The 288,358-nt window shown below is 43.4% G+C and overlaps 1 protein-coding gene across 1 annotated transcript; it reads left to right on the forward strand.

Annotated features, from left to right (window-relative positions):
* Nucleotides 1-393: 393 nt before the first annotated feature.
* Nucleotides 394-167,445, forward strand: FAM135B (family with sequence similarity 135 member B; the record flags this gene model as incomplete). The annotated part of the gene is made up of 19 exons (XM_082600938.1): nucleotides 394-470; nucleotides 39,526-39,605; nucleotides 73,547-73,686; nucleotides 81,267-81,337; nucleotides 86,997-87,170; nucleotides 90,398-90,524; nucleotides 129,908-130,061; nucleotides 132,185-132,234; nucleotides 138,666-138,821; nucleotides 139,769-139,842; nucleotides 146,596-146,750; nucleotides 150,102-152,094; nucleotides 154,008-154,174; nucleotides 157,653-157,744; nucleotides 158,758-158,855; nucleotides 160,132-160,283; nucleotides 165,166-165,276; nucleotides 166,873-166,986; nucleotides 167,240-167,445. The coding sequence occupies 19 exons, from the start codon at nucleotides 394-396 to the stop codon at nucleotides 167,443-167,445; spliced, it is 4,191 nt and encodes a 1,396-aa protein (XP_082457064.1).
* Nucleotides 167,446-288,358: the final 120,913 nt, after the last annotated feature.

The following is a 288,358-nucleotide window of genomic DNA, read 5'->3' on the forward strand; positions in this document are numbered from 1 at the left end:
AGAGTGGAGGAGTGGGGATTCCTGCTCTGTTGGCCATGAAGCATGTGCTCATAGCTGGGATGCCAGTGCCTCCAGGTGCTGACAGGTGAGGAAGGGCAGGGAACTAGCCCAGCTTTAGAATTAGTGTATCTGGGTCTGAGTCCCAGTTCTTGGAGGTGTGAGCTGTGTGACATCCTGTAAGTTACTTCATCTCTGTGTCTTTCCTATAATAGGAACCCCTGGGTGATGGTGCCCAGTGGACACGTCATGGTCCCGTTGGTCAGATACCCTTGTCCATCTAAGTCAGTGCTGTTTGAGTTCCAGTTGTAGAAGCCCAGGCTTTCTGTGTTTGGCTGATGTGATCTCAAGCTGTTCATTTCCCTCTTGTTTTTTAGGTAATGAACCAAAAAGATCATGTCTGAAGTACAAGGCACGGTTGAGTTTTCTGTAGAGCTACATAAATTTTATAATGTGGATCTCTTTCAGAGAGGGTGAGTATGCTTTCACTATTTGTATTTGTTTACATATTTGTTTTGTTTTGTTTTTTCTCTGGCAGATCTTGGTGGTGAGGACGGGTCATAGGGAATTTTGGGTTAATGAGGAAAGAATTTGTATTATTTTTCCTGCCAAGTGGAAAATCCAAACTTTTAGTGCATTTGAAAATAAGCCATAAATTGACGAAGACCAGGAAATGCTAATTTCTCTCTAATTTCTCCTCCTGCGCCTCTTCCTACTTTCTCTTTCCATTAAATCTGTCAGTCAGTGTTAAAGGAAAGTGAATTTATTGGAAATGAAGCTTTCCTGGGTAGCTCTGATAAAAAAGGTGTCTGTAGGATCAATATGTCTAGGGGCCATCTCCCCAAACCACATATCATAAAACCTGTACCCAGATCTCTCAAAAACTGAGAATTTACAATGTCTTTTTTAAATACACAATTAAAATATAGCTGCTCCTACTTTTTCAGGATGTACTCTGAATTTGGCATTTTATGTGCATGATCTCACTAAGTCCCACACTGAGATGGAATCACCAGTTCATCCGAGCCCAACACTAAGTAGACTGAGATATGTGAACTTACATATGGATTTGTAACCATAGTTATTAATAATGTATCTCATCTGAACTGTATATTGACCATCAGATATTGACTAAAGCTTGTATGAAATCATCATCGTTAACAAGACATTTCAAAATGGCACATCCAGAACACAAAGAGAGCCCTGTGCAGGCGGTAAGGGAGGTTGAAAATGAATATGGAAATCATGAATTATTCGATAAGCCTGTGGTGCTCTTTTCTTCTTTCCAGATCTATGTGGTTTGGGGAAGCATCTCATTTAGCTGCATTCACTGCTAAAGTCTAATGTTGAATTAGTCTGAATTAAAACCAGACCATTGAATCACTGTCTATGTATATATATATATATATATATGTGTGTGTGTGTATTTTAACATGCATAATATATTATATATAATTTTTATTATTGTATATTACTGTATATATATTACCACTGTGTATATAATATATTATATATGTTATGTATATAATTTTATTACTGTGTATGTATATATTACAAAAGTTATGTGTTCCATCAATACATAAAATAATTATTTTTAAAACATGAATTATCACGTTTCTTATCTCATCTTTTAAAATAACTTTTCTTGTGTTTATAATGCATACTATATACAAGTAGAACTGTACATGTATATGACTTATAAATAAATATACATATATTGGGGCTGCCTGCCCAAAAATGTTTTTACTGGTAAACAGGCAAATCAACCGTTGGAGACCACTGGTCCATCTAGCAGAGCAAGGAGAACTCTCACAACTTTCTTCTAGCTCTTAATGCTACTATTTCATGGTGTCAAGGAGTGTGGAAATCTAGGCACACACTTCGATGTGGATGAGGGCATAACTGTATGATCAAACTTGCTTGAGGGTGGGTTTCATTTGAGCTACCTCCATGAACAGGCTAGGGCATCTTTTGGATGAAGGCGATTAGACCTCTCGGTGGGGGGAGGGAGTGCTAGGGTCTCTAAGGTCCCATCTGCAATAAGACCTTGACGTGAATGGTCCCCAGCCCCCTGGATTCTGCCTACAGGGAGCTATGGACAGGCTGGGTATGATGCCAGCCAGGATTCTGCATCTGCCAGGGGAGTTTCTGACAGGCGTGGTCCCTGATGCTCAAGGGCCAAGGAATTTTCCACTCTGAATCCTACAGGAGCCATGAGGATGGTGAAATGTAATTACTTTCCTAGCAAGCACTCTGTGGGGATGTGATAGCTTCAGTCCAGACCTAGTAGGCAAGGTGGGGGTCTGGGTGAAAGAAAGTGGATGATCTCCTGATGTCATTAAAGCGAAGGAAGATGGGATGTGGGGAAGGTGGCCCCTTTTGTGGGGTGTGAGGATATATGATTAAATGTGTGCTCCATACTGTCCTTGGGATGGTAGAAATCAGAGCTGGGGCTTGCAAAGGGAGGAGAGTGCCCTTCTTTGGATTGCGTTTGGCTGTGGTCATCCAGGTTCCACCTGCTTCTCCAGTTGATGAGCAGTGCCTATGGGCCTGTCTTACAAATGTGCCAGCTCATGTACCCCATCTGCCCAGATAGACACCCCTTCTTGATTTCTTGTGAGATGTTGTGTCGGAACCGCATGGATACAGAACTGAGAATACTGAGTGAGGATTTGCCCTGATCAGGGAGTTACTTGCTTACAGCACATTTATATTTGTCAATAGTTTTTCTAATCCCAGAATGCATACTGCTTTTTGGTGATGTTTGCTTTGAACAGTCAACTTGCATTTATGCAAGGTCTGTGTTGACCGAGGTGAATTCTCAACGGAAAAGCATCTCCTGAAACCAGTCAAAAGCATGATGAATTGTCACCCCTGTACTTGGCAGTGAGACTTATCCTGATAAAAAGGCAGGGGCAGGGAGGCACTTGGGAGCCTGGCTTTGGGGTCGGACCTGACTCTGAAGCTAAGCTCTGTCACTTATAAGCTCTGAGAACATGTCCTGTTAAAACCGCTATCACTCTAAAATGGTGATGACAAAGTCTGTCTCTTGGGGTGAGCGGAATGGTTATGGCACTAGTTGCATTAATTAATATATGCAAAGCAGCTAGCATGGAACCTGGTATCTAGTAGATGCTGTCTAAGTTGTCGCTTCTGCTAGTAAATCCTGGCTTCCAATCCACCCGTAACACTATTCGAAGAGTTATTACCCCAAAGGGTTGTTGAGACCATCTCGTTTTCTCCCTCCTCAGCCCAGTGCTCAGAGACTGAATGGTTTGAACTTAAACTTCCTCCATCTTACTGTCTGTACTCAGACCATTCTTGACCCTCCCCCCCAATATCTGCCTTGAAAATTCTACCCTCTGCACATTCCCGCTCAAATATAACCTCCTCTCCAAACCCCTTCTGTACATTGATTGATGTTCACCTACTGTACTCAGCCTGGTTTTTATGAATCCCTCTTCTCCCTGTTTCTAAAGCGTACCTCATGTGTTTTATTCTGTCATCCACTCACACACGCACGACCGCAAACACTAGTAAGCATATGTCATTGGGTTATAGGCTTCATAAGGATGAAGAGGAAAGATATTCTGCCTTCAAAGTGTTTACCAGCTAATGAGGGAGATGGATACATACATAGAAAATGACCTTGACGTGTGATACGGTCTATAACAAAGACAGATTCGGGTGCTGTGCTGTGAAACAGAAACAGGAAGCCAGTCTGTGGGCAGAGTCAGAGAAGATGTCTTGGTAGGAGATAAGCTATCATTTGAATGCTGGGCGGGCGTTGGCCGAGCAGAAGACCTGGAAGGGCAGGACCGGAAGGGCTCAGCGGTGTCAGGAAGCAGAGCCAACCTGAAAGACCAAAGTGCAGTGAAGAGTAGGAATGGAGAAGTGGATCGGGGTAAGAGGGTTATAGAATTCATCCCAGCTTATCTTTTACTGGACGTGTGATTATAGAGATATTAATGTCAACTGCCGCAAACTTTCCTAGATTGCCGTGGGGGGAGGGCTGGGCTGAAAAAGGGAATGATAGTGATGTCATGTGTGGCTTTATCTTCTTCTCAGCTGGATCCAAGCTCCTTCAGGCTAAGGACTCCATCTTACGTGACTTCATATGGCCAGTGCCCAGCATAGAGCCTGGTGCACCCTGACAGATCAAGAACAGCTTAGGTATGGGGTCACATGGATCTTCATTAAATGATAGTCATAAAGATAAAACAGTCCCTAATTCCTAGTGTACTATTTAAATCAGTGCTAGTCAGAGTGTGGCCCATGGGCCAGCAGCATCACCATTACCTGGGGGCTGATGAGAGGTGCAAGGTCTCGGAACCTGTCTCAGATGTGCTGAGTCAGCATCTCTGGTTGTGAAGCTCAGGAAACCATTTTTTTAACGTGTTCTCCAGGTGGTTCTGGTTGAAAAGCACAGGAAGCACTGTTGGAAAAGTTTCTGTGAAAATATCAACCTAGGCTGTGTACTAGAATCATCCGGAGAACTGGAAAATCCACCCTCCAGACGAATTTATTTAAAAATAAAAAAATTCTGGGGTGGGACCCAGGCATCATCACTTTCTAAAGTTCCCCAGGTAACCCTAAGGTTGAGAATGACTGGATTAGAACTAAGTGCATATACATCAGTCTGTTGTTGATAACCTCTTTATCATTAAGAAAAGGAGGGGCTTCCCTGGGCTTCCCTGGTGGCGCAGTGGTTGAGAGTCCGCCTGCTGATGCAGGGGACACAGGTTCGTGCCCTGGTCCAGGAAGATCCCACATGCTGCGGAGCGGCTGGGCCCGTGAGCCATGACCTCTGAGCCTGCGCGTCCGGAGCCTGTGCTCCGCAATGGGAGAGGCCACAGCAGTGAGAGGCCTGTGTACCGCAAAAAAAAAAAAAAAAAGAAAAGGAGACATAAATCTCTTCTTTCATTATACGGTTGTGACATCTCCTTTTCCCCAACAGGAGACTGGATCTTAACACGTGCCTTTGCACATGCCTGCTGCTCAGGAATCTATAGAAATGCCACCCTAGCTTTCTAGCATGGGTTCTGGGAGCCAGAAAGCAAAAGGGAAGCTATTATTTCATTTACAATAATTTTCTCATAAGGAGATGCTTAAGTGAACAATTAATTATAAAACCCATTGCCTGGATACGTGTAAGTCATTAATATATTAATAATTCATACCTGCTTATGAGAGCATGAACCTTCATTTCTAATAGTGTTAGCTGAAAGGGAGCTAACATTTGTCCTTGAAAATGAATTCAGATTTCATTTTCAGTCTTAACTCAGACAAGGCTCTGAATCAAAGTGATTTTCTTCCTGAGTGAAGGTTTTCGTTGATGTTCAGATTCACCTCCTGTCCTTCGTCCACCCGTTCTCTACAAGGTCATTTAGAAGATTTTCCCTACTCAGAGGTTTTAGATGATTTTACGTATAAATTCTGTCCTGCCCACAGAATAGTTGCACAAAAAAGAACTATAATCAATATGATCAGATCTTATGTGGAAGGTCCAATGCTCGTAGAAATGTTAGGATTGAAATCCCCTTAGAACAAACTCACCTGCCTTGTCTCTACCGGAGTGAAAACGGTTGGCTCCCAAGTTAAGTGATTCCTGAAAGAAAATCCCATCTTGTGTTTATGCCCTGACATCCCCACTGTGGCCTGATGCCCAGTGACAGCTAAGCTCCCTGGGAAATTAGCTAACCAGTCCTGATGTGCCTTAATAGACTCAGAAATACAGTTATCTTTGCTTGCCAGAGAGCAATTCATTGATTTGTCTGGTTCTGTCGGAAACAATCCTTTTCTTTACTTCTCTTATTAAAATATGTTGCGAGCCTTTTCATTCATTCCTACCCTTTTGAAAGGGAGTGGGGATTATACATGGTTTGATTTGGGATTTTTATCACTTGCAGCCAAGGGTTCCATCTAGCACAAGGAGGGTAGATAGGCTCAATGATCTTTCAGAGTCTTTCTGTGAAATTCTATGATTATTATTTTCATAAAAATTTGATCTCTCTTTCCCCATAAAATGGCATTTTTTCTCCCCACAATAAGTTTTTTATTTTTAATATCTGTTTAAGTAATACTGAGGATAAACAAGAATATAATTATTATAAATGTGGCTTGTTTAGTAAAACTGCTATTTAAGAACCAGTAATATACTGACACTAATAAAGGGATTTATGTCCCTCAAATATTTGTCACAATGTCCTTCTTTGAAGCAATTTAACTCTCACCATCTTTAGAAGTCTCCATTCAAATATTTTTACTTTGCTAGGTTTTACTTCTTGGCTACATATTCAGGCATATATAGGCTTCTCTGGGAAACATCAGTACTCAAGGTGTGGGGGGTGTGTGTGTGTGTGTGTGTGTCTGTGTGTGTATCATCAGACCTCAGAAATATGGAACGCTTAACGAATTTGTGCATCATCCTTGTGCAGGGGCCATGCTATCTTCTCTGTATAGTTCCAGTTTTAGTATATATGCTGCCGAAGCGAGCACTAAAATGACATTTTTAATAATTATTCCTATGGAGAGTGAACAGACGTCAGTTACCCAAGGGCTTATGTAGATGGACCTTCTGGATTATTTTTCTAGCAAATCCACACTCCTGTTAACAATTACCCTGTCCCATTTTTTTTTCCTTTTTTTTCCCCTTTGAATCTGTGACTTCATAAGCCTGCTGCTTTAAGCCTTTTATCCTCTTAACCCCTGGCTGAGGACATGCTCAGCAGATCTGTAAAGAAAAGCTCCTTCCGGGGGCTGAGAGTTGGCCTGCAGAGATTAAAATGTCTCTGGTGAGCTCAGAACCACCCACAGGGCCTAATAACCTCCTGGAGGAATAAAGGTGGAACAGAAAGCCACTGAAGAGTGTGGCCCTTTCTAGTTTTGTGCTCACAATGGTCCTCGCTCAGGCCTCTCAAGGAGAACGACAGGGCATGTGGTCATGGACATGGTGTAGAGGGCAGAGCAGAGACCCAGATCTGGTCTAAGAGACAGAGACCTTGGATCTATTTCCACATCTTCTGCAACTAGCCGGGTACCCGTGGGCGAGTTACTTTCTCGGTTTCCTTACTTGTTTTGCAGGATCTCTATTAGAAGTCATGAGGTGATATTTGTAAAGCATCTAGTTAGAGAGCTAGGCCTGGCAGTGCTGCCAAAGTGGGCTAAGCCCTCTCTGGCCTCTCTGTCCCATTGATTACAATGCAAACTCTGCACCAGACGGTCCTCAGCTGGTCAGTGCCAGGGCTGGAGCAGACCACTGGCCTGGTCGGACTCTGGACTGGGTGATCCTTTTTATATTTTAAGCAGTTATTTAAATTCGTCACTACTGATCTCCCAGGAAGAGGTCTCCTTGCCAGTCGGAAACCTAATGGACTCCATGCTGATTTGTATTGGCCTCAATGGGGGAAATTCTGCTTTCTGTTCTTTATCTCATTTTTGGAATCTATAAAGTGAAAATGCCACAGTCCTTCTGCCTTTATTGAGATGTAATTGATGTATAATATTGTGTAAGTTTAAGGTGTATGTGTGATGATTTCATATATGTATATATCATGAAAGGCTTACAGTATGGTTAGTCCAGACATCCCTCAGCTCAGATAGTTACCATTGTGTGTGTGTGTGTGTGTGTGTGTGTGTGTATGTGTGTGAGATCATTTAAGATCTACTCTCTTACTAGCTTTCCAATACACAGTACATATCTAAAAAAATAATAGCTTTAGGGAAACTCGTGAGATACTATAGTCAATAGAGGTATACTGAACTATAGGATGTTTCTTTTCTAGAAGGGTCTTTGAGTGGATCTTGGGTCAGAGTTGAAGATATAAGAGAGTGAAGTCCTTAACTGCTCTGGTTTCATTCCCAACTGTTGTCAAATGTTGCTCAAAAGCAATTTTAAATGCATTTCATCGTTTTCTCATTTTAAACTTTCAATAGCTGTCATAGAGAGTGAAGTCAGAAAGAGAAAAACAAATATCGTATATTAATGCATATATGTGGAATCTGACAAAATTGGTATAGGCGATCTTACTTACAAAGCAGAAATAGAGACACCGATGTAGAGAACAAACGTATGAACTGGGAGATTGGGATTGACATATATACACTATTGATGCTATGTATAAAATAGGTAACTAATGAAAACCTACAGTATAGCACAGGGAACTCTACTCAGTGCTCTGTGGTGACCTAAATGGGAAGGAAATCCAAAAAAGAGAGAATATATGTATATGTATAGCTGATTCACTTTGCTGTACAGTAGAAACTAACACAGCATTGTAAAGCAACTATACTCCAATAAAAATTAAAAAAATAAACTTTCAATAGCACACACATATAGTTTTGCCTAGTGAAAGGATTATGGTGACATTTTCATCCTTGTACTTTTCCTTATTTTTCACAATATACATATCATTTTTTAATCAGAACTCTCTCTCTCTCTCTCTCTCTCTCTCTCTTTCTATTTCTACCTGTATCTCTCTTTCTCTCCTTTTACACTAGGTAGACAGTATTTCATATGCACATGTGTTTTGCTTTACAAAAATGTAATATATTAGTTTGTTCTCTATTTTCTCTCTTTCCAGGTTGTGAACATTTTTCATCACCCTCTATGTCCCTTTAAAACATGTGTAATAGCTGCAAAGAATTCCATCATAGGATTCCATCATAATTTATTTAACCAGTGCTCAATCTGGGGACATTTTGCTTCTTTTATTTTTCTTACATATTAAAATGCATTTCATTATTTACAGTTGTCATGACATTTTTGTTCTTGAATGATTAGGAAACACTTCACTCTTGATAAGATAGACAGGACACCCTGAAAATGAAGGACTTTCCCCACATGTCTTCCTTCCAAGCCCCTGGTAATGTTGATGAAGATGAATACTCTGCTTGACCAAGCTCTTGTATCATCCAACAGGGTGAGGGAGGAAATGATCGTCACCCTAACAGTTCTTGTTTAATCTCAAATTTCTGTTCCATCTCATCTTAGACTTCTGCAGAAGGCATTTTACAAAGCTCAGAGGAATTAAACACTGATTAAGAATCTTCGTGGCATCAGGCAGGGAATCTCCACCTTTTGAGTAAAGGAGCATTTGTGAACAGTGGGAATCTAAAAATCTCCCACGTCACTGATGTCTGCGTCTCCACGGCCTCACAGATCCCAGGAATTGGCACTCAGGTCACTGCAGTTACTGTTTGGGAAAAGAAAAGACATGCCTGGAAGGCTGATTCTTTGCTGCTCTTCCTAAAAGTAGGCAGAGCTTTGCTTTCATTGGCATGCTGTGCTCCCAGAAAGGGTGAAATTCTATGCTGTCTCTGAAAAAATCTCTTTAGTGTCATTGCATGAAACTTTTATGTCTCATCCCACTAGAATCAACCAGAATTTATTTGGAGTAGAAAATTATAAAATTATTATTACAAATAGCCTCACATAACCCCACAATTCTACAAGAGATGTAGTATTATCCCTAAATCATAGAGGAAGCAGAGCCTGACATGGGTTCCAAGTCTGGCTCAGTTTTGCACATTGTGCAGGTGGCCAGGTGGAGGGTTTCTTGCGGGGATGCCTGCACCCCAGAGTCCATGCATTTGCTTTCTACTTCACGAGGCACGTTTTGTTTGGCTTGGGCAGACAAGGGTGTTCAGATGTTACGATGACTGCACCTGCCTCCAACTTCTTCAAACGCTTGCACTTCTTCAAACAACACAACTACAGAGCACGGCTTTCCCTCCTGCTCAAACTTCCTTTCCTGGCTGCCTGGCACCTATCTGGATGTTTTCCTTGAATAATCAGGGGATGATGTACTGGGAATTGAATCCTTCCAGCCAAGACTGACAGACCCCAGAGGCATTTGCTTAACCAAATCTATTCACACTTCTTTGACAAAAGATCTTTCCATAAATAAATTCCTCGGAGAAGATCTCTTGCCCCCCCTTTTTTCTACCCATTAAAGCTTCCTCTACTGTCTTCTTTCTCAAGAAGGAATATGTAGCATGCCTCCCATGCAACCCTTGCACAAATTGCCCCTTGTAAAACAGACCCAGGGTCGTCTCTTGTTCTTGTATTTATTTCCTCATTATTTTACCCATTTTGGAGACTTGGAGCTCTTGCTCTCGTCGGCTCTGTCCTAGGAATTCTGGGCAGAACGTTGAGAAAGAGCCATGAACTCAAGTTGTTTCCAACGTGCCATGGGAGAAAGAGATGTAAGTTAATAAAGTGATGTCAGAAATGGAACAAGAAAGCAGGGACAAGGTCCTAAGGTGCTGAGGGAGGACAGGGATGCCGTCTCCTCACTCGGGAGGCATCACGACAGGTTACCCAGGAGACGGGGGTTCTACTAGTCGGGTGAAGGCTGGAGGGGAATCTCAGTCATTGAGAACAGCATGTGCAAAGGCCTGGGGATGATAAAGATCATGGCATCCCTGGGAAATGCCACACTGCTGAAGAGTGCTCCCTAGAGGTGGGTTTTTTGTTGTTGTTGTTTTGTTTTTTTCTGTGGTACGCGGGCCTCTCACTGTTGCGGCCTCTCCCGTTGCAGAGCACAGGCTCCGGACGTGCAGGCTCAGCGGCCATGGCTCACGGACCCAGCCGCTCCGTGGCATGTGGGATCTTCCCGGACCGGGGCGTGAACCCGTGTCCCCTGCATCGGCAGGCGGACTCTCAACCACTGCGCCACCAGGGAAGCCCCCAATGTCCTTTATTTGTAGCTGGGAAAGTTCCTAATACTCTCACAGGGCAGGGTATTGACACAACAGATTGAGCAATAAGGATTAGGCATAGGCATAGATGCCACAATGGGATTTCTTCCGGCCTGTGTCTGCCCCAACTGAGATAAATCTTTACACTCAAGTGTTTAGAGACAGAGGAGGGAGAGGGAAGGAGAGAAGATGAATGGATACCTTGGGTCCAGGAGGGGCCCAAGATTTATAGGCTGAGCTGTACTTACTGAATACAAAGAATAAATGGCAGATAGAAGACTGTGCATGGCTCTTGATATTTATTGTCTATTATTAAAATACATTCCTTTCAGTATTTCAGTTTTTAACCAGTCAATTTGGCAGTGCTTTTCTACACTCACTTCCTGGGTCACCCGGTCCCATGGATTTAAATACCACCTATGAGCCACTGGCTTCGCAGTTTATGTCATCAATTTCTCCTCTCTTCCATACTTCAGACTTGTGCGGTAGGTGTTCTCCATCCATTGTCATCTTGCTGCTACAAGGCATCTTAAACTTGATCTATCTGAACCAAAAACCTGATCTCCTGCCCTCCCAAACCTCTTCCATCAAACAACCCCATCTCAGTCAACTCCATCCTTCTAGGGGTTGAAGCCAACATCTTAGAGCAATTCGTGACTTCTTTCTCCGTCATACCTCGTGTCCACTTCATCCAGAAATCTTACTGGCTCTATCTTCCAAATTTATGCAGGATATGATATTTCTCACCTCTATCGCTAATGTGCTGGTTCTAGCCACCGTCCTGTCTGTCCCATCTGGATTTGCACAATAATCTTCCCCATCTGATCCCCCTGATGCTACCCTTGCTCATCTCTAGCCCCCTTACAACACAGAAGCCAGATGGTCCTTGCAAAGCATAAGTCAGACTGTGATATTCCTCTGTTCTAACTCTCTGTTCTCCAATTTACTATGAACAAAGCCAGAATGACTTACTCTTTCCCTCATTGGCTCACCTCCTGCCATAAGAGTCTCTCTCTTTTTTTAAAAATTATTTATTTATTTAGTTAGTTTGGGCTGCGTTGGGTCTTCGTTGCTGCACGCGGGCTTTCTCTAGTTGTGGCGAGCAGGGGCTACTCTTTGTTGTGGTGTGCGGGCTTCTCATTGTGGTGGCTTCTCCTGTTGTGGAGCACGGGCTCTAAGCACGCAGGCTTCAGTAGTTGTGGCACGTGGACTCAGTAGTTGTGGCTCGCGGGCTCTAGAGCACAGGCTCAGTAGTTGTGGTGCACGGGCTTATTTGCTCCGCGGCATGTGGGATCTTCCCAGACCAGGGCTCGAACCCGTGTCCCCTGCATTGGCAGGTGGATTCTTAACCACTGTGCCACCAAGGAAGTCCTCATAATAGTCTCTTTGTAGTTTCTTGATAATGTCGGGCATGGAACCTTTGCACTGGCTGTTCCCATTTCATGGAATGCTCTCCCATCAACTCTTTCAAGTTTACTTACTATATAAATAAGGAGACTGAGTGCAGAGAAAGGGTACTTTGCCTTGCAGTAGTTAGGCAGCTGGGCAGTGGAAGGATCCGCTCAGGGTCTCAGATTTCCTGATTCCTAATCAAGACCTTTTTTCTCACAATCAAAAAAAAGAAATCCCAAAGTGTGTTCCATGGAACCTTAGTCCCTAGTGGCAGCCTGCCATAGTGCTCTCTTGGGATTTTCCTTGCAACAATATTTCTTTACTCATCATATCACAGATGTGTGCACATGTGCATGCACAAGTATGTGTGTGTGTGCAGGTGTGCACACACGTGGAGTGGGCTGTGTGATACTAGTGTTCTAAAGAACATCCCTAGGAGATTGCTCTTTCCCCCATGCTGTCATCCATTCATCAAAAGGGTAGATTTGCAAAATTGTCCAAAGTTGGAGTTAATTGGTGCGGGGGAATGGTGCATTGCTTTGTGTCCTTTTTGTCTGGAAACCTTCTTCTGAATAATACGGAAATATGAATGTTGATGTAGGTGAAGGAAACAGGTAACATTTATTACCAGCTCTTTGTAATAAGAACTTCATGTGGGATATCTAGTTTATGTCTTTGAGATATCATGTGAATGAGTAAACTTCTTAGATGAGGCCACAGGGAGGTTCAGAGGAGTTTGCTCAGTGGCTGGGATTTGGGCTCTGGTGTCTGAGTCTGTTTCCCGGTCCCAAACCCTCAGAGCAATATGGTCCTGGACAAATGACTTCATCTCTCCACATCTGAAAAACAGGTAATGATAGTATCTGCCTCCTATGGTTTTTGTGAACAAAAGATTACGTGTGTGTATTGTTCTCGATGATTTTGAGCTATCTAAGTATTATTTATCATCATCATCATTATGGTTATTGTACAGTTTGCCTGAGGGAGCCTTACTGCTGTGAGTGTCAGTCCAGGATGTCAGCCTGCCTCTGGCTCACTGCGAAGCTGATATAGTCTTGTACGTGCTCTGCATTGCTGGCTCCACTTGGCTTATCTCAGCCTGAAGAAGGGGCCACAAAACTACCTCTCTTGAGAATTTGTCCATCTGTCTATCAACATAACCATCTGTTCATTCCCCCATTCATTCTTCCTCTCATCCTGCATATATCAAATAGGTAAAAGGTGGCCCAACCTATGTACATACTGGGGAATTAAACAAACAAACAGAAAAAGAAACAAAAAATGAATCAACCCGAGCTTAGTCCTTGAGGTATCCTAGGGACTGAACTAGGCATTTTATCTCCATCATTTCATCTAATTATCCTGGAGAAGCAGATATTATATTTCCCATTTTACACATGGGCAAACAGCCTTTGACAAACAGTAAAACAAAATAACTGAAGCCATGTAGGCTGCTAATGGTTCCACTCCAAGTCTGTCTCACTTCCAATCCCATGCTCTTTCTCAGAAGCCACTCTGCTTCCCTTCCAAAACCCACACCCGGACCCCTACCTCCAAATGTCTTTCTGGGGACTCAAGAAATAAGAAAACTCAGAGATACACCACTCATTCTGTTGGCAGTAATTTCACAAGTTTCATTAGTCCAGACCTTGAGAAGGACCTGCCCAGCTCAAACATCTTGACTTGCATTGTCCAATCCCAGTGCCAGAGGGAAGCTGGGTGTTGGTGTCTCCTCTCTGCTCTGGTCAGACCTCAGGGACTTTGAATTCCACTCCATGTATCAAATCCAGGACACCTGGAAGCGTGTTGACAAACCTGAGTACCCTAAGCCTGCAAATGAAGCCCCATCTCTACCCAACAAGGAGTAATTGAATGAATTAGAAAGGATTCAGAACTGTGTGATCACCATTTAGGGGTCACTAATGGCCTCCCAGGAAAATGAATTAGATTCATCATTAGTTTCTTCAAAGGTCAGAACTAAGACCCTGGGAGTGAAAGGAAGAAATATTTCAAGTACTTGATGTCAGGAAGCGTTTTCTAATGGAAAGATCTTCAAAGGGCAGGGTTGCTTTGAGCATCATGGGTACCTTCCCTCTGAAGAAGTTGGGGTCAAGGTGGTTGAGAGTCTTGGAAAGCTACGTATTTGGTGAGAAGAAAGTGACGATGTATTCGATCAGAAATCTTCAAACGTTTTTAAAAACCTTTGACTTCCTTTCCTCAGAGTGAATCTTAAAGGAAAGCCTGATATATAAAAGGGAAAAGTGGGACTGGTTTGGTTGACATTTCACGGGGTGCAACCTCCTAGGCTGCTCGTCATATCATGGGGGCATCATTGCATCTACTTGAAAACCTTTGGAAAAACAACAGTAAAGGTAGTAACCACTGTATCAGCTACATTTATTAAACACTGAACCTGGAACTCTTCTAGGCTTTGTATTTGTTACCTGGTTCAGTTCTTCAGACAATCCCATGAAGTCAGGGCTAGGATTCTGTCACTATCATGTAGGTGAAAGAACAGAGGGTCACACAGGTGATGGGCCTCATTTGAGTTGACACTGCTGGGCTCAGGCAGAGCCGGGCTGTATGTTATGACATAGATTGGAGGGTCTCTAAGGTCATGCCAATTCTTACTAGTCTGTGATTCTCCCAGGACTGGTGTGTCTGTGTCAGGTCCCAACTAGCCAACCCCTGGAGACATGTAAGCAGAGCAGATGGTGGGTTGAGGGCTGCTACCTGGATTATCTAAAAAGCAATTAAAAAGTCTCAGGAGACTGCAAGACGGCTGTTCACTGGAGAAGCAGCAGGTTGTCCCTTTCTGCGGGTGCAGTGCTAACTGGGCACCATTCCTTTTTGGCTATTCTTTCTTGGGATCTTTCTGAAGCCTGGGTTTCCATGCACGATGCACCGGCAGAGATGACCTGTAGGACTTTCAAGCCTCAGTGTGATAGTTCCTGATGTTGGTGCAAAGGATTCAAGACTTCTATAAGCATTGTCACCCCTTTTGTCCTCTGACTTTGACAGCGAATCGTGGGCTTGTGGTTCGTTGATGCCACAGGAAGTGATGCTTTGTGTTTTGAAAAGCTGAGGTCTACTTCCACTCTTTTGTCTAGAAAGCACCAGGGAGGACAAGGACATGGCATTAGCAGGGTCCTGTTCTGTAAACTTCCATCTACCCAGCGAGCAGCCAGCTCCTCTTGGAGAAGATGTCTTCCTACTGCAGACCTGTCATCACCTCCCTTCATTTATTCTTTCTTTTGCTCATTTATGTATTCACTCATCAACACCTATGTGCCTGTCATGGTGCTAGATACTAGGGACCCAGAAGTGATGGACACAAGACCTTTCCATTGAGCTGCTAACTCCTTGTGGTAGAAACAGACACACATTATTGGGCAGTGTGATTGTGATGAGCATTTACGAGCTCCTGCTACATGCCAGGCCCTCTGCTGAGCACTTTGCATGATCTTACTTAATCTTCACAGAAACTGAGGCAAGTCCAATCCACACCCACCTTCTAAAATGGGGAAACTGAGGCTGTAGACGTTGTGCAAAGCAATATGGGAAGTCTTCTGTGCCAGAATCTGGTTTGCCCTTGGAGAATTCAGGAAAGACTGAGAGTCAAGGATTGGGGTCCTTGCTCCTTTTGAGGTGTCAGATGTTTTGGTTGATCATTGGGTAGTTTGGGGCAGGGAGGGGCTTGAGGTAGAGCTGGACAGGAAGCTGGGTTAATATCACCAAGTTCTCCAAAGGGGTTTGCATCAATATATAGGGACCAACACATTGTTCAACCAGGAATCCTCTTGTTATTCTGGCAGCTAACTTGCCTCCCAGCCACCCTGTGCGTTAGGAATTAGCCAGGATTTTGTATGTTCTGTTGCCTCCAAGCTTTGCATTTGTCCCTACGACAGCTAGGAACATCCTTTTTGTCTGCAGTGTTCTCCCTGCTAACTCCTGCTCAGGTTTTTTGTCTCTTCTAAGATATCACCTATCTCAGGAGACTTTCTTATGGCTTATCGTGGTCAGGAGGCTCCTCCAGGCTTTCCTTTGTCCTACCACTAGCACTGACCACCTCTCCATGACCTCCAAGGGCCTGACATCCGGGTTCCATCCATTCCTGGTTCCCAGGCTTGCCTCTCAGGGCTGGCACAGAGTGGAGCTCAATGAAAGCTTATTGAGAAATAGACGATTTGGGTTGAAATATTTGGACCCTCCCCATCTATGTACTGAACAATAAAACAGTATTTATTGAGGGTCAACTGTGTAGTTGACACAGTTCTGGATGCCATGTTCATGGTTATGACCTGAGCAAAACAGTCCCTGCGCTCACAGAACATTGGTCCAGTGGGCGAGACAGTCATTACATCTAAACTCCCTTTTCTAAGGAGCCAGTTCGGTATGAAATACGTGCTATGATGTAAAGTGCAGGTGGCCGTAGGAAATATGACAGGAGACGCCTCATTTAGAATGAGGGCTCAGGAGAGATCTCTTGGAGGAAGGAACATTTAAAAGGAGACTTGAAAGTTAATTAAAAAATAGCTAAGTTTGAGTGGGAGGAAAGAGGCTGAACAAAGGGCAGGCATGAGGCCCCAGGAAGGAACACTTAGTCCAGAGAATGAAGTAAGGCCACTGCAGCTGCTGGAAGGTGAACTCGTACCAGATTCTCTTAGGTGTTACTGCTTTTGCTCAGACTTTCCAGAAAATAAATATATGTATATATATATAATTATTAATCGTCTCTGTCCTTGATAAAGTCTTGAATGAATAGAGAATTTATTCCATTGCAGTATTAGATTGGGTAGCGGCAATGCTGTTTCATCAACAGAAGAAGCTAAAGGGCTGTGTATAAGTTTTTGTTACTATGCACCACCTCTGTTCTTCTAAAGCAAGTATTCATGTATCAGTGCTTAAACCATATTCTCTCTGTTTGACTTTAAATTATATTTTTAAAAATTATACTTTTATTATGAATATATATATGAATTATATTTTTATATATGAATATATATATGAATTATATATATTTAAAAAGTACCAGATTCTGCATGGCCTCGTTGCGCCATTGAGGATCTTCCATTGTATCCCACTGGGCACCTCCCTTTGAGAAGGGAGGCAGCCACACATAATCGAACCTCAGAGTCATTCTTGACACTACTTATGCCTCAGGCAATGCTTTTTTTTTTTTTTACATCTTTATTAGAGTATAATTGCTTTACAATGGTGTGTTAGTTTCTGCTTTATAACAAGGTGAATCAGTTATACATATACATATGTTCCCATACCTCTTCCCTCTTGTGTCTCCGTCCCTCCCACCCTCCCTATCCAGGCAATGCTTTTGACTTTCGTTCATGAGATACCCCAGACCCAACCCAAGCCTCTGTCATCTCTCTCCGGATGCCTTTCACTGCCTCTACCTAGTCTCTGCTTCCTCCCTGTTCCCACTCTTCCCTCTGTGGTCCACACAGCAGCCCGAGGGTCCTTTTAAGACCGAAGCCACGCCACTCTCTCACCTCGTCCCAGCTTCCCCTTCCCCCTCCCCGAGTCCTCAAGTCCATTCTCTGCGTCCGCGTCTTTATTCCTGTCCTGCCCCTAGGTTCTTCAGAACCATGTTTTTCTTTTTAAGATTCCATATATATGTGTTAGCATAGCACAGGGAGATCAGCTCGGTGCTTTGTGACCACCTAGAGGGATGGGATAAGGAGGGTGGGAGGGAGATGCAAGAGGGAGGAGATATGGGGGTATATGTATATGTATAGCTAATTCACTTTGTTATAAAGCAGAAACTAACATGCCATTGTAAAGCAATTATACTCCAATAAAGATGTTAAAAAATAAATAAAGATGGTGATTATCTGCTTATAAAAAAAAAAAAAAAGACCTAAGCCAGGGAGTGTCACTTCTCTGCCTAAAACTAGTGACTTGACGCCCCATTTCCCTCAGGGCAGCAGCCCAAGTCCTCATGATGGCCTATGAGGCCCTTCCTGACATCTGGCCACCTGCCTGTTCCTCCAACATCCTCCCCCACAACCTGGGGCCTTTGGGGCATCTTCCTCCATCTGGAACGTTCTTCCCTAGTACGTCCGCAAAGCACAGCCTCTCACCTCCATTAAGTCTTTGTTCTTGTCACCTTCTCTCATCACACTTGAAGTCTGCAGCTTCTGCCAATGGGACCCTCTTTTCCCTCATCATCTTTCAACATACCATGGACATAACTCGTTTGCCGTGTTTTTATTTATTTGATCCTCCCGCTGAAATGTAAGCTGTACAGATGCAGGGATCTTTATCTGTTCCTGTCACTGATGAATCTCAGTGCCTAGGATACTCCCTAACAGTGAGTACCTTCTTCAACTATTCTTCATGGTGCAAACTTTTAAAGGAAAAAAAAAAATGCAGGCACACCTTACAAGAATCAGTGCAGGTCATTGCAGCGTGGAACTTAAGGAAGAAAAGGTTACTGGTCTATGAACATAAAGACGTCATTGCATTTGCTTCTGAATCTCTTGCCTGCATGTTTGCGAGAATTCGTGGTGTGTGCACCCGTGTTTGTGAGCATGTATGGTTTTAGCCATGCATGTTTCCATGTGCACGTGCCTGTGGTCATGTGTGCTTACATTAGTGGGCATGCATGGGCACACACACGTCTGTGGCATGCATTGTTGTGGGCATGCATGGTTGCATATGTGCATGTTTGTGGGCACATGTGCGCACTTGTTTAAACAAATGGACTAGCAGACATGCCTGAACGCTGTCGTGCAGAACTGGGGACTCTGGACTTTGGGGGAGGGACCCTGGTTCTGTCGTTTCTCATGTCCTTCCCCTGAGTCGTTCTTTAATTATCCACCTCATCGTGCTAAAAGTGAAGTCTCTGCTGAGCGTCATGGTCTCCTGCTCAGCCGTACTCTCAGACGTCTTCTCCTCTCCCAGGGGTTTGCGTGGCTGAGTTCTAAGAACAGTGTGATTACCAACGGCCCTTTAAAGTCATCTGGAGGACTCTTTGGCACAAACACAGTTTAAAGCATCTTCCTCCTTCTCAGATCTGGAAGGAGGCGGTGCCTTTTGGGACCTTGCAGCTGGCTGCACTCACTCAGAGGTCAAAGCAGGGAGGAACGGTCCTGCTGCCCGGGAGAGGAGGAGCTGCTGGGACGGGTCCTTCATCCCTCGGTGGCTGCAGAGGAGACACTTCAACCCTCTGGCTCTCCGTTTCCTCGTCTGTCACTCACGTCTGGACCCGCTCACTGTGGGTCTGGAATTGAACCCTGGCTCTGCCCCTCCCCAGCTGGAGAGAGCGCTGGTGTCATCTCTCTGCGCTCAGTCTGTATTCTGTGTATCGGAAGAAGAGGCATCTCAGGGTGTTCTTGTAGAATCATGTAGGTGAAGACACGTGGAGGTCTTAGCACCATGCTCGGCACATTGCAGGCCTTCCCACTGGTAATCAATGACAGAGTTAAGTGACAGGCCAAGTGCTTTTCACATCTGCTGGCTTGAGAACACCAAGAACGTCTTAAATAACTTTGTAGCCCCTGCATGTTAAGCAGCATAGAGTGCACAGTAGGGGTTTGTTAAAGGTTCACTATAAAACATAACGAAAGGGTGCATAATTAGCACCTCCCCCTTTTCTTCCTTGGGGAGGTTAATGTCCTCCCTGCTGAGGGAGGGCTTGAATGACGGGCTAAGACACTGATGTTTATGCTTTAGGGGCCGGAAGGGGGCGATGGCAGGGGACATGGGCCCAGTTATGTCCGAGGGCAGACGTCTTCAGGAGGTTATTGAAGTGGCCAGATCTTCATTCACTCATTCAATTTATCAAACACCATCTTCTCCCATTTAAAACAATCGTGGTAAACACACATGACAAAAACGTACCTTTTAACCATTTTTTAAGTATATGGTTCTGTGGCTGTAAGTACATTCACATGGTTGTGTGCCCATCACCACCATCCATCTCCAGAACTATACATCTTATATGTATTATCTGCATATATCTATATTTGTATACAGGTACATGTACACAAACATGCACACACACTGATGGAAGCATTTTAAAGAAGAATAAGATTATATTGTACACAATGAACACATTTTTTTTCCCCGACTGTTTACTCGCAGTTGAATGGATGAATATTTTCTGAGGGTCTCTACAGTCAAAGGCTGAGGGACATGAAAATGCAAAAGTATTGCCAGAGCAATATCGCCAGAATGAGTTGGAGGCCAGGATCAAGAACTCGGTGGGTTCAGGACTGAGTCATTCACTCATCCCCCCAAGTGAAGAAGTCAGAGAAATAGGCTGTAGAAATCCATAAGGCACATGTTCTTCTAGCAAGGAGCTCACGGTCTGGGTCTTGGGTTAAGCAGGGACAATCCAAGTGTTCATCCTTTCCTAATTGGTGCTTTGAGGGACTGCTGGGTGCCAGGCATTGTGCTGGGGTTTTGGCCTGAACAGGAAGGAGCAGGATATTCTTGCCCCTCACAGGGCATGACCTCACCAGGGAAGGTCCACCTGGAGAGCCAGCATTGGAGATGCAGTGTCACCAGCCGACCCTCTGGAGCCCCAGGCACATAGAGAACAGGGGATGGGTGATGGACGGTACCCTACTCTGCAGGTGTCGGGGGGCAGGGACGGGGAGCCTTTGAGTTGAGTCCTGACAAATGAGGACAACTGGAGGGGTTTGAGGCTGTCATCCCAAGGAAGGGGAGTGACACCTGCAAAGGTGTGGATGTGCAGAAGAGTAGGAGGCATTCACAACAGCACATTATACCAGGAGCAGAGGCCGATGATGTCAGGATAGAGAGCAGACTTGTGGCTGCCAAAGGGGAGGGGGGTGGGGGAGGGATGGGTTGGGAGTTTGGGATGAGCAGACGCAAACTATTATATGTAGGATGGCTAAACAACAAGGTCCTACTGTAGAGCACAGGGAACTATATTCAATATCCTGGGATAAACCATAGTGGAAAAGAATATGAAAAAGTATGTATATGGATGGATAACTGAATCACTTTGATGTATAGCAGAAATTAACACAACATGGTGGATCAACTATACTTCAATAAAATAAATTTTTAAAAAGATGATAGGAGAGAAGAAGAGACATCTGATGCAGAATAAGGAGTCAGAACTTGATAAAAGGCAGATCCTGTGCAGAGGAATCTGGTCTCAGGTTTAGCTGTCCCAGGCAGGGGTTGGAATTGTCTTTCTTCCACGAACTGGTTTGGGGGCTAATACCAGAAGGTCCCTGACTATGGGATGTTCCCTTATCTCTCCATGGGTCACTGAGCCCTTTGAGATATCCTGTGATTCAGTAACATTCTGCAATGTTATTTTTTTCTCGAAGTGTTTTTAAGGTTTGTTGAAGGACTGTCATTCTAAATATATATATATATATATATATATATATATATAAAATTCTAAAATATATATATATTTCTTTCCAAATCCCAACTGTAGAGTTCTCTCTTATGGAGGATTGGGAGGTAAGAGTGTCACCACTCACCGTTTTATTCGAGGTCATCTCCCTTCCACCATCTTCCTAAAGAAGCATCACACAGATGTCCAGAAAGCACTGCCAGCCCTGTTGCTTTGGGTGTGGCTCAACAACTTTTAAGGCTTCTCATTTCTCCTCTGCTGTATTAGGAGTCCAGTTAAATTAGTTTGGAGTGCAGTGGGCTCCTGACTCCTGCATGGGTGGACTGTCCTCAGTGTTCACTCTTGTCTACTCCCTGCCCCCGTAATGTAAGACCACACACACCTTCACCCCAGGTCTTCACATGTCAGGGTTCATGGCATCACAATCCAGCCATTGCCTGAACTCAGGCAGGACAGAGTGGTAGAGAGGACGAGTGCGCTCTCTGCACCCAGATCTGGGTCCAAGTCCCAGTTCTACCATGTCACCAGGTGGGCTGGTTTTACCTGGACTTTCAGGTTCATCTCCTGTAAATTGGGTACCTCAACAGTATGACTGCCAGTGTTGAATGGTGTAATTTATGTGACAGCGTCCACCCCAGCGCCCGGCGCCTGTAAGTGCTCTCTGACACCTCCATCAGCCCTTGCTACTGCAGCACACCCCCTCACCACTTCTCTGCAGCACATGTGACAACATAATCTGAACTGGCCAGGCTCATTTACCCTCCACACCTTTGCTGGTCTCTTTACCTGGGATGAGAGGTAGGTCACCCTCCTTTTTGTCCTCTGCTGGTTTCTTTCTGAACTCCTTCTTTCCTTTAAAACTGAGTTCAAATATCCCTGATTCCTTGAGAGGCAGGTTAAAGAAACAGATTGCAGCAAATGTTAACATATATTTTTTTGCAGCCCTGAGAGTGTCAGCATCATTCTAATGCTGGAAGCAGAGAGAATTCTGAGCCATCCAGTTTGGCTCACAGAGAAACAGGTGTCCTCATGGGTCTTCCCACCCAGGCTCTGCAGAAATACGAATGTCCCTTATCCTTGCAGACCAAAGGGGTCACTCTTGGACTAAAGTAGGGGGTCATCTGGGCTGCCGGGATGTGGCACCCCAGCCTTGGACCTAGAGCCAGGCAGCCCAAGTGCAAATCCAAGCTTGGATCCCTCGCGCTGAGAATCTCATCGATCAGAAGACCAAGGGGACACTCGTTAGTTGCACCCGTCCTTTGCTCTTTTTCCTGCCAATAAGCAGGAACAGGGCTCACAGCCCAAGCTGGAAATTGCAGGGTTGTGTGGAGCACTGCAGAAGGATTCTCCAGCGGATGGAGCAGGAATTCAGTTCTGGCTTTCAGACTTCAGGTCGGTCTCCTCACTGTGTGGACATCTAGACAGAAAGACCTGGAGACATAAGGTGACTTGCCTAAGGTCACATGTGACTCGCTGGCAGCAAGCGTTCTAGGACCTTTTGACCACATCGCATGGGGCTGTCCTTTCACCAAGAAGTATCCCGTCCCAGCCTACCAGGGGGCCTTTGCATGCTGGTATCCATCTCAGAGTTCTCATGGGGCTTGCCACAATTCTGTTGTATTTCTTTACCCCAACTTCAACACAACCTGCTATAAAAGAAGTGGAACCAAACGAACAAAATCCAGGGCTTTGGGAACACAGCAGGTCACTCAAGTGTAAAGTCTTTTTTTCAAGTTTTCACTCATTTGTCATCAGTGTGAGGTGATTAGGATTGACTGTGTTGTGCTCAACATTGGAAGACCTTTCTGTAGTGTGGGGTTATGTGGTTCAAAGAATCTGACAAACCTTGATTTTCTTTCTTTCTTTATTTTAAAATGTGTTTATTTATTTTTGGCTGTGTTGGGTCTTTGTTGCTGCGCTCGGGCTTTCTCCAGTTGCGGCGAGCGGGCGCTACTCTTTGGTGCTGTGCACGGGCTTCTCATTGCGGTGGCTTCTCTTGCACGGGCTCTAGGCGCGTGGGCTTCAGTAGTTGTGGCACGCGGGCTCAGTAGTTGCTGCATGCAGGCTCTGGAGTGCAGGCTCAGTAGTTGTGGCACACGGGCTTAGCTGCTCCGCGGCATGTGGGATCTTCCCCGACCAGGGCTTGAACCCGTGTTCCCTGCACTGGCAGGCGGATTCTTAACCACTGCGCCACCAGGGAAGTCCCTGACAAACCTTGATTTTAAATCCCATCTCTGCTGCCTCTTTGCTGTGTGGCCTTGGGGAAGTCAGTCAACCTGTCTGTACCTCTTTCCTCATCTGTAATTTCAGATAATGACTACTTTTAGACCTGCTTTTAAAAGGAAGTGAAACTGTTTTCTGTCATCCTGAAGATAGTAGGGCCATTTTATTTCTTGAGAACTTAAATCATAAAGTAAACTATTTGGGGTTTGCACACTGTAGATGAAAATCACACAAAGATCCCTAATTAGTACCCTGTATGCCTGAGTCAAATGACAAAATGCATACCAAAGAGGCATGCAATATATACATATATACAGTGCATTTATGATTTATGTCATTCATTTCTCAGCTTTTTATGTTTTGGGGACTCTGTGTGAAGTCAGCAAACATTTCTTAGCACCCACTGTGCGTGCCATGCCAAGGACACAGGAGTAAAAATGACAGATTTATTGAGAAGGGCTGACAGCTCACTCTGGAGATGATTGATTGCCTGAAACTTGGGAGCTTCCAGGATACAAGTCTTGCTAAGAAAAAGTGGAGTGGGGAGAGAACATGGGCTTTGAGGATGGACGGAGCAGTTCTCAATCCCCGCTCAGATCGTTATGAGCAGCGGAGCCTTGGGAACGCCACTTAACCTCTGTGAACCTGTTTCCTTTATTAATAAAATGAAGATGACCATAACTAGGTGGTTCACTGACACCTAGAGGGAAGGTGTCCTCTTGGACGGAGCAGTGGCACACGGCAGGGTCAGTGCTTGGTAGCTAGGAGTTGTGCTCATTGCCTTTGGACAGGGCAGCACCTTCCAGCAGGACAGTGTTGAGGATCGCGACCATGCAGTAGGTTCTCTCCTGTGTCATCTGCAGATTCAGAGATGCCTGGAGCATCGCTGCTTCTTCCCTGTAGGCCCTGCCCTTGCAGATGTTGGTTGGGTGTTTGCCTTGCCCAGTCTTCAAGGGCAAGGGGGACACCGGAAGTGGTGGATTGCTACCAAAGACGGTTGACATTGCCCTGAACTGCATACACCAGCAGCCGGAGCTTTGAACTCAAGGAACCTTGATTATAGATTAAGGGAAAAACATAAGAAAAGGCAACTGATAGTAAAATTGAGCAGCTGGTGCCTGGCTGCAGAAATAAGAGCAGATGCCTCGGCTTTATAGTCAGAGAAGTGGCGGGGTTGAGGGTGATTGGTGGTAGAGAGGGAGAGACAGAGAGAGACAAGGAGAGAGGGAGAGAGAAAGAGAGAGAGAGAGAGAGAGGTTGGAGAGTTTGCTTAGGGAGAGATTGAGCAAACACAGCCCATCAAAGAGCAGTCTATTTCCCCATCAGGGTGAGTGGCATCTCCGGTTCAAGCTAGCCTTCCTGGGTTCAGTTCGTCACAGATTTATTAAGCCGCCTCTGAATTCTGCTCTTAAACATTTGAGATTCTTTTCCCTTTTGTCTATGTGTTCAATTCACTTAACATTTAGATAGTGTCATCTGTCTGTTAACCTTCCTGACCCAGGTCTTCTTCCTTACACTGAGCCCAGAGCTTGTCCAGACATGCTAATCATGTTTGTATTAACATTCACAACTATGGCCAGAGTGCAGAGCCTTGGCTGGGCATGCTACTGTCTTCTTCACACCCACTGCCTCTTCTGAGCCTCACAGCCAACCCGAGAGGCAAACCTCCTGCTTTTCCAAGTCCTTCCGACCCTGAGTCCTTGCTTTCTACCCCCCTCCTCACTGCCAGCTGGCGGGGAGTCCTCCAGTGACAGTTGGCCTCATAGAATGATCTTTTGGTTTCAAATGCCTCCCCCATTGTAATTACAGAGCACATCTCTTAGTCAAATGGAGCTAAGGGACTTCTTTATTGTGGTTCCGTCTGAACAGTTTTGCAGAAATAAGGATTTGATGGGTGAGGAAATGGACATCTCTACGCAGACAAGGAAATCCCTTGAAATCTCCAGATTGCCTTCAAGCTCCTGTTAGTTTTTATATCAAAAGGCAATTAAGAGGCATAGCAGCTGAGGGAAGACAATTAACCAAGGTGGTGACAATGTCTTTTCTTTTTTTAAAAAAAAATTTTATTATGGGCTTCCCTGGTGGCGCAGTGGTTGAGAGTCTGCCTGCCGATGCAGGGGACACGGGTTCGTGCCCCGGTCCGGGAAGATCCCACCTGCCGCGGAGTGGCTGGGCCCGTGAGCCATGGCCGCTGAGCCTGTGCGTCCGGAGCCTGTGCTCCGCAACGGGAGAGGCCACAACAGTGAGAGGCTCGCGTACCGCAAAAAAAAAAAAAAAAAAAAATTGTTTATTTTTAGCTGCATTGGGTCTTTGTTGCTGTGCACGGGCTTTCTCTAGCTGCGGCGAGCGGGGGCTACTCTTCGTTGCAGTGCGCGGACTTCTCATTGCGGTGGCTTCTCTTGTTTTGGAGCACGGGCCTTAGGCGCACGGGCTCCAGTAGTTGTGGCACGCGGGCTCAGTAGTTGTGGCTCGCGGGTTCTAGAGTGCAGGCTCAGTAGTTGTGGTGCACGGGCTTAGTTGATCCGTGGCATGTGGGATCTTCCAGGACCAGGGCTCGAACCCGTGTTCCCTGCATTGGCAGGTGGATTCTTAACCACTGTGCCACCAGGGAAGCCCAACTGTGTCTTTTCAAAAGAGACACATTCTGATGGAAAGGGCTGGAAACTGGTCAGGGATTCTTTCTCTGAGAACAGTTGGCGAGTGTGTTTATTTGTCTATCTGTTCATACATCTATCATCTATCAAGCTGTTTTTAATGCAGGTTTAGTACCCACTTACCCTTTGTTATAGCCCATGCATGATATATGACTCACACCAGGTTACTTGGGTTTTTTCAGACCGGAAGCAGGGTAGTAGGTGACATCGTCCAAAACGATGTTTGAAGCATCTTGTATTTTCTGAGTACACACGGTGTGCAGGCACCTTTCATACATTATCACATTTATTCATTCTTACAACAGACCTACCAGAGGGGTGTCGCTACACGTCTTTGACCAATGAAGAAACTGAGGCTCAGAGAGGTGAAATGATTTTCCTAATGTCACACCCCTGGCAGGTGGCAGCGCCAGGATTCACACCCAGGTTGGACTCCAAAGATTGTTCATTCCCAGTGTAGCACAATGCCTTCCACAAAACTATCTTTATTAAAATAATAATGGTAATAATTACATTAATTCAGCTGGTAATTATTAAAGACATGTTGTGCTGCGCTAAACTTTTTTTATGTCACCCTCAGGCAGCACTATGAGTTGGGTCTAATTGTTTATCTACACATTACAAGAGAGGAAATGGTAGCTCAGGAACGTTAAGTAACTTTCCTAAGGTCAGACAGCTGGGAGGTGATGAATGTGGGACTTAAACCAAGCTCTGTTTGATTTCACAGTTGGTACCTTTAACCACGCCACTTACACGCTCTGGGTGGTGGAGGAGGGGTATCTTGGGCCATGTGTTTATATAGAAGCAGATATTAGAGTAAATTGTTTGGGAAATGTCTGTTTGTAGTTCCTCCTTCCCTATCCTGCATTCTAGCCACTTAGCTCCCCACTATTCCCATACGCTCTCTCCAGGAGCCACCCCTCTGCAGGTCTCCAAGCTGCTCTTCCACCTTAAAATTTCATTGCATCTTCCCGGCATGGCCAAGACCTACCCATTCTTCAAGGGTGAGCCAAGATGGTGCTAAGCTTCATCAGTACTAACCTACACTTGTGAAATGGGTCAAAGCCTAAAGAAGGCAGGTGAACTCATGTGCGGCTATATGCAGCATGAACACAATTCCATTATAGAGCACCCCTGTCTGCCAGGATCTCAGTCATGCTCTGGGTCAAAGCCTGCACTCTAATACCAAAGAAGCACACTGTGATTCTACGGAACATGGGTCCAGCCTTGTTACCCGGAGACCAGCATTATAAGGAGGGCCTGCTGAAAATGGGTGACGTTCAAGGTACTGCCTTCTGCTCTAGCCACTGTGCTGTCTTCACTGGCCTTGACTCTTTTTTTTTTTTTTTTTGCGGTACGCGGGCCTCTCACTGTTGTGACCTCTCCCGTTGCGGAGCACAGGCTCCGGACGTGCAGGCTCAGTGGCCATGGCTCACGGGCCCAACCGCTCTGCGGCATGTGGGATCTTCCCGGACTGGGGCACGAATCCGTGTCCCCTGCATCGGCAGGCGGACTCTCCACCACTGCGCCACCAGGGTAACCCTGGCCTTGACTCTTGGCTCACACTTCTGTTTCTTGACATGTGAGGTCTCTCCTGTATGCTGTGCTCCTTTTAAGGACCAGTTTTAATTCAATTCTGCCTTGGATGGACCCCTGCATCCTACTGAAAGCAATATCTCCCAATCTGAGCAAACCTTGCCCTTTACCTCATCCTCTCGAAAACTCTGAGAGCCTCCTTATGATGGGAATTATTGTTTGTGAAATCAGCTTTCATTTCTGCTAGACTGTAAGCTCCTCGAGGACAGGGGCTGTTTTATCATCCATCTCTGGGTCCGCAGCCCCTATTTTGATGCCTTGTACCTGGCTTTGGTCAATTGACCATAAGTGAGTAGGAAGAATATGAATAAAGTGTACAGAAAACTTGCAGTGGCTTTTTCCATTATCATCACTGGCATGGCTTTTCATGTTTGGGCTCTTCATGCTATTATGAGTCATCACTGGACCCCACTTACATTTGCTGGTGACCAGTATATATATGAGTTGACCTTAACTGGAAGAATACATATATATATATATATATATATATTTTATCTTTGGAGTTATATAGCTGTGAGCTTGCATCCTAATACTAGTTATAAGCTGTGAGTCTATGAGTATATAGTTTCATTTTTTTGAACTTCAGTTTCCTCAAAGGAATAGTGGAGGAGATAATGATCATCTTTTATGAGTACTGTCCAGGTAGAACGTGACATTGTATGTGAAACACCTGATTCAGGTTGGCTTGTAAGAACGGGTTGCTTCCTTTATTCTTGCTCTGATATTGTGGTTGTTACTGTTAATATTTATGGAGTATCCAAAGCAACGATAAGATAATTTGCTCATCTATGTATAGAAGATATTATCACTTAATATCAACATATATCCTAGAATTAGATTATGTCCAAATATATCGGTACGACGGGTTGGAAAATGGACCAAAGTGAGCAGTCTTGTGTTCTAGTGTGGACTCTGCAAGCTAGCTTGGTGGGCTTGGGGATCATCTTCCGATTTGCTGAGTCTACTTCCCAATGGCAACATCTAGATAAGCCACTATTTTAATAATTACAATTATAGTTGTTTTTTTTTTTTGTGGTATGCGGGCCTCTCACTGCTGTGGCCTCTCCCGTTGCGGAGCACAGGCTCCGGATGCGCAGGCTCAGCGCCCATGGCTCACGGGCCCAGCCGCTCTGGGGCATGTGGGATCCTCCTGGACCGGGGCACGAACCCGTGTCTCCCGCATCGGCAGGCGGACTCTCAACCACTGCGCCATCAGGGAAGCCCCTACAATTATAGTTTTAAAAGGAATTGGTGCTTCCCACGTCTCATGCACTGTGCCAGGCACCCTCCCTGTAGGGTCCCCTTTGTTCCTCATGACCATTGATTTTTAAGATGAGGAAACCAAAGCCCAGAGAGGTCAAGTGAATTGCTCAAGGTCACGCACCTCGTAAGAGGTGAGTCGGTATTTAACACCTGGTCTGTGTGAGGTACAAGCCAGAGCTCTGAGGTTCCACCACGTGTTTTCATGCCATGCCTCTGGTCCTTGTACACAAAAGACCTGAGTTGTGTTTGCTCCCCAACCCTGCCCCCGGCCTCTGACATCTTGGACCTCGATGCTGGATCAGGTCTTACCCATTAGAAAAACTCTCTCTGCAGATACCCTCGGCTCAGTGTGATACTGCACAGCAGATTTTCTGGTCTGCGGTTTTAAATCACCCATGTCATTTAAAGCTGTGTGAGAAGCTTGAAAGCCTGCTTCCACCCAACGTCATTTAATCCAAGCAACACAAATGTGAAGAAAATAAAATGCTGCCTCCAGTCAAAAAGAGAACCCACACCCGTTGAGTGTGCACTGGTGCCAGGCATCTTTGATGACATCCCGTCCCACATTGGCTCTCGAGAGGGGACCTTCATTTTACCTGCAGATGGTGCTTTTCTGGGTGACATAGAGACTGGCGCTGGCAACAGTGACACATACATGGCCACTCATGCACGTTAGAACCCCCATCTGGGTTGACTCATTAGGTAGGAACAACAGGTCCAGCAGCCAGTGTGAATGAAACAGCAGAGGGAGACGCCAGGATGGGGAAGCCCGTTTGTTTCAGTGTTCCAGCAGCTCTGCAACCCCATTCTTTATAGACAGCATTTCCAACTAGGCTACTTGTGTTGCGGCTTCGAGTTCCTTAAGTGGGCTGCTTTTATGAACAGGAGCATTTGTTTGTGAACCTATTTGGGTTGATACGTAAACATAACAATAGCAAAAATAGGGCTTCCCTGGTGGCGCAGTGGTTGAGAGTCCGCCTGCCGATGCAGGGGACACGGGTTCGTGCCCCGATCCCGGAAGATCCCACATGCCGCGGAGCGGCTGGGCCCGCGAGCCATGGCCGCGGAGCCTGTGTGTCCGGAGCCTGTGCTCCGCAACGGGAGAGGCCACAGCAGTGAGAGGCCCGCGTACAGCAAAAAAAAAAAAAAAAAAAAAAAAAAAAAAAAAAAAAAAAAAAAAAAAACAATAGCAAAAATAATGCCCGTGATTTACTGCGGTCCATGGTTGCTCCGCACCTTGGCTTTTATTTCTTTCGATATCACCTCTAGAAGGGAACTGATAGCCCCTTTGCAAATGAGGAAACTGAAGTTCAGAGAGTTTAAATTGTCTTAAGTCACACAAAAACATCATTATCGTGGCTGTAGTTTTGTTTTGGTTTTTAATGTGAATAAGAAGAGGTGAAAATAGGGGAGGAATTATAGATATTTCGTTCTGACTTCCAAGTCTGTATTCAAAGGGCACCCATCTTGTGAAGGTCATTCTTCTTCTAGCTCGTAGGAGAATTATCCCAGGAACCTAATTGGTATAGCTTTATTCACTGAGGTGTCTCTGAGCAGTAAGATAGATTTTTCCAGAAGGCTCGGCAGTTTGAGTCCCACCCAACGGTGACTTTCTTGGAATTTTTCCACATTGCCCGCTTATTTACTCTGTTCAGGTTTCAGATTCCCTTTCTTTAAAAGAATGGAGTGGTGATGGTACCCAGAGGAGGGGGCAGCAGTGGTATGCTGATGAACGTTTAAAACTGGCTCCAGGGGCTTCCTGGTGGTGCAGTGGTTGAGAGTCTGCCTGCCGATGCAGGGGACACAGGTTCGTGCCCCAGTCCTGGAAGATCCCACATGCCGCGGAGCGGCTGGGCCTGTGAGCCATGGCCGCTGAGCCTGTGCGTCCAGAGTCTGTGCTCCGCAACGGGAGAGGCCTCAATGGTGAGAGGCCCGCTGTACCGCAAAAAAAAAAAAAAAAAAAAAAAAACTCCAAAGGAAAAAAGAGTCGAAACAGTGGTCAGTTTCCCTGATGCATATGTACCCATCATGGCCAATTTCAAGCTACCAACTTGAAGGCAAAGAACATGAAGTTTTGCAGTATTGACACACCACTGCCTGGTAGCGGATGTGCCACTTAAACATGGAATAACTCTGTAAATGGGTTTCTGTAGACATTTGATTTAAAAACAGTTTGATTGGACACATGTTTATTAAGTAACCACAACTCAGGTTTGCCGTTAGTGTGTGTGTGTGTGTTGTCCACACACCCTGTTGGAGAATGACAGTGAGTTAGGTTCAGCTACACAAAGAGATCCCTCTTCCTCCAGGAAGTAGCTTTAAACTCTGGTGGACCAAAACTATTTGCTTTGTTTCTACTAAAAAGTCCAACCTAGGGCCTCCCTGGTGGCGCAGTGGTTGAGAGTCCGCCTGCCAATGCAGGGGACGCAGGTTCGTGCCCCGGTCTGGGAGGATCCCATATGCCACGGAGCGGCTGGGCCCGTGAGCCATGGCCGCTGGGCCTGTGCGTCCGGAGCCTGTGCTCCGCAAGGGGAGAGGCCACAACAGTGAGAGGCCCGCGTACAGCAAAAAAAAAAAAAAAAAAAAAAAAAAGTCCAACCTGGAATCTTAGATTTTAATGGCTTAATGCATGGTAAAGCTAAGCTCTCCACTGCCAAGAGAAAGTCAGGGAGAGAAGTCAGATTGCCTCTGTCACGTCTTCTGAGTTTTCCCCCATAGAAAATATGGCCCCAGGACGGTCTGGAATCAGATTCCATCAGGAAAGATTGTGTTTGGCTTCAGACATGTGACCAACCCTGACTTAAATACCACAGGGTGTCACAAGAAGCCCAGATGCAGACAGCATCACTGTGCCACTGATGACACCAGGGATGCAGACTTTTATGTTTCTGATCTACCATCCTTTCCACACGGCTTTCGTCCCCACAGCTGAAAGATGGCTGCTTTAACATCCACTACTGTTTTCTGTCTGTGCCAAGTCAGAAGACAAAGTCAGAGAAGGGACACACAACCCAAAGGTCATAAACCTGAGGCTTCTTCTTCCAAAGCTTTCTGGTTTGCTCCATCTGACAATGTATGCTTTTCTCTCCATAACCAGGACAGGATCTTAAGATCTCTCCTGGCTGCAAGGGACTCCAGAGGGAGAGTATTTTTGAGTAGGCACACTGTTTTCCCTGACAAAGTCGGTTATTTATTTATCTATTTTTTTTGTAAGGAAGGAGGGAATTATGGATGCTTAGCAGACAGTTCACAGTATGATTACCACACAGACCCTTCTGGATCAGCAGGGAGATGGGGATACAGGAATGAGGAGGGCACTCAGAGTAAACATCAGTGGAATCTGACTGTATTATTATAATCATTGTTTTTGTTTTTGTTTTTTTGTGGTACGTGGGGCCTCTCACTGTTGTGGCCTCTCCCGTTGGGGAGCACAGGCTCCAGACACGCAGGCTCAGTGGCCATGGCTCACGGGCCCAGCCGCTCCGCGGCATGTGGGATCTTCCCGGACCGGGGCACGAACCCACGTCCCCTGCATTGGCAGGCGGACTCTCAACCGCTGCGCCACCAGGGAAGCCCTATAATCGTTGTTTTGATGCTGTTGAAGTATCCAGACAAATTTTGCTAAAATATTAAAGTGGACTTTTCTTAAAAAAGTATCTCATTATTTGCTACCAAAGCCAGTAAATTCCAACAAATGGATTGTAGTCCTGTTGTGGTGGGTGGATACTGTGAGAACAGATGAATTAGTCTGTGAGTCTGTAGTGAAAATATATTGGTCATTTCCTGGGTCTTTTATTTTTTACTGTTGTTGTTAATTTTTTGGAACATCAAGCCTCTCTTACTGGCAAGACTTCCTTTGTTTCCCTGCTAGGCCAGAGAGTTTCACCCCAAGATCAGTGGGTCTTCCACTTTCAGGTTGGGTTACACAGCCTTTAACAGGCAGAGTTTAAGAATTCACATTTTTAACCACTGTGCTATAGTGCCTCTGAAGACTCCAAGAAAGATGATGTTTTCCAAACATATGGACAAAGCCGTATCATAGTAGAACACTACATCTTGTGTCCGCCATTTTGTATTATCATGCAGTATGTGCCCCAGGCATCTCTATACCTTGTCCCACCCAGACCCTCACCTTTCCCCCAGTTTCACCCCAGCTGTGAGGTTGGAGGATACATAGGGATGGTGTTTGGGGGAGGATGTCTATTTCACATACATCTTAGGTAATAGTAACACCAGTATTTTATCTTTAATGGAATATGGGGGCTGAGAATCATACCCAGGGCTTTCCACGCACTGCCCTGTACATACCTCATGACAGTTCTGTGAGGTCATTACAGGTGTCATCACCCATGATTGCCTGCTGGGCTCTGGATCCTAGGCGTTTTGACTCCAGACTCTGTGTTGACCTTTCCACAAACACAGTGATTTGTATTTTAGGTCATGTCAAATGTCCCTGGGTCCCAGAGTGGTGGTTTCATAATATGCCTGATAGAAAAGTGGTTATGACAAAATGCCATAGATCTCTGTATTCCCATTATAGAATAGGATTTCTAGTTTTATTAGTATTAAAAGAATTGCTTGTGGGTTCTGAGTCACTCACACAGTTTTAGATGTTGGGATTGGATTGTATATACCCGTGGTTTGAGGGAATTCCTGTTATTGGAATTTTCATCCATTCATACATTCCTCTGGCACTAAATGTATGTCAACTGTGTGTCAGCACCATGTTGCTGGAAATACAAAGATGAATAGGGTGTGGCTTCTCCTTCAGCAGCTGGTGGTGATGGGTATCTCTATAATCAACTGAGAACTAATGTTTATGAGATGCTTTTCTCTCCTTAGTACAGAGCTCTTAGTAAGAGCTCTAAGGGACACAGGAGTGAAAAGTATCATTCTTGTTCTCACTGTGTTTTTGAGAAAACAGGGGGAAATACATTAGTGATCAGAATGAGTAGGGTTGGGCTTCTGGGGATAAAAAGGTGATGGGGAAATTGAGGCGAGCTTATGAAGGTTGAAACACCAGGCTTTGCCTCCCCCAAAATAAGAGCTTGATTTTAGTCAAATGGTCCTGCATTTTAATCCCTAAACTTCCCATGAACTAGCTGTTTGCCTATAGGAAAATTAATTAACCTTTCTGAGTTATAGTTTGTCTATTGTTAGCATAGGGATAACCATTCCTGTCTACTTTGTCGTGAGGAGGGAATTTGAAAGCCTCCGTGCATTAATTTACTATTACTGCTGTAACACATTGACACAAACGTAGTGGCTTAACACAATGCAAATTTATTATCTAACAGTTCTGGAGGTCAGAAGTCTGAAATGAGTCTCCCTGGGCTAAAATCAGAATGTTGGCAGGACTGCATTCCTTTGTGGAGGCTCCAGGGGAGATTCTGTGTCCTTATCTTTTCCAGCTCCTACAGGCTGCCCACATTCCTTGGCTGGTGGCCCCTTCCCTCTTCCCAGCCAGCAATGGACGATAGAGTCTTTCTCACGTTGCATTGCTTGGTCACTCTCTTTTCTGCTTCCGTCTTTCACTTAGAAGAAACCTGGTGAATACATTGGGCACACCCAGGTAATCCAGAATAATCTCCTCATTTCTTTTTTTAAACGCATTAAAACTTTGTTGATCCACTTATTGGCATTATTTTAACTTTTAAACAACATATCATAAAAATCAATGGGGATATTCCCATTTAAAAATTTTGTGTTGAACATTTTTCCATTATTAAGTATTCTTCAAAATCATAATTTTTATTGGCTATCTAACATGTCATCATATGAGTGCACAGCCATTTATTTAACTATTTCTTTGTTGTTCTGATTTTTCATTATTATACAATCACACACACACACTTTTAAAGTTAGATTCCTAGGATAAGACTATTGAGTCAAGGAAAATAAACATATTTGAGATTCTTGCTGAATTGCTTTCCAGAAAGGCTGTTGTGATTTTTCATTTCTACCAACAGTGTAGAAAAGTACAGCTCTCATTGTACTTAAAATACTTTTTTTGTTGATTAGCAACTGTAATTCCATCTGCAACCTTAATTCTTTTTTCACAGGTTCTGAAGATTAGGGTGTAGATATCTTTGGAAGGGACATTATTCTACCTGCCACATTAGGTAAAGGGCATAGTTCAGTGGATGGAAGCCAATAGAGGATGACTGTTTTACTATCACTTCCCAAAAGGGGTTCTGTGGAAATCTAGACTCTTCAAACATACCAGCACATTGTCTGAAGTTTTCCACTTCCTGGTCTTAACTTCTCCATTCCTTCTGACTGGTACTTATCCCCCATATTCTCCTACCACTTGTTCATTATCCAAGGATTTGAGCCAACTTCTCCCTTCTTCATGGTGTCTTCCTTGAGTCACCACAGCTGGAAAAAGGTGGCTTTAAGATGGTTAAAGGATATCTATTTGAAGCAATAAGGTTATTCTAGGAGTTGCGCTAACATTATTTACCAAATATGTGAACTCGGACAAATTCCTTCATCTCTAGGGTTAGATTTCTAATTTAAAGGTGGAAGTCGTGGTAAGTGCATCACAGATTTTCTGAAGGGATCAAACAGTATCATGTATATCATATATGACATGGTTTATGAATTTATGACCTGGCAGGGCCTTCCTGTCAGACAAAAGAGAATTGCTAAAGGGGTTTAAACATTCTGTGTAATCCAGCCAGAAGCCGAATGGACCAACCTAGTTAACACTTATGTCTTCCAACCTATGCCTATAAAGCATCTGAAGTGCAAGATGACTAGTTCTTTGAAATAAGGTCCAGTAGCACCAGTGCTTTTAAAGAGGAAGAATTCAGACGGTGCTCTGGAGCTGGTTATAAAAGTGTTATAGTTACGGAACAAAATGTGATGCCTATGAGATGTAACAGGCAAACACAAATTAGTATTATTTCTGGAGTTAGAGCCTCGTTGCCCTTTGCTAGCTTAGCTACTTTAGCTAAGTAGTTAGATACCTCCAATGACTCCACATCTTCTTCGGTTGACACTTGAGATGATGCTTTCTTTTACCGAGGCTTTACGGAGGGTCAAACAAGATTGCATACGTGGAAGTTCCTAGAACAGATCCTAGTGCAGAGATGCTTAATAAATCTTGAGCATACCTGCACCTGCTTCCGACACCGTCTGATAGAAGAGTGATGCATAGCCTCTGGCGATGCTCGACCTATTTTGTGTTTGGAGAGGAAAAGCCATTAGAGTATTACACCTGCTGGCGCTGCACTTTGTGCCTCTTCCTGTGATGATGGAATGAGTGACGTGCACTGGTCTTGTATTCTGGAAACACTAACAGTGACAGCTTGTATTCATATAAGTTAGACTTGGCCAAGTATTGGCCCTTGGAGATTTAGCCTGAAACTGTGCTTTATCTTGTCAACACAGTGCTTTATGGTTAACGCCGTGGCCGTGGTTGCTGCTGCTAATTGTTTTTGCTGTTGCTCTTGTCATTGTCATTGATTTATGAACCAACGTTTAAAAATGTAAAGATGTTTGGGCTTCCCTGGTGGCGCAGTGGTTGAGAGTCCGCCTGCCGATGCAGGGGACACGGGTTCGTGCCCCGGTCCGGGAAGATCCCACATGCCGCGGAGCGGCTGGGCCCATGAGCCATGGCCGCTGAGCCTGCGCGTCCGGAGCCTGTGCTCCGCCACGGGAGAGGCCACAACAGTGAGAGGCCCGCGTACCACACACACACAAAAAATTAAAGATGTTTTATTGAAAATCCAAATTTCTGTCTTCCCTTGAAAAATGGAAAGATCTAGCATTGCATAGCCAACATTTCTTTACAGTGGTAATTAGCTACTGCTAAGTAGCAGCTGTCTCCTATAGACCGTGCAGGGCCCTTCCACTCTGCCTCAGCCTCCCTCTCACAGATAATGGTGTCCATGGTTATTTGTTATTGTGTTTCCCCTGTAAATTTCATGATGGTAGTAAACGTTCTCTGTATAATGAGCCATGGTTCCCTTATGTGGAGACCCTGTGGGGAGCCTGGATCTCTACCCTCTGCACAGCAGTCACAAGGGCACAAATATGTTATGTTCCTGGGAACCTCCGGTCACATTTTCATCCATTGATCAATACATAAGCCTGTTTTAGGTGTGTTTCTGTGTAAAGGCATATATATATATATATATATATATATATATATATATATATATTCATCTGGTTCTGGTTCATTAACATTGAACTCATGACTGACAGCAGTGTAACTGATACCAGAACAAAGCCTATCTAGCACACTGTTTTCTGTGTGAGGCACATCACAGCCTTCTTGCTTTTAGGAACACATTAGACAGGACTTTACCTCTACACTCAGAGGCCATTTTGAATATCAAAAATAAGCTCCAACCAAAAAGCCTGCTTTCTCCAGAGAAAGGACCAGGAAAGAAGCAGCCTAGCAAGACAGAAACGTTTTGACAATAGTAGTTCGACCCTAGCCAAGCAACACAGGGAAAACAGTGGCTTCACCTCCACCCACACCAGCAAAGGCCAAGTGGGAGCCTAGATGTCCACCACTGCCAAGCTGTAACAAGCCACACCTTCCCCCAACCTGGCAAGAGCAGGTCTCCAGTAGGGAGCTAGATTTTCACTACTAGTGGGTGGTGACGAGAACTCCACCTAGCCTGGTTTACGTGGAGACCCTCTGGGGAGCCTGGATCTCTACCCCGACATAGCAGTCACAAAGGCACAGATATCCCCAAGAGATCTTTTACAAAGTTTCAAAAGCAATTCTGTAAAGCCTTTCCAATAAATGGTCCTGAAGCAACTGGACATCCACAGGCCAAAAGAAAACAAAACAAAAATTCAACTTAAATCACAGTCCTCATATAAAAATTAACTCAAAGTCAATCACAGACTTAAATGCAAAATATAAAACTTTTAGGAAAAAAAAATAGAGGAAAGCTTTGGGATCCAGAGCTAAGCAGAGAGTTTTTTTAAACTGGACACTAAAAGCATGATCCATAAAAAAAATGGATAAATTCAACTTCGTCAAGATTAAAAACTTTTGTTCTGTAAAATGTGTTACAGAGGGGATTAAAAGATGAGCTACAGGGAGAGGTATATGTGGTATACGAGGCAAAAAAGAAAATGCAGAAAACTCACCATCATGTCTTTCCTTGGACCTTGAGGTCCCTAGACTGTTTGCTTTCTTTTTCACCTTTAAGAATCTTCTTTTGTTTGTTTTCTATATACTGTCTAGAGTTTTTAGCTGTACTTAGTGGGAATAGAAAAAAGTGTGTCTACTCCATTTTTCCTGGAAGCAGAAGTCGCGACAAGTCCCTTTTTTTTCTTTTCTTTTCTTTTTTTTTTTTTTTAAAATCCTCATCCTACAGATACAAGAACAAGTTCAGAGAAGTTGTGTGATGTAGTCAAAGTCACACAGCTCTCAAATGATGTCACCCAAGCTACATAAGTGCGGTGCCAGTGCTCTTTGCTCTACATCTCCTTGGATCACCATATACACATAGACATGTCAACATAAACATTCTCCAAGCGTATTCACAGTGCAACAGAGTCCACAGCAAAATAGCTCCCAGCTGTGAGTTCAGTGAGCCATGAGAGACTGATGTGTTCATGGTCTATTTTCCTTCTATTTCACTTTGTTTTATTCGTGTTCTGTTACACAATGGGTTTGAAATCAGTGGAAGGGGAGAACAATTATGAGGCCAGAAATGTTCCCAAGTGCTTGCAAACAAAAGGATCATTGATTGCAAAGCACAGAACTTCAAAAAGTGCTTCTGCACATGTGGCAAAAGAAGACAGATGAGAGAGTTTGCTGACAGTGTGAGAACCTGCACGATATTCTGAAATGACCGAGTCTGGAAATGCGGGTGACATAATAAAAACAAAGGCACAGAAATACACTGGTAAAAATGTTTGCCAATATCCCCAGGATTAGCAGTTCAGCTGCCGTGTTTCTAAAGGAAATGTTTGTCTGTGTTGTAACATGATAGCAGTTCAATTTGTGTATGGATTGTCCACCATGCATTAAACTTCCTATTTTTCTGTAAAATGGTCTTTTTTGACTGAAGAAAAATCACACCGCTAATGTACCTGTGCCATATGACCTATCTTTTCCTTTTTCCTATTTCCGTCACTACCAACCTCTTATGTGTTTCATATGATCTCAGGTGTCTTCAGCTTTGCCCATCCCATCCCTTTCCCACTATGCTAACAAAATAAATCTCTCTTTGATGCTAATGATCATGCACATCTTCCAGAAACTTTCCTGGTTCCCTACAATCTTTAGGATTAAGTCTAGGTATTTTTAGCAGCAGCCAACAATAAGAAATCTGATATTCAGCAGCCTGTCCTCTGTTCTTTTCTTAGGTATTATCAGATCCGAGTGACCTTGAAGGTGTCCTCAAGGATCCCCCACAGACTGAGTGCCTCCATCCTTGGGCAGACAGGTGAGCAGGAGGATGGCAGTGGGGCACTTGTTCCCCGCTGGTAAGCCTTCATTTATCACTGTAAGCCAGGGCTGAGCAGAGTGCTAGACACATAAAGGCACTCAGTAAATCATTGTTGAATGTTGAACGAGTGGGTTTTGGAAATGGAGACCCACTGTTGCTTTGGCCATGTGTGTACGTTATTGCAAGGGGGAACTGGCTGAGGGAAAAAACAAACAAACAAACACTCTCCCAGGAGCAGCTGGCATCTGAGGATAAACCTGGCTGTGGAGGTTGGCTAAAGTCAAGTCAGGGAGGAAGAGGAAGGGAAATGGCATCCAGCAGATAGGTAAAAAGAAACCTGTTGTTTAAGAGAATTTGATAATCATCTAGGTATAGGGGACTGAGTCAGCAGGCAGGCATGGTAGCACTTTCCGTGCACAACAAGGAGTCAATGCAACACTCCTAGGGAAGAAGGATTGCCAAGAACAATCGAGCTTCTAACCTTGGAGAAGCTGGAGTATTAGTAGGTATCCAGGGCTCCCAGCAGTTTCAGTGTACTAGTGTTGAGTCCGAAATATAGAACTTATTACATAAAAAATAAGGCTAGGCGTCAAGATTATATTCTAACAGAAATATTTTCATTAGTAAATTTGGGAGAATGTATAGATCAGCCAGACCTGAAGAAGAAGAAGAAACACTTCGGGATGGAAGCGGAAGTATGGAGATAAAAAGACAGAACTAGGTAAAATCTGCGTAACTTTCACTGTACAAGGTAGCCAAGAATATTATAGAAATCAAATCCAGCAGAGTAAGAGGTCCAGTCATAGCTACACTTCCAAAAATTCATCTGGAGTTGCCCTGGCAATTAGACCACCCCATTGTTGACAGTGATATTATGGTGAGTAAAACTGCATGCAGTTGAATAACCACAAAGTGGGAGTGTAGATGTGGTGACCTGTTTAGCTCCACCTGGGAGGAGGAGTGGGAGATTCGGGGCAGAGTAGGCTACTTGGACCATGCAAGGGACAGTCAGGGGAGGCTGATGGTTTATGGGCAACAGGTTGACTCAAGCCTGTGATACAGAAAGAGAAAGATACTGGAGACCACCGGCTCCTCCCCTGACTCTGGAAAGAGTCAAGCATTAAGTAGTAGTCAAGGCTCCACATTTCCAGCGAGGTCCTTCTCTTCCACTCTTCACTCTACTCCTCTCTCCAGGAAATAAATCAGGCATCCAAGGCTGGTGGTCACTCCCTCTCCTATGTGCAGTCAGGACGCCTGCAGCTCCCCACTGTGCTACCACCTGTGTCCTGCCCCTTCCCCAGCCCAGCTTCTGCCAGAAGAAGGTTCATGGTGGTGAATGAGAAAGTAGAAGATTCGAACCCAAATCTTGCAGGAACTAGTCATGTGATCCCAGGCGTTAACAACTTGAGCTTCATTTCCTCACCTGAAACATGAGGATAAATATCCATCCTCTGTAGGGCTTTGTCTTAGACACTGTAGCTCTAATTTTGTTTATTTGGTTGGGTCCTCTCTCTTTTCTTCTTGGTGAGCCTGGCCAGAGGTTTGTCAATTTTGTTTACCCTTTCAAAGAACCTGTTCTTGGTTTAACCGATTCTTTTTCTGCTGTTTTTTAAATCTTGATTTATTTCCTCTCTGATCTTTATTATCTCCTTCCTTCTGCTGACTTTAGGTTTTGTTTGTTCTTCTTTTTCTAATTCTTTTAGGTGGAGGGTTAGGTTGTTTATTTGAGATTCTTCTTGTTTCTTAAAGAAGGCTTGTATCACTATGAACTTTCCTCTAAGAACTGCTTTTGCTGCATCCCATAGATTTTATATGGTTGTGCATCTTGGAGATTATAAATGAAAAGGGCGTTTCATATTTTACAGAGATTATTAAGGTAAATGTCCCAGGTTAGGAACTGGCACAAAGTAAGTGTCCAATCAGACGTGTGAGTGGTCACCTGATCAGGGGTTTGAAGCTGGGTTCTGGTCTCAGGGACAAGGCTGGACCTGGAAGTCAGGTGGGACTAATGCCTAGCTGACTTGATGGATGCCATCCCCAGGTCCCCGACAAAGGACTCTGCTTCTTCTTGTGACTGTGTAGCTCAAGAGCTCAGTCCCTGTCTCTGGCTGAGCTGTCTCTTGGAGCTGAGAGGCCCAGCTCTGAGGATCAGAGGACTGCTGGGCGTCCAACAGCTGGCAGAGCCCAGCAAGCAGCTTGGGGAAAGGAGAACTCCTGCTGGTGCTGCACAGAGACAAAAAAAAGAAAAATGAAATGCAGTTTGGGGAAAAAAAGGCTATTTTCTTCTTTGGTCTAGTTTGAGATGGGGATAATTGTGGTCCACTTGGTAGGCCCTTTAGTTAACATGAGTATGATATTTAGAACAGAAGGCCCATATGGAGGTCAGCAGTAATTACAATAGGGATGGCTCCATGGGTGAGGAATAGATAGTGTTTGCGATTTCTTCCTCAAGGTGAATTTTCCAATTTTAGTGTTTTCAGTTAGACATTGCCTGATTACAAAGCACTCCGAAGCTTAGTGGTTCAAAACAACAATTTATTCTTGATGTTTTGAGTTGGCTGGGTTCAGCCAGGCCATTTGTGCACTGCTTCCAGCTGGGATCTCAGTGGAGGACAGGTTACCCACGATCATAATATCAAACGTGTCTTCACACACATCTGATCCCCCAGTTGAGGTGGCTGAACTGCCTAAGGGAACGGTCCAGCTGTCTCCAGTTGGGTGTCCAACTTCTTCTATGGTAGCTCAGGTCACCAAGGTAAAGAAAGTGGAAGATTCCAGGTCTCTTAAGGGCTAGGCTGGGAAATGGCACAGGGTCTGTCCTCCACATTCCATTGGTCAAGGCCAATTGCAAGGCCAGTCCAGCTTCAAGGCAGGAGTGGAATAGTCTCCAACCCTTCATGGAGCAACTTCTGTATGTACAGCAAAGGGAGAATGTTTCGGCAGTCATATTTACATCCAGTCACCCAGACATATTTCCCATTACCTGCATGTAGTTCTCAGTAAAAAAGAAAAAAAAATATATGTTTAGTCGAGTACTGATATATTGAGAAATCACCAGAAGGAGTCAAAACACTTGATGTCGTTGACACTTATTAGTTGAGTGATCTTATTGGGACAAATCATTTAGTTTGTTTTTTTGGTTGCATTTATCTCTAAAACAGAAATAGGAAAAGCTTTCTCTGTCTAAAGAGGCAGAATTCAGGATTGGTGCAGGACACACATTCAGAAATTTCTGGGTTCAAATCCTGCTTCCGACTCTTCTCAGCCATGTGGATTTAGGAAAGTTATTTTAGCCAATTTGGTTTTTTGGGTTCTTCATCTATAAAGTGGGGCTGGTAGGAGGTCCCTACTTCATAGGTTTATGTTAAGGTTTGAATGAATTATGCAAGGAAATGACTAGAATGGTCCTGGCATACAGTAAGCCCACAATAACCACTAGCAAGAGTAAGTGATGCTATTATGCATTCAGTAGTTGTTTACTTAGTAGCATCTGCCCCAGGCTGGTCCCATGGAACACATCCCTGGGGATGAGAAGATTCCTTCCTGCTCTGGAGGCACCCACAGTCTTCCTGGGGAGATAGAAGTTTCACAGTAACAAATACAGTAGAGGTGGAAGCTGACACAGCTCATTTGAGACAATGAGAGCTGGAAGGGTGAGCATGAGTTGGCCGTGCAGGCAAAGGAAGGGAAGGATGTTCTCGGCAGAGGTACCAGGCCCCGATATCCCTGTGACCTGAGGAAGGGTGTTCTTGGGATGACGAGAGATCTGGCGTGGCAGGTGATAAGGATGGGGACAAAATGAGAAGAGAAACCTTGGCAGCCAGGTTTGGAGACCATGATGTGCCATGTTGAGCAGATTGATTTCGTCTCAGAGGCACAGCCAGATGAAATGAAAGCACTCAGAAGACATAAATCCAATGCTGTTCAAGCACAAGATGTTGCTGCACAAATTAAGGGGCAGAATTATACAGTCTTACTCTCTTTTTAAATATATCTGGTCTCTGGTAGCCATATGATATGGAAATGTGTTTCAACTATGTAGGTGATTTGGATTCTGCTTCTCTAGATGGGAAATACTTTGTCATTGGGTTTTCCAATGATTTGATTTGATTCTGTGAATAAGAAAAAATAGTAACTCCCCATGTGAAATGTAGCCATAACCTGTATACTATGGTGTTTTCTTTTCTTCTGTACTTTTTAAAAAGGTGACTTGGGAAAGGTTTCTGTGGTAAATGGATAGTTCCTTCTTGTCTGAGGTAGCAACATATCTTGTAGAATAGACTAGGACAGGCTGTGAGCTTGCACCAGGTAAGAGCCGTCCTCCCCGGGCATTCTAGAAAGATCACCACATTACAGAAGGGACATGTCATGTGTGTGAACAGGTGACTGTACCCCAACTGTAACAGTGCATCACATCTGCTCATGGCACTTGGTGCCAGGCATAAAGGGAGCTACTTCTCTGTAGATGTGGAAGAGTGGGTGACTTGGGCCAGTGGCCAGTACGACTCTAAAGCCCACTGGGTCTTGGTCATCACTCCAAATAGAAAAGTATAAATTGTAGGTGATCCTCTAATGGTTCACTGACACCAGGATATCCCTGGGCTGTTCCAAAACTTTTCAGGTTCCTCCTATAAGCCGAAGTCCTGGGTGCCAAGAGGTACAGAGATGAATGATGGTCAATGAAAATATAAGGGTTAAGGTATTCCAGGAAGAGAAACCAGAAGTAAGAAATTTAAAAAAAATGTGATTCTGCTTGCTTCAAAGGCTTACATTTTGTGGGTCTCACAGATTTGTTCCCTCTTTTCTTCTGAGTTCAGGGTTACAGGTAATTGGCATGTCTGCATCTGTGAATGAATGTTATGGATACTTAGCCTTGGCTGTTTCCTTCCACCAAAATGATGCTATTTAATAGGTTTTGCAGTCCTTCCTACCTGGAGGTGTTAAAAAAATATTATTTTCCCTTAGAGGGATGATCACTTAAGGGAAAATAGGGGGAGGGGGAGGGATAGTGCTTAAGCCAATGGAGGCTGTGCTAGGTGATTCGGCACAAACGGGCATCTGCTAGTCACCGCTCATCCAAGCAGGAGAAAGGATGAGCATTGAATTGTGGAAACGTGTAAAAATTGCCATGATTAGTTTTAGTAATGTTTTGAGAGGTAATTTCCCTTTCCATTAAGCAGAAGCTTTTATGAGTTTCACCGTGTTAAGGGGTGGGGAGAGACATTTATTCTTCAAATGAATCAAACTAACTTCTTTTCAGGGTCCATTAAAGTACCCCTACATATCAAATATGCTTGTTTTCATGGAGAATATTAAGCAGGTAAAACACTCCAGCTCCCAGGCTCTGAGTGCCCACCTGGGGCCGGAGGAGAGTGCTGCTCAGGGCTGTCAGGAAGGATGTGCCTGGGTGAGCCCAGGCTTGAAGGACGCTCTCCCCTCTGGTCCTCGCAGCAGTCATCTGAGAAACACTGAAGCCAGGGCCCCTCACCTTGGACTCCCAGTGCAAGCTGGGAATCTGCTCTGCCAGCTGGTCCGGTGACCCAGCTCCCTGGGGGTCCAAGTCAGAATTGTTGCCTATCCTTTGTCCTTGAGATCAAATCTTAAAGTCTGCTTGACCTCCAAGGTTCTCCTTTGGGAAGCTTTCTTCTTTCTCTTGTACCATGGCTCATGCCTCTCTGCCTCTGCTTTTGCTTTTCATGCCTATCCCTCCCCTCCTCACCCTTTCACCCCGCTAGTCCACTAGGCTGGCAGAAAGGATTTATGCTGGTTCTCCAAGGGTGGTCCCTTGCCCCTGGCAGAATTGCTCATTCCCTGTCTGAACATCCTCTTCACTACCTGTACACACACAGCACGTGCCCCTCCCCAATTTGGGTGCTTCTCCTGCCCCTTTGCTCTCAGTACCTGCACCTGGGACTTTGCTTTGGATGACCGCCCCAGGCTCCCAGAAGCACTCTTCCCAAGATCTGAACTTGCCTGGGAGTTTGAAGCCCACTGTCCCCCATCCCCTCCCCACCCAACCCCTGCCATGAACCAGTGAGTATTAGTGCAGGGATACAGAAGCCCATCTCCCATCTCACAATGGGACAGACTGAGATGTAGCTCACCCTCCAGAGTCCCCTGCAGGATCAGGCTGGCGCTGCCTTCTTGGGGACCTTTACTGAAATGCACCCTTGCCTGTCTTCCTTCCTTTCCCTGCTCCGTGTCCCCACGTCCCAGGTGGTCTCACTGGGCACACCTGTACTAAATCACCTGCACACAAGTCCTCTTCTCTGGATCTGCTGTTTATCATCTGTATCCAGAAACCACTAGAAGAGGTACTGCAGTTCATTCATTATCATATAGGAGGTGTGGTGTGAAGTTAGCCAGACCTGCGTTCACCTGGGTTCCCTGTGACCCTGAGCCAGTAGCCTTTGGGTTTAGTCCCCTATAGAAATGACCCTGAAGGGCTGTTTTGGGGATCAGTTAAATTACTGTATATGGGTAGTGAATGGACTTCCTGTCGCATTGGGAGCCTGCATGTACACCTACACATCAAAGCGTGACCTCCTTGATCACCCTCCTGCCATGTTTTTCAGGGATGGTCCCCTAATCTATCCCACATTTAAGGCATTTTCTGTGGAGATGCTTACACAGCATCAAATCCCAGATTCTAAAGCCGGCTGTCTATGAGGCACAGTTGACACAGAGCTTGATGGCTGACCCTGCTCTCCTGGAGCTCAAGGACTGGGGTGGGGGACCACGGGGTGAGTGACAAGGTCTCAGGAGGAGGGAGGCCCTGGGGGTCCAGGGCTTAGGACAGCCTTCCCTGGAAGGCCTGACTGCTGTCTTCCTGAGTCTGTCTTCTGTGAGCACACCTGACCTCCAGGTGTCCCGACTGTAGGTCCAGGTCGTCAGTGCAAATCTCTCTGTGCTCAGAAAGTGAGCAGAGTCCTGCCGTCGGGTCTTCACAGCCTCCGCTGCCCTGCCATCGGCACACCTGCCCTGCTGCTTCCGTCCACGCTGAGCAAGGCTCCTGGGCCCCCTGCCTGCTCTTCACTCAGACAGCAGCACCCCCAGCGCGCACCTGTGCAGCAAAGCTGCACCTGGGGAACCGCATTTCAGGGAAACACACCTAGAGAAAAAGGCGAGGGAGAACACAGGCTCCCTGAAGCATAGGCCAGAGAAGATACACACACATCAGAGCCGCTTCCCTTGCAGATGGGAGAGAACAATCTTTATCTCTAGAGCACTACACACAGGCTCCAGAACCAGGTGGCTGAGTCCCAGTCACTCTGGGTGACCTTGGGCTTGTTTCTCACCTCCCTGTGCCTCATTTTCCTTCTCTGTAACATGGGAATAGTGATAACAATAACAACAATAATAGTAATAATAATAATACCTTCTTCATAGGGTTGTAAGAATTTAAAATATTAATTCACGTAAGCACGCAGAAGGGAGCCTGACATCCTAAGCCCTCAATAAATCCTGGCTATTTTTTTTTAATTTAAATTTTATTTTTTATTAGGATATGATCTGGCAGCATCCCTTTATTTATTTATTTTTTTTTTTGTGGTATGCGGGCCTCTCACTGTTGTGGCCTCTCCCGTTGCAGAGCACAGGCTCCGGACGCGCAGGCTCAGCGGCCATGGCTCACGGGCCCAGCCGCTCAGCGGCATGTGGGATCCTCCTGGACCGGGGCACGAACCCGTGTCCCCTGCATCGGCAGGCGGACTCTCAACCACTGCACCACCAGGGAAGCCCCATGTGGATTTTTTTTAATTCAAGGGAGCACACAGAGGAAGAGTCAGGTGTACCAGAACCTCTGGTTCTGGGGAGGTTCTGGGAGGGAGGAGGAATATATTTAAGGGTAAAAGTCCTGCTAATGGAGATTCCCCACACTGGGCGCCAGAGCCATTTCAAAACCACTATCAAGTCTTGCTCTTGCCTTTTTATAGAGTGTCTTTGATTCATGGTGCTATTTATGTGCACCCAGTAAAAAATGAGGAAAATATTACTTGAGGCTTCACTCAGAGCAAAATTCCCCGACAGCTGCCCAATGATTTGAACAAGAGCCACTTTAAAGCAGAGTAGGGTTGTCCTGGAGAGTGGGGCTACTGGATCAGGCTCTCTCACAGATTGGCTTTCCATGCATCTATCAGATAACCCTTTCTTTCTAAGGACAGCCCAAGATAAGAGGATGGATTTATGTTAAAACTGCTCATGCTGGAAAATTAACAGAAAATTCCTATCTTACCTTTACATATCCGTAGGGTATTTGGACAGTTACAGAAACAGGATTTCCCACTTTGTCCTGGTAGCTAGTTCTGAAGATCCCAAGGAGAGGCTATGAGGAACACATAATCTCTGAAGAGTATGGCTTTTACTCAGAATGTTCTTGAAAGAAAAGCATGAGAGTTTTGTTTCTTTTTATTCCATTAATTTTTTTTGTAATACTACATCCACTTTAAATAGACAGTGAATTTTTTGTGTGTGTGTGTGGTACGCGGGCTTCTCACTTTTGCGGCCTCTCCCGTTGTGGAGCACAGGCTCTGGGCGCGCAGGCTTAGTGGCCATGGCTCACGGGCCCAGCCGCTCCGCGGCATGTGGGATCTTCCCTGACCGGGGCACGAACCCGTGTCCCCTGCATCGGCAGGCGGACTCTCAACCATTGCGCCACCAGGGAAGCCCAAGACAGTGATTTTTTTAAAGACTTTACTTAGCATGACCCAGCACGCACATATTCTCAGGGAAACTTGGTAATATAAATGCACAGAGCCATGCAGCCTGAGAATTTTTTTAAAAAATTTATTTTACTGCAGTATAGTTGATTTACACTGTTGTGAATTCCTGCTGTTCTGCAAAGTGATTCAGTTATACATATATATACTTTCTTTTTCATATTCTTTTCCATTATGGTTTATGCCAGGATATTGACTATAATTCCCTGTGCTGTGCAGTAGGACCTTGTTGTTTATCCATCCTCTATATAATAGTTTGCATCTGTTCATCCCACACTCCCAGTCCATCCCTTCCCCACCTCACCTCCCCCTTGGCAACCACTAGTCTGTTCTCCGTGTCTGTGAATCTATTTCGTAGATATGTTCATTCATGTCGTATTTTAGAATCCACATATAAGCGATAGCATATGATCTTTGTCTTTCTCTGTCTGACTTACTTCACTTAGTATGATCACCTCTAGGTCCATCCATGTGGCTGCACATCAGCCTGAGAAGTTTTCAGTCCATATCCAATGCAGTGATCTTTCTCCATCACTCTCAGGACTCAACTCATTTTAGTTCACCACTGCCAAAGGCTGACCTGCATCACCTTCACACAAAAGCCAGGGTAGTGCTTTTTACAGATAATTTGGATTATGTTGGACCGCTACTGAAAGTCTTCTAATGATGATGATGATGACACAGAATGCTTAATATACACCAGGCCCTGTTCTATATTCTTTGCATATATTAAATTTTCTCACTTCTCACAACTCCACAGGGTAGGTGCTATTATTATCCCCACTTTATAGATGAAGGTACTGATGTGCACATCTGGGAAGAGGCTGGGTTAAGGTCCCATTCAGGCAGTCTGGCTCTTAACTACTGCATCACATTGCTTCTTGCAGACCTTCGAACAAACTACAAAGTCCTTAGCAGGTCCTGATTGGCCCCTGTATGGTCTGATCCTTGACTTTCCCCTTAAACGCATCTTCTACGTTCTTCCCCATCACTCTTACTCTTCCTTGAATCACCAAGCTCATTCCCAACTCAGAGCTTCTGAACTTAGGGGGTCCTTCCACTGTGAAGTTGGTCATTCCTCTCACCATCTTCACCTAGCTTGTTTTCTCAGTGAATCCAGGTCAGGTCTCTGCTCAGATGTCACCTCCTCAGAGAGGCTTCTTGCCTAGTTATTTAAAAAAAAAATAGATTTCCTGTTACAACCCAATTTCTTATTCTGCTTTATTTTTCTTCATACCACTTCAGCTAGTTTTATTACATATATATTTATTGTCTGTGTCTCCTCTAAAATTTGATAATAATGCTACTTTCAGTAAATCATCACTGAGTGTTTTCTATGTGCCACGAAATAGAATATTTCAAATATGTTACGTATTTATGTGTATGGATTTACCTTATTATCACACCTTCCCTAGGTGATAAGTTACAGGAATAGGTCCCATTGTATAGAAGAGGAAATTTAGGCATGGAGAGCTCATGGACTGGCTCAAGGCCTCCCAGGTAGTGAGTCTTGGAGTGAGGATGCAACCCCAGTGAGTCGGGCTCCAGGGTCTGGCAGGTCCCTACTCCACCTGCAGTGCTAAGGACAGGACTTGTGCTGAGCATCAGCTGGAGGAATAAATCAGCTGTGTTGCTAAATGGCCCTGCTACCCACCTGGTCCTGCAAGATGGGCTGGAATTACTCCTTGAACCCCGTCACCAGCACCCCCTCCACACTGCATCAAATTTCAAGTCCTATCAATTGGGACTTTCTCCTCCTCCTCGGGTCTTTCGGATCCTCTCCAAGCCCACTGACATCACTCTGGTAAGGCTCAGTCCTCTTTCCTGGGCTCAGCCTCCTCCCCAGCCTCACTCGCTTCACGCTCCAGCCCTCATCACTCCCATGGACACTGTAGTAGCAAACTCAGACCTTCAGGGGCTGCCCCGCCGGGGTCCCATGGATGTGCTTTTAGGATACTGCACGTCATCCCAATTTTACTATTTAAATATTTTCAACCTTTTTTAAAAGAGGCAGTGAACCAAATGTTCATACCATTGTTTCAGTGAGTGTTTACACATGGAAGACCCATCAAAGAGCACAAAACGGCATCTATAGTCTGTCTGGGTTCAACCCTGGTTCCACATCTTTGAAACTGAAACAGGTGCCTGGTGCCTCCGTTTCCTCCACACAGGAAACTCAGGGCTGGTTCCAGGGAAGATTTATGCTGAGGTTCATTCATGCAGAGTCACCAGCAAATACCCAGAGATTAATGGGGATAAGTTTACATATGGAAGTTCTGTGGGTTTTGAAGAGAAGGCAGCCAAGGATGGCTGGGGCCCCGTGAAACCTAGGCTGAGCAGATGAAAAGAAGCTCATGAAGATGCCTGAGGAGGGCAGCCAGAGAAATGAGAGAAAAAACAAGGATGGGATTGTATTTGAAAGGGAGTCTCAGTTCATAGTACCAAATGTTTAGAGAGAGTATTTTTTTTAATTGAAGTATAGTTGATTTACAATGTTATGTTAATTTCTGCTGTACAGCATACTGATTCAGTATATATATACATATACACATACATATTCTTTTTCATATTCTTTTCCATTATGGTTTATCACAGGATTCTGAATGTAGTTCCCTGTACTATACAGTAGGACCTTGTTGTTTATGCATTCTGTATATACTAGTTTGCATCTGCTAACCGCAAACTCCCACTCCACCCCTCCCCCACCCCCTCCTCCCCCTTGACAACCACAAGTCTGTTCTCTATGTCTGTGATCTGTTTCTGTTTAGTAGGTAAGTTCACTTGTGTCACATTTTAGATTCCACATATATAAGTGGTATCATATGGTGTTTGTCTTTCTCTTTCTAAATTCACTTAGTATGAAAATTAGAGAGAGGTTTTTGATACAGAGTAGGAAGCATCCAGTAGCTGGACATTTCTAAGCTTTATCTTCAAGGTCTTTGAAATAAAACCTTTCAAGTTTTCCCCTGACACACGCCCTGGCTCAGCCTGGGCTATTTCCCATTTCCCTCAGGAAGTAGTTGCCTCTGCTTGTTCTGTGATACCTACCAGATGTGCTTAGCCCACCCCCTCTGTTTTTTCTTGTTTATGTCCTACTATATTACCAGATCATCACATTCCTCTTCCTATTTACACAAGCTTTTTATCTTCCACGTAAGAGTGACCTTGCTTCTTAGAAGCTTCCCATATTTTATCTGAACATTCTTTGTAATTCTTACTGCTTATTACCATGTATTCATGTTGCATGTGCACCAGCGTTCCCACTAGGGTGCAGGCACCCAGAGGTAGGACATTTTATGCATCTCCCTTTGCCTGTCCTCCCCTTTGCTTCTTTGCTCCTACTTCTCCTTTAGTACTTCTCTTGAAGTCCATTTCCCCCAGCAAGCCTCCCCTGAACTGGCTGAGTGCTGGTGCCTTTGCCTTGTGGCAGTCATCATGGTGTGCATGTATTCCTGTGAAAACCACTTGACTCCTCTCTTGGTCCCTGCAGCCTAGAACTCAGTGAAGGTGGGGACCATGTGCTGTTATGACTCCTTTCCATTCTTAGCATGTGGCCCAGTACCCAATGCCTGGTATCCATCAGGGACAGCACTCATGTGCTATAGATAAGGAGACGTTGCCTCTATAAAATTGTAGCCCTGAAGATTCAGTGTCAAAGCCACCGTGGGAACCTGCATGCCAGGTTCCTAGACCAGTGCCCTTCCTACTAGACTAGACTGTTCTCACCTTGGAGCACAGTCTGAGAAACCCATCCCCTGGGAGCCTTTACTGTTTTTGGGTATCAGACTTCCTTGGGCTTGTGCATTTGAGGAGTCTGGGCAAAGGGCTTCTAACCAAAGGGATGAACCAGCCATCCTGGGATTTTAGAGTTGCATCAGGAGTTGTGAGGAACTATTGTGATCTAAATCTTTTTGGTTAGTTCACTTTCATTGAGAAAAGACTCCAAAGATCATTGCCTTGAAGTCATTGAAATAGGAACCAGAGGAAATAGACTTAAGTGCGAAATACATCAGAGTTTTAGGGCCAAAAGGAACTTTAAAGATTAAGTGGACACAGAGCACCGAGCTGCTCTCCCTGTGCTATGTGGCTGCTTCCCACTAGCTATCTATTTTACATTTGGTAGTGTATATATGTCCATGCCACTCTCTCACTTCGTCCCAGCTTACCCTTCCCCCTCCCTGTGTCCTCAAGTCCATTCTCTATGTCTGCATCTTTATTCCTGTCCTGCCCATAGGTTCTTCATAACCATTTTTTTTTTAGATTCCATATATATGTGTTAGCATACGGTATTTGTTTTTCTCTTTCCGACTTACTTCACTCTAGAGGGGTGGGATAGGGAGGGTGGGAGGGAGATGCAAGAGGGAGGGGATATGGGGATATATGTGTACATATAGCTGATTCACTTTGTTATACAGCAGAAACTAACACAACATTGTAAAGCAATTATACTCCAATAAAGATGTTAAAAAAAAAGAAGGTACCAGTAGGCAACATGCAAAAAATAAAAAAATGAAAAGAAAAATTAAATGGAAACCTTACAGACCCAGAGTCATTAAATGAATTGACCGAGGTCGCTAGTCAATGGAAAAGCTGCTATTTTAATTTAAGAACTTGAAATCTAATGAACATTTTCACGATAAGTGATTGTTTTTGCTCCATTATGAAAAAGGCCCTCCATTTGCAGTTTGAAGAGTCAGAAATTCATTTAAAATTCCTGAGTTTTAATTTCCCCTGGGGAAGAAGAGGCCTGTTTTTTTGTTGTTCAACCAAATGGCTCAAACAGCATGAAGCTCCTAGCATGGTAAGTGGCACTCTTGAAGCAGTTGACTTTTTGGATTCTATACTCCCTTTTTCTGTCGACAATGTCCTAATTGTCCTTGGGAAGTGTCCCTCTTCCATCTTCTCAGTGGTGTGGCCTATTGATTCCCAGCTTCAGGCCTGGCTTTGATGGGCTCAAGCAATCAATATATGCCTGGGTCCTGGACAAGGACCTCCAAGGAGGGACCTGTCTTCTCTCTCTAGCCTCCTGGTTATTGGGGTGCTAGGATGATAATTCTGAGACTGCTGTGCCCATGGTCCCATTGTACAAAGAGCCTTGGGATGTCCACTGAACAGTCAAAGGGATGTGGAGAAAGAGAAAGCAGAGAGGCATTTAGGGTTTTGAGTTTCATCCCTTGGCCAAGGAATCAAGCCATACCTGAAGCTAGAGCTACTATTGGATTGAGAAGTTTTCTTTCCTGTTGAAGACAGTTTGAACTTTCTGGCCCTTGGAACAGCTGTCTCATGAATACAGATGTTTAATAAGAATTTCCTTAATTCCTCTTAATTTAAAGTAAATGTCTTTGAAGACTAGAGTAGACAGTCTGATGTCTCATAGTCCACCTTGCTTTAAGAATCACTGATTTAGTTCCGTAAGGACCTGCCAGACACAGGTTTCTCCACCAACAAGATTATAACCCCCCAGGTTGGGGAATTTGATGTAAGTCTTGGTCGCGTCCATATTCTCCTGCAGCACTTGGCACAAGTAGGCACCCAATAACAGTGCATTTAATGGATGAATGAACAAACTTAATTTGTTTCCCACAGGGTTCACGGGAGCTAATGGTAGAAGAGAGAATAATAAAGGAATCAACATTAATTGGCCATCTCATTAATTTGCTGCATAAGTAACACCATTCTGTCATTTTAACAATTTCAGTATTTTATGAATTGGATTACATAAGTGATCTATGACTAAATTTTCCTTGAGCACATTACAAATCAGGCTACAAATATTTTTGACCACTATCCAAATGTGAAACCCCACCCATCCCCAAAGAAACCATGGCTAACTTGCAGGTATACATTCTCTGCATTTCATTTCATGTTCTATTCACCAAGAGATAATGGGTAGATTTTGTTTTTTTCTTACTTTGACAAAGTCTGTTCACATATGCAGATGGAGACCGAGGTGTGCTGTGGTCATCTTACACCTGCGCCTGAGAGTTGATTGTGTTCATCTCTTCCCAGGTTTGGTGACTTCATGTGGGTAGCTTGAAACTGGCCATTGAGGGGGTGGAGGACTGTTTGCACCAGGAAATCAGCAAACATTACAAATCAGTTCTGTTTGGAAGACAGTTTTTAGACTTGTGCTGGCACACCACTGTTCGGGGGGCATTTGTACACAATGACGATTCAGACAACATTGCTGTGCATGCCTCCTTGTGCGAATGTGTGAGGACCTGCTCTAGATGACAAAAAGCCCTGTTGCTAAAGCATCCATCGGGCATGCAGATTTAAATGAAAGAAAACTGCCAGAAGGCGTTTCAAAGTTCCAGTTCAAACTTCCACCAGCAGTTCATGAGGATATTTCCCTGCACAAATCTAGTATCTTGTTTTGTCTGCCTTTCCCTAATCACTTTCCTTTCATGTGTTTATGAGCTATTCTTATTTTCCCTTTTATGAGTTTCCCATTTACAACCTTTGCTGCTGTTTTTGGATAATTTGCTCCTTATTGATGTAATGTTGTCTCCTACCTCCTGCTCAACACAGCTTTGCTCATGATTCCCTGATGTATCGTGTAGAAAATATCTTCTCCTAGTCTGTAGCTTGTCCTTTATCTTTGTTTTAGACAAAGTCATGCTAACCTTTGGAGTCTGATGTTTCAAAGCTTTTGCTTCTCAGCTTAAGTTGAGCTTTCCTGTCAATCCTACAAATAGGGATGTATTCTTCCCAACAATCTATGGATATAATCAACAGTATTCCCAGTTATAGCTGGGGAAACTGAGGCTTAGGGAGGAACATGGTGGGATTGGGATTTGTATCTGGGTCTGTTTGGCTTCACCATTTTCACGTGAGCTAGTGTTCCATGCTGCTAATGGGGTGCGACCTCAGGGGTCCTGTATCAGCAGCTCCACACACCTCCCTGCTGGCTCCGCCTGCCCTGGATCTCCATCTTGTAATTGGATGTGTTTCACTCACATAGACTTTCCCTGCCGGGATCTTCTTGTCACACATGTGGTTCCCCTGAGCTGGCCTTAAAATGGCACCAGGTCAGCTCTCCCTACAGATCTCATGTCTGGTCCATACATAATGTCTCCTTTCCCTCAACAAATTCTGAACGTCTACGCTTATCCCAATGCATTAACCTCTCTCCTGCTGCATGGAGTGGCCTTAACTTTCTGAAGAGTCCAACATGCACTGGTCCTCTGGTCCCCGAACTGGACGGATCTGTATTAAGCTGTTTGGGCAGGCCCTCCGTGCTTGGATGAGAGGAGGTGACACCGCTTTTCTCTCCTCCATTGGAGGTGGTGTACATAGAGACTGACTTCATAGCAACAGCTTTCTCCAAACATCTGTATGTTTGTTCTCTCTAAGATTCTTTCTTCCCTCTCTACCTGACGCCATGTCACTCCTCTAATCGAACTGAGGAATTCAGAGGCGTGGTTCCCATCCACTCCTTTTGTGAGCCTTGCTTTTGAGTCTAACCCTTCACACTGGTTTGTAGGGTCTGTTGTGGCCACTGTCAAACTTCAGTTTTAATAGCCCATAAGATGCCTCTTTTCACCTTAAGGTCATACGCTTCCCGCACCCCAAATTAAGTGTGCCATATTCCCTTCTGTTTCTCTTTTTGTAGCATTTATGACGTTATAACTGAATGATTACTCGAGCATTTCTTTTTTTTTTTTTCTTTTGTGGTACGCGGGCCTCTCACTGCTGTGGCCTCTCCCGTTGCAGAGCACAGGCTCCGGACGCACAGGCTCAGCGGCCATGGCTCACGGGTCCAGCCGCTCCACGGCGTGTGGGATCCTCCCAGACCGGGGCACGAACCCGTGTCCCCTGCATCGGCAGGCGGACTCTCAACCACTGCGCCACCAGGGAAGCCCCTCAAGCATTTCTTTTCCCCCCTTTACCACAGTGTAAGTCCTAGGAGGACAGAAACTTGCTTACTGCCATGACCCACACACCTGCTGTCACAGCTTTGTCACTCAGTGCTGAGGTGTGGAGTCCACGGACTGATGGATGGATGAAAGAATGAGTAGGTGGATGACAAGAATTTCACGTCACTTCCAGACCTCATTGAGAGATGCTTTCCCTTTCATCTAAATTCTGTTTGAAAGCTTCACCTGAGCACACATTCTCCAGTATTGATTGCCTTGGTTTAGAGCAGTTTGGTTCAATATTGTTAAAGTTTAAAGCGCGATAAAAGCCATGACTCCTGAAAATGAACGTTCTTGTTTATCTTCATTGAAGTCGATGCACTTTGCCTCAGCCTTCTGAAATATGTGCCAGTGGATGACCCATAGTTTCATGGATTGGTAGCAATGGCACTAATAAATTTCTATTGATATTGCAACTGAATATACCAGGCACTGTGCTAGGTATTTTGTAAATACTATTTTGTCAATTCTCATAGCAGTCTTTGGAGAAAAGGATCTCAGTTTCCATTTTCAAAGGCGGAAACCATCTCAGAGAGTTTATAAATCAGTGGAGTCAAGGAGTTGGGTGTTTCTGAATCATTGCCACAGTTACAGTGCTAGCTTTGTTTCAAGTGGATAACTCGTCTGATGATTTTTTGTAATGATCAAATGAGAAGGAAATGATTTTTAAAAAGATATTAAAAAGTCAGTAAGGGTGGGCTTCCCTGGTGGCGCAGTGGTTGAGAGTCCGCCTGCCGATGCAGGGGACACGGGTTCGTGCCCTGGTCCGGTAGGATCCCACATGCCACGGAGCGGCTGGGCCCGTGAGCCATGGCCGCTGAGCCTGTGTATCCGGAGCCTGTGCTCTGCAACGGGAGAGGCCACAACAGTGAGAGGCCCGTGTACCGAAAAAAACAAAAACAAAAACAAAAACAAAAAGTCAGTAGGTTAGAGTCTTTATCCATTATTTCAAACCTAAATATATATATTTTAAAATTTCACATTCAGCAAATTTCTATCAAGCAGATAGTTCTGTTTGAGCAAGAAGAGCCTGTCTTTCACAGAAGACTTGGTCTAACGTAGGAGATTATTCAAACAGTCAAAGTCATTTTTACACCAACTAATACCACAGTACTCAGAGAGATGCCTTGTGTTATGAGGGCTTGTAATCATGGGTTTGACAAGATTTAGGGCGATGAGAGAACATTCTCTGGGGAAAGAGATGGGTGAGCAGAAGTTGGCATGATCCACAGGGAAGGGAAGGGCCACTCCAGGCAGAAGGAGTCAGCACGGGCCAAGGTGATGCAGTGACAAAGGGGGACGACAGGCCACTGTGGCTGTGGAAGAGTGATCAAGGGAGCCTGGAACGAGATGAGGATAAACAGGGACAAATTGGGTCTGAGGACTGTATTAGGGCAAAAAAGTGTTTCCTGTATCCTAAAAGGAATGGAAAGCTACTGAAAGAGTCTGAGCAGGGCAGCAGCTTGATTCTATTTGTGTACTGAAAATATGCTTCCTTGGAAATGTTGTAGAGAGACAGACCAGAAGCAAGGTTGAGCAGAACGAAGGCCATTGAGCCACCCAGATGAGAAGCCAGGTGAGCACGGGCAGGTTGGTTGGTGGTTGAGATGGAGAGATGAGAGATCACACCAGAAGGCGGAGGGAGACAGTGACTCCCAGATTTCTGGTTTACACGACAAGGTGGTTCATAGAGCCATTTACTCAAATAAGGAATGTTCGAAGAGAAACCAGCATCTTAGCTTTTTTCTCCCCCTCTAGTGGTGGTTTGAAACATGTTAACTACGTGCTGCCTTTGAAAATCCAAACAGAATATCTCAAGTAGGCGACTGGACTTCAAGGTCTTGAACGTAGAGGAGAAGTCTGGGTTAGACACATGGATTTCATTGACTGGCTAAGTAGTGCATTCCGTTTTATGTACAGGACTTGGAGAATGCATAAAACAGGCCAATTTAGTGCTCTCATAGGGCTTACATTCTGGTTGGAAGAGAATACAGTCAATATGACTCCAGCAGTAACTTAAGTAAAACAAACCGTTGTAAGGGAGGTGGGGAGTGACACTGAAGGCAGCAGGGAGGTGACTTTGATAAGGAGGCAGACGAAAGCTACCCTAGAGTCAAGAGGAAACTGGTGGAACTTGATTTCACAGAGGCCACGGGAAGGGGATAGTTCAAGGAGGAAGCATTGACTGACATTGCAGAAAGTTTCTGAGAATTCAAGTACAACGTGCATTAAAACTTTCCTGGACATCTTAGTGACAGCTAGCACATTCATCACCTTGATAGGAGCTCTTTGGGTGGTGATAAGGGTCCAGAAACTAGATTTTGGGGGCACTGAAGCGTGAGTAAAATGATGAAGAAATGGAGACAGCCAGTAGAGGCATTCTTTGGGTAAGCATCACTGCTCGGGCAAGGAGGGAGAGAGAGTGATAGCCAGGAGGGCTGAGAGTTTTGGCTTTTGTATGTATTTTAGTTCTAATGAGAGAAAGTTGACTTCGCTTAAAAGCCATTGGATATATATGGAATCTAAAAAAAAAAAAAAAGGTTCTGAAGAACCTAGGGGCAGGACAGGAATAAAGATGCAGACGTAGAGAATGGACTTGAGGACATGGGGAGGGGGAAGGGGAAGCAGAAGCAGAAGCTGGGATGAAGTGAGAGAGTGGCACGGACATCTGTACACTACCAAATGTAAAATAGATAGCTAGTGGGAAGCAGCTGCATAGCACAGGGAGACCAGCTCGGTGCTTTGTGACCACCTAGAGGGGTGGGATAGGGAGGGTGGGAGAGAGACCTAAGAGGGAGGAGGTATGGGGATGTATGTATATGTATAGCTGATTCACTTTGTTATACAGCATAAACTAACACACCATTGTAAAGCAATTATACTCCAATAAAGATGTTAAAAAAAAAGCCATTGGGAAGGATCTAGTTTAGAAGAAGTTAATTACGTAAAATAAAGAATGGAACGCAGGGAGATGCAAGAGGGAGGGGATATGGGAACATGTATATGTATAACTGATTCACTTTGTTATAAAGCAGAAACTAACACACCATTGTAAAGCAATTATACTCCAATAAAGATGTTAAAAAAAAGGGAAAATCATTACAGTCATTAAAAGTTTACTTTTTCTCAGCCCCAGTCATATGGCTGCTGAGATGAACTACATGACTGAACCCCAGGACACTCAAAGAGACATTAAATAATGAGGAGATGAGGTGTGATCACGAGGCATGTGATGCCGTGGCAGCCCAGCATGCAGTGGGGGAGGCCGACTCTGCCGGGATGCCCAAAAGGAGAGCTGCCCCCATCTCCTGCCCCCAGCTCATGCCAGGTGGGTGATGGCGGCTGTGGTGCACATCAGCAAGTTTTCACCATCACCTCTGTGCCAAAGTGGAGACGTGCAGAAAAATGAGCCCGAGAGAAGAGACCATCTGGTAATTGAATCTAAATCTGCAATAATTGATTCTGAGGACACAGACCTAGGTGTGCATTGATTTTGGAGCCCACTGGCCAAGCCTTGGCTGACACCCAGGCAGGTGCTGCTGCGACTTTCAGATGCTGTTTATAGAATTTGCTCGGACACAAAGGCATTGAAACAGCCTTGCAAACAGTCCTTCAGTGCCCCAGTGAGCACCAAGGGAGGGCGTTGAGGGGCAGGAGGAAGAGCCCTGGGCTGGATTCTAGGTTCCACTGCTAGTTCTGCCCTTGGGCTGGATTCTCCATCTTCTTGAGCCTCCCAGTTCCTATCTGTGAAATGGGTTTACAGAACTATGTGATTTCCTTTTAGCTAGTAGTCCCCATATGGATGTGTGGATTCTCAGACTTAGGATAGTGGCTCAGATGAAAAAGAAAAATGTGTCTTCCTCAATGAGGACTCAGTCTACCTTTGGAGATAACCAGGCTAATCCTCTACCTATTACTTTGACAGAGTCTTATTGAGCACCTGGTTTATTCAAAGCACTCACCTAGGTCACAGGGAAGACACTCAAATGACCATCCTATTGTCTGTGCTTTCAAGTAGCTTGTAGAACGATGGGGGGGGGGCGTGCATGTGGGTGAGGATAAGGTGATTCCAAGCTGAATAAAGTAGAAGGTGGAATACACACAACAAAGGTGTGAACATGGATAAAACACACTGTTAATAAAAATAATGACACCAATCACTGTCTTATCTAACTTTCACGATAACGCTTTAGAAGAAGAGGTTTTTATGGTTCGTTTACACATGAAGGACATTAGGCTCAAAAAGCATAAGTAATTTGCAAGTGGAAAAATCAAAACCGCTAATTTGAAAAGATGCACGCACCCTAATGTTCATAGCAGCACTCTTTACAATAGCCAAGACATGGCAGCAGCCCAAGTGTCCATGGACAGAGGAATGGATGAAGAAAATGTGTGATATATATATATATATATATATATATATATATAAAATGGAATATTATTCGGCCATAAAAAGAATGAAATTCTGCCATGTGCAGCAATGTGGATGAACCTAGAAAATATTATGCTTAGTGAAATTAGTTAGAGGCAAATACTGTACTATTATCACTTGTATGTGGACTCTAAAAAAAAAATACAAACAAATGTATATAGCGAAACAGAAACAGATTCACAGGTATAGAAAATAAACTCGTAGTTACCAGAGGGGAGAGGGAAGGTGAAGGGGCAAGATAAGGGCATGGGATTAACAAACTATTTTATATAAATAGATAAGTAACAAAACTATGCTGTATAAAACAAAGGAATTATACCCATTATCTTGTAATAACCTATAATGGAGTATATACTATATACTATACTTCAATAATTTTTTTTAAGAAGACTAAATGTAAAAAAAAATTACAAGTGAATGGAGAGTCTGAACTTGAATGCAGAGCTGATTTCAGAGCCTGGGCTACTTGTAACTACAATGAATGGGAAAATCTCCATGAAGAGGTGACATTGGAAAGGAGACACAGGTTTTTGAGATGAGGATGAGGCTATCCATTCATTAAAAAAAATATTAATTGTGTTCTTTTACGCCAGGCTCCTTGCTAGAAGCTAAGAATGCAGTGGTGAGGGATGTATTCCGCAGGCTCAGAGGAGAGTCACACAGAACGTAACTGCACACGACAGGTGTTCTAAGTCAGCTGCTGCAAACTGCTCTGGGGTCAGAGGAGAGAGCAATGATCTCTGCCTGGGGCATTGAGAGCGTGTCTGAAGAAGGGACGAAACCAGCAGGGTCTATGATGACTGAGAAGAAGAAAGCTTAGTGGGAAAAAGGCCATAGGAAACAGAATATTCAAACAGTATGTATAGATTACCGACTTTGAGCAAGCACCGTGCTAGGACTTCTGAAAATTATCAATAACATAATTTATATTAGCTTTATTAGCTTTTATTTCTAATCAGAAATAAACTTGTATTTGACATGGTAGAAGTCACTATCAGCCAGTAACTTCCTCCCCCGAAAATAATTAAGAAAGTCGTTAGAACATTGAAAAGTAGTGTTCATTTTAGCGAACCGTAGACGTTGCTTCCTGTGATCTAAGTTGGTACTCATGACCATACCATAATTAGAGATTATAGCTGCATTTTACAGAAGGCAAAGTGATGAAAGGAACATCACGTCCTTGTGATAGGGAAAAATCGAGGCACTAACCCAGACCTCTTAGCAGTGCCCCTCCCCACCGAGTCCCAGTGGTCTAAAAAGTTCTCTGACATTCCTCACGCCATCCTGCCATATCTCTGTAATTGACCAAACACCCATTGATCACCTGTGATGGGTTATAAGTGCACGATTCAAAAGGTGAAACTATTGGGGGAAATCATGACATTTATTCATGGGAAGAGAATGATAACGGCCTTCTTCAAGAACAGGGACTGTCTCATGTCCGCAGATCCATCACGGGCCCTGGAATTCTCAATATTTTTGATGAATGGGGTGTAAGCGTGTTGAGGGGGTACAGTCAGAAATGGAGCATCTTCCGAATGCTGAGTGAACATGTAGGATCCACATTCCCTCTAGGCTGCGACGGTCAGAGAAAGCTGCTGGAGGGGAGCGTGAAGTGGGCCAGGAGGACGGGGAGGGAGCAGATCCTCGCTCAGTCCCTCAGGGCCCTACTCCCTGCAGTGTCAGCACCACATGAGTGGGTGCTTGCCAAACACTCCAGCTGTGCTGAGACTGGTCCCGTTGTAGGCTGGAGCTAAGAAGTTCAGATCAAGGAATATCTCAGAGTTGGGTCAGGGCATGGGGTAGACACACTTGTGTCCTGCATTTGCTGTGTGGGAAGTTGAAGGTCAATTACTAGGTTCAGCCGCTGCCAGGTCTGAGTCAGGGTGACCCATCGGAGTCCAGGACTCTAAGGCATGCAGACCAACTTTGAGAGCCTGGGGGTATCTAGCGATGGAGATGGTTTGCGTTGGAGAGAGGAGAGCTGGCCCTGGGGTAATTTCCACGTCCACGCATAGATGTTCCTGTGGCACTTGTCAGATGCACAGCAGAAGGACAAGATGCTGATGCAGGGAAGGGGGAAGTAGCGGCTGCAAGGCCACCCATGTCCTGGAGGACAGGCGCTTAGCTTCCTCTGGGCTGACACTGAGTTTAGAGGGAGAAGGAGTGAGATGAAAGCGTGGGGCTTCTGAGGGGCAAAAATATAACCCCTCTAGCTGCAGGGACAGGTCTCAGCAGAGAGGCTGGGCTGCCCTGCACATGGTTTGGAGAAACCATGTTCATTTTAATGAGGGGCGATGTTCAGCCAATGCATCTGGTAGGGGCAGTTGTCAGGGTAGCCACTGCCCTCAGATGCCTAAGCTGCCCCTCCACTGGCCAGTTAGCCTGGTCCCTCTCCCAAACCCTCGCATTCCCTGTAGTCCATAAATAAAGGATTCGTGCCTGGCACAGCAGATGGCCTCCAGGACACTGGTCATCACTGTGCCTGGCACGCATTCTGATTGGTTGGTGCCTGTGCTAACCATTTGGGGTATGTGTCCTAACAGACAGGGGTGTAATAGAGGAAGGTGAGGCATTGGAGGAGAGTCCAGGGGAGAATGGCCTTGACTGGGGGCAGCTCCACTCATTCACGGCTTGGGGAGGGGACAGTGGTGGGTTCAGCTCTTGGGGAGAGTTGGGGCCTGGGGCACAGCTCTGTCTCTGGACTGGTCAGTCTTGGCTCAGCCATGGCCATGGGGCTGATCTTCTGGAGGGGACTTCCATCTCTGTGGAGGAGAAAGGCAGAGTGACCGCCTGTTCTTACCTACTCAGCAGTGCCTCTCGGCACTCCCTGATAATTTCCTAGCAAGTCACAACTGCCGCCTACATTCTGTGGTCTCCCGTTAAGGCCAAGGTCACCTTGGGCTGCAGAAGGGCTCTGTGCTCCTTGGAACATGCCAGGCCCATGACTGGGTGGGGATGCTGCAGCTCTTACAAAGATTTGATTAGCTGCAATTGTGCTATACTTAGTTCTCCTTGGGAAGCATATGGCCGAGGCAGATGGCTCGGGAAAGTCTGAATCACATAAACAGGGCTCTCTGCCTCCCATTTGCTGGGTCTGATAACTTTTTAACAGAATGGGTTTCAGAATTAGAAGGTGGAGCCTTGGTTATACCCCTCTCAGAAAACCCCAGGCTGTATGTTTCAGGCATACTTAGCACTGGCTGTTTGTAAGGGAACAGGATAGGTGTGGATTCCGGGTCATCTTGAGGACATAGCAGCAAACAGATCCCTGAGCAGCAAGCTGCTTGAGCCCAGATTCAGTTCACTTCCACAGATGTTTATTAAACACTGTTGCCAAATTCTCAGTGATCGGACCACTTGGAGCCTTGGTCAGTCATGCGTTTGATAAATATTTGCCTGACCTAGACTTCAGGAAAAGACCTGGCTCTGTGCTAAACCCTCACCTGGACTACAGCTTCCAAACTGGTCATTTAAGGCCAATTCAACCATAATAGGTAATTTAGATTTTATTCTAAATGCAATGGGGGGAGGGCGGTGATGAAGTCTGGTTTATATTTTATATGAATAGACTAAAGAGTAGTAATAGTAGAAGTAGAAATAAAGTTTTCCATATTCTCTATTGAGAGAAGATTATGAAGTGACCCAGAAGGGATTCATCAGAACCGCACTTTGAATGTAAACCCACAGGATTTATGGGGGATTGGGTGAGAGGGTAAGGGAGAAAGAGGAATCAAAGATGACCAGGAAGGAGCTTCCCTGGTGGCGCAGTGGTTGGGGATCCGCCTGCCGCTGCGGGGGGCGCGGGTTTGTGCCCCGGTCCAGGAGGATCCCGCATGCCGCGGAGCGGCCGGGCCCGTGAGCCATGCCCGCTGAGCCTGTGCGTATGGAGCCTGTGCTCTGCAACGGGAGAGGCCACAACAGTGAGAGGCCCGTGTACTGCAAAAAAAAAAAAAAAAAAACAGAGATGACCAGGAAGTATTTTACTCTTTGTGTTTGAGAGATTGGGGGAGGGTGCTCGCTTCGGCAGCACATATGCTAAAATTGGAACGACATTAGCATGGCCCTTGCGCAAGGATGACATGCAAATTCGTGAAGCGTTCCATGTTTTTGATTCACTTTGTTATAAAGCAGAATCTATGTTGTAAAGCAGAAACTAACACACCATTGTAAAGCAATTATACTCCAATAAGGATGTTAAAAAAATTTTATAATACCTAAAAGCAACAGGAGACTGAACAACAACAAAATTAGCCAAAAAAGAAAGAGTACTTTAAGAATGATAATGTAAAAAAAAATGATATAAAAATGAGGACCATTTTTTCTTCCATTATTTACCAATAATAAAATAACAAGAAGTACTCGATTAAAAAAAAAAGAGAGAGATTGGGGGAGGGACACAACCAAAGGTTCTATATTGGGTATGTAAGTTTATGGTGTGGATTTGATGTCAAAGGAGTAATGTTGAGAGGGCGGGGGATCAGGTCCACTCAGGAGAAAGGTGCAGCTGGAGTCAGGCATTTGGGGGTTCTCAGCTTGTGAGTGGTGTATAAAGTCTTGGAAACAGCAAGACATAGATGGAGGTCTCCAACACAGAGGTGGGAAGGGCAGGAGGAGCCATCCCAGGGGGAGCAGGGAGAGGAGAGGGAAACCATGAACGTAGCTACTTTCCATCAGCAGGCAGGTGGGGATGGGGAAGGGGAAGCTGGGACGAAGTGAGAGAGTGGCATGGACATATATACACTACCAAACATAAAACAGATAGCTAGTGGGAAGCAGCCGCATAGCACAGGGAGATCAGCTCGGTGCTTTGTGACCACCTAGAGGGGTGGGATAGGGAGGGGGGAGGGAGACGTAAGAGGGAAGAGATATGGGGATGTATGTATATGTATAGGTGGTTCACTTTGTTATACAGCAGAAACTAACACACCATTGCAAAGCAATTATACTCCAATAAAGAAGTTAAAAAAATAAAATTAAGATATACAGTGTAAAAAAGAAAAACAAACAAACCAAAAAAAAACAAACAAAAAAATAAAGAATCTTCTTCTTGCCACCCTGCTGAGTCAAATCATTATTGCCATTTTCGTCTGTGAACAAACTAAGCCTGGGAGAGTTAACGTCTCACTGAAAGACCCCCAGCTATAAACAGGGAGATTCCTGAAACTCTGTCTTTCCAGGCAGTGCCCACTGCCCTGCGCCAAGCCTGCTGTCTTCTCAGGATCAAGAAACAATTGAGGATTCCCTTTCCACCTCCCTCGAGAGTTCTGCTAGCAGCTGCTAGAATTCCACTGTGGATAACGTTTCATCGTCACATCAGCTGCACGCTCCTCTCCATCCAGCAGTATATTCACTGCCATTTCTCCGAGACCACCTGTTAAATGTTAGACTCTGTGCCTGGTACACTCCTAGGTCATCTCATTCAACCCTCCCAACCCTTGAACTCCCATCCCCAGGTCACAGGGGCAGAAACCGAGGTGCAGACCAGGTAAGTTCCTTGTTCACAGGTGCGTGGTGTACAAATGGCAGAGCCCTGAGGAAATCCATGTCTTTGAACTCCAATCCATTTCTTGTCGTTACAAAAGCATGAGGGGCAAGGCCATGGACTGGACTCTGTAATTAGAACACAAATGGAAACACCTGAGACTGCACAGGGGTTAGGACCGATCGGAAGCAAGCCCAACAGGGGAAGTCTTGGGCGACTGGAGTGTGTTAGAGGCGGCCCTCTGGCCTTTTACTTTAGAAATTACATAGCAGTGCACATTATTGGCTAATAAAGTGTTATCAAGTGCTAGCCTGACTGGGCTCATTCTAATAGGTGAAAAGGGTTTATAATTAAGTAATTAAGGCCACTCAGTGTGGATGGGAGGATGCTCACGGCTAAATTACATCAGCAGCCCTTGTTCATTTTCAGGAATTTAAAGGGTATTTTTTTCTTCCCTGTATTCTTTGGTTTAGTTGCCCTCCTTCTGCAAGTATGAATTTCTGCCAGGCCACGGTCTCTGCTTTGTAACTCGAGTTTTCTTGCAGACTAAGATAGGAGTCAGACGTCCTGGGAACTGGAGCTTCCCCCAACATAGGGAACCTTCCAAAAATCATCCCTTTGTATCCCTGCCTTCATTAATAACTAATTAATTGATTATTCAGTGCATATCTGAGTATAACACACAAGGCCTGCTGCTCCACGATGCTAGGACTTCAGTTCTTTTCCCGTGAAACAGAAGTGATGGAGTAACGTGAGTGCAGTGAGGAGAGAAAAACGTTGGGAAGTATTACACTGAACATCGCAGGCTAGCCCTTATTGTTGCTGTACCATCACCAGTGACTGGTATTACGTCTAACATTGTCTGTGGGGTCGTTGAGTTAAATAATAAATGAGTAAACAAACTCAGAGATGAAAGAATGAAAAGAAGCACGTGATTTGGAGTCACCATTCTACCATCTACTATTGACACATTTGCTGCTGAGGATGTAACTTAACCCAATGATCCTGAGTTCCCTCATGAGGGGAATGAAGACTTTCATACCCAAGGTCAAGTGAGATAAGGAATATAAAGTGCCTGGAACTCAGACCAACCAATCTCAGGCTAACTTTTGTAGAGCAACGTGAAATGAGCAAAACGGTTTCTAGTATGTTGCATCTTACAGAGAAGTGACTTTTTCAAGCCATAGAGTTAGAAGTAACAACATCTGTGCCCAAACCCAGTCTGTTGTACATAATTTGCTCCCTCAATCAAAACTGTTAAAGTAGCCTATATAAGATGTTTTAAATAATGCAATGTATCTGGAAAGCTGAGAAATTCATTCAGACAAGGAGAAGTCTGTGGAGGTGAACAATTAAGGGACTACTCATCCCTACTCCATGGATAGATGTTCCAGACAGGAACACCCCACAAGGAACCCTATGATTGTTTTTGTTTTGTTTTGTTTTGTTTTCATTTACTTTGTTTTATTGAAGTATAGTTGATTTACAATGTTGTATTAATTTCTGCTGTACAGCAAAGTGATTCAGTTTATGTGTGTGTGTGTGTGTGTATCTATATATACATACATACATACATACATTCTTTTTCGTATTCTTTTCCATGATGGTTTATCACAGGGTACTGAATATAGTTCCCTGTGCCATACAGTAGGACCTTATTGTTTAGCCATCTTGTTGTTTATCCATTCTATATACAATAGTTTGCATCTGCCAGTCGCAAACCCCCACTCCATCCCTTCCCCACTCCCCCTCCCCCTTAGCAACCACAGGTCTGTTCTCTATGAAGGAACCCTATGATTGTTGATTACTGAATCTGTTTTTTTTTGTTTTTTTGTTTTTTGCCTATGACTTGATGCCTAGTAGGTGATTCATAAGAATTTAATGAATTAATTAATATATTTTATAGCAAAACCCATAGAAACATATTAATCTGGAGATATGGTTAAGGCTTACACTCATCTCTATGGGCACTAAAACAAAATATTCAGTATTCCATGTACAGAAGGGTCAAGTAGCAAGTAAGAAAAACATTTGCTTTCTTTCAAATGGCAATAAAAATGACAACTAAAATGCAGCCCTTTATTGATGTATCATCCATCTGATGCACTTCAAAAATTGAAGGTGCCAGTATGTTCACAACTCTTTGGATATTCCACAAACGGGCTTGTGTCTCTAAATGCCCTGTTGGCAGACGTGCCAGCGTGCCTCTCCCGTCTCATATTGTCCAAGAAGCTCTGAGATTCCACAGTGGACCAGGGTCCTTTTCTGAATGCCAGGCTAGGAGAAAACTAGGTTTCTTGGTCTCTTGCTCTGGGCTTCTCGTGGCCATGCTGGTGCTCTGTTAAAGGTGATTCTCTAGAGTTCTGAGAAGGCTCATCCTCTCAATGGTGAACTTGCTTCTACAAGCATCCCTACAGACCTCGTGGGCACAAGCCTCGGAACCCCAATGCCATTGCTCTACAAAGCACAGCCTTTGTGCCAGGATAGATGGGTCCACAGAGCTTTTCAGGTCACCATGTAACAAAACCAGCCTTCTGCTTACAAACCCCTTGCCCGTGGGCAACATCCAGAGTCATCATTTCAGGCCCCAGCTTTCTTCAAAGTCCTTCTACTTCCAGGAACAAGTTTTCCATGCCTGATCCACACAGTGTGTTAATACCTCCTACATCAGGAGAAGTCTGTCCCAGTGTAACAGACCTCCTCAACTTCCAAACTCCAGAAAAAGTCATCGAGATCTTGGTCTCTTTGCTCCCAGAATTTCCTCCTCTCTCGAAGCAGACTGTTCCACTTGTACTCCTGTGATAGGGTCTCCAGGAAAGGTAGCCGCCTTGATGGAATCACAGAAGGCCATGCCACACCTCTCTGCCCTGGCAGTGAGTGTGCAGTGGCCTTACCAATCTGACAAAGCTTATGTGATACTGAAGGTCATTCTGCTCATTCTCTGGAAAAGCAGTGAACACCTGCTTCAGGTGGCTTTTGTCTTCTGCCTACTCTTTGAAACAGTTAGAAACAATAAACCTTGGCTTCAAGGTGACTTTCTGTCCTTCCTCTTCCTAGAAATAGCCAGACAGTTATCTAGTGTAAAGAGTCATCATCATTATCATCTTCGTCTTACCAGGAAATCTGCTTGGGTTTTGAGAATTTCACAGTTATACATACAGCTCTTTAGTTCTCATCTCATCTGAGTCTGACATTCATCACGTAAAATAAGCTGGGCGTGACTCTTGCTTCACTTAAGCTCCTATTTACTGTCCTGCCCAAGGCCACATAGCAAGAAAGTAGTGGGGCAAGTCTAGGACCCCTATTTTTGCTTTGCTGAGGAGATCCTGTTCTAAACCATATAAACTCCAAGGTTCTGACCTTGAGTTGCTCATAATCTGACTTGGCTTTTTCAACTTCCATGAACTCTAATGTTTTGGAAGTTTCTCCCATATGAATGTGGCCTGGGTTCGAAGAAATGCTGTGATAGCTTCTTAGAATCTTTGTTTTCAAATAGCCCAGACCTCACCCAGCTGTCCTCAGGCCTGGAGGGCTGGAAGGGGCCCCCCAGAGTTTTGACTGCTTAGCACAAACCTGATTCTCTGGGGAGCTCCTTTGTACTGGCAGAGCCATGACCATGTTCCCAGAGTGGGAGTGAGATTCAGTCTACAAGTCAATGCCCATGAGAGCTCCCTGGCTTGGACTCTGGGGTAGAGGGTCCATGTCAGATAAGCAGCACCTGTGCTTTGTAATCTGTGCTCACAGAGCCCCCTGGGGCTGGAGGGGGCTCTCAGCAGAGGGAAGGTAACTTGAGTTGTAAGCATTTAGAGGCACATAAGATATGCAAAGTATCGGTATCACTCTTTTAGGGGGAAAGAAACAGCAGAACCTAAAAGATTTTTACTCTTGCTTTCTGGTTGGCAGCTCCAGATTAAACTGTTGGGACAGTGGGAGCCGTTGAAGAGGTCCTCTCTCTCATCTCTCTGCTCCCTGTCTTCTACTCCCCTCCTCTTCCTTCTATCCCCTTCTCTTGCCCCTCCCACCTTCTTTCCATCAGACTTGTTTTCCCTCAAGGTTCTAACCCTCCTTTCAGATACTCATCCATGGTATCAACCCTGACACATACAAAAGAAGACAGATATTTAGGAAGACTAAGCAACACCTTCTCATTGGACCCCTGGTCTGGTCTCCAAACAATAAGTAAAAACAGTCTAAAGATAATCTTGAGGTTTATCCATGTTGCTGTAAATAGCACCGTTTCATTCTTTTTTAATGGCTGAGTAATATTTCATTATATATATATATATATATATATATATATATATATATATATATATATACCACACATCTTCTTTATCCATTCCTCTGTCAGTGGACATTTAGGTTGTTTCTGTGACTTGGCTATTGTAAATAGTGAAGTAAGTCAGACAAGGGAACACAAATATATAATATCACTCATATGTGGAATCTAATTAAAAATGATATAAATGAACTTATTGACAAAACAGAAACAGACTCACAGATTTCAGTAACTTATGGTTACCAAAGGGGAAACAAAGAGGGGGGATAAATTAGGAGCTTGGGATTAATTTACACACACTACTATATATAGAGTGGATAACCAGTGGGAACCTACAGTATAGCACAGGGAACTCAATGTTCTATAATAGACTATATGGGAAAATAATCTGAAAAAGAAGGAATGTATGTATATATATATGACTGAATCCCTTTGCTGTACACCTGAAGCTAACACAACATTGTAAATCAACCATACTCCAATAACATTAAGGGAAAAAAAAGTGTCAGAATATTTGAAATAACACTTGGGATATACCGAGACATGTTCTTTTCACCAATGAAAAGTTAGAAAGGGATAAAAAAAAAAAAAAGATGAGTTTGTGATTTCAACAACAAAGACAACAAAACAGTCTAAAGAGAAAAATGGCTTTTTACCCCACTGCTAGGAAGCGGCAGCCTCCCAAGGTATGAGCAAGTTCTTTCAGAGTAGAGAGAGCAGGCACTGCCCTCACCTCTAGGTGCCCGGAACCTGGTGCATAAGAGGGTGAGGAGAACAAGGTGTGAACGAGCACCCTCTGTCTGCCAAGGAAGGTCCTGCAAATGAGCCAGTCATAGAAAGTTCAGGAAGTGGCCTTGCTGAGGGGAAGAAAGGAAGCTTTCCTTCAGCATGTCAGGAAGAGAGCCAGGATAATGAGCAAGGTGTCCAAGTGTGGGCTGTCATTGTTGAAGAAGGGAGGATCCCAGTGGGAACAAAGCAGGCAGGCACTGTCCCAGTGATGCCCACAACCCCAGAGGGTGTCTTGTGATCAGTGAACCTTCCTTTGCAAGGAGGCACCTGTTTTGTGCCCTACTTACTAGTGATGAGAAAATGCCACAGAAAGTCTCACAGGGCATCAGAAATGCCTTATCCTGGGCTTAATGAGGCACCTTGGGATGCCACGATCTTCTGTAAATACTGCTGAGTCCTGTGATCTAGTTTGTCAATCTGCTCAAAATCAGAGGAGCTCCATCTCCCATAGGTATGTAGCCGGTGGAAATGTATTCAACAGAAAGTGCTACGACCTTTCTTGAAACACAATGAAAAAGTCATCCTACCGCATTTTGCATGCCTAGGACATGCTTGATCTTCAGATCTTGATTTATCTTTTCCTCTTCTGTCTACGCTGATCCCAGAAGGTCAGTGTGTGGAGATGCCTGTTTTTCACATGGAAAGCCGCTGTTACAAGGAGTGATGTCACTTGCCCAAGAAGGCAAGTGATTGAACTGTTTTGCTGGCTGTCCCTCCAGGTCCTAGACGGCTCAGTGTTGCTCTGACCTTCAGAGTATTTACCCCATCCATCCTCTGCCACATTGTCGGTCTGGCTTATAGATCAACCAGGCCTTGACAGTGATAGAAAAAGGGCTGGTGCAGCAAATAAAAACAGAAGGACATTTGCACGCAAGGATCACTTCTGTTGAAAAGCCACATCAGTTTGAATCCAACAGGTCTAAATAGGGCTGTGTCAGGCCAGAAATTTTATCTCCTTCACGATGAAGTGCAAATTGGAGCATGAACATCTACGCAGCCTTGGAAACGACCTGGGATTTTACATTTCTTTTTCCCTACTCTGAAGCTACAATGCAGGTGTTAAGTGTCACTGTGCATGGGGAGGTGACAGTAACCCTTTGTCCCTGTTTCCAAGGGACTGTTCCAGCCAGCTGGGGACACTGCATTAGGCACTCAAGCCGTTTTCCTTTTCTGGTTGGGCTTTTTACAAATTTTCTTGCTTCCCTTTGCAATCACACTATTTCCATTTTTCAGTAGAGCTGTATAGCATACCTGTCTTTTGCTAGGAAATGGGTGCATTTTATTCATTCACCCAAGATGTCTTTTCTCAGTTGTTAAGTAGGTAGATGTGAGGATGAATCCACACAACGCCTCCTCCTATAGCGACTGTCATGACACCTCCCTCCTCTTCTTTGAGGCTTGGTCTCTTCATCTGTGGTGAAAACTTACCCTAGCAATTTTCTGTGAGGATTAAGGAAAGAAACACATTTGAAAAGCACTTTGGAAACTGTGAAATACCACTTGGCCATTATTATGAATGAGTTATCTTTGCTTTATATTATATAAATAGTACCATTATTTATTTTAGAAGATTTCCATATTTTTCCAACTCTGCAGTTTGTGTGTTAAGTGATTTGGAAGAATTCACCCATTTTCTCTTCATAGTAACCCTGGTCAGTGGATGCAGGAAGATCTCTTAACCTCCTTGAGTAGGTTTATCTTCTTGAAATTCAACTTAACTTTGAGACAATGTTTAGGGATTAAGGTACATTTAGAATGCACTGGAAGACATAGGATTGAGCAAGTTCCTTAGAAAACTGGATATCTAATGTAATTAGAATTAGCACATTGATCTAAAACAGAGCATCCTTCATATCCTATGTGCTGTGCACACAACACTTTCAGGAGAGAGAGATTCTGTGGACGCTAGGATATCCTTGTAGAAGACCAATTTCTGTTTTTATCTCTCTGCTTTTCTCATTATTTTCAGGAGAGGGGGATTATGGAAGGCTTTATGAAGGAGGGGTTATGTGAGCAGGTAAAGAATTTAGCGGGTACTAATCTCCAGCCAAGGGACACTGCCCACTGCACGGCAAGTGATTTAGCCGAGATCCTATGACTTATAAAGGACTGAAGAAGGTTCTTTCTGAGATGCCAGCCCGATTCAGTGACCATAAATCTTGTGTGATGGAATCACATTCATCTGTGGCTTTTGGTCTTTGGGAATTGGAATGCAGTTTGGGGCCATTGTTTTCCTTGAGCTGGACTGACCCCCAAGGAGGCCGCAGATCCAGGCCAGGACGGGAGTCATGAGCTGCTACTGGTTCTTGTTTTGCAGACAGCGGCAGCCTGCACTCAGCCTGTGTCCACGAGAGCACTGTGCACAGCCGAGTCTTTCAGATCTTATACAGGAACGAAGAGGTGCCCATCAACGATGCCGTGATCTTCCGAGCTCATTTGCTCTTAGATGGTGAAAGGGTAAGTCCCGGAATCTTCCACCAGCCACGAATGGCTGTTCCCTCCTGTGCCTTTTGTATCCAGTGCTAGGAGAATGGGACGTGAAGGAGACGTTGTACATTTGCTCTGAAATCTGACAGATTGGGACTGGGGATTTCAGAGCGTTCCTGCACCTCCTGATTTATTCCTTTTTGTACTCATGCTTCCGTTCATATACTTGCTGGTTTCATGTTCCAAGCGGGTCCCACTGACTAACTTGCTGACTGTCTCACTCATTCCTCCTTCGCCCATTTGCTCATCTTTCTGGGCCTCCGTCAGCAGGTCAATCAGCAGGTGTTTGCTGAGCATCTGCTTTGTGCAGGGCTTGGGGCGGGCCCTCAGATGATGGACAAAGCTGAAGAAGGCAGCAGGGCCGATCCCTCAAAGGATGGATGCTCCATCAGATAAACAGATATACAGACAGGCACTGGTAGCTGAAATGCACTGTGCCAGCTGCATGTGCAGAAGAACAAGGGGCACCAAGGTTGGAGATGAGCTCTGTGGGAGGACATCAACGGCTTCACAAAGGAGCTGGCTTTGAGATGCTGGGACTAAGAGTTCATCACACTAAGAAAGAAAAAGGGCATCCTGTACATGGGGGAGCAGCATGAGTCAAGGCCCAGAGGCCTTGGAGAAAGTTGACTGAACATTTCCTGTTTATGAGATTAACATCTGATAGTAACCTGATAGTAACATCAGATGTTTCAAAATTTATGGTTACTGGGGGGAAAGGGGAGGGAGGGATAAATTGGGAGATTGGGATGGACATATCCACACCACTATATATTAAATAGGTAACTAACAAGGACCTACTGTATAGCACAGGGAACTCTACTCAATACCCTGTAATGACCTATATGGGAAGAGAATCTAAAAAAGAGTGGCTATATGTATATGTATAACTGATTCACTTTGCTGTACACCTGAAACTAACACAACATTGTAAATCAACTATACTCCAAAAACATTCAAAAAATTAAAAAAATCACTTGTACCTTTAAAAAAAGTCAGATGTTTCAAAAGAAAATCTGAAGTCTCAACTGTTTTCTCACTCTCCCAGCCCCACCTCGAATCCCCTTTACCGCATTCCAGCTGGCCATTCCCTGCTAGAGTATCTTTAAAGATGTGGAAGTATACTCCTACTTTAGGAGAGCCTAATCAGAGACATGTCGCCTACGGGCATCCCCTACAGGCGTTATAGCACGCATAACGACTTCTACTGGCCTTCTAATACTCCTCTCATGTCCTATGGCATTTTTTTAAGTTTTATATTCAGTTGACTTTTTAAAAAATATATATTTATTTATTTATTTGGCTGAGCCAGGTCTTAGGTGCAGCATCCGGGATCTTTGTTGCTGCGCACGGGATCTTTAGTTGCGGCATGCAGGATCTTTTAGTTGCGGCATGCGAGATCTAGTTCCCTGACCAGGGATCGAACAGGCCCCCTCCATTGGGAGCACGGAGTCTTAACCACTGGACCACCAGGGAAGTCCCTCCCATGGCTTTTTGTCCACATCTTTTGTGCTTGAGGTAGTGACGAGTTCCCCTGTGTGGCTCCATGTGAAAAGCTGTCACTGATTCTTCATTTATGAATCCATGCATTCATCAAAGATCTGTTGAGCACCTACTGTGGGCTAGAGATAAAAATCATGAACAAGAAAATACGCCTGGTGTCTGAGAGCTTATGTTTTAACATGAGATCAATACATCACCATGCAATCAAATAAATACATCCTGTATATTCTATTGCTGAGCCTTCCCACTGCTTCTCGCTCAGCTCACTCATCCATGAGATACACTCACACAGATAATAAGAGTAGGAATTTTCACCCCTGTTGGAGGTCTTGTGAAACTACAGCTGGGCCCAAAGTGGAAGAGAACTCATGGCAGGCGCACTCTGCGAGACTTCATGCTGCCTCCTGATAGATACTCAGATTTCCAAGAGCTCAGCTTCAACACAACCTTCACACGAGATGGCGATTACTTCCTGGAGGGGAAGTGACAGACAGGAGAGCTCCCTGAGCAGCCAACACTGAGCTGAGGCCACATGCTGAGCAGGGGCCAGGCATCCTGGGAGGAGGGCACAGCTAGGACAAAGGCTGTGAGGTGGGAATGAGGAGGTGCTGAGGAGTCCTGCAGGGACTAACCCCGAGGTACCCAGCCATCATCATTGGTTGCTTTCCCTAAGTTCCCCCACACCTTCGTAAATCAACTCTTTTTAATGAACTGAGTGCATCATCTACTCCTTTACTGGACTCTGGTGGACACAGGTAGTTTAGGAAAAGATACTGGAGCTGGTTTTGAGGGTTAAGGGACTCCCAGTTGGGCTTCATGCACAAGCTCAGCTTCCCCGAATTCTACTAAGAGAAAGTCACTTGATTTCTCATGGGCTGTTGTCCTTTGGCACGTTGATCTCAAAGACCTTCCTGGGCAGAATGGTTGTGACTGGAGGCTGGGTTTGGACATTACTCAGGTCTCTTGGTCATTATTCCATCTTAATTCCATCAGACTCTTCTTCCTGCCCCTAACAGTTTAAAGCTTTTCAAGGTTAATGTTTCCCAGCACTCAAGTTTAGCATCACGCAAGTTTGCAACAAGCCATAGTTCAGAGGTTGAACAGGGAGTGTGTTTGCCAGCATGGGTTGTAGTCTTGTACATATTTTGTACAAGACTTTGTTCATATGGTACATATTGTTTACTTCTGCATATAAAATCGCTTATCTCTACAAGCTAATAATTTATTATTGTGTTGGGGGTAATCCATATGGCAGCAAACAACATTATCATTAATCATTACATCCAAATCAGTGACAATTAAAGTTAATTGGATAAGTTCATAAAAGCTGTATCTCTGGAATGCATGCATTAGCTCTAGTGAATGTCTGTTTATGGCAGCCAAAGCACCGTATAGCCAGTTGGCCAGAGTTCATGGTCTTGCATGTACGTAGCCATCAACGTGAGTGGTAGGTGTATACGATGCCAACACATCAAGCGTACCGTTTCCTGTGCTATGGGAAGTGCAGACGTGGAGAAGATTCAGTCCACACAGTTAGTGCCCAAGTAACTGTAAGAGATAACCATGGACAGAACCAATCACAGCTTAAGGCACAAATGTTTTCATAAAAGTTGCAAAGAATCCGGGAGTGTGGAGTAGGATAGGTATATTATTTATATACACTTTGTGTAACACCCCCCCAGAAGATTTGGGAAGGCTGACAAAATACACAGAATAGTAAAAGGGAAAAAATAGCAATAGAGTGAGCCAAAGAAGAGGAAAAACACAAAAGGGAACTACAGCCTGAGTTAAATGTAACAGACCAAAATGCGCAAGCATAGTTCTGGACCTTTGCAGATGTTGGCCCACACATGCAGTGCTGAGCTTCCCAGCAGACAAGGCAGAGAAGATACAGTTATTAGCAACGAGATGCTTAATGTCCTGAAGAGGAAGAGGAACATGTTACATAAAATAATCTTTGTGGACAAGGTTGCATTTTTTTTTTTTTGGTACACGGGCCTCTCACTGTTGTGGCCTCTCCCGTTGGGGAGCACAGGCCATGGCTCATGGGCCCAGCCGCTCCGCGGCAGGTGGGATCTTCCCTGACCGGGGCACGAACCCGTGTCCCCTGCATCGGCAGGCGGACTCTCAACCACTGCGCCACCAGGGAAGCCCAAGGTTGCATTTTTTAATTGAAGTGTAATTGATTTACAATGTTGTGTTAATTTCTGGTGTACAGCAAAGTGATTCAGTTATATATATGTATTCCTTTTCATACTCCTTACCATTATGATTTATTACAGGAGATTGAATATAGTTCCCTGGACTATACAGTAGGACCTTGTTGTTTATCTATTTTATATATAGTAGTTTGCATCTGCTAATCCCAGACTCTCAGTTTATCCCTCCTCCACCCCCTTCCCTTTTGGTAACCATAAGTTTGTTTTCTATGTCTGTGAGTCTGTTTCTGTTTTATAAATAAATTCACTTGAGTCATATTTTAGATTCCACATATAAGTGATATCTTATGGTATTTGTCTTTCTCTGTCTGACTAACTTCACTTAGTATGATAATCCCTAGGTGCATTCATGTTGCTGCAAATGGCAATATTTCATTCTTTTTTATGGCTGAGTAACATTCCACTATATATATATATATATATATATATATATATATATATATATATATATATATATATATACATACCACATCTTTATCCATTCACCTGTCGATGGACATTTAGATTGCTTTCATGTCTTGGCTATTGTGAATAGTGCTGCTATGAACATTGGGGTGCATGTATCTTTTCGAATAAGAGTTTTCTCCAGATATATGCCAAGGAGTGGGATGGTTGCATTTTTATGGGCTCCAAAAAGAAAAGCATTTCTCAACGTATGATCCCTAGATGCACCATGTCCTAGTCCCCTGGCAGTACTTTTTTAAAATGCACATTCTTAAGCCCAGCCCAGACCTAGCCCAGGCAGTCTGACCACAAAGCCTGTGTTTGTGACCAGTATGCAGGCCTGGGGGTGGAGTTAGTGGACGAAGGAGTCCTTTAGGTGGTCAGGCCCATAGTAAGTTGGAAATAACGATAATAACTAATATTTGTTGAGAATGGCCTTTGTTCACACAGTGTGTTAAGCCCTTTATGTGCATTTTCTTACATAGTCACACAATAGCAGTGATCTAAGGGGTAAGTGTAATCATTTCACCCCCATTTTACAGATGAAAAAACAAACCTAGAGAGGTTGATTGGCCCAAGGTCACACAGATACTTAATAAATGGAGAGCCAAGCTTTGTACCCGTGTAGCTTGACTTCCAAAGCTGCTTTCTTATCTCCCCAGCTATGATGCAGCTCAGGAGAGAAGTTCATAAAGGGGGAGAAGATACAAGGGTTACTGCTGTTATGAGCAGAGTTGAAATCAGCTAGCGTGAGACTGTACAACCCACAGCACAGATGAGACCCTGGGAAAGGCTGAAGAAGTGAGGAAGCCTTGACTGAATCTGGGCTTTGGAGCCACTAACTAGTTAGGCCTTGGCAGTGTCTTTCCTACAGCAAGTCTCAATTTCTTCATTTATAAGTGAGGCCAATATGTCTTAATTCACAGTTTCATCCACATTAAATAAGATAGTATATGACCGTGGTAGCTGTCCTGTGTAGTACCTGCTACATAGTAACTCTTCTGTAAATCCTAGCTGCTGTTCTTATTTCCACTACTATGTGAAACTGATGCCCGATGCTAAAAAAGTCATCTACCTGGGAGGTTGAGGTTAGCTGATGTAAGCTATTATATATAGGATGGATAAACAACAAGGTTCTACTGTAGAGCACAGGGAGCTCTATTCCATAACCTGTGATAAACCATGATGGAAAAGAATATGAAAAAAGAATGTATATATGTATGTATAACTGAATCACTTTTCTGTACAGCAGAAATGAACACAACACTGTAAATCAACTATACTCCAATTTTAAAAAATCGCCCTTGAAAGGAAGCAATCCTTTTAACGAAAATAAGGTAGGGCAATGGAAGGGCATGCGTGCGTGAGTGTATGCGTGTGTGGGCGTGCATGTGTGAATGTATGTGTTTGGAGGAAGGGGCACGTAGCCAACAGCCAATGAAGAAAAATGAGTGGTTAGAGAAACCAGTGACTGCATTCTGGGGCATCTTGCAATTAAAGATTTATTGAGACATCAGTGAAGTCATAGCCAGGCTCCATCTAGCCACAGCTGATCTTGGGCCTGGATTTCTCTCCTTGTTCTAAAAAAATTGCAGCAAGTTTAAAACTGGAGCTTACAGCGAATTTTTGTTAAGTAGGCAAATGCATGCTTGGAGGTGGTTAGGAGGACTTGCTCTGCCAGTCTCATTTCCCAGGAACTGGTGACAAGAGGCTGTGTTGCTTGGGTTGTGTGTATGAAGCGGGGTGAGTGATTATGCAAAACAAAGCTAGGAGAGGAAGTTATTCATAGCGCTTGGATTGAGCAAAATGTTAACTTTTAAATGCTTAAAAAAATTTTTTTAAACAAATTTTAAAACCCTGGGGAGCTAAAGATAAATTCCATCCATATGTCTCTGCCTGAGCTATGCTTCACCAGGAACATGTTTCCAAAGAGGCCTTTGGGTAAGAGATTTCCATCCCTACAGAATGAGGATATTCTTGCAAAGAAACAAAAACCAAGGGGTGGGGGGTGGAGAAGAGCTTTATTTATCCTTTAAGACACACAAATACTTTCCGTGGGCCGGACCTTGTCCCTGGAGCTGGGGATCCAGAACGGATTAAGACTAGTCTCTCCCTTAACGATACCGGATTACAGGGGATACTGGGTAAGAAAATGGCCTGGGGGGATTTAGCCACAGTCAGATGGATTTTGTCAGAGAGTCCCCTGAGCCCGATCCAAATGGAGCTTCTGAATGCCAGCCCAGCATGGCCAGATCCATGGATTGTTTTTTCAGAAGCTGGAAACCTGCAATGGAAATGTGCAATTGCCTGATTTTTAGATGTTTTCTACTTGTTCAAAACATTGTAAAAAATACTATCAGGACTAAACAAAAGGTGTCTGCAGCTAATATTTGTCTCATGGGCTTATAACGCAAAAATTATAAAGCTGAGACAATTTTATAGGAAGTGTTGAATGGTGGGATAGGAAAAAAACAGGGTTTTGTGGGTCACAGAGGAGAAGGGGTCCATCCCGCGTGGCTGTGGGGAGGAGATTACGCCCTGTAACAGGGGTGCAGTACTTATCTGGGTTTCCTGAGTAGGGACATCAGCTAGATTTGGTACTTATTAGCAAGTGACTGTCCTGGAGGTGGGGATGAGGTGTTAAGTTTGGGAAAAGAAGAGGCGTGGGTTACCATCTCTTAGATGTACCTGAGAAACTGGCAGGTAGAACAAATAGATTCCGATACTAATTAATGAAAACTGATTTTTTTTAAAAAGCTAAGAATGGAAACAGTCATGGATAGGACATGAAATGCTAAAGTGTCTGAAAGCATAAATGGTTAGATGTAATGGATCTCAAGACAAAAGTGAAGGATACGCTTTCATGTAAAGCTGAGACGCCTTGGGAACTGCCTTGACTTTTCTGAGCATCAGCTTCCTCTTCTAGGAACCTGAAGGACAGTGTCAGCCCCTCGAAGGTGCCAGCAGTAACACCACCTCCAACGTTTTCCCATCTCTAGAAAAGTGGGGTTTCCTCTCTGCAAATTCACTGCTCCAACCTTTCCAAAGCACGTGCCACAGAACACTTCACTACTGCTTCAGAGGATTCCAGATCAAATCTGTTCTGGAAATAAGGTGCTCAAAAGTCCTGCAATCTAGAAAACTCACTTAACATTCTTTTCCTGCAAATCGGCTTTTCCCCAAATTTGACGTAAATCCCTTCCTTCTACTGTCCACGTAATACAGGCACCACATTTAACTAGAATTCCACAGAACATGCATGGAAATTCTGCTTTACACATAAATGACGTTAATTTTGCTGTGAGCTCCTTCTTCTAAACTTTGGGAAACCGGCTGGCTACATGTTTCATTTGGACCAGTCCTTAAACTTTGTTTCTCTTCTAGGTGGAAGAGGCACTAAGTGAAGTCGATTTCCAACTCAAGGTGGATTTGCACTTTACAGACAGTGAACAACAGTGAGTGTCCTTGGAATCCTTGAATCATGATAATACAGTTTCCTTTGCCCAACACTTTTCCAGCCCTGAGGTATCCTGATGGCCATGACCTCAGAACATCCCTTAGAAACCCGGTTCTTGATCAGCTACAGAAACGAGGGCAAGGCATATCTATGTGGTCACTTAGAGCTGCATGCATTTTAGGCAGGTAGCTCAGAGGCTGCAGGCACAGAGAACTCCTGACTTCCTGCTTTATGAACTGGCACCTTATATCCGAACCCGCCTCCATACACTTGCGATGCAGTATTAATTAACTCTTTAGACTAATGACCATATGAGGCTGCAGATCTCAAGGCCCCCTTCTGACTCAAAGGAGATCTGGCTGGGATCCTCATTCAGACATCTGAATGGATTCATCAGGATCCATCCTGATCCTCATTCAGACATCTGAATGTCTGCTATGATGTTTCAACTTTCTGAAAATTGAAAATCCATTGACGTACATTGAAAATCCATCAGCTTCCTGCTTATCGGATTCAATAAGCAGGAAGCAACCCTCCTCCTTCTCATAACTTCTCCCTTTAAGCTGGTTCGGTGGCCTCTTCCTCCTACCCTGGGGTGGACAGTCGTGTCGCAGGCTGTTCTTTCATGTCATGAATAGATAGTCCTTTTTTTCAGCTATGAAAAAGTCCAGTCGAATGTATTACCAAAACGCCAAACTCTCATCCAATTTATAACTTCTTTTCACTGACGCTGCGCCTTTGCTCCACTGCACCCCTGCTCCAGACGTTCTCGGGGTAGGAAACTCCCGCTGCAGCAGCTGGGTATGTTGAGCAGCTTGATACAGCTTCCTGTCTTCCCCCTGGGGTGTGTGGGTCTTGCAGGGCCAGGCACAGGGAGGAGGGAGGAGATTGCAGGTGGGGCAGGGAGTCATACCTGATGGGTTCAGTTGCAAGCAGGGCTCTTAACGTGGTAGATGCTCACTCACCGCTTTCTCTGCTCTTGGGGTGTTCTTGTGCCTTCCATGGAGCTGTACCCGTTAGGCGGGCTCCCTCTCCCCCAGCCTCTGCTGTTCTTTGATAGAATGATGCCTCCTATGGTTGGGTCATTCTCTCCTTGCAGGAAGCTCTTTTGGCAGATTCTCCTCCGAAGAATGCACATCTGGCTCTTGGGAAATGGACACAAGCACTTTCATCCTCATCTCACACTGGTGGGGACCCCCGCCCCAGTGCTGCTGACTCTTCTTTGGCCAATCCAGCCACCCTCAGCTTCTCTCCTGAGGGCCTTTGCAGGATAAGTCCGGCACCAGGGCCTGTGTTCCCCCAGGGGGCACAGAGCACGCTCACATGAAGACTCCCCTCATGAAGCTGAAGGTGAAAATGGAGGCCCTTCTTTTCCATCTGTTCTTTTAGCAGAATCTCAGCACAGTCTGACCACTTTGGGGAAATTAATTCTCCCTTCTGAGCTCTACAACCTCTTCAGCAAATGCTTCGCCTTCTCCAGTGGAGGATGGGAGACCAGGTGGCCAAGGGGCTAGTGCGGGCGGAATGGTTGCCCAACCCCTTCAAATTTCAGAGTCACTGTTAGCACTTTGGCTCCCTTCCCAAGGACTATCCCATCCCCGAGATGGGTCTGATTGTTATGGGAGTTTTCATAACACGGGGCATTGAATCAGAGGGGATCTGAACCACATATGGACCACTACTAAAATGTCAGAAACCTGATTGTGTCTGTGCTTTGAGAATAGACATCTGCTGATGTGTATGTACTGTAGGTGGTCACGCCTCACCTCTGGGCTGGCCGGAGGATCTGTCCAAGGTCCTGCCATTGCGCCTGGGCTCAGCATCACAGATCCCTCACTCTTGGGGTCTTTATCTGGACCCCAAGCCCCTCTGGACACCTGCTTCTCTCATCACTTCTGCTTACCTCTTGGTGGGATGGTGGATGCTTGAGAAATCTCATCTTCCTCACACCATCTCCAGGACTTATTATTCTAGCACTGTACTGAACTCAGAAGCCCCATAAGAGGCTGACCTTCTTTCGAAGCTATAAACTCAGAAATGAAGTCCTCGTCTCTATTGCTCTCATAGTCCCTCTCAACTATTTAGGGTTTCTATCATTCACTCATTTTATTAATTTTATTAACAACCCCTGCCCTATCTTCCTATGCCCCTTCATTCAGAGGTATTCATCCATAGCACCATGGTAGACATTTCCATTTGATCACAGAACCCTGCCATTGATCCCAAACCCAGCCTGGAAGTCATTCCCTACCCAGCTCTCCAGGCAGCCTCAATGGTAAGTTATGGTGGACACAATAAATGTGACCTTCTTACTGTCAAAACAGTAGTTAATGGAGAGGCTGTGTATAGGAGATTGGCCCAAAGAAAGTGTACGGAGTTCAGCAACAGGCTCTGTGCTCACTGACTATGAGAGACTGGGTGCATCCCTGCACTTTTCTAAATCTCAGTAGCCTCATTTATAAAATGGGCATCATTATAGATTCTGTACTTCATAGGTCTGTTATGAAGATTAAGAGAGGTAATACCTAAGCCAGGCCAAGGGCACGGATCAATGTCTTCTTCCTCTTTGTGGCTTCCTAGATGCAGGTGGGGCCAGTTTCCATGTGTCACTTCCTCCCTGTAGTACAAAGCACTTAACAATAATCAGAGCAGAGCGTTTTCATGGAGTATGCGGTTAGCTAACAGGAACAGGAAGCCAGAGGCTGGGGAAGAATTGAAAATGCCATATTTTTTCATTTTCATAAATTGGGTTTAAGGATGACAAGACATCTATAGCACATCCTGGGGATAGACCTTAGGCTTTGAAACATGACTCAGGCAGTCAGCTTCTTTGTAACCATTTAGGCTTGAGCAGGATCAAAATACAGAAGCGTGGCATCTAACGTCAGGGGCAGAAGGGCTCTTGATGTCCATCTCGTCCAGTGGTTCTCAACGTGGGTGGGACAGTTCTGTCCCTCAGGGGAATCTGGCCATTTCTGGGGACATTTTAAATTGTGACACGGGGGGTGGGTGGCTGCTACTGGCTTCTAGTGAGTAGAGTCCAGGGATGCTGCTAAACATCTCACAATGCCCAGGACTGCATCCTGGCTCCCCAGCAAAGCATTATTCAGTCCCCATATCAATATCACTGAGGGTGAAAAACAGTGCTCTAGTCTAACCTCACATTTGAACCTGCTACTCTGCAAAGACCCATGAACATGTGCTTGCACAGAGACAGGAGCTCACGTCTCCCCATTATATCCCATTCTGTCCCTGGACACTTCTGCTTATCAGGAAATTCCTCTTTACTTCAAGGGACAAGTCATCCTTTGTGCCTTCCTTCAGTTGCCCTCAAGTTCAGTCCTTGTAACCACGCATCAAAATTCTCAGTCTGGGGACTTCCCTGGTGGCGCAGTGGTTGAGAGTCCGCCTGCCGATGCAGGGGACACGGGTTCGTGCCCCGGTCCGGGAAGATCCCACATGCCGCGGAGCGGCTGGGCCCGTGAGCCATGGTCGCTGAGCCTGCACGTCCGGAGCCTGTGCTCCACAACGGGAGAGGCCACAGCAGTGAGAGGCCCGTGTACCGCAAAAAAAAAAAAAAAAAAAAAAAAAAATTCTCAGTCTGGATCGCAGTTCAGGTACACACGTCATCTCTTCCCCTTCAGTTGGACACCAGGGCTCTTTCTCTGTGTTTTGCATTTTCTGTTTGTTTGATTTTTTTGCTGGTTTATTTCCTTTATAAGAACCCAGGCATTTTCCTCTCAGTGCTATCCAGTTTACCTCTATGTTTTTTTTTTTTTCTAAATTAAGACCACCCCCTCCCCCAGAACTGAGTTGTTTTTTTTTAAACATCTTTATTGGAGTATAATTGCTTTACAATGGTGTGTTAGTTTCTGCTGTATAACAAAGTGAATCAGCTATACATATACATATATTCCCATATACCCTCCCTCTTGCGTCTCCCTCTCTCCCACCCTCCCTATCCCACCCCTCTAGGTGGTCACAGAGCACCAAGCTGATCTCCCTGTGCTATGCGGCTGCTTCCCACTAGCTATCTATTTCACGTTTGGTATTTTATCTCCATTAATTAGCTCTATTCATTTCAGGGCACAAAAGAGCTATCATCTCCCTCATTCTGAATTCTTTACTCCTATTAAAGTGGCTTAAATTCTTGTTAACATTTTTGACATCTTTGCTACCCTGACATGTATTTCACCCCCTGTTGTCCAAGCCCTAAGGATAGTCCTGTGATTTGCAGCAGCCTGTGTCTGAATGGATTCAAAGTAATTACGTGCAGTAGTGTAGAACAGACTGTGGAGGCAGACAGACCTGGGCCTAGCTTTTAGGTTTGGCCTTGTGACTTTGAACAAATCAGTTATAACTCATGTCGGCTTTACCTCCTCATCGATAAACGGAATTACATCAGTTAATACCTCATATGATTGTCGTGCACATTAAGGGAAAAAACGCCATGTTCAGTTCACAGTAAGGCCGCAATAAACAGTTGTCAGAATGATAGTGACTATGGATGTTAATGACTTCCTGAGACTCAGCAGAGGACACTCAATGCCCCTCCCCATCAGGCTTCTTCCTGGTAGGAGAGGAGGTCATCATTTGTGGGCTACTTTGGGGTCACGCTGGGCTCCGCTGATTTATTCGGCTCTTTTACCTGGCATTCACTTGCACCCAAGCTCTTAGCGACACGGATTTCCAGAAAGCAAAGCCCATTGGGTGGGGTCTTGGGAGTTTGCTCCCCTCACTGTCTTCTCTCTGTGTCTCTTGTCCTCATCTGTGGAAGAAGAAGCAGCTTCTCATCTGGACATCCTCCGAGCTCTCTGCTCTGTGCACAGAAGATGCTCCATCCAGGTTTCCCAAGGGGTCTGGTTCAGAGACGCCCAGAGAGCCTGAGTGATTGGTGTGCAGAGAAGGAGATGAGCCCTGGATGGCTTTTATTTAGAGAAAGATCAGCCCCATTTTTACAACCAAAGACTCTGTTAGGCTTTGCTTAGCAGCTGGTCTATCTCTTGGGAATCAGACACATACCGATTACAAAACGCTAGAGAGAAGGTAGGGGAGTCCTTGATGAAATTGATCAGACTCTTTATTATTCTTTGGGGGTCATTCATTTATTCATTCAGTCACATATCCCTTTTAATAAGGAAATATTTGACCAACTTCTACAATATGCCAGATTCTAAGTTTGGTGTTAGGGATACAAAAATGAAGTCGTTACAGTTCTTGCCCTTAAGAGGTAGGAGTCTAGTAGAAAACACAGAGGGACAAAGGAAGTCCTGTGCTGGGCATCTGTGGGGGAAATACAAGAGCAAGCAGGGAATGGGGGTCTGGGAGGGCTTCCCCGTTGAGCCTGGAAAAGTGTCTGGGCATCTCTCCTTCACTGACAGATGAGCTCCGTGTCGGTCATAGCAGAGTGTGAGCCCCAGCTCTGCTGAATAGCAGCTGCGTGCTGTCCCATGAGTTCTCTTCCCTCTCTGAGCCTCGGCTGCTTCATTTGCCCATCACGGGGAAAACAATTTCTACCTAGCAGAGTATTTGCGGGAATTGGGTAAGCCGGTGCAGGCACAGTGCTTGTGCATGGGTCAGGTTGCCTCGTGGACCCACCTGGCTGGCAGCAGGGACAACCTGCCACCACTCATGTGAGTCACTCGCTTGCCTTCCAGGCTGAGGGACATGGCCGGGGTCCCCGTCATCAGCAGCCGTGCTCTGGGCTTGCACTTCCACCCCCGGAGAGGCCTGCATCACCAGGTCCCCGTCATGTTCGACTATTTCCACCTGTCGGTGATCTCGGTGACCATCCACGCTGCCCTGGTGGCCCTGCAGCAGCCCCTGATCAGGTACGAGGTTACGAGCCCTGCTGTTATGGGGAGGCGGAGGGGCGCGCTTTGGGTTTCTTGTCACGCTTGAGTCTCCTGTGTGGCTGAGATGCTGAGAGTTGACCAGGAGAGATCAGTTCAGGCCAGAGGAGCTTCCCCCAGGCTGCAGGTTTAGGCTCTGAGCCTCACTGCAGGGCAGGGGAGAGATGGGCAGGGATGTTGGAGTGGGAGCCTCTGGAGTCAGGAGGACACCGGCAGGGAACCTCGGTGCTGAATGGGTGAGACCTGCTGCCTTCACCTGAACTGGCTTTTTTCTAAGCCTGTCTTATTTGAAAAGTCACCTAACATCCCTGAGACACACAGTCTGCATCCCTAAGCCAGGGACACTCATGGGTCCCGTCCATTAACGGTTTTAGTGACTCTCACACGAGGAGAGTCTGCCCCTTCCTCCAGTAACTATTTGTTCAGCGATAAGACCACCTGAGTGGCCCCGTGCTCGCCCTTCAGTGAATTGTCCCAGAGCATCTCCGTGGTCCCACGAAGCACTGAGGTTCTATGAATGACTTAAGCAGAGGATCAGAGCCGACAACAATGAGCACATTGTACTGTGCCCGGGTGTCTTCCTCCAAGCACCCGGGATCACCAGATGTGGACATCAGCCCACTTCAAACCTCCCACATGCATGGGGGCACGGGTTGCACACGTGGGCAAAGAGATATTCGGGGATGGAATCGTGCAGCATGGAGTTTCTGGAAGGGAACTTTCCCAATGTCCCTTTTCAGTGCTGGGGGTTGAAATGCACGGGGTGGAGACTCCAGTCCCCACTCACTGTTGGGTAGGGGTCACTGTCCCGATCCCCTGCTGGGGTCAAAGAGTAGGAAATGAGACCTTGGCCGGGCGATGTGACCAGGATGTGCTTCTGCAAGTCACTGTGCCCATCTGCTTGCTGAGCTCCATCCCGGGCTCTGCTTGCTAATGGGGCTATTTTCGACACTCTGCATAGAAAGTTTAACCTCCTGACAGAAACAGTGCTTTACAGGTTTGTCTGCAACCACCTTGCTGGAGAGCAGTGCAGATAGAAATTCACCATGAGAGATGAGGCTTCTCCAGGGATGGGGGTAAAAATAGACCTGCCTTCTGTTCTCTGGATTTTGCAGGAAGCATTTCTATGAGTTCGTTCACAGTGGCTGGGAACACTTTAAGGTTATGGGAAATACCTGTCAAGTAGGGCAAGCTCCAGTTTTTCCAGAAAAGCAGTTTCAGCAGCAACTGTTAAATCCAGCCAGGAAGAAGCAGGTGTGAAATGAAAATTTAACCGCAAAAGGTCCTTCACCTTCCCTGAAACAGACTGAGGTCTGTTTAACTCTCAATGTTTAACTCTCAGATGGGTACAGTTTGATTTCACTGGAGAGCTTCAGCGACTCAAGGCCACACGGAAGACAAATAGCGAGTTATTCTAGTGACTAATTTGCAGTCGGTCCCCTGATTGTGCCGTGAGCATTGCTGCTCTTACACATATTCTGCATTTCTCCTGCAATGTTCCTTTTACCCATTTTCTAGCTAAACTGTAGACTTGCTTCAAGTCTCAGTTCTAAACAAATGGGAGAAATGATTTTACTAGAGTTGATTGTATTTGTGGTATTTTCAAAATAGCTATATAAATATAATGGTTATATTAGATTTTATTATTTTGTGGTATTATTGACAATAACTTCTAGCATTTATTGAATCATTACTATTTGCCAGACATGGTACTTAAAGGTGTATGTGGCTAAGCTCATGGAATCCTCAAACAACCCCACTGTTAAGGTGCTGGTATCAATTCTTCTGACTTATGAGGAAACAGAGGCACTGGGAAGTTTAAAGCTTTCCCCACGGAGCTGACAGATGCTGCTGCTGGGATTTCAACCCTGGCAGCCCAGCTCTACCGGCTGCCTCTTAACCACTTGGCGATACATATACTCTGCTTAAGTATCATCTCTAGCTGTTCATCCCTTTCACCCATCTTGGTTTGTAAACTTCCCTTCTGTTCTCACTGGCCTAAGTTTACCCGCATTGTATATATTAAATCTGCCTCCCTCTCTAGACCCAAATGTCTTTACACTGAGGACCATGCCTCAACCATCTTGCCACCCAAGTACCTCACACACTGCCTGGCATATAGCATTAGCCCAATAAGTATTTGAATAAATGAGTTAAACCAAAATATAGCGTTAGCTTTATTTCCCCATCAAGCTCTTACTCTGGAAGGTGTAAATTCAATCCTTCCACAAATATTTCTTGAGCACCTAGGATGGAGATAATGCCATCTGAGGCTTTGTATTATCAAGACCCTCTTGGCCATTGGAGACTTTGACTCTTCCTGGGGGAATTAGACATGCTTATAAAAAAATGTTCACAATACAACATGACAATTAACCATTAGGGTGTTTAATAGAAGGGATCTGAAAGAAAGGGAAAAGGAGTTTAAGTAGACTTTACCGATAGATCAGTTGGTGAAAATCAAAAAGGTTAAGGGAGAGAGAAATGATCATAAACCCAAATAAGATGAATTCAGCTCACATAGACTTTTCTAATCTCCTCTGATCCTAAAATTGACGATCGCAGACACACTCTGCCAGTCAATCTTGTGATGACTTGCAGAGCTGGGCAGGGTCTGTGTTTTTGTCTGGGAACAGGTACAGTATTTCTAAGTAGCATCGATGCAGTGAGGGTCTTTGACATCCACGATCCTATGAGACTCCTGTGTGGGTCGTGGAGGTGGGTATTGTTTTATGCTCTTCCACAGAAGAACAGAGGTTCAGGGAGGGGACGGGGGTTGAAGAATCTCGCCCGGGTTATGCCAATGAAAGGAGAGGGGGAGGACTCAGACCAGGTCAGGTGGAGGCTCCCCTTGGCCTCTGGCCAGAAGCCCAACCCACCTGCCCGGGTGGTTAAGTAACTTCTGCCTCAGTGAGTCTCAGCAGGCAGGTTGTGGGCATTTAGGGGGTGTTTCTTTGTACACATAGTGGGATGTGTGTCATCCTTGGCCCCCAGGCTCACATGCCAGTTGCACCCAGTTGTCATGGCAGCATCAGAAAGTCCCACCCAAGCACCCCTCGAGGGTGAGCTACTTCTTCGAAATGGCTTATCTCACAGGCTCCCCAGTAACAGCATCAAGGGGCTGAATTAATGGCCCCACACTTTCTTCACATCCTTTTAGAAAAAATTATATAAATTTGCAATTCTTTCTATTCTCTTCTTTTCAGTTTTACTCGTCCAGGAAGAGGCTCCTGGCTTGGGAAAGGCGGTCCAGATATGGGACCAGAACAGTCTAGCCTTTCCCTGGAAAACCTGGTCTTTGGAGCTGGATACTGCAAGCCGACTTCCTCAGAGGTAATGTCTGCCTGGGGGCAGAGGCCCCAAGCCTTGCAAACTTCACTTTGCAGGCTGCGTCTGTTCTATGAGATTTCGGCTCCTTTCCAATGTCCCAGGTAGAGATTCTTTGCTCCCTGCATCCCTTCCTCTCATCGATGCATCCATCCCTTCTTTGGATGGCTGCTGCATTCATCAAACATATTCCCAGTGCCAGGCCCCAGGGTTGATGCAGGGAGTAGCCTCTTCACCTGGCACCTCTTCCATATGGTACCTCGAAGGATATGGTTCCATGGAGGTCATGGGATGTGCTGTGAGGGGCTTCCCCGGACTGTGTGGAACATCAAAAGCCCATTCGCATTGAGCTCATTTCAAATCCTGGCTCGAGCCTTCATTTGCTTACTTCTCTGAGCCTCAGTTTTCCCACCTGTAGAGTGGGGTTGCTAATAATTAATAACCTCACAGGGTAACATGCGTATTCGTTGCTGTAATGGATAAAAAGTGCTTAGACCAGTACTTGGTACTCAGTAGGTGCTCAGTAAATATGCATACCCTGTCCTTCCTAAGAAACACCTGTTGTTACACTTCTGTGATGCACAGGACTTTAGGCATCTACAGCATTACTCTGTATTTCGTTTGAGCCAATACACAATTGTTATTATCAGGGGCCTGCTCAGAAATAACCAGATTGTGTTTGTCTGGGCTCACCAGAGAAGTAGAATCAATAAGAGATGATAGATAGATAGATACGAGACATTTATGCATCTCCGTTCTATATTATAAGAAATTGTCTCATGCTATCATGGAGGATGAAAAGTCCCACGATGTGACATCTGCATCCTAGAGACCTGGGAGAGACAGTGGTGTAAACTCTATCTGACTCTGAGTTTGTTTGTTTTTGTTTTTAAACGTTTATTTATTTGTTTATTTTGGCTGCATTGGGTCTTAGTTGTGGCATGCGGGATCCTCGTTGCGGCACACAGGCTCTCTAGTTGGGGCCCGTGGGCTTAGTTGCCCCGTGGCATGTGGGATCTTTGTTCCCCGACCAGAGATCCAACCTGCGTGCCCTGCATTGGAAGGCGGATTCTGAACCACTGGACCACCAGGGAAGTCCCTGAGTCTGAGTTTTAAGGCAGGAGAAAACCTATGTCCCAGTGCAAAGACAGGAAGAGAGGGCTTCCCTGGTGGCGCAGTGGTTGAGAGTCCGCCTGCCGATGCAGGGGATGCGGGCTCGTGCCCCGGTCCGGGAGGATCCCACATGCCGCGGAGCGGCTGGGCCCGTGGGCCATGGCCGCTGGGCCTGTGCGTCCAGAGCCTGGGCTCCGTGGTGGGAGAGGCCACGGCAGTGAGAGGCCCGCGTACCGCAAAAAAAAAAAAAAAAAAAAAAAAAGACAGGAAGAGAGAGAAGCCCTCTCTCACGCAGCCATTTTGTTCCACTCAGGCCTTTGACGGATTGCATGCTGCCCGCCCACACTGGGGAGGGCAATCTGCTGTACTCATTCTTCTCTTTCAAAGGTTCATCTCATCCAGAAACAGCCTCACAGACACACCCAGAACGATTTTTAACCAAATATCTGGGCACCCTGTGTCCTAGTCAGGTTGACACACACGGTTAACCATCATACAACCCGTGTCATAAGTGGGAAAATTTGTCCACTCAGCCAGCCAAGAGATGCTGCATCTCCCTGTGCAGCCAAGCCCTGTCCTCATACGTTCCAGCACATCAGGTCCTACACTCAGCTGGCTGTCCTGTGACATCACCTTTCCCAGCTCTGAGCCCAACCAGGAAGTCTGGCCTCAAAAGCTGCCCCGTCAAGTCTCCATCTTGTCCTGGCGGCTGTGTCACATGTTCTCAAGAGAGGAGCTTAGAAGAAAATTGCCAAGACCCTCCTGAAGGACAGGGGACCTGAACGCAGGACTGGGCTCTGTGCTCAGGAGGACACAGGCTTTAGAGCCAAAGAGAACTGCTGTGCAGGTGGATTCCTGTAGATGCGGGACCTCAGGCAACCACTGAGCCTTAGGAACCAGTGTCCTGAGCATTGGCAAAGGACCTGGGGACAGTAGCAAGGGAGAGGAAGGCAGAGACCCAGCCAGCAGGGGTGGGCATTTCCTTATTACCTTGTGCGCGTGGATGGCTTCAGGGCTCCAGGATGGGATGGGGAGGGATGGAAGCCAGGGACTTCCTGCTCCCTCTGTATCCCCAAGGCCAAGCGCAGACCCTTCCTCATCAGGGGCTGTTGTGTGCCTCCCCTAGGTCACCCCGACCCCTGCCGCAGGTCAGTCCCTGCTCCATACCCACTGGAGCTTGACTGAAGGCTTTGTTGTGACCATATCACAGCCCAGCTTCTCCGTCTGTCCAGTCCTGCTTCTCATTCCTCTGGCTCCAAGAGCCTCCCCAGTAGATCCACATGAAAATCTCCAGTTCAGACTCTGTTTTCCAGGGAACATGTTTGGAACATCAGGGGTCATAGATCAGTTCAAAGCATCTTTTGACACTTACATCCCAAGACAAGGGCCTTTGCTGGGGCCACAGGAGCATATGGGGATGATGGTGACCTGGTGTCTGCCCTGAAGGAACTCTCTGTTCCTTCCTGTCTGCACAACCTCTCATGCTTCATTCAGTTGCCACCACCTCCAGAAGCACTTTCTGATTTCCTAGCAAGAAATTCCCTCTCCCAACTGTTTTCACCACAGTCAACTCTAGGCATCTCTGTCTTTCCTCCACTGGGCTCCGAGTGGTTGGGGACAGAGGCCATTGCCTTTAGCGGCACACCTTCAGGGCCCAGCACCGTGCCTGGCACACATAATGAGTGCTCAGGAAATGTGTGTTGGACGAACGATTGATCCAAGTGCATGATCGTGTTTATATAGAACTCTGAGCGGCGAGAGGGCTGAGCCGCAAGGTGTTCCTTGCCTTACGTGGCAGCAGACAGACAGCAGCGGGAGAGCAGGGGAGTGGGACACCTCTGTGGACATGTGGGCGCCAAGCGGGACTGCACTTGGTAGAAGCCCTGGACCTGGCATGGGGTGGGGTAGGGAACATTGTAGACCATTTCAGCCTATCTGATTCGGTGACATCTGAAGAGGCCGAGCATCACCGCAGTGATGTGGCAGAGAGAAGATTCTGGTTTCGAATACCTGCTCTGCTCAGTGCTTTGTGCCGTGGACGACCCTATTCGCCCTGTAAAAACTCAGGCTGCTCAACTCTAAAATGGGATAATACCTATATTTTAGAAGGGATTTTAGGCCTTATTATGTGTAAAAACAGTATAGAAATAGACCCATAGCGGGCATACAATACAGTAGAAATTTTTTCCCCATTCTTTTCTCGGCTATTTTTGGGGATGTGTGTCAAAGAAGATATACCTGACTTTTACAAGAGTCAGATAAAATAGCTTATTTGTGGGTGCTCAGCGGTGAACTTGCTCGCAGCTCAGTGGGGTATTTTCAGGACCTGATTCTTTCCCTGTGCATTTTCCATTTGGGTCCCATCCAGTTATGCAGGCTCAGAGCCTCGTGCCCATCCTGTGCCTTCCCACCTGGCAAGGGCTGCCAAGCAAAGAATAAAATCCACTCCCCCGCCTCCCTTGGGGGCTGTGCCTCCCAAATCCCCAGAAGTCCAGCGCAGTAGCAGATAGCATCGAAGTCCGTGCAGATTGCAGCATCAGCTGGAGCGATTAGAGAACAGGTGTTCCCTTCAAAATAGGCCTTTCTGTGCAGAGACATGTGCAGAAACTAGAGATTCACAGCAAAATGAGCCCATTGGCATGGAAAATCATGGGGAGGTGAGGCTTGCTGTGACGTGTCATGCCCCTTTTCCCATAAGCCCAGGTCCCTCTGGTCCTGCAGCCCTGCTCTTTCCTGCAGCATCTTAGGCAGGGAGAGCTTCACATTCAGGGTTGGAGCCAGAGCTTACGGTCCCCTTCCCCCGAAAGCCAGCAGCTTTGCCCCAGGGGAATTATTTTCCCTCTCCCACTCATGGCTTATCTGTCAAAGAGGATACTAATGCCTGCCTTGCAGGGTTGCTGAGAAGATTAAATGGAATAAGCATATAAAAGCCTGGAGCAGAGAGCTTGGCACAATAAAATCCTCTGCTGGTCTTATTTTTCTTTGAATTTATCCATGTAATGAAATCAAACGTTACTACAAGAACCTCAGCGTTATCTTGTGGATAGGACATGGAACGAAGGATCTTAGATGTTTCCTGTTCTTGGCTCTACCCTGCTGTGTGACCCTGAGCCAGATACTTGCCCTCTCTGGGCCCCAGTTTCTCAATGTCTAGAAAGAGGATTGGATGCGATCGTGCTGGAGGCCTCCTTCAGTCTTTGCTATGCTGTTTTTACTGTGATATCCCTGACACTGCCTGGTACAACTGGGGACACGACGTATGCTTGATGTATTCATTCAGATTCTACAGAGAAACAGAATCAGTAGGATAATAAGATCTCGCCTGTGCATATATTCATATATATAAAGAGAGAGAGAGAGAAACAGAGACAGAGAGACAGAGAGACAGACAGATTTATTGTAAGGAATTGTCTCATGCAAATGTGGAGGCCAGCAAGTCCAAAATCTGTAGGTCAGGCCAGCTGGTTGGAGACCCAGGGAAGAGTTACAGTTTAAGTCCAGAGGCCTTCTGCTGACCAAATGACCAACTTCCTTCTTCTTTAGGGTGGGGAGGGCGGGTCTTACGTTCATCAGTTGTTTTCTTTTAACGTCTTCAACTGATTGGACGAGGCCCACCCATATTGTGGAGGGTAATCTGCTTTACTCAGAATCTAATGATTTAAAGGTTAATCTCCTCTGAAACATACCTTCACAGAGACATCTAGAATAATGCTTGACCACCTATCTGGGTGCCATAGATGGGCCCAACTGACATGAGAAATTAACCATCACATTTAATCAGTGCTCAGAGTCTGACAGACTCTTCTTGAAGATCAGGAATCCAGTGACTCAAAATTAGGAGAATCCCTTTCTCGGTCCAGGGAAGCTGCACGCCCCCTTCCTTCTCACTGAAATACGTGGGTTTGTTCCAACTCCCCGGGGGAGGAATGGCCACGTGGTGGAGAGATGCAGACTTTAGAACTCTGCTCATTCTCAGACCTCTGCTTCTTCAGGCCGGAGCATCAGTGTGTCTGTCTATTTATCTGTCTGCCAGTCCTTTACTTAGCCCCTACTCTGTGCTAGCATCTCTGTGCTGCAGGGGATAAAACAAAGAAAACTCAGTCCTTACCCTCAACGGGTCTTGAGATCCAGTGTGTGAGGCAAAGGAGAAATGAAAAGTTTTGAATTCCACAATCGTGTGAAACGTGTGATGCTGATTGTTTGAAATCACATTTTTGAATACCTGCTTTGCACCGAGGTACTCTGTTAAACGACTGATGTGCGTGGACTCTGTCAATGTCCACAAAAAAGTTTCCTATTTTCATTGACAGCTAAAGAAACTGAGACAGAGAGAGGTTAAGCCACATCTGTAAAGTCACACAGCTGGGCAGGGACCAAGCTGGCGTTTTAACTCAGTCAGCCCGATGCCAGCCCACCACCTGTCATCAGCCACTAGGTTGATGGTTAACCAAAGAAGGGGCTTTGGTTTGTCCACTCCGCGAGGGCAGGTGCTTTTCTACTTTGTTCCCCTGTGTGTGCCTGGCTCAGTGCTCGTGCTCAGGAAGCCTTTGTTCAATGAATGAGCGTCTGAGATCGTGGAATCTGAGAACATCAGAATGCGAGAGAACGAAAGCCCTTGTATGCAGATGGTTAGGCATTTAACTTTCCAACAGATCTGTTTCCCGCCGGTGCTCTGAGCCTCCCGAGTCCTGTGCTCACCTGTGGAGATCACAGAAACCGTGCTGCCAGAGCAGATGACTGTGCCTGAGATGAATACCTTGGCCACCAAAGTGAAACACCTCCATCCTCTGCTTCCCTCAGAAGGTGCTTCCCCAGACAGAGGAATGTGTGTCATTGAGAGGAAATGCCAGCCCCCTTTTAAGTCAGATTGCTGAGAACTGAAGAACAACATCTTCCTTGAAGGGAATAATGCTCACACAGCACATGCACACACAGGGCTTGGCTTTGCAAGTCCTTCTGTGCTGAGCCTTGTTGCATGATGGCCCTGCCCTCACTGATGGGAGGCGTGGGTCTGCTGAGCATGGAGGTGGGAGGGAAGGTGAGGCACGGACCTGACTTCCAAGCAGAAATCTCCCCTCTCCCAGGCATGTGCTTCCTCTTTTTCCTTCTGCTCCATTTTTATTGGCTTCTTTGCTCTTTACCCTTTGCTTTAAATATACGCTTGCTTGTTTTCGTCAACATCTTCCTTTCTTGAGGATCTGGAGTCATGAGGATAAGACACAGACATTCATGATTACTGTGAACACATCATTAGGTTGACTCTGGATGGTGACATCTCCGTAGGTAGAGACACTGCCATTGGTTTGGTGGCTAATCAGATAATTATCAAGCGCCTACTAGGTCTCAGGCTCTGTACGAGGAATTTGTGATGTAGCCCTAAGTAAACTGGCTGCCTGACCTGCCTGGTGGGATGTTAGTATTTCTGTTGCTCTTGGTGCCCATCTGAGTTGTTGGCACATCGTAGGTGCTCAGTTAATGTTGGAGGGACAGATGAGGTGAGTTGAGATCTCATTCGATTCTTGATTTTATATAAGATGTGACCACAGATGTCTTAGCCATCAGATACAGTAAGCTCAGTGCTGAGGGCCCAGAGTACTTTCAGGGGCCGACAGAAATGTTTTAATTTCATTTAAAATCAGAACCAAAAGATGGATATAATCCAATATGGATTATAGTAATCTTCCTATAAGTGCAGTCATACAAACATAATTTTAAATCTATTTTTTAGTGGATGAAAGGGCCTGGGCCCACAAAAGTCATAATTTGACCCCGAGAACAATGATTGTTCCTTGGCTTTTGTTTCCTGATTATGGGCATAAGAAAGCAGAGTCTGGTGAACTCAGATAACTTCCCCCAAATGGACAAGTGCAAACCTAGAATTCAGCTCTCTGGCCCTGTGCTTTGTCAAAACTCATTTCACAAGTGTGATACCTACACATGGAGTATGCTACACAGATATTTGTATGTGAGTGACATCGAAGAGATGCCAGAGGGTGCAGAGAACAGCTGTTTGAAATGTGTGAACACTGTGCTCTAAGGTTAATAAGTACCTGAGGAAGGACCAGAAGTTACCAGGAAAACAGTAGTTACTTAAAGGAAAGCATGGGTTGTAGTTTTCACAAAAAACTGCATTTAATGCCTTCTGTTACTTTGGGAAGTAAGATGGCAAACACTGTTGTGTTCTCCCACTCCATTAAAATTAAATAGTTCTAAATTTCTCATTTAAATGATTTTCTCATTTACTAAAATCCTGTGGAATAAATAGCAGGTTGCTAAATGGTGCACAGGCTATGATGGGCTTTCTGTATGTGGTATATTGCATCAGTCTGCATATGGATCCAACATGATTGCACAGGTCATTTCTAAAAGAGGATATAAATCAGTGGAAATGGGCTTTTCACACAAAAGCCTATAGTATTGCTTATTTATGCACCACCCTTTTCATTAGTGAAAAATTGCCTTTATTCCACATTGCCTGCTTTCAGATGTCTCGTCCCTCTCCAAAGAGTCTAGGCAGGATGGGGAATGTCAGGTAGCAAAGATGAGGTAGGTGCCTCCCTTCCCAGACTGCCCTGCGTTTCCCCGCTGCATCTTCAGGTTCCAGTGCAGCAGACGCTCAGTGAACACATGCCAAGTGAATACAAGATGCAGACACAGCAGGGCATACAGGCAAGAGCACCAGATTTGGAGGAAGAAGACCTGGTAGGGCTAAGGCCAGGTTCTTCCATGGATGAACTATGAGAGCTTGGACAAGTCATTTCACCACTCTGAGCCTGTTTCTTCTTGTTGTCTTAATGGAGAGGAAGAAACCCGCTCACTTTGTGAATTTTGCCTGGGATTCAAGATGGGAAAGGTGGTTCCCCCTTTGAGCATCCCTGTCTCCCGACCGTCTCCTCTCCCCTCCTGTTCCCCACCCCAGGGATGGTGTGATGCTGACACTGCAAATCACAGCTACCTTCTAGCATAATTATATCAGCTACATATATTGAACACTTCCTTGTGTTAGGCTCTGCTCTGGATGTTTTCATTATGCTCCCTCTCAGCTCCCTGCATAGATTCACATGAAACAGTTGAGGAAACTGAAGCTCTAATAACTTCAGCAAGTCACTCAGCGTCAGATAGCCGGTCCCCGGCAGGGCTGGGGCATGAGCCCAGGGATGCTGAGCCTGACCCTTGCTTTCTGTCCACTTGGAATCATTTCTCACCTGCTCGTCTCCTTTAATCCTCCTGTAAGCGTTGGGGCTGTGTCTGCCACACTCGGCACCAAGCATTTAACCCAGGTATGTCTTGAATCAATAATTATATTAAAGTGTGCTCCTTTTTGCAAATAATAATAATTTGTCTTTGAGGAGCCTGAGTCTAAACCATTCCTTATGCGCGTTTTCAGACAATGCTTATAGTTGATGCTCAAGCGGGAGGATGAGTGAAGTCATCGTGAACAAATTAGCCCCATCCCTAGTCTCCTGGAATTTACAATTTTGCCAGAAAAAAAAAATGGAAAAAGTACTTTCATGGAAGATAAGCATTCGGAAGGCATCATCTACAGCGCTGTAGTACTGCTGGAACATGTAACGGGGTGGTCTCAAGATTATCAGGGTGATTGAGGGCAAGCTTCTCTGCAGGAGGAAATTTAAGTCGAGTTTTCAGCTAGTAGGTAACAGGGTGCAGGACTGGGTTTAGATCCATCTCTTGCCATGGACTAGTGGCTTTCCAAGCCCTCCATCTTCCAAGGCAAGACATCAGTACCTTCAGGACCTTTGAAGTCATTTGGCCCATCTTTCTTTCTTCAGAGAGAAGACCCTTGGTTTGAAGCTTTGATTTATTACTTTATTTAACATGTTTCTATAGAGCACCTATTTTCATTGACCTCGTGATGAATTAGACAAGCACAGCCTAGAGAGAGAGGAGGACCTCACACTGCAGGGGGTCGGTCTTTGGATAGGGGTCTGCTAGTGAAGCATAAGGGAAGGTCAGGTTCCCTAGAGTCGGATGTAGTCAGGAAACCCTTCTCAGAGGGAAGGATCTCTAGTCTGAGTCTAATAAATGGATTGTCAGTTGTTGAGGGGAGGTGAGGGGTGAGGAAGGGTAATAGCAGGGCCGAGGGCAGGGAGTGAAGGGGCATGGCACCTCTGGGGACTCCAGGGAGGTCATTGTGAACAGACAGGGGGCCAGGAAGGTCATCGGTGATCTGATCATTAGGGGCCCCGTGAACTAGGTTAGCCACAAAAATATTACAAGCAGGGGATTGCCACAATAGGATGGGTTATCTTTCTTGCTGCTGTACAGAGGACTGATTGAAGGAGAGGGCTGAGGCCAGAGAGGCAAGGTTGGAGGCTGTTGCAGTGGTCCAGGAAAGAGTAGAATAGTTGCCTGGGCAACGCAGAGGTGAGTCGAGCAGAGTGGAAAGATAAATGGATGTCAGAGCTGCAACTGAAGTAGGAATGGAGAGATTGCAAATTAAGTAGATGTACTAGTTTTCTGTCAAGGGTCCTAATGGATGACCCTAATTTACGCTTTTACATTTAATAAATGAATGTTTAACTCACAGGAGGGAATATATGTGATCCTCTCTGCCCAGAATATCCTTCTCTGACCCTCTCCCATCACTCACCAAAGAACTCCTATTTAGCCTTCAAAACCCAATTCAGTCATTGCCTTTTTGGTGAAGCCTTCTTTGACCACCCCAGATAACCCTAAGCCACTAATCTGTCTGTCCTACATTTGCACTTTGGGCACACTTCTCTTATTTTGCTTAAATGTAATGATTGTTTAATGAGTCTCTTTGTTCCACTTGAAAGCATTCAGTGAGGGCATAATCGTTCATCTCAACACTCACAGTTAAGTCACTCTAAGCACATTTTACCCCCCTTTCCCAGGGTAAACCCAGGTCATGCCCTTGAGGAAACAGACAGATGATAGGCTTGATCAGTAACCAGAGTTTAAGCAAAAAGGAATTAAAGAACCCAGGAGCAAGCTGACAGTGTCCAGAGCTCTTTGCCATGTGCCTGCCTTTGCCCTCTTTGTGGATGTCATGACAGGTCATGGGGAGTCTTCATCAAGGAAATTAGGGGCTGAAAGAGATCCAGGCTTTGTACATTGCCTGGTCAGGAAAGAGGGAGTTGGGTTCTTGGGCAGGTTCCCATTACATGATGTCTAACACACCACTGCCAGGCTACTAGTTAAGAGAATCGTCTCTGTCACTCACTTGCTCAAGAACCATCAGTGGGGTAATATTGCCAAGAGAAGGAAGGTGGCAGGGGAGAAAGTGCATAAACTTTAGTTCCAGACACCTGCTCTGAGGTGGGATGTGCAAACTTTGTATTTGGTCCCTTATTTTGTAAGCATTCATTTCATATCCAACATGCACTGCATGCTTAAGTCTGGGAATTTAGATAGAAGCAAGTGGTATATGTTTCCTGTTGTCAGGGAAGAAAGGAGAGAAAACATATAAATTCTTAATAATATTGTCATGAATGCAAAGAAGTGGCATGGGGGGATCTGACCTGGTCTGAGGTACAGGGCAGCTTCCCTGAGCAGAAGGAGTGTAGGCTGGGATGTGACGGGTGAGACACACGGATGAGTGAGGGGGGAAATAGGGCTGCTATGCACAGTTGTGTAAGCTGTGCGCTGTGCATAGACGCCCGGTGGAGCAGTTGAGTTGGGGCTGAAATCCCACCCGCTTTCCACTTGCCAAGCTGTGCATCAATAGGCTTGTGCCCGCCCAGACAAGGGACCTTTTTTCCCCCCTAATTCATCCACCTAGGAGGGAAATGTCTTTCTGATAGCACAGAGGCATCCAGTGGGCTGACAGTGGCCCTGGAAGAGGAAGAATGTTTGAGCTAAAGGCTTGCTATGGCAGGGGAGTTCCCTGGTGGGCCAGTGGTTAGGATTCGGCACTTTCACTGCTGTGGCCCAGGTTCAATCCCTAGTCAGGGAGCTGAGATCCCACAAGATGCGCAGTGGGGCTAAAAAAAAAAAAAAAGCGTTGCTGTGACAAAGGCCCAGAGGTAAGAAAAAGTGGCATGATAAAGGGTGCTCTGGCCAGTGAGGCTGGGACCTAGTGACCAAGAGGGCGAGGGGTACCAGTGAGGCTGCTCAGGTAGTTGGGATCCTGCAGCTAACAGTTGGGATCCTGTTATCCTGTTCAAAGGATAACCAGGCTGACCACACAGGGTGAGTGCTGATCAAGCGTGGAATGAATCTGAAACACCCAGACAGTGTCTGGCAGGGAGGCTGGGCTCCTTGAACCAAAGCCGGTGTTACTGTAATCACAGCAGCCCGACAGCCCACCTCTAGCATCCATGTCTCCATGCATCCCTGCTGGTCTCCAGTCTCCATCCCACATTCAGTCTTTCTAGAAAGGTGATTTGTTATTTAAGAAAAAATGGCTTCATAAGGAAAGTCAGCTGTGGGTGACTAGATATAGGAGAATGAGGCTTCCTGAGAATACAGTGGTTCTTCACCAGAACTAGGTGTTTGGGGTGATTTGAGGCTAGAGTGTAGGATTGACTGTGGCATTGATCTGCACTGTGGGAGGGTCCACCACGTGTCCTAAGCATCCGTGAAGGGAAAGGAGGGAATCCGGGAGGTGGTGTCCCAGATGCTTTGACCACTGCAAATACTGATGACCGAGTTAGAGAGGGGGGCACAGTTACAGCCAGAAAGACAGTTGGCCGGGGGTTGACTCTAACTCTGCCAAGATATGTTTAGTGTTGTGTTAATGTGGAAACAAGGACTGAACATACAGCGTTTCACTGTGAATGGATTTGTTGGACCCAAATCTCTCAGCTGGTTCTTGATAGATGGCGAGGGCCTGTAAGTGACTTTGCCCAGAATAGTGGTTATTCATTTGGTTCTTTCGTGACATCTAGTTGGGCACATATCCCCCAGTGGAAGTCTTGACATCAAAGGGAAGGCCTTTTCTCTTTACTGTGGTCTTAGTGTAAGAGTCACTGCTATAGGAGCCAGAATTTGGAGATTTTAGAAGGGATTTCCCCCAATGTCGGTGCTGTGTGACCCCAGCAGAGACCACCCCCTGCAGATGTGCTAAATTAGGACACGTGGAACCTTGGTGTTCGGGTGGGTGTGGAAGAGACTGTGGAGATGGTCCCAAACCCCCTTCATTCTTTTATTTTATTTTATTTTATTTTATTTTATTTTTTGCAGTATGCGGGCCTCTCCCATTGCGGAGCACAGGCTCCGGACGCGCAGGCTCAGCGGCCATGGCTCACGGGCCCAGCTGCTCCGCGGCATGTGGGATCTTCCCGGACCGGGGCATGAACCCATGTCCCCTGCATCGGCAGGCGGACTCTCAACCACTGCACCACCAGGGAAACCCCCCCTTCATTCTTTTAGGTGTCCCTAAGGACTGTTTTTCTCACAATTAGGTTTAGGCTTTGGGACTAGGTTCTGGCCATTTAAATGGAAGAAGTGATATAGGCCTCTTTCCCCACTCTTGAAACATCTTGCTTGATTCTCTGGCCTTTCCTTCCTTTCAGTGGTGACCCCAGGGGTCATGTGTTTAAGATGTCAGTGGCACAAAACAGAAGACACTGTTTGGAGGAGAGCCACACTGGACAGCCACTGACCTGTATCAGACTTTGGGAAAACAGAAAAGACAGAGACTTGGGACAAAAATCAGATTAATGCCCTGAATCTCCTATATACTGACCCAGAAAGCTTTAAGCCAGCTTCCATTCAGTTTCTAGGAGAAACCTGAAGACAAAATCAAAGAAATGAAGCAGATTTAAGAGCTCATAGGAGAGACTAGAAACAAATGCATTGACAGCCTAGGTTTTTTGTGGGGTTTTTTTAACGTTTTTATTGGAGTATAATTGTTTTACAAGGCTGTGTTAGTTTCTGCTTTATAACAAAGTGAATCAGTTATACATATACATATATCCCCATATCTCTTCCCTCTTGCATCTCCCTCCCTCGCACCCTCCCTATCCCACCCCTCTAGGTGGTCACAAAACACTGAGCTGATCTCCCTGTGCTATGCGGCTGCTTCCCACTAGCTGTCTGTTTTACATTTGGTTGTGTATATATGTCCATGCCACTCTCTCACTTTGTCGCAGCTTACCCTTCCCCCTCCCCGTGTCCTCAAGTCCATTCTCTAGTAGGTCTGCGTCTTTTCCCATCTTGCCCCTAGGTTCTACATGACCTTTTTTTTTTTTTTTAGATTCCATATATATGTGTTAACATATGGTGTTGGTTTTTCTCTTTCTGACTTACTTCACTCTGTATGACAGACTCTAGGTCCATCCACCTCACTACAAATAACTCAATTTCATTTCTTTTTATGGCTGAGTAATATTCCACTCTATATATGTGCCACATCTTCTTTATCCATTCATCTGTCGAGGGACACTTAGGTTGCTTCCATGTCCTGGCTATTGTAAATAGAGCTGCAGTAAACATTGTGGTACATGACTCGTTTTGAATTATGGTTTTCTTAGGATATATGCCCAGTAGTGGGATTGCTGTGTTGTATGGTAGTTCTATTTTTAGCTTTTTAAGGAACCTCCATACTGTTCTCCATAGTGGCTGTATCAATTTACATTCCCACCAACAGTGTATGAGAGTTCCCTTTTCTCCACACGCTCTCCAGCATTTATTGTTTTAGATGTTTTAATTACGGCCATTCTGACCGGTGTGAGATGATATCGCATTGTAGCTTTGATTTGCATTTCTCTAATGATTAATGATGTTGAGCATTCTTTCATGTGTTTGTTGGCAATCTGTATATCTTCTTTGGAGAAATGTCTATTTAGGTCTTCTGCCCATGTTTGGATTGGGTTGTTTGTTTTTTGATATTGAGCTGCATGAGCTGCTTGTAAATTTTGGAGATTAATCCTTTGTCAGTTGCTTCATTTGCAAATATTTTCTCCCATTCTGAGGGTTGTCTTTTCGTCTTGTTTATGGTTTCCTTTGCTATGCAAAAGCTTTTAAGTTTCATTAGGTCCCATTTGTTTATTTTTGTTTTTATTTCCATTTCTCTAGGAGGTGGGTCAAAAAGGATCTTGCTGTCATTTATGTCATAGACTGTTCTGCCTAAGTTTTCCTGTAAGAGTCTGATAGTATCTAGCCTTCCATTTAGGTCTTTAATCCATTTTGAGTTTATTTTTGTGTATGGTGTTAGGGAGTGTTCTAATTTCATTCTTTTACATGTAGCTGTCAAGTTTTCCCAGCACCACTTATTGAAGAGGATGTCTTTTCTCCATTGTATATTCTTGCTTCCTTTATCAAAGATAAGGTGACCATAGGTGCGTGGGTTTATCTCTGGGCTTTCTATCCTGTTCCATTGATCTATCTTTCTGTTTTTGTGCCAGTACCATAGTGCCTTGATTACTGTATCTTTGTAGTATAGTCTGAAGTCAGGGAGCCTGATTCCTCCAGCTCCGTTTTTCTTTCTCAAGAATGCTTTGGCTATTCGGGGTCTTTTGTGTTTCCAAACAAATTGTGAAATTTTTTGTTCTAGTTCTGTGAAAAATGCCAGTGGTAGTTTGATAGGGATTGCATTGAATCTGTATATCACTTTGGGTAGTATAGTTATTTTCACATTGTTGATTCTTCCAATCCAAGAACATGGTATATCTCTCCATCTATTTGTATCATCTTTAATTTCTTTCATCAGTGTCTTATACTTTTCTGCATACAGGTCTTTTGTCTCCTTAGGTAGGTTTATTCCTAGGTATTTTATTCTTTTTGTTGCAATGGTAAATGGGAGTGTTTTCTTGATTTCACTTTCAGAATTGTCACCATTAGTGTATAGGAATGCCAGAGATTTCTGTGCATTAATTTTGTATCCTGCTACTTTACCAAATTCATTGATTAGCTCTAGTAGTTTTCTGGTAGCATATTTAGGATTCTCTATGTATAGTATCATGTCATCTGCAAACAGTGACAGCTTTACTTCTTCTTTTCCGATTTGGATTCCTTTTATTTCTTTTTCTTCTCTGATTGCTGTGGCTAAAACTTACAAAACTATGTTGAATAACAGTGGTGAGAGTGAGCAACCTTGTCTAGTTCCTGATCTTAGTGGAAATGGTTTCAGTTTTTCACCATTGAGGACGATGCTGGCTGTGGGTTTGTCATATATGGCCTTTATTATGTTGAGGTAAGTTCCCTCTATGCCTACTTTCTGGAGGGTTTTTATCATAAATGGGTGTTGAATTTTGGACAGCCTAGGTTTTAAAGAAAATTATATTGTTGAAGAAACCACCATCTTAGTCTACAAGACGATCTTTATTCAGAGGTAATCTTAACCCTTGGGCCTCCGATGCTATAGAGCAAGAGATAGACTTTGAATGCTGTATCCCCCCAAGGGATCATTTCCCCCACTGCCCCCTCAGTGCCCCAGAAGGCAGAGCCAGTGCCAATAGCTACATGGATCCAGGGGAATGGATCAAAGAGTTCCAGATAGTAGCAGAATGTGTGCGTCATCAAGGCTTTCCCACACCCAACCAGAGGGCCTACCCTTTGTTGGCCCAGCACGATTTCAAGATTGCTGTAGACCTATGTCTGCTCTGTGTCTCCTGTTCTTCATTCCTAGTGGGAGTGCCCATGTCAGTTACCCTCTCCTATTGTGCATCGTGAAGGACAGTTAATTTATACTTTTAGATATTTAGTTGTTGAACCAAGAAGAGCCTGATTCAGACCTATTGTCATGACTACCTCCCATCACTCAGGAAACCCTACTGTTGGAATATGATGTAGTGGGTCCATAAGATTCGGGTTGTTTGCTGGTATGATGGTATTGCAGGTGTGGGAAGAAGAGTGAAGCAGATGGTTGGTGATCAGGATGACAGTGGTGGTAGAGCTGGGCTGTATCCTCACCAATCTCATTTCCCCTTAATGCGCACATTTGAAGATCTCTTTCCAAGCCTCGCTTGCAGTTAGTCTGGGGACATATGCCTGGATTCCAGCCAGTGGAATACATAAGGCATGGACCTTAAAAATATTTTGCATGGTGCTCTATGCTTTCCATTCATTCTGTGGAAATGTTGGAGAAAGGTGGGAGCATAGGAAAATGGAAGGACCCTGGATCCTGAGTCCCTGCTTTTAGGACACCTGCTCACAAAAGAACTGCTTACCTGCAGTAACTTTTGCATAAGTGATAACTCAGCTTCGGTAGTGTTACACACTGAGAGTTCAGGGTTATTTGTTACTGCAGCACAGTCTGACCTACCCTGACTATAACTGTGGATCTCTGCAGGAAGAAATCTGTATTTATCAAAGACTGGAAGTCTGACATGCAAAACCTGTTTAGAGGCTGTGGTGTGGTCTTGAGATCTAAGATGCATGGTAGGGTTTAGTGGAAGATGGGCCAGACCATGAAAGGTCTCCAGTACCAGGACCAGGCATCCTTGGTGGTGACAATTTTGGACTCAGTTTCTCGCAGGCCCCATGCCGAGGGTACCAACAAGGAAGACATAACAGGTGGAATGCTGGGAGAGAGCACTTAGGTATGTGAACCCAGTGACACTCCTTTAAATGCCTTCCTCCAATAATGAAAACACATAGCAGCTGGCTGATTGACTTTTTGGTGACACTGTTGTCCATGTGAGTGTGATGTGCGCACACACACACACAGAGGTGAGCGCATACATAGGCAAATGTGGTTTTTGCAGGAAAGATGCAGCAGTCCCCACAAAGTAGCTGTGTTCTGGTTTGAACCCAGTCAGCAGACTAGCAGGGCAGTGCACACTTATTTCCATGAGCCCCCTGCTTCTCTCTTCGGTCTAAGAAGTTAGCTGGCCCAGGAAGGACAGATGCCACAAGCAGATGGCTGGAGAGCATCCTGGGAGCCAGAGGGTGATCAAGGTCCTCTTGATCATTTGCAGGCAGCACTTGCAAGCCGAGCTACCCTCTCCCTTCCTTCCTCCTTTTCCCAAGTCTCATCCTGGACTAAAGGTACACTTGTATTAAAAAGGAAGAAAGGGAAATTCAGATAGCCAACCTAAAAGCTGACATATATGCCATTCACCCCCAGTAAGCTGGCTCAAGAGAGTCTGTAGTTCAGCTCAGCCTGTCAAACCTACCTTGTCAAAGGCAGCTCTACCCACTGCCAACGTGTGCCTGTCAAGCTCCATGGCTTCTTAGCCTTCAGTATATTTGTTACCATAGGCATAGACAGCAGATGTCCAACACATTTGCACTTCTTAGTAGCTTGTTGGCAGTAAACAATCTTGAACATGATACCAGTTCACAGGCAGAGAGAGCCTTTCCCTGGGGCTGCCCCTGCAGTTGGAGATAATTATTAACCAGGAGTGCACATGAGAATCTCCTGGGAAGCTTTCTTTTTAAACATTATGCATATCTGAGCCCTGTTTCCAGAGATTCCAATTCAGCCCAGCTAGAGTGAGGTTTAGAGAGCAGTAGTTAAAAAATCTCTCCAGGTGGTTCTGAAGCATCCTTGAGTCGAGGTCTCCTGGAATGAACCAAAAGGTACAGGCTTTGGAGTTGGACTCACTTGGGTAGAAACCCAGGCTCTGTCACTCTAGTCCTTGAGCTCATCACCTCTCTGAGCTTGGGATAATGCACACATACAGGTGCTCAACTTGGAAGAAAGCTCAGTAACATCCCTGGCTCAGTGGGGATTTGTTTCATGTCTATGAAGAAGGCTATCCAAGCTTTAACATATGTGATTCTGCATATTCTAATTAGGCTTTGTTGATTGTAGCATTTTTTCCTCCAATTCCCACCCTCTCCTCTGACCCCAGATTGGGTTAGGAGGCCCTTCTTGGGACACCAAATATCTTCTTGCTCATTCTTATCATCTCAAACTTTGTATTTCATTGTCACTGCTCGTTTTCTAGCCAGTCTTTCGCTAGACTTTGAGTTTCTAGATTGCAAGTATTGGGGGCAATAGGGCAGTAACTATTCCTCACTGTGTAGTTTCGGACCAACAGGTGCCCCCCGAGAAGGGACTCTAGGTGAACAGCCATTGTTACATGATTCTTGGTGCTCTCTGTGCTTTATCCTATTTAACGCCCATGATAACCCTCTGAGCTAAACATCATCACTTGGAATTTGGACACAAGGAAACTGAGGCTCAGAGAGGTGGACCAACTTGCCTCACGTCACACGAGGACAAAGCTGCAGAGGAGAACCCAGTGTGGCAGACTCTGTCTAACCCCTGTGTGCCTGGCCTTGGAAGCTACCTACAGAGACCTGGTCCACAGTGTGTGAGAGCCTCACGTTCTTGGCATGTCCCCCCACCTGCCGTTCCCCGTCCATCCCATTGCTTCTCCCTCACCTGCAGCTTTATAGAATGTTTCTTTCTCGTAAATATAGCAGAGATGCACCCTGAGCCTCTCTGTACTCATAACTGCTCCATCTGAGAAAATAAAAACTATAATTTGAGCGTAACTATTCATTGAGGAGTTGAAGACTGGGCAGGAGTTCCTGAAAAGAATCATTTTATGTTCTGGCTCTGAGGCGTGGCCTACACTTGGAGTAAAGAAACCCGTATTCAAATGGGACTCTGCCCTTTACTAGCTTTTGTTCTTGAGTAAGTCAGTGAACCTTCCGAGACCCAGAGCCCCGGTCAGTAAAGCAACGGCAATACTTGCTCTTTTTCTTCCTTGACGTAGTCAGTAACTGGGCCCCCTTGCTGTGTTTCTGTATCTGTTCAGCTTTGGTGGGACTGCAGTAAGAGCTGTGTTGTCCTGCTGTCGTGGACAAGCAGGACGCTGCGGGGGGAGTTTACTGGGGGAGGCGTATGTATTAAATAAATACTTGTATCATTACGCCATGCATTATAATTGTGATGAGTTAGAAACAAGTAGAGCAGGTGATTGCTCTTCTACACTGTCGTCACGGTTTTCTTTGTGTTTTTTTTAACATCTTTACTGGAGTATAATTGCTTTACAGTGGTGTGTTAGTTTCTGCTGTATAACAAAGTGAATCAGCCATACGTATACATATATCGCCATATCTCTTCCCTCTTGGGTCGCCCTCCCACCCTCCCTATCCCACCCCTCTAGGTGGTCACAAGCCCCGAGCTGATCTCCCTGTGTCATCACGTTTTGCGTCCTGCTTTGTCCCTTCCTGGTCCTGCCCCTAACTCTGCCTTGTCCTCTAGCCAAGCGTCTGGTCCCTCATTTCCCCCTCACTTAGATGCCTCGCTCTGTTTAGCCCTCTCGCTGTTGTCTTCCTGCTTCTGCCACCTCTCGACTCCCCTCTGTCTCTCCAGCTCCTCTTGTCTCTCCTCCATGTCTCCACCTCCCACTCTCTGCCTCACCTTCTTTTCCTCACGGTAACTCTCTTTGCTGAGAACTTTTTTTTTTTTTTTTGCGGTACGTGGGCCTCTCACTGTTGCGGCCTTTCCCGTTGCGGAGCACAGGCTCCGGACGCGCAGGCTCAGCGGCCATGGCTCACGGGCCCAGCCGCTCCGCGGCATGTGGGATCCTCCCAGACCGGGGCACGAACCTGTGTCCCCTGCATTGGCAGGTGGACTCTCAACCACTGCGCCACCAGGGAAGCCCCCCCCTTTTTTTTAATCATCTGTGCCATTTTGGATTTGTTTCTATTGCTTGATTTTTCTCCTCATTGTGTGTTGTATTTTCTTGATTCTTTGTATGCCTGGTAATTCAATGTCAGGCATGGTGAATTTACCTTTTTCATGTTCAGTGCTATTTATATATATATCTTTATATAGCTATATCTTTATAGAGATATTTGTATCTTTATATAGATATAGATCTTTATATATATTTTACATATTTAGAACTTTATTATGAGATGTACTTAAGTTATTTGGAGTCAGTTTGACCAACCCCCTCCCCCCACCAAGACTTGCTTTTAAGGCTTGTTAGGAAGGACCAGGGGAAGTCTTAAGTCTTTAGGGCAGTTTTACTCAACTCCTAGGACGATGCCCTTCTGAGCTCTCTACCTGTCTGGTCAATAGTGAGGTTTGCCACTTCGATTTGTTGCTGCACCAGTTATTCTCAGTTGTGTAGGAGCTTTGGGACTTGTGTGCTCTCCTCTCCTCTCCAGTATATTGTCCTGTGGCTCTGGGCCCCTTGACCTCCTTGTGCTCTCAGCTCAATCTCCTCAACTCAGAGAGTCTACCAGGATTTACTTACGTTCCACTCTGCTGCATCATGCCATGGAAACTCCGTGCAGGCGGTATGTCAGGACAGTTGTAGGGCTCACTTTTAGTCTAGGCAGCCTGATGTCCAGTATCTGGAAACTGTGGTTTCATATATTTTATGTGGGTTTTTAGTCATTTCAAATGGGAGAGTAAACTGGGTCTCTGTTTCTCAATGCTGACCAAAGCAGTTATCCCCATCCCCCCAACCTTTAGTGGAAACTTTAAACAATGATATATGTGCAGGTACTTCTTGTTGTTGCTGTTCTATTTTCTATTTTCTTGTAAACCATGAGCTGAAATCTACACCAGCTGTTTGAATAAAAGGCTTGAAAATGAGTTTCCGAAGGAGTCTTTTGTGGGGTAAACACATAACTTATTTTAATCCCCATCATCGCCACCACCATCAACATAATTGATGTGACAAACACGCTTCTACGTTCTTTATATTTATTTACTCATTTAATTATAATGACAGCCTATGAACCAGGTTATTCTTAGAGTCACTTTGAAGTTGAGGAAACTAAAGCACAGAAAGCTCAAGGAACCAGCTAGTGAGCAGTGGTCTAGAAGACAAACCCAGGCAGTGTTCCAGAGTCTCCAGGCTCAACAACTGGCTATGTGTTTCTCACTAGCAGCTGAGCACAGTAGGGCCTTTCCACAGTGTCCCAGAATAGCACTTCAGTTGCTGGTTGGAGTGATATTTGAACTACATTCGTAAGAATGCAGGTCTGAATGAAACAGCAGGTCTTCTCCAGATTCCAGGCTAAAAGGATGACTCAACCATGTGCCAGAGGGCTCTTGTTATAATATTGTCATCTTTGGGAAACCCAAGCATTTCAAATCATATACCTGCTTGAGTGTCTACAATACCTTCCATGAAGCCTGGACTCTGGATCTAGGTTGCTAATTTTCTGTTCTCGACCCTGTGAGTGAGTGAGAGTGTGTGTGTGTGTGTGTGTGTGTGTGTGTGTGTGTGTGTGTGTAATTTTAGACAAGTCTCTTACTCTCTCTATACCTGAGTTAAACACATCTGTAAAATATAAATTATATTAATGTGGGAAATTCGTAGTTTGGGGATGAGAAGTCAATGTGTTAATATATGAAAGCATGTGACTCAGTGCAAGGTACAAGGTCAACCTTGCATAAGTTGCTGTCCATGTACTAGCTCCTGTTAACAGCTTATCACCAGCACCTGCATACACAGGCATACCTGTGTCTCTGTCACCCGATAGCTCCTAGAGGGAAGGAATGAAACAGGTAAACAGGCGGTGGTATGGGTGGCCCTTGCAGTAATCCAGGAACAAACCTGCCCCCAAGTAATGATGCCAGGAAATGAGTAGTGTTAAGAGTGAGAGGCATTTTGGAGGGAGAATAAATAGGTCTGGGTGAGGGAGAGAAATTTCAAGGACAACTCTGGGTTTTTTTGTTTGTTTTTGGCTAACTGGGAGAGGTATGGTCTTCATCATTTATTACCTTAAACCATTCTTTTGATATTTTCTCAATCTCCAACTCAAACGGTTAAACAGATTTGATACTCTTTAACATATGATTGCTGAGTGTTCTCCCCAAGTTTACAGGGCTCTGAGCATTTGCTGGTACCTGGTGGGCTTTTGTAACATGACTAAATACAGGAAGTCAACCCCACAATGAAAGCCACCAGGGGCAGGTTCCAGGCTTAGCATTTCTAGAAATTACAGGAAAATTGGATATTGTGATCTTTTCCCCCAAAAGATCAGCCAGTTTTCCTAATCAGGGTCCTTTTTTTCCTTGCTGAAAAATGAGCAGGACCAATGGAATATTCCAAAACTCCACACTTTCTATCTCCAATGTTATGCATAATTGAATATGTTTGATAGCTTCTATCATCTTGAAAAATCACTTTTCAAATATTGAAATAATAAAAGATCCATCAAAGAACAGTGGTGTGATAGTACCTTCTGTTCCCATGGAGACCAAATCACTAGTGTTCAGCTGTGTGATTATTAATGGCATCTTCCCATGTAGCACAAGCTGAGTTAGCTTGGTAAGTAAGCACATGATATTTATCATCGCCTGCAATGTTTTCAACTCATTTCAACTTATGTTTGCCATTGGGATTTTATAAATGGTTTTATTTTCTAGTTTGGTTCAGTTTAATTTTTTGAAGGGCGTATTGCCAGTGTCTGGTAAGAAATTTCTTGGCTGTGTTGCTTAGTCTGATGGGAAACACTTTATTTGTGTGTGTGTGTGTGTGTGTGTATGTGTGTGTGTCTTTGGGGGAAGCAGGTCATTGAACAGGATTTCTGTAGTGTAGACTCAACAGCTGTAGCACACTTAAGGAGGCAAGAAATCCAGTACCCAGGAAAACTAGAGAGGGATATGTATTGAGCACTTTAGGAGGCAAGAAATCCAGTACCCAGGAAAACTAGAGAGGGATATGTATTGAGCACTTTAGGAGGCAAGAAATCCAGTACCCAGGAAAACTAGAGAGGGATATTTATTGAGCAAGGACTATGTGATATACACAGTGTTCAGTTTTTGCAAACAGGATCTCTTCTGAGCTTTCTAACATCCGTGAACATTTCTTATGAAACCCACTCTATAGATGAAGAAACTAAGGATCTGAGAGGCCAAACATTTTTCCTAAGAGCACTTATCTGAACCAAAATTCTAACCCACTTCTATACAATTCTGAAGCGATTGCTCTCTTTTGTATATTGCACTCAACTAAATTGTGGTTCTGAGCAGAACATAATGCTATAGCCCCATGGGTTGTTCTCATGGTTAGCGTATTTAAAGTGATTGGCACATGGTCAATATTGAATAAATGCTAGATCTCTTCTCCTATTTTCATTCCGCTGTTTTTATTTTTCTCATTATTTTTAGTACAGCTACAATTAGAAGGAATAGAAGTTGAATTATTGCTATTTTTGCTCATGTGCACAAGAGAATTCTGACTCGAGAGCTACACTTACATGGATTCAGTTTTTCTTTCTCCGCAGTCTCGCTCAGATATTTGGAAGTAATCTGAATTATCATGTTTCCATCAACACTACATTTGCACCCATTAGAGTTTATCAGTTATACTTCGTATGGAGGGGTGGAGGTAATTATGTTTTGCATTAATAGTCTCGCTATTATTTGGAAGAGAGAGATCATTTTTATCACAGAAACGAGAATTCCCTGAACTTGAAATCCTGCCTAGAAGGAGCCCGTGAGTTTCATGTCTTTACCTGATGGTTATTTCATAGTAACCATCTACTTCCTATGTTTTATTCCCATTGTCTCCCCATCACCACCAAAGCTCTGAGGAAGGGACCATGTCTTTCTTAAACTCTGCTGGATCCAGTGCCTCGTTAACTATTTTTGTGTAAATGAATGATGAGTGAACAATGAATAACTCATGAGGAAGTCCAGAGTCAAGGCTTGTTGTTCACCTTTTATAGAGGAGGATATTGGAATTCCAAAATCAGTTCTTCCAGCACTGAAGCTACAGGCTCTTTCAAATCTCTCATCTGGTTGTCTAGATAGGAGTCTCTGGAGATATACAGATAATTCTAGCCATAAGGCACATTTTTTAATTTAGTTATCCTTTACATGCACATAGATCATGGATAAATTTTCCAGACTCACGACCGAAGTGGGCATCTTTGTCCAGTGCTGTACAATGTTGATGATTTTGATGATGATGTTGACAGTCAACACTTACATAGATCATCTCATGTAACCCTTACAACAACTCTGAGGCTAGTGTTATTATAGCTATGCTATGCATCAGGAAACGAAGACACCAAGAGGTTGTGTTATTTGCCCAAGTTCACAGAGCTGGGAAGGAAAGAAGCTGTAGTCTCTATAGCTGAGGGCCTGTGTAGGCTCTGCAGCCTACTGGTTACAGGGTCTCATGCCTCAGTTTCCTCCCCTTTAGAAAATGGTTAGTATTGAGACAGCTATGTTCTTCAAGTGGCATCTGTTTGCAAACATAACAGGGAACTGATTTTTTGTTTTTCAAAGGAGCGTGAAAGGCAGTACATCAGTTTTTTTTGTTTTTTGTTTTTTGTTTTTTTAGTTTTCCCCCACGCATCTTTCAGGATCCAGAATGAATGTTACTTGCCCAAGGAGGGTTTGTCTGAGAACCTAGACTGGTGTGAACCCTCAGTGATCCCTCTTTTCCCCTTTGTGCAATGCTCATCTCACTGGAAACAGTTGAATCTTCCCTGCTAGATGGAAAGCCCTATGGGGACAGACCACATCTTCCTTTACCCGGTAACCCTCATCATCTGGGTGAGCATGTGGCCCTCCATAAATATCATGTGCATGAATGCTATTAGAAGTTATTCTGAAAAATCCTACCCCTGAACTGACTAGATAACCCCTCTTTTATTTAAGTGACCCCCCAATAGTTGTAAATAGTTGTGAATCTTGCCCATGACTTCGTAGAAAGTTCTATTACAGTCGTTTATATTTTTATTGGTACTCACCCTGGACCTCCCATTCCAGGAGTAGACCTGTCAGTGAAACCCTCTCGGAATGAATTACGTCTTCAGACCGTTCCAGGTGTAGACCAGCTCCTGGTCTGCAGTCCTGTACTATGTTGACTGACCCTGTCACTTCAACAGAGTCTGCTCCACTAGTAGGTGTTGGAACTGACTCTCATTCCTTGCTGACTTTTGCCATTCTCTCTGCCTCATTGGCTGCTTTCTCTGGGTAGCATAGGGAGTCCTGTTCCATATTGATCTCATTCTCTTTCCCAAGAGAACTTTCAATGAAAATGCTGCCTGCTTGTGGCTGCCAGAATGTCTGCTGGGGGCTTCAGCCTTGGCCCAGCCTTGCCTGTAGGCTCTGAGCCATTCATGGGAGGGGCAAGGGTCGGAGAGTGGAGAGCCCCTGAAAACTTCCCAAGGTGCCTAAGTTACACTTTTTGAGACTTACCATTGATGCTTCGAGTAATGGTGATGTGATCCCTGAGTTCCATAGTGTGCTGTCTGTCCCAAAGCCCTTTCACCCTGGTTCCTTTAACAGCCATAACACCCCTACGATTTGTGAACCCCCGTTCATAGATGGGGATGCTGAGGCCCTGAGAGTGGAAGTGACTTACCTAGGATTGTCCATATGGTAAACTTTAGATGCTGGATTTAAGGCTCTGAGGTCAGTGTTGTGTTTGCTACGTAAATTGTCCTGGTGATCATGGCAGTGAATTCATAGAGATATAAGGTTCTGTGGCTAAGATTCAGATCAGACTCCATACTTTCAGTGAATTACTAGACTAATATTAGCTAAAGTATATTGAGTGTCCTTACTCTTTTCCAGCCCGTCTTAAGCCTTTGCACACACTAGCTGATGTACTCTTTGCTAGCACCCTATGAAGAAGGTATTTCTATTTCCCTCGTTTTACAGACAAGGAAACTGAGGCGTACCCAAGACCAGGTAGACTGTGAATGATGGCACTGGGATTTCATCCCAAGCTGGTGGACTCTAGAGATTTAATCTCAACCAATGTATCTATTCAGCTGGCATCATCCTCTTGGGACCCAAACATTTTTTCTGTGTTGCTTATTTGAGTGAGTCACCAGAAACCTCAGGATCATCTTTGATCCCTTCTCTCTTACATTCAAATCAGTAACTGATTCCTTCAAACTCTAAGTGGCTTGGGTTATCCCTCTTCTACTGCCTAAGCAGATGCCCTTTTACCTGGAAAATGCACAGCTTCCCAATTTGTCTCTGATCTTCTGACCCTCCTCCCTCTACTGTATCTCACCTAGGCTAATTTGAGATGATGAACCTTACATTTATCATCATGACAAGCAAGAGAGGGCTTCATATTGCCTTATTTTTTATTTATTTATTTATTGCAGAACGTGGGCCTCTCACTGTTGCGGCCTCTCCCGCTGCGGAGCCCAGGCTCCGGACGCGCAGGCTCAGCGGCCATGGCTCACGGGCCCAGCCGCTCCGCGGCATGTGGGATCTTCCCAGACCGGGGCATGAACCCGTGTCCCCTGCATTGGCAGGCAGACTCTCAACCACTGCGCCACCAGGGAAGCCCCATACTGCCTTATTTTATACCCCTAAATCTAAACTCATCTTCAGCCTTATCTCCACATGTATGCTGTGCTAAAACCATACTCATTTTCATTTTTCACTTCTGCAAAAGGTTGTCCTTTACATGAGCCTTCACAGATGTGCCTGGAATTTTCATCCTCCTTTTTTTTAAAAAAAAAAAAAATGTGTCTCTTAACTTATAGGGTCACTTCTTACATGGCACTTTTCTTGACTGGCCCGAGAATGATACAGATACTTTGTGAGTGTGCGTGTGTGTGTGTGTGTGTGTGTGTGTGTGTGCTATAGTAGCCTTTGTGTATACAATTATCACAGCACTTCCCAGGCTGCAGCACAACCAGTTATCCCCATGTGCTACCTCACACACTGAACTACGAGGGGCTGGAACCCAGAAATCCTGCACCAGTAATCTTTCAACATTGCCTAAGAGCATTGTGCTTAGTGCCTAGTCCAGAAACAACACCCGGTCAATGATTCTTGAAGAAAAGTATACAGGATTGATGTGGGCACCTTGCTAAATATTTTATGTATGTCTATTCTACTCCATTCTAAAATATGGCTGTTTGTAATAATATCAACCATAATTAGGGTCAAAACCACCCAAAACTCCTCTTGAAAGAAGTTTCTCTTGCCTCGGTGTAGACGTATTACTAAAAGTAATATTTGTGTAAAGGAAATGACAGAGTAGTCCCCAAGGAGAGAAAAACTTGCATTTACTATGATCTCTGTTGAGAATCAGCCAAGGGTCTATCCCCAGGGCATCCGTGACATGGGTTTGGTAAGGTGAAGGCATACGGATGCTGGTAGGTTGGGATGGGAGACTGGTTTCAGGGTCAGAACAGGCTGGTATCCGGGCAATTAAAGTCAGGACAAGGAGAAACCATGGCGAGAGGGGCCAGGCTTTGGCCTCTGGATTAGAGCAGCTTTCATAAGAAATCCACGGGGCCCACATGTTGAGTTATTGTGAGCTGGGTTGAGAGCAGACTTCCGGCCACAAGTCTCCAGGGCTGATGAGAAGCTCACATCCATCAAGCCCTCCTGTTCTGTGTGGTGCCTACTTGGTGCCCACCTCTATGTGGGTTCCAGCCCAGTGGAGCTTGTTGCTTCCTCTCTGCTCCTCCTTGAGCTCATCAAATATTCCCTCCTTTGTACTCCTGTTTCTTTTCACCTCTTGCATCTACCCTTCTCTTGCTTACATCCACAAGCAGCAGTGTGCAAGGGGGATAAACCTCCATATTTGATCCTGACCAAGCTAAAATCCTATTCACAAAAGGTGTTTCTGCCAGAGCAGAGAGCCAAGTCTTAACAAATCAAAGGCACCAAGTAAAACAAAGAGGAATGCATCAAATTGAAAATAATGCTCAGAATGTAACTGACCTCTCCCATTGCCCCCTCTGCCTGTCTCCTGTAACTCTCGAATGTGATCTGATGAGGAGGAAAAATGAGATGATGTTTTATTAACACTAAAATGTTATTAATAAAAATAATAGGATTAACTATAATAATGATAACAATCATCATTATTATTTTATTCATTGTATCTACTATTTATGGAGTGGCCATATGGTACACTTAATATCAACCAGGCTTTTGATTTATTATATAACTAAAGCATGTCATCAATCTTGTATTATAGATGGTGTCTCATTCCAAAATTATTTTGAATAGATAGATCGATTCAGCAATTACACATGCAGAGTAGAGCCCTGAAGAGGTTACAGTCTGCAAAGCCAGCATTTAAATCCAGGTTGACCCTGACAACGGAGGGCATGCTTCTTTCACTCAGCATGCGATCGCTCGTGTTTTTAAAATATCACATTAAGCGACTGTTTGGGAATTTTTAAAGGCATCCGATTATATGCATCCGATTGACTTGATGGATAGTATTTAGTTAAGTCAGAGCCTTCTTCAAACTAGGCTTTAAAAATAAAGACATTCATCAGAAAGGTGTTTTGGATTTGATGATGATCTGACAACTAAATTGCTTGTTCAGCTTGAGTTGTGTAATGTTCTCAATTAGATTAAATATTAAGCATCCAGTTTGCCAACTGCTAACAACATGACTGAACATTGCACACAGTTTGGGGAAATGCTTTTAATGAAGAAGAACTGGAAGTAAAATACTAGAAAATCAAAGTGTCAAAGCTATAAATGTTTTATTGAAGAGATTAGGCATTTTCAAGTTTGGGATGTTGCAGTATTTTCTACATCATAATGATGTAGTGACTCCAGTCACCTTAATTAAAGAATCTACTGTCTGTAGAGTCCTCGTTGGTAGACACAATTTTCAAATGGCCTGTTGATATCATCTGAAGGCTCTGTCTGTAATACTGAAAGTCAAAATCACCTGTATTTGGAAGACTGCAGGGAAATGGGATTCTGGTTCCCCCTTACCCCCTGTTTCTATGCCTCGATCTCTTTAGCTCAGAGAAAAGGGAGGGAGTGTCTTTAAGTGTGGTTGCAGGTATGATGGCCAGCAACATCACTGTACCTGTTGGGCCCTCTGACCTGTCCTTTCTTTGCATGGTAGAACTCTGTCATCTCTCCTCCCATACCTGTGAAGTGGCTTGCACTCCCCTCTTCCATGTTCCTGTAATACAAATACCCATTCTTTGTCAGATGTTCATTCTTTGCCAGATACTCTTCTAAGTACCCTGCTTCCATTTGCTGTCTTAGTTGCTCCTCATCATATTTCTTGGAGGTAATTGCTCTTATTATTCTTATTGTATCGGTGAGGTGATAATCACCAATTCAGATCGGGCTGATGTCATATAGAAGGTGCTCACCGTAGTCAGTAGAGTACTAGCAAGTAATGAGCAGCCAGTTAACTTCAGACCAGCATTAAGAACAACTCAAGGGCTTCCCTGGTGGCGCAGTGGTTGAGAGTCCGCCTGCCGATGCAGGGAACACAGGTTCGTGCCCCGGTCCGGGAAGATCCCACATGCCGCGGAGTGGCTGGGCCCGTGAGCCATGGCCGCTGAGCCTGCACATCCGGAGCCTGTGCTCCGCAACGGGAGAGGCCACAGCAGTGAGAGGCCCATGTACCGCAAAAAAACAAAATCAACAAAACAAAAACAACTCAAATGTCTAACCTTGGTTCAGAAGTGTGGCAACATTAATGCTGTCGCTTTAGTGGCCTTTACATTTAACAGCTTGATCTTGAACCCTGAGGAAAATGCAGCTACTAATGCACAGAAATATTTGATTGCACCGTGGTCCTGGACACAATCCAAATTTTACTTAAAATGTATTCAGATTATTATTGGTCTATAAATTTGGATAATATTTTATGGAAAACTCTCAATTCCTGACACTTTGAGAGATCCACCACTTTGTCTCTTTATCTATAAAATGAGGACCATAATGACACAGACTTTATAGAGTTGATTTAAAAGCCCTAGGTATACTATGACTTATTATACAAATACTCTTATTTTGGTTTCTACGATTGCTATGGTCATTCCAATAAAAGCCAGAAGTATTCTGAGCTGGTTTCTTATAGAATTAAACATTCTAATATGACAATATTGGTGCAGTGGCCTCCCATTTGCCTTAATAATTTCTCAGAACAGCCTGATCTGTTTTCTGCAGAGGCTAAGAGAGAGCCAGCGTTCGCTCCAGGGAGGCCGGAATTAATTGTTGGTGGTGCAGGAGTGTGGGCTCTGGGGTTGGGCACACCTCATTCCGGTCATACCCATGCCCATACCCACCATCTGACATTGAGATGGTCATCCCCCACCTCACTTAGAAATGACTCTGGGTGCTCTGTGTGTCTCAGATAAGAAGATTTAAAAGGAGCCACATGGGTGTTTGTATGTTTGCTATCAGAACATAGAATCTGTTTTCAATGATGCTCTGCTCTGGTCTGCTTTCCAGGTTCCCTATAGAATGAGCTATATAGAAAGCCCACCAGAAGTACGAGGGGGAAAGACAAGGACCAAATTCACACAAGAGACTTCAGAACTCGAAATAGGAGAGTAATTATACATGCTGACTCTATGCCGGTCCCAGTGGCAGCTAAAGGAATTTAATACCTTTCATAATTAAAATCACAAAAGCATAGAATTTTACATTTTTAAGAGACCATAGTGAACCCCTACAGAATCCAAAGTAGAAACATTTACAGTGGTGACAAGATCCCAAGGCACTGAGACTGACAGCTCACTTATTCTGCAGATGCGTCTGAGTTTATGATCTTGGAACTGGCCTCTTGGGGGTGGAAGTATTCATTGCTTGACCCTTCACATGCTACATAATTAATCCAGTGTATCTGATGGCCATTTCACCTTACTCCTGCTGTTTTTATTATCCCTATTCTTGCTGTCTTGTCTTCAGTTGAGAAGATGTTGATTCTGGGGCATTCAGAATAGTACCCTCTGGGATAACAGACCAAGGCTGTGCTGTTTTGGAATGCTGGACTTGTCTTTTAGTACTTGTGGGACCACAGGCCATTTACTTAATGTCTCTGGACCATTCGACTTTTGCAAATTTACAATATGATTTCAACTTCCCTACATGTTTGGAGGTCCAGATGCAACGACTAGTGAGAAGCCAGAGTCATAGAAGAGGGCTTGACACGTGTCTTCCCATCTCCCACTGACAGGCACACTGGCACACATGTTGTCCATTTCCTCTGTGTCTCTGGGTGCCTGGGAATTGATTTTCGATCAACATGATATGACCGACCCTCCATGCCCAGACCCCAGGCTGTCTGTCTAGCATCATCTCCTGCTTTTCTCCCCTGGGTGCATTTACCTTAGCCGCATGCTACTGATTATATTTTCCTGCACTTTGTTAATTTGTTCCTTCTCTGTCTTTGTTTATGACAGTTTCAGTGCCTTCCCTCATCCCTGCTCTACTTGCCTAGTCTTTCAAGATTCAACTGCAGTGCTACCTGTTCTAGGAAACCTTCCCTACCTACGCCTTTCCACGCACTCACAGCATCCTGAGGTTTCCTCTAGTATGATGCCTACTGCATTGCACTACACTTTTGCATTTGTGTCCCCATTTCCTCTAACTTGAGAATATGTTCTTCCAGGTGGGGGCAGGGTGTGTTAATGTTTGGAGCTCAAGTGTTTAGCACAATGACAGGTACACAGGAAGCACCAAGTATAGAGCAATTAGGATCATGAGGATAAACGGAATTGGACTGACCCCACTGATGAGATGAAGACACCCAGAGGGACTCCCAATCCTAATACTTCTAATATAAATGCACAATTCTCTAAAATCCAGTGGGTCAATAGCAGCAATATATGCATTCACCCAAATTACATCATAAGCATCAAAGTAACTTACAAGATGGTTATGAATTATTCAGATTCAATATGTCAACTTATTTAATTACTAACGAGTTATACTTTTTAAAGCTTTAAATAGGTCAAAATATCTTAGTTATATAGGAATTGAACAAATTACTAAAGAAAATACCATCACTTAAGCACATCGCTGGAAGGATTCACACGGCGTTCTTACTGATAATAAGACCAATGGACTATGTGTTTGTTGTACCTTATGGAAGGCAAAGAACATTTCCCCTTTATCCTCATTCTTACCCGGAGGACAATTAAGCCACTGTCAGAAGGGCTGAAGCTGGGGAGCAGCAAAAGCAGGACTTAACCCTTTGACCCCAGGTCATTCCTGTAATTCCAAGTCCACTGAATTTTTATGGAACTCTGTTGCTTTTTCCTGCAACGTGGAAGGAAAAAAATACCTCACTGTCATTTTGGAGCAATTCGAGTCAAAAAGTATCTTTGTAAAAACTGCTGTTTAAAACAGGCTTATAAACAGAGAGGAAAGAAAACAATAATTAGGAATTAGGAAGGAAAACAATAAACAACAAGGACTGTTGAGGTCTGATATTCAGCTACACAATTTGTACTTGTCTTCTGGACTACAATGGAACAGCTGAGCACTCAGGGGCATTAGATGAGTCCAGTGGTTTTCAAATTTTCTTTATTTTTTTAACTAAGGACTTATTTTTCAAATGAATGCTCTGCAGAACCCATCATAAGGCTGCTGTGAACAGAAAAGCTCTGATGAAGTGGGGTCCTCGCCCACGCTGCCCGTTTCTTACTGTTTAAGGTATCCCCAGGATTTCTCCAAACAGTGATTGAAATCCACTGGTCTGTTCTAACCCAACACTGGCCGCTCTTCTTGTTTGCTCCCTCTATTCCTGAGCACCCCAGGTCGTATGACACAGGGAAGTGTTAACGTTAGTGACTTCATTGTCAAAGAGATCAAATCTCCCGGGTGTGAAGGGGAACTGATACACAATACCTTCTTCCTCTTAACTGAGTGCTGACCCAATTGGAAAATAAGGCAAAATAAGACAAACTAGAATTCAAACTAAGATGTGAGATTTGGTTTAAATCTTTGATCAAGGGGGTTCCCGGACATTGAACTCTAGAATTGACTACTTACTTAATCAGATACAGCCATGCTAGACAAATGTAGGCCTCCCTTGAAGAGCACCTCATCTACTAGGCTTCCCCCAGGGCTGAAGGTGATGGAGATAAATGCCTCTGAGGGAGGACTTGCTACTAAGAGAGGAAGACACCAGGGAAGAACCTAGTTTCTTATCCCAAACTCACCTTTTGCTCAGTAAGTGGGCAGAGAGGAGCTGAGAGTACTATGCTACTGGATGTCCCTCCACGTTGCAGACACATCAAGAGTGGAGAAGCAGTGCTCTCATCCACAGTGTGTACCTTCCTAGAACTTCCAGCCATTGGCTCTAGCTCCACTCAGTGGGACATTATGTCATAAACTCCCCCATGGTAGCCTTGTACAGAGTAGCTCTTCAGGTCCACTGTGACCCTTCATTCTTTCTAAATATCACTTCAGTCAATGACATGGATGGATTGCCCACTAGGTGAAAGTAGCTGGGAATAGAAGATGAGTAATATTCTGTTCCTGATTTCCAGGAGGGGAGGTTGGGGCAAAACAAACTTATAGAGGGAGAGAAACACAAACCCAAGTTTACTTCTTTTATGGCTGGAGCCATGTAGGATCTCTCTGTGATCATTCCACAGTTGCTTGTATGATGCTTCAGTGCTGGAGCCATGTGAAGATGGCAGGCAGCAAGCACATGCCTGTAGAATGGAGCAGTTCCCTGGGTGGGAATGTGACCTAGACCTGGGACTGTCAGTCACCTTCCCCACCCCGTGCCTACCCATCTGTCCAAGCCTGACAATGCTCACTCTATTTTTCTACTGCTGAAGGAACCTCTGTGGGGTGTCGGTAAGAGGGCGGCAGGAACAGCGTTGGACGAAGTCATAGTAACATGAAATCATCTGTGATTTCTATATTTTAACCATTTTGGGTAACAAATACTTGTAGTTCAGCTCACAGTTAGTCACCACAATCCAGTGTGTTGGGACACAAAAATTGGGAACTGCTAACCAAGATAGCAACAACGTGTTGCTGACAATTAAAAGGCCAGAAAGTTAAAATTGTTTTCCTGGAATCACAGCTAGTTAGTTACAAAGCTAAAGGCTAGCACGTGGTGGGGAGTGGGGGTGGGGTTTGATTCCCTTTGTGATTTATAGAGCTGATTTCCTTTTAAAATCTAGGCTTTAACATGGGTTAGAAGCTCAACTCTTCTACCTCCTGGATGTGTGAACACAGGCTATTTGAACTTCCTGAAGCTCAATTCGAAGATTAAGTTCAGTATTAAGACTAGGAATGTGTGGTTTCCAGTGTCAGACTGTGTCTGCATTGCTGATCCACATCTTGCATGCCATGAGACCTGCAAACAAGTTGTTTATCACTCTGGAGTTCAGTCTCCCAGTCTATAAAATGGGGATAAATAATTGTGCTTATCTCATCAGGTTGGCAGAAGAATTAAATAATTAGTACATATAAAACACTTAAACAATGCCTGGTATTTAATAGAGTCAAATAATAAATGTTAGCTGTTTATTAATGCTGTTGTGTTATTATTTTCTTATTGGTTAAAAACAAAGATAGTAATGAAAAACTCACTGAATCACCAAGAAGAGAAATTCAGGGGCCAAAAAAAAATAGTACCAGGCACACAGCAGGCATACAATGAACAGTAGCTACTATTAATAGAATTCTAGATTTTGAGGTCTGATTGAGCTTGCATTCCTTTTTCAAAGAAACATTCAGAATGGTACAAACCAATTCCATTTGTGCATTCTCCCATAACTGTAGCACTGAAGATGACTGATATTTCTATACAAAAATGTGTTTTGCCTTTATGGGTGTGTCTGAATTAAATGAAAAGTTATCAATGTTTACCGCATGCTTAGTAAAAATCAGATTGTATACATATTTCATATAGAGTATAAATAAGTATATTTCTACAGGACATAAATATCTATAGCATGATTATTGTGGTAGTCTAGCAAATCCAAATTCCAAAATTGCGTGAAAGCTCCACAGTTCTTAAGTAGGGGGAAGTGAAGGTAATTTGGACCTTCAATCTGGGGCTATGTTCACCAAGCCCATTTTGTCATGATGCTGCCAAGACCTCTAGAGGATGCTACAATTCATTCATTCATTCATTCACTGTTCATGTAGTCATTGCATTCTGTGTCCTAGGTGTGTCAGGTTCAAAGACAAATAGCATATTGTCTAACCTCAAAGTGTGCAGGGAGGGTTAGAGAGAGAAATTTACAGAAATAATGGTGGTCTAATGAGGTATGTGCAAGGGACCCAAGAGGAGGGAGCAGTTGGAGAAGGTTTACAAAGAACAGGACATTTACCTGATTCTTGGTGGTGACGTTTAGGCAGCAAGGGGACAGGCCCTGAAAAGAAGGTAAAACAGCTAGTGGACTCTGGAGTGAAATAAGAGGCAGCCGCTGAGCCAGGAGATGTGATCAGGGCTCAAGGCCTTGAATGCCGTGCTAAGGAATATGAACTTGATCTTGTAGACAGTGGGAACACACTGGTGCTGCAGATGAAAGGGAAGACCTGGGCAGTGAGACCCAGGAGAAGGATGTGTTAATAATTAAAGTGAGCAATAGAGAAGACTCAAACAAGGGCAGAGGCAAGAGCATTTTAGAACTTTCAAGACTTCATAACTGGTTCTTGGGGTGAGAAAGAAGTCTGGAGACTAGAGGAACTCCCTGGCTTTCTTGGATGTTGGGCAAGGTGGGTCCATTAACAAAGACCAGGAGGAAGAGAAGGACCAGGTAAGGGGGGCAGTAATAAGCTCCTTTCAAGATGCGTTTGTGACGACAGGCAAGCTATCCAATCAGCAGTTTGGAATAGAGCTCTAGAGCCCAGGGCAGTAATTAGATGTAGAGATGCAGACTCATTCGAGAGGCATGTATACAAAGGTCTGATGTGATGGCAAGGTACCTCTGTTAGGTAATAAATGAATGAAAAAGCAAAACTTCTAACGTTTAACAAGTACTTAATATAAACCAGTCACTATACTAAGCACTTTAACTTTATTATTGTCCCCACTTTTCATGTTAGGAAACTAACATTTCAGGTGTTGAGGACCAACTGAGTCACGCTGATAGTCCACGACCGAGGAATAGACCCTATACGACTCCAGATTCTGTGTTCTAACCAAACTTTATCCCTGCACAGCTCCCAGAAGACTTCCATCAAGTTAAAATCCATTTGCAGGTTTCTATGTGGATGACCATTGAGGTTTGAGCTGCATAATCCATAGACACATTTCCAGAGGCCATCAGTGGGTGGGTCCTAATTGAAAAAGATTTTCTTTTTAGTGCACCCTGACATTACACTGGGGCATCACATAAGTCTGTGTTTTACCTGAGTGTTGTTGTTTAATCCTTCACAGCAACTCTAAAAGCCAGATTATTATCATCCCCTTTTTACAGATGTTGCACAGACGATGTTGTGGGGTGGGCCCTGGTCGGGAGCCTTCCGTTGTGAGTTTGCACACAGCCTATGTTCTGCTTACCCTGCGTGAATCCGTCGTATTACTTAGGGTTTCCTTTCTGTTGAAAAGGAGGGATGCTAAAGTGTTCTTTCTTTGTGCTGGGGAGATTGGGCAGGGCTTTTCAATCCACTTCATGCAATTCTAATGGAGGGGGGTGGGGCAGGCATTGGCTGCTCCATGCTGGCTCTGTAGGCCTGGAGGGCCGGCTAATGGGATTTTCTGTGGCAAATCATTCACTTTCTAAAAGTCGTGTTGTTGAGTGTTTATGGGAAATGGCACTGGTTTTGTTTATGATCATCTCCAGCCATATTTTTTTAGGATTTCTCTTTGGATGAACACTTTGACTTCATATTATTTCAGTAATCATATCAAATCAGCCTTATGAAGATTCTCCAACATTTTCTTTACGTCTCTCTCGAAAAATCCACATGCTATTGGTGTCTAGTCTTAAAAGTGAAACTTAATAACATACTTTGTAGATCCCTTGCCCTCTTCCATGGGTCCTGGAGCACTGTCAAAAGGAGGTCTTGGTGATAAGAAAATGCAGTTGTGAGCAGGTAGCAGGACCAGAAATTGGAGGGTTCAGGGGATGTTTGAGGTAAACAGGCTGTGGACTCAGAGCTGTGAGATCTGATGCCTTTATTAATCCTCTGTCTGCTTTCATTTCTGCTTAGTCACAGATAATGGAGTCACTGCAGGACTTGTATTAATGCCTATGTCAAAGTAAGCAGACCTAGCCGAGCTGCTGTCCTCTGCCAGCCATGCTTTTCAAAGGCACACATGGCAGATGAGAAAGGCCTGCCTTCCCTGAGCACCTGAACTTGAGAATCCTTTCTGCTGCGGGCAAAGCAGAGTGACTTGTACAACTCACTAGATTCTTTGAGCCGCAGTCTTCAATCTATGAAATGGGAATTGGAGTTGCTATCACTTCTTTGGTCTGAGAAGAAAGAACTTCAAGGCATAAGTGATAAAAATGAGTAGCCAAGAAATATCCCGAGCATTTTTCAACGTGAGTGTGTCTCTGTGTGTTTTTAGGACATATATGTATATAAGTGCACATATATACACATAGGTATGTATACATATAAAAGCATTGTAGAAGGATGTACAAGAAAGTTATTGGACTCTAGGGAATAGGAAACTTTATATTGTGTTTCCTTTGGTAATACTGAGATTTTTACCATATCTGTATTCTATTTTGAAAACGAATATTAGAATATCTGCCTTATAAGGTGATTGTTAAGCATCCATTGAGATACAGTATGATGGGAATATCTAGATGTTTCATGATTAGTGTATTCTTTCTTGCTCTATAGACCTGGGGAGTCCAACACACACAGCCTGCTATGCACAAGCTTTGCTGGTCTTCCTATAACTGTACTGACTTCTGATCTTAATATAATAGGAAAGATGAGAAATGGGAATATACAAGTTACCCTGAGTGCCTGGCAACCACAGATGTCCTGACTGAATTTTCTGCTTATGAAATGGAAAAGTCTTTTTATGACAAAGCTTGTTGAATGTCTCTGTTACGTTCAAATCAGAAGGGACCTCATAATGTAAAGCCAGGTTTAATTTGAGGCACTGGGGAGTGAAGGATGCTGCTGAGACTTTCTCCAGGGAGTTCTGTGGTGCCCAGTTTCTATCTTCAGGCCTGAATCACTCCTTCCTCATCCTACCAAGGGTGATGGTGGCCAATTGCATATGGCCAAGTCCCTCTCTGGAAATTGCCCTGTCTGGGAGAGCTGCCGACCAAGGTCACACCTCTTCCCCGAGGTAACCCATGCCCAGTGACAGTCAGTGCATGAGTACAAAGACCTGGCCCCTGTCTCAAGGCCAGATAGCTGCAGGTCCAGAGCTCCCCCTGGGATCGACTGAGGTCCCTGTGCCTGCATGACAGCACAGTGTACCTCCTCCCTGTGCCCCACCCTACTCTCCCGTGGCCGTTGCTCCCAAGAGCACACGCCATGACCTTCCTGCAGGCCAATCTCTGTCTTGCAGTCTTTCTCCCAGGGAACGAATCTAAGACCGTCTCAGAGTGAGGTGACGGCAGACCTGAGACTTCCATCCAGGTGTCCTAATTTGTACCACCTTGCGAGCCATGACCCAACTATCATGATGCAGTGGTGAGTGCGAATATAATTCTACCCACCATTGTCTGCCTTCATGGCACCACTGGGGATACAGATGGAGTTCAGGTGGCTCTTGACCCTTATCAGACCTGTCCTGCCCCCACTGGACCAACTCAACCCTCTTAGATGGCAGCCAAGAGAAAAGGAAACAAAGGAAGCAAGAGGCTGCCACATCGACAACTATGCAAGTCAACTCACAGAAACCAAGAGGATGCAATTCCACCAACACTCCACCTGGCGTTTCTCCCAGCAGGACAGGCCAGGAAGCCCTGGATGGACCATGAAAAGACATTTGCTTGCTCTCCTCTTATCCACGTGAGCAATAGCTTCCTACATCCGCAGAATTCTCCAGGTCACTACTCAGTGCCTCCTTTTTTCTGCCCAAACCCATCCTGGTGAGGTTCCTTCTTCTGTTCTTAAAACAAATCCTTCCTGAAATTCACCGCAAGCCAGCCTTCTCTGGTGGGCTTGCACGGAAGTCAGAACGGTCCTGGTCCTTCTTCTTCATCATGTCTGGGCCTCCAAGTAAACTGTAGACTTAGGCATCTTTTCCTCATCAGACAAATGACATGTGTGGAATTCTACTGCTGTCATGCGTCCTACAGCTACCGACACAGTAGGATGTGCAGAGCCTTCTCACACTGCACGGGCACATCCACAGTCTCTTACACTTTCAACACTGGGAATTGCAACTCACAACTACTTCCTATTTTACAGCAAAGCATTTTTCTCCTTCTCAGCACTGTGTGCTATTCATCCGTCAATACAGAGGTCTTTCTAAATGCCTTAGCTCCCTGTGAAAAGGAGCCCACCTCAGTCCGTCCCATGGCTTCTTCTTACAGTGGCAAGAGAAAGAGGCTTGTAAGTGGGTGACATTCAGTGGCCCCAAACCTGTGAGGTCTGTGTTCTCCTCCTCCTCGTCACCATCATCTAATATTATTATTACTATTATTAGTTTAATTTGAACACAGTAAGATAGAGGCTTGGCCGGTTTCAATGGTTTCCCCATACAGAAGGATAGGGAAGACATTCCAACTCTTCTGTTGGCATCTTGAACCGCTTCCCAGTTTTGCTCAGGACCTGGCCACGTGGGATAGCCCTCAGCTTGCGTTTCTGTTTTCCCCTGCAGGGGAGCTTCTACGTGCCCTCTGAGAACTGCATGCAGCATGCTTACAAGTGGCACCGGGAGCTGTGCTTCCTGCTCTTACACGCCTACCGGGGACTCCGTGCCTACTTCCTGACCATCATGAGGGACATCCCTGAGCTGCCACGCATGGAGCTGGGTAAGGGGCTGGGCACAGGGGAAAACTCACCCCAGCAGCCGACCGAACTTCCTCTTTTGGACTGGAGCTCGAGAAAAGTCAGCATGCTTTTGTAAATGTCACAGTAGCAAGCACCGTTTCAGATTTTTTTTTTTTTTTTTGTATTCGACATCCTTCTAGCTGGAGAAAATCTTGGACGTGCCAATGCAGGCAGAAAGGACGCAAGCACCTCGAGTCACATTCATTAACTCATTCATTCATCCACGAAGCATTTATTAAACACCTACTTCCCACCTGGTGCTATGGGTACATAATGTGGAGTTGCTTTCTAAGGGAAAGTGCCTGTTTACAGCCTTTTTCTTAATTAGTCTGTAGTTACTGTATTGCAACTTACAGGAGTATAAAACAGTCCTACATATATATATATGTAGGTATTTCTACATATATATATATATATTTCATCTGGATGATATTAGCAAGCTCTCAGTAATCACCATATTTGGTTTTGGTTTTCTGGGGATGAATTGCTTCTTGTCCATCATCAGACATCATGATCATTGGGCCTCATCCCTCTTGATTGACAGATGGTGGAACTGAATGTCAGAGAGGTGAAATGACTGCTCGGGGTCACAGTGTGTAGCTCAACAAGGCAGAAGCACAGAGATTCTTCAGTGATGCCCGGGGCAGAGTCTTTATATCAGGTCACACTCATTTACAGCAGGTGATGGGTTGTGGTTTTGCTCTAAGTCTTCTGATGAAGCCCTTTGCCCCTAGAACAGAAGCCAGGTCCTTAGCCTGGTATTCAAGGGTAATAACAGTCCTGCTGGGAAGGAACCTCAACTTCCCTCCCTGCACCCTGAGACCTTCCCTGCTGAGATAATCCTGCTCTGGCAGCATTGATGGCCTTGTGCATTATCCGTTATTACATTGAACACACCACACAACAATCATTTATTTGCATGTTTCTCTTCCCCGCTAGACTGGGGGTCTTTGAGGGCAGAAGCCCCCCAGAGCCCTCACAAACAGTGCTTGGCGCACAGGATGAAGGCATGGGGCAACGTTGTTGTTGTTGAATTGACTTCTGGTGCCTTGTTACCATCTGGCTTTGTCAGCTCTAATGCCCCCTTTGAAGCACGTGATCTTGGAGTTGAAATTTTTCAGGCAGTCACAGGAGACCCACATAGTACAGAGCCAGTTTAGCTCAGGGGGAGAATGAAGACAGTGCCTTAGCAGTTGGCTTCTTGCTTCTACTTTTTTTTTTTTTTAACCCAAAGGAACTGAATTTATTTGTTCACTCACTCACCATATTTTTATTGAATGTTTACTGTGTACCAGGCATTGTGCCAGACCCCAAGCTTACAGCCATGATCAGTGATAAAAGTGCATTGTGCCTCGTGGGGTTCACAGAGCTGAGGACAGCTGCTGGACAGGCAGCATGTGCTCATCCGTGAGGACCGCAAGGAACTGAAGGTTTCCTTGCACTCACCTTGGCAACGATGCTTTAATTAAAACCCACGTGTCGGCCACATGCAAGGTCTGACCACAGCCTCATGGAACTACGGGAAAGTTCAAACACAGGCAAAGCTGCGATCGTGAAACCACAAGCGGCCAGAGTCCACCCAGTTCAAGCTGTAAGACGGTGGGGTTGCGGGCTTCTCTGTTGCCAGTGCGGAAGACTGGGACAAGTTGGTGGCGCTGAGCAGTAGTCTTAGCTCTGCTACCCCACTTCCCTGGACTTCTGAACATCCACCTGTATGAAGGACATACAGATCCAGGTCCTAGATGTGTCACACAGACGTGTGTGTACGTGTGCGTGCCTGCATGTGCGTACATACCCGCAAAAGCACAACAGAATGTGGAATCGCTTTGGACCACACAAAGTGAACATGGGGCTCTTCTGTTTCTTAGAAATGCATCCATGGAACAATGTTGACCTTTATCTAGTGTGAAGCCACATGGGTCCAAATCACCCTCTTTATAAACAGGACCCTTTAGACAGAATAGATAAGGAAAGTCCACAGAAGCTATGTTTTTTTCTGTGACTTCAGTGCCGACTTGAAATCTGTGCTCCGTTCATTCCGTTAACAAATTCTGCATTTCAGTGTGTGTCCATTTAATTGTGTGGGTTTTTTTTTCTTTCCTAGAGTCACTTGCTGTTGAAGAAACACTCTCTCAGCTGTGCTCAGAGCTACAGGTAATTAGGAAACTGACTCCTTAGTTCTGAATGGCAGTAGTTATGTGGGGCAAACATAGTTGCTTGCTTGGTGTAGAAATCAGAGATGAAAAGACACGACTGGTTACCTCACATTAGATCTTAAACTGAAGAAATACTCTTCCATCCACTGCCCTAAATCATTGTGTCTCTTAGACACCTGTTGTGTGCCTGGCCATGTGCTAGATATTTTGAAAAACACCAAGCACGTTAACAGGTCTTGGTTTCCCTGACATTCACACTTTTTATTTGTCTATTAGCCATGCATCTAACAAACGTTTATTGACTACGGGCTATGTGCTTCTCACGGAGGGTGACAGAAACCTTGCACCTGTGCTCAGGTGACTCACACATGGCAGGAGGCTAGCTTCCATGAAGATGATGATTTTGAAGACAGTGCTTTGCATTTGCCAAAAGTTCATCAATCACGTATTAAGAGTATGTGCTTAATGAGTACTTGGCCAATGCATGCTGTTCTGTTATTTACAATCTCTGAAACACTTTCACATCCCATTGCATTGGATGGTCTGGGTGAGCACTGCTTTCCTCATGTAACAAGAGTCAGATGAGATGGAAAGGAGTGTGTAGCTCAGGGTCGGGGACACAGCTAATCCATGCTCAGAGCAGGACTCATGAGACTGTCTCATTGCCAACTGACGTTTCTATCTTTTAAACCAGTGTTCCTCATCCCTGGCCTCTCAGTAGAAACACATTTGGACTTTAGACGCACCCTGGCCTGGGTCCCATCTAAACTGGTTAAAACAGAGTAGATGTGAGTAGAGCTCAGGGATTTGCATTTTCATCACAAGTTCCCCAGAGGAATCAAAACCACAGTGAGAGCATCTCACACCTGTTAGAATAGCTCTCATCAAAAACACAAGGGGTGAGTGCTGGCGAGGATGTGGAGAAAAGGGGACCCTCGTGCACTGTTGGTGGGAATGAAAATCCGTGCAGCCACCGTGGAGAACGGTATGGAGGCTTCTCAAAAAATTAAAAAATAGAACTGCCCTACGATCTAGCAATCCCAGTTCTGGGTATTGATTGGAAGGAAATGAAATCACTATTTTGAAGAGGTATCTGCACCCCCATGTCCATTGTAGCATTATATACAATAGCCAAGACATGGAAAAAACCTGAGTGTCCACCCAAATGCGTAAAGAAAATGCAGTGTGTCTGTACACAGTGGAATAGTATACAGCCATCAAAAAGAAGGGATACTTGCCATTTGTGACATGGATGAACCTTGAGGGCATGATGCTAAGTGAAATAAGTCATTCAGAGAAAGACAAATACTGTATTATCTCACTTATATGTGGAATCTAAAAAAAAAAAAGCTCATAGAAACAGAGACCCTATTGGTGGTTGCCAGGGGGGATGGGGAGAGGTGAGGGAAATGGACGAAGGTGGTCAAAAGGTATAAGCCTCCAGTTATAAGTAAGTTCTGGGGATACAGCATGGTGATTATAATTAACAATACTGTATTATATATTTTAAATTTACCAAGAGAGTAGATCCTAAAAGTTCTCATCACAAGGAAAAGAAAATTGTAACTATGTGAGGTGATAGGTGTATTAAGTAACCTTATTGTGGCCATGATGTCGCAATATATACATGTATTATTATGCTGTACCCCTGAAACATACAAATGCACCAGGGGTTCCCCCACTGCAGCCTGCGAGTGCAGGGGGAGACATGGATATGTCCCCATGCGTTTGGCCACAGGCAGACACAGGGGAGCATCATGGTCTCTGAACCACTAAGGGGTGGGCTGGGGACCTGAACCCAAGGCCATCTGCGAGGCACTGCAATACTGATGCATCTGGTCCCTGCAGTGGTTCAGGCCGCAGCTCCGGCTGCCAATGAGTTCTTAGATATATTTCATGAAAACCTAGCGGGTTGCCTGCTTCCTTTGGTACTGCAGGAAAAAGGTCCCTGGTTTTGAGTGACAGTGTTGCCTCAGGCTTTATTTGGTACAAAGCAACCAAATTAGCTGACTGCTGCAGGGATGCAGCTGGGTGACATGGAGGGAAAGGGGGAGTCGGGGAGGAGCACAGCCTGTGGTTTGCTAAAGGGCTGGCCTGGTGCTGGGAGTGAAAGAAACGGAGCTTCCTCCCTGCCCCCCGCCCCCGCAAAAGGCACATTCACAGCCCACAGAACTTTTAGAGGCAGGACATCGCCACCTAGTGGTCAACCAAGCACATGGTCACAAAAGCATCCATCTCAAGGATGGATTGGACAGTGGAAACTGTTTCAGGTGATTTAAGACAATTTGAAAGCATAGAGCTCTACAGTCACGGAGTAGTTCATCTGCACCTTTACTCTGTGTGAATCTTATACACATTTCTTAAGCACCTACGATGTGCCAGCTACTCTGCTGTTTGCTGGAAATACAACAAAGATGGCAGAGAGCTCCCCAGGACTACCAGCCTAGGGTGAAACAGATTTGTTCACGCATGAGGCAGGAGCTGTCAGTAGCATCAGTGCTGGACCAGGAAGTGTAAGACGAGGGGCCTCTGTGAGCCCCGGAGGCTCTAGGTGACATAGGAGTGAGGCAGGGAGGGAACAACCATGCAAAGCCAGGGCGAGACTCGACCTGTCGGAAGCACCATGGGGGCTCGGGGCCCAGGACGGCTGCAGAGGGAGCCTTTGAAGCCAGTTTTGGGGGTCTGGGCTGGAAAGGTGATTGGAGCCCATGATCAGGATCCCCGCTGTGCAGCCTGATTAGAAAAGGGATGGCTTGTGCTCTCCATAACAGGTGGAAAGGTTCTAATGAAACTCAGCCACGTGCTTTGGTACAGCAAACAGGTTCAAATCATGTTGAGTGTCTACCAGACAGCAATGGAAAAATCCTGGTGTCTGGGTCCTACCCTCAGAGATGGGCCCAAATGCTTTATGGTCTCCCAGTGGTTCAGTGTGCAGCCAGGACTAAGGCCCATGGTGAGAGAACGCGGCTAGCTCAGGGCGTATAAAGCAGGCTCTCCTCCACCTGACACCTGCTTACCTTGAAGACGCAATGCAGGCATCACCTCCTCCGGGAAGCCTTCCATGACCCTTTCACAGCACTCAGGACCTGTCTCTTTCATAGTACTTTGTAGGTCTAACTATCAAAATAAATAGCTGTAACTGGACCATGTGCCCCTTCCAGGACTGGACGTATTTATCTTTGGCTTCCCAGAGCTCAGCATACTCCAAGCTCAGACTTCAGTAAACAGAGCAAGGGGTGGAGGTGGTGACTAAATGAGCCAAGGAGCATGGCTAGCCCCAGATGAAAAGCACGGCAGGGGGTGGCTGTATATTTTTCAGGAGCTTCACCTGAAATGGCACTGGGTCCAGACTGCCTCCTTGTCAGTGTGAAGGGCTTCTCTTTTCCTTGCCAGAGAGACCCTTCCACACCCATCATCTGTAACTGAACAGGCCCAGGCCCCTGTGAGAGCAGGAAAGTCCTCTTGTGGCTTAATTAGAAGCTTCCTTAATCTTATCTAGAACCATTGCTGTAATCAACTCGGGGAAGAAAATAATGCTCCCAAAGACACATTTAATGAATGGCTTTTCCTTTCCTCTGGGGGCTGAGCTCAGGATTCACGCTGTGTTTGCCAGTATTGCTGGAGTGGACAGTGGGGAGAGCCGTGGGTGTCAGGGCGAGAAGGCCAGTAAAGGAAGTCCAGTTCCTAAGGCACGGGTGCCTCTCACCGATGCACCGGCTGACTCAATAAAGAGTTACCGAGTTTCCATCATCCATCAGCCACGGTGTAGGTACCGAGAATATTGAGAAGGCTAAAGCTCGGGGTGCAGGCAAAGGAGGGTACCAAAGCACCCTATGGCAAGTGGTGCCTGAGAGTAGTCTGTGCCAGGTCAAGTCGACCGCAAGGACAAGGGAGGCTAGGCTTACACGCGGAACACAGTAGAAGTTCTGAAAGAACCATCAGGAACGAGAGGGACTGCACGGGCTTCTGAAACAGTTACCTCGTGGAGAACAGACAAGTCCAAAGTGGTGAAGAAAGGGAGAAAGGAGATTGGAAGAGGTGGTAGGCATTCCAAGGAGAACGTGCAGCCCGATCAAGGCCCTGGTGCTTGGAAAGAGCTGTGTGTTCAGGTTGCTGTGGCTGGAGCCATGGGCAGCACTGGGCCAGAGGGGAGGTAGCCAGAGGGAAGGCCAGGAACATTGTCAGGGGCAGAAAGGTGTCTGGTGTTGATGCAGGAGCTTGGCGTCTATTAGTGAGGGTAACGTGTTGGAGAATGTGAAGGTAAGGCACTAATAGACCATCTAAAAGCCTTACTCTCCAGCCTAGAGGTTTCCAGTGGCCAGTCACATCCCCTACTCTCCCCAGCCCAGTCCTTCCTTTTCTGCCTCTTAACTCTTTGGGCCATGGATTATGGGACTGAACCAAGAGTGGACGTTCCATGTCTGGTCCCCGTCTCCCAACAGAGCCAGTGATGGAAACAGTGCTTCCATCAGAAGACAGGGTCATTCTCTCATTTTGGAGTTTTGTAGCTTGTGTTGTCTTTGTTACCAAAGACTGATCTTTCCTCTTGGAAGGAGCAGCTTAGAGATGCTACAGGTGAATGATGCCTTGTACCCGGAAGCTAGTCATTAATTACAAAGCTGCAATACCCAACAATTAAAGAGCCCTACAGAGGGTCAAATTGCTTCTTCTCTGCTTTTCTTTTCTTTTTTTTTTTTTTTTTTTTTTTTGCAGTACGCGGGCCTCTCACTGCTGTGGCCTCTCCCGTTGCGGAGCACAGGCTCCGGACACGCAGGCTCAGCGGCCATGGCTTACGGGCCCAGCCACTCCGTGGCACGTGGGATCTTCCCGGACCGGGGCACGAACCCGTGTCCCCTGCATCGGCAGGCGGACTCTCAGCCACTGCGCCACCAGGGAAGCCCTTCTCTGTTTTTCTTACTCTCAGATGCTTCGCTCCACCCAGCATGCCTTACACTAGCATCAGCCTTTAGTCCAGGAAGAGTGAAGGGAACTTGCAGCGTTTCAAGCGAGGCTTTGAACTTAGTCCCCCCATACATTGTTACACCCAATAAAGGGTTATTTGCTTTGCACACTCATTTTGCAGATGAAGAAACTGAGGCACCTGGCAAAGAAGGAGCTCAGAGATGGGTATGAAACAGCAATGGTTATGTGTCCTGCTGCGTCTTCCAAGACAGACACATGCCCACCACTCTTTTTTTTTTCAGTGTTCTTAAGTTGACTTTTTAAGCATATTAAGGATAGGGATGGTATAAACCTATTTTTATTGAAATACAGTTGATTTACAATATATTAGTTTCAGGTATACAGCATAGTATTTGATATTTTTACAGATTATACTGAATTTAAAGTTATAAAATATTGGCTATACTTCTTAGGGTTAACCCACCTTCCTATCTCCTCTGGTAAATGAGGCTCTCTGCAGGCAGAGACACTCCTCTTTTTTTTAACATACCTTTACTGAACTTCACTTTATTTATTTGCCGCGCCCTGCGGCATGCAGGATCTTAGTTCCCCGACCAGGGATTGAACCCGGGCCCCCTGCATTGGGAGTGCGGAGTCTTAACCACTGGACCACCAAGAAAGTCCCAAGAGACACTCTCATTCATCTTTGTGCTCCCATGTATTCTAAACATGTGCCTGGGATATGAGAGATGCACATTAAATTCTTGGTGGGTAAGTGATGAAGCGTAGAACTCAGTGTTAGGCTTGGACCACTGGTTCTCTGGCTGTCCTCAGAGATGTGATCTCTCTTCTCACCTCTCCACAATGAAAGTTACCCCCAGGCAGACAGCTCTCATCGTTCTAAACTGAAGCTAGCCAAAAGTTCCCCCAAGGGCTCCCGACCTCTGTAGGCTGGGTCCTTCAAGCTTTTGTTAAGACAACCTGGGATCCTCCTTAAGAAATTTGGAGTGATGGGGAGAAGATGGTGGCGGGTCTATTGAGCACGGCCATGTGGAAATCACCTAGCAAGTTAGATGCTGTGAGGTTATAAAGGCTTGATTGTTTCTCGGGAGATGTTTTACGACGCCTACTCTGTAAAGGCAGCGTAGTGCCATGGCTTTGTGGTGAGATGGTCTTACAGTTGAATCTCAGCTTTGTGTGACCTTGGGTGTGCTATTTAATCCTCTCATTTAATTTTTGTATACAATGATGGCTACAATAACTCTACCAAAGGTTCATGGTGGGGATTAAATAGGAAAGGGCATATAAAAACACCTAGTGTTCTACCTGCCAACTAGTAGATATTAATAAGTGGAAGCCATCATGATGGTCGAGTACTGAGTTCAGAATGTAATAGGATGCAGAGGAGAGTCCAGAGAAAGGAGAGGGATTCGTTAAAAGCAGAGAAGCCAGTAAGGGCTTCAGGAGGAAGACGGCAGTAGCTTCATGGAGCAGAGGTCCTTTACTGCCACCCTTTTGCCTCCCCAGATGTTGAATAATCCCGAGAAGATAGCTGAGCAGATAAGTAAGGATCTTGCCCAGCTGGCCTCCCACCTGATGGCTCTGTGGACCCAGTTCCTGGACACGGTGACATTACACTCCCAAGTGACCGCTTATCTCACCCAGGAGCATCACACCTTGCGGGTAAGGGGTTAAATGGTATCAGTTCTCTAATCATGCACCAGTGATCTCTCAAGGAAGCTTTACAACAGTTGGTTCATTGGGCAGAATTAAAGTCAGGATGGACTTCTTCAGACCCAAGTGCTAGCCCTGCTCCACCGTGAACTTGCGGTGAAACTTGATGAACTTCCTTCGGCTTTCACGTCTTTGCTCTACTGTTCAAAAAATACCTTCCTTGGCTACCAAGGGATAGCAGACCCATCTCAGTGATGTGACGAAGTGCTTTGACAGTGTCTCAAAGAAGTGTCTTCACATCTACTCCATTGTTCCTAGCACATTTTTTGCCACCAGCCTGAGTGCACAGTGGTGGGTACTAATGCCTAATAAAAGATGTTGGTCTTCTCATTCCCAGCAAGAGGACCAAATAGCTAAGTCTACAAAGAGCTTAGCGGACACACTTGCATGACTGGCTTTGCACATTCTATTTCACCTGCATTTATTTACGGCCTCTGTTTTCAAGGGTCTCATATTCTAGTAGAAGAAATAAGACCTAAATGTAAAAACGGCAGAATGCAAGCCAAGAGCAGATGCATAAACATGCATCCAGTTGTGTCCATAAATCAGGTTTGTGCTAAGAACCAGAAATAGAGAGGGCAGCGGGGGGTGGGTAGAAATACTAGTGTTTCAGAACCTCTGGGTTGTGGGCTAAGCTCTCCCTGATATTAATATATGTTACTTCCCTCGTTGAGCCTTAATTTCTTTTTAAAAAGTCAAGGCTAGGGACTTCCCTGGTGGTCCAGTGGTTAAGACCCTGTGCTTCCACTGTAGGCAGCATGGGTTCGATCCCTGGTCGGGAACTAAGATCCCACGTGCTGCATGGTGTGGCCAAAAATTAAAAAAATAAAAAAAAAAAAAAGTGAAGGCCAAACCCACCCAGTGAGTTACATTGTTTATACTATTTTATTCCTCAGGTCCGAAGGTTTTCCGAGGCCTTCTTTTATATGGAGCACCAAAAACTTGCAGTCTTGACCTTTCAGGAAAATCTGTAAGTAACCAGTTGCACGCCCACATCGTGAACCCTAGGCGCCAAGGACATTCTTGTTCAAAGTTATTTCTTCCCTTCATCTCCAATCATGAAGGAGAGAAGTCTGCCCACCTCTGCACTTTCAGGTGCATTCTCTCTGAAGGCAAAAGAGTCAGACAAATTGCAGAGGCAGGAGCTGGCAGGTGTCAGAGAAGATCAATAGCCAAAGTTTTTTGTTGTTGTTGAGTATCCTTATGGTTCTGTAGACAGAATCAAGACTTCCTAGGTCCCTGAAGACATCTGTGCTGAGTCCTCTTTGCAAAATGAATAAGAAGCAGGTGGTGTGGGCACAAGCTATGTCAGAAAAAAAAAATTCACCTGAGACTTTGCAGCAGCTATGAAATGCATTTAGCATATGAATTAAGGCTGAACTACCTAATTAGGAGGACAGATGAATATCTAAGTTTGGCTTCCTCCGGAAAAATTTTTAAAATATTCAGAAAAGTCGAAGGGTTGACAAAAGATGAGGTCATTGTCTCTCATTGTAGATTTCCCTTGTGGGCACAATCATTGCTTCCTCCAAGATGTCTGGCCGTAGCTACACAAGTCCAAGCATTTCTTCTGGTTTCTGAATAGTACGTTTGCCTCCAAACTAAATGTGGATGGAATAATGTTTGAGATGCTATAGTAAATCCAGCAGGAGAAACACTTGAAATCCATCCATCACTTAGGACAGACCCGAAGATCTTTTCACCTTCATCTTTATAACCTTATTTTCTCCCCACACTTAATTCTAGTTGGAAAGTTACAGCAATGTTTTTGTTTGTTTGTTTGTTTGTTTTTTGCGGTACACGGGGCTCTCACTGCTGTGGCCTCTCCCACTGCAGAGCACAGGCTCCAGACGCGCAGGCCCAACGGCCGTGGCTCACGGGCCCAGCTGCTCCGTGACACGTGGGATCCTCCTGGACCGGGGCACGAACCCGTGTCCCCTGCATCGGCAGGCAGACTCTCAACCACTGCGCCACCAGGGAAGCCCCAGCAATGTTTAAGTTTGCCTCATGGATTCTGAAATTGAGAGGGGCACCAAGGAAAACATCTCTCATGTTAAAATGGCTTTTCTAGAAATATCTATAGTCACTCACTCATGCATTCATTCATTCAGTCCAGCCCCCTGCTAGAACCAACTGTATTTTTTTAAAATGAAAATTGGGAGAGTTAATTTGGCAAATAGAAACATCACTTTGAGGACCACTGAGCAAAGCACTGCAATTCAAGACTACTGCAGGAAGTCTAATTCCAAATCATCACAACGATATGTAAACCTCAGACTGCCAGGCCCTGGCTGCATTCCCAAGGAGTGTGAACACACAAGGAGGTGACAGACACATAGGCAGCTAGTGTCCTGGAAGAGTTTTGTTGGAATGACAACCACTTGTACAAAGTACAGATGATATGGTATCCGGGAGACCTGGGTTCAAAATCCTGCTGCTCTACTTGCCACAGATCCTTGAGAGAATTAATTTTCTGTTTGTTTGTTTGTTTGTTTTTTCCCTGAAGCTCACCTAGTCTTCGTTTCCTTAAAATGGGTAGGATAATAGCTGTGAGGATCACATGAGAACATCCATGCACAGGACCCGACCTGGGGCAGCTGCAGACTCTGCTCAGAAAGAGTTAGGTGATGCCTGATGACTTAACACAAATGTTTGCTCTTCACATAGACACTGGGGATGCAGCAGGGAACAGAATAAAGATGTTCTCCCCGTGGGTCACTCATTCTAGTGGAGAGACAGACAAGAAGCACATGATATCATTTCAGATAGTGATCAGTAAAGAAAAACACATCAAGGTAAGGACATAGAAAATTATGAGAAGAGGTATGGCCAGTGTCCTCATGAATGTTTCACAACTAGCTCTCAGGAAAGCAAAAACAAGCAAAAAAACTCCAGTCTGTAGTGTGTGCCAATTTCCATGTGTCGATGCTCCCACCATAGTCAATTTCAAGCTAGGGATATGTTAGCACTGAATGTGGATTCAGGAAGAGATGTATACAGCTGGCTCTTGCAAGCCAATATCAACTGGCTCCAACACAGCACTGGATGTGGGAGAAGGAATGTTTTAGCCAAAGAGAAAAAAGGAAGTCTTTCTGAGGATGTAGCATTTGGGCAGAGACTGGGGTTTTAGCAAGCCATACCCTGATATGGGAGAAGACTCTTTAGTCAGAGGGAATAGTTGGTGCAAAAGTTCTTGTATGGGAACACAAAGTGTTTGGAAGCAAGTGTAGCTAGACTGGAGTGAGCAAGTAGGAGACAGGGGGGTAGGACCGGGGAGGACCAGGATGAGGAATTCAGACTTTGTGCTATGGTAGTTATAACGAATGCCTTAAACACCTGGCAAGTGACCATGGTGGTGAGACCTTGGATTTCAAATCTCATATACCTGTTTTGAAAGCTTGATCCTGTAACTTATACTACTTGGGACATCAAACTAGTTACTGCTTAGCTTGTGCTTAGATGTAAAAGGGAGATTCCTTTATTCAACAAGTATCTATTTGGTGTTGACTGTGTGCCACATACTCTTTGGGGTATTGGATACCCAGCAGTGAACAAAACAGACATATTCCCTATGTCATGGAGCTCATCTTTTAGTAATGGAAAGCATATGCATAAGTAAATATACACTAATAAATATATACATAGATATAAATATATGAATATATATATAAATAAACATAATATGGCAAACGTAGTAAGTGCTATGGAGAAATAGATCAGCGTGACAGGCACAAAGCATGCTATTTCAGAGCTGTCAGAGACAGGCTTCCTAAGGAGACACTTGAAAGGAGCTCTAAAGCAGGGGGAGGGATTGAGCCCTGCAGATACCTAGGAGATTATAACATTTGCCCCATAGTGTAACTTCAGAGCTTAGAGAAATGTGTTACCATTCAATTAAGAGTAGATATTAACCTACAGTAGAAAGCATACACTAGAATAGCAGTGATGCTATTTAGGAAGAGGTAAACGATTAATTAGGTCATTAAAATAAGAACTATAGAATCAAGAGGGATATTTTATTTCAGACTGAGAGAATTACTGGAGGACAGGTCCTAAGGGCTGTGAACAGAATTAAATTGTAGATTGAGGTAGTGAACAGATGCTCTGCAATGCTGGCGACTGTGCATGAACACGGGGGTACTCATCTGGTGGTCAGAGCTGGAGGGGAGGGTGCAGCTGCAGGGAGCTCATGCTGTTTGCATAGGGGACAGGACCATCCTCCCACATCAGGATGGACAAGTGAAAGTTCGCTGTCAAGACCCTTCTTGTTCAAGCACACACTAGAGCGTATTTCTCAAATGATAGGTCACAGTCATTTAGTGAATGGTGAGATCACCTTAGTGGATTTACAACGGCCTTTTTTAAATGACATAGGATAGGATAGGATAGGGTAAGGTAAGATAGGTAGTAGTAGTAAGAAGTGTTTCTGAAACTTTCGTTTCAGCGTGTGTGTTTCTGGGAGTGTGCGTGGTTGTACTCCGTGGCCATGTAAAATGAAGACCATTTCTTGCCATGGGTTGCACTGTTTAAAAAAGTGTTTTAAAATGATTTAGAACTGGTTAGTAGCAAAGGTGTGTTTTATTGTTCCTCTTTCTGTTTTTACCAATGCCAGCCAGTGCTTTTCACACAGTAAGGAAGTGTTCAAAGAAAGTTTATTGAATGAATGAATGTGAAAATGTTGATGAGTATGAAGACCTATACTGATGACTTAATTTCTGTAAAATGATCATTGAGATGTCACTCTTTTATGATTTCTATAGTAATAATTGTAACACCGTCTCCTTTTTAAAAATCATTTATTCTACAAGTTGCTATGTATATAGAGTTGAACACAACAGGCACTTCACCTGCCTTCCTGGTGCTCATAAGTCTATTGAGAAGCTTCTGGTAAGAATCTGTGCTAAATACTTCACACACAGTGGCTCATTTAATGTTCACACTCAGCCCCTGAGCAAGGAACTGTTATTATCCCCACTTTACAGAAAAAACTGGAGAAACCTGGGCTCAGAGAGAGGTTAAGTAACTTAGACCACACAGCAAGCAAGTGATGCAAACATGGATCTGTCAAAGTCCAGATCCCATACTCCTAGCCTCCCTGCTATGGCTACGCTATATAGCATTGAACCATTATCCTAAAGAATACACCAGAAAAATAGAATGTAGATTTTTCGACCTGTAAATAGAAGTATCTGTATGCTGTTGGGCTGTACTCCAGGAGTCAGGATAAACCTGACCTTAAAATAAAAATGAAATGAACAAGGCCCTATATGATCTACACAGCAGATCTCTAGAACTTCTTCATCTTACTTCATTGAAACTTTATGCCCCGTGATGAGCAATTCTCCATTTTCCCCTCTCCCAACCCCTGGCAACTACCCCTCCCCTCTTTGATTCTATGAATCTGACTAGTTTAGATACCTCATGTACAGTGGAGTCATGCAGTGTTTGTCCCTCTGTGACTGGCTTATTTCATTTAGCGTAATGTTCTCAGTCCATCCCTGTTGTCACAGATTGCAGAATCTTCTTTTTCAAGGCTGAATAATATTCCATTGTCCCACATTTTCTCTATCCATTCATCTGTCCATGGGCAATGAGCTTGTTGTCATATCTCGGCTGTTACAAATAGTGCTGTTCTGTGCATAGGAGTGCTAATATTTCTTAAATATACTGATCTCAATTATTTGGGATAAATACTCAGAAGTGGGATTGCCAGCTCATATGGTATCTCTATTTTGAAGTTTTTGAGGAACTTCCATACTGTTTTCTATGGCAGCTGCACCATTTTGCCTTCCCCTCAACAGGGCACAAGGGTTTCAGCCTCTCCACATACTCACCAACACTTGTTTGTTCCAATAATAACCATCCTAACAGGTGTGAGGTGGTAGCTCACAGCGTACATGCCCTGGAATTTTTAGTTATTTGTTAACACGTGAGAAGCATTGTTTGAGGCGTGAGGTCACATTCACAATGTCTGTATACTACCTTCCAGCAAGAGAGAACTCCCTGCCTAAAATAACTTAGTTTTGACTCTCCAGCACCTATCCTGTTGTATTATAATTACCTGATTAACTACCTAACTTATTCATGACTCTATAAGTTCTTTGGGTCCAGAATCAAGTTTCAATCCTCTAGGTTTACTCCTTACCCTTGTGCACACCATCCTATGCATGTTGGTGTTCAATCAATATACTTCATTAATAAGCTGAAAACTGGACCAAAAATTGATGATAGCTGAGAAGTGCAGAACTGATTGCAACAAAATTCCATTTAAATATACAGACAGAGGTCCAAAGAATGATGAATTTGCAACGGCCTTCATGGCTTTGAGGGAGAGAATAAATTGCTTCTCTTTTTCTTTCATAGGTTAAAATCCAATTGAGAAATAAGAGGCAAATGAAATATACACATTTAATATTTATGTTAAATATACATATATAAAATAGCATATGTGCATATATGTCCATCTTCATCATATTTCTTACTGAGGATGCTGGATTACAGAAGTTGCCCTAGCCTGTGCAACGTTCCACAGCTACAGAACTGTTCTCTGTGGGCAGATAATCTAAAGGGCTGGAGAGTGAGTTTGGGACTTCCAGAGTCAGGCTGCTCTAAAAACATCTGCAGTTGGACAAAGAGACAGAAAGACAGACAGACAGAAAGTAGCTATGCGTGCTCAATTCTTCTCCCAAACTCACCAACCCGATAAGAGCATCATCTCTGCTTGGGCAAGAGTGATTGAGCTGGGGCTTCCCTGGTGGCGCAGTGATTGAGGGTCTGCCTTCCGATGCAGGGGACACGGGTTCGTGCCCCGGTCCGGGAGGATCCCACATGCCACGGAGTGGCTGGGCCCGTGAGCCATGGCCACTGAGCCTGCGCATCCGGAGCCTGTGCTCCGCAACGGGAGAGGCCACAACAGTGAGAGGCCCACGTACCGCAAAAAAAAAGAGTGATTGAGCTGGCATGGAGAAAAATGATGGATTGTTAATAATTTTCCCCTCATGGGGGGAAAAATAAACTCTTGCCATTTTGCAGGGACTTGAGGAGAAGGGAGTAAACATTTTCCACCAGCCCAGCCTTTGAACTAGGAATACTATTTATTTCAAATTCTGGAATCATATTGCTACTCGTGGAGTGATACCTGGGTCATGGAGGAGGAATAAGGGGCCTTTTAAAATCCTATGTGCAGGAAACCAAAAATATGGCTCCTGAACTAGGGGAATTTATACCCTAATTAAGGATCCTGTTGTCCACACAGCAAGCAGTAAAAAAGCAATTTTAGATGGTTCTGAATTCAAATGCCACCAAATATGATTAAGACCCTAAGTGCTATAGGTAGTTAGAGAAATAGGAGTAAAGTATATATAGATTTAAGTATTTCTTCCAAAACACTAATTTACGATTCCTAGCCATTTAGAAACTCAGCATACATTCCACTAGAATGGTATTATTACATTCTACTAATTGGTATGTGATAAATGCCCTGGTGTTTTGACTAAACACACAATCCATGTCCTGATCAGCACCCAGAACAGTTCTGATTCAAAGCAGACTAGGGCTTTGGGGGCTGGGTAGGTAGCTGGGAAGAAAGGGAGGGTAGACAGACAGAGGGGAATTGTTAGAGTCTACTGAACATTTTCTGAATGTCTTGGGATAAGAGGGATGGAGCAGTAAGTTTAAAACCTTTAAATCTTCCTTGAATGCTCATCGGGTCTATGTTCCCCAGGATCCAGACCCACAGCCAGCTGTCTCTGGATGTCCGGAATTCAGAGTACCTCACCACCATGCCCCCGCTGCCCGCAGAGTGTCTGGACATTGACGGTGACTGGAACACTCTGCCCGTTATCTTCGAGGACAGATATGTGGACTGCCCTGCCACAGGTGTGTCTTTTCCTTTTTTGCTTTGGAAACCTCAAGGGTAGGGCTTACCACTGGGTTCCCATCAGTTGCTCTGTTTACATCCCAGCAGCCATGGGAACAAATCAGTGAAGTATTTGTCAGTTCCTAGAGGAGAAGCAAGGTTAAGGTTAAGCTTGTTATTGGAAATGACTTTGTTGCCTTGAATGGACAAAGCAATGGAAGCAAAGTACACTTATAGTAAAGACTCCCTTTTGGACTTCTGGGGTGGAATTGTATTTAGTGCTTCAGTGTTTTCACCTGTAAGTTGGGAACCAAATTCTCCCCCTCACCAGAGTCCCCTGAGAGTCAGATGGAGATCTTTTCTTATCTCAAATGTACAATTTAAGTATAAATTCATTTCTGGTTGAACCTAAATGGCATTCGGTTGACATTCCTATGTGGTGCTTGCTTTATGGAACGAGCCAGGTAAAGTATTTGAGAAAGTGGGCACGTAAATATATGGATTAATGGATGAACAGCTCACTTCAGGGGGAAGAGGTAACGTGTGTGTGTGTGTGTGTGTGTGTGTGTGTGCAGATTGCAATCTGTTTTGCTGGGGCTGCACAGAGTTTGTTAATGAACTGATCCATCAACTGGAAAGAGCCTAGTGCAAACTGTAGAGCGAATGCCTGTTCCCTGTCCCCTGCACAGCCCTGCTCATGGAAACACAACCTCTTACAAATGACAGACCTGAAAGAGACCCATGATCCCTTAAAGGACCACACTATGCCAGCCCCTATGCTGGAGGTTTTATGAGCTTTATCTCTTTAACACTATAAACAGCCTCAGAAGCCCTATTTAACAGAGAAAAACTGAGGCACAAAGAGGGTAAATATTAATCAAAGATGACACAGCTTGTAAAAGCCAGCATTCAAAGCCAATTCACTGCAATGCCAAAGCCCATGTCTGCTTGTCATCTCTTGGCAAAATATTTTTAAACCATTCTATTGGTGTGCCCATAATTAAAGGAGGGGCCACTTAAATTTCAGAGTTTCTGCAATCTGAGATTTGTAGGATGTTTTAAAAAGTCTAGGTGACTTCCAAGGACTGCAACGTTGCAAACAAAGGATGTTATTCGGTTTTTGGTTGTACCCTGACATCTAGTGTCTATGCTGTGTATGACGGCTTGACTGCGTGTGAGCTCCAGAGATGGCAGCCAACCAGCTGCTCAAAACAATCTCAAGACTCCCTAATGGCCTATATAGGAAAAGAATCTAAACAAAAAAATAAAACAGTGGATATATGTATATGTATAACTGAGTCACTTTGCTGTACACCTGAAACTAACACAATGTTGTAAATGAACTATACTCTAATAAAAGTAAAAAATAAACAAATAAATAAATAAAAGTTGGCACCCATCTCAAAAAAAAATACATAATATATATTGAAAGAAAAAACAAAAAAGCTCAGAACATTGGATTGAGACTGTGTGTGTGGGCCAGTCCCCTTTTTTCTGTTTGGTGTATATGGAAATTGAATAATATATCATACAGCTTTCTCAAAAGAGCTGTGTTACAGGCACTTATCCCAATTATGCATATTGGGAGGGGGAGAGAGAGAGAGAGAAAGAGAATAAAGTAAAGAAGGAGGAGGGGAGGAGGGGAATGAAATAGAAGAGAAAAGAGACTAGGGGAGAGAATGAGCAACAGAAAAAAATAGTTTACCCTCAAGAAAAGTAAGAAAAAGAAGGTCACACTTTGGCACGCCTCCATCCTGCTATAAAGACCAAAGCGACCTGGGAGCCTCTTGTGGTCTGAGTGCCGTGTACGATAATTGCCCTGGTTATGGAGCTCAAGCTTGGCAGTGTTTCCCATCAGAAAGCAGAAATCTGTCTTCCCCGTGTGTCCATTTCATATCAGAAGTCTACTCTGAGTTATGGCTGTGAGGCCCACTGGTTACTATGAACCTGCCCACCCAAGAAGAAAATGTATTCAACTAAGATAAAAGCTTATTTTTTTTTTTCTAACTGTCCGAGGTCTCACAGCTGGCAAGTGTCAGTGTGAGGATTGGAAACCAGGGGCTCCTGGCTCCAAAGCATTCTCTATACTCTGTAAATACTGTACACAAGATGGGTAAATGTTTTAATATTTGTAAGTGGTAATTATTCAAAATGTTTCTTTTACTAAGTAAAAGGTAAATCAAGAATTATAATCTTTGGCAGCTTTTGCATTAGTGTGATGCATTTCTGACACTGATAATCCGGTATCAGGTCAAACCTCACAGGTTAAGGGCACAGTCTCTGATACGATTGTCCTTCCTTCACAACTCAGCCACAAGCTCAGGGGTTCTCAGGCCTCCCAGACTTCTGACCAACTGGCTACCAATCAGGGATTCCCATGACCCCCTCAGGTTTGATAATTTGCTGGAACAATTCATAGAACTCAGGAAAGGGATATACTTATGATTTCAGTATTATTAGAAAGGGTACAAATAAAGACCAGCCAAAAGAATAGACTCATAGGGCAAGGTCTGGAAGGGTCCCCAACATGAAACTTTTATGCCCCCAGGACTTCTATTCCTGGTATATGAATGTGCATTGCCCACTGGGGAAGCTTACTCAGTCCTCCATGTCTAGAGTTCATACTGCGTTTCATAATGATTGATTGAATCAGGGGCCACATGAAGGAACTCAATCCGCAGCCCATCTCTCCTCCCCAGAGGTTGTACCAATGTCACCTGGTTCAAATCCTCAGTCAGCTAGTCACGTGGTTGGTCTTTCTGGCATGGCCAGCCCCCGTCCTGAGTTACCTCCTCAGCACAGACTACCAGAGGACTCACCATGAGTCACCTAATTATCATTAGCTCAGGATCCACCATGAATAGCTGACATGCCTATCACTTGGGAAATTCCAAGAATTTAGAGGATATCTCCCAAGAAGCAGGAACAAGGTCCAGACAAACTCTTTATTATACAATCAGGCATTTGGGTAATTTGTGAATGTAGATTTTTAAAAAATAAATGTATTTATTTTATTTATTTCTTTTTGGCTGAGTTGAGTCTTCGTTGCTGTGCACAGGCTTTCTCTAGTTGTGGTGAGCAGGGGCTACTCTTCGTTGTGGTGTGTGGGCTTCTCATTGTGGTCGCCTCTCTTGTTGCAGAGCAGGGGCTCTAGGCATGCGGGCTTCAGTAGTTGCAGTGTGCAGGCTCAGTAGTTGTGTGGCGCACGGGCTTAGTTGCTGCATGGCATGTGGGATCTTCCCAGACCAGGGATCGAACCCGTGTCCCCTATATTGGCAGGCGGATTCTCAACCATTGCGCCACCAGGGAAGCCCCATGAATGTAGATTCTTAAAGTATAACACATGTTTCTTTCTTTTTTTCTTTTTGTAGGGCATACTTTGAGTGTATACCCTAGTTTTGATGTTCCAGCAACAAGTCCTGCAATACTGAATCTAAACGACAGAGAGGAGAACCATATTGTAAATAGAAAATCATCTTTGAGGGAAGACCTTGTCTTGCCCACCATGAAACCACCCCAAATGGACTCTAATGAAGAGGTTATTAGGTGTCCAGGGCCAAATGAGAATGTCACCACACCGAGTCATACGGACGTGTGCTCGGAATCTCAGGTGTATCTGACAATTGGTGAATTCCAGAACAAAACAGGTTTGCCTGAGGATGAACGTCGGACTGGCCAAAGGTCTGATGTTGGAACGCACCCGCCGACAGATGAGGACCTGCCCAGGAGGAGTCCTGGTCCAGAGGATGACCAGGCCCCAGCACTGACCTACATTGATGTGAATTTTAGCAATAAGAACCCCTGCAGAGCTGAACCCACAGCGGTCACCAGTACCCAGCACGAGAGTGAGTGCTCTCGAGATAACTATGAATTAGACAGAACTGAGCTGAGCAAAGGGGTAGCAGGTGGAAGTCATCACAATGCCATCTCTTCAGAGAAAGCCACACTCCATGAGTTAAGTACTCTCGGAAAGGGAGCAGACCAGGGGAGCAAGATGGTGCTGCTGAGTCTGAAGCTCATCCCCTCGGAGCCCTGTGATCCACTAAACTCTTCTTTGAGGGATCCCTTGGATGTCAAGGCTTCCCCAAAGGACCCTCACACAGAGGAGCAGGAGGAAGTGTCCGTATTATCTGGGCTCATCAAGAGATCTTCTTCCATCATCTCTGATTCAGGCATCGAGAGTGAACCAAGCTCCGTGGCCTGGTCCGAGGCTCGAAGTAGAGCCCAGGAGTTACCTAGTGACCGGGATGTCTTGCACCAGCTGGTTCGAAGACATGCCCTGCACAGGAACTCTTTAGAGGGTGGACACACAGACAGCAATACGAGCTTGCCAAGCGGGATCCAGGCCTCTCTCACCTCCATTAGCTCTTTGCCTTTTGAGGAGGAGGAGCGGGAACTGGCACTCACCAAACTGACCAAGTCTGTCTCTGCACCCCAAATCAGCAGCCCCGAGGAGTCTGCTGAAGATGCGGACTCCCTGCAGCAAGGGGGAGGTCTCTCTGAGACTTCAGCTGTGCACACCAGGCGCACGGATCCCTCTGGACACCGCCTTCAACTTAGTAATGCTGGGGTTCACCGTTCCCTTGTGGAGGTAGTTTCAGATGCTGACAACCAGCAGGGCCCTGGTTACATAGATATCCCCAAAGGTAAAGAGAATCAGCTTGATCCTCAAGGACCCTGTTGTCTCGATGGCAGGACCGATAACCCTCCAGGGGTTGAAACCAAAGGTCTGAGTTTAAAAATACCACGCATCCCAGCACTTGAAACCCCTAGGTACAGAGCTTTTCCTAGAGAACTCGTGGAGACCCCAAAGCGCATGCCTAAAGACCCTAATGTGGGGAAAAGAGCTCTTTCCAACAGCAGCGTCTTGGACGTTGAGCACTTCACCCCCCATAAGGTGCCTGAATTGAGTTGTACGTCAGCTGCCGAAATCATCAACCCGGATTCAACAGGTGAGCGAAGCAGCTCACCTGGCATCGTTGATGCTACAGCACTTAGTGGAGGACCTAACACCTTCCCAGAGGATGGACGTGAAGCAGGCACCGTGTGCTCCACTGTGACTCACTCCCAAGCTACAGGAAGCCAAGAGCCAAGGGCAGGCCCCTCCATCATGCTGTCCCACGTAACCTCTGCAGAGACCTTCTCTCTGGACAGCCTGAAAGCTGTCGAGGTCGTCAACTTATCCATGTCTTGCACTGCCACCTGTCTCCCTTTCTCGTCTGTGCCCAAGGAGACCCCTGCCAGGGCTGGATTCTCTTCCAAACAGACCCCATTTCCCATCACTCATCAACCTTTGGGTTCATTTGGAGGTGTTCCAAACCATTCCAGCAAGTTGGAGGAGGAAGTCAGTGAAAGGATGTTCAGGTAGGTTTGCTGGTGGCTTACCTATACCAGCACCATCTTTTAGATTTTTCCACATATTTCTCAATTTCAGGTATACTATTTCAAAATTGTGATATCAGTTATTTTCTGGTTTAAATAAAGTGTTATATTCTTATCGTACAAGTCAGGAATGTAGAATAGTGTAAAGAAGTAAAAAATATCATCAATAAGCCCGTCTCTCAAATAATAGCCCCTGTGTAAGTTCATCTATACTTCTTCCTACGTGCATCTCTATGTATATACTATTAATTTGCAAAAGTAAGATAATTCTTTACAAACTCTAAGTTTTTTCCAACTTAATATATTGGAAACATCTTTATATGTTTATAAATCTATTTTTGCATTACCATTTTAGTGTAATATTCCATTGTATAAATGTACCGTGATTTTGTTAACAAAATCCTTTAGAGATAAACCCTAAATAGTTTTTTTCAGTTTTTCTTATGATGAACAACTATCTTATGAGTGTCATTGTACCTCTGTCTTTGCACACTTCTTTAAGAGCCTTTTGGGAATAGGACTAATTCAGATTTTCTTCCTAAGCCCCTTTTGTGTGGTTCTTAAGTTTATCATTCCTTTTGAAATGCCAGAATCCATCCCTTTATCCTTGTCTTGGGTTTGTATTCCTATTACTCCCTCACCTATAAACTATGTATTTGATTAAGTATAGTATGGAATCATTTCATCAAAACATCCCATCTCATTCACTTGTTCAAAAAATGCTAAACAGTTACCCATTAATGTTATCCCCAAAAGAAATTGCACAGGCAGGTAAACTTTGGATCCCATGTTTTATAAAGACCACAAAGTACCTATTATATGTCCATGTCATCGGTGTAACCAGTGCATAGCAGGCACTGTCCAGTGCCTGGCCACTGTTGTCCTGGTTGTAATTGTGCTCTCAGTCTAACAGGGAGACAGGGAGATGACAGAAGCAAATGAGGGCAATTGAGTAAATGGGATGGTTCATGTGTGCACAGCTGAACCAGAAAGAGAAGGACCTAATCTGGCTGTGGGGCAGTGAGTGTGAACAGAGATTGTGGCCATGAGAAGCGTTTTAGAGATGATACCTAAGCTAAGGAGAAAATATGAGACATCATGTTGACGATAATGATGGTGATGATGATATGGCTGGTAATCGATCCCATCTCCTTTTTCACATTTAATCTGTTTCAAGTACTGTTCTAAGCATTTTGAATAGATTATATCACTTAATACAACAAGGCAAAGACAACTTTATGAATTCGATACAGGTGTTATTCCCCTTTTACAAATGAGGAAACTGAATGCAGAGAGGTTAAAGCAGCTGGTGCACAGCTAGTCAGTGTCAAAGCCGAGATTCTGACTTTGGAAGTCTAATTCCTGGGTCCATGGTCTTAACCACCTTGTCAGGTAACCAGGCAAAGAACAGGATAATCAGGTGGGAAAGGAATTTCAGACAGATAGACCCAAATGCACAAAGACATGGAAGTCAAGACAAGATGCATAATTCATGCAGGGACTTTATGAGAAATGTGTTCTTTTTGGAGGCTAGCTGATGATGCTGGGGAAGTAGGTGGAAGCAGGTTAATAAACTCTCACTCCCGGAAGATCGCTTAAAGATTGCATGGATCCTTGGAGCTGGAGGGAACCTTAGAGGTTCTATTCAATGCAGGAACCACATCTGCAGAACCCAAATCAATACAGCCCTTGGTTTTCCTGGGTCGCTTTTCTGCCTCGTTGTTCAGAACAAACCTTCTTTCACTAGTGTCTCCCATGAGGTCCCACATTCAGCCTTGGTTGCTTGGCAGATACTTCCTTGTAGTTGTCCATCACTCCTACATCCCAGCTCAATGCATCTCCTGTTCAACATGGAATACACAGCTCGGCTCGTGATTAATTAGTGTATTCTCCAGTTTTTATCAGGCCAAAGAAAAATTTAAAAAAGAGCTGAAGATTGATGGATTTCTGTACAGTGACTTATCTGTACTAGCTTCTGACATACCGTATTTCCCACCAGAGGAAGAGGAAGAAAATTTGGAAGATGGGATTCACCTGGTAGTCTGTGTCCATGGCCTGGATGGTGAGTTCTAAAAAGGTTTCCTCCCCAAAGTTTTGTGCTGTAGACGAATTATCATATTTATGAATTAATCTAGTTTAGGGACTTGTTCAACCAATGTTCAATTAGTGACTGTGGAACATTAGTAAGTATGCTGGATCTAGGAAAATGGCCTGGCTTTGCTCTCAAAGAAAAGATCTCTCTGGCAAAAAAATATGTTGAGTTAATGAAATACACAAATGAATGAATTAATGCAATGAAGGAATGAATGGAATGAATAAGTCACATCCACTTTATATGGATTCTAATGTATAACTAAGGGTCAGAGGAGTGAAAGGGCTCCTCTAGGGCTTCAGTGGTGATGAGGAGCAAAACCGGTGGTCACATTCTTCTTATGATGACCAAATAGGGAATGGTGATGGGCTTCACTTCTATGACACGCTCTTGTTAATATCCTTAATCTTCCTCACTCTTGGGGCTCATGCATTTAACTGTCCGCATCAACTCCTGGCTATATGCATTGCATGCCAGGACGCTAAGTCAACAGGTCTATTTAGTGAAGTGTCAAAGAATCCAGTGATAGATCATCCATTCCAGATGATGATGATGATGATGATGATGACGATGACGACTATGATGATGATGATGACTATGATGATGGCCAGAATGTATACATCACTCACCAGGGGCCAGGGACCATTCTAGATACTTAACATTTATTAATGTGGTTGATCCTGACAATAGCCCTGCAGAGTAGCTGCTATTATCACCCCCATTTATAAGTGGGGAAACTGAGTAAGAGGGCAGCTAAGTAACTTGTATGAGGTCCCACAGCTAATACGGTTGAGTCAGGATTAAAACCCATCTGTCAGGCTCCAGAGCCCATGGTTTCATTTTGCCTTTTACCAACAAGCTCGTCTCTCCCCCAACCTGAACCTCCATCCACATCCCTGAGTCATCTTCTTAAAATCTTACTAGCTCTGGCCATTCCATCACTGGAATGGAAGCTCTTTGTAGCTCTCAGAAAATAAAATAAAATGAACTCCTATTTTAGAAAGCTTAGAAAATTCCCAGCATAAAATATTCTTTATGTCTGATCCTCCTCATTCTCATTTCCTGCTCTTTCTGCTCTTCCCTCTTCCAGCTGCACCAATTCACTCCCATCTCCATGGACAGGGACCATTTCACACCACTGTGTCTTTCTCAACCCTGGGTTTTCTTTCGGGTGAGCTTTCCTCTCTCTGCACTGACTTCAGTGCTTTGTAAATTTCACCTGTTCACACATTCCTTTCCCCTTATTTACTCTACCCATGTACCTTGTACTATAATTTCAAAATTTGTACTGAAATGGGCATACTTTTTGAGTTTATTTATTAAAAAAAATAAACTTCAAATCACACCACAAATTAAATACTAGACTCACACGCTACACACACAGAGTAATACTAAAAATAATTAATATAAACAAAATAAGTTTGCTGAAGTTTCACATGTGCCATTGTCGGAAGACGTTTTTGAGCTTGACACTCACTTTCTCTTTGCAAAAGTATTAAGCTGTTGAAAACATGCTTGTTTTTAACTGGGGCTTCCAATCAGAAGGACTTCCAGAAAGACAAAGAATAACGTTCTCACTCAGCTTGTGTATTTTTAACACAGGATCTATGGCCTTGCATGACCCATGTGCATCTCTTACTTATCTGATACTAAATTAAAATGAGATAAGCCTCTCAATCTCTTTGTGAAAATAAGAAATCTGGTCAGGCCACAGACTCTATCCTGCAAGTGGGAGAAGAGGGATGCTATAAAGATAGGCCAGCTTCTCCAGTATTTGTGCTGTGTCAGAAAACGGAGCCGCCAATCACAGCATTGTCACTTGGGCATAAAATCATCAAAAAAGACAACCAATAACAAAGCACACGTTTCTTTTGAAGGTGATTTCTCTAGTTCAATGTCCATATGTTTAAACTTTGCAGAGTTTTACAGGATCCATTGGTTACATTCCACTTACAAGGCTATATTGATATGAACAGAGAACTGAAGAAATTGGTAATGGTTATGGATATTTGCCCAACTCTTCATATTGTGCCCAGAGCCCAAGATTTGTATTCTTGTAAGTGTCCTCAGTGGAACACATTATCAAATCATATTTTTTGAAAAAATTTTAAGTTGCAGAAAGTTTTCTGTTGCTCAACAGCTGAAGGAGGGGGGCCCATTGTCATCTCTTCCTTAGACTCCTTCTGCTAAACAGAAACACTTGATACATGTTTATTAAGGCCACGACCTAGAATGCCATTAGGTAGCTTTAAACAAGAGCAGGACCAAAGAGCAAACTTTTACTGTCAGAAATGAAAGGAATGAACAAAATTTAACTTAGTACAAAATAGAAACATTTTCTAAAAGAATGGGAGTATTTTATAACTGTAGCCCTGCATGTATGAGCATGGGCTCTGATGGGCCATTGTCGTGGGTCACCCTTCTATTGGGTCATCCTTGAAAATTAGGAGGAGTCTGTCAAACATCTTTAGTTCTCCCATATTCTGTGTGTCATTTTCATCCTCCTTTGAATCACTTGGTGGTTTCATAAAGGAGGGTATAAAATTGGTAGTCAACGATATCACTTCTCGTTTCCCAGCTGCTTTGAAAGGATGGTTACATGGTAAAGTAGGTCACCTATATAGCCACATAAGCAGCTTCGGACTTTCAACTCGGGAGGGATCCCTTTGAGGAATAGATTAAAACATTCATTAAGCTACCACTGAACCCCATGGCCTGCATGAAATTTACCCCTAACCATACTTGAACACGAAGCTTATTCTCTTATATCAGAACTATTTTCCACATGATTTTCGCTTCAGGGATGCATTCTGTGTGTTCCTTGTGTCTTTGCTGTTGGCAGCAGGACCTCAAGTCCTCAAGATCTTCTTCCTCTGCCCTGATGGTCACTCTGGCAGATGGTACCCATGGAGCTTGCCCTTGCTGACTCTGGTTCCCAAGGGTGATTCTTACTCTGTCGTACATAACTGTGCCCCTGTTTGAGGGACTTACTTGCTGACAACCTGTAAATGGCAGAACTAGTCCTTGTATTAAGGAAGCGACTTGAGAGGGTACTTGTAGATATCACATTGTGCCACATCAGTGTGTCATCATTAAGTGACACCACTTGCAGAATGTCCTGAGTAAACAGAATTGGCTGTCAAAGAAGGGAGAGGCGGCGTGCCTTCAACCGTTCCTGTGTACAGAATGTTCACAAGCCACATATTTATAGATCAGGGAATGATCCCACTGAGGGAGGACTACCAGAAAGGCCCTGACCCTGTGTGGACAGGAGGAGGGGCAGCACGGGGACCCGTGGATTGGACATGTTTAGTTGTTTTTATTATCAACTTATTGAAAAAGCGGGAAATGGGAGGCGGACCGGAAAGGAGTAAGAAATAAATCCCTTGTGTGTCGGCTGTTGTATGATTAATTGTGGATCCGTGGTGGGGTTATCTGTCGTTTTTAGGGAACAGTGCGGACCTCCGTCTGGTAAAGACTTTCATAGAACTGGGGCTCCCTGGAGGAAAACTGGACTTCCTAATGTCTGAAAAGAATCAGGTATGACAACAAAAGCATCAGAACCGAAAGAATCCATGATTCGTGTCTTAGATGAGCCTCCTAAAGTCACCGTGATGGTTTATGGCCACACGGATGGGAGGGGATTTACCAAGGAACACTGGCCAGGCACTTGGAAGGTCTGGAGAGCTCATTTTCTTTTGGGAGGAGGAAATAGTAAGAAGGGGGGACATGAGAGTCAGGTGGCTGGGCCTTTTGACCTCACAGGTCATAGGTTGAGTGACAGCTCAGAACATAATGATTGGGCATCCATGGGTCTGTACTGGGGAAGGAGTTTGTCACTGGCATCTACGTAACCAGTGGAACTGGATTATGACCTTTTCATAGTCAGAGGTAAACTAGGGGGCCTTTGCCATTTCAGGTCTGGAGCCTTAAGGGGATGTCAAGGTAGATGAGAACTGAGAGATTCCATGGCCAAGAGGTGGGGTTGCACTGAGTCCCAGTCCATGGGACTTGAGATGGATGAGGCTGAGTATTCTTTGGAGGTGTAGCACTCCTGATCTAAAGGGCCCCATGACCACTGACAATGGGACTCGTACAGAGAATAATCAACAAGCAAACACTGGAAGGGACAGTCTCATTCCTCCTCTCTTAGTGGTCCGTCCTGTTGCCTTTTCTTTGACACCTGCTCTATACAAGGCATGCACTTGGGTGCATGGGGTATAAATGTGAGGAGGAGGAAGGAGGATCGCTTTGAGCATCTACGATGCTCTGAGCAGTTGGCGTCTGTGTCTTCATTTACTTTTCCCAACCGTTCTGTGAAGTGTTGACACCATTGTCGCCTCACAAAGAGGGAACCCACAGCCTGACCTGGAGACCCCCAATCGGGGGCTCCTTTTCTGATTGTCGAATACTGATTTGCACCCTAATGTCAGGAGTGGTCATACCCCCAGGACGCACAGTGGTGTTTAGTGGAGGAGGAAGATGGGCTTGTGCATGGGGCCCGGCCTGGCACCACGCCCTCCCCAATACCCGTTCCCTCTCTCTCCTTCCAGATGGACACGTTTGCAGATTTTGATACCATGACCGACCGGTTACTGGATGAAATCATTCAGCACATCCAGCTGTACAACCTCTCCATATCGCGAATTAGGTAAAAGGAAACCACAGGTAGTTAATGCTGGGGGGAGGGGTGCCATTTTTACGTGTTTGCTGTGTACAAGTTCAGCATGATGCCGTCTGTATACTGGTCTGGGATAAGTTAACTTGGGACCTTTAAGGGGGGTAGATTACTTTCCGAACAGAAGTGGGTACCAGGGCTGCTTGACACACCCATATCTGTCATAGCAGGTGTGCAGGAGAATAAACACCGTGTAGCTCCGTAGAAGGAGAATTGGACTTAAACAAATATCCTAGGTTTTAAATTCTCGTTCTTCTAACACTCACAAGTTTGTGTCCGGATTCTACCACATAACCTTTTACAAGCTCTCTACATCTCTGAGCCTCGGTTTCCCCATCTGTTAAGTGGGACCAGCCCTGAGGGGATGCATCGCCTGCCCCGTAAAAGGGTTTCAATCAGTGCTACGTGTGTTCTTCCACTGGAACAGGCAACTTGGTGTAAATATTGAGATGGTTAAGGTGAGAGTCAGTAGCTTGTGCTTCTCGGCCACTTGCAGATGTGGACATAGTGGTGAGCCCTCAACATCCATGACCCCATTTAGGCCTCTAAGATACCACTTCTTTATTCAACAGATGAGGTGTCAGAGGCCTACAGAGTTAGGTAAAAACAAAAGGACGCACACCCGAAGAGCTAGGGAGCTAATACAATATATCATATGATAGGATTTTGATAAATAGTCATTTGACTTGAAAGTGATGGTGTCTCGAACCCATAGATCTTTGAGCAGCAGTGCGGCTGGGGCACAGCATGTGCTATGGGCCGAAAGCAGGCGACTCACTAACTGTCCTGAGTGAACAAGGGATGAGTAAACGTGGAGAGGCAGGCAGAAATCGGGACATGAACGGCCTCGTAAGCCAGACTACGGAGCTGGGAGTGTACCCTGTGAATGACCGGGAGGGTTCAATGCTCCAGTGTGAATTTCAGAAAGAACCCCCCGGTGCACTGAGGGAGCTGTAGAGACCAGAACTTGGGGGAGGAGGGTGCTCTAATGACACCAAGATGCCCACACTTCTCTTCTGAGCACACTGGGCTCAGAGCTTCCATTCACAAAGGCCCCACCTCGGGCTTCATGTGGCCAGCGGTTAGAAACCCGATGGGGATGAATTAGCGGCCCCCCTTCTCCCTGCTTGTTCCCCTAAATCCCATGGGAGGAGGAGGGTGGCTAACCCCTTGGTGCTCCTGGTGCAGCACTTTCCTGGCAGCCAGCCTCCTGCTGTCACTCACGTGGACCCCTTCTGTCTCTCAACAGCTTCATTGGCCATTCTCTGGGCAACATCATCATCCGATCGGTCCTAACGCGGCCCCGGTTCCGGTATTACCTCAACAAACTCCACACCTTCCTGTCGCTGTCCGGGCCGCACCTGGGGACCCTGTACAACAACAGCACCCTGGTCAGTACAGGTAAGACTCTCCCCGGCCTCATCATTCCTCAAAGTTCATCCAGGACCCAGGGGAGGGGGAACCAGAGACAGACGCTCTTCTTGATGGAACCTGTGGCTTTGGAACCTCTTCAAAGCGTGAGATGGTGGAAGGAGACCTGGGCTCAGAAAGACGTTATTTTGTTTGTGAGCTGAATGAGATCAGACAAGATGTTTCGCAAGGTCTCTTCTGCTTCAGTTTTCTGTGAATAAAAATAAATAGTGGTGGGGAAGAGAGAGCGTGGGTGTCTGTGCATTCAAGCTGTTGTAACAAATTGTCGTAGACTGGGTAAGCGGGGATTTATAAATAACAGACACTTATTTCCCACGCTTCTGGAGGCTGGAAAGCCCAAGATCAAAGCACTGGCAGATTTGGTATCGGGTGAGGTCCCGCTTCCTGGTTCACAGACGGCCGTCTTCACACTGTGTGCTCACATGGTAGAAAGGTCAAGGGAGCCCCTGGGGTCTCTTTTATAAGGTCACTAATCCCATTCACGAGGGTCCAATCCTCATGACCTAATCACCTTCCAAAGACCACACCTTCAAATACCGTCACACGGAGGAGTTTAGTTTTCAGCATATGGATTTTGGGGAAACAAACATTCAGCCTATAGCAGTGGGCTTTGAATCATGTCACTTCCATGACAAGCTTATGGTTAAGTTCTAACCCAGGCACTCGAGGAAGACTCTGACCAAGACATTTCATCTCTGTGCTACTTAGTTTCCTTATTGGTAAAATGAAGCGAATGTGTATATGTTTGTATATAAGTATGGATACATGCATGATGTGTGTGTATGTATATATATACATATGCCTATCTGTAAACATATATTTTATATATGTGTGTATATGTGTGTGTATGTGTTTATATATGTCTATAAACATGTACATTATATATATATACATATATGGGGGTGTGCATGTGGGTGTGAACGTGTGTGCCATAGAATTGTTGAGGATTAAACAGGAGAAGGAAAAAAGGAGTTATCATGTATAGAAGGTGACCTATAGCCGGATTCAAAGCTTTTTCCTGGGATGACCACACAGCCACAGCTCCAAGGCTCTCACAGTTTCCTCTGTTGTAAGGGAGGGACATCATGGAGGGTGAAGCAGTGAGACTCCATGAATCTTGGAAGATGAGCAGAATTTCCAAGACAGCGAATGGTAAGACGAGTTTTCTGTGCAGAAGAAATAGTGTATTTAATAACCTAGAGCTCGATGTAATCAGGAAACCACAGGTGGTTCTCTGTGACAGAAACACAGGGCAACCTGCAGATGCAGAGTGACCATGGCAGTGTCAGCAAGAGCCTGGTGATGATGAAGAGCCTTGTGTGACGTGGTGGTGCTAGAGCTACCCTGTAGACCATATAGATACGACTAATGGGGCGGCATCTGTGGAAGTGACATGATTTGACGTAGACAGCCCAAGTATTATAGGTCACTGGGGTTTGTATACTCATGAACAGTTTATTAAATTATATTCCTAACAAGGAGTTCAGTAGTTCCTGACTGCCCGAATCCATTTTGTGTTATTGGGGGTCACCCCAATAAGCTTCCCCTCCATGCCTATCTCCCAGCTCTGCCACTGCTCCCCTATACCTGACCGGCACTCAGGGCAGACTGGGCTGCTTGTTTTCCTCACAGGAGGTGGGTCAGATTTGTTTGCTTTTTGTTATTGTAGGACATCAATTGGGAACATGAGTTATCTGACACACGATACATAACAAATGGAAGTCCTTTCCCCTGTCAAGCTGTCTTTCCTCACAAACCAAGGAAGCCATTTTTGAACAGAAACAAATGATTTGAACCACATTTTTTCACAACAATAAAGTAATTTTGCAACACTATAGAGTTGAAAAATGAGACATTACCAATAATCCTTCCAATCTAGCATAGCTAGAGTGATTTTGTATGGTTCACTCTCCTTATCTTTGCATGCATGCACATTTACATGGCAGTAATCATAATATATATAGACCCCATGTCTTGTTTTATTTCCTTGCATTTTTTAATAGATCTTTATTGGAGTGTAATTGCTTCACAATACAGTGTTAGCTTCTGTTGCACAACAAAGCAGATCAGCCATATGCATACACATGTCCCCATATCCCCTCCCTCTTGAGCCTCCCTCCCACCCTCCTTATCACACCCCTCTAGGTCATCGCAAAGCACTGAGCAGATCTCCCTGTGCTATGCTGCTGCTTCCCACCAGCCAACTATTTTACATTCGGTAGCCAGCATATATATGAGTCTTGTTTTTGTATGCATTCAGCCAGTCTGTGTCTTTTGGTTGGAGCATTTAATCCATTTACATTCAAGGTTATTATCGATATGTATGTTCCTATTGCCATTTTCTTAATTGTTTTGGGTTTGTTTTTGTGGGTCTTTTTCTTCTCTTGTGTTTCCCGCTTAGAGAAGTTTCTTTAGCATTTTTAGTAAAGTTGGTTTGGTGGTGCTGAATTCTCTTAGCTTTTGTTTGTCTGAAAAGCTTTTGACTTCTCCATTGAATCTGAATGAGATCCTTGCTGGGTAGACTAATCTTGGCTGTAGATTTTTCTCTTTCATCACTTTAAGTATATCTTGCCACTCCCTTCTGGCCTGCAGAGTTTCCACTGAAAGATCAGCTGATAACTTTATGGGGATTCCTTTGTATGTTATTTTTTGTTTTTCCCTTGCTGCTTTTAATATTTTTTCTTTGAATTTAATTTTTGTTAGTTTGATTAATATGTGTCTTGGTGTGATTCTCCTAGGGTTTATCCTGTATGGGACTCTCTGTGCTTCCTGCACTTGGGTGACTATTTCCTTTCCCATGTTAGGGAATTTTTCCACTATAATCCCTTCAAATATTTTCTCAGACCCTTTCTTTTTCTCTTCTTCTTCTGGGACCCCTATAATTAGAATGTTGGTGTGTTATTCCAGAAGTCTCTGAGATTGTCTTCAATACTTTTCATTCTTTTTTCTTTATTCTGCTCCTCGGCAGTTATTTCCACCATTTTGTCTTCCAGCTCACTTATTCCTTCTTCTGCCTCCGTTATTCTGTTACTGATTTCTTTTAGTATGTTTTTCATTTCAGTTATTGTGTTGTTCATCTCTGTTTGTTTGTTCTTTAGTTCTTCTAGATCTTTGTTAAACATTTCTTGTATTCTCTCAATCGTGCTTCCATTCTATTTCCGAGATTCTGGATCATCTTTACTATCATTACTCTGAATTCTTTTTCAGGTAGATTGCATATTTGCTCTTCATTTATTTGGTCTTGCAGGTTTTTACCTTGTTCCTTCATCTGTGACATATTTTTTTGCCATCTCATTTTTTTTTTTTTATGAGTGGGATTGTGTTCCTGTTTTACTGGTTGTTTGGCCTGAGGCTTCCAACATTGGAGTTTGTAGGCTATTGGGTAGAGCTGGGTCTTGGTGCTGAGATGGGGAACTCTGTGAGACCTCACTCCAATGAATATTCCCTGGGATCTGAGGTTCTCTGTTAGTCCCATGGTTCAGACTCGGAGCTCCCACCACAGGAGCTTCCCCCCGACCCCGGGCTCATGAATCAAGATCCCGCAAGCCACGTTGGGTGGCAAAAAAACCAAAAAAACAAAGTAAAAAATAAAATTAGACGAGGAAACTAACAGATATGTCAGAAGGAATGTAAAAATAAAAATATAGATGAATCAACAATGGGAAGGTACATCAGTACCACAATAGTAAAAAAGAGGAGGAGGGAAAGGAAAAAAGGGTGGGGGGTAAAGGCCTTGGCTGTGGAGGGCGGGGCCTAAGTAAGGGTTCGGGCGGTGGGTGGGGCCAATGCTCAGGACCAACAGGGCTGGAAAAGGCCCTGGGGGCTGTGGGGGGTGGGGCTTATGCTCAAGGAACAGAAGGGGTCCAGGTGTGCCCCCAACCCTGGTGTCAGAGGACAGGGGACCTCACCTGGGAGCCTAGCAGGCTTCCTGGGCTCGAGTGGGTGGGGCAAACACCTTCCTTTCCTCTCCTGCTTCTTGGGGCGTGGGTAGGGAGGGCCCCTCCCACCTGCCTCTCCTGATCTCCCTGGCCTCCCTCCTTTGCCCCCAAGGACCCATGCAAGCCGAGAGGGGGTTGGGAGGGCAGGGGATCGGCCTGGGAGCTCAGCAGGCTCCCCGGCCCCAGTGGACCAGGCAATCGCCCTCTGCTCCTCTCCCGCTCTTCCCGGAGAGTCCCTCCCGCCTGCCTCTCCTGAGCTCCCTGGACTCAGCAGCGCTGATCTTGTCTGGCCTCCACTTCTCCTCCCCACTAGGTCCCCCTACGTCCTACTGGTTCACTCTAGGGTGCCTTCCGTCTCCTTGGGGGTCAGAGTCCCCCACCAGCAGCCGACAGGTGCCCTAGTTGTGGGGAGACGCTAACTCTCCGTCTTCCCACACCACCATCTTCCTTGCATTTTTATCAAATTCATTTCTTTGTGCTTGTGACATAATACTCATACTCATCCATGTTAGTGTCAGCATAACCATAGTAAATGGATAGACTTCGAAATAGGTTGAATTTGGCTTTTTGATATTCTAAATGGATCTGTAAGGAGCATTCTTATATACTTTCTTTCAGTACTTAGGACAGTTTCCTTAGGCTAGATTCATAGAAGGGGACTGAAAAATCAAAGGGTTTGGATAGTTTCATGACTCCTGAAGCCGGTCTCATAAGATTTTCTATCCCCGCTACCAGTACATAAGAATACAGATGTCCCTCTGACTTCCCAAGGATTTGTTAAATTGCCTAGCACGCTCTCATTTTTAAGTTAGCTAACAAATCACAGTTTAATGTTAAGCTTTCCCCCATTCTTTTTTGCTTTCTTTTTGTTTGATGTGTTTGATGTGGGTTTTGCTTTGTTTTCATCTTTCTAGGCTTGTGGCTCATGCAGAAATTGAAGAAATCCGGGTCCCTTTTGCAGCTGACCTTCAGGGATAATGCTGATCTGCGCAAATGTTTCCTTTACCAGCTAAGCCAAAAAACAGGTGAGTGGATCCCCTGCATGACCCCGAGGCCGCGATGAGTGAGAGACGGAGAGCCAACTCCTGAGACCCAAATTAGAGTCAAGGCTACTTTGACTCACTCACAGAAGGATGTCATCATGAGCTGCATTGTTACACAGTCTCCTCAACTCATGGAGAGGCCAACAGCTACCCAAGAACTCAGCTTCCCCTGGACCGTCTCCTCCCATGGCCTGAGGATGTGTGTGCAGTGTCATCTCTACAGCAGAGCTGTAACCACCACTGCCCACCAAGCCTTTAATGTCCTAACTGCACAGGCCCCAAGGTCTATGTGCCAACTCCCAGCTCTTTCAGCCAGGTGCAGATCCACCTACAAAAAGGGCAGGTGGACACTGTCCATTTCTGTTGGCAGTGCAAGGGGAGATGGGGGTCCCTCTCGCAGGCCTGAGATCACACCTTCACCTGCACTCCGTAATGAGGAAGCACACATAGATGTCGAAGATCCTACCTGCCATGGGAGTGAACAGAGCACAGCAGTGACCTCGTGTCCGTGGAGAGAGCAGAGAGGCTGCCCGACTGTCCCGTTCAGTCCTGCTGAGCAAGCCGGCCTGGCCCAGGGTCTGCCTCATGGTCCACAATCTTCCATTAATTTATAAACACTGACTCTGATGATATCTCTGTCTCCTCGAATGTGAGTCCAGCATAGCCCTGGGCTGATGATAACCTTGGTCAAGTTCCTTACCCACGTGTGTCTCTGTGTGCTATGTTGAGGGTTATCCCCCCATGGGGAAGTGAGGAAGGAGGCTTGGGCAGCAGGGCAGTTGGACCACAATGTGGTCGCCTCAGACATCTCAGCGGGCCGCACCCTCTGGGAGCTTGGGAGCTGGGCTGGCCCTACAGAGGTATCCTGACGGAGGGCAAAGGGCTGGTCTTTATACCCCCTGCCCCGTATCTGCCGGTCACTGAGTCCAGCCAGTCCCCAGTGTATTATGGTCTTGGGCTGTGATCTTGGATGAGAAGACTCATGTCAGTGAAGGCGTCCCCCGCAGGGTCCCTGGGCTGAGAGCAGGCCGGTGGAGAACCTGGGCGGAGCACTGCAGCACCTGGAGATCCCTGATGGGCTCTGGGGACTGAAAGAATAGGCTGTGATGCTTAATTTCAAAGATCCCTCTGCCTCAGTGTGAGGCTGATTCCAGGGAGGTGAAGCTACCTGCAGGGACATGAGGTCAGAGGTTGATTTCCTCAAGCAGGTGACATGACCGAGGCTGGAACGAAGGGAGCCATGGGGTTGACGACGAGCAAAATACTAGATTTACTTCCTCATGGACTCCCCAGTATTCCCAGCCCAGAAGGGCATTTCTGTTACTTCCGTGTTGTTTATCTCTCACTGTTCAGAGTAGTGAGCTATGTGTCTCCTTAACTTCCGTGGCTGATGAGGACAAAGCCATCACCTTCCCTCTTTCAACCTCCCAGCCCAGAAGGTCCTTATGCAGTGACTCAGCCAGTGTGTCTGGTGTCTTCTCCCTTTTCCTCTCTTTGGGGCAAGTTTGTAAAATGTATGCAAAGCAGAGACTAAGATGAAACTACCTGGGTAAAAAGCACCCATCTGGCTTATTGCAGGTCTGCAGTATTTTAAAAATGTTGTGCTGGTTGCTTCTCCCCAAGACCGCTATGTGCCATTTCATTCAGCCAGGATCGAGATGTGTAAAACTGCCCTCAAAGACAGACACACAGGTGAGCCACATTCCTTTTCCTTTTTTCTTTTCTTTTCTCTTTTCTTTTCTTTCCTATTCTCCTCCTTCTCCTCCTCCTTTGTTTCAGTGACTTTCTGATTTAAAAGCAGAAGGAAATCATGAAGGTGCTGTACCCACTAGGGCACATCAGCTGTTCTGCTCAGGACTAGCAGCCCGACACACACCCAGCATTTTTCTCTAGATTCTGCTGCTGAGTTCTGCCCCCATCTCCTATCCGCCTTCCCCCCTTGCAGGACCCGTTTTCGCGGAGATGATCGACAACCTTCTCCGCCCTCTGGTGGACGCCAAGGACTGCACTTTGATTCGACACAACGTGTTCCATGCCTTGCCCAGCACTGCCAACACCCTGATTGGCCGAGCAGCTCACATCGCTGTACTGGACTCCGAGCTCTTCCTGGAGAAGTTCTTCTTGGTCGCAGGACTCAACTACTTCAAGTAGCGGCTTCGAGGGAGCGGCCTTGGAGAGCTCACCAGAAACGTTGAAGATCCGTAAGAGCTCTGGCTGAGACATCCTTTTACAGACCTCTGTCATTCCAGGCTGGAGCTCAGAGAGGAAGGCGCTGAGGGATGGAGGGTGGGGTAGGACCAGACATTCGAGGTGCTTCCATTTTGGAGATGTGGGAAAGCTGAACCAATAGTGTAAAAGACAACAGACTTTGCCCGAACCTGTCTAGCCACCTGGAGTCTCGTTCAAGATGCTTTCTAGGAAAATTCCAAGAAAATAAAGAAACACAATACTTGGAGTTGGTGAGCCCACCTGCTTAACTACCACTGGCTCACAGAGAGATCACTCCAACGTAACTAGATTTGTTCGGTGTGTGACTAGTTCATAGCTTTATCATTTTTGATACACACAAGCATTTCAGAACTCAGGTTAACCTCTGTGCAGAAGTGGAACATATCTGTGTAAATACAATCCTTAATAGATTCAAATGTGCCACTTGTTCAAGACCACGTGATGCCCATATTCTCATTCTCTCCTCATGTTTTCTCAACAAGGGACAAAGGAATGCTTTGTAAACACCAATTTTATTTCATAACAGCAGTGGGTGGGGTGATTTGAGGTATGGGGAGAGGCAGGTGATGCTATCGGTAAATGCAGGTTTGTTGCAGAGAAAAAGTAACTGGTGAACTGGCTGCTCTGCCTACTTCTCCAGATTTTTTCTATGTGTAGCCTTGGTCCGCACATTACTTTCATGATTGCTGAAATCTCTGTCTGTGGTAGGGAAAATTGACTGAGACTAAACCTAGCAGAAGGGGGCACTGAGTTGAATGCACATGTGTGAAGCTCCTGCTGATATACTTCCAAAGAAATGCTATGTTAGCATTTGATGCACTTGCAAAAAATTAAAACTATTCATATGGCCAGCTGCTTCTCCTCTCCGTGGAAGGGGAAAGACATCTAACTGGAGGAGTGCTGGATTTAAAACCTCAGGGGAGCTCTAAGAAGGGTGCTGGTTATCTTTCACTAGAAATGTCTTCTTGCCTTAGGAAAATAAAGGGCTAGGAAAGGTCACCACTGATACAAACCAAGAGACAACAGGGACAAACGTGAGATCAGAGATGAGAACAACCGCCAGATCGAGGACTCACCTTAAATTGTTATTGGTAAGTGACTTGAGGGGAAGTTGGGAAAATTACCAGGGTGTTTAATATGGTCCCAAAGACTGACTACACTCTATGAGTTAAAGGAAGACTAGAGAATCAGTTGTACGGAAGGAATGCATGACCCAAGACCATAGGGATAACTAACATGGGAGACCGATCTTCCAGAGGCAAAAACTCCTGCTTCTGCAAAATTTGCTTCTAAAAATGTGGAAACTCATCTAGGACCAGATTCGTGGTCCCAGCCCCTGGACCCGAACCTTGGTGATGACCACCAATGCCATGGTAATAAGCCAAGTGATTCTAGACTCATCTGAGAATTTTAGTTCCTTGCATATTAGCAATGTGACTTTGGAAAACAAAGTAGACCATGGGGATCAAGTCCAGGTGGACAGCTTTGCAGGAGAGCAGACTTATGCATTCCTTAAGAAAGGAAAAGGTGGGGAGGGAGTTGAAAGACAGACTCCCACACAATGGATGTAGGGTTTCTGTGGGTCTTCTTCAAACTTTCAGTGTATCTTGGTCTTAACACGTATGGGATCAGTAAGTCCTCTGGTCACTCTCCCACTCGGTACTTTTCCAGGTTCCCGATGGGCATAGACTCTGGTTACTTGTGAACAAGACCAGTCTGCTCTATAACCCAGAGGGAATATGCTTCCTGCAATGCAGCCTGTGATGTTGTGTTTCTTGGTCCAGATAAGTGCCCAAGCTCAGTGCAGGACCATACGTTTGTAGCAGCTTCTCCTTTTTGGCCTAATGAGGAGCCCTGCCCCTCCGGTGAGCGTTTCATTTTTGTGTTCCCAATGCCCATCAGCAAAGTTTGTCATTCCCTGGTCATTTGAAAGACCATACAGCCAGCGGTTATGGAGCCAGGGTGAATCAATGATCATCGTCTTTTCCAATAACCAGATGCCATTTTTAACTTGAGTATGCTGTCTGGACATAGAACTAATGGCAATAAACGTCCAGCTGCATGGTGCACCTCTCTTTTATAGGGGTGCTCTGCTGTCTTTGTAAACCCTCTCTGGCCTCTGAGCATCTATTGTAATTGTGCAGAAAGTACATCTCTATATTGTAAATAAGAGTGTCCAGTGTTGCGTGTCATGCCTCATTTGAAAAGGCTTTTTTATGTCTCTTTCTATTGAAGTATAGATATATAATGTATATATATATATATATACATAAAAATATATACCTAAAATGTAAAACAGGGACATCCTATTATTGACTATAAAATTATAACAAAATGCCTGCCAAGATAATAATAGGTCTTCATCCTCAGCAGACTTTCTGTTGTTTTGTTTTGATGATTTGTTAAGTTTCTCAGAACTAGTTAGAAGTAAAAATGAGTAATATTGAGATGAGCTGGAATTTGTTGTTCATGCGCCAGATACACCCAGAGAAGCAGATGTAAATCTACAGTGACCTTGGGGCAAAGTAAATACCTCCATGGCAGGTCGAAATCAGCTGAAGTGTTGTGCACCTGGGGAGAAGGTGGACAGAATAGATTCCTGTTAGTTTCTAGAGTCCACAGGTATTGACTGAGCCACTTGTGTCTGTGCCAGGTGAGAGCACAGGGTCAAATGCAGAGTCCCGGCTCTCAAAGAGCATGAGGAAGATCCGGTCTTGTCATTACAACACGATGTAATGAGGGCTTTGATGAGGCCCAGGCAGGATGAAGGTGATTCTAGAAGCCCAGTCTTCATTGCCTGGAGAAAGCTGGGAATGAGGCTTTGAAAGGGAGACCTGGAAAATGAGACGCTTACCTTGCACAGCCTGTTGCCACCAAATGCACGTTCATCAATTCATTCATTCATTCAACAAATACATATCAAGGGCTTACTGTGTGCTGGAAATGTATTGGTAAGATTCAGTAGTTCATGGTTTAGCAAGGAACACAGCCAGTCAAATGGGAAGTTAGAGCAGGTGGTCACCATTGAGGCGGCAGGGATCTGATGGGGCCCAGAGGAGGGACATCCAACCTATGCTGCAGATGTGGCATGGCGTGCAGTCCGGAAGGTCCTCGTGGAAGACTTGATATCTAAACCCAGACACAAGGCTGAAGAAGAGTTGGCTGGGTGAAAGGTGGGTTGTGGGGACTCTCAGGGAGGGAACAGAATAAGTGAAAGGTTGAAGGTGAGAGAGAGCTGGGAGCCTTTTGTGCACTGGACAGGCAGATGGAGAATCAGTTTGGGCATTTACGAGAGTGACAGAAAGGAGGTGTGAGAACTCAGCCACCAGGCGGGGATTTTCTTCTCCCATCAGGAGGAAATTTCCATTGTTAACACTAGTAGGAAAATTTCTACTCGGTAATGAGGGTCCCGTGGGAGACCAAGGTTCACCCCTGTCATCATATCTCTCTCCAGGGTTATTGAATTGAAAGCACGCTCTTAGGTATTTATAAGCCCCCAAATGTAATTGATAATTTTTGTCTTTTTTTTTTTTTTTTTTGGCCATGCTGTTTGCTTTGATTTCACAGAGTTTACTTCTAAGCATTGGCAATAACCAGGGCTGCCATGTACAGTTGCACAGGTTGTATACAAAAGAAGAGTGGTCATGGCAATGAACACATAGAGGAATGGTGCTTTCTTACCCCATTCTTACAAGGTGTCCATCCCAATATCTTTAGGAAGGATGATGTCATTCTTTAATTTATAGAACCAAGCACCATGTGCTAACGTCTGGATCAGTTTTTTTCTCCTATTTTTTCATTCACTTTTTCTTTCCATGTTTTAATGAAAATCTATTTTGTGTTGGGTATTGTACTAGACTGTAGAGATATTAAGATACATCATATATTTCTAAACACTGAAAGGATCTGGGACAACCATAAAACTTAGTGTTCTATTTTTAGCTGTTAGTTTTTTTTTGTTTGGTTTTGTTTGGGTTTTTTTTGCAGTACACGGGCCTCTCACTGTTGTGGCCTCTCCCTCTGCGGAGCACAGGCTCCGGACGCGCAGGCTCAGCGGCCATGGGTTGGGCTCCGCAGCATGTGGGATCTTCCCGGACCGGGGCACGAACCCGCGTCCACTGCATTGGCAGGCGGACTCAACCACTGCGCCACCAGGGAAGCCCTAGCTGTCAGTTTTTAAATTAAAATAATGAAATCTCAGAATTGGAAGAGGAACAATAGGTTGTTTCATTCAGGCTCTGTCTGATATTTAGCATCCTGGGCTATGTCCTTCCAACCTACACAACCAACACCAACCACGTGGGTCTTCATCTATGTATGACAAAGTAAGAGAGTGCTGTGGTGACGTTACAGGCAATAGTACACACAGACATGCATGCTTTCTTCTTTTAGATAAAGAGCTGCCCCCATGAAGATTTTTCTAAACCTTCAAGGTGCCTTCCTGAGTCTTTCTGTGTCCCTTCCTCTTTTGCCTTTTGTTTTTAAAGCTTTATTTTCCATGGTACCTCTTTCCTATTACACATAATGCTAGAGATGTCACAATAGACAGCTCTGTGGAAAATCTAGAAAAGAAAAGCTGAAATCCTCCCAGTGTGCTTCTTTTCATGTTGAATGGTAACAATGCACCTTACTATTCAGTGTGTTGAATTCTAAAAACCGGTTTTAATTTTAGGGAAAAGGACCCCAGTGCCTTCTGTAACACAAAGGAATGTCCTTACTATACAGAGCTGGGCTTCTAGAACAGATGTAAACTATGGATGGTCACGCTCTGTTTATATCTAAACCAGGTTATTTACCTACAGTTGATCTTTTCACAACTAAATTATAAAGTGGAGAATGTGTGTGTCTTCATTTCATAGATGTGATTAGGATTATATGGCTGTAAGACATAATCCTCAAACCCAAAACTTCAGGACTCAACACAGATTCAGAGATTTTTAGAGGTAAAACCAACCTGGACTCTCATTTATCTTATTTTTAACAGGGGAGGGAGCAAAGGAATGGAAATAACATACAATGCTCAACTTTGGTTTGCTAAGTCTTGTGCGTGTATGATTTCATTTAATCTCTAAAACTCACAATATACAGATGATGTTGGTGGAAGTCAAGTAACTTGACGAAGGTCACACAGCTTAGCCATAGTGGAGTCAAGCTTTGAGCCCTGTGCCTCCATTTTATCCTTCCTGCTACAATTCCTCCAACCCAGAGAAGTTAATAAATTGCGAAAGTCACAGGTCTGTGAAAATCGACGCCAGGGTTCAAGTCTTCATCTCCTAAACTGTAATCTTATGAGCTTTCTCTCGTAACATATTCCTGTACAAGGCACCTACAAAACCTATAAATTAGACGGCAAAGGAAGACATCATTCAGTGACAACGGTGGTTTTATAAAGCACTGTCCCTAAGCATAGTGGGGTGATTGGGATTGGCTGGCCTGCTGCTTCTTGGTTGATCATCTGTGTTTCTCAGTCCCTATGTCTCAAGTTCTTCTTTCTCCTACTAGCCCAAAACCACTTTTCCCTAGACCACAATGCCTTTCCTTCCAAAGCTGCCCCAGACCATGCCTTCCATCTACACCTCCTGTCTCTTTCTGCTCTTCCCACATTGGAAGGGCTGGTCATACTCATCTGGGAATCAATTCCTTGTACTCTCGGTTGTGAACTTGCCTTCAGTGGTTCACGGACTGTAGATTCCCGCTTCAGGAAGAATCTGAGTTCCAGGTCTTGCCCTCAGAGCTCAGTTGTCTCATGGTTCCATGAACCCACTCCCATCTCATTCCTGTGTTCTGGGGGGTTACCCACACATGTACTCCTTAGATCAGGAACCATGTCTAATTTATCAGTGTATCTCATGGCCTGGCACAGAGTTAGGGTTCAGTAAGTAAGTACCAAAGAGGGCTGGTTCTTTGGAAGTTTGTGTTTTCTTCTCTAGTGCCTCATCCAATACACAGTAACTGATTCCCATAAAGAAAGTGTTTGACATTCGCTTACGTTTACCCTCTGAGCTTCTGAATTTGCAGGAGGAAAGTAGTTTCATGAGAGAAGACGTCATCATGGCAGTTTTCTGTAATGGGAAGAACTACTATGTCTCTCGGGCATGCTTTCAAGCCAGGGGTTGGGGTCAAGTTTCCTCATCTATAAAACAGGCTTTAAAATGTCTCCTTTGAAAGGTAGTTGGGGGTTCTGGATTAGAAAGAGATAAGCAGAGTGTCTGGAACAGTACCGGTGTCAAGTAAGCATTTTAAAATTGGGGGAATAGCTCAGAAATATTTTATAGCAAAAGTTAGCTCTAAGGAATTTTCTTTATAATAACTCAATACATTTTTACATTCATACACAATGACTTGAGGGAGATCAATGTGTTTGAAACTTTGGGCTTAACCTTCCAGAAGTCAGAACATTTTGTTGTGATTCCAGGAGCCTCCAAACTGGAGTTTTCCTGCTCAATTCTGTGCATGATTAGATGATCTATGTAGTAAAACTATTTTCCTGCTCAGGGTATAATGTAAGTCATTGTTAAGTTGAGAGGAAGGGCTGAAACCTGACACACAATTGAGAACAATATTACATCCCATTTAAGGTGTTTGGAAGTGTTAATTCTGTAAATGTCATTCAGAATCTTTTTATTGCATCAAACTGGAAAGACTTTTAGCACTTGGGCTGAAATGTCTTTTAGTCCAAACTTATTGCACATGGCAAAATATCCTGCTTCATTCTTCTTGCTCCAAGGAAGTTTAATAATAAGCCAGGTACATCTGATAACCTATGCATATATCTTTTGCTTGTTTTTAAAACATTTTTTTCTTAAAAGAGAGCACCCCACTGTGCCCCACATACTGTCTTGCTTGTGTGTAACAATATCAAAGTCTGTGATTTTTACCTTCATTCATAATTTTCCTATAACTTACAACTGAATGCATTTCTTTTTAAACAGTGTTTATTTATTCTGTGCCGAGTTCTGTGCTAAGCACTGGTGGCTACAGAAGTTCATCAGATGAGACCCTGCCATACAAAAATGTATAATCTGGGGGGCCGGGGGTGGGGAGTGGACATCCACATAAATAGAAGAATGTCCATATAGATAAAATAAGGCAAGAGAGCAGATGGGAAACATTATCATCCTGGCGCCTCTTAGAACAAGTCAAACTCCTGATATTGGGGTTCCAGCATCCCATCAGGGTCTGGAAGGAGGAAACCAGCCCTGATGAGATGCTGCAATGATCTCAGCTGTGCCACTCAAGCAGGACCTCAAAGCTTCCTTGGTGACACTGACGCCATCCCCAGGTCAGTGTCAAGTTAGGAAATTTGCAAAAGGAGAAGCTCCGTGGTACATATTACAGCTCAATGTGTCAAGAAGTGCCACCTCCTGAATGGCATATTATCTCTCTGCAGTACAAAGTCTTTGGATGCTCTGTGGTTAATCTTTCTACTTATTTTCAAATTAATAGATAAAAATAGATTATCAAGCAAATAAATGGTCCACTAATTGTGTCCATAAACATTATCACATTCAGGCTCGACCAAGAGAACTAACCTGTGGCTTTTGTTTATCAATCATACAGTGTAGGGCTCTGGAATTTATTTTGTTCTATTCTGTTTTAGTTTAGTTTTCAAATGTGACCTCCTACCTTGTAGAAGGTAAAGAGAGGTAGTGTCTTCAACATGGTCCCTTTCTCTGAAAAATAACCTGAATGTATAGCTTGATGCCACTGTGAATTCCTAATGCATATTTATTCTGGTGACAATGTCTGTATACAATAATTACAATCTCCCACACACCCTTGGAAATTGTCTGTAAAATTATGATGATGGGAAAAACAAAGTCATCAGAACCAATATAATTCTACTATTTTTCTACATTTGCTTTTTTTGGTCGGCATTTTGTGTAGCTTGTGATGTGTATCAATGATAAACAACAACAACAATAATAAAAAAAATCCTTTGACTTTCTCTTGCCAGGACTTTGTGTTTATGAAATGTACAGTAGCCACTCTTTAGAAATGCACCTAAGGCTAAAGAGGTTATTTCTACATTTGGTCAGAGGACCTCTGGCATCTGATGGTTATTTCTGGAATGCACATCAGAGGAAGGGTCCACGGTATCTTGAGGTGGTTGAACAGAGCAGTGAGGAAACTCCAAACTGGACCTTAGGAGGATCAGGTCAGGAATGGGATGTGTTTCAGTGAACAGGAGACACCCACGTCCTCATTCCTATGTTCAGTGTACCTTGATTACTTGGACATTTTAACAATCAGAGTTGCTCATTCAAAATGCCTCTGGAAGGGTGAGTTCTTCGTCTCTGGATGGTGGCTTGGCTGAGTGTGTCTGGAGAATCAGAAGCAGCACGCCGTGGGAAAAAGAGCCCGTTGTTTCCTGCTGTACTGAAAGGTCCGTCACGATGAGTCCATGCCCACTGCCCACTTCCAGTAGAAACTGCCCATAAGTATAGCTCCTGCTGGGAAAAGGCGCCCCCGGCAGTTCTGCAGTCTGTGTGGTGTGATGTCTACACCATCTGATCCTATTCCCACCGACCACAGCTCGTTGGACCAGGGGTGAACCTCTGAGCCAAGAACAGAGCTTCTGTAGAGCAGCCAGTGACCTGTAATAGGCAGGCAGAACAGCGGTGGAGAAAATTAGCCAAACCAGTAAGGATATAACTATATCTCTAGAATCTAAACTGGAGTAAGTCAGAAAGAGAAAAACAAATATCATGTAATATCACTTATATGTGGAATCTAGAAAGATTGTACAGATGAACTCATTTGCAAAGCAGAAATAGAGACACAGATGTAGAGAACGGACGTATGGATACCAAGGGGGAAGGGAGGGTGGGATGAACTGGGAGATTGGGATTGACATATACAAGCTACTATGTATAAAATAGGTAACTAATGAGAACCTACTGTATAGCACAGGGAACTCTACTCAATGCTCTGTGGTGACCTAAATGGGAAGGAAACCTAAAAAAGAGGGGATATATGTATACGCCTAACAGATTCACTTTGCTGCACAGCAGAAACTAACACAACACTGAAAAGCAGCTATATTCCAGTAAAAATTAATAAAAAAAAAACTGGAGAATGCAGTGAGGGCAGGGCCTTTGTACCTGGGAGGAGCAGAAAGACAGGAAAGCAGCCTGAGCAAATGGCCGAGTCATTGCCAAGGTGGGCACTGGTGAGAGGGGACTCTGATCACAGAGGTGACAACAAGGTAACCAGCCTGGAGCTGCCTTGGATTCCTATGTCTGGTCTCTGTGGGATCATGAGAAACCACAGTCCTGGGTCACCCATCAAAGATTCTGCCTCTGAGTGATGTTCAGGATCCCCGAACAGGAGAGTTCAACATTATACAAATTGGAGTAAAAAGTGTTAGATTAAACTGCCAGTTTAAACACATTCTTCCCAGTTTTATATTCTATGTTTTTTTTTGAAAGATCCTTAACATTCATTGTCCCAGTCAAGTCTGTGAAGTAGGAAAAGCAGGAAATCTTATTTCCCCCAACTTAAATGGAAAGAAACTGAGACTCTAAGATGCTTAAGAAATTAATCATATATTTCCAAGATAACTCATGACAAAGTCAAGACTTAAATCCAGCTCTAATTTTATGCAAACATTTTAAGAATCTCTGAAAATGGAAATTGTTGTATGAAGTGCCGGGTAAAGACACCTGGCAGTTTTCACGGATTACAAATGGTGCTCAAGCCCGTTATCCTATTGGACCCTTGCCAAGCTCTATAAGAGAGGACGATCTGATTGGTGAGGAATCCAAGGTGCAGAGAGTTTAAGTGTTTGACCAAAATTATGTCTCCAGTAAATGAAAAAAAAAAAGCATTCCACCCCCCATTTCTCCTTCTGGGTTTGGTTGTACTTTCTGCTAAAATGTTAGTGGAGCTGCAGATGAAGATACTCTTACGATGGCTGATGTCTGGGAACAGCACCCCAGGGAGAGACAGGAACCTTGACAGGGAGGCAGAAGGTCACCCAGGCACAGAATGAACGGAGGGCAGCAGTGCAGGATGATTTGAAACGATTTCACCATTCACCTCGGGCTTCTCAGAGATCCTAAGTCACTGAGCACATGAGGAATGTGCATGGGCGCTGATGGACAGCGGTGTTCGTTGGATCCCCCTGCAGTGTCAGACACCGGACCAGGCACTTTCTTAATCCCGTGAGCCAGCATTATTATCCCTATTTTACAGCTCAGAAGACAGTGTGCTTGTGTTCACACAGAAGCTTGCATTGGTCTCTGAGGCTCTTCTTCTCTTCCTTATAAGAACCTATAAGACCTTGCTTCATCTGGCCACTTGTCACTTCTCCTGACTAATGTACTTCTCTCCCCTATTTCCCTCCTTGCTGTCTCCTGCCCAGACACATGGGCTTCTTTGCTGTTCCTTAAACATACGGCACATCACTGCCCCGAGGCCTTTGCATTGGCTGTTCCCTCGTCCCGATGCCCTTCCTCCAGTGCTGCAAGCCTGCTCCTGCTATGTTCCTTCCTTTTGGTTTCACTGCAAAGTCACCCTCTTAACGAGGCTCTCCCTGGACACCTGGTGTAAAACCTCCCTGCTCTCCCCCCTCCCCACTCCTCAGAAGCTTCAAAGCCCTCCTCCTGCCTATTTTTCTCCTCAGCACTTGAATCAACAACAAACCCACTACCTGTTTTGCTTATTTATCTTATCTAGTGTCTTTTCTCACTAGAATATCAGCTTCATGAAAACGGGAAATTTTGTTTTTTGCCTTGCTTTCCACTTTTGCATTCTAGTGTCCTGGCACGTGGTAGGTCTTTAATAAACATTTGATGAGTGAGTGGATGAATGAATGAATGGTATTCATTAAGCGCCTACTCACAGTAGGCGCTAAATGAATGTTGACTAACAAATTCCTAGGCTGGAGCCCTTCCTGCTAGAGCAGGCTGTCTCCCTGGGGGCATCACTGGCTCTGCCCAGCCACATGGGAACTCTCAAGTGTCCTATTACCATCTCGCTCATGGGGGAAACAGGCAATGCAGCCCTTGGCTGCAAGAATACAGCTGTGGAGAGAGCCCTCCCTGGGTTGCACATCTGGGCAGAGCAGGTGGCAGAGGCAGATTCATGCATCCTGCAGAGGGCACCCAATGCCTGGCAAACAGCAGAGAGCCCGCTGAAGCCTGGAGGTTCCTGCTTCCAAAAGTTGCTTGGAATCTGAGCAAGAAAAAGAAAGATGGAATTGGAAACAAGAGAGGAGCATGGACGTCAAGAAGCTGGGATTAGGGCAGCATGACTTCTTAGGATTTTTAGCTAATATTAACCTGATGAGTGAATTTATCCCAATTCCATCCACAAGCCCTGACAGAGGTGGGCCCTCTGCTGCCGTGGTGCTAGGGAAATCTGTGGGAGAATAGACTACTCTCCTTAACGGAGTCTGGCTTTATCATTCAGTGATCAGCTTGCAAGTTGCCTTCTCAGAAACGGGTGCTCAGATTCCCCTCTGAAAGATGGCATTTACTAGTTTCATTCAAAAGAAGCTCCCTGGCTGGCCGTAGGGCAAAGGGAGCCCTTTGGAGATTGGGGAACCACTCATTCTTTCATTTCGCAAGTATTTATTGACAAGTTATAAGATTCCAGACTCTCTTTTAAGCACTCAGGATAATCATTTGCCAACACTGGCAAGATCCCTGCTTTAATGGAGCTAACATCCTGGTGAAGTTGTTATACAATGACAACAAACATAATAAATGAGGAAAGATGCTGTTTTTATATCACTACCTCCTTCAGAAAGTTTTCCCTGTTTCCAAGAGTCAGAATTAATTTTTCCTCTTTTTTCCTCACAGTGCTTTCTGTCTCTGAGTGTACATCATGCTATATAACAGTATTATTATTATTATTATTACTATTTGCTGTACGCGGGCCTCTCACTGTTGTGGCCTCTCCCATTGTGGAGCACAGTCTCTGGACGCGCAGGCCCAGTGGCCATGGCTCACGGGCCCAGCCGCTCCGCAGCATGTGGGATCTTCCCGGACTGGGGCACGAACCCGTGTCCCCTGCATCGGCAGGCAGACTCTCAACCACTGTGCCACCAGGGAAGCCCGCTCTTTAGTTTTAAAGGATGAAACCCTTTCCTTCTCCACTGACCCTCATCCCCCAGAGATTTGATTCTGTGACTAATGGGGCACCCTTTGGACAGTAAAACTTTCTATCAACACAGGCATTATGCCATCGGATACTCAAAACTCCATGAAATATGTATGAACATCATTCCCCTTTTTTTGACAAGGAAACTGAAACTCAGAGAGTAACTTGCCAAAAACACACAGCTGTAGAGAAGGAAACTAGGGTCCCAGGAGTTCACTTTGGGGAGTTTGGGTCCAGAGTTTCTGCTGTTAATAACATACAACAGGATACCGTACTGCCAGCATCATTTCCCCTCTCTTCTATTTTTCTTGTCCCTCTTTATTTATTCTTATGTTAAATGAATCCACTTATTCCAAGAGTTTATGAAAGGCTCTGACATTTGTCAGATAGCATGTAGACACTTGTCAGATGGTGTGTAGGGAAGAGAATGCACTTGCCCGCAGACTGAAGTAACTGCTGCCCAGAGTTTCCAAAAATGAAAAAAACTGGCTAAGCTTCCCCCAGGACCTAGTGGCTCTTGGCCACACTTAAGCCAGTCCCTTCTTTCCTTATAATAGAGAGGCATTGGCATTTTTAGAATGGAAGTGTCCCCTTAAAAATCACCTGTTTTACAAATACAGAGAATTGAGACTCAGGGCAGCTCAGTTGCTCCAGGACATGGTTCATCCTCTTGCTGGTTGCTAGGAGACCAGATCCCCAGCCCTGTGCAGGTCCTGCTGCAACCTGGGTTCCTTTGTATATGTGGGGGGTTTACTGACACCATTTTAGCCTGGAGTTCTACCTGTTACAGCTGCTTCTCCATCAGTGGGTCGTCCCATAGTGTGGTCTGGGGCTGCTTTTGTAAAGCTTTCTGCTCCAAGTTTCCTTTTCTCTATTCTGTCCCTTAAAAAATGTACTTCTGGCTGAAAGACAGAGAGTGGCTTTTACTCCCATATTAATCAGAAGGGCCCTCTAAGTCCTTTTAATGGGAGACCAGATGTTGGAGGAGTTCTCATGAAGTCCTGGGCTTGTAGGTTGAATATTCATATTTACCTTTCAGTTTCGTATCATTATTAATCCTGCCAATAATATATTTTCCAATAAATTAAAGGGAATTTTCCAATAAATTAAATGGAATTTTCCAGTGGAAATGGAAGAGGCTTTTGGCCATTTTTTTTTAATGCCCTTTCCACAGTCACCCTTACCAGCAGGGCTTATGGGGGCCTGTCTTCTTGTCTTGAGGAGGATGATTAGAAATGAGTCAGTGTAATTAATGGACATTGGACTCAGAACATCCTAGGGGGAAAATTCAGCCCTTATATTTGTAAAAATCTCATTTCACAAATTCATCTTTAAAAATGCAAATGTGATATATTGCCTCCTGTTCGAAACCCTTCAGTGAGTCCCACTGCTCTTAGGAAAAAATTAAATTTCTTATAAGACCTGATCCAGCCACCTATAAGCTCTGTCTCTTGCTTATCATTACATGTCTAAAACCTAGCACAGAGCACAGATCATGGGGCTTTTAAACTGTTCACTATTATCCATTCACCCACTGTTCACTATGAATAAATCTTGTGATCAGCATCAGGGATGCATATGGGGATAAAGAAACCTGCTTCAGTCTAGCGTGAAACAGTGGACACTTTCGTCAGCGCAACGACAAATTGAACTGGTAGAAATAATACAGAAAGCAATCATTCAATGTGTCAAAGCAAAAACTGCACTGGACCAAGTTAAACAAGGTAAAGAAGACTTTATTCAAGGCTATTACAATAGGGGAGAGAAACTAGAACTCAGCATCAGAGGAAAGTCATGGGCCATCTGTGTGTGCTAATTGGCTTTATCCAAAGGACAAGTAAGATTTATCCTATGTTAAGATAGGAGGTGGTTTTAAAACTTGGAGCAAGGCACCCACCAAAGCTGGGCTCCTAAACTTTTGCAGAGACTGGGAGATATTGACACTGTCTTCCTTGATGATTGAATTTCAAAGAGGCGTTTCCCCGGTCCTTGAGAAAAACTTCCACAGGGTTGTGAAAGAGGCAAAAGGTTTTTAAGAAGATTTACATCTCAAAGGAGCAGGGAAAGAATTTATAACTGCAAGTTTTTCAAACTTGCTATATGAAAAGAGAGGTCAGGGGGCCAGAGTCAGGAAGAAGTCTACCTAAAGTTCAGTCAGGCTGAGGAGAGCGTGAAGGGCTTCTCGGTCAGAAGATTCAGAACATTTTCCCTATAAGGGCATACAGAAATGGGCAGGCACTCACTCAAGAAAATTTACTAAATCTCAGTAAGAACAGTGGAACTTTGCAGCACTGGGGCCATGACCTGGTTAGTTGTACCCACCCCAGCTCCTTGTCACAGAAGCTCTGTCCTGGGCACATGCAGCCAAGAAGATGGAGGCTCTCTTTTCCTCCAGCTCTCAGTCTGGGGCTGTGGCTTCACCCTGGGAGGGGAAAGGTGCTAGTGTTTCTTCTCTTCATCCCCCTCAGCCTCGAGATGCAGAGACTGTCTTCCAGGCAGGCACAACTGAGAGGACCGGGTCTTTCTTACTCTATCCAGCCCCTAGTGTAGTGTGGAAGGTCTACCCCAAGTGCAGATGCCCAAGAATACTGAGGCCAATCTGATCGCACCCTGGCTCACCCACAGTGTGAAGGCTGCATGCCTGAAAGGTCAAGGTAAGAAGACCAGGACCACCATTATCCCTGCTTCCCACTCCCAGACACCCACGCTGACCCCCCAGTGCCCACTCCTACAACAGGATTGTCACTCCAGGAAAAATATGCCCTTGTCCCTCCTCTGGTGCTCTGGCTCAGGGGTTCAGCCCAGGAGGAAATCAGGTTGTAAAGAATAATTGCTCTGCAGCTCTGCCTGACTGACTTCATTTGAAACAAAGAGCAAAGATCTTCACATCTAAGGATATTGTGGAAAGCAATGGAGACCTTGGGGATCTTTGTAGGAGCTGAGAGTGGCCCCCTACTGATGACTTTCATGAAATCTGGGATCTCAGTCCAGCAACCACAAGGAGCCGAATTCTGCCAATAACGTGTGAGCATCAAAGAGGACTATGAGCTTCAAAAAGGACTATGAGCTTCAGAGGGAAACAAAGACCACCCAATACCACGATTGCAGCCTTGGGAGACCCTGAGCAGAGGAACTGTAAAACGATGTCCGAGTGCTGATCCATGGAAACCATTAAATCATAAAGGTGTGGTGTTTTAAGTCCCTACATTTGTGATAACGAGTCATGTGGCAGAGAAAACTAATGCACACAATTAACATTCTTAATGCTCTGCTGCATGCTACACCACGTCCTCCTTGCTGTCCATTTTATAGACCAAGAATCTGCAATTCAGAGAGGAAACTTGCCAAAAGTCACACACGCTCACCAAAGGGCCACCATGATAGAAGGCTGAGTGTTCTTTTTCCTCCGATGTTGGGACTTCCTGATTTACCAAGCCATCTCACAACTGGGAGATTTCTTCCAATACTTGTAGAAGTGTCATATTGTGGCAAAGTAAACGTGGCAACTCCCATTTAATTATTGGAGAAAAGAAGATTCAGAGAGGTTTGGGGACTTGTCTGAGATAACACAGCTACATTCAATATCATCACCCACCACTGTTTGCCCCCTGCCACCTTTTTTGTTGTTTGGATTATAAGAGTAGGGCTTGGTTGAGCAGTGAAAAAACAGTCCTGGAAATCAATTAAAAAGAATCTTGACTTTCTAGAAGAAATGGGCATCACCACTGCAGACGATGATCGCTCAAACTAATTTTGGATAGGAGGATAATAAATTTCTACACCTGGAAGATTTAAAACCAAACTCCTCCTTAATCTGTTGCACAAATTTCATCAACACCTCCTTTGTTACCATTATAAAAGAAGCTGAAGAAGGAAAATAAAACCTCTCCATAGTACACATACTTAATTTAGATTTTATTAGCTGGTGGTTTATCCTGCTTAGAGTCAGAGCAACAATGAGGCTTTCTGCTCTTCCTCCCAGTGCCTTTGGTAAAATGAATTTAAAAAGACATAAAATATCTCGCACCTAATTGAATAAACGCATTTGCAGAGTTTGAGCTGATAGAGCTTATTAAAAGTTCCAAGTCCCGAGGACAAAAAGAGTGAGGATCCACGGGTAAGGTCTGCGTGGTCCCTCCTGGATGCCCCAGCAAGGTAGAGGAAGGAGTCCCAGCTCTGTACGAAGACAGACCAGGGGAGAACACAGGCTCTGTCCGGGATGGCTAAGGGAAGTGACCATGGTTGAAAAAATGTGGACACTGATTAATTCAGCTGGAAAGAGGTTTACATGAGACGCTACTCAGTAAAGAGTTGTTTAGCTGAGCTGTAAATGTTTATTTCTCTAGCACAATGTTTACTAGGATGGTATTGCTTGTCAGTATTAATTTTGCTACTCCTGTACATTCCTCTGTCCAGAATACCTACCTCGATCTATCAAATCAGAATTTTTGGGTTTTCCTTCCTCAGAGTTTCTCCCTGCCCAGGGTTCACCATTGCAGTAAATGGAAACTCCACGGAATTAGACGCTCAAGTCCAAATCCGGGAATCACCCTCCACCTCTCTGTCTTCCTCACTGCCCCATAGTCATCCCTTTATTAAGTCCTGCTGACACTTCCCTCATAACACACCCCAAATTTGACGACTTCTTGCCATTTTCATGGTTCCACGGTACTTCAAGCTCTCATCATCATTGACTTGGACCACTGCTAATTCTCCTATTCTCATGACCTCCTTCTCTTGAGCTCCTATCATCTATTCTCCCAAAGCAAATCATATCATGCCACTCCTTCCTTAAGACTCAAATGGCTTTACCTTATAGCTGGTATAAAGCCCCTCATCTTAGCATTGTGAGTCCTCCATGTCCTGGTCCACATCCAGCACTGTCAGCCCTTTTGTCACATTTCCTGCCCTTTCTCTCTGCTGCACCCATGCAGCACACACCCCAGACCAACCCCACCTTGGGGTCTTTCTCTAGAAGGTGGAGCCTTTGCATGGCGGGCTCCTCTTTGCCAACAAAATTCCAACTAAACTTTCACCTTCTCAGAGAAGCATCCCTTGACCACCCACCCCAAAGTCACTCTCTGCCACTGCGTGATTCTCTGCCAGCACTGGTAACTGTATATTGAAGTATATTTGACAAATAAAATTTTAAGGTATTTAAAGTGTACAACATGATGATTTGGTATAGAAACACACTGTGAAAGGATCTCCCCCCTTCCCCAAACTAGTTAATTATCACATCCATCACCTCACATATTTATCTTTTTTTTTTTAGGGTGAGAACATTTCAGTTCTACTCTCTTAGCAAATTGCAATTATACAATACAGTGTTATCAACTGTAGTAACCATGTTTTACATTAGATCCTAAAATCTTATCATTCCTATAACTGTAAGTTTGTACCCTTTTACCAAACTCTTCCTATTTCCCCCACATGCCAATATCTGGCAACCACTTTTCTATTCTCTGTTTCTATGAATTCAACATTATTTTTAGATTTCACATGTAAGTGATAGCATGAAGGATATTTTTTTCTCTGTCTAGCTTATTTCATTTAGCATAATGCTCTCCAGTTTCACCTATATTGATACAAATGACAGGATTCCCTTTTTTATAAGGTTGAAAATGTTCCATTTTACCTGTATATTATCCATTCATCCATTAAGGGACACTTAGGTTGTTTCCACGTCTTGGTTATTGTGAATAATGCTACAATGAACATGGGAGTGCAGATATCTCCTGGAGATTTTTTTTTGGGGGGGGATATATACCCAGAAGTTTGAATGGCTGGATTGCATGGTAGTTCTATTTTTAATTTTTTGAGGAAGCTCTAGACTGTTTTCCAATCCGTTTACGTTCCCTTTTCTCTACATCCTCCCCAACACTTGTTATGTCGTGTCATTTTGATAGTAGCCATTCTAAGAAGTGTGAGGAAATATCTCGTGGTGGGTTTTTTTTTTTTTTTTTTTTTTTTTTCGGTACGTGGGCCTATCACCGTTGTGGCCTCTCCAATTGCGGAGCACAGGCTCCAGACGTGCAGGCTCAGTGGCCATGGCTCACGGGCCTAGCCGCTCTGCGGCATGTGGGATCTTCCCGGACCGGGGCACGAACCCATGTCCCCTGCATTGGCAGGTGGACTCTCAATCACTGCGCCACCAGGGAAGCCCCTCATTGTGGTTTTGACTGGCATTCCCTTGATGCTTAGTGGTGTTGAACACCTTTTCATGTATTTGTGGACCTATATTTTCTATGGGAAAAGTGTCTATTCAGGTCTTTGCCCCCCTTTTTTTTTTTTTGCGGTACACGGGCCTCTCACTGCTGTGACCTCTCCCGTTGCGGAGCACAGGCTCCGGACACACAGGCTCAGCAGCCATGGCTCACGGTTTGCCCATTTTTTAATACAGATATTTTAAAATTCAACTAGAATATAAATTTCATGAAAGCCAGGATCTTGTCTGTTTTGTTCATCTCTATCCAAGGCATTTAGGACAGTACACAGCATAAAGCAGACCCAGAATAAACCCTCTAAGATGCCTGAGGTGAGGCTAAACTCCCTTCTTATTTTCTCATTGAATGTGGTGGCCCTAAACAAGGCTAATCCCTGAGATTTTAGGATGTGCAGTTTGCCATTCTCTGCATCTAGACTTTGCTCCACTAGAGAGAAGAGTTCGCTGCTTCTTTTCCTTTGTCCTTCAAAGGGCCTAGCACCATGCCCCAAACAGTATAAGGGCAACCTTTTGGTCACTATAAGGGTTAATGCATAACAGGTTCTCAACACCCACAAAATAAATTGCCTAATATAATTTGACATCATCCCTGCCAAAGTGAGAAATTAATACAAACCAAATGCAAAACAAAAATCTAACATTTCTATTAAACAATTTTCTTCTTACAAGATGCTGTCACAGCAATAAAATGTTCAAACCAAAGAAACACACTGGTGTGCCCACATTTTGCATTAATAGCAAATCAATCATTCCAAGCCCCTGTGAAATAAATGTTAAACAAATATTTACAGACTGTCAGTTTGAAGAGCACCAAATTACTGGTCTCTCCAGGGCATCTACTTCACTCCATCCACTGGGTTCCTCTTGTCCATCACTAGGTGGGACCAATGGGGCTCTTATCTCCTCTGACCCCTTTTGCAAAAATGTCTGCTGACATTACTGAATGTTCCTGGAGCAGGAGTGGGGAATCACCTCGCATTGAGAATCCCTGGATTCCAATAAGGTTAATTCCAACTGGGTTAAAAGATAGAGCTGGGCTCTCCCTAGAAAGCAGTGTTTTATCCCCATGGGCACATCTGGAAGAGAAGAGCACATCTGGGAGTGGTCCTTTGCTGATCAAAGGCCTGGAGGAGAGACTGGAAGGTTTATATTGGGAAATGTCCCGGAGTCTGGGGTGGATGGATGAAGGTAGTGCTTTAGCTGAGGAAATTCCCTGGGGCGAAATATGAATAGGTAGAACTGCAAAGCTGATATCTCTAGATTGCATTCAATTCTCAACATGGGCCAGATAACGATTTTTACTTTCCCATTCTCCAGAAAGGTAAACTGAAGTATGTAGAAGTTAAGTGGCTGTACCAAGGCCACGTGGGTGGTCATGGGGTCCCCTATGCCTGTTCTGTCCAGGAATAAAATGACTGCATTTGACTGGAGCGTCTGGGCTCCTGGATCCTACGGGTGTCTGGTCAGGTTATAGGAAAGTGAAAGGACCCTACAAGAGCTAAGCAATCCATGACATGATAAAATGGCAAATGTCTCTCATGTCCTTTGCTCGCATGTAAATTGAGAGAAAGAAATGGTGTGGGATGACTCAGATGTGAGATGGCTCTGTCCCAAATCTCTGCTGTCCCTTAGCAACTGCAGAACAGAGTGGAAAAGGTTGGGAGGGTGAAAGAGGACCCCCTTCTCACAAAGCTTATTTTCCAAATGTCCCTGTAAGATGCACATGCTGGTAACTATCTAATGAGGCACAGATTGAAAATGGCTAAACACTTGTAGTGAAACCAGGGGGATGGGACCCAGAGGCACTGTGAAGAAATTCTTCTAACTGCAATTTTAGTTATTATCAACATGGTCCCCATACTTCACAGATAACTACCAGAGAGCTGTTTTCATGTTTTTCTCTACAATTTCCAGGTCTTTTAGAAAACCAGGAGATTTGGAGCAATTACTTACCTCAGGACCAAGGGCAAGGATGTTTGTATTTAGAATTTGTGTCACTCCTGAATATTCATGCACAATCCTTTTTAGAGAGTGAATAATAAGTGCTAGGCATTGGGTGAAAATTATTTCCATGTTAGCTTTTATTAATATTAATATAACGATTGCCATTAACACTGATGGCTTACCACAGACTAGATATTGTCATAACTGTTTAACGTGCATTGACACTTATATTTAAAATTTCTGGGGTAAATAGTGTGTCAGGAACTGTGTTCAGTCCTATGTACCTTAAATATACTACTTAACTTAATCCTTATAATGATTCTTTAATCTGAATTATTGTCAAACTCTATATACAGATGAAATACAGTTTTGAAGATATTAAATGTCCTACCCAAAGCCACAGCAATGAGAAAAAGTAGAAATTCAAGGTCTGGTCTGTTTGACTCCAAACTCTGCCTTGCTAACCCTAGAAAGCTGCTTGAGGGTGAATTTGCTGTATAGTTTATACTTGTACCAATACCTAATGTCATCAAAGCTGCTATGATAGCTTTATAATAAGTCTTATTGTCTGCTGATAAATTATCCACCTTTTTCCCTGTTTTGCCTTAGCTGCTATTGTCACTTTTGAAACTCCATACACATTTAAAATCACCTTATCAATTCCCATTTGAAAACTGTTTGGTATTTTGTTAGAATCACCATAAACCTATGGTTCAATTTGAGGAAAACTGAAATATTTACAATAGTGTTTCTTCCAATTTATTATCAGGACATATCTCTCCTTTCATTTAGGTTTCACTTCATTGTTCTCCTTTGTGTTTTGCAGTGCTGTGAATTATAGGTCTTATATGTCACTTATTAGATTTACTGTTAGATATTTGACATTTTAATGATATTTTAAATGGCATTTTAAAAATGCATATTTTAAATTTTTTGCTGGAATATAGAAATGCAATTGAGTTTTGTATATTGATCTGCATCCAACAATTATCTAAATTCACTTCTTGGTTCTAAAGGGTGACTGATCAACTTTGTTACATATTCATTCTACTTTTGCAATTATATTATCTGTATATAACATCGCTTTTTTTCTTCCTGTCTGATCCATATATCTTATTTCATTTCATTTCTTTGTACTGGCTACAGGATTATTTGTGGATAATATCTATTAAGGAAGTTTGCTTCTATTCTTTGCTAAGAGTTTTTCTTTTTTATTGTGAAGTGATGTTGACATTGTAAAATGATTTTCTTCCATCTACTGTGATGATCATATGATAGCTTTCCTTCATGCTGTTAATAATGTAAATTATATTGATTAATTTGCAATTATTAAGCCACCTTTGCATTTTTGAAATAAACCCAACTTGATTGAAAAATATTTGATGCCCATTTTATTATGGGTATTACATATCCATTAGTATTTTACTGATGATTTTTTCATTTTCTGTCTGTGAGAGAGATTGGCTAGTACTTTTCAGTTTTTGTTATTCCCTTTTCTAGTTTCCACACTAGAAGTTATGTCTAGGCTTCACCAAGCAAGTCAGAGAATTTTCTCTATTTTCCCATTTTCTGAGGGGGGAAAGAGAAGCATGCTGTTAGTATAATTTTTCTTTCAAATGCCTGGAAGAGTTTATTGGTCTAGCCATCTGTTCCTGAAGATATTTTCAGGTACATCTTTGAAGTATTTAGTATGATTATTCAGATTTTATTACACTTTGTTTCAGTTTGGGGAAAAATTTGTTTTCATAAGAATTTGTCCTTTTTATCTGCATTTTCAAATGCAGATGTTAGTAATTTATTTACTATATATTTTAATGTTTATAAGATTTAGAATACTGTCCCCTTTGATCATTCAGGATATTTCCTTGTATTGCCTCTGACTCACATCATTTTTGCTAGGGCTTTTCAATTCTGTTTCTCTCTTCAAAGAACCAACTCTGTGTTGTGCTGATTTTTATCTATGGAAAGCATTTTTTTCTGTTTATTAAATTGTATTTTTATATTGATCCTTCCTTTTGCTTATTTTCTTTGGGTTTAATCTGCTGCTCTTTTCCTAAATTCTTCAAACAGATATTTAGATCATTGATTATTAATATTTCTTTTTTATTTTCTATAGACATGCTTAACTATGAATTCAATTATGTAATTGATAAAGGACTAGCCAATAATCTATTTCTTTTTTTTTTTTTTGCGGTACACGGGCCTCTCACTGTTGTGGCCTCTCCCATTGCAGAGCACAGGCTCCGGACGCGCAGGCCCAGTGGCCATGGCTCACGGGCCCAGCCGCTCCGCGGCATGTGGGATCTTCCCGGACCGGGGCACGAACCCGTGTCCACTGCATTGACAGGCGGACTCTCAACCACTGCGTCACCAGGGAAGCCCATCTATTTCTTTTTGATTGATATTTTATGTTTATTTTTATGTATTTTAAGGAATTTGTCTATTTCACCTCCTAGATTGTTTAATGTATAGGGATAACTTTATTCATAGTATTTCTTCTTATCCTGTCTCTAATTTCTTAAGGTAGAAGCTCAGATCACTGGTTTGAGAACTTTTCTCCTTTCTAATATAAAAATTTAATGCTATCAATGTCTCCTTAAGCCCTGTTGTAGCTGTATCCACATGTTTTACTATGCCATATTTTCATTTCCATTCAATTTAAAATGTTTTCTAATTTTCCTTCTGATTTTCTATTTGATCCTTGAATTATATTTATGTGTATTCTTCATTTTTCAAATATTTGATGGTTTTTCTCCCAGATAGCTTTCTGTTATCAGTTTTTAAAATTTAAATCCATGTGACCAAAGAACATACAGTTTATCCCACGTCCAAGCTCCCATTCCCCTCAGAATATGGTCTCTGTTGGTGAGTGGTTCCTGGGCACTAGGAAAAAAAAATTCTTCTGTTGCTGGATGTTCTATGAAACTCAAATAGATAAGCTGTTCAACAATGTGTTAAGTTCTTTTATATCTTTACTGATTTTCTGTTTTGTTCTGATTACTGAGAGAGGACTATTGAAATCTCTAATGATAATTATGGTTTGCCTATTTTTCATTTTAGAGCTACTGGTTTTGCTTCATGTATTTTGAAGCTGTGTTTGTAGATGGATATAAAATTAGGTTTGGTATATCTTCCTGGAAAGTAACTCCTTTATCATTTTGTATTGTCTCTATTCTCAGTAAAATGTCTTGTTTTCAAGTCTTCTATGTATGATATTAATGCTGCAGCGCCAGTTTGCTTCTTTTAATGAGTGCTTGCAGTGTTTGTCTTCTTCCATGCTTTACTTATAACCTATGTATATATTTATATTTAAATATAAATATGATATTTATATAATATTTAAATATAAATTTCTGCTGGGGATGATAAAGCCCAAGAACGTTTAATGTCTTGCCCAAGGCCACAACGTAAGAAAGTACAGGTTCGGAGCTGGCAAACCAGTCTCCAGACTGCCAGAGTCATACAATTCCCACTGCCACACCCTTTGTAAGGTCGAGGATATGTAACATAACAGAGCACAACGTCTGTTTGGATTGGAGTCCTTTTGTCCCTCCTGCCCTCCTCAGCCCTCTACAGTGGAGGACTAGCCAACACTCAGTCCTGAGCCAGTCTTGCTGAGGACTCAGAATGTATTAAAACCTTTCAACCATCAGTCAGGGTCTCTTGAAATTAGTTTTATTGCCCTAAACCTAAAATTAATTGTATGTTGAACAAGCCCTGAACACCTGCTTAACTACTGTGCACAGCCTTCTCTTAAAATTTAGATTGTGACCTAAGGGTTGCATTTTTCCATGCCCCGTTTATTGGCGTCACCAATGATTGGTGCTAAAATTGCCAATTTTGCATTGATTCTAGGATAGGGGAGTAGGAGATGAGGAGAGGGCTGTTACATTAAATAAGACCCTCCACATAGAATCATGAGATGGGGGATGAAGGATTTCCCCATGAACAAGGAACTCATAGAAGAAGAAATAACCCAGCCATTCAGGAGAATGTTTTCTTCTGTTAGACCACACCCAATAGTTTAGCCAGTAGCTTAACTTCAACACCAAGCTCACAATTCTCTTCTTGGGCTGCGGTGGGCTTTTCTAAATCATTCCCCAGAACAATGTTGTTGCTGTTTTTTCTTTATAGTTTTGTATCCCTGAACTCTCTCAATCTTCCTGAATGAAGATACCTTGGAGGTACCCAGAGATATCCAGACATCACTTCTGTGTGAGCCCATTAATACATCAGGCACGACATTGTTGGTGAGAAGCACACTGTCTTATTACACAGGAGAGAAAAGTTAGTGGTATTTTAACCGAAAGTGGGGTTTGGCTGCTTGCTGCTCAAAAGCCGATAAAGAGGTCAGGTTGGTAGAAAGGAAAGTTTGCTTTATTTTGGATGCCGGCTACTGCAGGGGAGGGAGGATGCCTTTCTGAAGGCCAACTCCCCCCCTCCCCACCACCCCAACAATCAGGGGGCAAGAGCTTTTATATGCGGAGGGAGGGGCTCCATGCAGAAACACCACAGGCAGCTCTGACAGTCATCTTGAAATTGGTCATCAGTGGTCTGACCAGCATCATCTTGATTGTTGTTTTTTTCTTTTTTTTTTAAATCTTAAAAAGTATTTATTTATTTTTTATTTTATTTTATTTTTCACACACACACACTGTATTTTACTTTTACAAGAGATAAATAAACTGACACCAAGCATTGTAAATGGATTAAGTACCGTTAGTCTTCAGTTCCAGGTTTGGTTTGTTCCCATTTCCTTGAGGCCAGTTCTCGGAACTGTGGCAGCTTATGTCATGGCTACACTCTGGTCATCATGTAGTTAACTTCTTCCACCTGGTGTGGGTTTCGGTATCTATAAGACAGCTCACAGGATATGGCTCAGAATGTTATCTATAGCCCTTGAGGAGGAGCTAAAAGTCCCTGACTATGTTTAATGACTAAAGTATTATTATTTGGTCTCCTTTAACTGTTTACCTTTGTTTCTGCATTTTCTCACTTCTCTGATTAAGCTTATTCTTTGGCTAACGTTTTTCCACAGACAGGAGACAGGCAGAGGACACAGTAGGGAAGGACCATAGGGTCCTTCTTTGTTTCAGTATGACTAGATACGACTGGTACATTTTTGCAAAAAGAATAATAATATATGAGATATTGCAGAAGTCCCAAGAGTTTGTACTTTTGAAACCATAATTAAAAATGATGCATAATGACCATCTTGGAGCCACTGAACCTGATGCAGGAGCTCTGAACCCTGGGGAAACATCTGTTTCAAAGCATTAGCCTTCCCTTTTCTTCTTAGCAGGTGTCTTCAAAGAGTTTGGAATGAGGTGCACTCAAATAAACATGGAGAGAGGAGAGAGAGGGCCGGCCTCTGCATGATCTCTTTTAGACTTTCACCAGTAGCTCACTGCAGCAATTACTTTTTTGCACTTGGCCCGTGTACATGTAGCATAAAATGCTGTTGTCATTTTCTGAGGTTAGCATAAATAAGTCCCTTTGTAGATTGATGATTTTTCATTTCTTTATTATTTACACATTATGACATGTTTTGAATGTTACATAATAAAATTTTAAAAGGGGAAAAAAGGAAAAAATAAATCACGAATTCTCAACTCTTTTTTTTTTTTCTTTTTAATTTGAGAGCTAGTTGAGGAAAAAACCAAAAGCTTCTTGTAGTAAATACTGTGGATTGGATCAGTTGATATCCACTCCAAACTCTGTGTGCATTCCTGTCCTTTGGGGTTAGAAACCTCAGTTTTCACCAGTTTTTCTTAGCTCTGCTTGTTATTAGAGTTCCAGATGTGATTTAGAGCAACAAATTTAAAATATTCACCTGAATTCAGAGCAGAGCTAAGGAAAAAGGCATCTGCTTAGTGGATGCTGATCATGGCCTGGTTCTGGGCCCCATGGTTGTACGTGGCTTCCCTGATTGGCAGACAATGTTCTAATTCCAAAGCCTTCAGGTCCTGCAAGGCACTGCTGCACCAATGAGTCAGTTCTACAGTGAGTTCTGGAAGGTCAGTCTAGTAGATTCTTTTTCTTCAGCTCTCCCAATAATTCTATTACCTCCTTAATACTCTGTAATAAATCCCCTGAAACTAGCTAGAGGAGATTCTGTTGTCTGTCAATGAACCCTGATCAATGTAGCATTCAATACATACGCTTAAAAATAGTAAAAAGTTCGGGTTCTTCTGCTGGGCCCAGGGATATGCAGTGCTCACTGTAAGACTAACCTGTCTTCCAGCAATGTTTTTTTACTTGATACTGCCGGTAGATATTCCAATCAAAATAATGTGAGAAGAGAGGGCCAGCTCCCAAGCTTGCCCGCAGATGCTATTTTAATTCATAATACAGCTGAACTCTCGTCCATTGTAATCTACTATGTGAGTCTTAGAGCCAGCTTAAAAAAGCAGAAGCAATGGGAATATGTATAAAGGCAGCTCTTGCACATTTTCTGAGTGTAAATTCAGTTTGAACAAAATTTTTAAAAATTAATTCATTAATTTATTTATTTTTGGCTGCATTGGGTCTTCGTTGCTGCGCACAGGCTTTTTCTAGTTGTGACGAGCGGGGGCTACTCTTCGTTGTGGTGCATGGGCTTCTCATTGCAGTGCCTTCTTTTATTGCAGAGCATGGGCTCTAGGCACATGGGCTTCAGTAGTTGTGGCACGCAGGCTCAGTAGTTGTGGTGTACGGGCTTAGTTGCTCTGCAGCATGTGGGATCTTCCTGGACCAGGGCTCGAACCCATGTCCCCTGCATTGGTAGGTGGATTCTTAACCACTGCACCACCAGGGAAGTCCTCTGAACAAAATTTTTAAATAGACAAAATTTGCATTTGTCTATGGTCTACCCAATAGAAAAATGTCAACCCAGAAACAGTATGATATGTGGTAGACTTTTTAAGTGTAGTTGATACAATGGACCCCCGCCTGTGCCCTGGTCTTCTTCCTCTTCCACATCATCACGAGTCTTCTTCCTGTGACTGCACAAAAATATCCTCTTCTCACCCCCACCTCTAGTATTCACAACCAGCATTATCTTTTTTTTTTTTTGCGGTATGTGGGCCTCTCACTGTGGTGGCCTCTCCCATTGCGGAGCACAGGCTCCGGACACACAGGCTCAACGGCCATGGCTCACGGGCCCAGCTGCTCCGCAGCATGTGGGATCTTCCCGGACTGGGGCACGAACCCGTGTCCCCTGCATTGGCAGGCGGACTCTCAACCACTGCGCCACCAGGGAAGCCCCACAACCAGCATTTTCAAAGCTTCTCAGGAAGGAAGTAGACTCGCTGGTGAGACAGTTGGCATTAAAGATGAGACTTGGACCACCTCGCAGAAGACCATGGTTTCCCAAGGGCGAGTTCTGGCAGCTCCGATGGTGTCTAATAAGAAACGGCTTTTTCTAAAAACTCACACAGGGAGGACCCAGTATGGAACTCACTCTCCTCCTTTGGAGTGAAAATACTGCAATTATTAGCATCCTTTTCACAAAGTGCAAAGTCGTTTAATGAGCCCATCTGCTTGCCTGACCTCTAGTGCTCCTCTCTTTCCAGTTTGTACCACATATCATGCAAACTTCCTCTTGTGCTTCTGGATTTGTCCACTCCTTTGTCTTCTCCTGACAAATCAGCCACGACCCTGCTTTTTGTTTTTCCCACTGGAAGGTGGTTGTTTTTCTTTTGTTTGTTTTCCTATTAATTATATAATAGATTTGGCTTCTGGAAATTCAAGTGAGTAACTTGTGAATGAAAGTGAAAGGAAGCTGGTAAATACAGTACTGAAAGTAGAAGCTTTGCAGATGGAGAGACCTGACTTCATACCCTGTCTCTACCACTTCCTGCTGTGGCAAACTGGGTCAAGAACATTTCTGAGCCTAGTTTTCTCCTCCAAGAAATGGGGGATGATGAACGTGTCCTTCTTCTGCTCTTATTTTCCTTCCCAGAGACTTTGGATAGTCTGTTATAACCATTGTAACGATTTTGTAGAAAGCTGGGTCTTGTAGAATAAGAAGTGATTCTATATCTCCTCCCTCTTCTGTCTTATCATCTCCTCTATCAATATAATTCACTCTTTTCTTCTTCCTTTTACATTTTCTTTAATTATTACTTCACCATCACACTCCACATTTCCCTCAAGATTTCTTCCTGTTTTCCTCTTCTATTCCTCTGACTCTCTTCCTCCTTCCCTCTCTCCTTTCCTAGTTTCCTTCTGTCTTCCTTCCTTCCTTCCTTCTTTCCTCCTTCCTTCCCCTTCCTTCCTTCTTTCCTCCTTCCTTCCCCTTCCTTCCTTCTTTCCTTCTCCTTCTCCTTTACTTCCTTCTTCTTCATTTCTCCTTCTGCTCCTCTTCCTTCCCTGCCTCCTGCTTTTCCACTCCTTCCAATCCTCAACCTCTAACACCATTGACTGTTTACTGTGACCATCGCTATCACTTGAGATAGGACAGAACTATCAGTATGGACTTATTTCCAGGTGCCTTATTCCAGCGGGTTAAAAAAAAGGTTTGTAATCTAAAGTATTTCCCAAGAAGAAAGAAGGCACATCCAACAACCTTCTTCCAGGTTTATTTTCATCACATTCTTAAGTAAAACCATAAAAAACAAATTGGCTGAGACTGTTCTTAGCAAGATTCTGTGCTTCATTTGGTGATGACTTAGACCTAAAACATGTGGTATAAGTCAATGTAGGACAGAGACAGTGGTCCTTCTAGATAAAATAATAAATTGGCTTCCCTGCAAAGCACTCATCTTGTAATTTTATTTGAAGTAGAGGCTGAGTGCTTTGTGGGAGAAAAATTAAAAAGGATTTCTGGTGGCAGAGCTGTTCTGGGGTGGGGGAGGCATTACTTTCAAATTTGTTGAGAAAATGCTATGTTAAATAATGCATATTGTCATATTCATTTATTTATTTTTCATCACTTATTTATTAAATGCCTACTATGTCTCTGGTGTACTTCTAGGTGATGGGATGTGGCTATTAATGTAAATAAAGTCTTTGCCCTTATGGAGCTTATATTCTAGTTGGGAACATACAGCAAACAAAAGTGGGCATAAATCTAAGAAATAACTGTATAAGGTAGTGATAAATGCCAAGGAAAGGAAAAATAAACAGTGAAAGAGGATAAAGACTGAGGAAAGATGCAATTCTAGACAGGCTGGGTGGGCAAATTGGTGAATAAGCCAGCACTGAATAATGAAGGGGTGTGAAACACAAAAATAGAAAAGCAAAGAACATCACAAGCACAGAATAAAGCAGATGCAAAATCCTTGGTATAGGAGAGCAGTTGGCACATTTGAAAAAAGAAAGGAGGAACAGCTGAAGGAAAAAAATGAGTAGGGAATCAAGTGAGAGAGGTAGCTAGGGTCCAAATGATATTGAAATCTATGGTAACATTTTTGAATTTTATTCCAAATATGAAAAGTAGCCAATGGAAGATTTTGATTGGAGGAGTAGGCATGGTCTGATTTACACTGTAAAAGGACTTCACTCTGAGTCCCATATAGAGCACATATAGAAGTGAATCACTTCTAGAAGTAGAGGGACCATTTAGAAGTTGTTCTACTAATGCAGGTTAGAAATGATGGTGATTTGGACGAGTTCAGATGGGGTGGATTTGGGATTTATTTTCAACGTATGAAATGGCAGGAATTGATGATTGCTTGAGTTTTACATCTCAGAAATAAGTCAGTCAAAGATAAAACTAAAGATTTTAACCTAAGAACCTGGAAAATGGTGTTGCCAGTTTGGAAGAGTTCAAGGAGAAGATCGAGTATTGGGGAAGGAAGACTCAAAATGTATGTTTTGTCCATGTTAAAGTTGAGATGCTTATTATATATTCAGATAGAGATTTCAAGTTAGATATAGAATCAAGAATTTAGGGTAGATATATATATATATATATTTATATTATATATGTATATATATAATAAAATACATAGAATAAACTATAATATGCAGTTTATTAAAAGCTCTACTATGAAATAAATTATATATGTACTATATGTAGTATATACTATATAAATTACATATGTATATTAATAATAAATTACATATAGTAAACTACATCTATATGTAGCTTATTAAAAGTTCTCTATATAAACTCTCTATATATGTAGTTTATTATATGTAGTTTATTAAAAGCTCTAAGAAGTTCTGCAGTAAAGAAACTCCTTTATCATTGTTTGGTCCAGAGTTTCCCAAAGCAATTTGGCTAAGCAACTTTTGTGTCTTATATGCATCAGGGAACTAGTGTCCCACAGAACACATTTTGAGATATGCTGGTAGAAAGCATAGACTGGAGACTGAACAGTTATACATCTTGAAAATTCACTGCTGAATTAAGAAAGAAGAAGAAGAAGAAGACAAGTGTCCATGTTCATGCAGAGAGAGAACTCTGTAGAATCAGTGCTGAACGGATGGGTCTCCTCATTGTGTTCATCATGTTGAAATTAGTGAAAAGTCACTGTTGGAGGGAAACTATGCTTAAATCCAATGGAGGCTACATAACAGTATTTCTCCTGCCACCTCGTAAATATATCCAAACTCTCAAAAGCTGAAGCCACTGATTCTGAAAGTAGGGGTGAAACTGGAAGGGAGCCCCTAGTAGTTGTTTTCAGTCTCCCATGCTGATGTAGGTTCATAAAGCATATGGGCATTGCATTCAGCAAGATATTTTTCAAACAATGTGTAGAAATTTATTACTATTTAGTATACAGTGAAATGTGTTTATGTTTGAAACACTACTGTTAATTTAACACACTGGAATGCTCTGACATAGAAAGAAATGGAATGAAATGGATTGAAATAAGGATAAACAATATCAGAGTACATCCCAATTAGGAAGGTTAAATACTGTTTCTTAAGTCTTTGTTTCAAATCTGTGTGTGCGCGCGTGTGTGTGCACATGCCTGCATAAACTCAGAGCTTCTTGGACCAGATTGTACTGATTTACAATATTCTTACAAAGAGCCATGACTAATATATTTGAAAAATAATACAGATGGATGCCTTCATCCATGACTTATAAGATGGAAGAGATAAAAAGATTAAAGCAATCCAAATTCAAGAGCCTGTCAGTAGTGTTTGCTTCAGGATCTCAGAATCAATTACTAAACAATTTCTGCCATTCTTCCCCGAGTCTTAGCCATCTCATATTCTAAGCATCGTAATTGCTTAAAATGAAGTATCGTGGTAGGTACCTCATTGGTCTTTGTTCTTCTATTCTTGCATCTTTCAATTCATTCTCCAATTAGCTTTAAAAATATAAGTATGATGAAATCTCTCTCTCTCTTTCACACACACCCACCTTATAACACCTTGATGAGTTACTCATCCCCTTTAGAATAAATTTCAAAATACAAAAACTAACATAAAGACCCCTGGCTTCTGCCTCCTGTTTGGGTTCATTTATCTCTACAGATTCCCTGCTCTTTCAACTTTATCAGTACAGTACATCTTACAAGTCATCAAATATTCCATGATTTCCCTTGACTCCAAACTTTTATGTTCCATTTAATTCTGTCACTCTCTGTCCTTCAACTTGCGTATTTAGACCTTTAATTTCATGTTACTTACTGGAGGCAGGGGTTGGGTCCGCCATTTTATTTTCTGCTTTTGGTTTGTTGTCTTTCTCATTCCTTTCTTGCCTTTCTGTGGGCCATTCATTTTTTTTTTTTCAGAATTACGTCTTGACTTAGTTGTAGCATTTTTAACGTATTAATTGGTATATTTTTCTTAGTGTGTGTTCTGGTTACTGTACTGCACATACCCAGGTCCGCTGATGCATTAATGTTTTTCCACTTTGTGAAAAACTTACTCTCATTTAGGATCTTTTGTTCTCCAAACCTTAAAATATAACCATATTAATTATTTCCTCTAGGTATATTGAACACCAAGTCCAATGGTGGTGTAGTTTTTGTTTCAACCAACAAATATGGTTTAAGAAGCTCACAAGAATGATGGTTACTTATATTTTTGTGTATTTTTACTCATTCTGATGTTTTTTCCTTTCTTTATTTTCAACCTTCTTCTCTTAACATTTCCTTTCTGTTTAGAGAACATTCTTTAAGGATACAATTGTTAACAAATAATTCTCTTAGTTTACCTTCATTTGAGAATGATTATATTTTCTTTTTTATTCCTGAATCATTTTAACAGTAGGGAAACATTAGACCACTTCTTTCTCATCTCCATAATTTCATATAAGAAATCTGCTGCATATAATTTACCATTTCTCCCTGGCTGCTTTCAAAATTTTTATTTGTGTTCAATTTTCAGAAGTTTAATAATGATATATGTTGGCACGGGTTTCTGTATGTTTGTCCAATTTAGGATTTTCTAAGATTCTTGAATCTATGGGTTTCTTTCACCAAATTTGGGAAGGGTGCAGCCATTATTTATTTGAATAACTTTTCTTTTCATCCTTCTCTCTCTCTCCTCTTCTTATGATGCTCCAATAATATGAATGTTAGGCTCCTTTGTTATTGTTCCAAAGGTCCATGAAATTCTGTTCATTTGTTTTTCCAATGTATTTCCTCTCCATTGTACAGACTGAATTCTATTATCTGTCCTTAATTTCATTTCAAATGGTGTGTAGAGTTTACCACCATTTAGGTACCTTTATCCACCAGATTTTAATCATAAATATTACCTCTATTACATTTAAGTAATATTTGTTTGGTACTTATTATGTGTCGGAGAGCACTACATGTTTCACTCAAATATTCTTACATCCATTTCATAAAGAGTTGTCAATACTGTTATGCTGTTTTTGTAGATGACTATTAACACTATTTTCAACATTTTTATAAATGCAGAAGCTCAGATTTAGAGACTTTAAAAGTTTTATCTAAAGTTACACTGTTGAATGATTGAGTCAGTTTGTCATACAGGTGCCATATGAGTTTAAAGTATAGAACCTTAATTCTGCATTATTGTTATTTTCCGTATGGAAATATTCAAGGATGCCACCAAAACTGGGAAGTTGGAAATGCTACTGGGCCAAGAGATAGGAGGCTTGGGTTCTAGTCTGACTCTGCCACAGTAGCTCTGACTGTGGGCAAGTTCTTGCACCAACTTGGAGCTCATTCTCTATCTGCAAAAGCAAGTGTTTACATCCAATGATTTCTACTGTGCTTTGCATCTCAGACCCTACAAACCAAACGCTGGCCAGTACATTTAGTAATGACCACTTTAGTTTTAATATTGGATGGAGATATTTGTGTCACTGATAAAATCCAGTCCTTTCCTTAGTTGAAACTAAGTGTCAGTGGTTTTCAGGAAACATTAACCCAAAAAAGATGATGTATACAGGTCTGGAAGTGCTGTAGTCAGTGTGATTGAGAAAACAACACCTTTCATCCCCCTTTGGAGAGTCAAAATGTGCTTTAATCCACAGCATCCTGGAAATAATAACCTGCTTTAATTTACATTCCTCCAGCATTTTTCCAAACTGGAGTCCATTTTCACAACATACCCTTTAAACTACTTTGTGAAAACTTGGATTGGATTTATCCAGCTTGAATTCAGGGGCCTAGACTTATGACTTCTCAAACTGTACACCTCTTAAGACATAAGGTAGACCTTACTTAATAAGGTGGAAATAAAAATAACTGTTTTTAGATGGTTATTTTATATTTGTCTTATTTACTTAACAAGAGGAGAGAGCCCGTGATTTGTATAATGGAGCATCATTCATGAGGAGATGTTTGTGAGACCTTGAGACCTTCACCAGGACATGCTTCATTTTGTTTTGATTAATGAGAACCTGCTCTTTGTACCTACTATGTGCAGCTCTATCTGCTAGTAAGAGAGTGAGAGGGAAAATAATACACACGTGAATTCATTAAATCATTATACTCAATTGGCTTTCTTTCCATCCTCAGAATCAGAAGCTTTTGTTACCTGTATTTTAGGAACTAAGTAGATGCTTTCACATTTAGAAAAGTATGATGTATTCATTCAAACTAATAGCTATTGTCTGCATCTCTGAGTCATTGATATGGTTTGTAAGGACACTAATATCTAGGACAAATGATCATCTCTTCAAGTTCCCGCCCATTTGCAAAAAATAATGTCTCCTTTCTAGTGGTCTCAGTTTCATACTTAAAAATACTTGGAAATGATATACAGGGTAGAGAAGCAGTTTTAAGAATTTCTTTAATTTCCTGACAACACGGCTATGTGTAGGATATGTGACCAAGACAGAAAGGCTTTTCATCATGTCAGTGGCGGTGACAACCTGCTGCTGTGCCTTCGAGCTGACCACCGTTTGAGGCAGCATTTGAAGTATTCCGACACCAGGGAAATACCCGAGCTTAACTGGAAAGTCCATATCAGGGGACTTCCTCACCCTTCTATGATACAGGTTTCATCCCTGCTTTTGTGCATTATGTACCACCAGCAACGGATGTTTTTTCTTCTATTTACAAATATTTATATCATCCCAGATCACTCTGGATAGGGACTCATCTTCCTCATCACTCTCAGAGCACAGGATGTAAACATCATTTATGTCTGCATGACTATTTCCACATTGTGGTTGTTTTTTTGTAAGAGCATCTTGTCTGCCCTCCTGGACTCTGAGGCCACCATAACCTGGTCCCAACAGTAAAGACACACGAACGCTCTTGCCATGGCCTCATAGGCAGTAGAATTGATAGAGCTGTGCACACCTACAGGGCTGGCACCTTGGACAGAGGTGACTGTTCTCCTTTGGGGCATTCCCAGGGGAGAGATCCTTGATCTGGAATCATGGTAGGGAGTGTGCCAGATTCCTAATAATGGCAAAGGCACTCTAGGGAGAAAAAGAATTGTGTATTGAGAAGCTCTTAGTGTGGAGACTAGAGGGGCAAATAACAGGTAGTGATAAATGAAGGTGGAAGATTTTGGCAGAAGCCAAACCACATAGTACCTTCCTACAGCCCATGGCCAAGTGCATTTATTAAGCGGTATTAGGGGCTGTACACCATCCCAGGCTTTGTGGATACAGCAGGGAAGAGTAAAGTCCCTGCTTTCCTGGGCTTATATTCTTTTTGGTAAGATAGGCAATTAAACTAAACAATGCAACAGCATTTTCAGAAATGATGAGTGCTATAAAATATGTAAAACAGGATAAGATGATAGTGAATGAAGGGTAGTAAGTGGTTGCTTTAGATTAAATATTGAGGAGAAGCCTTACAGAATTGAAACCTGAACACTAATCCAAAAACTAAGACAAAGATCTGGGGAGAGCATTCTGAGGAGAGGGAACAGCCAAGGCCGAGGCCAAGGAAAGCACGGAGCTTGGCAAATCAGCTAAAATCTCTAGGGTGGTTGTCGCAGCATAGGTAGAGGAAAGGAGACGTGGGCAGGAAGCCACTGGAGGGCTTTAAGTCGGAGAGGGCCACTCTGCGCTCAAACGTTCACCAAAGCCGTAGAAGGAGAGCGGGGTACACAGTGGGGGAGACATGAAGGTTGAAAGACACGTTAGAAGGAGAGAGATGATAGTGGCTTGGAAGAGGCGATGATGGAGATGGAGGTTGGGAGAATGACTTTGACAGCTTCTTACCACCTGCAGCCAGATAACCTAGTCCCAGCCCTCACCGTCTGTCACCTAGATGGTTGAGTTAGCCTCTTAACCTGTCTCCTGTCTCATTTCTCTGCCATCTCTTACCCATACAAGACCCACAGGAATATTTCCTTTCAAACTTTGTATTAATGTATAATATAATACAGAAAAATGCACATACAAAAAGCCCACAGCTTGAATTTTTACACGTCAAGTGTCTCTTATAACCTGCATCCAGATGAAGATCGAGAACCTGTGTCTTCATCCTCAAGCTACCTCCTGCTTCCCTCCAGGTACCAGCTGCTCTCCACAGAGACCACCATCCTGATTTCTGTCAGCATAGAAGGGTTGTGCCCACTTTCCGACTTTGGATAAAGAAATCCAGCATGTATTCTTTGGCGCCATGGTTTTCTTCCATGTACAATGTTTTTGTGAGATTTGTCCATATTGCTGTGGGGAGAATCTTTTAAAAACATAAATCATACCATGCCTCCCTCCTGCCCCAAACCCTCTGATGCTTTCCTATCACATTCAGAATAAAACCCTTATTTTTTGACATTTTTTGTGGGGCACAGATGTCCACCTGCTCCAGCTCCCATTCCTTTCCCACCTTGCCCTGCTGCTTCATCTACCACCTCTTCTTTGCTGTTGCCCCTTGGAACTCACTGAGATGTTCCCCGTATCAGAAGCCATTGTGTGAGGTTGGGATTACGACGCCCAGTTGATAAGTGCTCAGTTTATCTTAGGTCACAGAACTCAGTGCATGAAGAGCCAATATGCAACCTTGAATCTAACCCTCAGTCTCCAGGGCCCTTCCCCTCCCTGTATAGCCTGACCATCAAGACTGCAAACATGCCGCCCATCCTCCCTGCTGCGTCGTTCTCCACAGAACCTAGTGACACAATCACCCTTTCATCAGCAACCACCCTTTCCCTCAATCACTCTTTACTTCTACAGCCATTCTTTGCCGAGATCACTTCCGCCCCCTGGAATGTACAGTTGCCCCAATCCCAGGCTCACCCCCTCACCATCTGCCGTTATAACTTGCTTGCTAAAGTTCTTGCCCATTGGCCATGGCTGGGTTGAAGGAAGGTAGTTTCCTTTATATGGAATCATGGAATCTGGAGACAAGGAACTTGGATGTTAACACATCTCAGTTTCTATCTTTGATTTGAAAGGCAGACTGCTATGCAGCTGGTAGGAACTGGCATTTATTGCTGAGTGGTTAGAACTTGAATTTGAGAGTCAGACCACCTGGATTTGAAGACCCGCTTTCCCTAGGTGCTCACAGTGCTTCTGTGGAGATTAGATGAGTTAGTACACACAAAGTGTTTAGAAGGCTGCCGGGCCTGAGCAGCACTCAGTGCATTTACCTTTTATTGTTGTGATCTGCCACCTCCCCAAGGAAGCCTCCGATCACTCCCCAGTGCACTGGAAACACTTTTGTGGAAGCTTGCCTGGCAGGCTACATGGGCTTCTCCTCTTTCAGCAAGTCGTGGACATGTACATCTCTCCAGGAGGGATTTTACTTCTTGAGGTCAGGGAGAGTGTTTTTTGGTTTTTGTATCCTCTGTGTCTGGCAGACATGAAGCCTTTTACCTTGTTGGATTTTCTAGTCTGGAAAAAGAAAAGGAAAGTCCTCAGATGCCCACGAGATGGAGCTGTGAGTCCACAATCGTGATGAACAGGAATTGCAGGAAAAGAAGAGCCAGACTAAGACTCCATACAAACCGGTCCCAAGCCTATTTCTTGGGGGCTGGGGCAACTGATCCTTGGAATTTAAGCAGCACATATATAAGCCAATTCTCATACAACATGTGTTTTATCAAGCGTTCTTTTCTGATGTTAGGGAAAAATTCAAGAAGAGCCGGGTGAGAAACTCTTCTTTATTGAACAATGATTCTATGACATTTGTGCACTGATGTAATTTCATTTCGTGGTCACTGAACGAATAAATCCTTACAATCACTTTGCAGAGCCTGCACTATTATCCCTGTTTTCTAATGAGCACACTGAGGATTCCAGAGGTCGAGTTCCTGGCCCAGGCTCGCCTACAACACTCCTTAGGCTGCCAAGTCAAGATATGAATACTGCTCCTTCCAAATTTCCAGCATGTGTTATTTTCACCTCCAGTGCCCTACAATTTCAGATAATCATGGCATGAACTTGGACGGGTACCATTCATGGGTGTAGTTATCCTCTCTGTAGAAATGGATCTTGTTCCTATGGGGACTAGGGGATGGATTGGCCACCCATGACCTTGTGTAAAACTTCTGCAAATGGTCGTCACATACAACTTTTATTACATAGATTGCTGTGTTGAAATTACTAGTTTATGCTCTAAATGATCTCCTGTGCTATGTATAGTAGTGGGTCTGTCTCTTTAATGGATTTTCCAGTTTTTACTGCAGGCTGGTAAAATGCAGACAGTAAAGGGTCAAGGGTTCCTGGTCTCTTTTTCTCCTTAACTTACTAAATTTCAATTTGTTGACTTCTGAGATAAGTTAGTCTGGTGAGAAAGCCTCTCTCTCTCTCTTTTTTTTTTTTTTTTTTTGCGGTACGCGGGCCTCTCACTGTTGTGGCCTCTCCCGTTGCGGAGCACAGGCTTTGGACGTGCAGGCCCAGCAGCCATGGTTCACGGGCCTAGCCGCTCCATGGCATGTGGGATCTTCCCGGACCGGGGCATGAACCCACGTCTCCTGCATCGGCAGGCGGACTCTGAACCACTGCGCCACCAGGGAAGCCCAGAAAGCCTCTCTTTTTGTTGATGTGACCATGCTTTGATTTTTCTAAAAAATAGACCAAGAGGGAGGTGATATGGGGATATACATATCCATATAGCGGATTCACTTTGTTATACAGCAGAAACTAACACAGCATTGTAAAGCAATTATACTCCACTAAAGATGTTTTAAAAAAAGAGAAATTGGGCTTCCCTGGTGGCACAGTGGTTGAGAGTCCGCCTGCCGATGCAGGGGACATGGGTTTGTGCCGCAGTCCGGGAGGATCCCACATGCCGCGGAAAGGCTGGGCCTGTGAGCCATGGCCGCTGGGCCTGCACGTCCGGAGCCTGTGCTCTGCAATAAGAGAGGCCACAGCAGTGAGAGGCCCACATACCACAAAAAAAAAAAAAAAAGAGAAATCATTAAGGCAAATCTGCAATCAAATGCCTTTTTGGTGCTTCTGAACCCATTAATTCATCCAATAAAAGTTCACTAATGTGAAAAAAAAAGAAGAAAACAAAATAAAATATAATAAAAACAGTCCTTTTTTTAAAAAGATGAAAATAAAATAAGAACAGTTCTTTAAAAAAAAGAAAACAAAATAATATGAAAACAGTCCTTTAAAAAAATAAGTAAAATAAAAACAGCCCTTTTAAAATAAAATAAAATAAAAGCAGTATTTTTTTAAAAAAAGAAGAAAAATAAAATAAAAACAGTTCTTTAAAAAAAAAGAAGAAAAAAACCCAAAATAAGATATATTACGGAGGAGTTTGGTCAGATAGAGCTTTGTGCTTCTGACTATAGTGAAAAGGCTCTGAAGGGTTGTAAGCAAGGAGACTGTGTTAATATAAGTATCAATATGTATTCAAATCACTCTAATGCTGTCTGGAGATTGTCAACAAGCAGAAGTGGAAACGATGATGGGGATATCAAGCAAAATGACTGATGGCTTGGGCTAAACTGTACAATAGTCAACAGAGAGAGATCAACAGGTAAAGGATGAGCTTCGGATGAGGCATGGAGGCTGAGGTACTGGCTAGTAGAGTAAATATGAGGAGGAAGAGAAGAAGTGGAGAAGCAAGTATAACCCTCAGAGCAGTTGTCTTGAGCACTAGGATGGAAGACAAAGTTTGCCAAGATGGGGAAGACTGCAGGAGGAGTATGTCTTCAAGAAGAAAGTATGAGTTTTGTTTTGTCCCTATTTTGTATGCAGGGCATATTTGATATCTAGGAGGACTTTTACATAAGAGCCTATAATTCTGGATGTTTAGGAGTCTCCATGAAGCACAAATTGCCATTGGCTGCTAGTAACAAAGATAAAAATAACAACTTAAAAAGAAAGCTTATTGTTTTCACGTATTAATAAATACCCATGGGTAGAATATCTTGAGCTGGTTTGGGGGTTCCGTGTCCTCAAGGATCCAAGGTCCTTCTTTGTTCTCTATAAATCTTACTAAGTAATTTCAACCATTAAGCTGGCTTCATGTTCAAATATGATTTTTGGAGATCCAGCCATCTTGCTTATGTTCCAGATAGGAACTATCCAGGGATGAAGGGCACAAAGGAATAAAAGGGAATTTCCTATAATGCCATTTGCAGCAACATGGATGGACCTAGAGATTATCATATTAAGTGACATAAGTCAGACAGAGAAGACAAATCTCATATATCGCTTATATGTGGAATCTAAAAAAAAGATACAAATGAACTTATTTACAAAACAGAAATAGACTCACAGACTTAAAACAAACTTATGGTTCCCAAAGGGAAAATGTGGCAAGGGAGAGATAAATTAGGAGGTTGGGATTAACATATAGACACTAATATATATAAATAGGTAATCAACAAGGACTTACTGTATAGCACAGGGAAGTTTATTCAGTTCTCTGTAATAACTTATAAGGGAAAAGAATCTGAAAAAGAATGGACATATGTATATGTATAACTGAATCACTTTGCTGTACACCTGAAACTAAAATGATATTGTACAGCAACTATACTCCAATATAAAATTAAAAAAAAATTTTAAAGGGAATTTCCTGGAAGCTCAAACAGATAGTTTCCACTTTTCTTTTTCTTATAGGCTATGCCCATCTGCAAGGGAGACTCAGAAACAGTTTAAAATTTGTGCGTATTGACTTTTGGAATAAAATAAGGATTCTATTGTAAGTGAAAGGGCTGGGTGAGTACTGAGGGGATAACCAACCATTTCTACCACACAGACGTTGGCAAGTAGATGATGTCTAAAGCCACGGGAGCAGGTAAAATTACATTAAGAGAGTTAGTATGCGAAGAGGGTTGGAGGATCTAGGCTGAGCCTGTGCTCATCACCGTGGAGATGCTGAAAGGAGGGGCAGCCCTGACAGTGGAATGCAAGTTGAATATGACAGGATCCCCGCCGCAAAGGAGCTTGCCATCTGAATGTGGAGAAATCAACAATCTACGTACATTGACAGCTGACACTATGACAAGAAAAATATACTTAAGGGAGGGTATAGGATTCAGAGGAATTCCACCTCAGCTTCATATAGACTTCCTGTGCCAGAATTAGAAAGATACAGGCATGGAAAATAGAAATTAATGATACTTTCTAAGGTCCTGCTTTATTACCATTTATGGTTTGTAAGTATAAGGAAAAGAAAGGAGACATTTGATACATATCTATGATGCATCCCCAAATTTTATGTATATAAGTTCATGTAATATTTGTAACAAAGACACTATCTCCATTTGTCCACATATAGAAAGTAAAGCTCTGGAAAGAGAAATCACATCCTCAAGGTCACACAGCAAATAAGTAGTAGATCTGAGATCTAATACAGGTATGCCTTGCCCCAAAGTTGTCATTCTTTCAGGTCTCATTTTCATTGTGAGACAGGTTACTCAACCTTAGCGCTGACATTTGAGTGCTTACTGGATGGTCCTTTTTTGTGCAATGTCGGATGTTGTGAATCGTCTTTGTCCTCTTCCTACCACATGCCAGGAGTCCTCTCTCTGAACAAAACATCTCCTGACGTTGCCAAATGTTCCCCAAGGGGCATTGTCTCCTTGTTGAAAGCTGAGAACACTTTAGTTCTAGAGTGGACTTCAATCAATCTCTCTCTTTCGCTTTTCCTTCCTCTCTCTTTCTGCATACACACACACACACACACACACACACAATTTTTCAGTCTGATGGTTCCCCAGACATTCATTATCTTCCCCCAAAATATTCTCCTCTTGTATAATACACTTTGCACAATACCTATATCCATCCATCACCCAAAATGGAACATTGCGAGTCCTCCTAGACCCCTCCTCCTACTCTTTTCTCCACAATAGGTCAGTCCTCTGCTTCTGAAACAGCTCTTCTTCCCTGAATTCCTATTATTACCACCCTAATCCGGGCCTTATTCGTACTATCCCTGCACCCTGGTGGCAGTTCGGTCCCTAATAGGTTTCCCTGCTCCATTCTCTCTTCCCTTCTATCCATACCAAGCTTTCTCAAATGCAGATATAATGCCTGGAACCTGGCCCTTGTAGTCAGACCTTCTAGCATAACAGAGGCTCTCCCAACCCAATCCCAGGTTGTATTTCCAGTCTTAACACTTACAGTTTCCATGCCTGGACCTCAATAGACTCTGGCCACTCCCTGATCAAACTTGCCTTTTCAGCAACATTAGAATTTTATTCAGGGTGATATTTCTGCCTTTAATACCATTTTGTTTCAATTCAGCATGTCAAAATTCTAAGAAATCTCCAAGGGTCAGCCTAAATGATATATTTCTTTGAAAATTGTGTCAATACCTTCTTCATGCCTTCTGCTTCCCTGAAGAATCAGTCTGTTCCCATTTCACTTGTACATCCACTTATGATCATATTTGTCAGGTTAAGTGCTCAATAAATATTTAATGAGTTGAATAGTTTGATAATCATGATTTAAATGACACAACTCATAGATGTGCACTGATTGCTTCAATATGGCATTTGTGTGGCAAAATAAAACTGATAGCTGACCAATAATGTTTAATTGCTAGAAGAAAATGTAGGAATTGGTAGATGAGAATAGTGTTGATAAGGATATCTTTGAACAATCTGATGCTATGGTAAGAGCGTGAGTCCCAGCATCAAACAGATTTGGGTTTCATTTGCAACTCTCAGTGTTTTATGTGATGTTGAGTAAGTCCTGTCATCTCTAACATGCAAAATAGGAAATATAATGCCCACCTACAAACGTAAAATTTGTGTGTGTGTGTATAAACACATAAATCATGATACTCACCATCTTGTTGACCATGAGAAGCTACTGATTTGCTTTTAAGCATTGGGATGTGAGTATGGAATGATGTAGTAGAATGGGTTAAGAGTAGAAACAGACTATAGTGAATATCAGCCAGGAGTGAGCTGATGTAGGGTAAAGAAGGAAGGGATATTCTCTTGGGGGACAGATGATAGGTTTCACCTTGAACATACTGAAAAAGACATGACCAGAGCATATCCACATGGAGATGTCCAGATCTCAAACTGTATTCAAGCTTTGATGGAATAAAGTTAACGATGACAGTAAACTCAGAACCTGACTCACCCAGAGCTCAGTGTTTGAACCACAGCCTCCTCTGATTCACATCCCTTCACTTGCACTGGATGAATAAAGCTATTCAGGTGCTGAACTCACAGGGGATAAAATTCACCATTCTCATACTGCCCTCAAGTCCCTGGAAGTATGCCCCCAAGTTCACCACATAGACACCGTGTTTTAATTCTGAAATCACACTTGGAGACAGGCTGTCCTTCAATTTAATTTGATTCAATCAATATTTACCAAAGGTCAGCCAGGTTACCGCAGTTAATATAGTAGATCCCACAAAGAAGAATACTGAAAATGAAAGGTTGAGCTTCCTGGCTTTTAATAGTTCACAATATAATTGGAGCCAAAAAATAAAGACAACAGAGAAAATAATATCTTTTAGTAGAATGCATTGTCTATCTATGAAACATATTTAAAAGAACACTATGCTTTCTTTTATGGATTTAAAAGGTCCTAGAAAATTTCTATAAAGTAGATCAGATTTTACTAAGGGTTTCCATGATAAAATGACAGACATGCACCATTCAGGGAGAGGTTCTCGTTGGACTGAGTTAAAAACCTTCAGGAAGATGGAAATTGGGAGGTGCTGATTACTCTGTCATCCTGCAGGTAGCTGTCTCTTCTCTAGCAGTTCATCCCTAAGCCTCCTCCAGGGAACCTCCCAGGCTCTGATGGATTTCACCATATGCAGTGCTCCTCTGTGGGCTGCAGAAGTTTGAGATGTAGTCACTGAGAGTCAGGCATGAGCAGGTTATTAATCGCATGTACTCACAGCCCAAAAGAGGAGAACACGTGCCACTCAGGGCACACCACGTGCCACGAAGATTACATCTGAGGACAGAACAAACATCCCGGGGCTGTAGGAGACAGGCTTTGTAGTATCAGGGGGCGAGGTGTCCCCTTCTTCCCATGGGAGGATGTGATTGGCTTGTTTGAATAGTTCCAATGGCTGGCAGGAAACTGAAACCTACTCCTCAGGTGTGAGCAGGAGCTGTGCCTGGTGCTTTTGATACAGAGAGCTGTTTGGTTATGAGTCTTTACCCATGGGAGCACAGTGGGGAGTGGAATTTGCAATTAGGTCATGGGAGCTCTCCTGGTTTCACCAGATGTCAAGACATTACATAATATTGAGACTTGATTTTAGATCTTACACAACAGCAATGGAGACTTTGGATATCCTTGTCCTCTCTGCTGTTGACATTTTTCTCCCATTGACAAATGGCAGCTACTTTTTCAAAGCATGCAAAGCCAGGAGCATCCACTTTAGTAGCTTTTATTAAAGGCTTTTAAGGATCAGCCACCTTATCTTTTACAAAATCCACAAGCCTAGACCTATTGTCTCCTGTCTGGTTCTATATGTAAGTACTTGCTGATTGAACTGCATGTGGATTGGTGATCCCATCTACTTCCTTTAGAAAGCTCTCAGTCCTACAAAACAGTGGCACTGATATTGACATCATTAACAATGGCTATTGTCTCTAATCCTATCAGGAAAGGGGAATAGCATATTAATTTATCAGGTGATGAAATGGAATCCCAAAGAGGTTAATTAACATGCCCAAGACCATATTGCTGGTGAGAGTTGGATCCAGGACATTTCACATTATACTTGCAATTGCTAATAGAGACCGAAGTGTATTAATTGCTTCCATCCTGTCTCCCTCACTTGTAGCGTGTTTCCTGGTAACAGAGACCATTTCATAATCCTCTCTGCATCATTGCAGTAGCTTCACGGTCAGGACAAAAATAAATGTCTGATGAAAAGACATTGTATTTTGTTGTAGTAAGAATGGAAAGGGGAGGTTTTTAAGGAGGAGTGAAGAAAGGCTGACGTTCTTAATTATAGGATGGTGAGTGGGTCCCTTTGGGCAGGTTAGTTGTCTTATCTATCCCATCCTTCTTATATATAAGTTGGAGGAGTGGTGCTGTTGAGTGATTCAGTCTCCCTCTAACCCATCAGTCTTAGCCAATTGTGGGCTGACTCAGGAGTCAGATCCAAAGAGAAATCAAGTCAGTTAGGTCTGTTTTGGAGTCTGAAATGAAATCTCCTATGACCTGCAGCCAACCTAGACTTTGGAACACATTTGTAGAGAGACTTGGGTCCATCTTCAGAAACTGACTCGGGAGATGGTGAGGTGGGAGCCTGGGTGTTCTGTAAACCCTAGAGTTGGGTTATAAGACACCAAAAGACCTCTTCAATTCGGATTTTCTATGCCATGGTGGACGCTGGATCTCTGGAAACTGTAGGCTAACAATAAGAGACAAAGGAGAAGGAATTCTGTAGAAGGGGAAGGATTCAATCAGGGTATAAGGAAGAGCATGGCCACAGATTGGATCAGGGGAGAGCTCAGAGACAGTTAAGATATGCAAATTAACTCTCTTACATAAGAGAGAAATTCAAAGTGTCCTCATGGAATAAAGCAAAGAGCTGTATCACAGAAGAGAAGAACAGAGAGTGAAAGTACAGGTACTCTGGGGACACTGTTTTCTCTCTTTGAAATACACTGACTCACGGGAAATGAACTCCAGGCCCGTCCATCTGCTGGGCACAGGTTGAGAAGGTCATCGGGAACACTACTTGTGCATGACTGTGGATCCTCTGAGATTCTTGGGAGTTTATCTGTGCACAGGGCAGGCTGACTCTGAGATGCCTAACAGCATTGGTCCGCCGGCCCTGGCACTTTAGTTACCTAGGATTTCACCTGCATTTCTGCATTGATATTTCTCAATAGCAATGGGATCCTTCAGCAAGAATCCCAAAACATACCCTCAGGAACATCAGTCTTCATGCAGAGTGAGAAGGGAACAAAAGGAGGGGGGGAAGTGTCCCATTCCCTGACCATACAAATGACCCCCTTTCCCCTGACTTTGGTCTTAGGTCCTTCATTCTTCCTGGGCAGCAAGAAGGCTCTGTTTGAATTTGGTTCAGACTTGACACTGTGGCTGTCCAAACACTGGTGTATTTGCAGAAGGGAGAGAAAGGCACAAATTCCAAATATATGTGCTATGGCTGGGCCCATTCCATGTAAAAGATAAGGGAAACATCTAAGACGTTTCCATAAGCAAATTAATTATATCCAGAATGATCTTGGATTACCTAGACCTCTAATTGCTACAGCTAATAATGACCGCTGAACCAAAGGAACAATAGTAAAGCCAAAAAGATGGACACTACACACTTCAGCTCCCTCCTGAGAATTGGGAATACCCATCTCCAAATCCTTTCCCCTCTGTTGCCATGAATACTTTAAAAGAACCTTAATCCTGTGGTTCCTCAGGTAACCCATTTAGAAAATGGAAATGATACCTGACTCAGAAGGATAAATTCGACAATCAATAAATTAAAAATAATCAATCAATAATAGCATTTGCTTGGGTTTCTCTTTGCTCCTTCTCTTTCTGGAAAATAATCATAGAGATGATTGTACAAATATTTGTTGCTTACTTTACTAATTAAAGTTACTAATTACAAGGGTTTACTAATTACTCATTCCAAAAAGCTGGAAAATACTTTGTTCAAAGCTTACCTGAGTCAAGGCTCCTGGAAGCCATTTATCTCAGGGGTGGGGTGAGAATAAGGAAAATGACACAGCCTTGGGGCCAGTTATGGAGTTAGACAGACAGCAGGCTCTGGAATCAGAGCTAAGATATCCTGAGTATCATCCCTGGAAGGCCACTCCACATCTCTACCATAAAGCCTCAAACTGAGCTGGCTGCCTCACACAAATGATGGAAACAATGACAATACCGGATTACAGGGGATGAGAAACATAGAAGGATGAGTGGAGGAAAAGAAGGAGACAAGAAAACAAAACCAAAAAACAAACAAACCAACAAACAAAAACAAACCACAAAAAAACTTCCGTTCACAGCAAGGTTCCAAAACAAGATTCCAAAACACAAGAAAATCCAGGGTTAAATCAGGCTGACATAATCAACAGTCAGATTACAACTGTATTCTAGTCTGACAAAGTGTGTTTAAGATGTTATTCGAGAGATAAATAAGGCATGGTTTCATTAAAAAGAAGAAAAGAAACAAAATCGGGCAAAAAATGAAATATGAGAGCATAGATATAAAGCACATAATTCCCAAAATAAAAAAGGAAGATAAAATAGGCAATAAACAGATAAACTGTAGACTTCCAAGACAAAGTTGAAAAGTAATGAATTGATAGATGGTGCTGATAAAATCATTTAGGACCCAACAGAGAGAGATAAGATAGAAATTTGAAATAATAGTTAAATGCATGGAAAAATAGTTTTAGAGGCTGAAATAAGCATAAAATATTTTCAGAGGAGAATGTTAGAGAAGCAATAGTTGATGAGATAATAACTGAAAAGTTTCCAGAATCTAACACAGAAGGGAAGTTTTTGTACATGAGCAGTAGTGCCCACAGAAATTGATGAATGATCTGCAAAACAAATCCAGTAATGCATTAAACACACAGGTACACACAAGCATACACATCAAGACCAAAGAACATGATGCAGCAATGTGAGCATGGTTTAATATTATAAACATGCACTAATATAATTCACCATATAAAACTGAAAATTATATATTTATCTCAACAGGTGTAGAGAAATAATGTGAGAAAATTCAGTTCCCATCCATGACTTAGATAATAAATGTTTAAATAATAAATTCTTAATAATGAATTATTAAATAATACATTATTTGAAAATAAATTTAAAAGAATTTTATTTGTAGTCAAAAAAAAAAGAATGCTCACACTCACCATTTTTACTCAATGCTGTCAAGGAGAAGACCAAGTTGATGAAATAAAAACATATATAAATTTTTAAGGAATTGAAAAGAAAAAAGATAAATAAACTATCTTTACTTAATGATGATGCAATAATGCCTAGGAAAAACAAAATAATCTAGAAAGAGAACTAATAACATAATTTGATAAGATTTCTGAATACACAATTTACATACCAAATATCTAATAGGCTAGTAAAAGCCAACTAGAAAATTCAGAGGAATGAAAATGAAAAGACAAGAAAAGAAAGAAAGAAAAGCTCCTATTTATGATAACAATAGTAATTATAAGTTACAATGAAATAAACCTAAAAAAAGATACAAAAAGCATCTATGGAAAAATATTCAAAATTATTTGAAGGACATACATTTACAAGAATAGGGAGGCAATTAAGTCGTCACAGTAACCGGAGGTGCTACTAATTGAATGCCAGGAATAGGATGCCAAAAATCTTAAAATTTGCAGGAAGGTTTCAGACAAAAACTAGCATCTCACTCAAATTGCAGTTGCCTGATTCCATTGAGAAACACTGATCTAAATAAGTGGAAAAATAATCCACATTGATGAATGAAGATCAAAAAGAAGACTCAGTATCATAAAGATGTGAATTTTCACCCAGTTAATCTATAAATTCTCTCAGTCGAAAGAAGGGGGAAAGTCATTATGCCATGTTTTATCACGGGAGTGGATTTACGAAGATTTTTTTCTTATTTCATTACTTTTTCCTTATTTCCTATTTCACAGTATTATAAAAAAAAGAACTTGTTCTTCCATTTTACATTTAATAACACAAAACAAGAGAAAAGGGGTACATCTTTGTTCAAGATTTCTAAGATGGTGTCAGAACCAGGAGTCAACCACGCAGAAGCCCAACATAATGTAAATGACTTGACACTATCAGTTGGATGTTGGTAGTTTACATAGTCAGACTGCTTTCTTACTACCTGTATGATCAGTTATTCTCATATTGAAGATTTTGATCGATTTGATTTAATTACAAAGACGCTATACAAATTAGCTGCTCGGACACTTATGTAGTAAGAAAATTGTGTATCTTATTCATTTAAGCATGTACGAAAATACTAACAAAAATGATACTGAAAAGTCTTAATTGAATTTATACAATTTAAATAGGAGGAAGAAACAGGCTTTTTTTTTTTTTTAAAAAAAAAGGATCAATTACATCCTAATACCTTAAAGCAGTTTTTTATGCATATGGGTGCAAAGAACATTGACTCTTCCAGTCTCTAGACCAAATAAATGTTTTCAAAGCTATTTAATATATGGCAAGAAATCACTGGAAAAATATTTTTGTAATAAAAATGATTTCTTGCCAAACGTGGTATTCTTTTTGGTACTTCCCATTGTTTTCGTATATTCTGGTCTCATTCCTTTGCTCTCCCCAGCTGGGAAAATGAAGAGGTTGGGTTTTACAGAAAAAATGAGGTGTAGAGAATAATGTGAGAGAAGGGAAATTTACTGAGGGTATAAGGTAAAGCACCATTCTCCACATATAGCATCTTATTTATTTTCTCAGCTGCTGCAGGTAGGCATTATTATTCCATTTTGTGGTTGAGGAAACTCTCTCCAAGAGCACCCAGCTAATGAGAGGCTGAGGCACAATTCAAAACCAATGTGGATGTTGAGAATTAAATCCACATGCCTTCTTTCCCCCAGTCACCTAGTGGGACCCTTAAAAATTAAAAAAAATGGGGATAAAAGAGGGTGCCACGCCCAGCAATTCAGCTCCTTGGTCTATATCCAAATGAATAGAAACTAAGTACTCCAAAAAATACCTGTACATAAATGTTTACAACAGAATGATTAACAAAAGGTAGAAATACCCCAAATGTTCATCAATAAATGAATAGGTTAAAAACATCTTATATCCATACAATGGAATATTATTCAACCATTAAAAAGATTGATGTATGGATACTGCAACAATCTGAATGAACCTTGAAAATATTATGCTAAGTGAAAGAAGCCAAACAAAAGTTTACAAGTGATTTGAGTATATTTATATGAAACATCCAGAATAGGTAAAGCCATGGGACAGGGAGCAGATTAACAGTTGCCGAGGTTGTGGGAGAGGACAATGGTGAGTATCTAATGAGTAAGTGTATTTTTTGGGGGGGAGGGATGATGAAAACATTTTGGAACTTGACAAAGGTTGAGGTTATACAATATTGTAAATTTACTAAATGTCACTGAATTGTGCACTTTAAAATGGTTAATTGTATGTTATGTGAATTTCATCTAAATTATATTTATTCATATAATTTTATTATATTCAGAGAGGGAGCTGTGATAGAGACCAAATAAGTGGTGACATAGGCCAGTCAAGGAAGACTTCTCTGAGGAGGTGGCAGTTAAGCTGAGGTGGGAATGGTCAGAAGGGTCAAATTACTTGAAGGCGTGGGGAAATAACATTCTGGGGAAAGAACTCTCTAAGCAGAGGAAGTGGCCAGCGCTTGGTCATTAGGGAGGAATAGTGAAAAGCCCAGTGAGGCTGGAGCCGAGTCGGTGCAGGGGAAGGAAGGTGCGTGAGGAGGTCTGAGAAGGGAATCATTGGGAGTGTGTTAAAATCTACCAGGGATTTGCTTTAATCGCATATAGTTAAGACATGCAGACATGGAAATAATGGTCATGAAAGAAGTTCATACTCACAGATTCTCAGAAACAGGGGGCACAGCACACCATGCAGACCACACGGGGAAGTGCCAAGGTCGGTCAGGAGGGAAGAGCATGGCCCAGAGCCTTTATGGGGATTTAGTGGAAAGAAATGGGCAAAACAGAGTAGGTACTCTTACGTTTAGTATTGTTTAGCTTGAATAATTTTGGTGGGGCCTGAGCTATATAAGAGTGGTCCTAGTTGTCTGGTATCTGGCCCTAGGGTGATTTAGGGGAGGTGAAATACTGGATCAGTGTGGGACGGTTTAATAAGTAGGTGGTTAGGGTATGGTCTCCGAATTGGGTGTTTTTTATATCAACGGTATGCTCTCAGAGACATCCTTCGCTATCTCTACAAATTTGCTAGCCCTATGAGGAGCAGTCTCTCCAGGATCATGGTGACGAATGTCAGTGCATCAAGAATATAGAAAACAAGGGGCTTCCCTGGTGGCACAGTGGTTGAGAGTCTGCCTGCCGACACAGGGGACACGGGTTCGTGCCCCGGTCCGGGAAGATCCCACATGCCGTGGAGCCGCTGGGCCCGTGAGCCATGGCCGCTGAGCCTGCGCGTCCGGAGCCTGTGCTCCACAATGGGAGAGGCCACAACAGTGAGAGGCCTGCGTACCGCAAAAAATAAAAAGATCTCAGGACTCACCAGAAAATGCCAAAATTTGATCAACCCTCCACAGGTACCTGTTTAAAAAACACTCTTATAAGATGTCTAATCAGGCTATAATTAGTAAGCTTTAAACATTGATTACTAGATCACCAGTGCATGATCCTTCCCTCTATAAGCAAAGAAATTTTACAATCAGGGCAGAACATTCTAGTGTTTCAAGGTACAGAAAGGTCTGGATTAAACCAGACTTGCCTCCTGGTTTTGAAACTCAGATCTTTTTGCACTTATTACTGTGAGAATTTGGCAAATTAATCTCCCTGTGCTTTAGTTTTCCTCATCTATAAAATGAGTATAACAAAAGTAGCAACCTCACAGGATTGGGTTAAGGAATAAATAAATTAAGTTAAAACACATAAAGACTCAGACCTCTCTGAAAAAGCAACTTAAGCTCAAACCTAATTCTCAAGTTTGAAAGTCAAACCAAATATCATAGTTGCAGGTGATCTCATGAAATCAGATTGGGTGAATGTGAATGGACCTAAAGGAGATAGCTTGAGAGAACAATTTGGTAAAAATGGAAAACTATCAAGAATTCTTCAACACTGTTTAGAAATACAGGTGATTCTCATGTACCATAGAGTAGGTTTGAAACTTTTGATAGATGTTTACATGTATGCTAATGATTTAGATACCTCACCCCCCCGCCCCAATGTTTGCAGGGTATGGCCACTGTTTTTTTCTTTTTATTTCCTATTTGTGCAAATTCACTACCGTGCTCTAAGCTGAGGAGAAACATGACTGGTTTTGGCCCTGGCCTCACTGAAGGCAGTCAGGCCTGAAAGCTTTGGGAGGGTCTCTAGCTTGTAAATATACTTACAATCCCTGGTGAGTTGGCTGCTGTAGTTACTGTAGGATGAAGCCAGCTTACTAGGTATCTATCATCTTTCTCTCTCTCTCTCTATTATCTGTCTATTTATCTACCTATCATTTACCAATCTACCTACCTTTCTATTTATTTGTGGGGAATTTTTGCAACATAAAGTATTGGTATTGTCAATACCAATCCCAGCCCATCAACGGGGAGGATGGTACATAGAAACCAGAAGTGGGTGGGCCCCAGGATTTGCATGTACTCTTGGTCTGTGCTTTAAATTCTATCAAGGCTTTTAGATAATTTTTAGAATTATCAATTGCTTGGGTTATACAGAGTAGGAAGTGGTCTGGGAGCTGAAAATGAATCAAAGGAAAGTTCCTGGGAAGTTTTACCATTTCTTTGAAATTGGAAGGTGGTTTCCTTAGGCTATGGAACACTCAAATACCCACCTTTCCATTAGTGTGGCCAAGTTAGTTAATTTAGGTTAACGCACACCTATATTGAGTCAGTCCCTGTGCAAAATGTTGTCAGTAATGTCTACATAGTTATTCCTTATATTAGAGTTTCCTGACATTAGTCCAGTTAATGACTGAGGATTCTCAGTTATGAATATATACTGGCCCAAGTTCATATACCAAGGGTCTTGGGGTTGGGATTGGAACCAAGGCATTTCTTTCTTTCTTTTTTTTTTTTTTGAGGACTTTCTATTTTTAATCTTCATTTGCAAGTTAAAAGATTATTCTGTATGTTTTTAAAAACTACCCAGATATATCATGCCATGAGTGATATTTCCATCTATTAGGGGGCAGCACCAACAGCAAAATGCTTTCATATATTTGATCATCAGTATCAAGTTTGCAGAGATGGATGGGTATATGTATTCTGCCCGGATGACTTAACCAAGCAGACTTGTGCAAACTGACACACCCTAAATTAGATCCTTTGGCTACTGGCATGGGACAAATTATGACATGTGCATGCAGGAACATGAACCCAGACATTTCTGGGTTCAAAGCACAACCTCCTGATACCTTCTCCTGACTCTGAACAGGGAGAATCTGGAACCTCTATTCCATAGCAGAACGGGGGCTTTCTATGATTCCCACATATGTGTATCTCTCTGCTTAATTCCCTTTTGGTTTCCATATGATGTTTATTACTTTTTATTTTCTTTCTTTTTTTTTTTTTTTTAATTCCAGTCTCTCTTAGCATTACCAAGGGGAACCAAGGAAGGGACTTTCTTTTCAGCCAACGCACGGAGGACATTCTGTAGTAAAGGCAAAACCCCTGTAACTCTATTTGAGGTATGAAGCAAAGATTAACTAATGTTATAAAATATGGGCAGAAAAATCTGTCCACCACCAGAGAGATACAAACGGACTTCCATACCTTTTACGATAGAAGTGCCAGAGAGCTAGAGTTCTTTAAGGTCCACTTTAACTCTCAGATGCTGTGCAGGTTGAGAAAAGTCGTGCTGAGTAGACCTCATAGTAGAAGGAATTAAATATTTTCTGGGGGCAGAGGAAGGGTACAAAATCAAGCAACTTTTGCGCTGGATCTTAAAGGATGACTGGGAATTTTAAGACAGGGATGGGGACAGATTTTTGAGTTAGAGAAAAGAATGAGTACAAAAGTATAAAATGAGAATGGTGTGGAAGGTTTAGAGAATATTAAGAAATTCATTGTGGTTGCAGTTTATGATTCATGGGGCCCCAAACCAAGGAGCCCAAAGTTTATCCTCTAAGTTGCAAGAAAGTATTGCTTTTCTATTAGGCTTTTGAGTCAATCCTATTTATTAAATTCTCACTTTGCACCAGGAACTATGTTAAGCAATTTACATACGTTGACCCATTTAATCGTCATAATAATACATGCTATTATTATCTCTACTTCTTTGTAGTTAAAGAAATTGATGTACAGGATAATAAATAATCCACCTCATTCAAAGTTTCACCATATTAAGTGGCAGAAACCGGATTTTGACCCTGCAATTCTGGCCCCAGAGCCATATGCCCGTAATACTGTGTCTTTCTTCCTTGCTGGTGTCAACGTCCCTCTTGCTTTACCTGATTTGGGGAACAGGAGTGTGGGCGGCTGGGAAGATAAAGGGTGATGTTGCAGCAAGCTCTGTGGCTCTAAATTGCTTTGAACTGCAGTGATGGAGAATGCGGTCTTTGTACACTCAGATGCCAAAGCCCATCAATCAGGCAGCCCAGGAGGGGTGCAAATGGCCAAAAGCTAATTTCTTCCAGATAGTTCATTTTCCTTCCTGTCTTTCCTATAAGTCCTCCTCGTGTTTTTTGGAAAATCATTTGTGCAATGGTGAATGGTATTTTGTCTATGAGGGTTTGGGTATTTCCCTCCTGTCATCTCAGATTTCTGTCACGTCCAGTGTTACCTTGATCTATAAAGACAGGTCAGATTTGAAAATGTTAACTCTAGAAGAATGATGGTTTCCAACCTGCTGTTTTGGCCAATTTATGAAAAATAGCCAGGCAGGGAGGCTGTGGAAGGGCAACGCACAGCTGTACTCAAATAAGAACAGCTGCTCTGCAGATCCCTTTCCTGCAGATTGGGTGCTGGTGGGGTCCTCATTGCTTCCTCTCCATGTCTAGGTCAGCCGTTCCTAAGGCATTGTAGTTTCTTATATTCTACTCCTTCCAAAGACTCCCTGGGTTCCCAAACTGGCATAGAACTTTTTGCATGTCTTTCCAAAATCATACTCATATTTTCTACCTCTAACTAGACATTGTTGTGCACATGTCTTGTTATCTGCAGGTTTCTGTATTTTTTGCAGGCAGAGACTGAGTTGAAACCCAGAGCTGACAAACTAGGAAAACCCACAGGAAAATCCTACCGCTGCTTGCTGTGCATGGCAGGTGAGGTTTCACATTTTTTAATGACTGGGAAAAAAAATCAAAGCAAGCATGCATTTTATGACATGGGAAAATTATGTAAAATTTACATTTCAGTGTCGATAAAGAAAATTTTGTGGAAGTGTGGCCACATACTTTCATTTCTATATTGTCTGTGGCTGCTTTCAGACTACAATGATGGAGTTGTGTAGTTGTGACAGAGACCACATAGCTCATAATGCCTGAAATATTTGCTCTCTGATGCTTTATAGGGGAAAATATATTCCCACCCTTGGTACGAATCACTATTTCGCCTCTCAAGGTACACAGTTCCATAGTGCACACGAAAGTGTGGTGCTCAGTAAATGTTGTTGAATCTTCTGTGTTGCAGGCATAGATGTCTCTTCCCTACTCTCAGCTCCCACCAGGACCCTCCCTTATTCCTTATAGACTAACCCCTGGCTCACTAGTTCTAACTATTAGTGGATTTTGTATCCACATTGATGGCCCCTCGGGTATGCTGCTCACTCAGGTGCTTGTCCATCTCTGGTCCTCCACCTCACCGCAGCTATCCACTGCCATCATCCAGCTTGACAGAGACCAGAAGGAAAGCTATGGAAGGGAAAACGAACACCCTCCTTCCTGTTTGCTTTCTGTCCCTTTTTTGCTTCCCGTTCTAGCAACATAACCCAAGCAATGCTTCTTCATTCAGGCAGTGGCAGTTCCTTCCTGTAGTAGTCTGTGATTCCAAAATGCACATACAGATCCAGCTGCTACCTGTATCATGTCTCCTAGAGACACCGGCACCAGCTGACCACTTCACTTCTTTGGAAGTCCAGGTCCCAGCTCCACAGAACCTCTCCTCTGAGTTTATAGATACCAGCATCAATGTTCATTGCAGGACTGTTTATTGTACAAAGCCAAGAAATGGAAGCCACCATGTCCATCGACAGATGAATGGATAAAGAAGATGTAGTACATATATACGATGGAATATTACTCAGCCATAGAATGAAATAATGCCATTTGCAGTGACATGGATGGACCTAGAGATTGTCATACTGAGTGAAGTAAGTCAGACAGAGAAAGATAAATATCATATGATATCACTTATATGTGGAATCTAAAAAAATGGTACAAATGAACCTGTTTGGGTTCATTGGGATTGACGTATACACACTACTATATATAAAATAGATAACTAATAAGAACCTACTGTATAGCACAGGGAACTCTACTCAGTACTCTTTAATGACCTATATGGGAATAGAATCTAAAAAGGAGTGGATATATGTATATGTGTAACTGATTCACTTTGCTGTACACCTGAAACTAACACAACATTGTAAATCAACTATACTCCAATAAAAATGAATAAATATATATATACAATAGAATATTACTCAGCCATAAAAAGAATGAAATAATGCCATTTTCAGCAACATGAATGGACCTAGAGATTATCATACTAAGTGAAGTAAGTCAGACAGAGAAAGACAAATATCATATGATATCACTTAAATGTGGAATCTAAAAAAATTCTACAAACAATCTTATTTACAAAACAGAAACAGACTCACAGACATAGAAAACAAACTTATGGTTCCCAAAGGGGAAAGCTGGGGGGAGGGTTATATTAGGAATTTGGAAGTAACAAGTATACACTACTATATGTAAAATAGATAAACAATAAGGACCTACTGTCTAGCACAGGGAACTCCACTCAATATTTTGCAATAAACTATATGGGAAAAGAATCTGCAAAAGACTATATATATATATCTGAATCACTTCATTGTGTTCCTGAAACTAACACAACATTGTAAGTCAACTATACTTCAATAAAAAAATTAAAAATTAAACATAATTACTAATGTGATTTCTGTTTGTCTGGCCCCTGGTGATCCAGCTGGGTGTAGAAATCAAGGATCCTGAATCGCAGTTCTGTACTTTCTCACTACTTGTTCAGAAATGTTCTCCGTGTGTATATTTTCTTCACCTGCTGCAATGCAATTTCCCTGAAGGCAGACAAATAATTTACATTTCTCTTCCATGTCTCATAGCATCTTGCACATATTATTTGATTGATTTGACAAAAAGAAAACGTGACAGCATTCCAAAAATATGTTACATTAATTAACTGCTCTGAACAAGTGCCAGGCTCTCCTGGTGTGCATGCAGGTGCATGCGTGTGTGTGTGTGTGTGTGGTGAGCATGTGTGGTGTATATGTGATGTGCGTGTGCATATGTGTGATGTGCAAGTGATGTGTGTGTGTTGTGTGTGTTGTGTATGACTGTACTTGCATTGAGGTATGCATCAAAGAGCAGAGGACAGAAACCACTTTAATTTCGGGCCCTGAAATTTCTGCTTTCGTAATTCACTCTCACTATTCCAGGTTCACGGTACAATCTTGGCCAAAATGGGCAGTAGGAATTGAGGATACTATTTCTAAATGTATAATTGAAGTGACACATATTGCTTACGGAGACTAATGGGATACCGAGGTGACTCAGAACAGAGTATGATCGTGGGGTGTGCAGATGGAGGGTAAGCTTGCAAGTAGAAAATGAAGGCAAGCAGGTTGTGGCTGGGGCAGCCAATGTAGGGTGAATAATGGAACAGTAGACCATGTAATTGGATGATGCACTGTCCTCGCTGCTGTGGATTATTGCTGCAGGCCCGACAGTGCACGGGGCTGAACCTGCCTGCCCTGTAGAGAGAACAGGCAGTGGGCAGCACGGTGGAATTGTAGGGATACTGAAAACTCCTTTCCTTCTCCCCAGATGCCTGTGATAGTCTCTTACTTGAAAAGTTTTTCTTATAATCTTTGTATTTTGCATTAAAAAGATTATAAATGGGAGAGATTTTCTTGATTTGAAATAACTATAAAGGATAAATGAATATGTTTGTTAAGACTTTTTTTGAGCAGAAAACACAACATTAACCAACTTAAGCCCAAAGAAGACTCATTTGCAAAGTATTCAGGGTTTGCATAGGAACCAAGAATGGGCATGCAGGTGGGTTTCAGGAATCAACTGGAATCGGGCACTTGAATCTATCCAAATGCTTTCTCTTTCTTCTTTTCTCCTCTTTTCCTCTCTTTGCAAATTCTTGTTATCTTTCTTGAACAGTTTCCTCCAAGTTTCAAGTCAATTTTGGATAATCATGGCTGTCAACAGGACCTGGGTTTTACACATTACAACTCCGGCACCCAGTTAATGGATCTGGCTCAGTTGTAGTTTCAAAATTATGGAGTAAAGAAAAATAGAGGACCTCATTGTATCACATATACACCCCTGGGTAAATCAAGAGTGCCTAGGGTTCTGTCATGCCAGAATGCCAGTAATTTCTGCAAGAACCATGTGGCTGGCAGTATGGGGATAATTCCAAGAAAAAGGAAGGTCTTGGAAAAGTAAAACATTAGCAGCCCACTGAAATAATATATGTACATCATATGCTGTAAATAACAATTTGGAAAATGTGTCAGTGGGTTATCGTGCATTCCCTGATCATTGGTAATCAATAATTCATTCAACAATCATCGTGGAGTACCTCCACCATGCTGAATATTGCTGGCTACAGAGGATATGAAGGCTTATAAGATGGACACTCTACCCTCAAGAAGCTTGTCATTTGGTGGGGAGACTGATCTAAGCTGAACATTCTTAAATAAGACTCAGCTTTAGAAGTCTGAGTTTTCTCATCTGTCACATAGGAATGGAAATAATGTCACCCTCACCTGACTCTCAGAGCTTTTTATTTCTTAATACTCCTGATTTTAAAGTATACTTTATCTGATGTTAATATATCAATACTACTTCAGACTTAGGCTTTCTCTGTGCCTGGTGTATATTTTCTGTCAAATTACTTGAAGCATATTGTGTCTTTCCATATAAAGTCTTCAAAGGAGGTGATACTAGTTGAGAGGAGTCTCCAAATTTGGAGCTACCAGACCTGTGTGTGTTGTAACAGGAGTCACTTGAGAGCAGGGCAGTAGAGATGATACAGTCAGACCTGGGGCAGGTAACTGTTCACATACGGGCATTTCTAGGAGTGAAAACAAGTCAAAATAGACTGAGATTAGAGAGACCAGATTTCAGGGCTATACAGGGTCAGGAAGCAGGTGGTCAAAGGGAATCAAGACATGAAAGCATGGATCAGAGTTCCTAGAAAAATCCAGAAGTGTGCACCAGCCAGACAGAATAGAATCAAAGCTGGAGAGTGGAGAGGGCGTGGAAGCATGAGGGTGTGCAAATACAAGGACCCAGAAGAAAATCTGCAGGAAGCTTGAGTGTGCCTTCAACTATCTTTTATTTCTGCCTATTTCACGTTTGAATAACTCCAGACTTTCTGACTGGAGGCAAAAATCTTCTCTTTTGGGACTTGTCCATGCAGAGCTGCTTTAAAGAAGAGGTCTGAATAAATAAAGAAATTAGTTACTGGCATGGGATATAACTGTTGATTTTTATTAACTCCTTGCAGAACATGGAAGGGAACTATTCCATAAAGAAGGGTAAGGTACAGAGATTGTGGCTCATAGCAAGGACTGAGCTCACTCACATGCTCTCTACATTAATTAAATAAGTCATCCATTTGAGACATAACATTGGGTACCTAGCATATGTTAAGCCCTTGCTAGGTACTATGGATATCCTGTTAAACAGGACAGACACAAACTCTGCCCTGTAAGGACCTATGGAATACCAAGTGGTATTGAGCAAAACACCTTAAATACTCAAAAGATGTGGCGTACAGCAACATCATGTTGAATGATGCTATGATTGGGGAAAACAAAATAGTCTGTTTGTGTGAGAGATTCCTTAAAACAAATTGTGTGGTAGACAGACATTGAAGGGGACCCCATGATCCCACTTCCTGGTAGTCATACCTTTGTATAATCCCAAGATGGGACTTGTGACTTGATTCTAATCAATAGAATGCACAGAAGTGACAAGGCCCTACTCTCGTGATTATGCTGTGTTATGTAAGACTGTGATTTGTACTCCCTCCACTTCAACATAGTACTGGAAGTCCTAACCACAACGATCAGACAAGAAAAAGAAATAAAAAGTATCCAAACTGGAAGAGTGTGGTTTGTTAGCTGACTCTGGAGTCTTTTTCTCCTTGCTAAGTTTGAGGGGAAAAAAAAGTGATCCTAAATCCTCCAGCTATAAGGAAAAGATTCTGCCAACAGCCCGAGGGAGACTGGAAGCAGGTCCTTCTCCAGTGGAGCCTCTGATGAGATACCAGCCCTAGATAATAGCTTGGGAGGCTAAAAGCAGAGGAAATAGCTATCCCTGCCTAGACCCATGAAACTGTGAGGTAATGTGTGTGTGTGTGTGTGTGTTTTTTTTTTTTTTCGGTACAGGGGCCTCTCACTGCTGTGGCTTCTCCCGTTGGGGAGCACAGGCTCCGGATGCACAGGCTCAGCAGCCATGGCTCACGAGCCCAGCCGCTCCGTGGCACGTGGGATCTTCCCAGGCCGGGGCACGAACCCGTGTCCCCTGCATCGACAGGTGGACTCTCAACCACTGAGCCACCAGGGAAGCCCAATGTGTGTTATTTTAAGCTGCACAATTTGTGGTAACCTGTTATGGAGCAATAGAAAACAAACATACAAAAATATGTTAAATGTCTAACTCTGTTCCAGGCCCTGCACTTGGGACCAGAACCAGCGATAAAGAATTCAAGAATCCCGACCCACCACCTCCAGCCATGCTTGTTCTTCAGCTCAGTATGGCTATATGCTCGTAAATATCAATGACACACCGTGTGAGAAGTATCCCTGGTTTTGTGGTAACTCAGAGAAGTGAGCTTCCGACTCCACCTTGTGGGGTTCAGGTAGGCTCATGCTATAGAAAACAAGTGAGCTGAATCTTGGAGAGTGAGAAGGTGGTCACTGGCAAGAAACTCCAGGACTGGGAGGGCATCGAGCATATGGCTGGACATTTGCAAAGGCTCAGGGTTGTAGACTGCACATACCATCAGAACTTCTTTACCATTTTAGGGCAAGAGGAAGCCCTAGAGATCTCAGAGAAGAAAGAGAAAACACAGCCTCTGTTTATGGAATGACCGTGTGTATTAAAATCAAATAGAACTACTTGATTATTCTCCGTTCCAGCCTCTCCCCCTTCCCTGAGTTACACACCTCTTGCCAATTTATGACAGTGTCGACAGAGTTATTATCCAGCTAAAATTGCCACTACCCACAATGGGAATTTCTGCTGTTATAAAACAAAAGCAAATGCCAAATGGGGAGGAGAAAGAGTGCATATGAGAGAAGGCCTTTTGCACCTCTTTTCTGGCAATGTTCTTTTTATGCTAATATCTCATAGTTTCCTACCTTAATGACTCCATTAAATGCCATGAGAGTATTTGCAAGAGGAAAGCGCTACCTGGAGATGAAGATGTAAAGTTACTAAGTGTGTTTTGAGGAACGGAGAAGATTTCTCAGTAAAGGAGTTAATGTTCCAAAGAAAGCTTTGTTTATCCGACAGACTTTATGACTGTGCTGTTTTCTTCACTCAGCACCTTAATTCTCAACCACCATAAGGCTGTCCAGATGTTTAAAATAAAAAGCCCATTTGGGTATTATCAGAGATTACTGGGAAAAGATAGACAAACATGATGTTTAGCTATGCAACATAAATTCCCTGCGTATGTGCCAGCCAACACACTCTATATTCTCACCCCGCTGAAGGACTGAACTAATAAATAATAAAAACGAGACACAGGGCCTAGAACACAATTTACCTCTAGCCAGCTGCTGTCTCTGGGAGGCACGAGGCGGGTGGAGATGAAGAATGTGAGCAGTGCTGCTACACAGGGCTTTTCCCTCTGCAGAACTTTGAGAATCTGTGTTCTGTTCCCGACCTTCCTCTATGGACTTAGCACCAACTTTGTTAGATGCATATTCGGTTGGAAGCAGCCTTGTCAATTTGTCAATGCCTTGCCAGCTCCCTTGTCTCATTCCTGAGCCTTGATTTATTTCATTCTTGCTGCTTGCTGTGCCTGTCCGTTTTATCTCTGCCAATTAACATTCTACTTCTCCTTCAAGGTCTTGAGACCTCAAGCTTCTTGACACCCTCTAGAATCATACTAACCAAAGCAAATCTCTCTTATGTTCTCATGTTCATTAGTCTGAGTTGCCTCGAAGGCACCTATTACGCTACTCCTTGAATACGTGGGCATCACTATCCAACTTCTCCACAAGACGAAATGTCTTGAGAACAGGAAGCTTAAGTTTCATTTTATGTAGTTCTTATGAGAGCAGCCATTCTGTATTCATCCGCCTAGCACAGTACTGCCCTGGAGTCCACGCAAATATTTTCCAGATCAGTGCATTTACAGACTGTTTTGTGATATTGTAATCATTATTGTGATTCATAGAGGTAAGGGCCGTTGGTTTTGCTTTCTAGATAAGGAGAATGAAACCTGTACCTGGGAACTGTTTTACCCAAGGTCACGTAGCAGGGACTTGAGCTTAAGGCTCGACTCCATAAATACTGCACCATCGGACCTCCCCAGGCCAAGCACATGGTAGGGGATTAAAAAAAAAACAACACAGGGGCCTCCCTGGTGGCGCAGTGGTTGGGAGTCCGCCTGCCGATGCAGGGGATACGGGTTCGTGCCCCGGTCTGGGAGGATCCCATGTGCCGCGGAGCGGCTGGGCCCGTGAGCCATGGCCGCTGGGCCTGCGCGTCCGGAGCCTGTGCTCCGCGGCGGGGGAGGCCACAGCGGTGAGAGGCCCGCATACCGCAAAAAAGAAAAAAAAAAAAGAAAAAAAAAAAAAAAACACAGTTATGAAATGAATGAGAATGCAATTCGGGCATGAATGAATACTCACATGGAAACATATTTACTCTCCTCTGGGGCAATATAGCTCAGCATCAATTATTCTGTCTTTCCAGTGTTTTTATCACTGCTTACACGCCTTGCCTTGCTTGCCTTGTTTTTGTTGACAAGTGAGTGGCCCAGCCCACCATATCCCTTGGCTGGGTTCTGGCTCTCTTATTACCTTGGGCAGGTCCCTTAATTCCTTTTTGCCAATCAGGAAGATAGGGGCATCACTCATATGCTTACCTGGTGGTCAGTACACATTGACACCAATTGTAATGGCATGCCAGTGACATGAAAAAGGCTAGAAAAGATCAAGAGAGGAAAAATAAGAAAAAGGGAGAGAAATGTCCTTGGCCTTCATTGAAGAGGAACAGCAGCACAGAGGGGCTGATTGTCCGTTACAATGATGCAGTTCTCCAGAAAGACCAGTTGACAAGTCTGCTCCCCTTGACCCTTGGTTCACCTTCTTCTCGTGCAGCTGACTGCTAACTCACCTGTCTGTCATTTACTGACCATGCCCAGTGGATAGAGATTTATTCTGACACTTTAGAAGGAATAGTTCTAGAAAGAAAAATAATGTCATGTAGGGTGGCTGAGAAATCAGTGTTCTAGTCCAGGTCTACCACTAACTAGTTGGGTGACTTTTAAATTCCTGAGCCAACATTTATTTATCTAAGCAGGCGGGGGGTTGTCCTTTCAACACTCATATTCTATGTGTGTGTGTACATTCACCACAAGCATTCCTGGGAATTTTTTTTTTTTTTTTTTTTTTTCGGTACGCGGGCCTCTCACTGTTGTGGCCTCTCCCGTTGCGGAGCACAGGCTCTGGACTTGCAGGCTCAGCAGCCATGGCTCACGGGCCCAGCTGCTCCGCGGCATGTGGGATCTTCCCGGACCGGGGCACGAACCCGTGTCCCCTGCATCGGCAGGTGGATTCTCAACCACTGCGCCACCAGGGAAGCCCATTCCTGGGAATTTTGATCCTGCTACTTCTTTACAAACAGATGGCCAATGATGAGGATACTCCTGTCCCTTACCTGCAATTCCTAATTACACAGCAAAAATACAAATTTAGATGTAATTCTTAAGTGGTAATGAGGTGAGGACATAATACTTGAATGTATTACTGCAGTTTGGGTTGATAAGCAATGGACAATACTATTTGTGTTCCGTTAGATTCTATGCAATGTTTTCAAAATCTTTTAAAATGGCCTCAAAATACTGTGGTTGTAATAGCCTATTAGAGGGAGAAAAATAATGTATTTGGAGAAAAACAAATATCTGCATCTTAGAGAGACCTAAATTTAAGTCATTTTAACAACTGCTTTTCGAGCCCTTATTAAGAGCACGACATCAAAGAATATTATATATTCTTCACATCTTCAAGTCCATATCCCAAGTGGTGTCAACATGTATCACACAGACCACATCTTCACCTCTGTGTTCCTGACTTCCAACCCCAATGACTGGGACTTCCATTTGTGCTTTGGTTATATTCTTCCCACTGGACCTTAAATTCGGCTGTCGTCTAGCACTATTATTACCAAAATTTTAAACCACTGTCTCCCTCCCGAAACATAATCATGTGCCCTTGCAGCCGTCTCCCTCCCTACCCACAGCACCTGCAATGCCTTATCCTAGACTCTGGTTCTTTCCTCCCTCACCTGAAGCCCAGGGCTGTTCATCTGAATGGTGTCTTTTCCCGTTAGCTCTTTTCAGTTCCTTAGCAACAGTGTCTTTCTGGCTTAGCTGTGCACCAAAATTCCAAACACAGATCAGTGGAACAGAACACCTTTCTTTTGTGTGTGTTTGCACCCAAATGGCTGCCAGAGAATAGAATGAAATTCTAGATATTGAGGTCAGTCAACTGCATATCTTAAATCTTAGCAGAATCCTCAATAACGCATTTTGAACAGGCTCCTGTTTTCCATGCGGAACCCTAACAAGCTTTGCTACACTTCTTTTGAGATGAGCAGAGATACTCTGATCACAGTGAATAAAGTGAATCCTTCCTGGTTCTTTTTCTCCTTCTCTCACATCCAATCTCTCGGCAAACTCTCAAATCCTTTCATTTATCTTTCTATAACAATACCGTATTTTCTAAACCACCATCATCTCCGGCTAGAATACTGTAATATCCTGCTAACTAATTGCCCTATTATGATTCTTGGCCACATAAAACCCATTACAGCCCAGCAGCTGTAAATTGACTCTAAAGCAAAGTTGTACACGGCCACTTCTCTGCCTCTTCTACACTCCATTGGCTTCCTATTATATATTTTTTTTCTGTAAAAGTGCTTTTTCTCTGGCTTAAGAAAGTATACATTTCTACATGATTGGTTCCCAGTCTATTCCTTAAACAACAATTTTTTCATTATCTCTTTGTTTATTTTGCTCCAAACTGTTTATTTTAATTTAATTCAATGTCTTTCTCATTTTAGGAAAATTATAATTGCCATCCCTCTATATAATCCTCATCTCCTTACTCTTTATATCACCTGTTCTATCCTATATTTTAGGTCTCAGCTCACACGTTACTTCCAGAGAGGAGTCTTCCCAGGCTACAGAGTTTCAAGTGCCTCTCACACTGATGTTCTCTGTCTGAACCTCCTTTTGTGTTTTTTCTTATCCTCATTCTATGAGATGTATCTCTTTACCTGCTTTAGTATCCTAACCTAGTAGAATGTAAACTTCTGAAATAATAGGAAGAAAGGTATTTCTTATTGTCTTTGTTTAGGGCAATGCCTGGCACATAGTAGAATTTTGATGTACATTTGCTGAATGAGTAAGAGAGGAGGGGGAGAGAAGAGGGAGAGAAGGATAGGGAGAGAGAAGGAGAAGGAGGAGGAGAGGAAGAGGAAGAAGAGAAAGAGGAAGGGGAGTGGGAAGGAGAGGGAAAGAGGGAGGAAAGGAGGAAGACGACCTCTATCTTGTACATGGAGTCACTTGGAAAAAGAGAGATGAAATGACTTATTTCCAGGACAGACAAAAGATGAATGGTTTTTACTCTGTTGGTGTTTCAGGTAGAGCGACTTGCATGTTTGAGACAGGAAATCTTCAGATAACTTATATTAGCCTCCTTAGCTCATGCAAGGGAATGGAAGCATCTCTGATCGAAGTGGGGTTATTTTCACAGACCCTTCCCCTTGTTCATGATCACTCCAGGCCATAACATATAACAAGGTAGGAGGAGTCAAGCCTGACTCCAAAAGTGTACCTTTCTCATAGCATCCATCTTTTTCTCACCATTGATGGATGAGGGCAATGCCACAGTCTGGGTGCCCTTTCTCTCAGAATCTCTGTTCTCCCTAAGACCGTGCTCATGAAACATCTTACTTCTGTTCTGCCTCCTACCTTTCCTCACATGAATTATCTAAGTGTCAACTTTTTTTTCTACTTTTTGCCAACATGAGGCAACACCATGACAAAACCCAGGGCTTCAGCTGTTCGTGCATTTGGCACAAAACCCCAGCAGTGTTCTAGACGCTGGGATATAGAGAAGTCCAGGCAGCAGGATCTCTAGCCTCAAGCTGCTGACACTTCCCAACTTCTTCCCCAGGTGGAGGGTCTTGGGATGTCCTCTTTTTTTTTTTTTGCGGTACACGGGCCTCTCACCCCTGCGGCCTCTCCCATTGCGGAGCACAGGCTCCGGACGCGCAGGCCCAGCGGCCATGGCTCACGGGCCCAGCCACTCCACGGCATGCGGGATCTTCCCGGACCGGGGCACGAACCCACGTCCCATGCATCGGCAGGCAGACTCTCAACCACTGTGCCACCAGGGAAGCCCGGGATGTCCTCTTTTTATATGACATTGGACTTTCAAAAAAGAATCCAAGTAGACAGCTCACTGTCTTATGAAGTTAGCTTTATTAGCTCTTAGTCTCGCCATATGTCAAGACAGAAGGATTGTTTGTACAAGATTGCTATTGAGTTCGCTGTCACTAGAATAAATCACTATTGACCTTCCCACTTTTAAGAGTTTAATGAACTTAGGAATGGAAATTACCCACAGAAGTAACAACTGTAACCTTGGCTTCTATAATTAAAACCCATTGTCATTAGTGTTCACTCTTGGACATGCCAGCGCTCACTGCTATTAACACTAATGAATCAGACCAGGGTAGAAAAACTGACAGCAAATCTAAATGGCCCCAATTCAAAGTCAAACAAGAGATTCTAAATGAAAATTCTATGTAGATAGGAAATGCAGAAAGACAGAATGGCTTGGAATCATAATGCACTTGCAGGCAGTGAACTAACATGTATTATACAATGACTGATTTTTAGGTACTATATATACTATATATACTCTAATCATTATTGTGTATCTGTGAGTTAGCAGTCATTATCTCTACTTCAACTTATTGTCATGACTTCATGCTACAGATGACATAAAGATAAGGAGACTGAAACTCAGAAGGAAAAAAAATAATGTGTTAAAATAACTTATTCATTTAACAGTACTTTCTCCTTTACCAAAGGCCTACAATATTCTAGGAGACAAGGATATAGAGATACCTAAGACAGACTTCCTGGCTTATCATTCTAGACAAACACCTGACTTTTCCGTGATATAGTGTGGACTTTTCCTAATTTGCAGTGAGCTAACAAAGTCATCCAGCTGTACTCCCACCTTCCAGTCTTGGTTTCTGGTCCAATCTCACTGTCACTGGTCTAATCCCCTGACACGCATTCTCTCATTTATAATAATAAGACCACAGGTTTATTTGAACACTTCTCCACCAAGGTAAAGTTTCCCATTTAGACAAGTAAGGTCATCATGTAATTAAGTTCTGGACAATGAATTGAAAGTTCACTCTGACGTGCTCAATGGTTATTGGGTAATTTGGGATTGGATTCCAGGTATGGCTGGTCCTGGAGATGGTATCCTTGCTATTACATTATTTCCCTTTCTCAGACACAAGGCATTTAATGTGTGTTTGGGAGACAGATAACTCCCATTCAAATCCAAGTAACCAATGACTAGTTGTAGAACCATGAGTAAGTTATTCATCCTCTGTGAGCCTCCATTTTTTTAAATTTTAAAATAAAGATAATACACCTAACTTTCAGAGGTGAAGAAAGGATCAAATAAGATAATTCATTAAACATTTTTAGTTTTGTGGCTATAAAATAAGTAATCCATTAAAAAAACTTTCTGTTATAATCATTATTTTTTTCATATGGAGGTTTATTGCGTAGTCCTTTCTTTCATTCACCACATTTTTATGGATAAATTCCTTCCCCTGTTGGAAAAATGAGGGAGCCATGCTTACTTTTAGGTGGAAGGTGTCATTCAACACATTTACGTAAACATGGAATACCAGAGTTGAAAGTGAGCAGAACAAGTCACTGAAATTCCCTGGATATCTATTCAGTAACCTATAGGATGCAACATTAAAGCTGAATCATATTACTATTAACCATAGAGATGATAATGAAAGTAGAAGTGGCAATGGGCAATATTGCTTACATGTACAGATTACAAATGGCACTCATATTTGATTAGACATGCCTTCGTTGTGTCTCCAAAATCAATTCTGACTCCCCAATTCCAAATGCCAATGGCTTCCGTTTGGGGTCCTTAGGGTTCTGGGTAAGTTGACTACCCCAGGCTCCAGGGGCAGAACGTGTGACATAGGTTCACCCGTCACTGCCTTTATCCACCTTGGACACATTGATTGATTTTAGGGTGACCGATTGATCCACTAAGAGTTGGTCTTGGGATTTGGGCTGGGAAAACAGGTTTCGGCAGCTATCTGGGACCATGAAGGAAGCCAGCTCTACGGTAGTAAATCTCAAGAACAGTTCACACATTGAACACGTACATTCCACTTTTCACTTTGACGGTTTCAGCTTATTGCCGTGACTTGTTCAAACTTATGATGATTCCCTGGTCTGCCTACAACCAGTTAGGTGTCATTTGAAACCAGAAGAGCCCACCATGATACACAGTAATGCTTATTTCATCAGAACCTCCCAGTCAGGTGGTCCAGTGATTCACTAGAAGACACCAAAGAAATGACAAAATCCCACTTCTTCATACCGCAGATGACTTAAGGGGCTCAAAGCAAAGAAGAACTCCTAAGGTCTTTTTCAAGTCACAGATACCAAGTGGCTGAATCTGGAAACTCCAGTTTTCCTATTTCAAGGATAAAGACTTCAGAAGCGTGTAGGGCTTGCTAGAAGTCTACCTATAAAGAACAGAGTGTTGCTTTTCTTTTATCCTTTCTCCTGATTCCAACCTGGAACATGAATATGATAGTTTGACCTACAGTCACCCGCTTAGATGACTAACTGGGGAGCTGGGAGGAGCCTGGGTTCTTGATCACCTAGAGGAGCTGCTGTGTCTGTCTTGGACTGCATACCTCCAGTTCTTTTATAGATGACAAAGAAACAGATGTATCTCTTGTATTCTCTTTTGTATTTTTTCATATGTGGCATAACCTTATCCTGCATGATATACTTCTCAGTAGGCAGGTAGGCAGCTTTGTCCTCTTGATATATAGAGAGCTTACTCCTTCTCTATCCATTAGGGATAACTTGGGATGTTGAGAGCACCTTTATTACACTTTATTGAACTCAGCTGTTCTATAACTACCTATTTCTTCTGGACTCTTGTGCTCTACAGCATCATGCCAAAATCTTGTTCATATGCAACCGTTCACCATTGTGAAAACAGGTATGGCAACAACACATAAAACATACTCAAAATGACCCTAATTTCATCCTATAATTTTGCTTCTGAATGGAGTGAACACAGAAACATTCAATAGTGTAAAAATAAGATTTTTTAGAAGTTTTGATATCCAAGTACATATTGATTTTATACCATGTCCATAGGTGAAATGAATCAGAAAAATCTGGAGAATGATATTAACTGTATCGGTATAAAAACCATATAAGAAATTACTTAAATTCCTATAAATAACAAACATCCTTAGTGTTTTTCAAATTATTCCACTTGCATAAAAATATATTTTAGTGTCTTAGTTATCTAATGTTATATAACAAAGTATCCTAAAATGTATCATCTTATAATAGCCACTTAATTTGTGCAAAATCAGTTTAGTAATTTGAGCTGGGTGCACCTGGGCAGATTGTTTACCAGCCTAGTGTGGCAGCACTCATTTACCTGTAATCATCTGATGGCTAAACTAGGTCAGTGTGGTCCAAGATAGTCTCATGTCCATGTCTGGTGGTTGGTGTCGGCTGTTGGTTGAGGCATCTCTGTCATCATCCACAGGGCCTCTCCAGCAAGTTAGCTCAGACTTGTTCATGTGATAGTCTCAGTGCAGCAAAGAAGCAGGCAGAGAGGCTGTGAGGACTATTGAGGCCTAGGCTTGGAACTCCCACCATGGCCTTTCTGCTGCAATTCTATTGATGCGAATCACAAGGCCAGATTCAAATAAATGAAGAAATAGAATCCATCTCTTGATGAAAGGAGCCACAATGTCACATTCCAAAGGGGATGGGAGGGCATATTGAAATAAGAGGAATTTCTGGTCATTTTTTTGCAGTCTACCAGAGACTGCCCTATGGTTACAAAATATTCACATTTTCCCACAATTTAAGCTTATCTCAGTCTCAGGATCTTCAAAATTGTCATACCAATTAGATCATATCCAGGCTTAAAACCCAGTACCTCATGATCTGCATCAGATCTGGATGAGGATGGGGTTTCTCTTATTTGGAATAAGGTTTACCGACACCTTCCTCCTGGAAGTGAACTTGTCCCCCTCACTGTCTCCGAGAGCTCCATTCTCTGGTGAGCCTTCTCGTGATCTAAGTTAAATAAAGGTGTGTACCCACCCTTAACATACGATCATGCAGAGGGATAAAATACAAGCACTCCTATTAAAACAGGGAGGAATAGGAAGTACACAGCAATTGCAAGTCCATAGCAATTCTGAAGTCCAGATGGGTCCATGTTGTCATATTTCCAGACTCCGAGGCCAGGGAAATATTCCTGATGAGGGCCCAGTTCTGCTCCCATAGATTTGTTGAGTGGATTTTCAGTACATTGTTATTCTTGACTCTGGGCTCCACTCTCTGGGCTCTGAGCTCTACCTTCTGGGCACTCAGCTCCTCCCTCTGATTTCTCCCTTCTTTTCCATAAGAAATATCCCCTTTTGCAGCTTAGAAGCTTAGAAGCTTTCCTGCCCATAAACAGTTGACAACTCCAAAGCTTCTTTTCATTTTTAACTATATCAGTCCCTTGAATACAAGCTGCCAGTGTTTTTACCTATTAAACATTCTTTAAAAACTCTGTGAATTTCCTATATACAATATCAAATTATTCTTGCCCTGCTGGGTTGTAGATTTGTTTTAATTCAGTGACTCCTTTATTCCTTCTATTATGTCCCTTTTGGAATTGGAATTCTATCTTATGCCTGTTTCACCGTTATATTTTGGAAGCAGATAACTTGTTTTGTAATTTCACAGGTCTATAGATGGTGAGGAATTTTGCCCATGGATGGGTTACTCTGCAGGATGTTATGTCTCTAGCCAACTTTGATGTGGACAGGGATTAACTTGATGGAATATTTAAGAGAACACCATGGTAAGTGCCTTGCTAGGGGTAAATTAGGGTGCCAGAGTCTCATTTATTTACCTTATTTAGATGATGAGAGTTGGAGCTTTTTGAGTTGATGACATTTAGATTAGATTTGGGGTTTAGTATTAATACTAGAATACATTAAGAGGTTTGGTGACGTTGGAATGAGGTGAATGTATTTTGCGTGTGGGATGGACATGAATTTTAGGAGGCCAGATGGTGAACTATAGTAGGTTGATTAGTGTCCTTGAAAAATTCATGTTCCGCCAGGACCTCAGAATATGACCTTACTTAGAAATAGGATCTTTGCAGATGTGATTAGTTAAGATGAAGTCATACTATAGTGTACCCTAAACCCAATGACTGGGGTTCTTCCAAGAAAAAGAAGGACACACAGAGACACACACAGAGGAAAGAAGTCCATTTGAAAATGGAAGCAGAGATGACTGGTGTGTCTGTAAGCCAAGGAACACCAAGTATTGCCAAGAGCCACAGAAAGTAGGAAGCAGCATGGAAGGATTCTCTTCTAGGACTTCTGGAGGGAGGAAGGTTCTGCTAAAAACCTTGCTTTTGGACTTCTAGTCTCCAGATCTGTAAGAGAGTACATTTTTTACTGTTTTATGCCACAAAGTTTGTGGTCATTTGTTATGGCAAACCTAGGAGATTCATACAAGGATAACTGCCATCATGGCTCTAATGATCATGCAGGGCCTCTGACTACAATGACAGTGCCTGTCCCCTTGTCATTTATCCATCCAAACTCTAGCTTTACTTGGCCTTAGTGGCCAGCCATACCTAGGGATCTGACTTCCATCTGGCTTTCTCACTTCTCTTCCCACAATTCACCTCTGGCTTTGACAGAGCATGGTATGTAATGTGAGGAAAGCTGTACCTACATCAAATGTCAGCATTATTGAAGTGTGGAAGACAAAGCACAAAGTGGGGCTGTTTTGCTCAACCCAAGGCAGCAAGGGGATGCCTTTGGACCAAGGTGAAAACCTTGTTAAACCTGAAAGGATGAGTAGGAGTTAATTAGGTCAAGGACAGGGTATAGTGACGTACGGAAGATGAGAACAAGTACAGAGTGTATGAAAAAAAATGACTTTTATTGGGAAAGTTGAAAAGTCTATATGATTGAAGGGTGATGCTACCCAGACCCCAAACATATCTTCCTAAGGAGATATGTCCTGAAGGAAACGTGGTACCACTGCAAGAATTTGGAAATCATTGAAAGATTTTAAAATAAAAAGTGGTATTGCTGGGATTATGTTTTAGACAAATCACTCAGAAAATATTTTGAGGGAGAGAATCAAGGGGCTAGAAAGCCCCGATTAAGAGGCTTCAAACAGTCAGATGAGAACTAGTGAGGGCCTAAGACAGTGAGTTGGGGGGGAAGGAGACCAATATCTGATACACAGATAATTATTTTTATTACTTTTTAAGCAACATGAAAAACACTTAAATTCTGAAATAAATTTCACCTGAATATTGCTACTGCAATCAGAAAACAGTCAGTCCTCATACAAGGTCACTGGTCTACCATATCTCACGTGAGCAGTTCAGGTAAGAAGGACAATGTCACAAAGATGACACCTAGAAGACAGGATTACACATTTTAGATTCCCAGAAGTGTTTGTTGACTAGTATAGTGTTTAAAGAGTATAGGCTCTGGAGTCAGACATACTTTGTTCTATCTCCTAACACCCCAACTTCAGGAAATATCCTTAACATTTTTTGGTAACATCACCATAGTGTGAAGGTAATAATAGTATCAACCCTATAGCACTCTTGTGAGGATTAAATAATTTACCATATGTATTTAGCACAGTGCCTGGAAGATGGTAGATATTCCATAAATGTTAGCTCTTTTTATAATCAATGGATGAATTGATGAATTGATGATTCTGGCAAGGGCTAGGAGCATGTAGAAAAGGTTCCATGTTGTAGAATATTTTGAGGCAAATTTGAAGAGTCGAGGTGAGTGAAATGAGGTCTGTCCATATGCCCCTTGGGGTAATTAGACCAGAATTGATGCATGGTGTCTGAGCAGTGATTAGTCAAGGGGTCTCAGTGATATTGCAAATGAACATCACCACACACCTGCACCTGGAAGGTAACTCCATGTCAAATGGGAAGGTACAAATCACTTGTTTTTGAAGCTGAAACACTGAAGGTAACAAGTCCATACATTTTGTTGATTTCTGGGTCTTTCCCTCTGAAAAGGAGGAGATCTGTGTATAATATATGAAGAAGCAGGCTGCAGGTGTTCAAAGAGCTGACATAAGGTGACAACTCAGTTAAAGTACTGTTCTGCAGGACACGTTTGGCTTAAACTCTGGAGCTCGGAGCTGCTACTCGGTTAACCTCTGCATTACATCACTGCAAACACATATACCCCACCTTAGTAAAGGGGATGAATTCTCCAGAGATTATTTGCTGTTGACTCCCTTTCACTACTGGCAAAGCTTGGTTTCATTTAGTAAACATTTCTGAGCATCTGCACTAGGTGTTAAGATTGCAAAATAAATGATTTATATGGTTTCTTCCCTTAAAGAACTCATAAACTAGAAGTGGAGGCAAACATAAATCCAACTAGTTTTATGCCTTAGGAGAAATGCCTTAAAGAAGCATAAATACATGCTGGGGCAGAAAAATGGAAGAAGTCTGCTGTCAATTTCACAGAAAGGGTTTACAAGTTTTTCAAACTCAATTGCTGAGGCTCTGGGCTGTGATAAATCTCACACCCTGTTGGGGGAACTAGAAACGGGCAAACTTCAGAGAGCCATTCGCTAGCATGAATCATGAGATTCAAATATACATACGCTTGGCCCCTAGACTTCTTCTGCCAAGCATCTATACCTTACATGGACACACACACTGTACACAGAGATATGCACAACTATTTGTCTACAAAGAACTTGATTCCAGTGATTTTTTACAAAAAAACTAGAAGACAATATATATCCTACAATAGATATTTTTTACTGAATTACAGGACAGATTAAGGTGATGTATTATGCAGCTATTAAAATGATGTAATAGAATAAATGAAGCCATCAGACAATGTTCATCTTATATTGCTAAGCAATAAAAGGAATATTATGAAGCTGTGAACATGGTGTGATCCAGTGTTGCAGAAGACATATTTTTTTCTGGAAGCAAATATACCAAGATTTTTTTTAGGACAGAAGGAAGGAAGTTGGGAAAGGCACTCAATGCTGGTCATGTTTCACGTGGGTTTTGAAGGGTGTTTGGGTTTTGAAGGGTTTTGGGGTTTTGAAGGATATTTGGATTTTGAAGTGTATTTCGATTTTGAAGGGTATTTGGGTTTTGAAACTGAAGTATTGATAAAGCTTGATGTGTGGGACACAGGTTCTTGATTTTCAATACCACATTCCAAGATGTTCAATGACATTAGGATGATGGCTGGGGAACCAGGCAAAAGTAAGTTGGAGTCCTGGCCATGACCTTTAATTGCTGTCACTTGGGCAAATCATTTAAACTCTCCGACCTTTAAAATTGGACATATGCTATTTATCTCTGATGTCTGGTATGACGATTAGATGTCAGAGTCTATAGTACCTCAGGCAGTTCCTGCACAGACTAGCTGGTGAATGCATCATAATTGTTAGCATAGCACAGTGGGTAGGAGTACAGACCCTGGGAGCTGAATGCCTCATTTAGTCCCTGACCTCTCCATGTACTATCTGTGACCTTGGGGCAGTCACCTAACCTCAGTTTCTTTGTCTGTAAAATGGGGATAATAAATAATATCTAACTCATTCAGTTGTTCAAGGATAAACTGAAATGATGTCTGTAAATACCCAGAACCTAGGACTAATGAATGCTTCATTGTTGTCAGCTACGACTGTTGTTATGAGAAACTTCTTTTCACTGAGCCATGACAAATACATTGATGGTCTAATAGGAACTACAAGAGAGCAGAGTTGGGAAATAACAGAACCTCCAATATGGATTCGCTCCAGAAGAATTTATAACTTCGTGGGTGGACCCTGTGTTCGCCCCTCCTGCAAGGGTCCTGAATTCATTCACCAACATTCATTCAGCAAACATTTACAAAGACCTATTAATTACTGTTAGGCACAGGGCTAGGTGGCCTTGGGGGTTCTCCCTTATCCCAAGACACTTACCGCCTTCCTGGAGACAGCCCATAATAGTAAACTCAGAGTTTGGGGGAAGCAGGAATACATACAAATTCTCTGGGAGCCTGAAGGCAGGAATTGTTTACCTGTAGGACCGGGGATGGCTAACCCAGGGAGGCCTGTACACAGCCATCATCAGGGGACCTCAGGGTCCATGATGCCAGAATGTGTAGAATGAGATCCCTGTCTAACTTCACTGGGTAGAGATCCTCTGTTCAGCCTCCGCCCAATGAACAACTCCCTTCTCCAGGACCCCACTACAAAGCCTTCTTCCAGAAGGGGTGCTGTCCCCAGTAGCCTGGAATCCAACACTCCTCGGTTAATTTATTGCTTTCACAGACAATGCTGACTTTTGGAAGATTTTCTTTATTTGGAGCCAAAAGCTGCATCCCAAGAACTAAATGGCTCTGTCTTATTCCTCTGGAGTCTATCAGAACAAGACTTATCCCTCTGCAAAGTCACCCTTCACATGCAGTCCACTAGCCTCATCCCCACCAGCAAAATATTTTTCTTTTACGCTAAAATTATGCACCCAATTTTATTCACTGAGTAAATGTTTCTTGGCTTGGGAGAAATCAGTGGTTGAGAGAGTAGCCTCTGGAACCAGACTGCTTAGTCTCCTATCCTGGCTCTGGTTCTTCTGAGGGACACCTGTCCCCCCTATCTGTAAAGTGGGGACAGCAACAGTACCCACTTTACAGGGAGAGGAGGATGATACATCAAACAATCCACTTATAGCCCCTGGGGTGGCTCATGGCATGTGGTGATGGATAAATGCAGCTATTACTTTTACTACATGCATGCCTCTGTTGGATGTGGGGTATATTTAGGCAAACTAGACCTGGTTCCCAATGTTCAAGCACTCATAGACCTGCAGAGGAAAGGGTACATGAGGAGACTTGTGATAAGTGAAATGCAAGACAACCCCAAGATGCTGGGAGTTTTAGAGCAGGGACATCACACCCAGTATGGACAAGAGAAGGCTCAATTTTTTTTCCCCCATAGAAAAGATGACTGAACCCATTATCCAAGACAAAACTTTTTCTCCATGACCTGGTCACTTTTTCATCCTCTACCTCCCATGTCATGATAGAACTGGTAATTTCTCCTACTAAACTTCCCTTCTAATGTCACACTTCAAATTAAGCAAGATATTAAGGGGAGAAAAGCTGGCTGGTGGAAGATAATGATGATAAATAAGATGATGATACACATACAAGGTGAAATGTTCAGGAATGAAACATTGTTATCTAGCATTTACAAAAAGGTCTTCCATTTCCAAGGAAATAGATGTAAGATCACGTGGGGGACTAGAAGGAGGGCAGGGGATGACATCAGTCAACACGTTTTTGTGCCATGGGTACCTGTGTTCATTTCAAACTAGGGTGCTGTTAGGCGGAGATGTGCTGGCATTGAGCTGACCCCCCCCATCCCATTCATGGCGGGATGTGCAAAGACGCTAGACCCTTCAGATGGAGGTGGCTCATTACAGCTAGGGGCATGCCAGCAAAGGTGGTGCTGGGGGCAGAGGAAGGACAGGGATACCAAGAAAAGACACAGGTCCTGCTAATGAGGTCTGAGTACCAGAAAACCTACATGCTGCGAGCTCCAGCAGCTTCTTGTGGAGTTTTGGTTGAGGTCCAGCTGAAAGAGAACAATCTTGCCAGAAGGCTCTTGGGTTAGGTGTTTTCCAGGGGGTGTGCAGAGATTGTTTTTACTCATGAGCTCTCTCTAAGATCCGGTACCACCCACTGGAGAATCCATATGGAATGTAGACCTTCCTGGATGGTGAATTATTTTACTCCAAGACACTTTCTGATTGGATGTGAGCAGAGTTTCTCAGTCACTCAATCATGCTGCATCCTGAGCCCACCAACTCCTGCCTGTGCACCATGGTCCACTTTCTGAGCGCTTTTGTCCCCCAGCGTCTTCACATACAGACAATGGAGGATAATTGTAGCAGAATAAAATCCGTCAGTCCCTGCCTGGTGTTTGGAACGGAGGCTGACATACAGCATCCCTCAGCTGTCAGCATCACCTCCAGCTGGATTCATCTCCTCCTCACCTCAGCTTCCGGGCGGGGCTCCTCCCATTGTCTGTGAAGCCACCGCCCACTTTCACCTTTTCATGTTATTCTCTGTGCTATTGTGCCTTTTGGCCTACAAGTCCTTTTCCTGATTCTTTGCAAGTCATTCTGCATAATCTAACTCAAAGATGATTTTTCCGGAAGCCAAAGGAAAATTACACAGTAAGTTCAAAGCGAACTTCATATATACACCTCCATTAAGGCACTCATCACACTGAATTGTACTTTTGGTCTTTCTCATTGATGCCAGAGACTTATTTATTCTCTCTCTACAGCACTTTGCATTGTATGTAACACATAGTACAGACTCACCACATCCCTTTCCTTTGACTTGATTTGACTGATAAAAAAATAGATGCTATGTTGCTTGTATATGAATGAGAAAAATAAACAAAATAAATGTTTTGCATTGCTAATAATCGTGGTTCTATTATAGTCATGAGGTAGTGGTTTTTAATGTTTACCCTTTTTTGATAATGTAATTACTTTTATACTAAAATGTAATTTAAAAATTCATAAAATTATCTTGGTTGTACAAAATTATTTAGCTTTTTTCAAGAGTACTATTTCTGTTTTAGTTTATTAATCTATTTACTCAGCAAAAATGTATTGAATGCCTGTTATGTTCCCTGCTCTAGAAAACTGATAAGATAAGGTAAATAAGTGAGCACCATCCCAGAACACTGCCTGGCACACAGTAGGTGCCAATGAACACATGTTGAATGACCAGCTGAGTGAATTAATTAATGGTGGGTGCTGCCTCTTTTAACACTCAAGTCCAGGGGAATAAAATGACATATCTAACGTCTAATTAATGTTAGAGCTGGGTGAGAGTCTACGTCTCCTAAGAATATTCTCTTTTTCTTTCCACACCATTATGCTGCCTACTTATGCAAATATAAGCAAGTAGAGACTCTATAAATATTATTTACCAGAGCTATGAAACAATGGGAGGGCTTTTGTGGCAGATGGGCATCTTGGTGGAGATATTTCAAGCAGACCTCCGGTGAGATTGGAATCAGTGATGCTGAGAGAAGCACAGTAAAAATCAACACGTGACATCAATTAATGATGCAACCTTTCCTTAGTATCCAGATACAAAATACAAGCCATCCTTGCAAAGAGAGGACATAGGTTTGCCAAAAGTTCCTGGTAGGAAGGTGTACTGGGCAGCATCTGGGCAGAGCATGGACTTTGGTCCAGATTTCCTGGGTTCAAATCTCATATCTGCTATTTCCTAATAATAAAACTTGGGCAATTTTGTTACCCTTTGGGAGTCCCAGCCCTTGGGAGTCCCAGCCCATGGAAGTCACTGTGTACTAGTCACTGCAGCACTTTGTGCTTTGAACAATGACTTCCCTGGTGTGGAACTGGCTTTCCTTTACACCCCTGTCTTCATCCATCCTAAAAGGACTTGGGAAACTTGTAAATAAAACAGATCATTCCAAGTGTCAGGAACTCAGCTCTACTGATTTGTCTGAAATAGGAAATGAGGGGAATCTTATTGAACCCTTCGGAGGGACCTGTGTGGGGTCTCACGTAGGGCTTCTTCCACGTGAGAAGCTAGATATATGACTTCTGCCTTGATTTTATTTTCTTTGGAATTTTTATTGGAGTGTAGTTGATTTACAATGTTGTGTTATTTTCAGGTATACAGCAAAGTGAAGCAGATATATATATGCACATACATACATATATCCATTCTTTTTCAGAATGGATATATATATATGTGTGTATATATATGTGTGTGTGTGTGTGTGTGTGTGTGTGTGTATATATATATATACATATATATATCTCCAAGCTTTAACAGAATGGAATGTAAATTGGTACAACCATTATGGAGAACAGGATGGAGGTTCCTTAAAAAACTAAATATAGAACTACTGTATGATTCAGCAATCCCTCTCCTGGGCATACATCCGGAGAAGACCATGATCCGAAAAGATATATGCACTCCAATGTTCATTGCAGCACTATTTACAATAGCCAAGACATGGAAGCAACCTACGTGTCCATCGACAGAGGAATGGTTAAAAGATGCAGTACATACATACAATAGAAACATGACTTCTGGCAGTTCCTGCAATGCACAGCTCACAGTTTCACCACCAGGGGGAGACTGAGTGTATTGTCTCAGCTCCACTTGTAAAACTCCCAGGGAGGGACTCAGAGTGACCTACTTTGATTCACATGTGACACCTACACTGCATGCCCCAGGCTCCCTTCCCCTGCTGGCTTCCTGGAACAAGCACTTGCATTATGGGTGGGGGGATTCTTGAAGAACCATCAAAGGAAGCCCTAACTACGTGGTTTAAATGAGAAGCAGCATTGCCTGCTGATAAGGGGAAGGGTGTTCACAGAATAAGGATGTAGAGCAGCAGAGTTGACAAACCAATAAGTGTCTACAGCAGCGTTTATTTCTTAAATAAGTAAATACATCATAAATGAATAAATGATACTAATTATTAACATATTCTAATACCAGCAATCTGCCTTCTTTCAAACTTAGGCGGTGCTTATCACTCATATGTGACTTTTGACAAATAATATATCTTCTTTGGGCCCTACTTTTCTTCTCTCTACAATGACAAGGGAAATAACTTCTCAACTTTATTGTGCCGATTCCATTAGAGAGTCTGTGCTAATGATGAGCTTAGGGTCAGTTATAGGACAGATGCTCAATACATGTTAGTTTCCCTTCCTCTTTCTAGCTATTGAACCATCCTCCCCTCCCAAATGAACGATCATTTATTCCTTATAACCATCCTGTGAGGTAAGGAAAGCTTTATTATCACCATTTAACAGATTAGTGGCACTCAGACACAGAAGGGGGCTCACTGATTTGGTTTTCAGTCATTCATGTATTTCAGAAATATTAATTGAATGCTGCTGGATGTACACAGGTCAATAAAGCAGGGTTCTTCCCACAGAGGAACTAGTAGAGGCAAAGTCTAAACTGAAGATAACACAGCCACTCTACCTCCTAAGTTCACACGCTTTCTGTGCTACCATGTTCCCTCCTAGACGCTCTGGTTGGTGATAAAACTACGAGATGTCTTTCCTCTTGTGGATTGCCCAAACAGTTCAAAGAAGTCAGCAAAAGTAGCCCTAAACATAAAAACAATAAATACAACATTTTAAAAAGTTATCAGAACTGCATAGAATTCTATCTCATGAATTAAGGGTACTCTAGGTTTTTAAAGCTTTTTAAAAATAACAAAAGAAGACCATTTAGAACTATGAGACATACTGATGCAGAATGAAAATTAGTATAATTAAAGAATGTCAAAGACCTGAAGTTTATGGCACATACTTTCTAGGGATTTAATATCTGTGTACCTCAGAATTAGACATCATGGTCTAATTCCGGGTTCACTTACAAGGAGCAATATCTTTAGCTCAAAGCTGGTTGAATCCCATTCATTTCCATAGAGTAAGTAAGAAGACTTTTATGCTCTGAATTCTTGAGAAAGAAGTGAAGTCTCTCTTTTAGTATCTGCTTCCTTCTCATAAATTATCCACCCTGCTCTCAGACCGAGTGTTATCAGGTAAGCAGCTGTGGGGCTCTGCAGTAATTCATTACTGTGAAAGCCTTTCTGGACATGGTGGGATTTACATGTTGATGAAGTTTCCTGTAAGACGGGGAAGAATGCGCTTGATTAATGGTGGTTTCCTTTCCAGTGCTGAGGGCCTGATGACACTGAGCGCATTTAACACCCATCCCAGCGTGTGGACTAGAAACACCACACCTGGGAGAGGGATGACACAAACACTTTTTGAGTCCCTGTTACATGACAGCCACTGTGCAAAACATACTTTATCTGGGAGTCTCACTTAGTCCTCACTAGGGCCTTGGGAGTAGTTGAGACAGTGATCATCATTTCTTTCACCAATGATGATGGATAAATTATTGAAACTTTGCAAAAGTTAACACAAATAATGTTTTGTGACAAAGCTGGGAACAAACAAGCACCTGGATCCCACAGTGAGCTGCTCTGGACACTTTTGCATCAGTCCCATTCATTGCTGTTTAATCATTATCTTTGAAGAGAGGCCTGCAAAATTTATAAATTATATTCAAAATTTTTCCACAAAAACAAACCGAAAAACAAAAAAACAACGGAACACAAGGAAACTTTTAGTGGTAAAGGATATGTCTGTTACCTTGATTGTAGTGATGGTTTCACAGATGTATGCATATGTCCAAGCTCACCAAATTGTATATATTAAATATGTGAAGTTGTGTATGTAAGCTATACCTTGTCAAATGTAAATATGTGAAGTTTTTGTATTAAACTATACCTTGTCAAAGGTAAATATGTGAAGTTTTTGTATTAAGCTATACCTTGTCAAATGACAAAGCTAAAACAATTCGGTAATTAGTTTGATGTCCTTTATTCAAGGGAAAACAGTCTATGGGTTGGGGGAGTATAGTGCCTCACAAGCAGTAGAGCATCATCCCCAAAAGATTTTGGGCAAGAGCAAGATTTATAGAGCTCTAGAAGAAAACGATGATGGGAGAGTGTGGTAGACTAAATTTAAGGACTCCTTCACTCACGTTTAATGACTCTTGACGAATGCAGAGCTTACTTAGGAAACTCAAAATATTATCCTTACAGCGTCAGTCACCCATCATACCATCTATAGCACTAGTAGGTTGTAGAGATCCCAATAAATCAATATGGTTTTGAGAAATTCTTCTTAGACACAAAATGTTTTTGACAGCCACGTCCTTCCTTTCTTAACAGTATTTCATGGTTTGTTTTGTTTTGTTTAGATTCTTTATGATGAAACATCTCTGTTGGTTGCTGATTTTTCTTTTTTCTTTCTTTTTTTTTTTTTTTTGCGGTACGCGGACCTCTGACCGTTGTGGCCTCTCCTGTTGTGGAGCACAGGCTCCAGATGCGCAGGCCCAGCGGCCATGGCTCACGGGCCCAGACGCTCCGCGGCATGTGGGATCTTCCCAGACCAGGGCACGGACCCGTGTCCCCTGCATCGGCAGGAGGACTCCCAACCACTGCGCCACCAGGGAAGCCTGGTTGTTGATATTTTTGAGACCTTTTGCTTGTTAATTCATTTTTTTCCTTACTCATTAATTCATTCAACGTTTATAGGATTCAGTATTGATGGGATATGTCTTAACTCTCTTGTACTAAGCAGGTCAGGGTCTGACTTTGGACATCATCAGATTCTAGTAAAACACAAAGGACAGGGCAAGAGCTGGGGCTGATGGACCTCAGAGGGCAAGAGCCATGTGGTGGTCAGGTCACGTGATACACATTCAAAATGAAAACTCATGATTGTTTGGATTTTCTTAAAGTTTCCTCCATGTGGGGAAATGATGTAGCTGTTAGACGTTCATGGTGATTTTGATTTATAATGAATGAGGCATCACGTTTACAGTCATATCATTTTCCTTTCTTCAACTCAACTAGCTATCTTATGTTTAAATATCTGGGCCTTCTTTTGGGGAAAAGGAAGAAATCCAACACAATGGATAGAGCATATGAGTTCTTTTCTATACCATTTCCACTTATTTTAGTCAGTTAAACCAAGAAGTTAGACACCCTAAGAAATAACTTGTGGGCAGTTTTTCTGCGTTCTTCCAGAAGCCCCCTACATGAAGATGCGGAGTGCAACTTTATTAGGCAAATAGGCATTTTCTTTTCTCCTTTAGAAATTATACTTATGTACTTTCATGTGGGCCCATGAAAACAGAGAGGGTGTAAGCCTGATGAGGGCAGGGGCTCTCTCTGTTTTGTTAACACTGAATTCCCAGTGCCGACAACACTGCCCGGAATATGGTAGGTGTTCAGTTCTTGTTCATGGAAAGACCAGGCGATGGAATCCTCTTCTTCCTCTGCTTTGTGTGCTCTGTGTTCCCCATTCTATTCCATTGATTATACAGCTTTGGCCTTTACCTCTAGCTCCTCCAGCCTCCTGAAACTTTAGGTAAGTTCCCTGCTAGTTCCAGCTCAACCAAACATAGCTTACCCAGGCTCTGCTCTCCTTGCTATCTCTCAGGTCGAATGCTTAGATAACCGTGTAGCCTCTTTGGTGTTCAGGTTTCTCATCTATCAGGTGGATTGTTCTGATATCTGGTGAATAATATGTCAGTATTTCACTTGAGAAATATGCGTTATGTGCCTCACAGTCAAAACTCCAGCTGGATACAGGAAATATAAGGCTAAGTAAGACACAAATCTCCCCACCCCAGGGGGCTTAGAGTCTGGTTGACCACTGTCATTATGAGAAAACAAAATGGTTTCACAATGAGCCTTTGTTTTTAGAAGACCCAGAACCATAACTTATTTGCATTTCCAGCCCTTCTGGTTAAGTTTCAGAAGACTGAATCATAACCAAGTTCCAAGAAACAGCAGGACTGTTTGCCGTAAACAACCTTATGTGTGAAACTGGGAATGGATATTCCCTGATATTTTTCAAATGCCAAGGTGAGAAATGAAGATGACAGCTATGAATGTGGGAGCCGATTCTGAGAAATAAAAGACTGAAATGAAAAGTAAAGTCAAAATACCTTTTTCCCAAGATAAAATTGACTGTGCAGCCGAGTTTTGCAGCAAAAAGGTGACAGTAATGAAGAAATGAGGGCCGTTCCCTTCTCAGATTTTCATGGTGCAATCCACAAATGTATAGGGTAGAACTTTTCCAATTTTTTAGAATTTAGACTTTATAATAATTGCCACTATTTTGAGTGCCTACTCTACATATGTATGTATGTATATGTCTGTTATTTCTGGGCATCTTTCCTTGTTTAATAATAATCATTTAAAATAAGGAAACTGATGCTCAGAGACTAAAAATGGAGAGCAATTTCCTTGCCTTAATTTAACATATCTTATAATTTCTGAGCTGATTAGAGTCATATATTAGAAGAGATACCTAAGGGCCAAGTGTAGATAATAAGCCTGAACCATCTTTAGAGAGGAAATAGCTGTGCAATGAATGCCATTTTGTTAATTGCACAGGTCGTGGGCTCCATGGAGTTTGTGGAGGACGAATGTGACCACACAGCTAGAAAAAAATTCTTGTCTATAATTAAGGTAAGTTCACATTTTATTTGTGCACTGGATAGTTGATTTACTGGAGTAAATTGCAAGGGAAAACCGATGTCCTTTCCTCTTTCCCTCCTTCTTTCTCCATTAAGACTGTGAGCTCCTTGAGAGCAAGGGATCTAAGACATTGAAGGGGAACTTCAAGCAAAAGTCTGAAATTTCATACAGCATTCAAGGCTTCTTTCTGCCCATGCACTCAGCCTCCTGCTTGGCACTCTTTGCCACACACACAATTGCTTTTCAGCATTGTGAATCTGCTGTGGTTCTCATGCACCATGCTGTTTCTACCTGCCCTGGCTTTGCTCATGCTGTGCCCTCCTCCTGGAATGTCTTTGGATGGTGTACATCAGATCAAAACCTAATCATCCTTGCAGACTCAGACAGGGTCAGGTCACCCTCTTCACTCTTATTGGCATGTTCTTCCAGACCCCAGAGAGCCACTGAGTTCCCCACATTGCCTTACAATTGGATGCTAATACCCTTTGTCTCCCCAACAAGACCAGGACTCCTTGAAGGCAGGGATTTCACCTTATTCATCTGTTTCTCTCCAGCATCTGGCATATAAAACACTTTCAGGAAAATGTCCAGAATGAACGAGTACTGCAGAATTTTTTCCTTCAAAATCAGGTGCTTTGATTCTTTGAATAACATCTCTGTCGGTTGCTTTCCAGACTCTCATAGGTACTACAACACGGATGGAGAACTCACCATCAGCAGAGGCAGAGTACACCTGCTTCCTCTTTGCTGTGGTTTACCTTCTCTCCTTGTCACTGGCAGGTCTTGGAAGGTAGGATGTGCTCATGAAGAGTACATAGGTCTTCAAATTGGAAAATCTAAGACCCCCTTCTGTGGACCTTCAACATAACTATGTAGGCTTGGATATGACTAATCTTTAGTTCTGTGATATTAAAGTCCCTTCATCTTTTTGGCAGTGTTCTTGTGAGGACCAAGTAAGAAAACAGATCTGAAAGAGATACTTAAGTTATAAAGTTATTTTTCAATTATTAATTATAATTTTCATGATATAATTTTGTTCCCTGGAGTCAGGCAGGATGAAGTACCATTCTAGGTTGATCCAATATCTTTTTTTAAATCATGTTAAATATTGTGCCAGAAAAGGTGAGGTGCATCACTGATGCTCCCAATACCTTTTGCTTGATGAGTTTGAAAATTTAATGTTGCCTCATTGGTCAGTAGAATAATACTTGTAAGATATAATTGTCTTGCTTGTACCTTGATAGTAGCAATAATGAGAACTAACATTTATGAGGCTCTGGTCAGCAAAGTACTTCTGGATTAATTATAAAAACAGCTACCACATGGGAAGACTTATGAGTGCCATGCACTGTGTTAGGCTGTTTATGTACAGAATCTCAGGTCCTCATGGTGACTCTATGAAATGCTCACTACAAGTCTTCTTTTATTCATATAGAGACTGAAGGTCAAAAAGGTCTGATGCTTGGCCACAAATTTTGCAGGAAGTTGGTGACTCTCTTCACAAGAATTTGAAACCAGCATCCGACGACACTGCCTTTCTGATCCGGAGCATTTGTACCCACAACTAACATGATCTCATCTGATCCTGACAATGACTGTGGAAATGAGGCTTTAACAAGCTTTCCATGGACAGTGTCACCAAGATCCAAGACTGAGAAGTTATTTAAGAGCCCAAATCTAGGCAGATGAAATAACTTTAAATTGTCATTAATCAATTTCCAAGCATCCTTCAGCTGGAGCTGTTGGGTTGGTCAAAATTCACCCAGAGGGGTAACAGTAGGGACACACATATCCTCTGTAACAAGACCACTGACACGAGACCACTGACACCGGATGATCTTATTGTCACTCTATACATGGTGACATCCTTTAATCTCTCATTATTTTAAACAACAGAATTCATTATTTTCTTGCCATGCAACCTAGGGCGAAAACAGCTGCAGGCTCTTCAAGTACCCCTTGCATCCTGCTCCCCTCTCTGTAGTCCCAACCATGCTTAATTTTCAAAAGAGCATCACACCAGGAACCTGAGATTTTTGTTTGGCAAGAATCAGCTCTTTCCAAGTGCTTTTTACAAATGGTAGATGATGCGATGTCCTCTAAGGCAATGGTGCCAATCAGAGAACTACACGACATTTTGCAAGGTATGATGGGAGTCAGAAAAATCCTACTTACAGGTCCAATTTATTCCTCTGACAGCCAGGCACATGAAGTGGTGGCATGGAAATGTCAATATTACCTATCTCCCAGGGCTGCGGGGAGAGGTATGTTAGAGTATATAAAATCCCTTGCCTGCAAATGTGAGTCCTCACTTTCTTCAGTTTTATTCAAAGTTATTTTGTAGAATGTTGTTGTTGTTATTTGTTTGGTTTGTTTTTTGAGAGATCCTTGGAGACTTTGGATTTAATTCACATATTTGTTGAAATTTCTTTCGGGTCAGGTTGACTGAAGGGTGAAGATCAGTAATGTGTACACATTAAGAGAAAATTCAAATCCTTGAGTCGTGTTTACCTGTACTCCTGATCCGGCTTCACCCTCCCAGCTCTCTGAGGCAGCCACCACCCTCAACGTGGTCACTCCCACCTCTGTGGTGTGCCCACATGTGGACTCTTCTGTATGACTAGATGAGTCAGATAAAGGGAAGGAAGGCATCCAGGTTGACACCCAGGTTTCTGACTCAGCTCAGACAGCTGAGTGGATGATGGTGTAATTCTCTGAGTTGGGAAGGTAGAGGAGGAATGTGTTTGGGAAAAGAAGTTTTAGGGGCCTAGGACATGTGTCTCCTTGCTAAGCAGGACTGACTCCAAGACTTAGGTCTCCAGGAAGCCTCCTGTGGTCCCTTACACACCCTTCAACTCCAGGCTACATAACATACCCTCCATTCTGCTTCGGCACCATTCTGACCTTCCTAAATTGTCATAATTCTCATGATATACTCAAGCAGTATGTTTTAGAATATGCTTCCCAAGGGACTCTGGATCTTTTCCATCATGGACCTAGTTATTTTAATTTATGCCCAGCATGTGCTACCGTGCCCGATGCATAAAAAGCACTCAATAAAGTTTTGCTGAATGCATAAACTAATGAATGAATCCATGGCTTATGTCTTCAAGTCCATTGTGCTTATAAATGTAACACCATCTCTAAAGATGCCCCTACTTTTTGCCAGGCTCCCCCTACTATGGTAAAACTCCATAGTCAAAAATCCTATGCTCAGTCACAGAGGTGTGGGTGTGGCAATGCCTGTTGGGTGAATCAGAGAAAAGGCTCCCAGCACAGCTGTGGGTGTCTTGCCTAACTTACTTTGGCAAAACCGCCACCTGCTCACCTCCTCCGCCATCTCCCTCATCCTCTCAGCCTGTGCAGACACCCAGCATCCTTTCCCCACCTCATCTCTAAAGCCAATTTGACAGCCTGAGAATCCTGAGCTCCTGGCTCTATTTTTCCAGTTGTGTTATTCTGTCTCTATCTCTATTTTATGATTTCTCACCTTGAGGGAAAAACAGAAAGAGCTATTTTTTTTTCACTTCTGCCCTGCAGGGGGTAGAGCAGATTCTGAACAGTATAAAATGATCTTGCCAGGGGCTGAAGTCATTCTCAGGTTCTAACCATCTCTCTGTGTATTCAGACAGATGGACGGGTGAAATATTTCTTTTCCCGTCAGCAGAATACGGTCTTATTTAGGTTCCGTGGGAAAAGGAAAAAGAAAGAAAAGAACAGAAAGTGTCAGAAATGAGGAAGGTTTATGTCCATGGATCATTTTTTTGCAGCCATTCTGCAACACTGACACATACTTTCTTGACCAGCGACATGCAAAGTTGAAGAAGAATTCCCTTGACCTCACTCCACTTTTTCTCTGATAATAGCCCCTTGCATTTGCATAATCCTTTTCATTTTGCACAGTGGTGTTGCATCCATTAGCTCATCTTATTCTTTAAGGATCCCAGTGAAGTTTGTAGGATAAAAGTTATTTCCAAGGTTAACCCATGAGGAAACTGAGGCTGGTAGGAGACAGTGCACATCAGGGATTGGCCATGGGCTCGCTGTCAATGGGTGTCCACCTGGACAGGGACCCTCATTTTGCCCAAAGCCCACCCCCTGCTCCTTCTCTCCATACTGTATGACCTTTTGAAGTGCACAGCTAACACAGACTTCATATATTTGAATCAGTTATTTGATTATAATTGAGAACAAATATAATTATCTGTCACATTTTTATTTCCTGATTTTAAAGTTTGCTTTTTTTTTCTAACATTTAAGTTTCCTTTCCTAAAGGACCATAAGGTGGACCATTTCATTCTTTTTTTTGTGGTACGCAGGCCTCTCACTGTTGTGGCCTCTCCCATTGCGGAGCACAGGCTCCAGACGCGCAGGCTCAGCGGCCATGGCTCACGGGCCCAGCCGCTCCGCAGCATGTGGGATCTTCCCGGACCGGGGCACGAACCCACGTCCCCTGCATCGGCAGGTGGACTCTCAACCACTGCGCCACCGGGGAAGCCCTACCATTTCATTCTTGATGGGAATCATGAGGATTAATCTTCAGGATTAAGAACTTTCAATTGTTCTTCATTACCTCCAATGGGTCATGCATACCACTGTCTCTGAAGCTTGACTTTTACTGAGTGCCTTCTCATTACTCAAGTCCAGACATACCTTGAAAATATTTTTATAGCATTCCTACCATATGTTAAGTTTACATATATACGCCTACAGGAATAAGACGCACTGCTGTGCTAGGGGTAATAATAGTGGCCTCACTTAGCACTTCCTGTGTGTGTTGTACACATATAAACCAATAGTCTTACCATTACCCTATGAAATAGGTACTATTACTACTCCCATTTTACAGGTGGAAAACATGAGGTATAGGGAAGTGAAATGACCTGCCCTAGTTCACACAGCAAAGAAGTGACAGAACAGGCTTTCACACCCAGGTGGTCTTGCTCAGAGTCTGTGCTTATGCATTATAATATACTGCCTCTCCTAGATTGCTATGAAAGCCTGAAACCTAATGCAGACTTGGAGACTTAAGAAAAGTGGGTTTCTTGGAGGTAGGGAATACCTAAGTCCTGAAGGATGAATAGAAATAAAGGCAAATACTAGGTGGGGCACTGCAGGCAGAGGGGAAACTATGGTGCATGTAAAGGAGTGTGATCCACCCAGGGAACCTCAACTACATGATTACAGTTACATATAGAGCCCTAGAAAGGGATGGCGGTGGGAGATGAGCACAGAAAGTGTGTCAGGGCCATATGAAAAGCGGTAATTGTCATGCTAAGGATTTGGGACTTTTTATGAAGGCATTAGACAGTCATGGAAAGATTTTAAATAAGGAAGAAAGAGGATAGGCTTTGGTTTGTCTCAGCTGGATTAGGGAGTCAACCTCAAGGCAGAAACACTAGTTATAATTCTATACTCAATCTCCAGGTGAAATGGTGAGTACCTGTGCTGATGAAACGGTTGGGGGGATGGAGAAGAGGGAACGCACTCGAAAAGAAGTTTGGGAATAGTCTGGGGATTTTAATCATGGGATAGTTGTAGACAATTTTTTTTGCTTTATTTGGGAAAATATTGGTTAGAGAGGACACTGGATTTGTGTGAGGAGGCAGTTATGGTGATCCAGGAGAACGAGGTTTGCAGGAACTGGGCTAGTGATCGGGGGTTGGAGGGAAGTAGATAGTTTCAGGAGTAATGAAATAGGATGGGCAAGACACATATCTGGCTACATGTAGAGTCTGACTTCCAGCCCTGATTCCAGGTGTCCAGCTTAGCTTGAGCTAGGTGAAAAGTGAGGTTATTTGTATGAGTTCTCTCTCCTAGCAAGAAGACTGGGGTAAGCTAGAGGGTGGGGCAGGTTGGGGGTCAATCTCAGTTTTGTATAACCAAGTTGAGGGGGTGTTTCTCATGGGGTTGTGGGTACCAGTGGAATCCAGAGCTACACAAGTTGCAGGATGAACAAGATTTTTATGCCATAGTAAAACATCCAATCCCATCACCAAATCATTATCCATGTTTGGGAGCTGAGTAGGAAGGCTGGTGTACTTCCTGGGAGAGAGTCCGTAGGTTACAGAATTGTGGTGGTCATTAAATGGAATGAGAGGAAGTTTCTTTTTGATGTTCTCTGGAGTGGAGGATGTGAGGTTGTTGGAAGAGGTCAATGATGAAGGGATCAACAATGTAGGGGTCAACAATGTTTAAACGTCCCAAGATGGGGCTGGCATCACTGTGTTCTCATCCCACCATCTTCTTGAAGCCTCTTCTGATGCTCTCCAATGCACATTCCTCTTGTCCCAAACTTCCAAAACAGTTATCTTCTAGTTTACCCATCTTCATTCATCCTTTCGCTCATTCACTCATTAATTCTACTCTAGTTACTGAGCCTCCATTGTACCGCTAGGCACTGCTCCAGGTGCTAGGGAGGCAGACATGAACAAAATAGAAAAGCTCTATTCTTTTGGAGCTGCAATTACAATGGGGGGCGATAATCAAATAAATACTAGGCGTACTATGTAGCATGCGTACTACGTAGTATGCATGTGTTGATAGCTGCTAAGGAGAACAATAAAGCAAGACAAAGACCGAAGAGGGAATGCAGCGATCAGGATGGTGTTGTGTCACTGCCCCAAGAGCCTCATGGAGATTAGAGTCCAGAAAACAAAGGATGACTCAGGAGTCCCAGCATTATGGTGGGCACCGAGGGAAATACAGTAAAGGGCACTTGAAGTTAACCTTCACCTCCTCGTGGCAGACAGCAGTGGTGAGGCTCCGGTCATTGATGGAAGGGGGGGAGTATAGGAGTCTTCTCAGGTCCATGGAGCTCATGCAATTACACTTGACCCCTATTCAGAAAAGTATTAAGAAGCTGTGTTAACTGGAGCACAAAAAGCCTACAGGGTCTCTGAACTCATTGGAAGCAATGAGAGTGGTCTTTTCTCATCATCATAATTATTAGCATCCTCATCAGTTTTATTAACACCATTAACTAAAAATGTGCACTGTACTTGACCCAGACACCCCATATTTCAGAATCACTTCTTCAGCAATAAAAGTATGGGTACCTTGGGACACGTGTATTATAAACGCATTGTTGTGCTTTTGGAAGAGCAAAACACCCGACATCAAAGAATGTCATTCAAAATGAGAATAAATATGCTAGAGAAACCCCACACCATGAAGGTAGTCATGATCAAGAAAGCTGCTTAATCATTGGAACTTAACCAAATATATATATGAGAAGGGGAGCAAGAAATCACAGACTCTTGAAACATAGGGAAAGGACAAAAAAATAATAATAATTTGTCAGTGTGGATTCAGCACCATACTGGGGCGGGCTACTCTCTCCTGGCTCCATGCAGATAACTACTGCAATGATCCAACTCACTCTCATTGCTCTGAGCCCAGGATCCTCGCCAAGCAACCTTAGGATGACAATGTGGTTTTACGTGTAGACGACCCTGCAGGAGAGAATGCTCTGAGCAGCACGCACAGCACTCCAGTGGGTCTGCTGCCAGTTTTAATTTTTCAGTTTAAGCATTAAATTGACATCTGATTTCTCCATCTGCCGCTGACAAGTTTGGTCGCTCTGAGTCAGTCCTCGTGAGACTGATCACCTTTGCATATGTTTAAAAATGGAGATTCAATACCCAAAGAGCCCAAAGGAAAACTATAGAACCAGTAGGATTTAGCTGAAGTGGTTTTGAAAGAGAGGCTTCCTTAAAGACATGTTCAAGTCTGTGTACAGTTTGGGTTGTCACGAATGGGAAGGTGTTACTGGCAGGAAGTGGATGGAGGCAAGAAATGACGCTAAGCATCCTGCAATGCATAGGACCACACCATCCCCACAATGAAAGAATCACCTGGTCTGAAATGTCAATAATGCCAAGGTTTAGAAAGTCTGAGCTACAACAATGTCAACTTTGTGTCCTGTTATGAGCCAATCTGGGCCATTTTCTCTGAATTCACTTTGAAACTATAATAAAAACAAGAGCTCTTGTATATTCTGATTTATCGATTTATTTTATCCTCACTGGCATCTCATGTATAGGAAACACTTGCCAGCTCCATTTCTTAGATGTTTCAACCATAGAAGAGACACTGTGATGCTTGTTAAAAAATTCTTGTACAAATTAATAATTGCATTGCAGACTAGAACCCAAGTTTTAGGCTCCCTTCATCTGTTATTTTGTTCTGCAGCCTGGCACCTTCAGACAATAACCCTTGACATTTTGTTCCAGAGTTATATCAGAATGAGCTATCTAGTTTTTGGTGACTGTAATGATTAAACAGATTATTATTTGTAAAACACGTCAAATGTTTACTGTCAATGATGTACATCACAAGGAAAACCAAACAAAAAGGGAAACAATTCACTTTATGTCTGAGAATATACTGTGCTTTATGTGAGCTGAAGTCCTATTTGCATATAATTTGATACCTATCTTGTGGTGCAGAAATGTTAGTCTCTTAGATCAGCAATGATACAGCTGAGGAATCTGAGCCATCTGCTGAAAAATTCCCTTGTTTTCTTCTTTTACCTCTGATTTATTTAATGTGAAAGAGACAATGCTGCCATTTGGATGGAGGGTGTGGGAGCACCAGTGGAAATGTCAGATATTCAAATCACAGGCAAAGTGTGCGATGTTCTTCTTTAACGCAAAATGCAGATAGCTTATCAACCTGTGGATCTGAAATATAGAGGTGGGATTCTTAGTCTCAGTAGCAATTCCTCCTGAATGCATACCATTCATAAAGTTGAACTTTTGGAATCAGTCCTACAGCTAATAATTGTCAGAGCTTGGAATAAAACAAGAGTTCTGTCTACTAGATTCATATAACTACAGAACATTAGAGATGGAATGTTTTTAAAGGATTATGTGGGATATGGAAACGTTCGTAAACATGATCCAAATTATTTTCTGAATAAATGAATGGGTACGTTGTAAAAGTTTTGTGAATCCAATGCCTGATGCATGAAGAAATTATAATCCTAAAGTGATGTTCAGAGCATGAAACAGAACGAAGAGTCACATCAGAGATGTGATCTCAGAGCTGGTGTGTGGGAGTCCTGGGGTTTGGTGAGGCAGGGGAGTGGTACCCAGAGGGTCAAAGTCTAGTTAGAAGGAAAGTTTTGTGTAATAAATATAAAACATGTAGAAAGGGTATAAAGAGGCAACTGTGTCAGAGGACTGGAAAACAGGAGAGTTGAGAGAGATGAGCTAAGACCTCAAATGGTGTGTGGGGCCACTGGGCATGCTCTCTATGGCATCCAGTATGAGTATCAGGTCTGGGGGCAGAAGACGGATTTCTGAAGAGTCATTTCAAAGAACTATAATGAGCCATACAGGTGGGAAAATTGGTCACTTAGCACTATGAGTATGCTTCAATTCCTTAGCAAAGAAGAATAAGAACACATATTTTTTAGTTTTTATTTATTTATTTAAGTTTTTGTCTTTGAGGGGCATAAAAATGTACTGATCCATGATACATTTGCAAAACTGATTAGTTATTACTTTTATCTGTTGTTAATAAAATACAAGGGATAAAGTTAAGCAGGAAATACTGGGAAGAAAATGCATTTTCAAATTGCATTAAACATAGTAGGAGCTCAAAAAATGTTTGCTTTATTCTTTCCATATTCTCTATCATAATTTACATTATAATTACTTGATGCACACCAGTTTTCCCAATGGCTTAGAATTCTTGGGGGGAGGATATGCAGAAGCCCTCAGGACAAGTCTATCACATAGCAGGTTCTCAATATACGCAGTGTCTTTCTTTCCACCCTCTCACTCTGCTCGAAGCAAAAATATGTGCAAAATGGGTACCAAAGAAGACAAGGGAATTACGACTAGGGTGATGGTAATCAAATGGCTTTCTTGTTAAATGTTCATTATTCAAGCCCGTGGGCATCTTCTTGGGAGGCTCTGGAGACAATTTAATATCTATTTGAGACTCTCCTGGATGAAGACTCCCAGGGTGAAGTCCAGCCAGCAACTGTCTCATTAACATATCCAGCACCACATGCAAATATGTATAACTTCTTTGTGTTGGACTTCAAAGGGAATTTCTCTTACTGGGATGAGCTATATCGAGGGCAACAATCTTTTTAGTGTCATTAGGGTAAATGAGGTAGTAATGGGATTGCAGATTAGAGCAACTTCAATCATGTATTTCACAGTCCCCCAACAGGGTAGCTTTTACAAACAGCCAGCATCCTTAATTGAAATGTAAATGCATGGTAAATTATGAAAAATATATTATGAAAAGTAAAACATGGCCCAAATAAAAGATCAGAAATAAAAGGTTTTATGAAGTTGAGAAAATGAGTCTGAAATGTTAATTGCTTGGCAGGGAATAGCTCACACCGGTCAGGGCATGGGGGCGGGAGTGAAGAAAGGAAAGTCATTCCCCCCACAGTCTGTGCAATTTGTCCATGTCCTTTTCTTCTCTATTCTGGAAAAGGTTCGTGCAGATAGAGCCCTGCCAACTTCCCCTCCTGGAGACAGAATTCAAGGAAAAGAAAAGGAAGGAGGATTAAAGTAAAAGGAGGATATCGGAGGAGTTGGTGGGGATGCTGCTAAGGCTGCTGGGACATGGTGTCCTTTTTTTATTATCAATCATTTGGATGAATAAAAGTACTTAGAACTAGAACAGTAACCAGCAGCACACTTGAAAACTTGATTGACCCAATTTGTTCCCTTCATCATAGACCATAGGCATTGTCTTTGTCCACACATGAGTTAGAAAGGAGTTCACAGTATGTAAAAGATCGCATGACGTCATATCACAGAAGTGATCTCCCAATCCCATCTCAATCCTCCATACCAGGAGGATGTCCACATAAGGGAAGGGATCGAGTTGGGTTCTGTGTTGTGTAGGATGTTACTGTCTTGGGAATCCCATAGTTTACAGCTTCTGCATTAGGGACAACAGTGTGCTTTGATAAGAAAGTGTATCAGCTTCATTTGCTACTGTAACAAATTCCTACCAACTTAGTGACTGAAAACAACATAAATGTATTCTCTTAAAATTCTGGAGGTCATCTGTCCAAAGTCAGTCTGAGTGAGCTAAAGTTAATGTGTCAACAGGGCTGATTTCTCCTGAAGTCTCTAGAGAGAATTTGTTTCCTTGTCTTTTTTACTTTCTTGAGGCTCCCTGCTTTGTGGGCCCCTCTTCAGATCCTTCCAATCTACTTCCATTATTGTATCTCCTTCTCTCTGACCCTGACCCTCCTGCTTCTCTCTTATAAGGACCTTTCTGACTACCTTGTGCTTACCAGGATAATTCAGGAGAGTCTGCAATCTCTACATCCTTAACTTACTCAAATCTGCAAAGTTCCTTTTATCGTCTAAACTGACATATTCACAGTTTCCAGGGGTTAGGACAGGAACATCATTGGCATCTTTATTCAGCCTACTACAGGAAGCTATTTAGATATTACTCATCAGTGGGACTGATTTTTAGGGAGATGCTGAAGTACCTGTGTTTATGGCAAATAATTGGCTGAGGCGGAGTGAAAGGAAAGGGAAGGCAATTATGCAAATGCACGACCATTCCTAACTTCTCTGAGATCACGGACCAGGAGCAGATTCTAAAGTTTGTTTGTCTGAGCCATTTAAACTCCTGACTATCAATAGAAAATATCTGCAAAGTTATTAAAATATATACCAAGAAATAAAAAGATGAGTCAGAATGGTCCCTGCCTTCAAGAATCTTGATGCCAAGTGAAGTTAGAGATTAAATCGATGCTTTCAGTGTCACATAACTAGTGCTAATAAAAGAAATATCTTTGTAAAGGAGCATGAGGCCAGATAAACTGTGTCTTCCCGTTGAAGGAGAGGCAGAGAAAGATTCAGAGTAATGGATGTTTCATATTAGTGGAAATGTAAGAGTTTTCCAGCCAGCAATAAAGGGATAGAATGTTAAAAATTATTCACTGTTTACTCCACAAGCTTCTTTCTAAATATTTTAAAGGATACACATTGCATTTGGTCATCCCACCTGAGTAAGAAACGGGTGGTATTCATTAAACAAAGTGTCCAAGGAAATATTCATGGTCTGGTTTGTGTTCTTTGGTGAGTTTGTTGTTTTTCACTCCACATGGTCCAGACAGAGATACCCACTCTTTCTTCATAGATCTTTATTACTAAATGCAGAAAAATTCTAATCCACATGTTTTGAGGCTGGATCACTTGATTTCTACTGAAGTTGTTGCCAGTGTGCAAGATGTTCTGTGATTATAAAAAAATATGATAATTTGGAGGATAAGTTTTCAACAGAGAGTCAATTTCCAAAAATGAGTGAGTTTGTTGTTGCTTTTAGGCAATCTGCAGATTCGAGATAACTGACATTCCTTGACCCTAGTGAGAAATCAACCCTCCGGCATGATTCAGGTTACAATTTTGTCCCTTTCACAGGTTCTCTTTGGTCCCCTTTACCTTAGTAATGGCCATACATATAATTTATTTCCCAGATCCTATTGCTAAGTGGTTACAATGTGAACACTTATTCAGCAACTCATGATTATTGTGGCTGTATGATCTATCAGTTACCTATTCCTGAGTAACAGACCATCCCAAAACACAGTAGCTTTAAGCAACTGTTTTCTTTGTATATGACTGTGTGGTCAGTCATTTGGGCTGGGATCTCCTGGCTGATTCTTCTGCTCATCTTGCCTGTGGTCACCACACTGGCTGCATCCCCGGGTGGCTCAACTTGATGGTTTAAGATGGCCTCACTTAAGCCTCTGTCATTTGGTGCTGGCTGTTAACTGGCCTTTCTCCCATCATTAAGTTCATCATCTCAAGCTAAATTATTGCATTAAGGAAGCAAGAGAGTGTGAGTGGAAGCTGCAAGAAATTCCCTAGGCTTAGGGAATCCCACGATGTCATTTCTTCCACCTTGGCACACCAAGCATTATCACATGGTCTGGAATAGCCAATGGCAAATTTCCACACAAGTGATACTGGAATGACCAGCATAAATGAAGAGGAAATTACAAATGGTTCATATGTTTTGAGCACTTACTATACATTAGACACAATTCTAAGGTTGATATGCATTATCTCAGTTAATTCTCAGAATAACCCTAGGAAGTAGGTATTTTAATGTATTCTTATTTAACAGATGATGAAATCAAGGCACAAAGAAATTAAAGTATCTCTCCTGAGGTCACACACCCTGTAGATGAAAAAGCTAAGGTTTGATTCCAAGTCATCAAACTTCAGAGTCATCTCTTAAAGCATTTTGTAAGGATCATAAGGATTCAGTAGACAGTTGGGGAAGCTGCAAAAAGTCATATATTCCACTAAGAGGGAGCAACCTGTTCAGACTGTCAGGGGTAAAGAGGCAAGGCATGGAGAGGGGGCACTTAAGGAAAATGGAGATAAGAGGAAACAGATGGAGAGAGGTATGGAAATACAGATCCTGGTTAGAACTGGAAGGACCGTAGATACCACAAGGAATTTCAAAAAAAAATTAAGCAGATAAAGGAGAAGGGTCCATATTTAGCCACCATGGTGATTTTCCAGCATCTGGGTATTTCCCATTCAGTCTCACGCTCTGGATGCTGTAGTTACAGCATCCTTTGCCTTAGAGGCTTGACTGGACTAGGCTATGCTGTGATCCACTGTTGTGATTTGTATGTTTTTTGAGATTTCATTGTGTTCTCCACTGATAAAGATTACTTAAAGTTACCCTTTTGCAGCAACAGCAGTCTCCTTATTGAAAGCCTGCTCATGTCTTGCTTGCATTATCTCATTCACAAATAGCTTTTCTTGGAGCAAATTTTTCAAATCAGAAATTTAACATTTAGAAAATTTAACATTTAGAAAAATGTCACAGGTCATGAGTTGGAAATGGTATTGAAACATCCATTAGGCATCTGAACACATTGCTCTCTCAGGTTTTAAAAAAACAGTCAAGAAACAAATCAAAAAGCTGGTGATGACTGAGTAGGCAGGAGCCCAGCCAGGATGTGACCTATTTTAAGCATTCGAAAATCAATAGAAGAATAGCCTCCTTAATCAAAAGTGCTCAATTTCCCAGGGAGAGAAAAGGCATACAAGGGTAAAAATTACCCACCAAGTATCTGTTAGTGCAAGGCTGTCCTAGTTTGAAAATACTGAATGCCGACATAATTTAAAATATATTTGTAGTCATGCTTTTCAGAACAGTAGCCTGATCTTTGGAATGGCCCCTTGCTGAAATTTCCAAGCTATAGGAACCCTGCTTCAATTTCTGTCTCCTTTCCTAATATGTGGCTCTAAATTCAAAGATGACTATATAAAGAATTAGAGGAAGTTCTGTACCCAATAGTGCTCAACGTTGGCTCTGCTTGATGATGATCCAGGTCACAACAACTGTCTTGGGCAAATTATATGTTTTACAAAATCCTCCTTTGAGTCAGAAAGTTATGAAGCAATAATTGTCCCTGGAAAAGGATGAACAGAGGGCACAAGAAGAAAGGAGCAACATCCATTAAGCTAGTGGGTCATTTATCAAACCAGCAGAGAGGTTGTATTATCAGAGAAGCTTCCAGGTTTGGAGTTGGCAAAGGTCTAGAAAATAAGGCTCTGTCCAGCTTGCCACCTGGATGTATGATCTGGACACACTGTCAAGATGATACTCAGAGGTTGGGGAAGATTGAGCTGCATCTACTCAGCTCCTGGTGGGAGGCACAGCCAAGCCCTAAAAAATGAGATGTGGGGTAGGGGGGATGAAGCTAGGATGATTGAGTAATGAGAATATGGCATCTACAAGCCAACGTCAGGGCTGAAGGAAAGGAGTAAGGAGAAACGTACCAAAGGGACTGAAAATGTGTTTCATGGGCACAAACCACCATGCATTCTTCTGCTTTAAAAAATTTCCAGCTATTGTCTCTTTGAATACATTTTTCCCACATCTTCACTAGCATTTTCCCCCTATATTAAATCATGTGTATTAGACGTATACTGAAGGTCATGCTTCTCTCCTTGTGCTTTTACTTCTTTTTCATATTTTCTATCGTGTATATATATATATATATATATTCTATTATGCATACAAATATATCTATAAATGGTCTATAATATATTTATAAATATATCTATATAGATCTTTCTCATACACATGCTATATATATATTATATATATTAATACCATAAAATATACCATAAAATATACTAATTAGTATATATATACTATTATAAATACTAGTAACATAATAAAGTATACCATAAAATATACTAATATTATATATACTAATACCATAAAATATATAGCATACTATAGTATATATACTATATATATACTATAGTATTATATATTTATAGGAGTATATATAGTATTAGTATATATATTATATAATAGTATATATAATATATAATAGTATATATAATTATATATAATAGCATATATAGCATATAACATATATGCTTTATATATAAGATAATATTATAAATATTGTTACATATATACATATATACTTATAATATATATTATATTAGATATATTTTAATATATACTTAAATATTTTGGGAATTTCTCAGTTTTAAGTTCTAATTCGTTATTTTTTTCTTGAAATAAGTTTAATATGCTATCAGTGCTTACTATGGATATTATTATACTGACTTACTGCAGTGGCTTTATGTTTTCATTCCTACATTTTCATTTGGTTCTTTTTTATTTATCTGCTACTTTTTTCTCATTTACTTAACATGGTTTTCTTTGCAAAATTTCTCTTCACTTCTATCTCTTTTAGAATTATAAATGTACTTATTTTAAAGTCCTTTTAGATTTGCCTCACAAGTTCTGCCGCCAATGTGAGTTGTTTCCATGTGTGTTTTTTATGGTAGTTCACATGCTTTGATTTTTTTTTTTTTTTTTTTTTAGCAACAGCCTGGGAGTTCCTTTCTTCCACCAGGCCTTCCTTCTTTCTAGTGCTTTTGCACTTAACACATAGTCCTGCATTTTGCATTGTGGCAGGGAGTTGTGTTGTTGGTATGCCTTGGGGATTGATATTCTGCTCAGGCACATTTCGAATGAAGTTCGTGTTTACAGGGTTGCTTCTCTTTATTGCCTAAGACACAAAAAAAGTGGTATTCAAGCTGTTGGATGAAATGATTTCAGATCCAGTCCACTAAAGTGAACGTGGTCCCAGATCCTCACTTCAGGCAGAGCTGACCCAGGTTTCTTTCCGTTGGGTCATGTTTGGATTATTTTCCATCACAGGCTCTGAAGGCTTGATCTCCCTGTGAGTATCCAGTCTCCCACTTCTGAGGGCTGCAAGGCTCCACTTCCCCCTTCTCTACTCACCCCTAGGGTTCCTCTCTGCTGTTAACCCACACAGATTTTCTTCTGGTTTCTGAGAAGTACTACCTATCTTTAATTAGTTAAAGAAAAAAAATGACATAATTTTGCAATAAAACAAAGAGAAGTGGATTATGAATTCTGTTTGTATCTTGACTAGAAGTCTTCTTTCCATTTTTACCCTTCCACATTGAAATCTCTTGCCTCCACTAAATCTGTCCAACTTGGACTTCCCTCTGGGTTTTAAGGTTAAACACAGCAACTTTCTTATTCCCCAGCTTTGTGGCCATGTGTAAGTTATTTTATTTCTCAGAGTCTCTGTTTACTTTTGGAAGCCAGGGACTAATAGTATTTTGCATTGTTGTCAGGATTTGGAAGAAAAGTATATCAAGTGCCGATTAATGTTAAGTGCCTAGTAGATGCTGTTTATAATTATAATGTGAATGTTTACCATGTGTGTAAAAGAGTTAAATGAGATCAATTGTTCATGCTTGTGGATATTTTATTAGAGGATTCTGTAATATATAATTCTATAAGCTATGGAAGAGCTTTGTAAGCTGGAAAATCCGATTTCCATGCCAACGAAGTGTTTATGGGTTGAGTTGTGCCCCCCAGAAAGATATGTTGAAGCCCTGACCCTCAGTCACTCAGAATGGGATCTTATTTAGGAATAGGGTCTTTACAGGTATAATCAAGTTAGAATGAGGTCATGAGGGTGGACCTAAACCCAGTATGACTGGTGTCCTTATAAGAGGAACTTTGGACACAGAAACAGACACGCCCAGAAGGGATGATGGAGAGAAGGTGGCTATGTGACCACTGAGTCAGGATTGGACTGACACATCTACAAGCCAAGGAACACCTGAGGTCACCTGAGGTCACTAGGAGAGAGCCCGGGAGCAGATTCTTCAGAGAGAGTGCAGCCCTGCCAACACTTTGATTTCTGCCTCCAGAATTGTGAAATAATAAATTTCTGTTGTTCTAAGTTAGGCAGTCTGTGGCACTTGTTATGGCAGCCCTAGGGAACTTACCCAGAAGCTTATGATTAGAGTTATCGTTATTACAACTAGATAGTGCTTGCCGTTTTTGCCATATTCTCATAGTCTACGTAGTTCATTCATAATATGCTCCCAGGATGCTTGCACAGGCCCTTTTTCCATAGTCCTGGAATGCCCTTCTTCCATTCTGTCTATCACTAATATACTTTAGGCTTAGAGCAATGCTAAACTCTGACTCCAGAGTGCTCTTCCTGGACTTTTCACCCCCTTCTCACAGATGAAGTTGGGTGTTTTCTCCAACCCCTTGTTTCCTAGCTCTGACCACACAGCACTGTGGATTTTAACGTTTGTGGTCCCTCTAATGAACATACCATGAGCTCATCAAAGGTAGGGCGACCTTATGGGCCTCTTTTCCCTCTTGGGTGAGTAAAAAGGAGGAACGAATAAATGTTTCTTGGATTTAAATCCATGTTACCCCCTCTATCCCCAGAGTGTGCCAAATGAAAGCTTGCTATTCTCAGAATGGAAACACAAAATCATCGATCCGTGTTTTAAATGCCATAGCTCATCTGGAGCCAGGGAAAAAGAGAATCTTTATGATACTTTTTTTTTGAAGAAATAAATATTTGGACTTTAGCCTGATAGGTAGGGTGGGTATCCAGACAGTGTTCACTGGTATATAACTTCTTAAAATATGGAAATACTTTCATGTTGCTGGGGAAATAGTCACTGTCTCTAGATCCTTAGATGACTCCGATTCCACTCCCTAAGCCCTGCCTTCCTGACTCCTTCCAGGATCCAATCTTCTCCCAGTCTAAGGCCAGCGTCTCTGTGCTTTGACTTGGGCTCAGGCTTAACAGATTGTGAACTATACTCAGCAGAAACCCTGTCTTTATGTTTCTTCCAATTTGGGAGCCTGGAGAGGAAAAGGGCTTTCTATTGTTTTCTGTGATTGTTCTAACCTAACGGAATGGATGCATGGCCCTCATTAGCTGCAGATTTATCACAAGTCAGGCACCCCTTTCTCAGCGGTAGATGCTCATTTGACAAAGAGACCTGTCCCAGGTCAGAATCTCATTGCACTTTCCCAGACCCTACAGGTCTCATTTGTCTCTGAGCAGGTTGTCACCACTGACAGACAGAGGCAGCTCTTTCCGTAGGAGTGAGCTTTAGCAACCTTGCCCAAGACCAATCATTCCCATCAACCTGATTTCTGCTGCTTTCTCGACTTTTACTCGTTTCCCAAAGCACTGCTTTCAGATGCAGGCATTTCCAACCTCCAGAGCCCCAATTCCAGTCAAGGCATATGCATTGGAAAAGTAAAAGCCAGCACTGAGAACTTATGATTAGGACAGTGAGCTTAATTAAGTTAATGCATTTTTCCCCCCACATTTTCTCTAAACAGAAAAATCAATAAGGGTTCTGTGGCATCTTTAATAGAGATTAAGCAACTACAGACAGTAGGTATCACCAGGACCAATGAAGAACTTACAATATGTGTCCTTAAAATACGTTGGAGGGATGGAGTAGACCGCTGCTTGACTCTTTGGCAAATCTGAAGGACAAAGAAAGAGAAAGACAAATACCGTATGCTAACACATATATACGGAATCTAAGAAAAAAAATGTCATGAAGAGCCTAGGGGTAAGATAGGAATAAAGACACAGACCTACTAGAGAATGGACTTGAGGATATGGGGAGGGGGAAGGGTAAGCTGTGACAAAGTGAGAGAGTGGCATGGACATATATACACTACCAAATGTAAACTAGATAGCTAGTGGGAAGCAGCCGCATAGCACAGGGAGATCAGCTTGGTGCTTTGTGACCACCTAGAGGGGTGGGATAGGGAGGGTGGGAGGCAGGGAGACGCAAGAGGGAAGAGATATGGGAACATATGTATATGTGTAACTGATTCACTTTGTTATAAAGCAGAAACTAACACACCATTGTAAAGCAATTATACTCCCATAAAGATGTAAAAAAAAAAAAATCTGAAGGACAAGAGCAGGCTGGCTTGCTATATTCCTGAAGGTGTGAAGGAGATCACTAGATTGGGATCAGATTTCCTGTTAGGATTTTGTTCAGGCAAAAATGTAGGTCACTGGGCTTCCCTGGTGGCGTGGTGGTTGAGAGTCCGCCTGCTGATGCAGGGGACACGGGTTCGTGCCCCAGTCTGGGAAGATCCCGCATGCCGCAGAGCGGCTGGGTCCGTGAGCCATGGCTGCTGAGCCTGCGCATCCGGAGCCTGTGCTCCGCAACGGGAGAGGCCACAATCAGTGAGAGGCCCGCGTACCGAAAAAAAAAAAAAATGTAGGTCACTAATGTGAGAATGCCAGCATGAGGATGTCTTAGATTCTACCCAACAGGATCGAGAAGAAGGGTCAGCAGAGGAGAGTCTGGAGTCTGACCACAAGATTTCTAGGGGTTGGGGAGGGGGTGAACATCACCACCAAGATGGAATGCACTTTTCCCAGGTCAAGGAACTTCAAGTGAGAGACCATACGTGTTATGATGGGCATGGGAGAGCATCCCGCATCACCCACGATAGCATGGAATCAGATGGAGAGCTCGTGTTGGAGAGCTGCCAGACCTAAGGGGTGAGAAGCCAGCCAGTGATGGTGCCAGTCAAGTGAGAAATGTCCTGCTCCCTTTACCTCTCCTCAGCACCTCTGTGATAACCCACAATATGGTTTAGAAACAGCAGGACGAAGTGGAAGAGGTGCTGCGTGGGAGAGAGAGAGATTTCCAACTGTACCCTCCATCCCTAGAGGGCAGGCAGCCTCCCTGGCCCAGATCCTCACTGTGGGAGGGAAACCATGAGTCCTGTTTATTAAATTATCCAGCTACACTGAATAATCTGCTTTCCACTTCTGCTTTAAAAACACTCAATGTGGTTTCTGTTTCCTGTAACCCAAAGAGCTTTAAGTAATGTGTCTGCTAAGCCCTTTTCAAGCACGTGTAGCTCTATTAAAAATGCTTGATATAGTCTTTTCATATTACAATCCAGATATCAGGAATGATGACCTAGTTCTAGACACTAGAACTCGTGAACTATCTACTCACAGGATCCATCTCAGAGCCTGTGTAGGTTATAGGGGGAAAACACACTGTTTATTAAACATCTCCTATGACCAGTCACAGCACTTATGATGTCTGCCTTTTCCTGAGCGCTGGCTACCCACCAGGCAAAATGTGTATGATGAGCACTTTACAGGGGTTTTACTTGTGTGTTGGGACAGCATGAAAGGTGGGTACTAGTATTCTTATTTGCTATTCAAATGAGGAACATAAGTAATTGACTAATACTTATTAACAGTGCCTGCCTCAGGTAGGATTGTTAGAAAGTGCTTGGCGATCCAAGAATTCTTCCCCAGATATTCCTAACTCCAAAGCCTGCATTCTTTCTACTGCTCAGAGGAGAGCCACCTGATACCAAGGGATGTACGTTGAAATGAGAGGAGGAGAACCTGGAGACTAAACCTGACCACTTCCTCTTTGTTTTTTAGATGATGCTAACAGATGCGCCAAACTAAAGCAGCAGATCTTTCATCTTTCTTTCCACATAGCCAACCACCAATCCATCTCTGGATCAATTCTGCCTTCTTGCTTGAATATCATTTATCTTGGCCATTTTCTCTGGAGTAATTATTATGATTTGTCTTCTCAAAAAAAGCTATTAATGCCAGACTATAGCAAGAAAAATAGTTAAGTAGAAACATTTCAAAGCAATGTCACAACTGATTATAGTTCTAATTGTGCTTGTTCCCAAGTTAAGTACGAGACTGCATATTACTGGGTAGAAACCAACCATAAATTATTGTATTTATGGCATGCATTGCAGCACAGAATCGCATGCCAAATTCTTACGACAGACATAAAAGAATTATTCAGAAATACTTCTCTCTTTGGTGCCAAATTTAGTGATAATTTATAGCTGTCTGAATTTCCACACCTGCTGCAAATTCCTTCAAGTCCTCAAGTTTTACTGATTCCCCAGTGGTGGAATTTGATGAGACTTTTTCTTTTTTTAACCTCTGGGGAAATTGTGACTCCTTTGCTGTATCCTTCAGTACAAGAATCTAGAAATCTAGAAATTCGGCCCTTGGCATGACTTGACTATGGCTGGACCAAAACACATCCTGTTATGTGTTTGGTCCTTGACTATGGCTGGACCAAACCACATCCTGGCAGGCAGCTGAGGTATCTGGTATGAAGGCCAGGTTCCTCCATCTATTATGATAAAGGGCAGTTTAAAGAAAAAACACTGATGTGCAAAGAGAAATTGTAGATCTCATCTGCAGCTGGGTTGACGTATAACCAACATTCTTATAGCGATAGATTTAGTTAAAAAACTAATAAAGCCATTTGTCCATGAACTCAGTTATTTGGATCCTTGTTTTCTTATCTATGGCCTTGTAGTGCAGTACTGGCCGGAATGCCAGGCAAGGTGCCCCATCCTGCCACTCCAGGAGATGGGATGATGATCCAAGATGGAACAGTCAGGGTGTCCTTGGAATTTGCATCCTGATTTGGGTAACACAAAGACAGAGGATGATTATGATTAATGCATCCAAGTCATGGTGACATGAATCAAAAGTTTCTTAACCTCTGCTATGCCAAGCCTTAGAGCTACCAGCATGTCCATAGCCCTTACCATTTGTCAGATACTATTTGATATGCTGTACATATGCTGACTCATTTAATCCTTATTTCATGTAACCATTTTTGAGGTCTGCCTTCAGTTTTTTTTTTTTGTTTGTTTGTTTGTTTGTTTTGCGGTACATGGGCCTCTCACTGCCGTGGCCTCTCCAGTTGCGGAGCACAGGCTCCGGACGCGCAGGCTCAGCAGCCATGGCTCACGGACCCAGCCGCTCTGCAGCATGTGGGATCTTCCCAGACCGGGGCACGAACCCGCGTCCCCTGCATCAGCAGGTGGACTCTCAACCACTGCACCACTAGGGAAGCTCTGCCTTCAGTTTTTGAACTAACCCTTCTCCTCCCAGGAATGCCCACATAAACTTTTCTTTTTCCTTACATTTGTCAGGGTGGGTCTTTGGTGCTAGCACCTAAAGATTCCTGCTTCAAAGCAAAAGAAACAAACTGCCAAATTAAATAATAGAAAGTGATTAACAACTGTTAGTGTGCCTTTCCTTATTCCTACAATTTAAACAACCAGGAAACATAGACATAAAAAATAGAAAGAAAATGAGATGCAAAAATAGGAGAATCGTAGATTCGTAGAGCTGGCCAAGGATTCAAAGCCTGCCTAAGCCCACTCCACATTTTACATCAGGGTCGGGTCCAGGTAGTGGAATTGAGTTCACCATGGTCACTACACTGTTCCAGTGGGTGCAGTGGATCCGCATGGGGTGTGGAGTGTAGATGAGAATTAGTTATAGTTGGTGCTCCATCAACTGGGTTAAGCTTGAGCTAGTTTGATTAATTCTGCTCAAATGGGCTTGGGGGATGGAACTTGCTTAACGTAATAAATTAATGAAATGAAATTTTTGTTTGAAGATGCGCATTACACTGGAAAGAGGATTGAACTAGGCCTGGATCTTGATTCTGACTCTGGGACTAATTTATGAGTTGATTTTAGGTAACTCACTTCATCCTGCACATCAGTCCCTTCATCTTCTGCAAAATGAAAGTATTTGGTTTGATCATCTCTGAGGTCTCCACTTCTAATGTCTCATATTAAGATTTTATGATAATTATTTCAAGAAGCAGCAGGTACATTAAAGAAGTAGGAACCAAGTTAATTGACTATGGATCTGGCAAATTATGTAGCATCCTGAATTTTACAAATCCCTCCTACATAAACCTCACTATCAGATCCATATTACCCTTGTGGGTTTTATCCTTGCCCTTTTAAAGAGATATGGAGTGAATTTAATAAGAGCTTGCGATGTGCTGAGAACTATGTGCTATCCAATCAACACAGACCTATTAGGCTCCCATCTTAGCTCGGTCGGTTAACAGCTTTGCTATTACTTTGGGGGTTGCAATAAATGGGGTGATCATACACATGTTGAAGAGTTGTTGAGAGGAGACAGAAGATGCATGAGTTCATCTAGCACAGAATCTGTCTCATTTATTCACTCTGTCAATAAATGTGTATGATCTTTATCCTTAAACAAGGTGATTGCTGTCTATGAAATCATAGACCTTCATAAGTTTTCAGGGTTTGTATATTTTCTTTCAAATACACAGCATCTAAGAAAAAAAAGGAGGTCTGGGGAAGAAGAGTGTGGAAGGGCATATAGGAGTGGGCACAGAGCTTGTGAACCTTTATCTTTCACACTGAGCCCACAGGGAGCATATGCCACAGAAGAGGCACCAAAACACCTAGTGGGTATGAGAAGTTGGCCACCTTTGCCCTTAGCAACACTGGCCCTTATGTAGGGGGGCCATAAAAGAGTAGCCATGGTGTCAGGAATGAACACTGTGCATGGACCCATCAGCATGGGTGTCCCCTTGCTATGGCTGATCTACCTACAGTTACTGCTAAATTTATTGATTTGTCAGAATGAGAGACCAATGCTGATCCCAAGATATGGTAAAATCACTACAAAAGATCAATAAGCCACTTGGTAGAAAGCTGATTATATAGGTCTTATAGATCATTGTGAAGAGTTTTACTTTTATATTGAGTAAGATAGAAGGCTTTGGAAGTTTTGAGCAGAGAAGTGTAATAATCTAACGTAGGTTTTACAAGGTTTGTTAAAGATAGATGATAAGGAATACGTTTGAATAAAGGAAAACAGTGAAAAGGTTATTGAAATAATTTTGGTAGCCTTTTGGACTAGGATTTTTGTAGCGGAACTAATGAGAAAGGCTCATATTCTGGATATAATTTTAAGGTAAAGAGTATGTGTTGATGGGTTAGGGATGCAGTCTGAGAGCAAGAGAGAAATTCAGAGTGAATTTTTTTAATTTGATACCATAGAAGAATGGAACTTCCATCATCTCAGATAGGGATCTAAAGGAGAGTCAGCTTTGGGGGGATAAATATAGGAGCTCAGTTTTGGGTCTATTAAGTATGTGATGCCTGCTAGACAGTCTTGGAGATGGTGATGGTCAGTTGGATATACAGTCTGGAGTTCAGGTCAAGGTCTAAGCTGAGGGTATAATCTTGGAGAACAACAGCACAGAGAAGGTATTCAAAACAATGATGTTGAATCATGTCATTGGGAGTGATAATATAATTTTTGAAATACCAAGGGACAAGACCAAACACTGAGACTTGTCATACTCTAATATTTTGTTTATGAAATAAGAAGAAACTAAGAAAAGATAGAAAGAGTGAGGTAGAAGGTAAGTCATGTGAGTTTGGTTTGGGGGGAAGCTAGATAAAGTGTTTTAAAAAGGAAAAGTCGGGCTTCCCTGGTGGTGCAGTGGTTGAGAGTCCGCCTGCTGATGCAGGGGACGCGGGTTCGTGCCCTGGTCCGGGAAGATCCCACATGCTGCAGAGCAGCTAGGCCCGTGAGACAGGGCCGCTGGGCCTGCGCGTCTGGAGCCTGTGCTCCGCAACGGGAGAGGCCACAACAGTGAGAGGCCCGCGTACTGCAAAAAAAAAAAAAAAAAAGGAAAAGTCAACTCTATCAGATATTGCTGACAGGTCAAGTAACATGAGGACTGAACTTTTAACCACTGGGTTTAACAAAGGGACAATTTGGGGGGAAAATATAGACAAGAGGTTGGTAGAGAGAAGGCAAAAAGCCTGATCAGAGTGGGTTTAAGAAAGAGTAAGAGGAGATGGAGTCTTGATATAAAGAGGAGAAATGATGGGGGTTTAGTTGAAGGTTGATATGGAGTGAGGAGTTTTTACTTTAGGACAGGCGAGGATAAAACATGCTTTTTGGTGATAGAAATGATTAGAAATGGAAAAGACGGTGATGAGAGGTAGAAGATAATTGCTTGAGCAAAGGCCTTGAGTATGGGAGATAATGAGAAACGTTTTTGTTTCCTTTTTAAAATGTATAAAATTAGAGAACAGTCTCTTACGGCATAATTCATTTTCCAACCTTGGCCACGACGTATCTCCCATCCTGCAAGATTTTCTGCAATGTTATCTTGCAACACCCCATCCTGAGATGAAGCCCATCATGGTGGGTTCTGAGTCTGCTTTGACCAACAAAATGCAGTGGAAGTTACACAGTGCAAGTTGCAGGCATAGCCCCTAGTTGGACCGACAGTGTCGATGTCCTGCCTCTTGGGACAGTTGTTCTTGGGAAGTTCCAGCTCAGAACCCAGACTCCAACATTTGAGAAGCTCAAGCATCATGTCTAAGCAACATTTCAACAGGACCAGCTTAGCTGCCAGCCAACAGCCAGCACCAACGGCTGGCATGTAAGTGAGTCATGTCACAGGTCAGCCCCCTGAGCCCTCAGAAGACTCAGCTTCTCTCTGAGTGGAATGGTAGGAAAGGTCCCAAGTGAACAAAATTCACCAGAGCCCAGACAACTCACAGTCATGAGAAAGACAAATGTCAATTATGATTGTAAGCCACGAGCTTTGGGTGTTTTGCTATACATCAATCGATGACCACAACAGAAATTGTCACCAGAAGTGAAGATGGCTGCTGTTACAACAGAAACAAGAAACAGGTGGCACTGGATCTGGGGCTGTGCTGAAGAGCCTTAAAGAGACTGCTAGTGGGTTTTGGAAGGACAGTGAGCAAATCATTATAGGAGGCTGGAGAAACACAGTACAGCTGTCCTGTCCTTAGGTATCCATGGGGGATTGGTTCCAGGACTGGCCCAGGATCCCCAAATCCACAGATGTTCAAGTCCCATATTCAGCCCTCAGTATCCGTGGTCTGCATCCACGGATTCAACTGGGGGAGGATCAATTAGTTCTGTATCTACTGAAAAGAAATCCACGTATAAGTGACCTGTACAATCTAAATCCATATTGTTCAAGGGTCAACTGTATACGTTAATGGAAAGTTGACAAAAATCTGTCACTAACAGTAACAGGAAAAATGCAATGTACAAATAGTAATCTGATGTGTTTGGCTAAAGAGATTACTGTGCAGAATGGTGGAAGTACCAAGTTCTTTCTTTTAACCACATATGATAATGTGCGAATAGAGATGTGCCCAAAACATAACTGTTCGGTTTTCCAAAGCAATAAGAAGAAATAGAAAGAACCCAGTATATTCTGGGTTCAAAAATAAAATTGTTTCTCCTAATCAACCTTTCCAGGCAGCAAAATACTGAAAAAGAAAAAAGGAAAAAAATAGTCATCACAGTAGAGATCATCTCAGTGTATGGTTGTATAAAACTTTGTTAAGATTTCAGAAAAAATTATGGAAACATGTAATAGTGCTCCTGAACTATACAAAAATGGCTTTTTACAAAGTTAATGGTATTTTTCTATAGTATCCTGATTCTGATTTCAAGCCAAGGGGAGAATTATCTCAAAAAGAGCTGTTTGTGTGACTCTTTTCTAATAGACTAACCCTCAATAAAATGCATTACAAACACATAAGGTGCATAAGATATTGATTTAAATAGTTATTGTTGTTGTTATTATTATTGTTTTATCAGAAATCCTGGCTGCTTGGACAAAAAGGGACAAAAATAGTGCTAAGTGGACAGGATTCTCTCAAAAATGGACTGCAGGCATCTTCTGGGCAAGGAGAAGGCTGAAGAAGCTATAAACACAGGCTACTTCTTGTGGGAAATGGATGGATGACTCAGACGTAGACCAAGAGCTATGGAGAACAAAAATCCCAGGCATCAGGGCTGGTCTTAAATCAAACCACTGGCAACAAGAGACCAGTTGAATTTCAGAATCACTGTAGACTAGTAATTACTTGTGCCCCTTGATTTTTGTCCTTTTAACAGGAATGTCTATTGAAGTAATTTTTCCGCCTAATGTATGTTTGATGTGGGTGGAGTAGTTGATTTTGTATCTTTAGCTCATAGTTAAAGATATAAATCTTTAACTCAGATGGAGATAAATTGTACTCAAGATGCTGATTCAAAGAATCGCTCCTCAGAAAACCTCCACATCTGGACCTGATTTAGTTGGTGAGACTCTGGCTTTGAGCAGATGCTGTAACGGGGTGAGTTGAGCTCCTGGATTCCTTGCGGGAGTGGTAAGCACCATGGGCATGTGGGAGATACGTGCATTGCCGTGGAACATTGTGTTGTCTAAATATGGCCCCAATGATGTCCCCCATCCCACTGACTCTTCTGCGGTATGGTCGTGCCAGTCTCCTGTCAAGAGGTGAAGCTTACCTCTCCACTCTATTGAATCTGGCACTCTGACTGGCTCTATGACTTCTTTGGCTGATAGAATTATATGGAAATATCAATACTTTGCCCATGTTAGTCATTGCCTTTATTTGGCCCAGGAGCTTCTACTTTCTTTCTCATGGAATGCTCAGTCTTGGGACGTGATCTCTCCAAGCCCAGTCCTCATGGGCTTGGAGAGATCCTATGGGTTTGGAGAAGCCCAAGGCATGTCGAGAGGTCATGCATAGACACTGTTTAATGGCTCCATCTGAGTTCTGCGATAACCAACATCAGTTGCTCATCATGTGAATGACACATCTTGGACATCAGCCTAGTTTAAGGCTGCAGGAGACTCATCCCACTGCTACTGTCTTGCTGCAACCACATGCCAGAATCTTAGTGATTCTGAGTCTGGTCACCAGCTGAGCCCAGTCAACTCAGGAAATTATGAGAAAAAAAAAATAAGAACTTGTTGTTTAAGCCAGTCAGTTTTGGGGCAGTTTGTCACAAAGCAATAGCTAGCTGAGAAGTTTCCATCATTTAATGATGGCTAAAGAACTAACAGTGCAAAATGCCTAGCATGATACTTGACACAAGCAGACAATCAATAGATAGTCTTTCTTTCCTTTTCAGTTGAGATAAAGTTGAAATAAAACTGAGTATGATATTGGAAGTACCTGAAATTATTCACATCTCTCTCTTAGTATCTAGCTGCTGCTTGTGGCCAATTCCCCCATTCTAGAGATAAAACCAGAAATTAGAATGTAGTTCCCCAACTTTCCTTCAATATGTAATGCTCCATGATTCTGTGATTTAGTTGTGGGATCACCCTCACTTGTGATAGGTTCCTTAATAAGGTTTTCAGAGGGCATGTTCTTAGAGCAACTTTCAGGACACATGGCAAATGTCATAGTCAAGGGCAAAAGAAACATTGAAACAAAAAGAAATATAATTTATAACACAAAGGCGACTTTCAGTCCTGTGATATATTGAAATGAATTTAGATGTTTTTGAGTTTTCATTTTCTTGTTCTAAGTAACGTTTATTTATAGAACATAAAGGTCTACTGAACCCTGTGTGACAATTCGACACGAATTTCAAATGGGACAAGCTGTCTCCACATGGAGAGTTCCACATGCCCATCAATGGAGAAGCAATACAACTTCAAGACCACAACACTCAATACACAGTCAGTTTACCATCCATAAAATTATCAGAGTAGCAAAATTCAATTTCTAAAAAGCAAGAGTCGAAAGAACAGGATTCCTTCAATTTGTAGTTCTTTCTTGGTCAAGCTCTGAAAATAATAACACTCACTGTACATCTACACTCTAAAGCTTAAGCTTATTTGCATCAGGCTCTATGTATAAGGGACTCCTCAATACTCCCCCAAGCAAACTCCATGCTCCCCACTTTCCCTGCAATATTGTCTGAAGTTACTACATTACAGAAACCTTCCAGTGAAAAGACAGAAGCTACCGGCTTACAGTGAATGACCCCATTTGCAGATTGCACGTGCAGGTGGGATGAATGCTCTCTAGCAAATGGTGCCACAAGGGGGCAACAGAGGGCCGTGTTCCTGAACCAAGGCAGCCTATCAGGGTCAGTCTGAGTCCCCATCCTCACCTGTCGCCCTCTGGGTTTCCGACTGGAGAAATTACTAGTCTGATCCAGTCCAGAAAGCCTGGAGTTCCTTGTTTCTGTTTCCAGTTAGTCCATTTTCTAAGGGGTTTATCGACTTTTACTTGTGCATTCGTACATTCATTCACTCCATCATTCATCAGACACTTGCTCTCTCTTTTCTGGGCACCGTTCTGGCACTGAGTGTACAAAACACATTTGACCGTTTCATCAAGTCCTTTCCCTCCTGTGAGTCCTTCCAGCTTAGTGGAACTGGCACATGCAGAAGACCCAAATCACCTGGGTCCAGCCCTGTCTGAATGCACCATTTACTCGGCTGCAAATCCCCCTAGATTCTCGAAGTTCCTGGACACACCAGTTCCTCACTCCTCCCCGCTATCACACCTACATTTCCTCCACTCAGAGGCGCTAACGATGACCACTGTCAAGTTTCTGAAATCTTCATGAAGTGAGGGTGTCAGGTGTTTACCTCATTCTTTCACCTAGCATAAGAGCTCAATCCATGTCTTTAATCAGGAGGCATTTATTCCGTACCTTTTGTGTGCCTGATACAGACCCTGGTGATGCAGCGGTGACAAGGCAGACAGAGGACCCGCCCTGATGGCACTCTTGTTCTAGGATGGGGGGTGGTGGAATTAGCAAGTACAGTAAGTATGTGAGTTGTCACATAGTGACTTGTGCTATGGACAGGGGATAAAGCTAAGCCAGTCAGAGGGAAGGAAAATCATTACTATTATTGTTATCACTATAATATAACTTTGGGAGGTTATCTACATAATCAGTTGTAATCAATAGAAGCGGAAGATGCGGGCTTCCCCGTTAACCCTAAAAATCACAGAGCGGCTGTGGAATTCTCCCCAAACCAGAGAACAGCATGCAGTTGGGTGGGTGGTGTGGACAGAGAATTTGAACTTGACCTTGAAACAATGAGTAGGAATTAGCTATGCAGGAAAAGAAGTGGGGCCTGGGGTCTGAGCCGAAAGAATAGCAGGTGGGACGGCAGGGAGGGGGGAGGCTAGCGCGTGTGCAGAGCTGTGAGCAGTGGCTGTGATCAGCTGGGCGGTGGACGAGCCCTCAGGGAGAGGGAACGCCTCGTCTCACTATCTTAGGGCTCCCAGTGCCCGCCGGCACCGTGCTGGGCGAGTTACACGCATCAACACAATGGAAGGCTCATCCCCACTTAGTAAAGTAGATGAATGGATAAAGGAGATGTAGTACATATACACAATGGAATATTACTCAGCCATAAAGAGGAACGAAATTGGGTCATTTGTAGAGACGTGGATAGACCTAGAGTCTGTCATACAGGGTGAAGTAAGCCAGAAAGAGAAAAACAAATATCATATGTTAACGCATATATGTGGAATCTAGAAAAATGGTACAGATGAACCTATCTGCAGGGCAGGAATAGAGATGTAGACATAGAGAATGGACATGTGGACACAGGAGGGGAAGGGGAGGGTGGGACGAATTGGGAGATTAGGATTGACATATATATGCTACCATGCGTAAAATAGCTAGCTAGTGGGAACCTGCTGTATAGCACAGGGAGCTCAGCTCGGTGCTCTGTGATGACCTAGATGGGTGGGATGGGGGAGGGGGTGGGAGGGAGGTCCAAGAGGGAGAGGATATAGGTATACATATAGCTGATTCACTTCATTGTACAGCAGAAACTAACCAGCATTGTAAAGCAATTTTACTCCAATAATAAGAAAAATAGTGGGCATTGATACCCTTATTTTCAAGCAGGTTTGACCTTTAGCCTATACATAATAAAAGTAAAAAACTAACATCTGTACACAATGCCTCCTTAATAGGAAAATATATTTGTGTGCTTGGGTACATTTGTAAGGGCACCTGATCTGTCCAAAGCAACTCATGGTGCCCAGCAAATGGCCCCCCTACATGGCCTGACTGATATGCCTAGAGGAATTCCTAGAGGGCTGGTTCCATCTGGCACTGATGGTCTCTTAGATCAGGCTGGGGCACACTTTTACTAATTCGCATCCAGGCTCTCTTAGTGGTGCAGCAGATTCCCCCGTGACGTCTCTGGGTTCACTCCTGCCTTGTTTGCACCTCATCTTCAAAGAGGCCTCTGATGCTGTGACTGCAAAGAGAATTTTAAGCAAGGAGCAGCCTTAGTCTCCTTGTACAGGGGATGGGGAGGATGCTTTCACGATAACCACAAGAAGACAGCCCATGGGACCAGTGGTGGAGGATAGAAGAGCAAAGCAAAGAGTCAAAAACACATACCAAATAGTGAGAATAGGATGTTGTAAATGGAGTGATGTGTGACTGTGTCAGCCTGGGTTAAAGTGGGGTTTAGCGTTCTGGAGCCAGGATCAAGCAGGGAAATGCCATAGGAAACCTCCCAGATACATTCAGAAATAGGAATTTGAGATCTGGAAGAGATATGGAAAAGAAATCACATTTTTGAACACCTACTACATGCTAAGCACTGTGCTAGATTCTTTTTTGTTTGAACTCACGTTAATGGCAAATGTGGTGACCATGCAGAGATGTGCGTACCATAAACGTGGACCTAACCAACTCCTGTACTGCATAGTAAACTAGTGACCTTAACTGCCAGAACTTTTGCTCCTCAGGCGTCATTTGGCAAAGTCTTAGAGGCATTTCTTTGTGGTCACAACCGGGAGAGAGCACAGCATTGGCATCTAGTGAACAGAGGCCAGGGATGCTGTTCCACACCCAGGGCGGCCCCATGACAAAGCCAAAACGGTCAGTGGAGCTGAGACAGAGAAGCCCTGATGTGAGCACAGCCCAGTGAAGAACGCGGACGTCCTGAGCTCTGTAACAGACCCACTTTCCTCTTCCTAGACATAAACTTTCTTTCCCATGCCCTCCCCTGCCCTGCAACCCTGTGCCTATCCTGACTTTTATGATAATCCCATTCTTACTCTCCTTCTTGTTTTCCCACCCGAGTATGCATCCGGAGACTTCTGAAGTTATCCAGGCTCTTCTGCTAACACAGCTCTCGGTACCTCATTTCCTGCATCTGCAAAGCAGGGATCCCGTTCGTACTCACTGCACAGAACGGTGTCACGTGGGCCGGGGTCTGTACAGTTGGAACAGTGGCAGGTGTTTCACAGGTGCCCTGTGTATTTGCTATTATTATTATGTCAGGATATTTATAGCAACAACAAAGGACTGCACGTCTCTCTGGACAACTGGTCAAGGTTATATTTAAGCGCTGGTTGAACTGCATTTCTGAAGTTTCATCAATCTGACTGGGCACCTTCATGGAGGGTGAGGAAGACCCGGCCTCTAGAGGACACTCGGGGTCTGTCCTGAAGCCTGGCTCCCAGCCCCTGCCTGTCCTCGCTGAGCCATGCAGCCCCACGATCAGCCTTCTCTGTCTCTCCTCCTCCAGGAAAGATGAGGATCTTTTGACCCATCAGGATTTTCCACAGGAAGAGAGCAGATAACAAATTGGGTTCAGCCTGGAAAAGGCTCCCCGTTGCGTGAAGGTTATCAACTCCATCGTACGTCCTCTGTCACATTATCCAACCTCCTCTTTGCCCGACGCAGCATGGCGCTATATTATTTAACTGTCTCTCAAAGGCTACAAAGACTCCTGGAACATCGTAGATCCTTCACACCAGGATTCCTTTCCCCTTCCTGATGTCACTGCTCCTGCCTTGTCTGTCACTGCCTGGACCACTGGAATTTCTCTCAACCCTTCCAGGCCATTGACTCCTTATCCATGTGAATGAAAACTGTGCTTTGCCGAAGGGGAATGGGCGTGACCGGGTCACAGGATGTGGGATGACTCCCCCACAGTGAAGTTCAGTGAGTGAATTAGGGGACCAGCCTTTTCACCTGTGTTTCGCTCTACCTGAGACGATGAATCTCCTCTGTCCCCATCTGCCACACCCCTCACCCCACTGAGGTCCATCGACTGCTCAGGTATAGGCTCTACCGTAACCTTTCAAGGCAGTAAAACACCAAGGGCCTAAAGGATGCTGTGGTACCACCAGATTCCCCTGTTCAGAAGAGAGAGGCTCATTCTCCCAGCTGCCGGGAGGGTCACCTGCCCACAGCACACGACAGTGCCCTTCCCTGGGGATCACCCTGAGCCTCACTGAGCTGCCTTGCCCAGTGTCCTGTCCCTTTTCAGAGGCAGCCCATACCAGTCGTATGTTGTTGTGGGAATACGAAACCTCTGCTTCGGCCTCAACTTCAGGCAACTCTAAAGGACCACTCCAGCGGCAGAATTCCAAGGGGATCCACTGTGGTCTTTGTTGCCATGACACCACAGTTCAAATTCTGCTTCCCTCCAGTCCTCCCTCCAAGTTCGGGGTCCAGAGAGCACCCCACAATTAACTTCCTTCCTCCAGAGTCACCCAGGGATCTCGCGGGGGTGGTCTGAGGAAGCAGATAGGAAAATGGGCTTTGGGAACTGGTCACCCTCTGTGGCTGGCAACGCACATCCTGTCACTGGGGAGTAAGGAAGCCCCAGGGAGTTGGTGCACTTGTTACAGCTACCACCTGTGCTGACCTGGGTGGGGAAATAGTGCAGCAGATGTGATATCTCCACCTTTGGAGAGATTCATGAGATGTGATGATTACGGGATTATAGAATTGAACAATTAAATGTGTGTGGTTCAAGGCAAAAGACAATCCAGGGCTGAGGATGATTAGTCACTGATTGAAAGCCAACTCTGAAAGTCAGAAAGCCTCCTTGGAAAAACATACAGATACTCTCACCTACTCCAAGCCAGAGGGCAGAAAAGTAAGGAGTCCAGGGCTTAATTGTAAGGATGTCTGTCTTCCAAAGGCAGTTGAATTATCAATTTCACCAAGTCGGCTGGTCAAAGCCAGAGCCCCAGATGAGAATGAGAAGGACTCTGAGACTCGGAGTTAGGACGTTTGGATCAACACACTAAAAATATTCAGATCCTTAGATTTCTGTGAACTCTCTTGTCCTGTAGACACAGCACTCCTCTCTGTTAAAAAGCTAGCTCTTCCTTTTTGAGGGGAAGCTAAAGCTCTGACTTAAAGACAGCACGTGCCTCTCAGGACATAGCTCCAACTCCCTCCTGGAGTCCAGACCAGAGCAAGAGTTGAGTCGCAACACAACCCACTCAGGAAAGGGATGCACCCAGGAGTAGGTGAAAGGGACTTTGCCGCAGAGGACCTGCAAAACAGAACCAGCACATCCTGGTGGGACCTGGGAGGGGACATATGGGGCTGGACCCTGGGTGTGCTGGACAGAGGGGGGGCAGAACCTAAGGTTTGACAAGGGAGGCTTTGGTGCTATGGGGATGTTCTCCATGGTACAGAATCCTCAGTGGCTGCAAAGAACCAAGGAGTCAGTACAAAGCAGTGTCAAAGATGCAACAGCAGAGACACATGTTGAACTCCTAGCATGTCCTCCTGCCTTGAGGACACCAATCAGCCACCTAGCAGCAAACTGATTACATTAAAGCCCATCCATGGGCTTCCCTGGTGGTGCAGTGGTTGAGAATCTGCCTGCTAGTGCAGGGGACACAGGTTCGAGCCCTGGTCTGGGAAGATCCCATGTGCCATGGAGCAACTGGGCCTGTGGGCCACAACTACTGAGCCTGTGCGTCTGGAGCCTGTGCTCCACAACAAGTGAGGCCATGACGGTGAGAGGCCTACGCGCCATGATGGAGAGTGGCCCCCGCTTGCCACAACTAGAGAAAGCCCTCGCACAGAAACGAAGACCCAACAGAGCAAAAATAAATAAAAGTAAATTAATAAACTCCTACCCCCAACATCTTCTTTAAAAAAAAAAAAACCCATCCATTTTCAAAGCTGTGCTGGTTGCCATCTCTGAGAAGCAGATGCTCAGCCAGTGTTGGGAGGGCAACAGGTTTCTTGTGTAGGACAGGATGAGGGGCAGGTCGGCGAGGGACAGCCATCATACTGTGATGGAGGGCCGGTGGCTGGGGGCGCTGGCTGCTACCCGCTCTCAGCTGAAGCCTCCCTGGACACTGCCTCCTTTAGGCCAAGACGTTTTTAGAGAGCTTGCACCCAGTGACCCATCACTCAGCAGAATAAATCCCAGTCCCCTTTGTTCAACTTGGGACAACTTTGAAGATTGATCCCATCTCCCGAGCTCCCCATGGGGATCTGCTGAGGTCTTTCTGTGACTGAATCTCAGTTCAACCTTTCCTTTCACCCAAACTTGCTTCCTTGAGTTCTCAACAGGTGTTGATCCTGAGATCACTTCCCAGGTTTCCTCCTGCACATTAATCTCCACTGCAGAGAATCTGATCTAGATGTGTGGTTAAGCATATAGACTCTAGACCAGTCTGCCTGAGTCCAAGTTCAGCTTTACCTCTGATTAGCTGCATGACCTCGGGCAAGTTGTTTAACCTCTGATGCCTCCTTTTTCTCATCTGCTACATGGAGGTGATAACACCTATTGTGATAAGTTATGTGAAAATTAAATGAGATGTAAGTTAAGAAGTTAGAACACTGTCTACTACAGAGTAAAGCACTATGGAACTGTCCATTATTGTGGTGGTGGAGGTTATGTCTGTGGAGTTATTTTGTTAAGAATGGAGCTAATGTGGTCAGGCTGGGTTTGACTACAGGTTTTGCTATGTATGAACTCTGTGATCTTGACCTTGTCTGTCCTTACTTTGTCTTAATTGCCTCCACTACACAATGAGGTAAGAATAGTGCTCACAGAAGAGGGTTGTTATGGTGACAATTCATTGAGTAGCTTTTACAGAAAAAAAAAATCCCTTAGCTCATTGCCTAATGTATACTAAATCCTCAGTGAGTACTGATCATGATTAGACAGCTAACAAAAACTAACACACATGGAGCAGTTACTCTATGTCAAGCAGTAGGTATCTCATTGAATTCCATAACAACATTATTTGACAGATAATTTGCCCCAAACTTTTTAAGTTGCGTAGATGAGATTAAAACCCAGACAGTGTCAAACCAGTTACATTATTGGTGCTATAATATCCCCCCTGTAGGAATTCTTCTTCGATAGATGCCTTCTCCCCCCATCCACTCCCCCAGCACAAACTGGAGTGAGTT

This window comes from Mesoplodon mirus (assembly GCF_964341445.2).
Source record: "Mesoplodon mirus genome assembly, chromosome: 16".
In the NCBI taxonomy this organism is placed as follows: Eukaryota; Metazoa; Chordata; class Mammalia; order Artiodactyla; family Ziphiidae; genus Mesoplodon; species Mesoplodon mirus.